The sequence below is a fragment of the Chamaea fasciata genome, unplaced genomic scaffold, assembly GCF_029207755.1.
Source record: "Chamaea fasciata isolate MVZ Bird 193981 ecotype frontalis unplaced genomic scaffold, bChaFas1.0.hap1 SCAF_6, whole genome shotgun sequence".
Classification (NCBI taxonomy): Eukaryota; Metazoa; Chordata; class Aves; order Passeriformes; family Sylviidae; genus Chamaea; species Chamaea fasciata.
In genome coordinates this window covers 67636859-67925216 of record NW_027094091.1, presented here as the reverse complement: position 1 = coordinate 67925216, position 288358 = coordinate 67636859, and the positions used below count along the sequence as shown (strand labels likewise).

The following is a 288358-nucleotide window of genomic DNA, read 5'->3' as shown; positions in this document are numbered from 1 at the left end:
TCTTTTCCACTGGCTAGGTGCATGTACGCGAGCTTGTGCGTGGGGGGGCAGGGATTGATGGAGTGAAAGAAAATGTGCCCCATCTGCACATTGGGCAGGAAAAAAAGAGAAAAGGGTGAATTCCCATTTTCACTTTGAGTCAAGAAATGAACGTACTAAAAAGTTGGTACTTGGAAACCACGGGCCTAGGTAAACAAAGATTCTGCATTTCTTTTCTGTGTCATACAGCAGTGAATCTCTTCAGTCCATCTGCAGCTCTTGTATTGTTCTGGAGAAATATGACAGGACTTCTTTCAAAATTTAAATGTATTTATCTTACTTTATGGCACCAAGGAGTGTTTGTTAGCTGTTTCCTCCTGACATCTATGAACTGTGGCTTTTTCATTCTCAGCTTGGATTCAGTTAGAGCTGTGAGTAAAAGCTCATCTTAAGCATTTAAACCAGCTGAGGTTTGCTTTATATTTGCTTGGAACCAGTAGCAGATACATTGACAACATTGTGAAGGACATGTCCACTGGGAGTGAAGGTTGCAGGGACATTCCGTGTCCTGGGAGAGATGAATCCCTGGAGCATGCCCATTACCAAGAGGGGAGCAGTACTGGAAGAGCAGGGACTAAATCTTATTGAGTCAGGCCCAAGGGACACTCTTGCCTGTGGCACCGATCCAATGCTTGTGGCACCTAAACACGTTCAGTTGCATGCTTCAGCAGCTGAGAATTTCCTTGGGTATATAGAAGAATGTATGAAGTCCAAACAAAAGTCTGTGCAGACACTAGGGACTTACTGGACTTCCAGCTCTAGGAATCAGTTGATTTTAAAATCACTGATCTTGATATTTCATCACAAAGAGGGGGAAAACAGCTTTAAATTACTTTTTTATATTATCATTATTTAATTACTGTCAATACCATTGAAGGTTTCCTACATGTGGAATTAGTAGAGGGCAGTTAAGGTCACTTGGGCACCTACACTTGTGATAAATAAAAAGATGGTCATGTGTCTGTCAAATCTTTTTCTCTGAAAATCTGAAGATTCCAGATGGCTTTGGAATGCTTTGCAAAATCTACACAGAGTCTGGACTGCAGTTGGATGTCTGGTAACCTGTGTAATATGCTGGCATTGTATAAAATGCACCTGTATAAATCTGCCTGGTGGGTGAATCTGGGCTGTCAGGCTGGGTCACTTGGTCACTGTTCATTTAAAAATGAGTGTTTAAGCTGGTGGGAGCTCTATCTGACGTACTCGAGCATGTTTCTTTTCTGTGTACAAATGATTATTTACTCTATGCTGTTTATGTGCTTAAGTAATTTTTTCCCCATTCAGCAAATGAATAGCCTAAAGGAATAACTTTTATAGGTGTAGTGTTAAATACACATAACTGCACTCAGTCTCATGCATGCACACACAGAATCTCTCCTGGTGAAAGGGGTAGCTACTAACACCCAGTAGAACAGAAATTCTGAAAAATGAGAACTGAAACAAGTAAGAGAAAAAAAACAAACTTTCTTCTACCACATAATCTGAAAATTGATTTCTTGAAGAAAAGGCAGTGTGATGACTTTTTTTCCTCCCCTGCGGACACATCTTAAAGTAAGTGTGGAGGATCTCAGTAGGTTTTATTTGAAATGTCTGTTAACGTATGGCTAGGGTTCATTAAAGGAAATCAGCAGCATCTTTGGTTTGAGAAACCACATGGTGACCAATACTACTTTTTATGCTCTCTCCCTCCATCCCATTCCTGTGAAGCATTGCGGATTTTTTTTTTTTTTGTCTGTTGTCCAACACCTCCCTGAGGCTGTGAGAGCATGGAGAGATTATTTCCAATAGTGATATTCTTTACACAAAGAGGGGACTTGCTCCTTTTTGCCATAACTTTTCTGTAGGTTGTTGACTGGTAACGTGGATGAACGTTCATTTATCCTCAATCCACTTTTTGATTTACTATTGGAAGTGTTCATAGTAAAGAAACAGGCTAGTGATAATGTTTGCTTTTACTTCTTATTGTCAGTATTTCAATTGTGGATTCTTTTGGAAAGTTTCTCTGAGCCCAGCTACAGTAGGTGGTCGTGGTAGCACTGTTAGCCATTTATACATCTTTATTTGGTTAATAGGTTGGGAACTTTCCACTTGGATGTGTAACAGGACTCTATTAGCTGTGACATCATGTGATAGTTGGCAGCATTTCATGCAAAGAAATCACTGAAGGCTTTTGCTGGTCCAGACAACTTCAGAACTACTTAAAAACTTCAGTTAATGCACAGGGTAACTCTCCATGTGTTTTCAGAAGCACCAGGCTTGAAGGGGCAGAGACAGATCTCCACCAAAATCATGGGAGATGAGATGGCTCTGTCTGAGCAGCTCCAAATGAAACCAGTTACATCTGAGATCAGTTTTAGAGCTGGTGGAGTAAATGGGAAGTTAAACAATGGGCATCTGACAGTGTGATGACTTGTGTTTGCATACCAGGTCTCTAAAGCTGCTGTGTAGTCTTCTGTTTTGTGTTAGAGGCTGTAAGGCCACAAGAATTGCATCAAGGAAGCCATGCTGACAGAGAAAGTGAAATGCAAGGACAAAGGAGGACTTCCTCTATTGTCTAGGCAGTGGAGAAAACTCCTTGATATCCCTCTTATCTGATAAGAGCGAGCAGCAAGTTTTTTATATGCGTCACTGTTCTCTTGTGGCTTAGGAACATGCTGAGTCAAACAATGACAACCTCTCTCACACTGTCGCCGGCCTGGCCCCACAGGGATGGCTGGAAAGTGGAAATGTGTGAAACCTCCCGGCCCTACCCCGCCGGGCCGGGTCCTCTTTCCTCTTTGCCACGGGCGCCACCCAAGAGCTGACTTCGACCCCGAAAGCCTGGTTTCCCCACCCACATTTTCCTTTACAGGAGAGCTGAATGGAGGCTTTTCCCATGGCTTAGTCATTGCTATGGTTCAGCCAAAAAAGTCTGCAATGTACAGGGCTGCTTTCAAAGAATTTTTATAACAGGTTTGTGACATTTCACATATGTACTATATGTGACTTGGGGGGATTGTAGGAGACAAGGGGAGAGAGTTATGCTGGAAAATGGGAGACTAGGAAGAAGATTCCTGTAAAACAGAAAAACTAGTCTTCAAAACAGTTTTGACAGCTTTGCAAGTCAGTTCTACCCCCTTGCAATCTTATTTTCCTGTTAGAAGCTTTGGTCTAATTCTTTGGTCTTTTAACTTTGCTTTGTAAAGAGGAAACCTAACCTAGGAAAAAATCTATTCTTGTATTTGACATAAGAATCGGAGTAAATATAACTCTGAATGTGGATACACAGACACTAAAATATTAACAGGCAACAATGTAAAGCCATTTACATTCTCCATAATGTTCCTCCAGGTCTACCTTGTAGCCAATTTTTTTCCCATCCTGCTCCTAGGTCAAGCCAGTAATGCTTTTTAGGCACACAGTTTGGTGTGTTTGTGTCCTTACTAACTACTAATGACAAACTGTACTGAGGAAACATCCTGTCAACACTAGAGCCTGAGACAAGCTTAGACCCACCCTGCACAGAGCCAGATATTCAGAACTGTCCTCTTGTGACCACATCCTTTTAAGTCTCCTTTAGTGCTGGGAGCAGCCTCCCACCCCCTGGGTCACACCTTTCGCTGCATGTAGGATGGAAGAAGCTTCACAGGGTGACTGAGTGGCATCTTCTGCCACTGCAGTTAGCCATATCATGCAGTTCCTTTCACAACTCAGCTAAAACTTCTGCCTAAGGCCTGAACAGTTTGATCTCTGTAAGAGCTTAGAGCTGTGCCTGAGCTGTGTTCCAGCTTTCATAGAGAGCTTCATTCTTCTTTACAGTAGTGCTCATAATCTTTCCCCACTGTCAGAGGACAGCCACGTTCAGAAGACGAGGCAGCAGCTGACAGGATGTTTGGCTACCACAGTTCTCTTAAAAATTTGTGGGCAGAAAGGAGTTATTCAGCTGAAAGCCACCAAAATGGGGAGAGGTTGGGCCAAGTCATTGCTCCTGCTCTGCATGGCAGCCAGGACTTCTGCTGCTCAGGGATCTGATGCATGGCAGGCCTGCAGGTCTCCTTGAGAAGGATGGCCCACAGAGCACAACCTTTCTACCACAGAAGTGTTGTCTGTTTCCCAACATTCCCAACACATTTCCCAGTGATTCCACTAAGAGGCCTACAGTGTGAAAAGCAGGGATGTGGTAGTGCTGAAACGCAACAGTATGTGTCGTGTTCATCCCAAACATTGTGGAAGAAAAATCAGAAGAGATACTCAAAGATGTTGGACAGTGAATGGAGAATGCAAAACGGCAGAATGCCAAATGCTTCCTTTGTTCATTTACTATTGTTAATGAACCGAAGCTGGAATAGAGTCACTTCTGTATTGCAATATTAGTAGCATAAAACAAATAACCTCCAAACCATTACAGGCTCAAGATAGATGTGTCTGGGGCACAGGTGCCATTCCACTGGCAGCTGGAACTCCTGTATCCTGACATGCCTTGCATGGTGATCAGCATGACACTACTGTTTGAGTTTTGATAACAGAACTAAAGGTATGATGTTACAGATTCTTTTGGAAGTCACTCCCCAGGTTTAGTGAGGCTGCTGAGCTGCTGTGGGATCTCCACAGCAGTGCGGTTGTTCCTCTCTTACACAGTCTAAAGCTAAACACAGGGCACAGCCACTGAGGGGCTGTGGCCCCTTTTCCCTCCTCCAGCAGATCTGCTCTGATTTGGCCTTATTAATAGTTTCTACATAAAGTTACCTTCAACATAAAATGCATTTTTCTCCTTTTTATTATGGGTATTATTGGTAGAAGCAGATGACTGAATACCACTTATTTCTGACTAGTTCTGCTTTCTGGTTTTCAGGTACTACCAAAATACTTCGTGTTCTGTACAAACAGGTTGTAGCCTCCTTCATCTACGTATATGTGTTTACTGTTTATACTTCAGTTTCTAATAGAATTATTTTTAATGATAGTGTTGATTCCAAATCCTATGAATTCAGTCACATTGTTCTGCCCTTTCTTTTGTGTCTTCTCAGGGACAGTGTCACATCTCACGGTGCTGGGGCACCTCTGGCACAGCAAGAAGTAGTGGTGACGGAGGAGCAGTGTGACAGTGCACTGGAGAATGCAGTCTACCTCCCGTTGGAGTGACTCCAAGTCCTTGCTTGCACACCAAGTCCTCAGCTTGCCCTGAGCACCACCGCTTTGTGTGCTGCAGACCACTGGATCGGCCACCAGATGTGCTGTACTTCAGCTCCTGCAGCAGAGGAGAGGCTTTGGTGTTACACTGCGTAGCTGAAGGGAAGCTGAGGCAGAAGCCACCTCTGCAGTTCTCGGGGTGTAGGAATGTAGGCGCTTTCTTCAGCAGCAAAGCCATTTAAAGAAATTTCTGCTTCAGGTCACTGCTACTCTGTGTCACAGTTTGTCGCAATCTAAGGAGCCTCTGTTAAAGGGCCTTGGGTCATCGCAGTGAAATCCCTCTTGCAAAGGCGTTGAGAGTTTGTTTGTTTAGCTTTGTTTTGATTGCAATCATTTCACTGTCAACCCCATTTTCTCCTTAGCACACCTGACAAATTTGCAAATAGAAATGGGTTGCCAGAAGTCCAAAACTCCCCTTCTGCTGGCTTTACTATTGAACACAGCTGTGATCTTCTGTGCAGCAAGTGCCTTCTTAGCATGTGAGGCTGAGGGGGCCAGTGGCTCCCACTCAGCAGCATCGTTCCAGGAACAGCAATTTGGTGCCAGTGCAGACAGCATTTCATGATTCTGGCAGAATCATTTTATGGAAGGGTGTTTAGGAGAATCTTAACTCTGCACCCCTGTCTACACTTAAGACTCTTGAAGGTATGATGGTATTGTTCAGACAGGATTTGTTGTTAACTTTTCAGGCAGTTTTATCAGTAAAACCCCTGATGCAGAAGTAGCTACACTAGTCTAGAATTCTCTTAAATGGAAATACTATTTTGTTTTTCATACACTTAATTGCTCTGGTAATGAAATGCACTTACTTATGACTTTTAACTTCATAAATAGATCTGCTGCTTAATTGTTTACAGGAGGTTGAAGAATGCTGAGGTGACTAGTTTGTGCTATCCTAAAGAGATAAGCTAGTAACTTCGTAAAAACAATTTTTCTTTATGACCTTTTTTCCCAGATGTCTCTGTCTTCATCTGTAAGTAGATGTATCTTTAGCAGGGATGTGTGTGCCCTGTGCCTGCACATTCATCTGTTATGTGCACACACATACAGATTTGAGAAGCTATATAGCACAGTTGTTTGCATAATGAGTTTCATTTCTCTTCACAGGTCAGCACCTTAAGCGAACCTTGGAAAAACTATTGTATGAGCAGTCAGCACACCAAGGCAGCAGCACCTCTTGGGTAGAGCTTGTCTTGGATAAAAAGCTGAATGCTATGGTTTCACTGACTTGTCGTTGAAACCTTGTGGTTTCTGTGTAGGAGGCTGTATAGGCTGGACACATTCGACATCCTTGTTTCTGAGCTGTGAAATCTGTACATCTAATTTATGAAAATTATCTCTGGTTCAATTGTATTCTTTTTTTTTTTAATGAAGTCAACATATTTTCCTTGCATTCAGTGGAAACGGTAATGGAAATGTTTTAAGATGCACTGTGAGCATGTTTTGACCTCAAAAAGCGAGACAAATCAAGATATTCTTCATTATGATTAAGGTCTAGGAAGGAAATTTTAAATTAAATACAGAGAGCCAGATGTGAGAGGAAAGCATTTTCTCAAGTGTGGAGACAAATAAAGGAAGTAACTGTGGGAAGTGACAGAGGCATTATAAAATAAAAATCTTCCACCTGTAAATTTGATTTTAAAAACCCCAAACAGCTAAGTAAGATAATTTAGAATATATTATTTATATACTATGAATGGTACCAGTACCATTTAAGGTAACCAACAGTATTTGTAGTCTGAAAAGGTGGTCTAAATAAACAAATTTATAAAATCCAAGATGAAAGAATCTAAAAGCAGGACAGAGAGGGAGCTGCAGCAGAAACAGTAGCAGTCACAGCAAAATGTGATTGAATAGTTGATCAGTTGTGTGTTTTTCCTTCTGCAGTTGAGTTCCATCCTGCATTCAGTGACTTGATTCTCAGGATCACAGAAATATCACTTAACTGGAGCCAGGAGAGCCATGGACCCACCTCTATGAGCCTTCATTCCTCCCCTCACTCTCCTCCCTTATGCCCTGATGAGTGTCTCCCATACTGTAACTCCCCAGAAAGCTGAGCTGTAGCAATACAGGACACTTGAGCCTCTAATATGGGCAAATCCTATTCCCTTCGCTGTGGGCAGCAGTGGCTGTAGTGACTGCCCAAACCTTGAGTTTTCACCAACAACAGTTATGCCTCTGCCAGGCAAATTCCCAGAAGCATGTACACCATGCCCTCTAAGTGAACCCATGGAAATGAATGAAAAACGAGCAAAGACCTCTGGATAGAAAACAAAGGAGAAGAAAAATAACATTCAAGTTAATAAAACAAAGTTTCTTGCTGAAATGTAAATGAAATTACTATTTGTGTGAAAAGAACTACTCAGTGTGTTTGTGGGAGTACCACACTCTGTCTGAAGACATTAGTCAAAGACTTCTGTGTGAATAAAGATTTGAAAGTGTGATCACCCACTTAGCTATTTCAGAGGAATGACTGCAAGATTCATCTTTAAAAATTTCAGTAATTTCCAGATCAAACCATCAATAGAAGACCATAGATTTTAATTCCTCATTACTATCTCATTGGTACATTCAGGAGAGTTGCTCCTTTTCAAGGAAAAAAAAATAAATGAAAATTGTTACTTTGACATTGTACCTTTGACTGGAAAATTGAGGTGTCTTGTCCTGCTTGTGTTTTCTTTTCAGAAACCTGAGACAGTAAATATGATGACTGCATCTGTAGATGAATATACAAGAAAATAGTAAAACTGGTCTCCAAAAATACTCTTCTGGACAAGGACACTTTTCTTGCCTGTTATTTATGAGCTTCTTGCAGACTTCACAATTGATGCCCATTCCTTGAGCAGGACAGTGCTGTTTCTCTGAACTAACTCATGGGAAACCAAAAGGCATACAAGGAGACACGGAAGATCCTAGCCCAGAACAATGGTAGCTTTTGAAAATCACATTTTTCCCATTATCACTGCAAGAGATGCAGATAGGCAGACAACCAAGGGTTAGCTTTCTTTTGAAGCATCCAGATGTTACCCAGAAGCAATATCATAGGATTCATCATTCCTTCCCATATAGCTCACTTTCCATTTCTGGATCCTCCTCTTCTGATTTATCATAAGGATTACATAACTACTTTGTTATCCAACGCATGGAAATACCCTGTCAAGGCCTCTTCTGCTTGGTAGCTAAGCCTCCCAGGATAGCTGTGTCTCTTAAATCTCCCCTTCTGCAGACATGAGCCCCTATGTTGAGGGCACAGCTGGAAAGTCAGAAGAGATGCTGATGGCACTCCAAAGGTTGCAAAATACTTGCAACTTGATTCTGCTGCACAAAGGGCAAAAACGTGAAAGGAAGTGGAAACATTAAACCTGAGTACAGGAAAACTCACTAGAATCTCAGAAACGGCCTGAGGAAAGAAGGAGACAGAGATAATTTCCAAAACAATACGCGGACATCAAAGGGGGCCGATGCGCTTTCAAACACCGTTTGTGGCACATCTGCAGGGAAAGGTTTAAGAGCTCTGTTTTCAAAGGTGCTGTGAAAAAGGCAGAGTATGGCAGAGAAGCAACAGGCCCTGCAGATTTTTTCTTGTCTCCTTTCCTTGCCATTGCCCTCTCCACGACTGATTTGGCCACACTGAGAGAAATGTCACCATTCACTTTAAATTGCCTTTGAACTGAGCAGAGATGAAACACTCTACCCTCTGATATAATCATGTGCCATAGAAGCTCTCCTTACTCATTGTCTGAGCTGCATTGTTCTCTCCTTTATTGCTAGACCTAGTTCAGTGCACAGACTTTCCCACTTAGCTCTGTTCATCATATCCTGATTGATTTTATTAAGTTTGGCCAATTAATGTCAAAGCTCATAAATAACTAGAAATATTAAAATGTTCCGTGCTGGTACTTTCATATGATCATTTCAATTTTCCATTAATTATATTTAATTATGAAATTTTATTTGAAATAGTTTTAAAAGCTGGGAAAGAAACCTTTCTTCATTGTTTAAAGCAGAATATCTAACCTGCAGTGAGCTTTTTTTTCCTTGATCATCTCAATAGTTGCAGTGTATTTTATGCCACTTCATATGGTTTCTGTCAAATTAAAAAAATCAGATGCTCTCCCTTGTTAGGTGATCAGTCTAACATTTACAGTCATTCTCTGTGCTTTCTTAGATCTTTATGATTCAGTATAAATGCTCTGAAAAATTTTTGTTTTTTCACAGGTGACAAACAGTGCCAGGGTTATATGCAGTGAGTAACCACTATTCCAGAAAGTGGAGGACAATGAAAAAGGACACAAGTGAAACCAGACCTTTGGCATAAAAAACCTGAAGTTGGTTCTTGTCCTTCCTACTTGATGCAAGAGAGTGAAGTGGTCTGATATAAAGAAGGAAGGTCAGTAAGCCAGTGTGCCAAAGTAGAAATACCCAGGCACTTCAAGGCAGTCATAAGGGGCAGGGATAATGTAGATTGAAGGTAAAAGGACTTCTGCCTTAATAATTTTTGTCTGCTTCTAACAGGGCCAGGACAATTTAATTAACTTACCAGGCTAGGGAATGTGGATTTGCCAGCTGATGGACAGATAGTATAGTTTCTTTTATCTCTGACAAAAAGATAAGTAGTGAAACTTCTGGAATTCAAACTATCTTTATATTTATGCTGCTCCTTGATGTTTAAAGAAAGAAAACTTCAATGTTTTTATTAAGGCTGAGGGGATGGTCAGGAGAAGCCGGTATTTTGTACATTAAATTGTCTTCTCTGTATAAAACTGTATTTCATACAATACATTGTCTTCTCATTAGTGTAAATCATTCTTCAGTGTTACTTAAAATCTTCCATAAGTTAGTGGAAAGTGGCCTAATATGGCTTGCTGTGGACTGCTGTGTCTTCTTAGTCTTTAGACCTACACAGCACTTTATTGCACCTAGTGAAAATGGAGTAAAAGAGCCTTATTTAGCTATTTTTCTGTTCCTATTTTGTCCACTACCTGGAACGACAGTCCTTTTGGCTTCCTCTTGCCCTGGACTTCTTCCAAGAAATTTGTATGTTCCTTACTGAAGGGATTCAATGGAACTTGCACCTCCAGGGTGTTGCTTCACTTTTCTTCTCCTATGAGCTAAGATTTCTTCAAGAATGACACAGTGCACAAACGAGAGCAGCTCAGAGCAGGGGCTGAGCATTCACATACCCGTGTATGAATCAGAGCAGCTCAGTCCACACCTCTGTTGCCTCTCAGTCTAGTACTGAGAAAGCTTTCCAGGGCTGATTAGTCATTTGAGTGAAGTGCAATAAATGTCAGAGAAATGAATTAAAACAGAACCTCACTGTGTGTGAGGCATAGCTGCTCTCTAGTGGACTTGTGAATAGTGTCAGCTGCTCTAAGTATGCTTATCCCCAGCAAATAATAATACAGATATTCTGCTGAGAGACAGGAGGTGAAAATTCCCCAGACCTGTGAGTTCAGCTGCTTCACTTTCTTGCCACCTCTTTTCTCTATGTTCCCGAATTACATCAGAGCTATGGTGAAAAAACAATGCCGAAGCAGCTTTAAAAATTATCTCCTGTCCAGTGCTGTGGAGAGGCAATATTTCATTGTCTCTTTCTTGTGGGCTTGTTTGCAGAGCACAGTGTTTCCACCTAGCATCCTGAGCGACAAGTATCTTAGAGCTAAGGAAAACTGTTTTATCGGAAAAGGGGGAGGTGTTCAAAGTACCAGTGCTTATTTCCTGAAGGGGGCATGGAAAGCAGAGGAAAAAATATCTGCTGCACAGAGGACCTTCACTTTTGGGAACACGAGAGGAGAGAAGTTAATTATTTCTATGGGCTTGAGGTCAAATGAGTGCATGCACACAGAGGGCTTTGGAAAGGCAGGTCCTGCACAGCACGGTCTGGGGCTGGATGTGGTATGGAGCAGTGCTCAGCATACAAGCACCCCTAGGGACAGCACTTCTGTTCCTGACCTTCCCAGGAGCTGCACTGGCTCCCTGTTTAGCCTGCTGTCCACTACATTTCAAGGAATTCTCCTACATCCACCAAGATGCCCCAAACAATGATCTTCTGCTTGTATTGATTAATTGAAAGATAATCTTTAAAAGAACTTCAGAACAAACCTATCAGTTACAATATTTTGTTGCAATAATTTCAGTAAAAATCAGTGACACATTTCATAAGCAGCCCCTGAAATACCTTAGGAACCAAATAACATGATTCAAACCCACTAAAGGTTTATTGGAGAGACTGAAAAAGTAGTCTTTAATACACAAAATGAAGTGTGCAACAAATTGCTTTCTGGAGAGAGCCTTGGTGCTGTGCAAGAATTGTTCAGCCAGAGACAAAGCACTGGTGTGTTTGTGAGTGTATTTTAATCACAAATCCAAACAACAGCCCCAGTGGCACTGCTGTGAAGAAAGGGAACTCCATCCTTGCTCGAACTGGGACACCTACAGTGATAAAACTGGTTTGATTATGGATCCTCTGGTTGTACTCAATCACATTCACTCTTTTCTGGCAGGGACAAAGTCCACAATTTCTCATTGTTAATTTGTTGCTCATGAAGAATTGCTTGCATCTTCCATTGGGAAGGAGTTCACTGAGTCCTTCTCCCATCTGCGTACCTCGAAAGAGGGGGATATGTGGTTCTGTGCCTGAAGTGAGGAGCTATGCTAAGACTCTGGAAGGGCTTCCACCTCTGCAGAGCAGAGTATTAAACACTTTACTGAAATTAAGGGAAGACTTGCTTACCCTATTGAGTAAAAAAATCTGGATTTTTTAGTCTGTGTCCCCAAGTAAATGGGTATATTCTCCATTGCCCCTTTCATTGTGTACATGTTTGAACACATGAGGTGCTGATCTTTAGCATTACATGAGCGCCTAACCCTTAATATTGCAGTCTAGATGACAGCAGTGAATGGGAAATAAATCTGACTTTTGCTGCCCTTATGGACCATCACTTCCATCCTTTAGTGGGAGTGAGGTAATGATTGTTTAAATGAAAAAGGCTCAAACTTTTAAAACAGGAAATGCTTTTTTGTATCCATAGGGAACTTAGCAGGCACATCTGAAGGACCACCTTGATCTGTGAAAATATGTCAGTCTTATCTCTGCAGAGGTGAAAATATGTACATGAAAACTAATATTGTCTATTTCCTTTTTGTTCAGCTTCCTGTATGCAGAGCCCAGGTTGTTTATTCTTGTGAATGATGCAATGGGTTAACGGATAGTATGTGGGTTATCAGTAAGGAAATCTGAAGGTATAAGGACCATAACAGTACCTAATGTTTCACTTTGATTAAACTGGTGGAATTCTGTCTAAATGGAAAATTGTGAAGGCGTACAGCCCTCATTTCATCAAGAGGATACGGCAGGACGTAACTCAAAAGACAAATTGTCGTATTATTTCTAAATTATTGTCATATTATTTCTAAATTATTAAATGCCTTGAGGGCTTTCAATTCAAAACGCATGCTGTCTTTTTACAAAAGATTTTACAAAATACATGCATAGTCCTTCCTTGCCAAGGCTGAGATTTAGGGAGATGTGAGGCTCAGGGGAAGGGTTTGGTGGATTTACTTCAGAGCTAAGAGAAATCACCAGGAGGTTGCATTCTCTAACTTTGCTTGCACAAGAGAATGAATGTGCTTCCTTTTGGATAGTGCTTCCATGACAAACAGCCTTGTGTATATCAAAGCACTTTATTTGCTTTACAAATCTAAATTTAAAATATTTTACTTCTTTTTTTAAAAAAATATGTCTTCCTTTTTGTTTCTTTCCTGCTTTATAGAGCATACAGCAGTGCAGGATAAAGCTCAGTAGCCTCTTAGAAATGAAAAGAGATGACACACATGGAAGCTGGCCTTAATCCCTGACCCTTGAGAACTTCAAGGTGCATGGCAGAGCTTCCCTCACGGGGATCCATACCAGGCCAGGTGTCACCCAAACCCTTCTGCAGTCCAGTCTTCTCCCCTCCAGGTAAGCCAGGGGAGAGGCTTGAGTATCCAGGCACAGGAGAGGCAGCAGCAGGACTATTTCAGTAGCTGCATTCACCGTCGTGCATCTCACTGGTTCTGAAACGCCCTTTTTGTGTCTTACGCAAAAATATTTGATGCTTTATGTGGGCAGCAATCAAGATTTTCTTTGAGGTGGGTCTAGTAGATATTGTTTTTGTGCCCAACTGCTCTTGCCTGAATAAAGACCAAGAATAATATTTTGTTAAGAAAACAGTAGGGAGGGAATGCCCTTGGGTTACCCCACCTTAGCACTGCACATTGGTGTTTTGAAACTAGGGTGCGGTGGTTAATATTTTGATAGACCATTACCTAGGAGGGAAGTAAATAACCTGAAATCTTGGCCTGTTTAGTGCCTTGTTCCTCACTGATGTTGTTGTTGTTTATATGCTGCAGAACTGTCTGTGAGGGCAGCCAGGAGCTAAGGACAGTTCTTTTACGGTAAAGGCTGGCAAACAGTTTTCCTGGGATGACTTCACCAAATACATTAGTTTACCCAAGGCTCTGAGAACTAAATGTACAAGCAATATTTTCCTTCTAAATGTACAGGTAACAGGTACCTGAGTGAGTGCTTTCAGTGCCAACCACATACATCCTGCTGGAAGATGCAGGACCTGCATAGTCTTGGCATCGGTAAGAACCTCTGTGGAATTAGTCACAGCTAGTGGCTACCCACAGTCAATCAGGCTGTCTGAGCAAGAAAACTTGTGGGTTCGTTTTAGCTTCCTTGCTAGAAGTCTTAAAGGCAGACATCCTCATTTTGGGCAAGAGATGCACTCCCAAACCTGACTTACCCTGCTTATTTCTTGCAATGGCCTGTCCAAATCAGAAGCCCAGTGCTCCCCTAATGGTGAAGGAACAGCTCCCAGGGCCTCGCTGTTTGTAAAGCCCGTGTCTCCTAATTTCCTCTTTTTCACCTAATACTGACCATTTCTCTTTCTGCCTTCTGAAACCTTAGTTTTGTTTTAAACAGATTGTGTTTGCCTTGAGAGTGGCTTTTTAGTAAAACTCTGCCTCATTGCTGCTTCACTTCTTCCTAAATTTCAGATGGAAAATGCCTCCTTCTGTCCCCAGACTTGTTTTTCTCTACTGCTGGGATTGATTTGATTCTTATTCTGCTCTCCCAATATTGTTCAAAAGATGTTGCAGAAAACAAAGTTGTATTGTATTGAAACAGAAAACAATTTCAGAATGGGATGAATCACCCTATCTTCAAACTCCAGCTAAAATTAATTTTAAAAAAGGATGATTCACAGTAGAAAGTCTACAGGAGGTTTCTCAAATTCATTTCTGGTTTATCATCTGTGAGGCAATTCTGTGCTTGTCATTCTGGCAGTGTGGTATCATTTTACTTGAAAATGGCTTGGAGGTTTTACTGATTCATTTTGGGAGATGACTTTGTTGGTAAATTATTAGAAGGTTATTTTTGCTTCTTTCATGAAGTATTTGAAGCATATTTCAGACTACAGAAAATTTAAGTAAGTAAAAGTAAATCTATAATAAAACATAACAGTGAGTACAGTCAAAATGCAACACACTTAAAGCCAGTGTGAGGCAGTGCGTTTTTATGTGACACACAAGCTGTGGAACCTCAGTGTCATCAGGGCAAGACCTTTGTGAGGTTGAGTACAATTGGGCACACTGGTAATATCATCTCTAGTTAAATTACAGCAAAGGGGTGAAAAGAAAACATCAAACCTGGGGGACAGTGATGCCCATCATGCATTCCTTCAGTGCAGGAGTAGTGCCTGGTGCCACAGGCTGCCAGAGCTACCCCAGCTGGATGCTGGGGCTGGTTTTCAGTCCCCTCAAGCTGGATCTGACCTTGCAGTTCCATTCACCTGGGCAACGGCTGTGACTGTTTCTGCAGCCTCTTCAAGGCTTGTCAAGCAGGATTGTTGCCTGCATCTGGTGGTACATTGGCTTCCTCAGGGCTTTAAAGGACAGTGATTCCCCTACCTACACCAAAAGTCCTGTCCCTCTTGATCAAATCAGACCAAAAGTCTGGTTCAGTGTGAAGTCTCTTTCCAGTTCTATATGGTGAGCAGAATGAGTATTTTGTAATCTGGCTGAAAATATACCTTGTTCATATGCCTACTTTTCTATTATCAAATGATCCCCAAAAAGGGAGTCCACAGAACAGCTTTGGTGGAAGTTGAGCTGTGCATCAGCTGCAGGAGCACTCTGGAGACCCCAACAGTGTTTGGTGGACTGGCAGGACTGGGTGGATTTGGGGGATAGGTCCATGAGGGTAAGGGAAGTTCCTGAGCTCACAACAAATTGCACTGGATTTAAATTTTAAAAGGAAGTGCAGTAGTGAATAAAGGGTACTGAAGTACTCTTTAAAACTTTCCATTTCCCTAACAGGCTTTTTTCAAAGTTATTGCAAGGAAGACTGTGAAGTAACCAAGCTTTGCTACCCAGGTGAGAGCAATGGAGCAGGGAAGTGGCACAAGCCTCCTCCTGAGCCCCTCCTGCTTGGCTGCCAGCCTCGGCTCCTGCAGGTCAGTGCAGCGCCTGGTGTCTCCGGGAGGAAGGGTGACAAAAGTTAGTGGAGGCTGCCCTGAAGCCCTGTCACAGGAGGTGTGACATTTATGGCAGTGCTGACATACTTGCTGTGAATTGCAGGAAGGGCACACGAGGTCGGATGGCCAAGCTCCTTGGCTCTCTTGCTGAGGGCTGTCTGGACCAGAAATCAGCTGCTGCCTGGTGAAAGCTTTTTATGAATCACTTTGAATTAATACTCGTGAAGGTGGGGCGAGGGGGCAGTATGAAGAGGGATCTGTGCTGACAGTGGCCAGAAGTAGTGCTGCTGACAGGGCAGACTTGCCATGCTGGCACAGGGACAGCGGCAGCAGTGCTGTTCTGAGATCTGCAGCTGCCCATAAACTCCATGTGCTGACAGTTTCCCCAGGCTCTGCTAGCACTGCCAACCCAACAGCCTCTGGAACGAGTCCAGAGGAGAGCCACTGAGTTGATCACAGGGCTGGAACACCTCTCCTGTGAAGATAGGCAGAGAGACTTTGGTTGTTCAGCTTGGAGAAGGAAGGCTCCAGGGAAACCTTATAGCACCTTCTAGTATGTAAAGGTACAAGAGAACTGGAGAGGAACTTTTCACAAGTGCATAGGATGATGGAGAATGCCTTTAAGCTGTAGGAGAGTAGGTTTAGATTAGATTTAGGAAGAAATTCTTTACTGTAGAAGTGGTGAGGCATGAAACAGGTTGCGCAGAAAAGTTGTGCATTCCCCATCCTAGGAGGTGTTCCAAGACCAGGTTGGATGTGGCTCTGAGCAAGCTGGTCTAGTGGAAGGATTCCTGCCCATGGCAGAGGTGTTGGAACTAGATGAGTTTTAAGGTCCCTACTAAGCAAAACTGTTCTATTATTCTAGGATTAACCAAATTTTCACTATCTACACACTTTACTAGAGCTACATTTCATATACTTACCAACCACATCTACTGCAAAGGTGGTAGACATGATTTGTTTATGATTTATTTAAAAATCATTTTACATTATTAAACTAGTGTGCTTTCTTTGGAGGAATTTACTGTTCTTCTACTATATTACAGATATTCTTCCTGACATTCTAAGGATAGTCATATTCATGTGGGGAAAAATTAAATCCTCTGTCCATAACTGAATTTCAAGCTGAACATATCACAGAGAGAAAAAGATATATACGTATTTTTCATGACTTTGGTGTATTTTAGGTCTGTGAGCTGTCACGCTAGTAAGCCACCACCTCTTAGGGGCAGAAATGAGTGTCTCCCTTTACAAGCCTGGATTCACTCATACCCATAGGTCACAAAAACTTCGGCAACATGAGCACTGCAGTTTCTACCAGGGTGCTAACAGTTTATTTCATGTGCACATTGGTGCCCCCTTTCCTCGGAGACAGGAAACCTGAGACCAGCCAGGAACTCTCTGTCTACAAGTGTCAAAACCTCCAGAAATCCCTCTGGGCTCTGTGGTCACTGCTCTTGCACATGTGGATGTCAGTCTGTTCCCTGCCAGCACACGTCAGTGTGAAAACTTGTGCTGCTTTGTGGCTGAAGGGACCCTGAGGACATTCACTGATGCTTTCTATGGATGCCCAGGCCATGTCTAGCTTAGAAATGTACCCTGGTAATGTACATCACTACCCAGATGATGAGTAAGAGATGACCAAAGGTGTAACTACCCACAAGAACATTAAGCCTGTGAATGACAATAAGGCAGTGTTCTAAAAACAAGGCAGCATAACGAGGGATTTAAAGATACCATTGTTTTAATGAGGTGAAATATAAAATATAGGCTGATCTTTTGTCACTTCTGCTGTTTTGCCTTACATTTTGCAATCCCATACATGAATAGCAGTAAATTTTTATTCTAGCACCAGTTTGCTCACAGATTTGTATTTCTGAGGGTAATACAGACGGGTGTTCTGTAGATTGGTCTTAGTTACAGGCAAAGACAAACTCATCTGCCAAAGGACTGTTCAGCCACATGAGAGTTTTCCAGCAGCAGGTAATCCACAGGTACTGAAAAGATTATCAGATGTCAAAAGTTCTCATTCAAGGTTGCCTTTAAAGTGATATTGTCTGTTGCCTGGAAATGTTTTATTCCTGAAGACTTTGTCAGAGGGTGTTTCCTTGGGTATTATTTCTGCATCTGGCAATGGCATGAGAGGTTTTTACTGGGTTGCTGCTGTAGAAAGTCAAGTTTCTCTAAGCAGACTCGGACTCAGATATTCCATAAAGTTCTGAATTGAGTAAAATGTGACTTAACATCAGTGAATGTGAAGTTAATTTAAATTTACATTTATATGAATCAGAGGCCTAGGCAACCTAAAAAAAGAATTTTATGCTTATGAAATAAAAAAAAAAATAAAAAGAGCGGCACTCACTGTACGGTTTGGAAAGCTGTCCTGTAGTATAGCCAAATGAATTTCTTTCCTTTGCACCCATGCTCAGGGTTAGGGTAGAAACTTTGATTTCAGACTGATTATTTCAGAAACCATCTGCTCATGCACACAGTAATAAACATGAGAGGGATAGCAGAAGGTTGCTGCCAGAGCAATGCCACCTATGTTCTACCCTTTAAGACCCAAACAATGGACAGGTTCATGAATACAGCAAAAAGGTGTTGAAGAAAAATGTCTTTATCCACGTACTCATGGAGTACATTATAACATGGCCAATCTTACCAAGTTTCACAATGAATCGTAGGTGGGAACTGAAAAAAGCAAACTCTTGCCCAAACATCATTACGGTAAGTGTAAAGGAAAAGAAACATTGTAGGTGGGGATCGTAGTTCTGAGCCATTCCTTTTGGTGTCTTACATGTTAACTGTCCCAAAAAACCCCAATAGGACTTCACCGTCACAAATGTCCCGTTCTGCAGACAGCCTGCCTGTTCTTGCCTGGTTGGCCACAACCCCTGAGCAGTTCTGACAACAAGAAAAAAAAAGAATGCCACTTGACGTATTTCACATTTCCACTCCTGTTCAGTGATCTTTTTTCCTTCTGTCTGCGGTTGTTTAACCTTGATCCAGTCGTTCAGGTGAGAACAGAGAAAAGTGGAAACAAGGCTATGTATTTTTCCTCCCATGTGTTGAGACACAGCACAGTCAGAGATAGACTCAGTGGCTTTTGAGCTGAAGTGTTCTTTGAAAAGAAAACAATATTTTGATTATGGCTCAGTGACATTTAATTTCTGCAGCCAATAGTGATTATTTTACCATCTGGAATAGTGACCGTTGAATTTTCCCCTAGGGATGGCTGAACCACAGAGGAGATTGTGGGGAAGCACCATCCAGGTGCCAAGCTCCAGAATCCACAGTGCAGCCTAGGATCAATTCTACATTTTGCAAAATCATCCTTTGCCTGTCTGTGCCTAGACTTTGCAAATGCAAGCTGTTCAGCTGCAACAAAAATTTCCATGGAGTAGGGAGCAGGGAAGCGTGTTTTGGGATAAAATCCAGGCTGCTGTTTCCAGCCTGCGAGCTGCCTACATTGCACTGGCAGCTACAAATTAGGTGACTCAGTCCTGTGTGGTCACAGTCAGACAGAAAATAGCAACGTTTGTGGCACACAGGGTGCTGTGGCTGGTCGCAACCTATTGAGCAAATCAGTGTTTACAACGACCACTGCACTTTTCCTTTCCCTGGTGCAACACCCAGAGCAGCCTACTTGATTTTTCAAGAGCCAAGTATACCAGTGATAGCAGGGCCAGTGCTTTCAGAAGTGAGTCTTGGAAACAGTGGGTGAAAATTTCCTCCTCCATTTAGACACCTAAATAAAATGCCTGCCTTCAGAAACAGGTTCTGAAAGCCCTGGACCTTATCATTAGTGACATATTGTTGAGATCTGTTATCTGTGTGCTTCCACAAGTGACCTAGAATAAGAAGAGAAGAATTCTTGTTTTTAGAAATGGAAGAATTTGCCCTTTAGGGAGTCCTTCATGACGCAGAAATAATTAGGCAGTCTGCTGGGCTTTGCTTTGACTATCACTGCATAGGATGTCCTTTCATCAGTGTGGAATTACCCAGTGGCAATCAACGAGCAGAAGCAGCTGGAGATGATCCATGTTGGCCATGCTGCTTTCCCAGGGTGAGCAGGGTTGGGGCAGAAAATCCACCACAGTGCGACTGAGCAGCAGGAAAGCAGAGCAGGGGGAATTCATGGCACACCACAGCAACTGTAGTGACTGCTGCAGGCCACAGCCACAGTGTGGATTGAGGTTGCCCTCGGATTTTTCACCGATTTCTTTTCAGCATATCTGCAGCTAAAAAAAATCAGGTCTGGCTTTCTTTTAGCTTCACTTTAGCAGAGCCAAAGCAGATTTCCTGCTATTGGCTACAGCAGGGTGCAGAGGCTTGGGACAGAGTTTCTCCTGGATGTCAGGGAGTAGCATGCAGGTCCTGGGTGCTAAACACAGTAAGGGAACTTGTGTGGGCAGCTAAGGCCATCAGAGGGGTTTGAGCTGTGTATTTCTACTGTTTCATGTTGCACAGGGTCTGGCTGCAGACTTATATCAACTGGAAGTCAGGAAACATGAATGTACCATACCACATTTGACTTTGTCATTGTTACTATGAAGACAACAACCCAAAGACCCTAATTCTAGCGTATAGGAATAACTAAAGCCTGCCTAATCTCCACAAGGATTTCACTTCAAGTTAGCTCCAGTTAAGAATACTTATTTTTTCAGAGGTAAGCTCTTGTCAGAAAGAGTAGTTTCCTTTAAATCACTGGATTTAGATGGACATTATAGGACTCAATACATATGCTGAAGTGTTGGTCTGAGTGGACTAAGGAAGGGGTCTTTAATTTGGATTTCTATTTCTAGGTACAACTTTGCAGTTTCTCAACATCATCTTTTTCTGATTGAATAATGAAGGAGAAAATGTTTTCCTGAAAGGGCTTGTGAGAGGCAGAGCACTTTCTAATATTTAATCTAGACAAAGTTAAATTAGAGGGAAAAAAATACTTGCAGGAGACTATTAACCACTTTTTCTATCAGAAATGTGCAAAAAGAATTGCTATGCTAGGCAACGTCTGTCTACACATCCTAGAAATTCAATATTTAGTAGAAGTATTCACCAATGCAAGATCTTTTTCTCTCTTTAGGTAACCTCCACAAGAAAGAATAAAAATGGATAAACTATGTGGGCACCCATCCGTCTTAATCCAGAATATACCTGTCTTCACATGGAGTTACTCAGAAAGATCTGCTCTTCAGCAGATTCAGATTGCACCCTTAGAAATGCAGAGCAGGAACCTCCCCTTAGACAAGAAGCTAAAGTCTTCCCAAAACTAGAGACACTATTCCATAGTCTTACCTTTTTTAGGTGTGCATTCTCCTTCCAAATTACTGATCCATAAAACTGCAAATGCTGGTACTGACATTAGAGCTGGGCAAGGGGAAAAAAAGATGATTAAACAATTTGCCTCTGTCAATGGCTTCAAGATAAAAGCCTATATCTGCAGTTCTACATTTCTTTGGTATAACAAGAAATAGGTCTGCAAAGAGGCTTCTTAAAACAAAATTCATCCTAACTGCTGGTTCTGCCTGTGTATTAAATACGTCTGTTAGCTTGTGGGGGCTTCTCTTACTCAGAATTGAAGTGAGATTCACAGGAACATTTGTTTACTATGTATCTGATCAACCAGGTACAACCTTTACCATGGCAACTACATTAGACAGAAAAGAACGATGCATTAGGATAGTACTGGCATTTGCAATGTAGTTTTTAAGGTCTGTTCAAGATGAAAAACATACAGAGGTCATAAGCACATGTTACTGGAATGAAATTTTGCAGGAACCAGAAGACACCCACTTTTTCAGGGCAAAGATTGCTAAAAGGCATGATATGACACTGAAAAAGATTAGATACCTAAAATAGAGAATATCAGTGCAACAAGATATAAATCTGAAGTCTTCAGCTACAGGTCAGAGACTTTGCTGCTGAAACAGACTGTACTTGATTCCTCGGGATTCAAATTTGGAATGCTGGAATTCGAAATCTCCCAAGTTTGCGTGAAATGGAAGATGTGCAGCTGAGGGCATCTATCATGTCAAACGAAAAGGAGTTCATAGTCAAAGACCCTGCTGAGAAAACCTGGCATCATCCTCGGGGAATATTTCTTCCTAAAATCCTTAAGCCTGTTTTGGAGTGATGTATTTTAAACAAAAAATTAAAGGGGTTTGCTTTTGGTGGGTAGAAGAGGTTTTAGCAGGGTGTGGATTGCAGCCAGCACAAGTTGAGATGCAAGCGCTTTGTTTGCAGATCACACTGGCCAAAGCTTTTATGTCAGGCAGCAGAGTGATCATCACTACTGTTAATCTTCACTTACAATAATTTCCCTGTACTTTATGAATAAAATGGGGAAACAGCACAATATTGCCTAGCAGCTGTCTGAAAGTAAATGTGTTTGTGTTTGTAAGGAATGAGGACCTTTGGATGAGTACAGCACGTAAAGGACTGTGGATTTTTTTTACAACACCTCATGCTGGATTTATCTGGTGTGTTAAACGCGTTACTATCTTGCGTGCGTTATTTATCAAAATAACGCAAACAATGAGAAAGATGAATAAATTGAGTGCTTTTTCTGTCAATAGGAAGAATCCAATGGGAAAGTCTGCAAGGTCATGCAGTTAAAGGCTAATAATGGAATTCAGCAACAGGGTGATGAAGGTTTAACAAGTGAGTATAGCTGCTGCTCCTTTAATTATGAGAGCTGGGCTTTGCAAGAGTACTGCCTTTCCCTAGCAATTTTCTGTGCCTCCAGAGACCTATGAACACTGTTTGAGGACAGGAGATGAATTAATCATGTCTCTCCTGGATTCACAGAGAGATTTGTTTGAGATTCCAGTTTTACTTCCAAAAGTAAAATGATGTTCTTTTACATAAAACTTATGCTATTAAATTGTGGCGTAATGAGATCTAACAAAGTGGCAAGTATAATTCTGAAATACTGTGGGTTTTCACTCTTGCTCTTCTCAAGGTCAGTTCCAAAATCTCAAAAACTTCTCCCAGCACTCCCTCATTTTCAGTTATATTGTTCAAATTTTGCCATTCCTGTCAGAACCTTCATTTTGGGGTCCTTTGAACTGCCCAAAATAAAACTTGAGATGTTGTGCTGATATCAGAGTCCTCTGAGGTCTGTGACCTCTGAAATGAGATTTGTCCTCTTTGAAGGTAGAAAAAAAACTTGTGTTCACAACTTCCATCCATTGCAAAAACAGAACTTCCAGAACCTCCAGATACATCACCCAGCATTGCTGTAGAAATGCCTCTGTAATGAACCAGATTCTGCTGATGTTGAAGCAGTTCTGTCTTTGGCTTTTCTTTCCAAGCTGTCTAACCTCATTCACAGCAGAGCCACAGGCAGAGGCGTGGTATGTGCCTGCATAGTCTGCCCTTATAAATGTATTTTCTGCATTATTCTCTCACTATTGACTTGTGTTTTCCTTCACCTGCCCATGCCTTTTGTACCAGAGCAAATCTTGGTGTTGAGAGATAGGGACTAAGAGGTGGTGCTTGGGACTGTTTCACGGGGTTTCTATGTACAAAAGCATTTCTGAACCACGTAAAATCCTTTGGTTAAAGTAGATCAGTATCTGCCAAAAATAAGCCCTAAGGTGCATTTCCACAGCCACATGAAACAAGCAGCCACCTGTGACTGAGTTGTGCAAGTTGCATAGTACCAACCGGATCCTTGTTTTCCTCATCTTTTGCATCCTCAGTTAAGGCATGGAAGTTGTATTTGATAGCAAGTGCTATGATGTGATGTAAATAAATCAAATCTTGTCTGGTTTGCTGAAGAAGAAATTATTAAGGGTTTCTATCTTTTGATCAAAAATGGTGAGAGACTGACTTAAATTAGAAGGAAAAGAAAGAGCATTGATGGAAAATTACCACTGAAAGCCATATTGTCCTGTGTGCCTGAAGACTTCATTGGGTATCCAGTGAGCTTCTGAGTTATTAACATCAGACTCTGGGCTGCTAAAGTCTCTGCACAGACTCTAGACCAAGGCTGTGTGCTGGTGTTTAAAAAGTCAAACGGAAAGCTTGACAACTGATAAACTTATCACACAAGTGTGCATTTTTGTGCTTAGTCTTTAACACTGCTCTTTTTAACACCCTCTCCTTTAATAACTGAAGGTAAACCCTTTACTGCACATGGAAGAAGCTGTAAGCTTGTTATAAATGAATAAAGAAGGAAGGGTAGGTGTCACTGGAGATGTTCAAGGGGTGAGCTGAACTGTACCATCCCTCTGCTTGATGCCAGATCAAAAGCCAGTCCCTAAAGTCATATGGCTGCTGTTAGTTTCAGAACAGCACCATGTTTCCCTGGGCTCTGGATTGTGCATACCTGAATGAATCACAGCTCCCTGGGTACAGGTGGGCAGGGAATGTATTGGCAGTTACATTGGAGAGTCCCTGCTGGAGGAGGTCATCTTTACACAAAGCAGGGAGGAGGAAAGATGATACTCACCTGGTTACAGTACATTGTATCTGCCAAAAATCTCTCACAAAGCTATTCCCATAGTCACATAGAACAAGCAGCCACCTGTGATCACGTGGTGCAACACATCCTGTGTTTAAAGATATTCATACTTTTGTGCCAGTCTGCCCATTGGGAGGGATTGGGATACAGAATTTGCATTTTCATTCTAAGCCTTGGAGAACTTCCTCCATTGCTCTCTGGTGTGTGCCTCTCGTTTGTGTCTTGAAATGGTCCCCTGTTGTGTTAATTCTTCAGTAAAAGGTGAGAATGCATCCAAATCTCCTTCAGAATTCAGTTTTTCATATTTAAAAGGAAGTCTGTAAAATTGGCACTGATGTTTACTATTAGGAGGTAGACTGAGGAAAAAAGATCGTCTTTGGCTAGGACATTTCTGTATCCAGGTGATGCTTAAATCTGGATGTGTGTACTCAGTGACGTGAAGATTTTATTCACAAGGTTAAACATTCCTCTTGTATCTCTGTTACTGCAGGATTCTCCTTGGCTTTCATGTAATCCTTGCCTGCTACTGCAAAGCTAATTTTCCAAGCCTACGTCTCTGCTTAAATAATTTCTGTGATGTCTCTGCCAGATTAGGTGCAAGTGAAATGCTTGTTCCTCCAAGGCCAGCTGTGATGTACTCTCAGTCTCATGATCATCTCTCACTTGCTCTTGGTACATTCCCTTCCACCTCCCACTGATCTGTGCTCCAAGGCTCTGCCGCCCTCCTGTTGCATATTTAAGAGTGCACATTCTTTGGCGTTTCCAAAGCATCCCAATTTCAGTCATCTTCAGACATCTTTTCTAAGAAATTAATATTGGAAAGATGTTAACATTCCCTGGATCTCTGGCCAATACTCTCTTAGGTGTTGTCTGTTTTCTGCCGAGACTGAAAGCTTTCTAGGGCTATCACAGTTCTGCCTGGATAGTCCCTAAAACAACTCATATGCAAATAAAAAAGAGTGGTAACTGCTAGGAACTCAGTGAGTGTTATCAAGTAACATCTACTGAAGTTGATGTAATGTTTTTAAAGATATGGGGCCTTGAACAAGCCAGTCTCTCAATGGAAACTGCTGAAATAAGTGTGAAATGATTTCTTTTTGTCTAAGGCTTATGCCACCTTTTGAACTGCAAAAGTTTCAGGATAGCAACAATGCCACCAAAAATTACTGTTCTAGACTCCATTTTCCATTAAATACCTAGATTCAGTTTGAATTGGTGCTTCACTCTTAAAAACAAATCATTTTGTATCTTAAAAGAAATTAATCTGCCACCTTGACATTTGCAGGTGCTATTCAAAAACCACCCTAAACTTTTGAACTCCAGTACAATGAGCCAGCAGCTCACATACAATTTGTTGATGTAAATTCATTCTGGCTCCAACATGTAGAAGGAAATTCAGTCCAAGAATGCAGCTGTAGATATTTAGAAGTGTCCCAGATGACCATGGCAGATCTGTAAACTATCACTACAAAGTAGTTTGGGTGAAAAGGGAAATGCTGAACCCAGTAAATGGGTACACCACCCAGCTGTGGTGTAACCAGGCCTATGGCAGAGCCAACCTGTGACACCTATCAGAAGAAAATGTTGGTGTTGAACACCAGTGTTAAAACATCCAAGTGGTGACCCAGTCATGGTAAAGGAATTGTGGGGCCCTGTTCCTTCCTTGTTAGCATAGATTAGAGAGGCAGGCTCTGGTGTGCCCAGCAGGCTGGGCCAAAAGCACTTGATCTGGTAAATGGATGCATGCCTAGACAGAGCTAGGAAGGGCTGGTTTGTTTTTCCCTTGACACATAGCTATTTTCTCCTGTCTGTCCTTTCCTGTGTTTTGGTCAATATGGGCATGGAACAGATGTAACAGGGAATGGATGTCAGAGGAAGTTTCCTCTTCGTTATTTTCTGCATGGTCTTGCTGCTTAACCTTCCCAGGAGAAGTTTCGGGTGGCTAAACAGAAGGCACAGGGGCAGCAGCGTTGCTAAGGAGGCACAAGGAGGAGGACGAGAAGCCTCCAAGGAAGCATGGCACTGGTGAAGAAGGATTGTTAGGGTTGTGGGATTGGCTGGGCCGCCATCAGTTCTGATCCAAGTGGCCCATGAGCCATTGGAGACTTGGGGTGGGAGGGTTTGTACTGCCCAGGGCTGACTGTGGCTGTTTGATTGCTTTCCTAAGGCAACTTTTCCCAGTGCCAGCAGAGTTCTCTGGTTGCCACCTCAGCACAGAAGCACATATTTAGGGATGTCAGGTCTCTTCTTGTCCCCTTTACAGGAGCAGCTTCTCAAAAGAGCTTTTGTCTGGAGCAGCTGCCCAGACAGCTGGGCAGACCCATGCCAGTCTGTTTCTGTGTTTCCTTTCCCAAGAGCAATACCCAAACCTAGGTTGGAGAGCCAGGCATTGGCTGCCTGACCCAGGATGCTTGCGGTCTCCTCAGAATAACACCACCCTCAACATGAGCTTGGCAAGTGCCACAGGGAACACATGGAAAGAAACAGGATGGATCTGTGAGCAATGTCTTGGGTTGCTCTCCCAGCAGGATGCTAGCAGAGCCATCATCTGAAGCAGCATTGGCAATATTCAACCAGTACTGGAAAATTCAGGGTTTGAAGTCGCCGTGGCTGATTGCACCCTGTCCTGCAATCATGGAATAAGGCTGGGACTGAGATGGGTGGGAGGTGAGAGCAGCACCTCTGGTGACCCTCACTGGAGCCACGAGGGCTGTGCTGGCCACAACAGCACGGCAAGAGCCAAGACCTCCGTAAGCCCCTGTGCTTGAAGGCAAACAGCCTGGGCTGGGGAAGGCCAGGAAGGGCAAGGTGTGACGTGCTCCTTGCCAAAAAGCAGGGAGACAGGATGAGGTGGGACAGCAGAGGCCATTTGCTGGTGGCCCTGGCATGTCCCCATGCGGGGAGGTAGAGTTGGTCACACACCTTGCAGTGTTGGGCTTGGCAAACCAGCGGGGCTGTAGGCAGGCAGAACTGGCCCGGGCTCCGCTCGCAGCTCCCCGGGATACTGTCGGCGAGGTCCTGGCACACTGGCCCTGAGCCCGCAGCCACCACCCACACCACAATCTCTCCTTTGTTTTTGATGCCGACGCATCCAGAGGCTGTAGCTGCGTTTCCTACACCCACTGGGAGGATGTGGGATTTTCCTGGCTGTGAAATGCAGCAGCAAGAAGTTCTGGCTGGGCCAGTGACTCAGCTGCCAGTGATGGGCAGGGGACAGTTTAGATGGGCTCTCCCCTCTCCGTGTGTGCAGCAGCCCAAGCCACGGTGCCCTTGCAAACCCTAATCCTTTTGTTTTCCACCCCACTCCTAATTTTGCCACACAAGAGAAGAACTTGATTTTGACAGCAGGAGATGCCCCAACTGGTTTGGGGAAACAAACAGATGAATTTTATTTTCAAAATACTTAATTCCTTTCATCATAGTCATTTCTGCAGAAACACAGTCAGAAGTTGCTGTGTAGGAGTATGGATTTCTGGTAACAAGGCCACCTACACAGATCCACCGCAGGAAATAGGAAGCCCATACCCAAAGCCTCCATTGTCTAAGGCCCAGTTTTGCAGAAGTGCTAAAACACAGTTTAGTCCCGCTGCAGGCAATGGGAATAGATGATGCTGAGCCCTTGGCAGGAGGGGGTCAGGATTGCCCTATCCTGGACCTTGACTCCGTGAGTCACGGCACTGCAGGCATTTGAGAGTTGGGAGAATTCTGAATCTCGGCGCAAAAATCCCCGTGCAATAAATAATATGCTGTTAATTCATCTATTGCATCTTGGGTTGATAGTAGGGAGAATAAAAGTACCTGTTTCTTTCCTCCCGCCTTCTAAAAGCTATTTCATTTCCTGGAAAAAGTCCTTTAATTGTGATGCATAAGCATTTTCAACTCACATTTTCTCTTGGATTTGTAATATTGCTATTTTTAATGCCATCAGCAATAATAAAGTTGTTTTCTGCAGAATGAGCCTAAGCATTTAGGCCACCCAGACAGTGACCCAGTTTATCACGATTCGACAAAAAGTATTTATATATTTCACAGCACAAGAAGAAATGATATTCGAACCTCTCAGCCATTTTGATGAGTACTTTCTTGGTTCCTAATGTTAAGGAGGAGGATGAAAAAGAGCCATGTAAAGGGATATGTTTACCAAACATATGTACATTATGTACTAGTCTCCAACAATGGTCATTTTCTACTTAGAGAAAATAATTGTAGTTTTAGCACCTGTTTAGCCTGATGCCCGCTCTAGATGGACTGTACCTTCACTGACATGGATTTTTTTTTTCATCTAGACAAAATCTCCTTTTATTTCTGCAAAAGGTACCTCTCTTTCCACAACTAACATCAATAACTTCATCAATAATTTAGTTAACCCAATAGGAAAAAAAACAAACAAACCCTAAAAACTTTGTTAAAATTATGTCCTTTCCAAAAGGAGCTATTCTGCAGCAATTCTGTTCAACCTCACGAGTGTATTATGGACTGATTTAAACAATACATTCAAAAGAATTGTGCTTCTGTGGATTTCTTGGCCAATCAGGTCCTCAGCTCTCTAAAGAGGAAACATGGGGGACACAAAACTTACGCTGACATGACCATATTTTTAGAAGTTGCTTAAATGTTGCTTTTTTAAAGTGAAATACCTACTAGTGTTTCTAACTCAATCTACAATGTTTGTGGTCACTTTTCCCTTGATGTTTAGAGCTTTCATAGTACTTCTCATTTGGATGTCTGAAAAAATTTAGAGGAAAGTATGTATCTGTTTTCTCTATATCGAGGTGGAGAAGGAATCAGACTAGGAAGCAATTTCGGACAATAGCATGGATATGTGTATTATGTTGGCTTTGTTTCATTTCACTAAGCTATGTTTTTGGGTAGAGTGTGATCCAAAATAATGTTGGAAATGTACTGGGTTAGCTGTTCCATTTGCTTCCTATAGAAAGCTGTTTTTATGGATTTATTTAATGTGGGGGGATTCATTTCATAGTGAAACTTATGTCACTGCTAGAACCAGTTAGAAGCTTTCAGAGGACATAAAGTGGCCTTGAGAGCAAGGGAGTTTTACACCTTTGCAGCTCAGTCTTGGCAGTTTTGCTTTGTTAATATTCTCTGCGTTGAATCTAATTCAGACAAAAAAACCCACAAAAACAACAACAAAAAAACACCAAACAAACAAACAAAACAACCAAAAAAGCCTTGAGCAATTTCAGGTTCAGTAATTAGTGGCAGCCAGGACTGCAAAGAGTTCAAGAGCTATAGGTTTAGGTCCCCATGAGGCCATTGGAGTTATGCCACATCCCTAAAGGTCAACACACACTCACCTTGGGGACAAGAGTCTAATTCTCAAATCCTTGTTCCTCTTGACTCGAAGCAAGGCCACGATTCCTGCTTTCCCACACCCCAAGAGAGGGCCACTAGCATCCTGCAACGAGCCTGGCTCTGTCTCTCTGCTGGAAGTGGTTCCATCTGATAGCAGTTTTCCCAAAGGGAGAAAATAACTCTACAGAGTGGTCAGAGCACTCGGGGGGGACTGTGTAAAAGGCGAGTTGAGTTCTCTGCTCTCCCGAGAGAGTGCCTGCAATTATTGATAGAGAGTGGGAGTTTCAGAAAGTGTGGTTTGGGGGTTTAGCTTTGAACAACTGACTAATAATTACAGCATTTTGCACATGGGTAGTGAGAGAAGCCTTGAGTTCTTCCTTTCAGAGAAAATAATTGTGTCCAACCACGTATTTCAAGCCCAAGTCTGGATGATGTTTGTGTGCCTACTTTCCCTCGTCACTGAAAGCCACAGCGGAGGCAAAGAAGCATCAAAGCCTCACTCACCTCACACGTCAGTAACTGGATGCCCTCTAGCGAGGCTGTCACGCTCTAAGATCTGTCGGCCCTTATTGTACTGAGAGGTGACACAAAGGAAGCCGGCTTTGCAGCGTTATCCCCTGAGGCTGCCTTTCCTCAAGCGGCCAAGGCTCATCTCAGCCTCTAGACGGAGCAGTTTGCTGCCCTGTGCCCTGCTCAAAATCCGCTTTGCTATCCAGGGGCATTTAAAGGAGCTGTAGTGTGGCAACATTTGATTTAACTCGGCGAGGAGGTTTCCAAGGAATTAATATTTAACATTTCAAATACTTGGTGTGAATTCACCAGGCAGTTTGCAGGATGTGAGAGTTAGTCTTCAAAACTGTAAATGACCAATTTAAATGTTTTAATATTAAATGCCTCATCAGTTTATAGAACTATTTGGGCTCTGTTAGTAAGACTCCTGGCATGTGAATGTACACAAATGTTTCCTGTGTTGCTTCCCCCATCCTCTTTTAAATGCCAAGATTAGGTGTACCTGAAAAGAAGCCTTTTTTCTTCTGCAGTGTTAGAAGCCGATCCTGTGCTCATTGCTCTGAAAACAAACTCACACCTAATGAAGTGAGAGCACAGCACTCCTTGGGTCTTTTTTCCCTAAAGCCAGCTAAAGATTTGCCTTAGTGTGGGACTGGCACGATTGTGAGACTGTACTGTGGGCCTGAAAGATGCAGAACTTAGAAGCTGCATGTGGGAGATTAAAATTGCCATGCAATTGTTATATTTTGGAACATAACTTGTAAGCAATTTTTTTTTTCTCTTGAATTATTTTGTATTTTATTAAAAGCTTGGTACTTTTTCATTTCAAAAAATATCTCGTTAGAAGGCATTTGCAATATTCTCTCCCAATTTATTGCCCTTACCAATGCTTTGATATGTAGGTGTTTGCCAGACACAAACTGCAGTTCCACTTTCCTTTCTGTACAGGATCTGCCTAGAACGAACATTCAGAGTGAAAACCAGGCTTTGAGGATGGTGCAGAAGAAGGATGTCAGCTGGGTGCATACAATGAATGTCTGAATTGCAGCCACCTGAGGGGAATCTGCAGATGCCAGGTAAGGATAAGGAGAAGGGGGATGCAAAGGATGGGGTTCATAGCCAGCTGCCGGGCTGAAGAGGGGGTGATTGCCCTCACTACACAGCAAAATAAAGCACCACCAGACACTTGTTAACACTTGCAAGTTTTGTACTCATTCAGACATTGCTTGACATTCCAGACTTCAGAGATTAATGGGCAAGCCAGAAATAACATCTCACCATTGTAGTACACATGGCAGAGATGATTGTGTGGCTTTTTCCTACCTTAAGGGCAGGTAATGGCATTAGAACAGGAAGAGAGAAGTGACACGCATCATAGGTAAACCAGAGTCATCAATCTCTTCCTGTGGCAGCATAAAAAAAGTACAGTCACTCTAATAGGCTCTGGGATTCCCCATAATCAACTAGAACTTCAAATTTCCCTTTCTGAATGTATGTGGTTAGTACTAGAAACTTTTAACCAGCAGAGTGGAAGAGGAATTACGTGACAGACTACTGTACCTAAGAATTCCTCTCTTAGAAGAGATAAATGAAAGTGAAAATGTGCCTGGTGAACCACTGAAGACTTTAAAATAATTAAGAAAAATTGAGAATAAGCACAAAAAGCTTCTTGACTTGCAAACCAGTTTTATTTCACACTTATACAAAGTTAAGACACTTTAAAGCACTTACAGTACTATAGATTACATCTACAGCCATCACGTTAACAGGGGACTTCTCAGGCCTCGGGAGCTTTACAGTTTGAGGCTGATTGTCTACAAAGGATAAACCCTCCTGCAGAGCCACATAATCAGATAGCAGGCTGTGTGTCACTGCTCTATGATTCAGAAGAAAATGTGGCTCTCCAGTAAGTCCTGGATTGACAGTAGATGCAAGAAATACTAAAGAAAATGAAGGTACTCCTGAATAAAAACCCCAAAACCTGTCATGTGCGAAATGGATTTGGACTGCATGGATCTAAATATATGCAGTTTTCCACAGATGTCCATGGTGAGTTACTTTTTCAGTTCAGATGCAAATTCTCTCAGCAAGGTAACTATCAACAAGACAAAATTTACTCTAGTGCACCATGCAACTGAACTTTTTAGGTACCTGAAATCCTGGAGTAACAGCGGCTCTGTAATGTCTGGGGAGTAAGAACAATGGCACAAGGTGTTCCCTGGTTATAAACAATAAACTTTGGTCACCCAAGCAGGTTACATTCAAGTTTCATTCTGGTTTCAGGCGACCAGATAAACACAAGAACATCTATGGATGGCACACAACTCCAAAGGAAGAACCAAAGCTACATTTACTTTCCATTAAATCAAAAAACAACTTGCCATAGGAAAACAGCGTTTCATACAGAAATACAGACAAATATGCAATTCATTTCAGAGTCTTTCATGGAAATAAACAACAGGAGACAAATACCAAAAGATAACCTAAAAAAACCTTCAAAGGAGTAAAAAATACTGTGCTTGTCCCTTCATTCAGTAGCTTTAGGAAAGGCAAAGTAGCCTTTCCCAGCAGCAGTGGGAATCTCCACATCTCGAGTGACGTATTTTTTAGTTAAACAATAAAACACAGTGGTTTTTATCCAAAATGGCAATCAGGAAAGTTGTTATGGTGGAGGAGAAGGGACCCTGCTTTGCAGGCTCAAATCATCCTTCCTTTTGACTTCAGCATTACCTCATTTTGGCAGTTTTGGGTACTGCAGCTCTCTTTCCCCAATTATCTTTCTTGAAAAAGAGAAATAAACCAAAAAATCTGTCCTTTCAGACTTTGTTCACATGGCAGAAAATATGCAGGAGACACAAGCCCAGTTTTTAAGCCTTTTCCAGGTTATCTTTTGGACCAGCTGTATAGCAAGGCAACAAATATTAGTATAAGCTAGTTTTCTTCATGATCCTCAAAAATTCTTGCTCACTTACTTCCCCATCTCCATCTCGATCAGCTTCATCAATCATTTCCTACAAAACACAGTGTACATTTGATCAGGCACTGGACTCTAAACAGTAGATAGTGCACTCATTGAAACAACAATAAATCAGAGGGACTTCATGTGAAAACAACTATGTATTTGACTGCTTTTCAGATTCCTGACCTCTCAGCCCTTTTGGTATAGGACTAAATTCCCACCCAATCCCTAGGAGCTACAGGAATGGTCTGGGCCTGTTAGAAAAGCTCTGGCAAATCAGAATTTACCTGAAGTTCTTCATCTGTTAAATTTTCTCCCAGCTCCTTGGCAACCCTTTTCAAGTTTTTGAATGAAATTTTTCCTGTGCCATCATCATCAAATAATCTGAAAGCTTTCAGGATTTCTTCTTTTGAATCCTTCTCGCTCTAAACCGAGAGTAAAAAGCACATGTTAATCAGAAAACCCCTGACACTGAGATGTTCATTTTTCTTATGCTGCCACAAGAATTTCTGCTGAAAACTCCTACCATTTTTTGTGTCATCATAGCCAAAAAGTCTTCGAAGTTGATGGTGCCACTTCCTTCCTTGTCAATGTCTGCTATCATCTTCTTAATCTCTTCCTTCTTTGGCTCAAAGCCCAAGGCGCGCATCGCAACCTGTGCCAAAATAGCAAAACCAATTCTGTTAGGAGGCCACCAGAATTGTGGTGTAAGAGCTGAGCTAAAGCCTGTTTCATCTCCTTGTCCAGAACTGCAGTCACAACTCACTGCCATGAAAACACCTTGGTGTCCTCTACCATCTTCTGTCATCTGGCTGAACAATAATAGTGTAGGTTTGATGCTCTTAAGATATTGGTTTTCCTATATGGTAGTGAATATCCACAGTTTATATCAGGCAGAGGTAACTCATGTTTCCAGGTTACAGATGCAGAAATTGAGCAGAGTGTATGTGAGAAACCAAGGTAAAGGAGATAATTAAATTTAAAGTGTTCGTACTTACAAAAAAATCAAACACATAAAATCACAGGGAGACAACTAAGAATCATCTTCCCCCTTGTCTGTATGCAAGTGCACACACCCTGCCTGAATAGTTACTGAAACACAGCTCAGATCTCTGTTTTGTTCTTTTTTAAATTAAAATCCAGGTAATTTTCGCATTACATATATGCAAATATGGTTGTAACTTTCCTGAATGCATGCAAAATCTGTGTTTACTTCTCAGGAGAAGAAAATATTTGGTATTTGGATACTCATCCCAGAACAACAAAAATCCACTTCCCAGAAACAAGCACCTTAGTCATGAAACCTGAAGCTGTTTAGTTTCTCTAATGCTCAGCTATTCAAAGCTGTCAGATTTAAGTAGCCACATAGTAGAGAAGCCTGTCTATTGGGAAGCATTACATGCAGAGTGCACCCTCTGTCACGATTCAAATTCAGTCACAACAGCAAGCCATTACTCTTCTTTGTATTCCAAAACTGTTTTAAAATAGGGTAGGACAAACAGAAAAAGCAGCTACAATTTTGAGATCAAAGATATTTTCATCTCAGAGGAAAAAGAAAGAAAAAGTTTGAAAACCTTCAGTTCTTTTATGTCGATGCTTCCAGATCCATCAGTGTCAAACAAATCAAAAGCTTCTCTGATCTCCTGCTTTTGCTCTTCTGTAAGTTCAGGTTTCAAGCCACTTTTCTTCCGCTGGGCTGTACCTAAGCCAGGTTTTCTATAGTTGGATGCCTTTAGAAAGTGAAGGGAGAGAACAGATAAGAAACAGTGCATACCAGGGCGAGTACACTAAATTATAAATGACAGCATTAACGCTGTAGCAGAGGTGAGAGACAGTCCTTGCTGCAAGTGGTAGACATTGAGTCTCTATGTCAATTTCCTTAGGTTATTGTAGAAAGAAATAAAAGAGATTTTGTTCCTGGGGAATGCAGATTTGGGCTTCCTGTTTTCAACTGAAAGATTATCAATTAAAGGAATAATGGCAGAAAAACAGGTGGGCAGCCTAAAAATGAACACTCCATTGAGACGACCACGACCCTCTCCACCTCCTGCCAGTTGCCTTTCCTGGAGGTTTACCTGAAAAATATGAATACAACATCCTCACAGCTAAAGAGGGTAGTTGCTTAGGGTCTTGACTGTAAATGAGACTCAAAATCAGCTACTCCTGTGGGGGAAAAGTTTCAAGGGAGCTGTGTGGCTCCAGGCTGCCTGTCCATCGAGCAGACACGGAGCCAGGCAGCAACATCCTGTGGGAGCAGTGAGATCAACACACGACCTGTCCCATAAGGAGAACTAATCTGCTTGTGCTGAGCTGGTGCATCATTATCCAGGCCATTTCCAAGACCTTTCCTGCCTTTGGTGTAAGCCAGTGCAGTATAGAGTGTTTTCCCACCCCCTTCCCCGACCTATGAAGCAGGAAAAACGCCTTCCTCAAGTATAGATTTGTTTTTAAATCAGCAGCAGACAGATTTTCGTCCTGCAGTCTTGAATCTGCACAGAACCGTAGAAGCAAAGGCAGTCCCTGCCACCCCCAGCTTCATCTGCTTAGGCTTTATAAAAGTAAATAAACACAAAGCAGGGAATTTGTTACCTAGCTACTGCTGACCAGTCTCTTGCCTCTGCTGAATTGTTAGCATTTTTTTAGTGCTGGGATCTCTCTTTTAACTTAGGAGATTGCATTTTCTTGTATTTGTCAATGAAATTTCGTTTTTCAGCGTGATTTGTCCCTCCTAGGTTGGATTGCAAAGCCATTTGTCTGGCTCACTCCTGACTTCCTTCTGCTATTAACACACGTATCAGACTTTTCCTCTTTATATGTTGCTCAGGGAAGAAGACACGCGAGACCTTTTCCTGGCTACGGAGACTTACTGTTCCATTTATTTCACATCTGAGTTGTGCAAATCCCTTTCAGGTTCCACCTCCGGGCCTGGCCGGTGCCATTCCAGCAACACCGCGGGGGCCCGAACGATGCGGCGGTCTGTGAGCTGTGCCAAGAAGAACCAGGCATGCCTGGAGCAGGTGATGCATTTTGCGAATCCCGGTGTTTTTCCGGGCGTGTTTTTCCCGTTGGAGTGGGGGGGGGCCTCTCCGGGGGGCGCCGTGCGAGGTACCCGGGCAGCAGCGAGGGCCTGGGCAGGGGTGGAACCTGAAGGGGGTTTGCACAACTCACGGTGCCGGCGGGAGGGGCTCGGGGGAGGCGGCGGTGGGAAGGGAGCCCGCGGCGGGGAGGGCGCGCTCACCATCCGGCCGGGAATGCCGCTCCGGGATGGGACGGGACGGGACGGGAGCTCCGCACCGCCGCGCGCGACCGACACGCGCCGCCCAGCCGGCCAATGAGCGAGCGGAACCACCGCGGGAACCCGCCCCCCTCACGGCTCCGGCCAATGGCGGCGCGGCGTGCCCGTGAGGGACGGCTGAGGGAGCGCGGGGGTGGGCGGGCCCGCCCGCGGGCCGGCGGAGGGAGCGGCGGCCGCGTCCGGGCAACTCCGTGTCCAGGGAAGCGGCGGGAGCGCGGCCCCTCCGGTGAGACACCCGCACCGGCCCGCCGGGCACCCTCCGGCCCGCAGGAAGCGGCCAGGCCGCCGCCAGTGTAGTTCCGGTGTGTCCGCTCCGGGCGGCTTCCCCCCCCCGGCCGTGTGGGGCAGGCGGGCCGGGACACGCTTCCTCTCCCTAGCAATACTGCAATATTGTATTCAAATGGACTTCGGCTGTGTGAGATAGGGGGAAAAAGTCTTTTTGGATTTGGAACAGCTACGCAAAGGGGCATTTAGGGAACTGGAACAAATGATATGAATAAATTCCAGTACCTGAAGGACACTTACAGGAATGATGGGGCAGGAGTATTTACGAGGGCATATAGTGACGGGACAAGGGAGGATGGGTTCAAAATGACAGAGAGTTGATTTAGATTGGGTATTAGGAAGAAAGTCTGTATTGGGAGGGCAGTGACGGACTGAAACAGGTGGCCCAGAAAAGTTGTGGATGCGCCATCCGTGGAAGTGGCCAAGGGCAGGTTGGATGTGGCTCTGAGCAGCCTGGTCTGGTGGAAGGTGGCCCTGCCCTTGGCAGTGGGGGTTGGAACTGGATGAGCTTTAAGGTCCCTCCCCACCCAGACCATTCTGTGATTTGAATCTGAGCATAAGAGGTACAGGCCTCAGGGTTCTCAATTTTTGGTGTGCATAATTATTCAAAAGGGGAGCTTTGTCTTAATGCATGTGGTCTGCTACAGGACCATGGTGTGGAAGACATTTTAACGGAAAGGAGATTTCTTTTTGGTGTGTTAAGAATGAATAGTTGGTCAAGACTTTAAAGTCTTGGCAGTTTGTAAGTTATGAAGAAGTGGCATTGCTTTTGTTTTGCTTAATGAAGTATTCGTGCATGCTAATTGGACTAAACAATTTGGAATAAAATGTTTTTCCAGACTTGAAGGTTAAAGTCAGTGGCATGACTGTTGTTACCAAGAAGGATCTGCACAGAGCTCTTGAGTTTTGCAAGTAATTTGTCCATTCTGCTCTAATTTGCCCTAAGTAAGACAAATAACTGAAATTCCAGACATCAGGGCAAGAGGGAGGTAGTAGTTCCACACAGCCTGTATTGCTGGGAGTGTAAGAAACCATGGGAATTAACAGTTTTTTACAATCAGCCAGCCAAAAATGATTCCATGGTATTTTAACAGTGCCCCATTTCAGCAACTCTGCCCATTGATTTCTTATTATAAGTGCACAGGAAGTGGACCTGCTTTATATGGAGGAAAGCTGTGTTCAGGGCTAGACTATGAAATTAATTTTCTGGTGATTTGTGCTCTGGTGTGCTGTGAGGATGGGGCAGTAATTTGTGATCTGTTCACAGATGCCGCCCACTGCCCATGGCTTTCAGGGATGTGAATGCCAGGAGACACATTGGACTCCAGCAACTCTCATCCTTAGCATCCACTGGGAGAACATTCCTAGGGCCAATGAAATCACATAAATTCATTGTGGATGAAATCACTGACCAGAGCTCATTGATTTGTTCTGCTGTTAGACTGATTGAAAGTTTGGATTTGACAAGTGCTGCTGGACAGCTTCTTAATGAAACCATTCAGGCTCAGAACAAGGAGTTTAAGACTGGGGTGAGTACCCTGTTGTTCCTGGTTGGAGCGTGGAGCAGTGCTGTGGTGGAGTGCCTCCAGCAGAACATTCCTGTTCCAGCAATAGTGTCCGTGATGTCTGAGGGGTTGAACTCTTGCTGTGAGAGAATCCAGTGTCTTCAAATACCAATACCTGATGTAAAGAGAGAGCTGTGTTCTAGCAGAGTTAGGCCAAAGGCTTTTGAAAGCAAAACTGGCCAAGTTGGACATGATGGTCTTACAAATCCTTGGAATTTGCTGTGTTTTCAGAGGGATATTTCTGCAACAGAAGAAGCAATTCCAATAAATGCTTGTTCTCATCAAGGAGATAATTGTAATTTTAACCAGGACCTAGTTTCACCCTTGGCTGGCTTTGGTTCAGTGGCTTCTGCTATCAAAGCAGTGGGTGACAAAAGTTCATCTGTGCTGTCTGGAAGTGGCATTACTGCTCCCAGCTGTATCACATGGAAGTTAACCCACAGCAGGCACTTCAGCACTCCAGGGAAAAGCCTTTCTTCAAGTCAGCAAGGTAATTTTCAGGGATACCCTTCAGGACCTCCAGCAGATCTGTGTGGATGTTGTGGTTTAGGACACCTGGCAGTGGCTCTGAGCCATGGAAACCAGACCAGCCTGAAACTGCTGCAAAGCATTGCTGCTTATCAGCAAGAGAGAGCGGAGTGCCGTGGCTCTTCCTCAATTAATATCACAGAGATTGTGACGTGCCGTGTGCTGGGCCTGCCTGAGAGCTATTCCTGTGTTTCCCCAGGCTTTGTCACACTGGTGTCACCGGAGCAAGCCACAATCATCAAACACTTTGCAGACAAAACCCTCCGGGTTCTGCTGATGGATGGTGACCTCACGGAGCAGTATCGACACTTGGGGTTTAACAGACCATGTAATGTAAGGACCATATTGGAGCATGCCAATCCACAGGGAGGCAGGGCAGGAGGTACGTGGCTAAGCAGAATGTCGGATATTCTGATGAGCTTTGAAGTAAATCTGGTTTTGGTCAAAGGAAACGTGTGCAAAAACTTCATGGAAAGGTGCCTCACCAGCAGGATATTGGTAATTGGCTGCGTGGCTCGGGATGTGCTGCGTGCCTTTGGGGCAGCCACTGGTGCCCAGGCAGTGACGTACCTGACTCAGCTGAACGCTTCCTGTATCGGGAATGGGGCCTGGACGGAGCTGTGGAAGGCCAGCGATGGGCGCGCCGTGGATCTGGGCGAGCTGGTGCCGGTGCGGATCAGCGCGGGAGGCATCCCCCTGCTCACGGCCGTGCTCACCACTGCCCTGCCTTCCAAGGCGCAGCTCCTCGAAGACCAGTTCTGGACTTTGCTCTATCGACTCCATCACGCTCTAAAGGACGGGAAGGTTTTCCCTGGGGGCGGTGCAGTGGAGCTCTTGTGCCTCAGTCATGTCCAGGCACTGGCAGAGCAGCCCGGGCGACCGGGAAACGACAAAGCTGTGAGAGAGCTTCCCAGCCCTTGGCTGGCGGAGTGTAAATCCATTGTGCTGCAGGCACTGGCAAGCGGCTGGAAGCGGTACCTCTCTGTGGTCCTGTGTAACACTGGCAAGGCCAGCTCGGAGCTGGAAGCAGGCGCCGCGGTGGATCACTACCTCCAGAAAGCAGCGGCCTGTGGCTCTCCCTCAGCTTATATTTTGGAAGAGTTTAGGAGAGGTGGAGTGCTCAGGAGTAGCTCTGATCCCTTCCCTGACCAGGTCACAGATTTAAAGGTGTGTGATAATGTTGCAGCCAAGACAGAGGCATGGAGGAGAGCTCTAGACCTGGTACTGCTGGTGCTTCAAACTGATGCTGAAATTATCACAGGCCCCAGAAGGAGTCAGATCCTGAACTCACCTGTGTCAAGCGAATTTATGTTTTTATAGGATTTTCAGGATTTGTAAGTCCATGAGTCAGTGGGAGAAGCCTGGGTGCAACCTGCATGTCTTTATAAAACAAACGCTGAGAATGAACAGTTTAGAATGTAATAGCAGAAGTCAGAATGAGAGACAGTCACCAGGTAATATCTTACTTCTAGAAATAGGAACTAAATAACAAACAAAAACCATTTGTGGGCTTATCTCCAACCCAGGCCATGCATTTCTAGCTAATGGTATTGCCTGTGTGGATGTCCACTAAAGGCTTCTGAAGAAAGGTAGAGATGTCTTACATAACATTGCTGTACTTGTGTTAAATGAAAGAATATGCTGTAATTATTTCTTAATACCTTGTTCTTGATTTTTGTACATTGCAAACATAAGAGTTAAACTTGAAATAATGTGTTACATTTTATACTGAGAGATTGTATGAATAGATTCAATTTTTGCATATTTATGTGGTCCATGAATCTCTGGTTTGCCAGTGTATACCCTCTGGAATTTCTCTGGTTTTGACCAATTCAGGCTGAATCTTTCCTTTTGGTATTACAGACTGGATGCATCTCTACACAAAACTTCCTTTTACATTGCCAACTGGATTTTTAGATCATTTCCATGGGGTCTTTCAGCTATCCTTGCAGAGAGGAAAATGTTGCTGTAAGTTTTAGGTGTTGGCTAACAACTGGGAACGAATCTATCTTGGTGATTGAAGCACGGCATTTTTGCTGTGTTACAGCACTGACAGTTTGAAAGCTGGGCACTGGAGAGCTGGCACTTCATTGCAAGAGAGAGGGGTGTAACTATGGAGATATTTTTTCTGAACTTGGCATTCTGAGTCACACTGAAAGTGAAATGCCTCACCAGTCTGGTGAAAACAGAATGGAAAACGAATGGAAATGGTGAGGCTGAAGAGGATCCTTGCATTCAAGAACTTTCTCATTAAAATGCTCGTGGCTGGCAGCACAGATAATGAAATTCATCCACAAATAAAGTTTAGATACTTATTGGGGGTATCTGTGTATTAGAGTCATGTTACATCTCTGACCTGAAACTAAATATTCTGGTTTTCTGTCAGATCCCAGAATTTGGTGGATTTTGGCCAAATACTATAGGGGTTTATAATTTTAATTGAGAACAGTAGTTCCTAGCAGCATAAGGATCTCATTAGATTACAATTTTCATCATCCTGCAATTATATTTTTATTATTAATCAGTTGGCAAATTGACGTGTAGCTGCTTGGCCACACTCTTGATGGACCAAGGCGTGAGAGAGAAAGAGTCTGGTAGATAAAAAGAGGCAAAAGGAGCTGGGGGCTGTTAAGTGACGATTGAATGGAAACACAACAGATAAATAAATATAAACACACTCTGCTGCTCTGCAAGTATTTGCAGCTCATGTTTGGCTTTACACTGTTTTTCTCGAGCCTCCTGTGCTGAGCATTGCATAACCCCTGTTCACAGGAAAAGATCCACTTGGACTTTATTTGAATAATAGAGTGAAGTGTGTTATGGAAAATCTGCAGACAGGAATTGTATTGAGGTGGTCCAACATCTATTTATGGGACTCTTAGACACTGGGAGCTGACGCACCAAATGTTGAGAAAGTCCAAAATGATGTAATTTTTCCAATCAGGCTTTTAAAAAGCACATAATGATATATTTAAATGTTGTGATGCTGAAACCAGGACAAGAGGTTGTCAAAAAAGCTGTCAGATGTTACATTTTGATTAATTAACGCCTGCTTTCTACAGGCCAACAAAATGGAACAATTTATAAACTAGGTAGATCCTGTATCCTCAGTTACTTATAATTCTCTCTTTGTTATGCACAGAAGATTATCATGCAAGCTCTCCTCCAGGCATCCTCACCTGCAATTTGGAACACAACAGACTGGTGGGGCTCCCTCAGCCTCAGATCTCCTAAAGCTCTCTGCAATGGAATGGAGATCCTGCCCACCCCTGTCTGCCACGATGCTCAGCACAGAAACAATTTCAACATCTGCCATGGGCCATTTCAGCTCCTGCCAGGCAGAGGCTCCTCCTCTGGACACAAAGGCCGTTTGTCTAGAGCATGGTGTGATGGCAGAGCTAAACTTTTACATGTGATGTGCTTGGGAAATTGGGAAATGGCTGAGATTTCAGGGAGTTGGCACATCTTGCTCCCCGCTGGAATCAAGTCCCAGTCAGGTCCCTTTCTCCCTTGCACCCCAGTATCATCATTCCCAGTTCACACCACCTTCTGTTTAGGGCTGATGGCATTGTATTTCATATTTCTCTTTACAAAACAAAATTTTAGGCCTCTGCTCCTTGGGGATTTCCTGAAACATCATAGAGGTCTTCTTAATCTTAGCAATCAGACCCTTGTGCCTAGCTGAGCCAGCCTGGAGGGCACAGCCACCTGCAAAATCTGTCCCTGTAAGGGACATGGACTAGTGATCAGTGGCTGTCAGGAGGCACCTGAGAGTTTGCCTGATACCAGGTGTGCTGAAAATATGAGCTGGGGAATGTAGGAGACTGTGTGTGTCTACAGCAGTCCCCAGGTAGGCAAAGGGCTCTGGGAGGGTGAGGACAAAACTGTTAAGACTGTTCGTTTGCCCTGAACTCCTTTAGATATCCCAGACCAGGGCTGATGGAGAGGCTGGGAGAACATTTTCCTCTTTTTTTGAGAGGAGAGAGTTGGAGAGAATCGAATCCAGGAGAAAAGTTATGGAGTGACATGAGATTTTCAGCTCTGCTCACAAGGATGAGGCGACTGGCAGGCCTGAGTCATCCCATTGGTCACACTGCCAGCAAAAAACCATTCTGAAGAATGGAAGAGCTGACCTTCTTCCATGCAAAGCAGGTTGGCTTCCCATAACCAACTCAGGCAGGACATCTACAGGAGCTGAACCAACATCACCAGGTATCAATGAATTAAATGTCTTGTAACTATTTTTTTTTAAAATTTTAATCTTTTTGTGTGTAAACTCTATAAAACTCCTGTGTAAACTCCCTGTTACATGAAAGTGCCAAACTCAAATGGGGCTGAGCTGCTGCTTCAAGGAAGGACTTTCTGTTCTGGAACCAGCTGAGATGCCAGGATTGCTGTGAACAACAGGCACTTCTGGGACTAACAGAGACCTATTCCAAGCCTGACAATTCCTTTTACCCTGTTCTATCCCTCTCTCTCTGTAGATCAGGAATCCTTTCGAGATAATTCCACACCAGCACAGTCAGAGCATAGTTTGTATGACATAACTTGGAAAAATCTAAACATTACAAACTTAATTCTGCCACTTGCCACCAGCATCGTTGCATTAATTAACCATTTATTGCAAAGCTGCAGGACCAAGACCTTTCTTTTCTAACCAAGCATGAATTGACCTGCTGCCTTAAAGGGCTTTTTCTTTACAGATAACGTTGCTTCAAGAACTGATGTCCACAGGGATGGTTTCAGCCCAGGTGACAGAAGAGGAGAACAGCTCAGGTGCATGCATAAACCAGAGACTGGGTTTGATACTAAGTAGCTGAAGGAAGAAAAGAACACACCCCTCTGTCTGTTTTGGCTTCCTACCTGTTTATTCTGCTCATAATACCTATTTCTGTAGATTTTCAAAAAGCACCCACAGTGGTGCTTCTGCTGATTTCAGTGCTGGTTTGCTGTGAGGATTAGGATTCAGCTTGTTGCATTGTGTCCCCGAAAGCTCAGCAGGGACAAGGGCAATTTGGGGCAGAGATGCAGAATGGAAGGACAGAGTAGTTCCCCAATTCCTCCTTCCACATCAGGCCCTGGATGACCCCTGGGGAGTGGCTTCATGTAACATTTAATCCAAGCCCGAGTTCCCCAGCACCATCCCCAGCACCATCCCCAGCAGCCATGTGTTCCCATGGTGAGATGTGTTTGGGAGGAGTCTTTCTCAGAGGGTGGAAAGAAAGCCTGGGCCATGATCATGCACAGATGGTGAAAGAGCTCAAGAGAAGGGGGAGAAACCAAGGGCTGTATTTGGTTTCCCTGCCTAGCAGAGATTCAAAACAAATAACTGTTTAGTTCAAAAGGAATTCTTTCCTTGGGGACCAAGTGCTACTCCAAACAATAGGATTCTTTTTTCATTATTGCAGGAGTAGTAAAGATAGCATGCAGTTTTTATTTAGAAGTAATGGGAAGATTTGCCCTGACTGTTTTATTCCAGCTGAAATCGGTAGACTGGGGTTTAGTGCTATTCACAACTTTTGTCCACTGTGTTGTGAGACCAAATATTTAACCAGCATTGCAGATTTGGAGAGATGACTGAAGAAACCACAGTTGGTGAATTTATTTCCAAGGTGTAATGTGGATCACTGCTTTCACTGACTACACTTCCAAACAAAACCAAACAACAAGAACTTCCTATTTGTTAGGACTGGAGTGCCAGGAAAACCCCAGAGGAGTTGTATAAAATAAAATTTATTTATATATGTACATATATTCACACATTCTGGAGCAGAACAGTTTCTCAATCAGCAGCATTAATCTACAGTGTAGTCATACAACTCTGAACTGATTCATGTCCTGATGATGTCAAAGAAAACCATCAAAATACCTCCTTTTTTAGAATAGTTATCTATTATCAGTATTTTTTTTTTTTTCAAAAGAGCCTGGTAGAAAAAGGATCCCTCCAGTAAACTGAAAGGAATTGTGTCTTGTTTAGGGTATTAATTCCTGAATTCCATCTGCTGCTCCCTGCTTTTCTGGTTCTGCCTGTGAGTCACAGCTCCAGGATAAGCCTGTACCAGTTTTAAAGAAAGTGAGCACAATTCCACATGTGTAATTCCATATTGGTATAATGTCTTTGATTCCCTACGGTGATGAAAATCAACTGGTACACCTGCAGCAGTAAAGATATGTTAATTAGATCAGGTTAATTAACTGGCAAAGCCCTGCAAATATAACATTATTGGCAGCTCCCTGAGTATTCCTTGCTCAAGGTAAGAGGCTCAGTCCCTCTCACTGGTTTATGTGAGCACTGTTTAAATAACCTCCCCAACCATCCCACCCAAATTCTGGTGCAAGGGTGCTTGCTTTCTGGAGCTGTTCAGCTGGGACAGTGTTGCCGATGGCTGCCAGAAGCCAGGAATCTTGGATGTCATTGGCACTAAGAGAGCTTTATTGGAAGCGAAGCCCAAATCTCTCTTTGTTTATCTGAAGTACCAGGCAGTTAACTTGAAAAATGGTCATTTATGGCGACCCTGGCTGTGCAATTATTTAGGCTCATATTTGACATCTCAAACACAAGGGCAGTGCTGTAAAAAGGGGAATTGCCAAATGTCAGAGCAATAGTTGCTATACACGTTGTTACTGTGGCTAATTTGGGAACTGCTCTCACAGCTCAGCTCCAGTGCTGGATACTCAGGAGTGTTTCCCAGCAGAGCTTGAGGAGGACCTCTAGCCTCCCACATTCCTCTCACAGCCATTCATAAGGCCAGTGAAACTGGGGGAGATCATTATTAAACAGACTTCTTACTATTAAAGTGCTGAAGAAAGGCCTTCCGAAAATACAGGAGCTAACTTAAAAGACTTTTGTCTGTGCCAAGAGGTCCTGCTTGAATTTACTGTGTTTGAATTAACTGTGTTTGCTCACCTTGAATGGGAATTCCCATATGGTTTTGCTGATGTGTGTGTGTGAGACAAGGTATAATTTCCCCGATACATTATTCTTGGGAGACTGGAGGGGAAGGGGAAATCGCACTTTGGTCCTGAATTAATACAGGGACCAATCCCTTTCTCATTAAAAACATCAGTGAAGTTTCCATGGCTTTGGGGAGTCGGTCCCTGAGAAACTGAATTTTGTAAAACCATGATTGTCCTTCTTCCCTCTTCTAAATACTGGCAAAGGTGACTTTTAGATATTTCTTAATGGCAAGAAATGTAAAATTGAAGACTGCAAATGATGAGGAGTGCAACCTTCATTAAAAGCCACTCTCTTTCAGATGAACCTCTGATAAGCTCTGGTAGCAATAACCATTAATTAAGGATGACATGGAAAGCATTTCCTTCAGAGATGTAATAGGTTGGGCCATGCTACCCACAAAAGAATTTGATGAGGTTTAGAAGCCCAGCATCCCTGGGTTAAGGGATGCCTCCTGCAGGGAATGTCACTTAGGAAGAGCAGTCAGCTTTGGAAACAGGCATATCCAGGTCTGTGGGTCTGTTTCTTATCTTAAAACTGCAAACTCTGTAGAGAAGAAACTCTTTACTTTGTTCATATGGTATGTAACAAAACGAGGCCTTGGATAATGATCAGGAGTCAGAATTGTTGTAGGAATGAGTGTTTGATGTCATCAAAGATATGGTTTCTTCACCTTGAAAGAAATTTCCTCGATTTGCAAAGCTGATGAAGCTGACGGAATTTCTCTAAAAGCCTTCTCACTTGGCCATACACAATTCCCACAAGTCTGAACTCCCTAAGGATAATATCAGAGTAGCTCTTGAGAGAGAAATAGTAAACTTTGACAGTGAGCACAGTAGCTCTCTTTTGGAATGTGGGGTGAAGATTAAACCACAGCAGTTACGTTGTGCCAAGCAGAGTTCTGAGTTGTCCTACAAAACAGTGCAAACTCAGTGGAGCAGAACCATTCCTCTACATCCGAGCTGGCATGCTGGCAGGATGGAAGGAGTGTTGTCTTCTCAAATGCCTGGGCAATGAAGTGAGACCACAGTGGATGTGTGAGAGGTTGGAGTTTCACTAATTCTTTTTAACATCTCTTTGAAAGAATTCCCCATAATCTGCAGTCATTTCCTTTGCATGCCATCTCTTTATTTCTGGTTTTAAGTCTCCAGGGTTGAGTCTCTGTCTTGGTCTGACAAAAGTGTTGGAAGTCGCCCCTTGTCGCGTTTCCTGTATTGCTGATGCAGTGCTGTGTCAGGCAGATTTGTAGCAATGGTTTTAATATTGCAAGCAAAAAATGAACAGACTTTATTGCTGCAGGTTTGAGGAAAATCCTTCCTTCTCCTCTTTGGTTTAGTTGGGGTTGTTTTGGTTGTGGTTTATTTTTTTAAGTGGAAACTTAAAATGCTTTTTTAGAATTGTGCTTTCATCTGTGTCTGCCTCTTCCCCTGCTGTGTTTGCTCTTGAGTCCCCAAAATTAGCAAGAGTAATGTTCTAGTTTGCAGTGCAGTAGGAAAGAATAACTTGACTTTCTAAAATGTAATAAACAGTGCAAGACCTGGAACAAGTACAAAACCTTCAGACAAGGTGAAAGCCCCCAGAAGAATACCTCTATTCAAAATGTCTGGGGATGTCTGCAAATACTGCCAGCCGCTTAAGTCTTGTCCTTTTCCTTTCCAAACATGTGTATTAGGTTTTCCTTTAAAAATACCTACTGTATCCCTGAACTCTTCCACGCTCTCAGTCAAAGGAGGTAGTATTTCCTTTAGACCAGTTGATTCATACATAAAATAGAAGCTGCGAGACATTATTTTGGTCTTGGTTGTTTCCCTCTTGTGATATTGATGGAAAACAGTCTCTTTGAAATACTCAAGCTTTAAAACCACCAATCATCTCTAGCTATTGAGGGTTATCTGGCGTGACATCTCAGGAATTCCATGGGGCTCAAATCCAGTTCTACCTGACCTGATCCAGCTCTGTTTAAAATGTCCCTTTTCCTCTGGGGCCTGTCTGTGCTATACAGCACATCACTTTATTTCTTCATTGTGTTTTAGTTTTGAATGGAACTATGATATTCCCTCCTCTTGGTTTTTTCCCAACAAAATTCTTGCTTTGCAGACAGGGCAAAAAGGTTTTATTTTGTGTAGGAAGGTCAGTTACCTACTTACCTTTCCTTAATGCCTGTAGGTTAAATCAGTGATGATAAAGCCCTTACATCACACAATCTGTTCTGTACCTGTGTCTAAATGCACATGGGATCACTTAGGATAATATGCCTAGCAGATCAGGATAATTTGTTCCTTAAATATGAGCTTTGTCATTATTTTGGGGTCAAATATGATAGAGTGAGAGACTGTCTGTTGTTTAATGTGTCATCTGTTCCACCTGGGTGACACCCATCTGTTTGAGTGTCCCAAGCAGAGGCTAATTTTGTAGCTGTGCTGTTGCCAGCCGCCTGAGAAGGATTCTTTGTGGCATTTATTTACTTCTTTTTATTTGCCTTAAAATCGCTGCTGATTAGGGCCTCTTTGTGGTCAGATGAGAACAACCGTGAAAATTCCACTGAAATTTAACTTACTGGGAAGGAGCCGTAAGTGGTCTAGGATTTATTCTTGGATTGTTTTACTGTGTCACCATCGTTTATTACCTGGTAATTTCCTGTTCATCAATGACAAAGCAGTCAAACAACATATCCTCTGCAGTGGAGGTTGTCCCTACATGAGTAGCTTTTTGTATTTAAAGTCTAGGCAAGAGAGAATTCTTCTTAGACGTAAAAAATGTGCTTGGAAGGAAGGGATTAATATTAAGATGATGGCCTCATCATCTGATTTGGCCTCTTAAATCCTTCTGGGAAGTGCCACGTCCAGAAATTCCCCCAATTAATTTTCTTACAATCCCCTCTGTATTCTGCTTCTAACAAAGTCCTGTGAGAATGACTGCAACAGATGAGAAAATTAACTGAGATTTGAATCAGATTTGAAATTGGCAGGAAAGTGAGGGGCTTAAAGCCAAGCTCCACAACATCCTCAAATATGAAATATTTGGGATCAAGAGCCCAGTGTTTGCTTCTGAGGAGAACTAGGGCTGCTTGTGATTTGCTGCAATCAATCAGGACTTTGCAGTCCCATCAGAAAAATGTCACTGGGAATGAAGTGCATGGAAGGGAGAGTCACCCTGGAGGCTTGTCTGGGGGACAGCACCAACTGTGCCTGGGACCCCCTTCCTGCGGTTATCTGAGTTATCTGGAAAAGCCAGGCTGGAGAATATCATTAATCCATTTTTTGCTGCTGTTGTTTTGTTTGGGTTTTTTAGTGAGTTGATTAGCAGAGGCTGGCCACAGTTAATGTAAGGATGCCTGTGAGAACCGTGTGACCAGCTCAGACATAATTCTGAAGACATTAATTACATATTGCTGAAATTTCAAACCGTAATTGGAGATCAGTGCTATGTTGCAGCCTTTGCAGTAATCTGAAGCAGCTCAGTTCCACAAGAAGATCTGGAGACAAGTAACCACTTGAAGCCTATAACTGTTCCATTGTCATTATTGCTCTTTGTTTTCATTTTTAAATATTGCAATTAGTGTTCTTAAAAAAAGAATAAATAAAGCAAAAGGCAAATACAGACCATCTGTGAAACAGAAAGAAATTGTTAAAAGCTGCATCCACGAGGACCTCTGGGAAGAGTGCCACAACACAACTAAGCCTTCAGCCAACCTGATATAATTACAAATTAAACATCTCTAAAACGAATTCCAAATTGAAAATAAAACTCCATTCTGCTTCTTTCTTTGTGGTAGAGGATCATATTAATCTCAGTTCTAGAAATTACCACCTATTCTCCTGCAACCTGCAAGGTCTGTGAGGTCTGCATGCCCTCCACAGGTGAGGATTTTGGAGGGGGCACCTCATGGGGCATTGCTCAAATCCATGTTTCAATCAAGAGACTGAATTCAGGAGGATTTAGAGCAAGTGTGAAGCTTCCTGAGTTTTTTAGAGCTCTGCCATAAGGGCAGGTAATGACATTCTGTATTCATGGCATATAGAAATGTGCCTCTTGTTCCAGGAGGTGGCTTATTCAGCTTATATCAACTGGATTCTTTTAAGTAAAGGGCCATTGACAATGATATGTTGAGACATAATCGTTTTACACTTAACTAAAACACAGTCGCCAATATGTTCTCATTTCTTGTTTTTATCTAAAGGAACATTTTGCTGGCTTAAGTCAGACTGGATCTGATGGCTCTTGGGCCATGCTTGAGGTAAAAGTGCTTTCAGCAAAGTCGTCTAAGGATTTGTAATGCCAACTTATGTTATCGTTTACTGCTGTATTTACAAGAGGAACAAATGGAAACTTTAGTCCTTAAAAAAGAAAAAGTAGAAGAATTCTGTAAATAAATGAAATGGATGATGACACAATATTTAAAATTATTGCTGAACAATTCTGTCATTTAAACCAGACTTATTTTCTAGGCATGCCCTGCCTTTCACAGGGAAGTCTTAATCCTCAGAGAGATTAGATCTGTATGTTAAATAGGTCTGTCCTCTCCATCAAAAACAGAAGTATTCCTAAGAACTGAAGATGACTGTAATGAAACAAAAATCTCCAGAATCAAATTTCTTCATGAAGATCAGATTAGTCCTGAGACTAAATAAACAGATTAGTTTCTCAGGGAAGTTCAAAGTAGCCGCAAGAAAATGGTTTGACCTGTCAGGCGCAAAATAGTACACCAAACACAGCACAGTTTTTGGAACCTTCCTAATTTACACCAAAAGAAAAATCCTCTACCTCATATATATAATTCTAAAGAAATAATCAGTTATTAAGATGTTTGGAATAGGAAAAACTGAATTTTCTGCTTTGAAGAGGAGCACGAACCAATGGCTTTTAAGGGAAGGCTCATCAGAGTTTCCTTTAGACATTTGAACCAATGAAGATGTCCTTGGTAAAAACAAGTACTGCAATAAATGTAAAAATTCAAGATTTTTGCTTGCTGATCCAGTGTTTTGTTTTTCCCTTATGACACTGTTGTAGAAATAGAAACCGTGTATTTCATTGTGAATTTCTTTACTTGGTTTTGGAACTTCAACCTTATACTTTTCTTAGATTTTTTCAATGCCTCTGAAGGGAGATGATTTAGTTTGAGAATTTTGTTTGATGTGCACCGTAAGCTTTACTCTGGTCACAAAAGCTCCTGTTCCTGATTGCAATTACCGCCAGTGTATTTCTTTAACAGAGGGTTTGTCTGGGAAAATAATTGCCATTATTTATATCCAGTCTGTTCATCTCCATACTTCTCAGCTTGTCCCATGTCCTAGGTATGTTAAATTAGGAAGTCTCAGCACTGCTGTCAGCTGATCTGTGCTTCCTGGCTTTCTACCATCTGAGAAACCATTCCTTGGACAAAATGCTTTCTGGAATAAACCTTCTGTGCCTCGTGGGATAAAGATGAGCAGCAGCATCCCAGAGCCCTTGCGCTTAGTCAACTTAAAATAAACAGCTGTTGTTAATAACAATTAGAACTCATTAAAACCAAGTCCATTGGTGGTCCTTATGAAGTGAATACCTGCTTGCACGTCACTATTTAACTGATGTACAGACTGTCAAGTAGACAACAACAGCACTGACTGGAGAGACACTATAAATCCAACTGACTTCCCTCATTTTCAGTCCTCCAGAGACTGCTGACAAAATTACTGAGATTCTTCCCCCTCCAGTGAATAAGAAATGCTGAGTAAAAGGCTACTACATAAATTGGCTGACATTTGGAGTGGACTAGCTAATTCTCATTGCCTCGTGTGTGGTGGCTGTGTGTGTGTGCACATGTGCCTGGTATTGTCAATGAGCTCCCTGCCCACTCCTCTCTGCTCCAAGCAGGCTGTGCTAGGAGGCTGGATTTTGGGGGTTACATAAGACACAGTCTAGGAAAACATCCCAACCATTTGGAATTTACTCTCGACACTAACCTCTTTCCTCCATTGTGTCATGCACTTAAAAAAAAAAAAAAGTGTTTTTGTTTAGTGGCGTGACGGGGATGTGTCTCATCTGAAAAAATGAGGTCTGTCTTTCATGGGGAGGGAGTTGGGTGTACCAAAACTGACTTTTGCTAGCTTCTGCTTTCCATGGGCTGTGGCTGCAGTCCCTGGAGTCAAAAATCTCTCTCTAACAGGTGGGAGTTGAAGATCAATGGGGCAATCGTGCAGCAAAGGGAGATAAAAAAGAGCTATTAGGGCTGTATCTTTACCCTTCTGGCAGGTGCTTCCTGGAGAAGGGCTAGCAGCAGGTGGTGTGTCTGCAAACATTTCTGACCAATTATTTCCCTTGAAAAGTAACAAAAAGTAATGTTGTGAGATTATACTTTGTGGCCTGTGAAGATGGGGTCATTCCTAGTTTGAATACATTGATGTGAAAATCGTAAAACACATTCCAGTGAAAGTGCATTTCATCAGGAATATCACTTGTTTGTTATGCTTAACCCTCCTCTGAGCTGTGCTCACTCTGAAGGCAGCTTCATATTCCTTCGAATTTGTAAAGAGTTTTATCTAACAAATTTTGGTTGGCCTGTCTTAAAACACCAGAAGCACATGCCAGTATATTTTTCTTATACTACTTTGGAACAGTGCAGTGTTACTTTATTATATGTGATTTCTCTCTCGTGGCTTAGACCCATAATCCTGATTCCATTCAAGTTTCATAGCAAAGATCTTAGTAATATTTGTGTTTTCTTTAAAAAGTGGTTGGGGGTCAGACCTCTAGGCCCTGCCTCTGCTTTGTAATGTTCTGCTTTGAATTTCTTCTTAAATATTCTGCCCTTGATTTTTCGCAGGTTGAAATGGATGAGAGTTCAGATCCATACAACAGAGCAGGAATTACAGCTAAATCCCTCCCAGTACCACTGCTTTTCATATGCTAAAATCAATAGATGAGATTCAGACAGGAGGTAAGCAAATGCAACTGCTTTGTTTACACTCGTTTGTACCACATCTGGATTCTGGCCAGTTCCATCCAGTCTCCTGTGATAATTACATACAGTTTGTTCCAGTCTTTTCATCCCATTGCTTACAATGTTTATGATTTGCCTTTCTTGCATGCAACCATCCTGGAAAAAAGACTTGTGTCTGAGAGGTAATGTAATTGTGTTTTCAATTATCCCCTGTGGGATAATCCAAATATCATAATATAAGCTAAGCTCTTTTTTTGAAGATGATACACAAAGCTCATGTAAAGAAACTGAAATAAGAATGAAGACTATTCGGTGCTGATGTATTTTGTGTGTGAGTGGAAGAACAAAGGTACCCTGCTTCACTCCTCCTAACAACCAAACCTATTCACCTCTGTTGTCTCCTAACACAGGATATAGCAACACACAAGCTGCAGCTTTTTTTCTTGGACCGCTAGGAATTTGGTGTTGTGTCTTGGGCATGTGGCAGCCAAAAAACATTTGTTTATCCCTTCATAATTTTCAGGGGCCTCTTTTCCTTCCTCTTTTCAGAAAAATTACTTCCATCTGCTAAGTACAGTTGCGTTAAAAAAAAAAAAAAAGTTGGATAAAGTTACAAATGATGCTTTTTACTTTTTGTTTTTACACAAATCACTTCATCATTATTTCTGTCACATTTTCACTCTGTTGTCTTTACTGCACGTCCTAGACCCAGGCAGTCTCACACATGTGATGCATGGAGCCAGGACTTCTAATGAGAGCTGGCTGGGAACTCAGATGTCTTAAAAACAATGGCTGCCATCATCACTTCAAAGAGTCCAATAGATTTTTAAGGGACTTGGATTGAGGCCTGGACTTCAGAGTGCTGAGATGCTTTATTGGTGCTTCATTTGGAGAGCATGGGAGATGTCCGGGAATCAGCTGTTGAAAATGGCAGGCAACATGGGGATAGCCTAAAACATTCATTTCTCTAGAAGCTTATGCTCAGGGTATTGCAGGTGAGAGTGTAATGAAGAATGACAGGAAAGGTCTGTCATCAAGCCAACAACTCCAGTGACAGGAATTTAATTGTAGTCATCCCCTAAGCTTGAAAAGGTTTGAAACAGAGCTGCCAATAGGTCCAGTTGGCTCCTGAAACACTAACTGTGTGTGTCTGGCAGGTGAGGGACGCTGGCCAGGCTGCACTAAACGAGGAATCAGGTTGGTTCAGAATAATAGCTGAACTAATTGTTTAATAAAATCACAGCTTTATTCGATGATTAACCTAACTTTTTATTTGCTATAGGCTCTGGAGAAAACATGCATTAGCAGTAATTCATTCCTTATATTGCACTTGCCACTTCTTCCTGCTCTCCTGCGCTGAGCTCTTGAGTTTTTCTGCTGTGATATTTCTAACCGTCTCATCTATTCACCTTTATGGAGCATGGAGTCATGTAGGAACCAGAGAAGAACACACAATACAGATGGAGAAAAGCAGGAAAGAGATTGTCTCTAGTGCTTACAGAAAAAAAAATACATAAGGAAAGGAATTTTTTTTACTTCCCTAAGTAAATTCTTCAGGCTGTACTCAGGTTGTACTTGCTTTCTTCCCCTTCAGAATTTCTGAAACGTTGGTTTGCTAAAGATGACCATTCTCTGCTGCTCCATTCTGTTCTCCATTCCTCAGCCACAGCTGGGAAAGGTATTTATTCTCATCCATGTCTCTGCGGTGAAACTGGTCACTAGGAAAAACCCCAGTGTTCCATAAAAATAACTCTGCTCAATAATAAATTTGTGCATGAGGTCATATTCTTAACCTGAAAATAAATAGCTAAATAGTTAAAAAAGGTCCAAAAAAGAAGCAAGCAATTTATAAGGAAGAAAGGAGAACCATACTTCAGCAACTAATGAACTTATGATGCCTTACGGGCTACTTGGTACCACTGTAAGAAGAAGGTTAGAACATATAATTGTCCTTGAAAGTCACCTCTACAAATATCCTTAATAAAAATGAAGTAGTTGGCGTGGCACTAGTGTCACAGTGTCTGGTGGTGGGGCTGTGGCAAGAGACCTGTTCTGAACAGGAATTGTTCAGCATGAGGTGAAGTCATTTGATGCAGGGCCATTAAGGCTCTTGTACACTTTTCTTGGGAACGCACAAGTACTGTAGGTGAGAGTATTTCAATACCTTCATATGGTATCCGTGTGCACTAAAAATACCATCTGGAGATGGCTGCCAAAGTGGTCAGTGAGAGGTGCAATTTGAAGGGTGTGAGTAAAAATGATGTTACCATAAATTCTGACCAGGTAGGTGAGGTAGCCTGGGGGTATATCCTGTGCACATCCTGTTATTCCTTTCATACTCTGCATGGGGATTGATATCCCTGCTAACTGTGCATCCAGCCTTTCCCTTGCCTGGTGTCCCCACCTTCCCTGCTTCGAGGGACAGCACCATGGTAGATTTAGGGAAGCCAGGGAAGACAGTGGGAAGTAAAAACCTTAAAGGAATGCTTCATCACTCTCTTCTTGCCTGTCTTCAAATCATCCTACAGCATTTTTTTTTCCATCAGTAAAAACAAGGAAGGATGTTGGCTCTGAACTGTTCAAGCGCTACTTAATTCAAGCACAGCTTGGCCAGCAGCATCTGCTCCATGGCCTGCCTTGGCAGCACCCTCGCGGCCGTGTATGGACACCCAGGGAGCTGCTGCAGGAGCTGAGCCCCGGGAGCCAGGCTCTGGCAAGGCTGCAGCTGCCCCCGGATCCCAGATGTGACAGATGACACGGTGCTCCCTGCAGGCGCACACAGCTGGGCTGAGTGACTAACCCTGGCTGTGCACCCACACACTGATGTCAGGAGAGCAGCCAATAGCTCAGAGTGACTCTCCTTGTCTCTGCATGCACGTCAGCCACAACAGTGGCAAAACCAACAATGGGCAAGGAAGCAATCAAAGGAAAACCCAACTTCAGACTAGGAGCAACTGATGTAAAATGGGATGTGTAACTCCCATTTCCAGTGACAGGAATCATCGATATTAGCTCGGTCATTTTAAAACACATGAATCATTAGATGACAAAGCCCATAAATTGATTCATAAACAGCTGTCATCTTAATATGAAAACTCGGAGATTAATCTGTCTGAAAAATTGCAATTCAATTGTGAATGGAAATAACAGCTAAAGTCCAGCATTTATCTTGGCCAGGGTGAATTTTACAAAATAAACTTCAGAGCACACTTCTGAGTTCTGTCCATCCTTGCACGTATAATGTGTGTATGTAAACATATGCACTAAAAATGCTGTCTGGCCATCTAGGTTTCAGTTAATTCATAAATATCATTATTTGCAATGACTTTGACTTGCTGGTCTTTGAGGGGAAGGCTTCTATCATTGTTTGCTTGCTGAGTTTTTTCGTTGTTCTTCCAAGGTACTTGTTGGCTGTGTTGCAATGACTCAAGGCGTGCGATTAGTCAGAATGAGAGCCCTCAATACTTATGGCGATGAAGTTTGGCACATACATTTTTGTTATTTTTGCCTGCAGTGCAGCACTACTAGACGATGTATGGGTTTGGGATTGCACTTGCTGAGGTGATCGATGCCATGGTATCTTCTTTGAAGAAGACTGAAGAGTTTTGTAACTTGAGTTTTCTGGTAGGCAGGTGATGGGCAGTCTGATGGGAGACTGCCCATCAGACTCTCTCAGGGAGATTGCCACCCTGCCAAGGGAGTGAAATGGGGAGCTGGGAGCTACCATGAGATGGGGAAGTCCTAGGGGAAAGGAAAATGAAGGAGCCTATGGAAAAAATAAACTGTAGGGTCATGAGGATTGGCTGATGAAGGAGGACATGGGCTTTGAACTTTAAGAAAGGAGGTAGGGACTAAGAAGCATTGGGGAAAGGAAACACAGCTTTGGAGCACATGGCTAGGAGCCATAGTGAGATACAAAGGAAAAGTAGTCCACAGGACAGAGCTTGGCATGAGGAGCTGGGGAAAGATTTAGAAACAGGCCAGGAACCTGTGCCTGACAGCAGAGGAAAGGAAGGGAAAAGAACAGGGTGGGGACAAAGGATGAGGAGACGAGACAGGCTGGGGGTGGAGGGTGTGGCAGCCAAGAGAAAGGAAGATGAGTCTGTGCCTATTTCAGTGTCCTCCTGGTTTTCACTCCTGGGTCTAGCATTACACAGCCTTTCCCTTCATCTGTTGTCAGAAGACACTGTCATCCCCTGATAATGTGCACACATGGACTCCTACACAGGAGACAACCTGCCACAGGGGACAGCCTTTCACTGTTTGGGACACAGAGCCACTGTGGCCTGTGGCAAAGCCAGTGGGCCCACCTTTATCTCCAGTGTCAGCTGACAGCCCCACAGGGGATGGGTAGGGAATTTGTGAGTTTTAGATCAACAACATGAGCAGCCCACAAAGGTTTCGGAGCCAACAGTCAGACTTGTAACGACACCCATAACTCTTGCTTTTCACTCTTAAGTCCCCATTGCTTGGGGTTTGTGCCTTCAGCATTCTTTTTAAGGTACAGCCAGTTTTCCCCTAGAAAAGTCTTCCCAAATGCATGTGAAGTATGCCATGGCTGGAATTTGTGGCAGTATGAGTTCAGCAGTTGATCAAGGCAGACGTCAGTAGCTGGCCACATTAATGTCAGAGTGAGCTTCCTCTTTAGCATCTGCTGGGGGCTCTTGGAGCAGGTAACACAGCTTTTACAGAGAAAATCGATCAAGACTGCACTTGATAAAAGTAATGAGGGTGTAACAATGTGGCTTACGCAGGCATTCATTCTCTATGTTTTTCCTGAGGAGGAAAAGGGTATAAATTAAATAGTGATTCTTATATAATGAGTATTGCTTTTGCATAAAAGGAGACAAAACACTGAGCAATTTAACCTCCCAGATGCTTGGAAGTTAATGATTGCAGGTCAGCTTTGAGATAATAGCCTGGGCAGTGTTGGGAAAGTTGTTTTCTGGCAGATAACAGATTCCATTTTGGCATGTGGACAGTGGATTACAGTTCTTTAACCACCACGAAGAGCTGCGCTAAGCTCTGGTCTCTCCAAGAAACAAAGAAGATTTCACAAGAGCCAGCTGGCTTCAGTTGCACTTACAGTACTTGTAACTTCAGATATCGTGGGAGATGCAGTCATGGTGAACTTAAAGACATATAGGGATGGTTTCCCAGCTGAGAAAGGGGGGCATTGCAGAATGTGTTTGTCCCTAGCTGGTCACTGCATGGATGGATGCATTGGGGTGTGGTGGAGCAATAACTTCATCCACCCCAGCACTGAACACTGCCTCAGGCTCATTTGGGAGAGTTCTCCCTCCCTAGAACTAAAAGCTAACACAGCACAAGGGACCACATCATTTCTTTGCACTTCCAAAGGCATTCCAGGGCTTGTCTCTCCTTTCTCAAACGCTTCTGTGCCGATATCCCAAACAGGGAACTGTCTTTGCAAGGGCTTAATGTGTTCACTGTGCCACTGGAGCTCTATTTGTGTTCTGCATGTGATGCTTGGTCTGTGACCTGTTGCAGCAGGGTGTTTTGCGCTGGGGAACCCTTCAGTGGGGCCTAGGTTTGGGGATCCATGGAAACTGTCCTGAAACAAAGAGAAAACAAATGGGAGAGTTGTGACATTCCTTCTGGAATACTATCAGCACAGATTGTTGCCAGGAGAGAGGGGCTTGAGGTTGTTTCTTTATACTTGCTGTTTTCTACCTGCCAGCTAATACATCCTACAGAAATGACGCAGAGCAAGATTTTGATTGTGCAGGTGGTAGAAATTAAATTCATGATGTAGTAAAATAATTTTTTTTTCTTTGTAATGTCCCGCTGATCTCATCTCCCCTTGCCCTTCAGTGTGACATGATGAAAGCTGCATGATGTGGTAACTGCTGTTCCTTGGGAATTGTCTGTCTTTTCTGTATTCCTCCATGAGGTTACTTTGGCCTTATTCTATAACATACCAGTGAATGGAAAGAGTATTTTCCTCACTTCCACCTATATTTATATTTCCAGCTGCAGTCCTGTGAATAATGTAACATTCTCCAGAATTAGCCCATGTGGAAGTTATGAATTCTATGACCTGTGTAAGAATCCTGTAAAAGAGGATAAATATATATAACAAAACTTTCACTATTTCATGATCACTTGCTAGGAGAGAGACAGGGAAAGAGAGATTTTTGACTTGCGAGGGGTTTGTAGTTGATGTGGAAACATTTAGAGTAATTATTGCAGGCAGACTTGTTGTAAGGAGCCGTGCTTGAGCAGGGGTTGGACGAGATGCGCAGAGGTGCTTTCCGACCTTAACTATTCTGTGTTTATGTGAAGATCTGCTCCGTAACAGTTTGTGTGTGCTCTGATCAAATGGGATAATGGGTTTCTGAAATGACAACAACCACACAGGCAGGCACTGGCTGTATCTGCCCCACAAGCACTGATTTTCCCCCCAAACACAGAGAAAAAGATCTCACTCTAATCTCTGAACATGTGTCCAAGCACTTCCAGTGCAAAAGCAGTTGCTTTACCCCGTAGCAATACAACAAAATGTGTCTTGAGTCCTGAGCAGGGGCCAAGTTACTTTAGGACACTTTTTGCCACCCTTCCAGTGACATGAGATCAGGAGAGATAAATACCTAAATCATGGTCTTATGGTTATAATGAAATGCTGTGAGAAAGAGATGTGATTTTATGATTGTTCCCATTAAGGAATCTCTCAATGAGTCTGGATTTCTTTGAAATCCAGTATTTACTGAAATTGTTTGAGTTCATGATGTTTGATTGCAGAGTATTTTTTAAATTTATTTTTAATAATGTATATAATCAATCTTTATACTGGCATTGTTTCTTTTCTTAGCCTGGAGTAATTTTGGTAATTTAGATGTGTTACTCTATGTGATGTGGATGCAGAGAGAAAGAGGGTGTGTATATGTTTGTATGTACATTAGAGAGAAGGAGATGGGTGATTTTGCTAATTCTGAACTCTAACCCCCATGAATATTTGTACTTAGGACATTATTTCTCATTTCTCATAAGCTGAGGTCACTACTCCATCTCTTAGACCTGCAACAGCTGCCAGTGCTTCTAGACAGTTCAGATCTTTTTCCAAGTGCAATCATTCTGGACCACAGAAAATTTTATTTACTTCCAATTTAGGCCTCCCTGGATTGTTCATTCTCTTATCTTCAGCCGTGCTGGGCTGTTGTGTTTCCAACATTTGTAAAGACAACCCAAAACAAAGTTTTGGCCATCTGTGGCATTCTCAGATTAAGCATGTATTGAGAAAATTTTATTTAGAAACACATAAGCAAGTGTCCACTGGTGCTTTAGAGAAATAAAGTACTCCTTTGAACTGGAATGGAGATTGTAAGAGGTTTGTAATAGGGAGGAGATTTTTTTTTTTCTATTGTTGATGTAATGTCTTTCTCCTATTTGCACCAGAAAAAGAATGAGGAGGGAAGAAATAAGCTTTTGTTTAAAAGAAATATTGATGAAGGGTCTTAAAGCTTTCAGAAAGGTAAATGAACAGCTGAAATTCAGGAGTTACAGGTGTTTTCTTAAAGAATGACCATGCAAGTAGACTTTCCGAGGCACTTAATATCCATATATACTTCAAGCAGAGAAACATTGCCTCATAAATTGCACCTACAAAAGTAGGTGGGCAAAAACTGAAGCTACTTTTTATAGTCTCTAATATTTAGAAGGAAAATTCAGTTACAGCCAGATGTGTTGCTGTTTGCTTCCATCACACAAGGCAAGTGCAGCATGTGCTTAAGCTCCTGCGCAAACATATAAATATTGATCCGGAATATAAATATCAGGTCTTGATGGTGAAAGACCTAAAGACTCTGAGGAAAAAATCGCTACTAAATTGTAAAACTCATGCTCAGGATTTGAAGGAAGGAAATCCTCATCCCAAATTTAAGCTCAAGCAGTTAGTGTACTTCAAGTTTTTGACATTTCCTGACACGCTGACGAGTGTGTGAGAATTTGTGGGAGACCTTTGGTGTCAATATGTGCTGGAGAAAGGAGATGGATGATTTTTTCCACTGTGAGCACTAGACAACACAGGAACAGCTTCGGAAGGGACACAGCTTATCCATCTCTTTATGGCTAATTGCTTCTTGGATGTACACCAAAGAGAGGGATTGGGAAGCCAAGAGCCCCAGGGAGGGGAGAAGCTCTTTGGTGGAGTGGAGGCCTGAGCTGATGTTCCATTTCCAGCCGCTGGAAGCGTTCCCTGCCGCCACAGTGACACAAACCACCTGCTGAAGTGTCCTCATGGTGGGAAGATGGATGAGCCTGAGTGTTTCTGGGCATCTTTTTTCTTTCCTGTAGTTCTAAGTGCTTTTCAAAAGCGAGGAGCTTTTTGTTTGTTTGATTGATTTTAATTCTATAGTAAATCAGGTCTTCTGCAGATTAACTTAGGATGCTTTTCAAGCACTATTTTCCTTATTCCTGTGTGAGCAATCTGGAGATGTCATCCTGGTAATCTGTCAAGGACATATGGCTGAAAGCCCTTTAAAGAAACTTCTGTGAAAGGGGATTGACATTTCCTGGGCTCATCAAATGGCAGGATTTGTAGTAGTAACTGCTGGAAAGCCGGGAGAGTTGTTGTCCCTTGGATTAAAAACCAAAAACTGATGGATGGACCTGATGGAGTTTTTTATTCTTAATTTAAAATATCTCAAAAATTACTTTTGGATTTTTCAGGGTTTTCCTGTAATCACACTAACAATAAAATTTAGGTTTGAATTGTGCTTACTTTGGAGTTTTTTCCCAGGTTTTCTTACTGAGAGTCTCTAGAAGTTTAAGAATTATGTATTCAATAAATGAGATGATTGAATGTGCAGATGGGTGCCTTGTGTTTAGTATGACCTCTGTGTGTGAGAGCAGCAGTGAATAAAACAGCTCTTTCTCTATAAGAGGTAAGGCATTCCTGTGAGGAGCAGGGAACTGGACTCAGATGATCCTTATGGGTCCCTTCCAGCTTGAGATGTTCTCTGATTCTATTAAAAATTGTAGCTGGTTACAAAACAGTGCAGGACAAACAGAAAATGGCAGCAGTTCTGATAAATGGAACAGGTTAGAGAAAAGGTCTCTAAGAGGTACTTTTGAAGTAGCAAGAAGGTAGGGTTTAAGGCACTGAGTGTCTTACACAGGCCAAGAAAAGGCTTGTGGAGGGGTTGGATAATTGATGGTCTGGGTGGAGGGGCAGCTGTATGGGTGTAATTGTGTGGAAGGTCTGAGTTGAGGAAGGGTGGTAGAAGAGGCCACAAGAAAGGAAAATGCTACTGCCAGAATCGCCTTAGTCAATGTTTAAGAGCAGTATTAATGACCATATTAAGAGGCTGGACTGCAGAAGAAAGTAGAGTGGAGAAAATAAAACCAGGCGTGTTTTCCATTTGAAGAAGAGAAAGGAAAATACATTAAAAAACAGAGCAAGTTGGCAGATCTTGAGGTGAGTGTAGATTGCTTAGGGAATAGGACTTTCATTTTAGCTCTGTTATCTTTTAGTTGTAGGCCCCAAGCGCACAATTCCCAGTGACAAGTTTCGAAAGACTTCTCAAGCCTCACAATTTTATTGGTGAACTGGATTTTACTGGTTTTCAAAAGGATCATTTGATAAGGAATTCAAGCTGGTTGCCATCCCTGCCCTGCCACCACTGGGCTCAGCCCCCTCATGCAGATCGGGGCTGCAAAGACTGAGAAATCCCAAGCCCCTGTCCTGTAACGGGGGTGTCTGCTCTGTGGCTCTGTGTCAGGGCATCCAGCTGAGAGCTGTGAGGGCTGCTGTGTGTGCAGGGAACGTAAAGTTCCGGGAATAGCTGAGTGGAGCCATGGGTGTTCAGTCCTTTGAAAAGGTTTTGGGGTTTTTTTTAAGCATTTTGAGATTGCTTTTTTGTTTCTAAAGAATAATTAGAGTTTTAAACATGACATTTTCAGCCCTTCCCTTCATCTACTTGAATTCAGCTTCATCTTCCCTTCATGTACATTCCAAGAGAGACACAAGGACTTTGGAAGCCTCCGTAGTGCAAGGACACAAAATGCCCTGAATGGAGCTTCTGTTGCAGAGGAGGAGCAAGAGGAAACATGGAGAGTCTTCACTTCTTCTGGCTGTGACTGTCCAGAACCCTCAGGTACAGTGATAATATGGGATTTCCACGAGAAATAGCAGAGTGTTTGAAGTGGATGGGTGGCTGGGGAACCTAGGGAAGGGGGGGATGCTCGGTGAGCAAGAGGGCTGCAGTTCCCATTTGGGAGCAGATGCCTGCCCTTAGGCTGTGCCTGTGGCACTGGGGGGGAGCCGCTGACACGGGGTGAACCTGTGCCTGGGTTGGGCTGTGCTCTGCCTGCTCCCTTCATCATGAGGGTGTGGGAAGCAGCATAATTGTCTCCGATTCTGGTAAAGAACTAAAATTTATGGCTTGCCAGAGGTCAGAGCTGGGAAGGGAAGTTAAGCGGCAACAAAATATCCTTGACGTACTTGCTAACAAAGTGAATATTGCAAACTGCGTGAGCTGGACGCTGTGTCTGCCTTGGCGTTGGTTTGCTCCTGTGGGCTGCTGCATATTGGCTCTGTGAAAAGCCCAATGTTTGCAGTCCCACTCGGGACTGTCCAGGGCTGCTTGTGCTGCCTTTGAAGCCGGAGAGCCTCCAGGCATGAGCAGCCAGCCCGCTGCTAAGCAGGAGATCGGGGGTGCAAAGCATGTCTTGGGAAACAAATATTTTCCTCCTGTTTTGTTGTCAGCCTCAGGCACAAAGTGCATTTGATGGGTCACTACACTTTATAAACTCTGTGTACATTTCTTTTATTAGAGGGGGAAGGCTTGTGCCAGAATTTTCACCTGTTGCCTTTTGCCATTAATTTGCTCCCGTTGGATGGGACGAGAACTGGTTTCTGGTGAACGCAATAGAACAAAACGGTTGCCACGGATTTATTTTAAACACGTGTTTCATCACATTGTGATTTAAACAATTTAGTGTGGTGCAGAGGCCACACAACCTCTTCTGGTCTAAAATAACTCTCCAGTTACTTTTTTTATAAGGCATGGGGAAAAGATGTCCGATCCACGTTCGCTGCATCCCGGTTCGAGCGCTGTCGGCAGCGATGCTCAGCCGGACAGAGCCCCGCGCTCCATGCCGGGGTTCCTGGGCGCGGGGACCCGCCGCCGCCCCTGCCCGGTCCCCCGAGATGGCCGGCCCGGCGGTGCCGGCGCAGGGAGCGGCCCCCGGCGCGGCGCGGGGGCGGTCGGGGGCGGGGCGCGGCGGGGGCAGCCCGGTGCCGGCGGGGAGCCCGTCCCCGGCGTGCTGGGCTCTGCCGCCTGTCGCGCTCCCCGCTCGCCCGATCAGGCAGCGCCGTTGCGCAGCTCCCGCGGACCGGCCGGGACGGGACGCGTCGGGAGCTCGGTGGGGCTCGGGGCTTGCGAGGCGAGGCGAGGCTGGACGGCCGGGGCAGGGGCCGAGGCCGCCCGGCGCTGGCGGCGGGGGGCGGCGGGGGCTCGGCGCGGCGCGGTGCCGCCGGGGCCCGGCGCATGGCGGCGGCGGCGGCGGCCGGGGGCATCGCCACGCTGCCCGACGACGGCGGCAGCGGCGCCTTTCCCCCGGGGCACTTCAAGGACCCCAAGCGCCTGTACTGCAAGAACGGCGGCTTTTTCCTGCGCATCAACCCCGACGGGAAGGTGGACGGCGTCCGCGAGAAGAGCGACCCGCACAGTGAGTGTGTCCCGGGACCACCGCGGGCGGCACCGGGGTGGGCGGGCGGCTCCTCGCCCGGGCAGAGGGGCTGCGAGAGGAGCCGCGCCTCGGCCGTCCCGCCCTGCCGAAGCTCCGGCAGCCAGCCGTGCTCGGGAAGCTCCCGTCAATGTGCCGAATGTTCCTATATGCGAATAACCGCGAGTAAGCACGCGGAGTTAATTCATACCGAGTGAATTCATACCCACGTCCCGTAGCTGGTGGTCCCGCACCGGCGCCCGCCGCATGTCCCGGGGCAAAGCGTCGCTGGCGTTTCCGCGCTCAACCTGCTCGGAACAGAGCTCGTCAGGTGCACAGAGGTTTGGTTAGGGCTTGAAAGGGTCTCGAGTTTGTTTGCGTGGCCCTTACAGGGCTCTAATGGCACTTTTCTGCTCTACACGGCGGTGGTGAATGTGTTGGATGCACAAGGTAGAGAGGAGGTTGTTCTTTTTCCCCGTGCGGGGAGGTGCTCATGAGTAGGAGCCCTTCTTGGCACACAGGTGCTCTTGGGAACAGAGGGCTAAATCTGGCCAAGGAAGCGGGTTTTGTAACAAACGGCTGTCAGAACACCTTCTTGGCTTAAAATGTTACATGTTAAATTTTTAAAAAAAACTAAATTAATGATGGTTTAGATACATATAAAATCTATGGATTCCAGCAGCAGCAGGAGGTTGTTCCTCCAATACCCAATCTTTTGAAGGGAGAGAAAGGCTCCTGGGCTGGGAACATAGCCTATGGATCACAGGCTTGCAGGGAGCATGTGGCAGGTAGCTGTTACCAACACAGGCTGCTTTTTGTCCCACAAACAAAATGCCTTTTGCAGAGCTCAGGGTATTTTGGAAGCATTCAACATGGAGGTTTTGTGGATGTAGTGGTGAGTTCTTAATACGCCTGTGAGGTGCTTCCTTCAGCGCAGGTACAGGGAATTGCTGCATAGCTGTCAGATCGTCCCAGTGCCATTCCTGGTTGGAAGGAATTTGTTACTGTGCAGTGTGTGCAGGGCCTGCAGGCACTTGGCATGAGGAGCAGGTGAAATGCCTTACTGGGATTCTTCACCTGCTTTGCACCTGTGCTGAGTGATGGATGCAGGGACCGGGCTAAACTCAGGGACTAGGAGGAAAAGGGAGTGAGGAGACAGACCGAAGATTCTTAATATTAATTTCCACTTTGGACATTCGCCTTTTGCAAAACGATCAGTTTTACCCAACAATTCCAAAGAAATCTTGTAACAGTTCATCATGTCTGATGAACTAATGAGATTTATTATCTCATTAATAAATCTCACTAGTTCATCAGACATGTCACTTCGTCCTAGAAGTAGCTGTGGAAATGTGCTGGAAATCTGCAAAGGGAGGTGATGTTGAGTGGAGGATGTACAAGGCTGAAGCTGAGTCCAAGACATTGCCATGGCTGTTGGGTTCTTGCCTTATTCCCCATCTTTGCTTTTGAAAAGAGCAGGTAGTGGTGTTCGTTGTGTGCTCACTTGGCTGGGCCAGGCTGCCCTGAGGGGAGGTGGTATTTATTACTGCTGCCTTTTTCATCATAGAGTTCCCCCATAATAATTTCTTGCCCGCTGCCTTTTTTATTATTCTGTCAGGAAAACTAATACTAGTTTTTCATTCTTGAGTCCGTCAAATGTGTGTTTTCTCTTCCTGTTGAGCCTTATCAATAGTAAAATTCTCAGCTGACATCTTGTGCTTTCCTAGTAGTGAATTCTCTCCTTTTCTCATTATCAGACAGCTCTTGGCTTGTTGCTTTTTCTTCCTTTCTTTTTTTTTTTTTTTTTTTTTTTTTTTTCCCTGGAAGACCATAGTTCTGGGAAGCAGAGAGTAATCAGTGCTTGAAGCATCAGCGAGGCTCATTGCTGGGGCATTGCGTGGTTCACATCCTTAGCATCCTTGCTGTAAATACGTCATTCCACACGAGTCTGCTCAACTCTGACCTGGTGAGTGCTGCTCTGTGCAAGTCCCTGTGAAATCTCGTGGTATTCCTGGCATGGCAGAGGGCAATAAATCTTGAACAACGTGAGAGGACTTTAAAAAAGAAATTAGCAATGAAAATACACACCTCGAGTAATTCAGGGTGATTTTCTTAGTTTAGCAAAAGGTTTTGTAAGGTGGTTTTGAGAAAAGAAATACGGTGTCTACACAATTTGGTTTAGAAATAATTAAAGGCCAGTTAGTAGAGATGCTTGTGGTTGCTGCTATTCTTAGGAATTAATTATACAAAATAACATTTCAGTAGCACATCATCCTTCTTACTTTTAAAGGAAGTTCTTATTTTAGAAGGCAAGTTACTGTCTCCTTATGTTTCAGACGAAGGTTTTAATAGTATAAACCAATTTCCGTGATCCATGTTCTTTTTAGCCCCCCCCCCTCCTGCCTCTATTCGGAATACACATCTGCTTTATGTCATGGCCTGGTTTTACACTCACCCCACTCACCTTCATTTATTCATGATTGTGTCATTAATAAAATTAAGAATGGAAGTTGGTGTCCCACGTGCTGGAGGATTGGGATCATATGATCCACAGAGCTGAAACCCAGGACAGGGCGTCTTCCATGGCCGTTATTGCCACATCTGACGCGTGTGCTGCCGCGACTCCAGTGAAGTGCCCCTTTGGACACACTCTGGGGACTCTGTCCAGAGGGTTTTCCCTTGAAGAGGTACTTCCAGACAAACAAGAAACAGAAGGCGCTTTCTGAGAGTTCTGTTGTCTAAACTAAAACAAAAAGCATGACTGGTTTGTTGTTGTTGTTGATCAACAACTGTTTATTATGCCCTGGAAAATGTACAAAGGACACAGTGTTTTTGGAAAGGCTTTTAGAAACTTTCCAGAGGTGTTTCCCTCAAAGAGGCTACAGTGCCGGTGAGGGGGAAAAGCCTGGAGAATGGAAAGGGAACACTTATCCATACATTTAGAACATGTCTAGTAGCACAGCTGGTTCCTTTCAGAGTTTCCTTAAATGAGGAATGGTTGGCATTTATGTATTTCCATAATTTCTTAAGCAGCTTTGTTTCATGATGAGCATAACCCAAGACAGTATCCAAGTCATCCCGAGCCATTCTTGTCCACTCCTTAATGGGGTGACAAGGCTCCAGCCTCTCACTTGGAAAGGATTCAGCTGTGTGAGCTCAGTCAACCCTGCAGATGGATGAAATACCTTTTTTCCTCCTCAGTACCTCTCTCCTCTTCCATAAATATCTGAAGAAAATGTAAAATAGGGTAATACTGGTCCAGGAAAATTTCTTAAGAAGTTCCTTTCATAAATAGTTGTTAATATTAGGATTTTGACTTGTGTCTCTCACAGCATTTAAATGGTTATGCTCTAAATGTTTTGGAAAGACTCTGCTGAAGTATAAACTGACTTTTAGAGCAGCTTAGTGAAGGTGATGGAAATCTGATCGCTGATCATGCAACGGGAGATAACTCATGGCAATCCTCAAGTTGAGCAAATGTCAGGAAGTGTTTTCCTATGAAGGTTCAGGACCTGGTGTTACGCTTTTTTAGGTGCATAAGTTGTTTGGGAGTTGGAATATCTCCCTTCCCATTTTGGTGTCCCACAGACGTAGCTGGAGCTGTTGACAGGGCAAGATCTGTTCCAAATCTTAGCACTAAGTGAGAGATGACTAGTTTAAAACAACCCTGTCCCTAAATGTTCAAATACATTGCTTCTACCCAAGTCCTTCTGGAAACAGACTCTTTTTGCATTTCTTTTGATTTGTTGCACAGACCTTGACTGCTTTGCCAAGTACTTTGTGGCATAGCACAGAAATTCCTCCTGGTTCCTGGATGTAGCTGGCTTTAGGGGATGAGGTAGCAGAGATCCCCTGTGTGAAAAAGTTGGGAATATGCTTCCTTTGCTTCTTTTGTCATAGAAATACCATCATGTTCCTGCTCAGGGGAGCATACCTTCTCATCTCTCACGTGTCTGCTACTCCTCCATCCCAGTTCCTAGTGAGTCTTGCCCACCCTGGAGCTGTGTGATCCAGTAGCAGGTACACTCCAAAGGTGGACCAAGGCAACACAAGATGTCTCCAGTGGTCACTGAACTGTCCTGTCCCTCCCAGCTGTTTTTTGCCCAGTTTGAACAGAAACACCCACAGGTACACTAGAGGGCAGGATTTAGCCCTTAAATTGTCTCTCTCAGGAAATCAGGAGCACTTTTAGGTACTTACATAGTCTGGTTTGGGAAAATGATAATCCAACTCCTGTTAGCCACTGTACTCCCAGAGCTGGAAAAGACAAAATACAGATAACATTTTGCTTGAAATTTGTGCAGCTGATTCTAAGGAGAAGTCTATCTGTTGTGGGGTCATATTTAAAGGCATTTTACAGAGAGTAAATTATGCTAGTAACTCAACCTGAATTTTAAATCATAGTCTTTTCAGTGACACTTTGTTTCTGTAAGCTTTCCCCAGCTCCCCTGGCTTACAGATAAGGCAGGCAGTTCTAATATACAAATTATGGTTTTTAGCACTCTTAGGACCGTTGCCCTGGGATCACTGGCCATCTGTTCCAGGATATTTGAGAGGTGATGGATTGTGCTGAACTGGTTCACAGCCCTGGAATTAATGGTGCTTTTGACTGTTGGTGACAGCGTGTTTAGTGTGATTATCTAATAAAACGAAACCAGACCCAATGCAGCCTAGGGAATGCTCAAGTTGCTGTTGTTGAAGAGCATGCATAAGTGTATGACATCTATATATGACTATCTATACCAGGTGATATCTGAAATGTTTATGGCATGATTTTTGAAGCCTTAAAGTTGGTAATGGGACACTGTTTCAATCCTGATGGAGAATTAATAGCCTTTGCTTTTGTTAGCACCTGTTTAAGACTATGCATTTCGAAATACAGCAGCTCTCTCACCCTTCATCGTTTTCAGTAGTGTTTGGTGACAATATGCAGGTCAACTGTTTTGCCTGTCTGCCTCTTCTGCTGCCTCCAGACTTGTCAATAAAAATATTAAAAGGGCAACTCTCTGGAGTGCTGATGGCATTTTAGGGTTATTATCTTACGTAGTTTTTTGTTTGTTCAGGGTAGGGCCAGATTTTGATTGGAGCTCGATAGGATCGGCCGAGAATACAAATGAGATGATGTCTGCACAGTTGGGTGGAGGTCGTCCTGCAGGAGCTGTCATGGTGCAGTGCTGCTGGAGTGACCCTGGCTGAGCCTGTCCCTCATCTTTGACTTTCAGAGCTTGAACCACATTGACCGAGTGATTCAAAGGAGAAGGAGACTGAGGGCACTGGGAAAGGGCAGAGTAGGGCCCAGACTCCATGGCCATGTGCAGTGCCAGTGTGGTGAAATTCCACTCTTGTGCTGCAGAGCTCAGTGGTTTGTTACCTTCTGACAGGATTTCAGCAGATCTCATAAAACCACAATCATTAGGATTCCTGCAACATGCAAGCCACAAAATCTTGGTAGCTGTGGCTGTGGAATCCTGCATGGTGGTGTTTTGTAAGAGCAAGGAGAGATGTCAGCTGTGATATAGCTTGAAAATATTTGTAGTCTGTTTCCTGGTTGTTTCCTTTCAGTGCTCAGGCTGGCCCACAATGCCTGATGCAAACCTACCCCATATCCCCAGACACTGTGCCATTCTGTGGGGGTGTAGCTTTGGGGTTATTTTTGGTGTTAAAGGACGTCCTTAACATACTCAAGTGTGCAGTTACCCCACAGCATCTTGATCTGCACTTGGGGGAAGGTCTATAGCACCTCTGTGGACTGGCATCAATTTTTTGGTATCTTTTCTTGGCACTTCTGGGTAGTACTGGGGTAAAAATCTTGAAGTCTTTATTTTTGACCACATACCCATCACTGAGATGCCAAGAAAAGTGCCAGAACTGGTGCAAGGGTGGTGGTAGGAGAGAGAGGCTGGAAGTGTGGAATGGAGGAACACAGAGTACCCCTCTCTGGTGGCAGCTGATTGTCACTGCCTGTCCTCTGATGCCATGTCCTGAACCATCTCAGCTGTTAAAATGCAGGATAGGATACAGTGTCTTCCCAGATGGATGTCTTAAAGACCATGAACAGAGTCTAGGCAGTTGTCACCTATGTTACATTTCAGGTTAGAATAGGAATTTTGGGACTGTATTACAAAGAGTGTTCAGACAGTCCCACAACTCTAGGAAGACCAATGGAGAGATCGACATTCCTGGGTGTGGGGAACCACACCTGTGGAGAGGTTGTGTGCAGCTACTTTGTGGGACCTGCTGGTATCTGCGGGAACAGAGGTGGATACAAAACCAGGAGCAGGTGTTAGTGTGGAGAGGCAGCCACCATGTAGGCCACGTAGGGGCTGTTGCCTCTGTGTCGAAGTCACTTAGGGAATCCTGCTGCACAGACTTGTTGGGCTGAGAAATACTATGTGGATTCAGTTCCTTGGGTTTCTCCACCTGTAAAGGAGCAGTTGGGAGGAACAGCTGAATGTGCTCCTGGCCATTTGTCAGTGTATGTAAATAGGAAGGATTAATTTTGTGGTTTTGGAGATGTTTACAGACTCACTATGGATGTTTGGCTGACAGCAATGTTGTTCATTCAGGAAAACAGAGGAAGAAAAATGTACAATGCTTATGTCCTTAGAAATGAAAGAATTCCTCAAAGCTGAAGAGGTGCACAGAACTGCCTCACGTTGCCTGGTGTTATTTATTTCAGTCCCAACCTTCTGCTTGCTTTACAGCTTCCAGCAGTAGCTTCTTCCAGAGCATCTACTTGTGCTAGAGCAAGTACGAGTAGTAGTAAGGTGTTTTCCAGTGATCAGGCTCTAGTCCCATGGATCAGTATTGTCAGTGTGATATTTTATTCGGAGTAAACGCTGTTAGGAGTGGGGTGTTTGGCTGCTTCTTTGCTGTGATGTGAGGTGAGGCAGTGTGATGGCCAGTGCTTGTAGCTGGTGTACTGCAGGAGCACCCTTTTGGCAGGAGATGTCAGGAGCAGTGTGGACATTAAAACCACCACATACATCTAAACCAGGATATGGGCACTCGCAATGGTCAGGCTGAAGCAGCAGGGAGTTCTTCCAAGTGTGTTCTTCCAGGCTGCAGATTCCAAGGTCCCTCTTTTGTTGTCAGAAAAGTGCTCCCATCCCTTCTTAGTACGGTTCAAATGTACTCAGAATAAAAGTGAGGAGTGTTACCCAACTATGCACTGTGTGTTTTATTTTCAGTTAAGGAATTTGGTTTCTTGCAAAGAAAACTCTTTACTCAAGCAGAGCTGCATTCAGAAGCAAATTAGAGCCTTTTTGTGAAGACTGGGATTCATTCCTGTGCTGGGTCAGCAGTGATCGACAGCTCTTGTCCTTCACTGCAGCTCGTGCTGTTCCCCTGTGGATGCTTTATTTAAAGGCCAGCACAGGGTGGTTACACAGCTTGATGGAAGGGGATGAAATAGGAGGATGAAGTAAGACTCGGAGCTTATTGTGGCATTTGCACTGTCCTTGCAATAAAGGACAAAGGCACCAGTGCTATAATATGTGTGCATGTGTATGGCTTTTAATTTTTTTTTTTTTTTTACCTTTTACAAAAATATTTACTAAAGTCTCAATGATCAGTTCAGTTTCAATGGTACTGGAGATGGGGGAAGGACAAACCCAGCATCGTCGCTGTCTCAACCTTTTGGGCAGGTTAAGAGCAATCGGCTCTAAAAGGCAGCTCAGTTCACAGGAACTCCTCTGTATGGGATTGTTCCTTTTTCCTCCCCCGTCTGCTGTGCCATCTCTCTGGACCCTGGGTGCCTGACAGAGTTCCTCTTTCACCACTGTGCTCCAGACTCTCTGAAATCAAACTTACTGATTCTTCTTGGCATTCCTAAAATCCAGCTTATCCTTTTCAACTGTGACACTGAGGCTTATTGAGCCTGTCGGTCGGCAGTGTCTCACCACTGCTCCGGCAGCCTTTGCCTTTCATCCCACGTGTTACTGCTCCGATATCAGTCACAACCCTGAAAGACCGTGTACTACTGAGGAGTTGTGTGAGCTGTACCTGGAGGAGGAACACAACAAAATACCTTCTAAAAATTACACATTTTACCTTTTCTGTTTTCTGAAGTGCTGTTCTTGAGTTTGCCTTGGGTTGTCCCTGGTTTTATGTGTTTGTTTTGCTGCAAGTGAAAAACAGGTCATAGTTACAAGGAGACGAGTGAATGCACAGTAAACATAAAGCTGAATTTCTGCAAGTTCTGTACGTGTTTTCTGACATGGCTGTGTTGGCTGAACAGTTGAACCAGCTTTGTTCTGAAGTTGAACACCCAAAAGTGGTTATTCTGTAATTCACTTCAGTCAATACTAAACAAAGCGAAAGCAGATGAAAGCTTTTCTTACCCTTGCTAAGAAAAGCTCTTTGGGAACAGTTCTAAAAGAACTACATGTGAACAGGCATGCATTATTCTTTTGATAAGGAAACCCTGAATCAAGAATATGGGGTGAAAATAATGGTGATTTGGAGACTAAGCTTTGTTACCTGTACCTAGTAACGAATGAAGTTCTTCTCTGGTGAAGTTAGGATTTTTTTCCATTTGTTTATGCCCTCTTGACTTCCAGAGATGGATCAGTTCATCTGCAATGCCAAGGAGTCAGCAAACAGTGTGGCAGAAGGTATTTAGAAGGGTTTTACCTGATGGTGACTTGGAGTTTCTGGCGTACGATAGATACCCTTTCGTAATGCAAAGCAATTGTTATTTACTTTACTCGGCAGCACAAAATGCCCAAGTCGTGTTTCGTAAGCAGAATCCAAACTTTGGATTTGCTTTTGCATGACATTTTTACTTTTAAAGGGCTTGATTAGGTTTGATCAACCAGATTATGCAAGCTGTGAGAAGTGGAGGTGTGTGGCCGTGTGTGTTTTACACGTGGGCACACAGGCACGGAGCACGGTGTTACACTGGTGCCAGAAGTGCTGGATGTCACACGATTCTGAAATTATTGTTCTGCAGGATGACTTTACTGCCTTTTATATAAAATTTATACGGAGCACCAGAGAATGCTGTGTATTTGGTAATCAGTGTTTCATCGGGAGGATTCCCAGTGCCACAGGTGCATGTTAAGTACAGCTGGGTATTTGTAGGAATTGAGTTCAAAATGTAAATCAGAATAGGTAGAGAACCTGCATAGGGAAATAATTTCCATTGTATTCAGTATCTGTACTATCTAAAAAGGTGAAAACTTTTTAAAAATCTGGGCATGTCCATGTTAATGTGGTTGATTAGGATAGTGGGTGGATGCTTAAACAGTTACACAAGTTACTGTTCTGCTTTAAGCCTCAGTTTACTCTTAAGTGTAACCGGAACTTCCTGAAGTGTTTGTGTTTCAGGAGTGTATATTTTTGTTGTAGATGTTTACATTTTGGAGACCTTGGGTCTGTCTGTGAGTGGTTTTATGCCTCTGGCTGGCAAAAAGGAAAAAGATACACTTAGAATGTTGTCATGCAAAAGCAAAGAAATGTGCCTTTGTATGGGAGCTTGACTCACTGTTTCTCGCTGTGACACTCCATTGGCTTGATTGTTTTTGTTGCGGTTCTGATGGTTTGGTTTATTAGCAGCCCACCTCTCCTGCTAAGGTTTGCTAGTTGTTTCTCCTCTCCCCGCCTCAGATGTATTCAGGTCTTAGGCAGTGTGAGCCGTGGCTCAGTTTCACCATGACCATATGAAAGTGAGCAAGTTGTTGTTCTCTTCTTCACGGCCTGAAGACTTGGGGATGCATCATATGTCAGCGCGTATCAAATAGCAGAGTTAAATTGCTAATTGTGCCTTTAAGAAAGAGATATCAGAAACTGTCAGAAACTGATGCAGGACAGAGGGACACAAAGATATTTGTAATTCCTAGAGAAAGTTACAGTAGGCATCACCAGGCTGGGGTTTGGATCTGATCCAGCAGGCAGGAAATGCCAGAAGGGGGTTGTTAATATATGTGTGTTTGTAAATGCACGTGTAGCTTTGAACCAGCCCTGCTGCTTTGGGAGGGTTTGTCGTGTTAGGTGTGGAGCAAGCACGTCCAACTCCTTGTGTTTTGCTTGGACACCTGGCTGGGAATAGATGTTGCCCCTGAGCATGAAGGAATGGCCAATTTCATCCACAGAGGATGGCGAAGTGCGAATTTGCCTGTAGGGTGTTGCATTTAGCGAAATGTTGTTGAGTCTTACTTTTCCCCTCTTTTTTTTGTGAACTTCCTTGCATTTCTGATGCTTATTCCCTTTGGAGCTCTGGCCCACCTCTGCAGTGAGACTGCAAAATAGCTGCTTTGTGTGTTCCTGTGGGCACGGGGGTGCGGGAGGATGGGCAATGGGAGCTGGCGCAGCAGCTTCACCACGCTGTCACTCGGGGGCCTCGTGGAAGGATTTTCCTTACAGGGCCTCTGCAAATATGTTGGAGATGGGCCCTGAGCCTTTGGCTGGGGCTGAGCTTTTCCACAGCAGACTGTAGTAACACTAGTCATTGATCCAGAGACGTGCAGCCTGGGAGTTTTGGGGGGTACAGAAACTCTCCCTTCTCATAAACTGAGTGAGAGATGTTTTGCTTTTTGTTCCAATAAAGCAGCTGTATGTTAGTGAAAACAGGAGTTGAAATGGTATCCAATTTGTCCTCTCTTCCTGGGCAGTGAGCTGCTCCCTTAGCTGCAGTGTGGCAGGCAGGGTTCTCACTGTGAAGTGACGGAGGCTCTTGAGCAGGAGGCTGGACTAGAGACAGTCCTTCCGACCTGGGTTTTTTGTGATCCTGACACTGGGGCTGGTAGCTTTAGTCTGCACTGGTCTGTGTGTAGGGTGTTTGCTGGAAGGGTTACAGTGAAAATACAGCTGAGGCTGTAATCAAACCTTTATTTGCAGTGTGAATGCATCCAAAGCCAGAAGTTCATAGTTAGTTTTTACTTCAGGGGTTCTCTGATATAGTGGCTAGAGTTCCCACTTCCTTGTGGAAGAGTAGGAAAATGGGGGTTTTATTAATCCATTTGGCTAATGCATCCTCAAATTCCACCTTCTTAGGATGTGTGAGTTTGCCTCATGCTCTGGAACAGCACCCCCCTGTACTGCCCTTACCCTGCCCTGTCTTCACTGCTCTTTGCTCTTTTTGTTTGCCTTTTATTTTATCCTTAATGTGCTTCTGTCCCTTTTTCTCCTCCTTATGACCTTTATGTTCCCTTTTCCTTACTGATCCTGTGGCATTCTCCTGCCCCAGAATATCTTAGCCAGTGCAGCTGCTATGAGTGAAATACCAGCATGTGGCTTTGCTCACAGGGATTGCCCTGGGCGAAGGGACAGATTCCCACTGGGAGTCAAAAGGTAGTACCAGCTCAGCAGTGAGCATCTTCCAGAATGTGCAGCTCTGTTTTTCTGAAGTATTAAGTTGGTAGATTTTGCCCAGGTCTTTGAAATGAACTGATTTTGAAGGAGATTTTTGGCTGAACCCTTTATTTTGCGGAGCAGTGAAACCATTTGGGACCGTTTGAGTTGTGCAGTTCCTGGGTCTGGGCCACTCTAAAGCTTTGGTTTATTAGAACTGTAAAAGGACCTGAGAGTTTACATTGTCCGTGTGATTTTCCAGTTCTAGTGCTCAGGACAATAAAAGTACTCCTGGAAAATGTTCATGTTTTCTCTGTTCTCTGCATTTGCTGACAGCTTTCCTGTCTAGATACTTGTCCTTAAAATTATTTTCTCCTCTGCACTGTGCAAAACTGCCTTGGAAATAATTTTTTTTTTTGAGGTAATTTTTAAGAAAATGAGGAAGATCCATTTCTAAACAGAAATCTGAAACTGCCAACCACAATGCGATGAAATACCACTTTTCAACTTCCATATTCTTAGAAAAGTCTCTCCAAGTTCTGAAATAAATGCCCATTTGTAACTGCCTTAAATGCACTGTTTAGTTTAACCTGCAGCTTGTACATCTGTCACGGCCACAAACTCTGTGAAAGAACATTGCAGTGCCTGTTGCAGTGTGGCCCAGCTTCCTTTAGTGCCACAGATTGTACTGGTTTCAGTGGAAATTCGGGTTGGACTGTATAGCTTGTGGTGTTTCTCAGCCAGAACATCAGTGAATATGAATCTCTAACAGAACCACTGTGTATTGTTGGGAAAAACCATTCCCTCTCTATCCGTTTTTATACGACTGGAAGGCACTGTAGGTTCACTCGAGCTACGTCACTCCGTTTCTCCACTGATGTGAAAGTGCATATGTACATCCTGCAATTCATCCCTTCTTCCTCAGCAGAATGACTCTATTAAGCTTATTGTGATAGAAAAGAAAGTCTTTAATAGGAGCTGTAAATTTCCTGGGTGCTTTGAGTTGATTGCATTGTTTTATTTAATGACTTGGTGATGACTTAGCTCCAGTCCTAGAGATGTTTGCTCAGCAGGCGAGCTCTGTTCTCACAACACCAGCAGGCATCGAGCAGAGCCTCGTGCTTGGCGTTCCTCATAGATTGCAGGGCATGAATGGGACCAGGGAAATAACTCACTGCCGTGCTAGAGGGGCCCTCAAAGGAGTGCCAGAATATCTGGGAAAATGGGCCTTTTTACCCTTGGTTAATGAGCTCTTTTACAACAATCTGCTGCTTTTTGGGGGCTACAAATGTCTCAATTATTTGACTTTGATGGATGGGGTTTTGAGGTTCAGTTATGCTGAAAACAAGTATTGGGAGTAGATGTGAAATGATGAACAGATTCTGCACTGTTGCTGTTGGTGACCAAAGGCTGCAAAAGATGTAGATCACTGGTGTCAAGTGATTCATCTCTCTTACAACCAATTTAGTTGCCGTGCACTAAATCTAAAATTATTGCTTCCGGTGATGATTATGTGGTCAAAATGCGTTTGATCAGTAAGGCTGTGTTGTATATTGGCATCTCCAGTTCAGTGTGACCCTGTGGCAAATACTCACTTCAATAATAGAGCTGTAAAATAACACTGAAACCTGAAAAACTCACTGTACTGTTCTGGCTCTGTTTGTTCACGTGTTTTTGGAGTTGGAGAGGAAAATCCAGTGAAGCTGATTTTCCTTTTGGGGCTTTCAGTATTGCAGCTCTTTTCAAACTCTGCAGAAATATCTTGGGGCTTTTTTTTTTCTCTTTTCACAAGCTTCTCCAAACTGTACAAATTTTTACAGGACTTACAAGCCTTTACCAGAAGTTTATTTTTACAGAATTTGAACTTCTGGCCTGGTGTGGTGCTGTAGGATATTGTGTGCGTTTTTGTCCAGAGAAAGTCACGAAACTTAATAAGTCAATACTGCAGTAATGAATATTAATTTTTAGCTGTTCCACAGCTGTTTCTTGTTAAGTGTGTGGTGAAAGCTGTGTGCTTGGGCACATCTCAAAAGTGCCTTTCCCACAGTCCCTGCCCAGAGCACTTTTCCATGTTTTTGCTTCTCCAGAGAGTAAGGAGTTACACCAAAGTGTTTGGAGCTGTTCACAAGTCTGATTTTGGCCTCATAACTTGGGAGTGTTGTATTTTGGATACTTGATTCTGAGATTAAATTGGGCCTGACTTTTTACTTTTACCCTGAAAAAGGGTTTGAAGCAACTATCCCAACAGTTTCATGTTCCCTGTATTCCTGGTGCTGGAGCTTTGGTTGGTTTCCTCAGGGCTGTTGTCTTTTCCCTTCAACAAAAAGCCAAATAAGCAATAACCTCTCTCTGAATCGCAAGAGATGCTCCTTCTCCAAAATCTACAGTAACTTCAGGCGTTTATTCTGATGGCTGAAAAGCTCAAGCTATTTAAAACTGCATCTCCAAACAGAGGAAACTATCTGCTGAATCAAAGCACGTGGGTGAAGGAAGCTCTTGTCTGAGATGATGTGTGCAACAGGCAAAGGCAGACAAAAGGGGAAGCTTTCATGTGTTTGTCCAGACTACTGGGTTTGATTTATGGCTACAGTTAAGGCTTTGTGTTAATAACTCACAGGCAGTAGCTAAAAGCTGTGTGATAGGACCTTACAGGTTTTCATTTCTATGAAATCTTTACTTTCTTTTAATTGATTCAAAACATGTTCCTGCTTTGTATAGCACTATTTCTTGTGCCTTTGCTGCCTTCACCTACTGCCGCAGTTCTGTTTGTTTGTTCCACCCACTTGTTGGATGGATGAGGTAAACTAACGGATATTTTTCTGCTGGGAACTGCCAGAACCCTTAGGGAGTGATATGGACCTGAATAGTCTCAGTTAGACTCACTGACAGTCTGTCTGTACAGAGCTGTGTGCGTTCAGTGTCTGATGCTGTTCTGCAAACGTTGAGAGATACCTCTGGAAAAACTGCCATGGAAACTTTCCATTTTCTGGGAGCAGTCGACCATGCCCTAAGTGGTCTTTCAAGGAGTTTCATGGGTTTCAAGCTGCCTTTATGCAAAATGAAGATGGAATAACTCAGTCTCGCCGTTGCCAATTTGAAAGTAGCTACTTTCTTTGTGAAAATTGGATCAGAAAGCCAAAGGTTGAAAATTTACTATTTTCATTACAAGCTGTAGCTTTCTGTGGTGAAGGGTTTGAAGCAGTGACTGTCAAATCCTGCAGTCTCATGATGGCCGTGAAAGCTTTTGTCTTTTTTTTTTTTTTTTTTTGTTTGTTTGCAGTCAAGCTGCAGCTTCAGGCGGAGGAACGAGGAGTGGTGTCCATCAAAGGTGTCAGTGCCAATCGCTTCCTGGCCATGAAGGAGGATGGCAGATTGCTGGCCTTGGTAAGCAGCACTTTCCTGATGTCTCTGTGTTGCTGTGTCTGCCCTTGCTCTGTGTGGAGCAGCCTTTCTTCCTCCAGGACTCACTCAGCTGCTCGGTGTGGGATTTCTCAGGAGAAATGAGCTCTGCACAGCTTCTGTCAATTACCTGAAATAGGAATTAGGAGGAGTTGGGTATATATAGCCCTATATAGGAGCTGCAGAATTTAACAGGAATGGCTCGTCTGAGAGAGAAAAAATAACAGTGATCAGGAAATTATAAAAACAAACAAAGAATAAAGTGTCTCCCTTTTTACCCTCAGGAGTAATTTTTTTCCTCTTTCACTTACTTTCACATAAAGCAATTTTAAAAGACGTCTTTCAAGTGGAAAGTGAAGCCAATGTCTTTAAAAAAATTACTTTCATGGTACTAATCTGTATAAATTATTTTCTCATTTTCCTCTTTGTAGAGAATCAAGGTTTTTCTGGGGCACTTCTACTTCCTAACTAGAAAACTGGCAAGAAAAATATTTTTGCAAATGTGATGATAAAATTTTAAAAGTTATATAAATGTGGGTAAATTAAGCTGTTCTCTAGTGAGACTAGTTTAAACTCTTGTGTGTTTTATTGGTATCAGCTGAATTTTTAACTGTGTTTTAAAGCAGCAGACTCTGAGAGTTAATGCCTCTCAGAGCCAGATGACAAATTTTGCCTTAAGAGTTGCAGTTATATTCATTTTGCTTATGAGACCTAGACACTGTAAATCCCTCATCCACATTTATACCCTTCAGTGCCTGGTGAAGCACCACTGCAGGGCATCCACCCTGCCAGAATTTTGGTTTGCAGTAAATACTCCCCGGTGCTTTGTGTATTCACACAGCCCCATTCCGCGTCTCTGCAGGTCCCCTCCGTGGCTGGGGCTAACAATGTGCATTCCTAACCCTGGCTGAACTGCAGCTAATGAAAGACCCATGCTAGGGCCTGCAGAAATTATTTCTGATTCCCCTCCTCTGCCTCCGTGAAATGAGACTGAAAGGAGTTTTACAGGAGCAGGGCTCTCCAGGGCGCTCCTCAGTTCTTGCTCCAGGGAGTTTTGTGTGAGTTTGGGAATGCACTTAAAGAATCTGCTTCAAGTTACTTGGATATTGTGTGACAGCTCAGTTGAAGAAAATGTGAGGAGTTGCCCACTGTGCTATTCCTGAGTTCAGGATAATTGGGAATTTCCTGTGGTGCTGGTGCGGTGGCATTCGGCTTCCCATTCTAATTGCACTCCGCACTCTGAGTGACGGGGAATGGTCAGAATAGGGTATTTAGCACCATTTGTAAAATGATAAACACAAACACAGGGGTGTGTTTCTATTCAGGATTTCTGACCTGCTGCTGCATGGCTGGTTTGGTTGTAGAATGTGCTTCCCTTGTGGCAGTTTTAGTTCCTTAGTTCCTGTAAGGTGAAGTGCTCAGGAAGTATCGTCCACTCGCTCAGGATTAGTCTGTCAGAATATGTAAAGTTGGTCACTTTGTGCTTCTCACTTGAGCTTGTAAAACTCTTTTTTTCTTTGGTGTCATTTCTGGAAATGGGTGTTACTTGAATTGTGTTTTCTGCACACAACCTTGTTGTTATTCATAGGCGGAAACTCTCTACTCTTTTAAGACTTTTTTTCTCCAACCAGCCTAACAAATGCTGCTGCAATTTCATGGCTGTTTTCTGTAGCACTGGCAATGTTTTTCCATGAGGATTTCTGCGCTGTGACTTCCAACAATATGTGGCTGGCTGTGCCTTTACCATTTTCTGCCTCTAAACACATTCAAGAAACTGTTTCTAACTGCCAGCGTCTCTTGTTCAGTTAAAGCAGGGCCGTGTTTCACGAGAGCTCCCAAAGGGTGTGCAGTGGAAATGTCTGTGGTGAATTGCACACGGTTAAACACTGCTGAAAGTTCTTTTAAAACATTAATTTCCAAACACATAATTAAGCCCTCTAATCCATCAGTCACTCAAGTTCTACTCTGTCCTTTTTAATGTCTGGGGTTTTTAAATTACTTTTCAGTGTCCAGGATCAATTTGCATAGTGTCCTTGTTTCACAAATAAATTAACATTTTGGGCAATGTATTTGCAAATTCTTATTCAGGCCTGTTTTTCATCTGGTTGAATGTTTATGTAATTACTTGTTGAGACATGATGCAGGGTTTGTTGTGAGCTGGGCTTTGCAGCATGATTTATTGCACAGCCCGTGGACCACTGCTCACCCTGGTGATCTGCGTGGGAGGGCAGTGGGTCGCATTCTTGTCTGGAAATCCGGATGATGCAGCTTTTAATTGAGCATTTTCATGCTCTTTACTAACAGAGGAGTCGTGGGGGAGAGGTGATCTGTACCACTGGAGAAATGGCTGGTGGTGAATGCAGATAGATAGGTCAAAACCTCCCCTAGGAAAACGCTCTTTTAACTGAAAATATTTGTGCAGAAATGCATCTGTTCCATCAGATCTTTGATGGAAAAACAGAAACGTTTCCCATCTGATATGGCTTATTTTGACTTTCCAGTTTAATTATAAGAATGAAATACTTTCACTTTATGGAATGAAATGTGATTATTTCATTTAATGAAGAAATTTCCCAAACTTCCCATGAAAGGAAGAATTTTGATGAACTTGTATTTTATGATAAATAATTTGTTATTTAAGGATACGACCTGTTCATTCTGTCATGCTTATGTGGTTTCGCTGTGATCAGCCAGGCTTTGCCAGACTTCAAGGACTTGACTTGAAGGGAAATTCTTGTCTTTTGACATTACAGATTCAAACTGTGCTCAAAGAAAGTTTGTGAGAATAACTTGCATTTATTTTGAGCAGAGTTCAGGTGTTTCATGAGGTGCTGTGAAAGCTTCTACTGCCAGATCCACACTCTGGATGCAGCCTAGACTGAAGTGTATTTGAAAGGAAAATCCACAGAAATCCAGGGTTTTTCCAGGTGCTGAGATTGACAGTGCAGGGGCTGGCATCGTGCTCTTGCTGGACAGCAATCCAGCTCCTGAAATGTCGCCTCTGGCAGATGTTAAGGAATACAGTTTGTGAAGCCTGAGCTGTCATTTGTCACCTAAATGATGAGGTTAATGTCAAAATGTTTACATTGATAATGTATTGTAGGAAAGCATTGGAGTCACGTATGCTTTGGGGAGAAATAAGGACTTTTCTTTTTTCACCCTTTTTTGATGTGCCTCTGCCTGAATTTCCAGCTTAGGCAATTATACTGAATTGTCTACACTCTGCCTAAAGTTTTTGTTCTTAAAGGCTTCTTTACACATTTCCTGATCAGAACAAAGAATTACACAGTAAAAGCAGATTAAAAGCTGCTTGATCTGTGTTAGAGACAATAAATGCATCATAGGCAAAAAAACCTCTTCTTGTAGGTGTTTCTAACAATATTTTCACAGTAAGTATCTTTCTTCAGTCATGAAACAGTTAATCTGTTTCTTAAAACCAAAGGTACTGCTCACATTCTTCCTAAGTTAGTCCCCTGAATGTGAAGGATTGATTTGTGGTGCTACACCAGTAATGCTTTCTCTTTTCCCTTTTAGAAATATGCAACAGAAGAATGTTTCTTTTTTGAGCGTTTGGAATCCAATAACTATAACACTTACCGGTCACGGAAATACTCGGATTGGTACGTGGCACTGAAAAGAACTGGACAGTACAAACCTGGACCAAAAACTGGACCTGGACAGAAAGCTATCCTTTTCCTTCCCATGTCTGCTAAAAGCTGACTTCCATGGCAGATTCTGAGCACCAATGCCACACAGCACTAAAGATGTCACCTTTCCTGCTCCTCTCCGAAGTAGCCAAATAGAAGCAATTATTTGCTGATATTATAACTACTTTTGCAGATACCAGATTAAACCATGAATTTTTCATACTGTCCTTATATTACTCTTTAAACCTATTGTGCCAGTGTGTGTGGAGGTAAAATGACTTGCGAAATATATTTTCAGGATCAGTAACACTTCTGTTTTCTTCTAGGTACCCATGTATTTTATTTACCTTATGCTTACTTTATGGAGTAGAGGAAAACAAACCTGATGCACACTCATAGCAATAATTACCTTTAAAAATAATTTATATCTTAGCTTGTTACAGAATAATTACATTCTAATAATTACTGAAAAAGAAGTCCATGGATAACTGTAATATGTAACGCTGCAATAATAACAATAATTCTAAATTATTACTGTAAGGAAATGTGAAGTGTAGTGCTGTCACGTCATGTTTCTGTAGGACTCGGGCAGCTCCCTGTGGTAGAGTTTGTAGAACAGGCCTGTGTAGACAGCTGGGAACTCCCTCATGGTTATGTCAATCCTATCGAACCCTTCCCGGTACCCGAACAGTAGGAGCTTGGCCACGTTGCTGGTGATGGGTGTGGTGTTCTCCGTCCTGGCCAGCTCCTCCAGGTCCATCCACTCGCACCGAAGGCACTCGTGCTGGCAGAAGCTGATGTGGAAGGAGGAGGGCTCCATGCGGCAGATGATGTACATGTCCGACTTCCCAAAGGCTCCGGGGTGTTTGTGTTGCTGCCTGATGCTTAGGATGGACTTGAACTCTGACTTGATGCCAGTCTCTTCAAAAACCTCTCGAACTGCTGTGTCTCCTGGGTGGAAAGAGCAATCCTTACAATAATACATCTGAGAGTAACTTAGCACTCCTTAAACCTTTCGGAAAGGTGGAAAGCCTCTTACTCAGCCTGTTTCCTGTTCTGCTTCATAACGTTTTCAGAACGTAAGTCTGTTTTTCCAACACAAGGATAAGCAAATTTTTTGGTCCCCAAACAGAAAGTAATTGCTGTGTGCCTTTCCTGTGTATATCCTACAGAATTACTTCGGTAATACTGTATAGGGTGTGGCTTGTAATGGACATTGATGGCTGCTGGCTCCACTGATCTGTTAATCCAAGACAGCACGGCACTCTTTGCAGTCCTTTGGATCCCCATCCCTCTCCTTGCCCCTGCCCAGTCTCAGGTTCAGACCCTGTGCAGCTGCACCTCTGTTGATGTCAAATCTCTTGATCAGTTTCACTGCACTTCACCCCAAGGCGTAACAAAATGGGTAAAACTCTTTTCAGAAAGTGAAAGTTGGTGCCAGGTCCTTTTCAAGATGTACCTTAAAAGAGTCTGGTGACATTTCAAATAAGCCACAGCACCAGTGCAGCACAGAGCCTGCTCTTGCAGGAAACATGCTGCAAATGTGCTGCATCTCTGCTGCACATGTGCATTCTGTGTGCCCCAGCCGGAGTGAGGTCAGTGCTAACATTCCTCACCACAAACGCAGCAGGAACTTTAAGGGTCTGCGGGATCTGCATGCTGCAAGTACAGCCAGAGAATCACCCAACCACCTATCCATCCAGAACTCCTCCAGAGAGAAGATTTTCCTCTTCAACAACAAATTGAAGGGTCCTAAAGATTTTTAATATTCCACTGATTTCCCCAAAGTCTGCAGTTTAATCGTAGTCAAGTCAAATCCTACTTGCCTGGGGTAACTACTGGTTTTTCCCAAATTAATGTCACCTCTTGGTCATGTCTGGTGTGAGTGGTCAGTGTACAGAACTGTTGTGCAACGTTCCCTGCTCCTGTTAGTTCATTTTCAGTATGGAATGTGTGCTGGCTTGCTTCCAAAAGCAAGTCCATTTTAGAAGACTTAGAGATTCACCATCCTGTGGAAGCTTGCATCTTGCCAAGTCAGAGACACCACAGGCATTTCAGGGGTAGTTTCAGATATTGGAAAAAGTAACTCCCTGTGGCAGGTGGTTTTGTTTTAAGAAAACTGCAGTAATGAGGGATTTCATTTAAGCCTTCAGCTTTGCTTTTAGGTGATGTGCCATTTTCTGTTTCCCTTTTATTTAAATGTGTGTGTTTGTATATATATATATATATATATATATATATATATATAAACATCTAATGACAGTTAACTAGAAAAAACAATACGGCTGGAGTTTCAGAAATACTCAGATACCAAAATCTGTGCACTTTGCTTAATCTGCATTATGAAACTATTGGTGTCACTTGCATGAGTCAGCTGGCACTCATTTAAGTAGGCAGCCATGCATGCTGTCACTTCATGTAACCGAAGGATTTTAAGCATTGTAATTGCAATTTTTAACTGTAATTTAAAATTTAGTCCCTTGAGTGAGTTGTGTTTTTAAAGTTTGATGTAAGAATGAAAAAGGAAAATTAAGCTCTATTATATTTTATGCTTCACTAATTTATATCTTCCTGTAATATAAGATGTTATGCAGAGAATCATAACTTTTATTAGTCTGTAGTTCAGAAGTGGCAGGATGGAAGCTATTAGAGACTTTTCTCCCAAGTGGTTTTCAGTCCAGGTTCCAGCCATAATCTCACCTGTTAAGTGAGGGATGGCTGCTGTCATACTCAGTAGCAGTATCACTCTGGGGAATCCCACTGGAATGCCAGTGCTGGTCATTTGTTGTTCCCTTGACTACAGAAATCCTGGCTGCTGCTGGCACTAGAAGCGAGAAGGAGTCTGGCTAGACAACAGCCACGGCATTTGGGATTCTTTTGAAAACATGGATCCATTTCACCATGTTACACTGCATTGTCCAGCAAATATTTTTGATTTCCATCAACAGGTTTGACAGAACGACTTAAAACATGAGTCATGAGTTACAAAAACTAAACTCAGCCATAATCTGACAACCAGCAACTTTCTCCACGTATTGAAATAATAACTGGAATACAACCCTACCACACATTGTTGTAGGGAGACTGCTGAAATAGTAGGTATTTCTAAGGTATGGAACAGTCATGAAACCTGAGCTCGACATCCAGCTTAGGAAGTAACCAGCCCCTGGATCATGATTTTAAGGGCTGAGATACAAGGAGACAAAAGCCAGATTCTCCCTCTCTCTTCATAAGCACCTGTGTTCATTCACCTATGAAGATAAACTGCAGCACTGTTCATCAGCTGTGCTGTGTTGGAGAGAAATAAGAAGTTTCCTCAAACCAGCCTTGTTTCCTACCACAGGAGTGCCTCATGTCTCTGTTGGGATTAGGTGCCCACAAGACTGAGGCCCTGCACTTCACCCTGGCCCTGTGCCGAGGAGCTCTTGGTCCAGAGTAATCAAGTGAAGGGGGTGGAAGGAAGCAAGTGCATTTGTTTTGTGCATAAAAAGGGAGAGATGGAAATTTTTGCTCAGTCCATCCCTGAGGTCACTGCCCTGGATTCCAGTGTGAGCCGAGAGCTCCCTGTTTCAGTTTTATTTGGGCTATATATGGATTACCTTAATCCTCCGCAGTTCTGGCTCACATTGCAGCATATCTGACCAGCCTACAAAAACTTGGCTGGCCTCAAACACTTTCTTAAAAGAAAGTGGAAAAGAGTAAACGTTACAAACACAAAACTTCTTTGTCCTGAACATGCTACCCTGTTACCATGAGGGTCCCAGGATTGTGTCACTCCATCTATTCAGCATTAATTCAAGGAAACAGTCCATCACAGGAGCGACGTGGGTCATGCTGTATTTCAGTGGTATTCATGTCTTTATAGTTCTGTTGATGGATGACCTGTTCTCATAGAACTTACCAATGTCTTCTCCTGGATTAGACAGACCTCCTGGAAATTTCCATGCATTTATAGTCTGTATTGGAGGAAAAAATCCATTAATGAAGTAGTCAGCCTGTGTTGCACTCTTTAATACGAAAGAGACAATACATAACTTTTTTTTTTTTTTAAGTTGCAGTATTGTTATTTTACAAATATCAGTAAGTAGGAACTTGTTTGTTCCTGCTGACTGGATGATCTGAGACAACTACAGTCTGTATGAACTATTGGAACAAAACACCTACTGACTGAAAAGACAAACTGTCTAACAGTCATAAGACAACGTTGCTGCTAGATAGAGTAGTTGATTATTAAAAAAAAAGCTGCTATAGACTATATAATCTTATATTTAATCACTAATGTATTCCACTTCCACTGTTTTGGCTTTTAAAAAATGTATATATATTTAATCTTACAAACAGGTATTATGATTGTACTGTTCTATACTGCACTGGCTTTAAGATGTCTCTGTGTGTCTGTAATGATCATTTAGTGAAACTTGTCATTTTCATGGAATACAAGAAATGAGGGCTTGTGTCTGATTTATGTACAAAAAACATTTATTGAATTGCAATAAAGTTCAGTACTAAAACGTGAAGTGCAGGCTTGGTGGTGTTGTTACTCACACTGCTGAAGGAGTCCCAGTCCCTGCACCTCTTGCAAGAGCACAAAGATCTGTAGGCTTTACCTTTACTTCTGTGTACTTTCTATTTCTTTCCCTGTTAAAAGTTTATGTAGGAAGAAGTTACCCTTCTACTAGAAATAAATGCAGTAACAAGGTACACTGGCCCCAAAAAAGCTTTTTTTCTCTATGCAGCGTAGCAGGGAAGCTGTGTGCTTTCCAGTGATTTGAAACCCTAATGACTACACTGGAAAATTATTTTTTTCCTGGGCATTCTTGAAGGGCTTGGATAGGAATTTAAAGTAATAGATTAAAAATAGTGCAGATGGAAAATACATATATTTTTCTATTGGCTTTCAGATTTACTTTTAGTTCCTGGAAATCTTTTGTGTGCTGTGGAATTGTCCTGTCACAATTAAACCCAAACAGCTCTTAAAATTCCAAGAGCTTTTTTTTTTTTTTTAAACTCTGATATTTGTTTAAGATATTTACTAAAAGGTAAGCATGCACATTTATGTTTTTGTGTATAGAAGGGTAAATAGATGTCGTGTTTCTAATGCTTACAACATGCTATTCTGTCCCTGGAGACTCTCTAGAGCTGCAACCACTTTTGGAGTCTATAGCATGAGAGGTAGGTTTATACTTTAACTGGTAATTGCTGAATGAAAGCCTGGAGGTCCTCCTAAAGCCAAGTCCTCATCATTTTACTTCATTGTAAGTAAAAATATAAAGTACAAAAATGAAAAATAAACATATTCAATTACAGGAAACAAGTTCAGAGGAAGAGAAACCTTCAAGAGACCCTTGTCTTTTGTGTTAGAAGCTCAACATGTGGTATGATTGAACCTGCCTATGAAAGCACACTTTCACTGCAGTTCATTAACTGTGTTGTAGGTCCTAATGAACTGATGTTTTGGGTCCTGAGGAGAAAAGTCTTAATGGCTATTTCAGGAAAGACAGGAGAATGCAGCCACTGAGATTCTGGCACAGCTTTAACTGTATAAATTGGAAATTATGCATCCAAGTGTATTTCGGTCTACTTAGCTTAGTTTTGATTATTTCATGTTAAAAGTGCGTTAATCTCACTTTCTTAGAGATTTAATTAATGCAGTTCTAACATGAAACACTTTAACTTGCAAATGAAAGCATACTGGAGGCTAAATGTTTCTTGAGGAGCACAGGCAGCTGCCAGTGAGCCTGAGAGCTCTCTGCAGCAGCTGAGTAAAAACCTGGGTTAGCCTGATAGGGGCTGGAAGACGTTTCAGTGATGGATCTCGGTGACCTCAAGCCACATCACAGAAGCCACCCTCACCACAGCACTGCTCTGGTCTGGCACCCGCTGCAGTGAGGGCGGCGCTTCCGTGTGTGAGGAATTAAAGATCTTTACACCTGCTGGACCAAGGTGGTCTCCAGGTCACAGCCAACCATGCTGCTGCTCCTTTAAAGCCACAGATATGCCTGGAATTTTGGAAACCAAATCAAATCAGAATCCTCTCAAAATCTGTTTTGAACCATGGGGATTTTCCAGACGTCTGCATAGATCCAAACACAAGATCAGGGACTCCTGGGTCAGTTACAGGAAAAAACAGAAAACTCAAAGCAGGAAGGATACTTAGTTCTGCTGAATCAATCTGCAGTTACAATTTATAACAAAGCTGTTGATTTTCAGAGTTGGTTTTTTCCCCCTTAATATGGAATTCAGCAATCTGTAGATGTATTTGTTTAAGACACTTGTAAAAGGAAGTAACTTTCAACTATCACAATCTTGGACTGCAATAAAAAAAATACATTTTTGTTTCATACCACAGATTAGGCTCATTTAAATGAATTTCTCTCTTTTATAATCCTGTAACAAACGTACCTTATTTCTGTCTTGTACAACCAACACTTTTCCAGTGCTTTCATCTAGAACAGCACCTGGTATAGAAAGAATATTGAAAAGAGGAAGTGTTGGACAATGTTGTTCAATCCTAACAACCAAAATTTAACATGTTTTGATAAAGCATAGCAGACCCCTAATGCACAGTTAGCAAGGTTTGTATGGATGAATCACAAAGTGGTTTGTCAGTGGAAAACAGATACACAATGAGATATCAGTAAAAGGTTAAGTATCCTGTATAAAAATTCAAAGTTGGCAATACCAAGATAAATAATTGCAACATTTAAGTTCCAGATTAGACAAGAAAAACTTTGTGTTAATATCAGAACTAAAGAATGCAAGATCAAGAGGTTACCCAAACAATCAGGCAAAGCTATTCCTTCAGCAGAGAATTTCATCAAATAACAGAGAATTTTCCAGTGACTCTGGCTGAGAAGTCCCCCCATTAAGGGGGCAAATTTTTCTCCAGTGAAACTCATGACAAAGCCCCCACCTGCTGTAGCGAAGCTTTGAGTGTTTTTGTGTTAACAGCGCACCAGGTTTAATACTCTGGGCTGACTGTACAGATAACGTTCAGCCGTGTGACTGTCTCTGAACTGGCACTAACCAGGTAACAACTCATGACAGCAACTGCACCATAATCTGAGTCAGCTTCTTAATCAAAAAGTGTTGCTTCCAAGTGGATAAGGGACACTTTCACTTGATGAAAAACCTGTCTGACTGAGAAGTGCAGCTTTTCCTTACGTCCTCATGCTCAGCCCATGACTTTCTCCCACAGATTACAAGTTTTCCTACTTTCTGGAACCCAAGTGCTTTTGTGTTTAATTATGTCATACTCACTGGTCATACTTTAAAAATGTCCTTCCCTTAAAACAGGTATTTTTCTCAGATTTTAAAGAGTGCTGTGGTGAGCAGGACGAGTGCTGTGGTGCAGCTTACCAGGATCTTTTCCACATCAGTCGTGCATGGCTTTCAAATTAGAGGTTAATGGTAACAAAATGCTTATGTCATTTTACAGCAGGAGGAAGAGGATACAGGCACATCTGTGATGACATGTGCATTTAAAATGCTATGGGGAAGTATACCCACAGAAGGGAATTATTAAGGAGTGAGTGTCCAGCTAAAAACATCCTGTTTTTTAATAATACATGGCAGAGTTACGTGTAGGAGGATATTTCAAGGATGAAGTACCAGTCTCCCTTCAAGATATGTCAAAGGACGTGCTTTCAGAGTGTAGTCACGTATCTGCCTCCCTGTGGCTTGTGACTTTATGATTTCATTCCTCCCGTAAATATTTAGCAGTGTCCAAGTTCAACTACTGTAATGATTAAAAGAGGCAACAAAAGGAAAGCAGGACGAACTTTGGCTGAGGAATGGCTTTTCTAGAAAACAAATCCTCTAACCACAAAGAGTTTGCTGAGACCAGGGAGGGCTGGTGAAGGCAGGAAACTGCAGTTTGAATCAAACAGAAAGGGTGTTCGCTCTCCTCTGTTGCCCTGAAATTGAAGCCTGTGAACATAACTTTTTGGCAGTGAAATTCCCAGTGAGGTGATCAGAATCTCTGCTGGGGGATACCTAAACCCAGAGCAAGAAAGAAAACACACCAACAGGATTTGCTGCCTGGTCTCATGTTCTCTCAGTGGGCCACACCTGGTTGGCATCAGTGAGATTAGAGTTTGACTGCCCTGAACTGTGGTTTTTAAAACTCTCCCTCCTGCTACAAATGTGGCACCTGGAGCCTTAAATCATCCAATGCCATGAGGACTTTCTGGAAAGGTTTGTACTTGAAACCGAACCAATCACTAGTACAATACCACTTGGTTTTGAATGTTCTCTTTTGGGGAATAAGGAAGAAAAGCTTGAAAAAATAAAAAAGAATCTCTTAGATAACTCCGGATAATGAGTAATGGAGGAGAAAAAAATTCCAGATCATGAGTAATGGAGGAGAAACATACCTTTATCCTACCTGTTTTATTTATGACTGATGTACAAATGCATGCAAAGATGTTCAGTGTTGAGAAGCACTTGTAAACCACAGAATGAATGCAGACACCACTGCCTGCACTGTAAGCATCAGCAGACAGGAGCAGGTATTTGTAAAACAACTCGGGAACTATTTTTAAGTCACTTTTCAAAAGTGGCTTATCAAACCTCTCCACCTCCATCTTCCTGTGCAGTTTCACAGTAACACAGCTCCTCATTTTAGATTTCCCTAAGCACCAGGACTCGCAAGACTGATGATCCTATGAGTGTGCAGGCTCTCCTTCCTGGAGTCCTTCAACTCCAATGAATTTGTTTCAACAAGTGAATTAAGGTGATAGCAATGCAAATAACATCTGTGTTGTAAGGCTTGTAGACCATGTGAGGGGGAAGAAAATGCCTTTCACTTTTCTTCCTCTCCTTTTCCTTTCCTTCCTCAGCTCGCCCTCTCATGCCATTGTTGCGTGGCATATTTACAAACACGTCACTTTCTGGATGGCAGGCCACATCCTCCTCGGAGGTGGAGAATTTTGGAAATGCTTTTTAAAAACACGTTAATCACTTCATACACCAGAGACTCCTCTGTATCTTTACACATGTGGAAAATCCTGCCGCCTACAAACGGATGTAGTAACTTAGCTGGAAGGCACATCACATATTCCACTATTTCTAAACAATACTGGCCAAGCCCAATGAGTAACATTTGCTACTCTCTGCTTGGCCACTCTCATCCAGCCTGGTAAAACATGACCTGACCCCGCTTATTCACACCTTTGTCACCACTTGGCTGTGTGGTTCTGAGGCACAAGCCCTGGCCTTGCTGCCTTTGCTGCGTGGGAAACTCCAGACAGGAGGAAAAGTGGCTGCTGGTCTACTTGGCAATGAGACCCACTACCTGTTCCCTGTCCCCGTGCTGGCTTCCTGCTGGCCAGCCAACCACTCTCCACACCTCTGCTTCCCACTTTCAGGATGCTCAGAGGACTGACTCCTGCATTTCACTGACTGGCCACGGCTTTTAGATAGAGACTCTCACCAGAAAGTTGATTTTATTTACTGCAGACATGTTCTGAACTACTTTTTGGTTAGGGAATAAAGAAAGCCCCTCCTCAAGAGTCATATTTAAATACTTTAATATTTCAATAAAATTAATCAAAAATAAAATGGAGCCTTTCCACTACTCAGGGTCTCCCTCCTAAAGTAGAAAGATAATGGAATAAACCTACCAGGTGGAATCCACACTGCTTAGTGTATTTTTGGGATGTGTTCCAGATCCACTGAGAGTGAGCAGAACAAAGGACAAAAAAACTCCACACAGCAGTCATTATTTCACACTTGTTTACCTGCCTAGAATGCTTTCCTGAAGTATTTACATCCTTCAAAGAAAACCCCAATAACGACTAAAAGCATACAGGTTTGAAAAATGGTAGCAAAGAACACTTACATTATGTTGCGCAATTTTAAAATCCATGCAATGAATTATGAAATCCATATACCTGCACTTACCAAAGTTTTCTTTAAAGTTTTTTTCCCTGCTTGCAGAGTGCAAAGTGTTTTGAAGCACAGCTGCAAATTACGCTTTGAAAATACATTTTTAAATATTTGCAAGTCTTTTAGAGTTAGGACTTTCCTTATAGTTCTTTCTGATGAAGCCCACCAGGGTCACAACCCATCTCTTATGTGATTTCCTTTAAAGCAGCAACTTTCAGCTGTGCAAGTTCTACTTCAGAAAACCTCTCTTTCACTTAGGTTTCCTCACAAGGAGTAACCCGGTGCTTTTGCGAGGAGAATGCACTGTCCTGCTCCAGTTTAATGCCACATATTTTAACGGTGAGGTTTCCATACCTCAGGAAAACATGCTCCAACATGTCCATAGGCAAACTCCAAGGCCGCCTTCAGCATCCACCCTGCCCTCTGCTGGCCTGGGATCCGAAGACTCCCACTACCAATGGCAGTGGCACTGTTTCATAATTCAAGGGGGTTTTTTCCCCCCAAACTTCCTTCCACCTCACCTGCTGCTGCACAGAACAAACCGTCTTTTATGAGTTCTTCCTAACTACATTTTTCAAATTGCTGTTTATGGGGCTTAACAGCACTTGGTGGAGAAATAACACCCTAGAGAGTCCCTGCAAGCCAAGGACAAGTAAGTCAGGGTTGCAAGTGGAGACATTTGCTCTTCCCAGTCTCGTAATTTCAGTGTGTTAACGTAACCCTTAACCAGTACAGGAGGGGACCAAGACAATTTCCAGTTTCAGGTAACTGAGTGATGGGCTAGGTAATGGCTTATCTGTGGAACTCAGCTGAGTGAGTGAACAAAACCACTGGAATTTGGTGAAGCTAACTTCAAGCTGACAGCATTTTTGGCTCATCATCGGTCCCTTGTGTTGTGCTATATGAAAAAATAAAAAAGAAAAAAGGGGAAACCATCTTGTCTAGTTCTTTGGAAATTTTCTCAGTTATGGAACAACTTTCTATCTGTGTTTGTGGGAGGTCTAGATGGATAAGAGTATGGCGTTTGTTTGGGGGTTTTTGTAAAATATGTTTGGATTTAAGACTTCTAGGCACAGCTTAGATCAGCCTTCAGACCATTGCAATTTAGGCTTATAGTGGCTTTAGCTTCTGAACAATTCCTGTTGAGTCAAGTTTTCCCCATTTACAGACATTAACTTGAACATAGTTTAGACAGATATACATACTAAGCACACAGACTAGAGAAGCGCTTTTTTCGCTACATTGGTGGTTACTTGTTCATTCCAAAGCAGCTGGGTTTCACATGCTGGTTGTACAGAGGAACAATTCCTACTGACTGGGGCTCCTCCACACTTTCTGTGGCTGCAACTCACCTGCAACCCCCAGCTGGTGCGTGGCAAACCCTGGCAGCCTGCTGGGCCCCTCTCCCAGCCACAGCGTCAGGGTGGACGAGCCCTGCTCAGCGTGGTGGAAAGCGAAGCCTTGGGAAGCAGCCACTGCCACAAGGCAGCTCTGGAGGATGGGGACACGGAGCCAGACAGCAACACGGCCTTCATCCCGCCACTGAGACACGGACTCTGCAAGAGAGGGAAGTGAGGAGGGTCAGGGACCCCTTTGCCCTTGATCGGTGTTGATTTGAACTTTACCACGCACCATAGCCATCGGTAATGTGCAAAAATCTCTATTTTCCTGTTGTTTACCACAGGGTAAAACTATGGTTGGTGTGAGAAACTCACCAGCAGTCTCAGAGGCTGCCAGCTCGACACTTTATGTGGTACAACTTAGTGTTCACATGCAAAATTACAGCTTTCACATCTAGGGTCTGCCATGAGAAACAGAGGAAACTATTCTTCCGGAGTGCTGTGCCCAGTTCTGGGCTCCTCACTACAAGAAAGATAAGGCACTACTGGAGTGGGTCCAGCAGAGGCCACAAAAAGGATGAGGGGTCTGGACTGCCTCTCTGTGAGGAGAGACTGCAGGAGCTGGGCTTGTTCAGTCTGAAGATGAGACCGCATCAATCCATCCAAGTATCTCAAAGGTGGGTGCCGAGAGAATGATGCCAGACTCTTTTCAGTGGTGCCCGGCGATAGGACAAGGCGCAATGGCCATAAACTGAAACACCTGAAGTTTCACCTCAACACGAGGAACAACCTCACGCTTAGAGTGGCAGAGCACGGGAACGGGCTGCCCAGTGGGGGCGCGGAGTCTCCCTCTCTGGAGACATGCCAAGCCCACCTGCCGTGGTTTGTCACTCCCGTGTCACCTGCTCCGGGCGATCGGACTGGGTGATCTCCAGAGGTCCCTTCCAACCCCAATTATTCTACGGTTCTGTAGAATTATTTTCCCGGCCGCGGCTCAGGCTCCGTGAGGGGAAGCCGGCAGCTGAGAGCGCCCCCTGGCGGGCCCCCGCCGCCCCTCACCGCCCCCCGCCCGCCCCAGGACTGGGGGCCCCCGCCCGGCACTTGCCCCGCAGCCACCGCCCGAAGGCGGCCCGCTCCAGCCGCGGGGAGCCGCGCAGCTCGCCCAGGTCCACGCTCACCCCCCCGAACTTGTCCGGCCTCGCACGCAGCCCCGCCAGGGCCGCCCAGCCCCGCGCCCTCCTCAGCGCCCGCCACGGGCCCGCCATGGCGCCGAGCGAGGCGGGGAGCGGCCGCCCCCGGGGCGGCGCCGGCCTCTGCTCCGGAACCGCTCTGCGCCGGCCGCGGGCAGCATGTCCGCGTCCTCTTCCAGAAGGAAGAGCAAAGGGCGCCCGGCCGCGGGCGGCGGCTCCCCGCGGGATGCTTCCCTCGGAGCTGCCGCGGGCGGGCCGCTGGCGCTGCGTGTCGCCGACGCCGTGGAGGCAGGTACGGGGTGTGCGAGGCGGGGACGGGCAGCCCCAGCCCCGCTGCCTCAGCCCGGCGCGCTGAGGGCGCCTCGTTTGAATCTGAGTCCCTGCCCAGCCACGCTCCCGGCGCCTCGGGAAGGCGGGACCGCAGGGCTCTGTCAGTCCAGGCCCCCATGGAACCTGCTCTTGTCCCCGTGGAAGGGTGCCGGCGGCGGTGGGGAAATCGCGGTGGAAGCGGCAGTACCGAGCGGCGGCGGGGGGCCGCCCGTGTTCTCAGCCCCGCCGGCGGCACCGCACAATCCCCTCGGGGCGGGCGCCGTCAGGGCTGGCGAGGCTGTGCTTCCCGGGGAGCGCGGGCAACGCCGGCTTTACTGAGGGGAAGGGGAGGAAAAAATTTTTTTTTTTTTTTTTCTCCCGAAAACGTTAGGGGATGACAAAGTCCCGAAGATGCTGCGGAGAGCGCTGGCGCAGCTGTCGCTGAGCAGCATGAAATCTGCGGATCTCTGCATAGGGAGGCCGGCACTGCTCACCTCCGCTGATGGGCGGCAGGAGGTGAGACCCTTTCTTGACCCTTTAAATGCTTTTGTCGTGGTGTTAGCGTGTTCCTGTTGTACTCAATGGAACCAGCACGGATCGTGCATCGAGAAAGATGGTGAATGTGCTCTTCCATGTTTTCTACACTATAGTTTCATCGGTATTTTCCGTGGGGGAAAAAAAAAAACCCCGCGCAGCTGGTTTTATTTCTATAAATTTGTAAGGTGTGACTAAACAGATTATATATTATATCTTGCATAAGCACACACATCTGTTTTACTTGCAAATACAGCGTATAGTTATTTGCTCATCTTTTTTTCACTGATGCGTTTTGTTTTCTGATCAGCACAGCATATGCTTTTGAGTCATCTGCAGAATGTGTGGAGTCATGGTGGAATTTTTTATCACATTTGTAGGCAAAATACAACCCCTTCAATTTTGAAAGTGTCTAAGATCAAATCATAAGAGCTCAGTGCCCCCCTTGTGTCTTGCTCAGTGGAACCAGGTTTTAACCTAATCCTTCATGTTAAAGCATTGCTTACCTTGACTGGAAATGAGAGGTGCAAGACCTCGACTCACAGGTGTGTGCTTTGAAAACTTGTCCTAGGTCTGTACTGCTTGGCCCACCACAGGCTTCCCAGGGGGGAAAATTGGGCTGGGTGAAACCACACAGAAGAACCTGAAAGTAAATCCAGGTGATGCCATCACTGTGCAGCCTGTGACCGGTGCAGTCATCCAGGCAGAGGAAGTCGATGTAAAGTTGAGGTATGGAACTTGTTCTAACCTGCTTGAGGTTTTTATTCAACCACTTCCCTTCAAAGTTTGTCATTCTCTTATCATTTCACTGAGCTGGCATTTGGATTGTTGCAGAGTCTGATTGTAGTTATTTCCTAAATAAACCTACTTTACAGTTACTTTTGAAAGTGTCCTGGCACTTAAATTAACATCACAGTTCGCAGGCAGAATTTTTTTTTCCATGAAGGAAGGCCTCCTGATGTCCAGAGAACCATAGTTTCATGTAAGAAGCAAGAGCAAAAATTACTAAAAGAGTACATTGAAGTCCCATTGTTCACGTGCTTCCTAGGTTTCTAGATACTTTACAGGTGCAGTTCATTCTCTGCAAGTTAAACACCTCTGAGCAGTGCTTGTATGCATAATATAGCTTTTTGCTTCATTTAGAAGAATCAATGTTCAACTCCAGACCCCAACAACATAACTATGTGTTTACTCATCGGGAAGGGCTATTCTATATTAAGAGGTGTCCTCTAAATTAGCTAAATACACTTCTTTTCCATCAAGTTGCTTTCTTGAGCCTTAAAATCAGGGAATGGCTTTCATTTGCAGGCTTAGGGCTCCCCCCTTTGTTCACATTTGCAGTAGCTGCATCTGCTTTAAATGCCTTTGGTCCATCTGCTTTTCAGCATACAGGTGTGAGTGCTTATGGGAGTTGTGAGCTTCCATCTGCAGAATGGATGCAGTGAGTTTTAGCTCTGAGTCAGTAAACTAAATGACTAGAAAATGCTTTGTGGGAAAACTTGGTGTGTTTTGATAGTGGATGTCCAAGTGCTCGAGGCAGTGTTTCAGTCAATAAAAGTTGTGTATGTGTGTTCACAAGCCTGAGAGAGACCTGCCTGATCTAAATTCCTCAAAATCCAGTACCTGTAGCAATGATTATCGTGCCTGGACAGGTGACATACCTGCATTGCCTCTATGTGATCCTAAGAAATGATAAATACAATTTAGGATTTTGTTTAGCACACCTAGCCCCAGATTAAATAGGTACACTTCTTTTGTTACGGTGTCTAATATCTTCAGGATAAAGTCCATATGATATGAGGACTGTGAAGTGCTGTGGACTGTGGCTTTGTTTTTAAGTGCTTGGAAAACCACTTTTTTCCCTTCCTACCACAGGGACAAAGATGCCATCGTTAATGCTGAGGAAATGTCTGTCTGTCTGCTGAGAAACCTTGGTATGAGTTTTGCTGCTTCTCCTTTGACTATTCAATTTTTATACTTCTGGATACAAGAGCGAACAGTTCCTAACCAAGGGCTTATGGCAAAATGGGGGCTTGTTCCTTTATTCAGACTTTGTTCAGGGATCTGTCTTGGGCTAACTAACTATGTCATGCTGCAAATACCTAATTTGCTTTAGTTTTGGTTCCATTTCTCCCGTCCATTACTTGTATTGCTGGCTCAAGTTGGGAGTGTTCGTCACCCATTGACAGCTGATACTGTGGTGCACTTCAGAGTTTGAGGAAAACAGTGCACTGCTGGACATTGATAACAAGTTAAAGCATCAACATTACCTTGAAATCCCAGTCTCTAAATCCCTTTTTATATGTTGGTGGTAAATCAGTAAAGTTGCTCTTCATTGAGTGGTGGGTGTACTTAAGTAAGGCAAAAAAGCAAGGTAAGTTATTCAAGGTAGTGAATACAAAATTTTTACTTCTCACCATACTAATTCCAAACTCCTCCCTTTGTATGAAGTTTAAAAAGCTGAAATTAATGATAAGTTTATGTATGGAAGACTACATATGATACTGACAAATGTTTATCCGGTAGAGTCTACCTGTGCACAAAAGGATCATCCAAAGAACCTGAAATTACCTCATAATTATAGCACTTTGTAAGCTTCCTGATAAAGAATTTTTCTGATGCAAGAATGTCTGAGTGTTAATTGCTGCCAAAGTAGATAGAAATAGCATCATCTTTGTCTTTCTTTTTTTCTTTAATCTTCTCATAGATGGGAAAATAGTCCTGCCAGGAAACCTCTTGGCTTTCACTTACTATGGCAAACTTTGCAACATCGTGGTGATGAAAGTGAAGGGGACTGATGGTGCAGAGCTGATTGCCCAGGGCAGCGCCATTCCTGGCGATTCCAATGAGCCAGACCTTGAGAGATCTGATTTGGAGAGCAGTGCCTTAGACCTGTCCTTACAGCTGGGCAGGATGGACATTGGTGACAGTCCAGAGGTTGCCTCCATGAGCACCCCGGGCAAAGCCGTGGATCCAGGCATGCCAGTCACACCCAGCGCTCCAGACTGCGGGCACGAAGACAAAACCTTCAGCAGGGGGGATGGTGCACACCTCACCCAAGACCTTGAGCTGACTGGGGAAGGCAGCACTGAGGGACTCTCACTAACTGGCAAAATCGGAGCAATGAGCAATACAGATTGTTTTTACTTCATTTCTTCGAGAACTAAAATCAATTTTATTGAAGCAAGGGCCAGTGTAGCAGAGGATGGCGAGTGTGAGTCCCGGGTCACCTATGACATGATAGGAGGCTTAAGCAGCCAGCTCAGAACTATTAGAGAAACTGTTGAATTGCCCTTGAAGCAGCCTGAACTGTTCAAGAGTTACGGTATGATGCCTGAGAGTTGGCTTTCTTCATTAACTTTCTTCTTTAACGTGGGGGGTTTTTTTGTTGTTTTTAAACACTTAACTACTCCAGGATTATGCACTGAATTTGATGTAACTGGTAAACTTATGTGTCCAAACAATGTCAAACCGCTTTATAATTGCACTATATGGATACTGTGAAGATGTTCTGGTTAGCCTGTGTGAAAAACAGTTGAGCAGGGAAGAAATGTGTGTCTGTACCAAAATTCAGGCATGCATGAGCAGACTTTATAGCAAATAGGAAAGACTTCTGTACTTGGACACTTGAAAGGTGCAGTTGTTTGTGCTGTCGTAAGATTCTGTATTGGTAGACTCAGTTAATCATATCTTTTAAATACAGAAAAACTCAGATTAATTCTTCTGCTGTTTTTATCCCTGTGTATTCCTGCAAAATTTTAAGGAGGTCTTTTGAGGCTGTTTACTTCGAACTGCTCTGTGTTCAGTGTGGAATTACAGGGTGGAAACCCAAATACAATTACTGTTGCCATATTAGTTTTAGCTAATATATATAAAAAGTTGGAGGATTTTTGTGACTCTGTGCTGTGTATTTATCACAAATGGCTATGTACCTTGTTGAAGTGTGCATCACTGTGAGACAGGGCTCTTTTACCTATAAATATTTCTTTAATATCTTGTCTTGGAGGCCCATTATTTCTCAGTCTGACCTCTTCCTGCACACATGCTTCAGAGAGGAGGTGATTTCAGTGGGGACAGTTTCCACAGCACACAGCTGGCTGTTTCCTGGCCATGATCCACAGGTGTCAGTGAGGCATCTCCATTCCTGAGTGCTCCAGCTCCATTTGGTCCTACCCCAGCATCACCACGTGGTTTTGTGGCAGCAGAGTTTGCTTCAGCATTAGTGTTCTTCATACCTAATCCCTAAAGCTTGAGCAGATTCACTACTAATCACATGGATGGATGATGATGTTTTCTCAGCGGTCACAAACCTTTAGCCCCCATCCAAACGTTGGGAGTCCTTGTCTGCTCCTGGGCAGCGAGGCTGGAGCTGAGGTGAGCCTGTGCTTCCACAGCCCCGTGTGTTGCCACTGCCAGGCACGCCACAGGAGGGAGCAGCATATGCTTTAATGGGCTGGTACGAAGGAACCTGCCTGTAGAGATGCTTTTAGTTTTATCCTTTGTCAGAGGGCAGATATTTTTTTTCTTTTCCAGTGTATTAATTTCTAAGATTTGGGCTTGTGGCCTGCCCTTGAGGCATCATTCCCTGTCAGATTCCCAGTCCCACCAGATGTTTCTTTGGTTGTGTTTCAGCAGTGTCTTTTGTGCTGGGGTCAGGCCTTTGTCAAACATTTGTCTCTGCTTTTTGCTTTCTAGTTTTTCAACTTCTGGTTTTGGCTTTTATGCCCATTTAATTTGGCTTTGCTGGTCTGAAACTTTCTTTGGTGGACTCTTTACCTGGGATCACAGTAGTGTTTCTTGCAATTCAGCTGTATTTTCTGTCCAGCTTCAACTGTTCACAGCAGTACCTTGTGCCTGAATGCTTCTGTCTCTTTGGCTCCTAACATGTGCCATTAAATAGGCAGATACATCCTTTTAATGTGTGTTTTTCATCATCTGAGCATACTTTCTTACCAAATTCTCACAGTATTTCTAGAACATTTTGGAGTGTTGAAGAGAAGTGGTTTTCTGATGTGGGAAATTTGTTATAATGCCACTGTAAGAATCATGAATAACTTAAAGTGTGTTCATGGATGTTAAGTCTTCAGTCTAGTAATTTTTTCTGAGAAAATGCAGTGAAGATTATAATGAACTACTGAAAAATAGAATGATTTAAATAGGTGATTTTTTTTAAAGAGAGTCTTTTGGACATTAAAAATAATAAATGTAGATGAATGTCCCATTTAAGAGTGATCTTTTTCCATGAAAGCCTAATCCATCACAATGACATGTCTGTTACAGGAATTACTGCTGAGGTCGAGTCAGTATTGGTAGTAACAGGGAGAGTGAAATGTGCAAGTGCAGGCTGGGCCTGGCATTTATCACCAGTAACTTCTTTTCTCTGTCTGCCTGCATGTGATTGTCCCAAGGGATCCCTCCTCCTCGAGGAGTGCTGCTCTATGGCCCACCAGGAACTGGGAAGACCATGATTGCCAAGGCCATCGCAAATGAGGTTGGCGCTCATGTTACTGTCATTAATGGCCCAGAAATCATAAGCAAGTAAGTCCACCTACTTCATTTTCATTAATTCTGTGAATATAGTGGCCCAAAATACACCCTGGCCTCTGTCCATTGTGGAGGGATGTAGCATTGGCTGTGGGTTACCTGCCCAAAACAGTCAAAAACAAATGGGCAAGGGATCTCTCAAGTTGGGCTTATGTTTCTTGTATTAAAAGAGGTTTATTGGACTTGGCCAGGAAATCTGTGTAAGGCATGGACTGAATTACAGAGGGGATTAAAACTGCACCTGCAATTGTCTGTAGGTTAGTTCTGCAACAAGAAGAGGAACTTGTTAAAGGGTATTTGCGGTTAAGGTGATGCTGCACACACTGATATCTCCAGAGAAGTAATTTTTTTGTTGTTCTTCAACAGTGTAGATAAAATTTTTCTAACACAGAAGTGGTTTCCTTTATCTCTCATGATTCTAGCTTTGACTGTGCCCCATTTCACCTTAATTTCTGGTCCTTGTGGAAATAAAGATTATTGTAGATAACTGCTTAGACTTCAGGACTTTGAAAGTGTGCGCTATGGCTTTTTGTAACTTACAAGCAGTGATTTTCCAAGTTGCCTGGAAAAGACAAAAACCCCAAGTTTTTTGTTAAAATATTTTTTATTCTCACAGGTTTTATGGGGAGTCTGAGTCGAGGTTACGTCAGATATTCGCCGAGGCTTCTCTCTGGTATGTTCCTTTGGAGAATTTTGTTTGCAGTATCAGTTCCAGCCTTAGTGTTCTTATAAGAAAAATACTTGCAAGAAGCTTTGAATTGTGACTTTTTTTTTGTCTAGTGCTTTTTAAAAGGAAATAAATTTGTTTATGTAGGGCTTAGCTAGGAGGAAAGCAGTGAAATTTTAGGGTGCCTCTTAAATCCTTTTGGACACTGCCCTTTTTAAGGGGCTGTTAGGGATGGTGCTAAATCCCTCGACCTGTGTTCGTTAGTGCATTGTGTGCTTGTTTCAACAGATGGAAGGATGAGCCAGAGTTTCACCAGGATCCATATTTTTGTCTAGTTTGTCTTTGGAGGCCAGCTCTAAATGACTTGCTGTTGGATATAGCATTCCCCTGGAGCAGGGTGGCATCCTGTCCAGATTTGTTAGACCTGGCCAAGGCGTGCTTTAGACTTCCATGTGACTAGTGCTCATAGTACATTAGCAAAAGACTATTGCATACTGAAGGTATTAGTTGTCTAATATGTTATCATTTTAGTTTTCTCTCTGAGTAACACTGTATACAAGATTGAAACTTCCAGTTACCTAAAGGAGTGGGATGCCTGTTAGTTTTTGTAGGAACTGGACGTTTTCCATGAACAGCTTTCCTCTGCCTTAGTGTTTTAAATCTTCCCGAGCACCTTAACTTTTTTTTTCCCTTTTTCCCCCCCCCCTCAGTCGCCCCTCAATTATATTTATAGATGAGTTGGATGCACTCTGTCCAAAGAGAGAAGGGGCTCAGAATGAAGTGGAAAAGAGAGTTGTTGCTTCACTGCTGACATTAATGGATGGCATTGGCTCAGTAAGTTGAATCTAATGGGACAATTAATGTACATGAGGACTCGCTGGACAAAATAATATTGCTTCTACAGTGGAGCTACTTTGAGATGTATCACTTGTGGGGAAAGAAAGCAGACTTAGGTGAGACTTCATAGAACAATCTAATGCTTTTTTGGATGCTAAGCAGAGGACGTAGGAGAGGAATGTATCCTGAAAACAGTTTAAAAGAAGGTAGGTTTATTCTGTTCACTGCCTTTCCTTTGCCTTCTCCCCCTCTTGTAGTTTTGGCGATCTAACTGAAATTTCAGTGATAGCCCATCATTGAGTGAAACCAGGTATTTTTAATTGCTCTGAAATCAAAGTCATCTGAATACTTCTGGTGATATGTAGGCTGCATGATTAAAGGCAACAATAGCTATTTCCGGGTTGCCAGAGCAGTATGTAGGGCATAAACAAATGCCTAATAAAGAAACAGTAAAATTAATTGACTTGAGTGCATTATGGATTAAGCCCATAAAGTTTGGCAGTCTCTCATCTATTATTTTATGATTGTTTGTGGGAAAGATGAAAGAAGTCTGTCCAGACTATGAAAATAAATTTCTTCTGTCTATGTAATCTGCAAGTTTCTCATTATTTTCCTGCATGGTAGTTTGAGTTACCCAGTCTGGAATTGTTCACAGGCAGAACATATTTTCTGGTGGCAAAGGCTGATGGATATTCTTCCTGGAAAGAGTGCTTCATTCACAAAAAGAGAATGACATTACAAGAGACCTCCTAACTGATCTCGCCTCACTGTAAAAGTGAAGAAGCAGAGCTTGACGAAATTGGTTAACATTTTTGACCTTGCTTTTCCTGCTGGACCTACAGGAAGCTTTATAACCTCCTGTCTCTTCTGGGTTTGATACCTGAACTGATTTGTTTCCCAACCTTGTTTATTCAAGGTCTGCTGATACCATTTTGTTCTTGTGCCAATGCTGCATTTTACCCTAATCCCTTCTTTTTCTCTCCTTGGGTCTTACTTTCCTGATTTAGGAAAGCAGATTTGTGGGAATTGAAGTGGGAGTGCCTCTTGTATTATCTGTTTGACGTTTAATTGTACTTTTAAAATAATATTTTGTGTTGTTTGGTGCCTTCAGGAAGGCAGTGAAGGGCAGCTGTTGGTCCTTGGGGCCACCAATCGCCCTCATGCCCTGGATGCAGCACTACGCAGGCCAGGGCGCTTCGATAAGGAGATAGAAATTGGAATTCCCAATGCCCAGGACCGTCTGGACATTCTCCAGAAGCTTCTCAAGAAGGTACCCCATTTGCTCACAGCAGAGCAGTTGGCACATCTGGCTGATAGTGCACATGGTTACGTGGGTGCAGACTTGGCAGCCTTGTGCAAGGAAGCAGGTAAGGCTTTTTTTATCTTGTTTAGGGTATTACTTTACTGTGAGTCTCTTTATTAAAGAAAAAAAAAATCTGCAGTCTGTACTAACAGCTTTTGAAGCACTGAGGTTTTATTAATTTTTGTGTCAAAGAAAACACAGCCAAGTGTGTCTCTTCCCAGGCAGGTGGGAAAAATTCTTTGAATATTAATGACTTTTAAAAATGCAGTGTTAAGATCAATAACCCTGGGGAATCCCCCGTGCCATTTCTAGGATCTTAGCTTGCTCTCTCTTAGTAAACCAATGGGTCTGGGAGTTAACTAACATCCCTAAGAGTTCTTCTACCCTCTAGACAACCCCTTCCACGCGAAAATCCTAAGTCGCTCTGGCTGCACAGCTTGTCCTGCAGGTCCTTGTTCCCAGGCTGTGGAGGCTGTGGGCCTCAGTGGTGTTTCCTGTGTCTCCCTTCCATATTTTGTGCCTGTATTTCATTTTCCTGCAGGTGAGGAGCTCCTGGCAGGGGCAAGGGCGCTGTGTGCACCTGGCTCAGGTTGTGCAGCGGAGCTGAGTGAGCTCCAGAGCACGCCCCGAGCCGCGGGCTGGAACGTGGCCCTTGGCCTTGGGAACAGGCATAACCCTGGATAATTATCCATGCATCATGCAGCCAGGGTTCAGTATGTTCCAGGGAATGCTTCAGCATGAGTTCACTTCTGTTTTCATTGGATGAAATATTGCAAGTATGCTCTATCAGTTCCTAGGTTTTGCTAGAGTGCGTCTGCACAGTTTGAGTGTTGGAGCTTAAATCTGCCCCTGAGCAGCCCTTTAAAACAGCTGAGTCAAAATACAATTGTCCAGCTCTGCTTACATGTATTTGTTCCCTTGTAGTTCACAAACAAGTTTGCTGCATGTGCTGGTTACTTTTATTTCCTTTGGCACCGGGACAGCTTCCTCTGGCAGTGGCACAGAGCACAGATAATTCTTGCATCGGAACTGACTGCGAAGATGACAGATGTTTTATTAGGGGTGCTGGCACCTGGAACAGCAAGGTCTTTGCTTGCCAGCTTCCAGAATTTTTAAGGGATAGTTCTCAAATAAGAATTTGTTGAGTTTTTATGGCTCAAGAAGAAAAAAATGTATGCGATTATTTGTTCTCTAGCACTTTCCTCTTGGCTTCAGTTGGTTTTTAAGCTCTGTTTTAAGTTAGAAAACATCATTATTTTTCCTGCTTGTATATATTTTATTAAAATATAAAAAATGTATATATACTCCCTTTTTATTTTTCATCCCCTGTGTTTTTGAAAGACTGTCAGTCTGCCTGTGTCTCAGTACTCAAATAGTAAACACTTAACTAATGTAGTCTCAAGTTCTCAGTAAGAAGTGGTGTGGTTTCAATTCCAAACATGACCCAGATGAGGCTTTCACTTATGCACGTGATGATATTGTAGATGATATTTACCCACTTCATGAGGACCTCCTAGAAAATAAATCTGGAATGTTGTGCAGGTTGAACACTACACAGATAAAAAACTTCAGGCATCTACCTGTGACTGATTGCAGGACATGGTGTTATCCAGGAACTTTGCATCCAAAGCCAGTGGTGCGAATGAGGGGAGGAGGATATCTCCTTCCTACTGCTCTTCTTTCTTCAAGTCTGAATCCGTGCTGTCAGATTTCCCTGTCATTTGTTACTGTGGGGTGACCTCTGCTGGGGAAAGTACAGTCCAGCGCTGTTAACTCCTTGCAGCTCATGTGAAGTTTTCCTCTTCAAGAAGTTGCAGAAGCATGAGTCAGTCGAGCTGTTGCATAAACTGAACTTAAGTTGCTCATCATTAAGGAACGTTCTTAGCTGGACTCTCCTTTTTTTTTTTTTTTCTTTCCAATTAAGCTCTTTAGCTGTTTTTTATATTACATTTTCAACACCTTGTAAAAGATTAACGCTTGCTCTGGAGTTAAACTTAGCAAAGACTTTTATAATCTACTGTTTCTCCTTGGCAGGGCAAGATTCCTTCATATGGCAAATTTTCCACTGTTTTGTCTAGCTTTTTGTGTTGTTCCAAGATGTATGGGGTCCTATTGCTTCACTTCAGAAACTCTCCTGTGGGCCAAGCAAGCTTGCTGTCCAGGAATGCTCTCTGATACTCAGTCTAAGCTTTCCTTGTTTAGTTTTATCCCCTTATTTCTATTTACATCCTTGTATAACACGTTTGCTCTCCCTCCTTAGTGTTCAGACCTTTCAGATATCTCGAGGCTGTTCTCATGTCCTCTACCTCCTCATTCATTACTGAGCCAAACTATAAATATTTAGCTCTTTTAATCTTTCCTCATAAATAAGTTCTTCCTGCCTTCCGAGAAATTGCGTTGATTTTCTCTGAACTGCCTCCAGTTTGTCAATAACCTTTTTGGTGATGTAGGCCTTAGAACTGAACATAACATTTCATATGTATATTACACCATAAAACATGGTATAAACTTAGAGTAAAGGCGACTAATGCACATTTCTGAATGTCCAAAATACTTGGTATGGCAACAACGTCTGAGTTAAGAATTCTTTCACAAATGTTAAGCTTATTAGTGTCACATTCAGATTTGTTGTGTAAGTACAGGTGAAATGTGGAAACTAGCTTAGGAAAAGGATTTCACAACTCAGGAATACATGTTCAGTTTTTGGCACAGGATTACAGTTGCTTGCTGATTGTATTTCTGTTGTGGTCTGTGGGAGACTCTCGAGTCCTGCATACCCCATTTATATCCTGGGGTTTGTGGCTGGAAAGACTGCAAGTTTGCCAGCTAAATACGTTTATATTCTTAATACAAAGTTTAGATTGTTTTCCAGAGGACTCATCTTTCCTTATCTTTCTACTTCAACTCTGTTTTTTTAACACATGTATTGTGTATATACTGCTTATATAAACCAAGGGTTAGTAATTAGTAACGTAAATGTAGTATGTGTAGGACTTTTGCATCTCTAGTCAGGTTTCCTAAGATACCTCATTATAAAAGCTTTGATGTTTGCCTTCTCTATAATTCTGAAGGCCATTTGTTAATGGAAAGTAAATAACCATTGTAGAATTAAACATATTCCAACTGTTTTTTTGGCAGAAGCTGTTTGTTCTCCAGTCCATGATTTGCTTAGTGGTACTGCTGGGGTCAGACAGGCAAGTTTCATATTCTGTTCAGCAACTCTGCATTTTCATGGGAATTTTGAAGAAGTTTTGGGGGCCTGTAATGCCCTTTTTGTGTTGAATATTTTTAGGCCCCCGTGACTATGGTGTGTACAGAATTGTGTGGTATATGTTGGGGTGGGCAGGGAGAGGAAAAGAGGACAAGAAACTTGGAGAATCTGTGCAGTGTGATCTGGACTTTCCCAAACAGGGTATTGTGACTAAAACTCATGAAACCTTTATATGGAGATGCTTGTAATAATCAGCTAAGAGGGCTCTTATTTTATCTGCTGAATTTTTAAAACGTTAGTGGATTTTTCTCCTTTTCCTCCACTGAAGATACAGCTCTAGTCTCTCGCAAAAATGAAACCACAAAACTGATTTTTCATAGGCTATCTACATGTCCAAGGTTAAAATATCTGTAGTGGCTGCACTGGAAAAATCACGATTTGCTGTGGTCCTCTACTGCCTAGCAAGATACTTGTGATTTCCACAGAAGTTACCAGCCACATGTGATAAACCTGCAGATTCCATGCTGAGCACTGGGCCACATCCCATGGACATCAGCTTGCAGTGAGCTCTTCTCATTAGACTCCTGAGGACTTGAGTACCATCCAAGGGATTTACACACAGAGAATTCTTGACAAGAAAAGGGCCTATTTATGTGTAGCTGAGAAAGTCATATTCTTCAGATTGGGAGAGGTCTACTGTATCCTAAATTATTTAGTAGACTGGTTTTTAGTGTGAACAGCTGCCTTCTGAGTTGTTTTATCTCAAGCAGAGGAGTGTATAGAAGATAGACTGCCATATCCTTGCATATAATGTCAGTGTTTGTATGCCCTTGAGATCTTGTTGCTTCTCCTTTATTTAATTTGCCAGGTGGTCTTTTATTAATTCCCAAAAAAATTGTAATGGTTTTAATTTATTGGCAAAGACAAGCACTGTACTTCTTTTTTTTAAAAAAAAACCCAAAACATATGAAATGTTAATTATGTAGCAGGGACATGAATGGTATAAACCGTACTGAATGTTAGAAGATGCTTAGCAACAAAGGTTTCCAAATATAGCAATTTATTATAAACTTATCCTTCTATGGCTGCCTGTAGCATTTCAAGAGGGTGAATATAAATATAGCTTGATTTCTTCAAGGAGTGGATTCAGTCATATTGTTTACAGAGAGAGGAAGTATTTGCTTTGTGACTCTCAGAATTTATCTTGAACATCCTTGTTCATTGCACATCATTTCAGTGTGCTGTTATAAAACACTTGGGCTGTGATAAGATAGCATCATGAGGAGAGGAAGAACAAATGGCTTTGTTTTAATAGTGGTCACTCTGGCAAGAACATTGATTTGCTTCCAGTAAGGATGCTGTAACCACTGAGACTTTGAGACTTCTGTGAAAGAGGCACTGGTGGCTTCGTTTTGCATCAGAAGTTTCTTAATTGCCTGAAAAAGGTATCACCCTGCTTAGCCTTTAGGATTAGAATGGTTTACTGGCTTGAGCTGTCTGCTACAAAAAAGTCTTAGAGAAATAAGAGGTTGAGATGCATCTTTGAGCAGTATGAATCAGCATTACCCTGCTGAATCTGTGAAGCCACTTTCATAGGCATGTGATAATGGTCTGTTGTCTTGTGCTCATAATTTTGAGTCCTGTTGTTTGGAGATCTTGTCTGTGCTGTTTATTTGCCTCTTTAATTATCCCTGCATTCTGATGAATAATACAGGATGGAGAGGCTTTATGCTGTTTAATCCATAGCTCTATATATTGATTTTATGGGGATATTAGGCCTGTAAAGGTGTGATTTATTTAGGAACGTAGTTTACTTGGCTTTTTGTTGGAGCTGAGAATCTCCCTGCTCTCTTCTGCACCCCAAAAAAGAGTTTCTGCAATCCACTTGCTTTAAAAGTAAGAATTAAAAAACAATAATCAGCTGAAGGACTGTCTCTTAGGATTTTTCTGGTTTTCCCTGTAATTGGTGGGGAAGTGAATTCCCCTGAAGCCCAGGACTGTCTCTTTGTTAGACCTGTGTGGTTTCCCCCCCCCCAGCTCCTGCAGTGGTGGTAGGCTGGCCACCTGCAGGAAACATGAACCGTGTGGGCTAATGTGATTAACAGTGAGGCTCTGTGCACCCCGAGGAGCAGCCCCTGACTGCTCTTTCAGCCAGACAAACGCTGCCTTCAACCCGTGCCTTCCCAGCCTCCTATCTCCAATCGAGCTCTTCCTTTCAGCTCAGGCACAGCCCTGATCAAACAGCCCAGTGTTAGGGCATCAAGAGTATCCTTCCTTTCTCTTAAGCCATTAAGATTCTGAACCTTTCCCAGCACTGTCTGGACCTGGGTTCTGCTGGGGGTGTGCAACAAGTGTAGATATTTTTCTTGGATTATATTGCTAAATGTAGGAATGTGGGCTTGAGACGCTGTTGAAAATGCAGATTTTGACAGAGGCAGTTGATGACCAAGGCAATGGGATTGTTTGTTTTGAAGGATGGTTTTTGGTTTGCTTTCAAATGAACTGACTGCAGTTACAGATTTGAAAGGGGAAGCACTGCTTGACATGCTATAATTATTTTATTCCCTTATGGAAAGTGACTGAAAATACCATGTTTGTGTGGTTATTTATTTATTAGTAGCAGGGACAAATATTGAAGCTATGCTGTTGCAAACAATCTGTTCTTGCACTGTCTGAGTACTGGTTCCCATGTGACACTCAAAATGAGGTGGGAAATGCAGCTTGCCTTTTTGTGAAAAGGTCATGTAGAAAATGTGGGAGTTTTGGGAATATTAATAACATATCTAGTCAGATGGTCAATACAAAAAAAAGTGTTATGAAATTTTTGCAAAAAGGGCAGAATATTGGATTCTGAAATGCACTGAAAAGCACAGACGTGATACAAAAGTAAAGCTACAAATGAATTTTTGGACCGGGACAACTGAATTTTCTGGCACTGTGTTCCATCACTCGAATTTATGGTGTAAGGAGAGCAAGAAAATCCAATGCCCATCTTCAGTGTTCATGAGTGTTAAGTTGATACTGTGTTCTGTGCTGTTTAAGTTAGGTCCCTGAAGCAGACGGTGTATCTAAACCTAAGCAATTGGCTGAGCAGGTTAGGAGCAAAGGGGCCCTGGCTTGCACACACACGTGGCAAAGCAATATGGCTTTTTTGGCCTCTGTAACATGTGTTTGGGGATTGTTTCTTCGAGCAGCAACTCAGAATGATGGCTTTTCTGCAGATGTGGCTACATGTGGCTGCTGCCTCTCTGAAGCAATGCCGGTGCGTGCTTGTGTTGGTTTTTGGAGTTACTTTCTTCTTAAAGAAAAATCTTTGCCCATTTCTTTAGTTTATTTTGTAATGATACTTGATTTTTGTTTTTGCAGGAGGAACGTTGCACTCACTGCAGTTAGGGCATGTGAACTCTCGGTTTTCATCATAACTAATTTTAAGTGTGTGTTTATCCAAAGCTTGCAGCTAATTGGACAATAGGATTGCTGACTTCATGCACACAGTTATGGGTTGAATATTTAATAATCTGCTTAAAGCACATCCCAGTCTGCCTGCTGATATTTATATAAGCAGGAAACAGGGGTTATTTTTTCAGAAGAGTTGGTCAATAATTGTAACTAATGTTTTAAATGAACTGCCTTGGCAGATAAGTTGCCATGTTCTTGCTTCTGCAGCTTAAGTGGTATGGAAGAAATTGTATTATTCATGTGTGGCAATGCAGTCAGCAGTAGGCATCTGTATGTAGAATCATTAGCTACTATTGGGGAACAGAGCTTAAACATTTTCAGGTGAAGTTTTCATAAGTCTCCTGACTTTAATTTTTAGCTGTATCCCTTGCCAACATTTGTAATTACAATTAGACTGGGCAGTTAGCCATTAGCTGTTGCTTCTTTATCTTTCTGCCCTTACTGTTTTGGTAGCCTGGCAGGTCCTTATTTTTCTCCTCACACGTGTGCATCCCCCTTAGGTACGTTTATGTCTGTGAGCAGGCTAGGAACAGGCAGTCTGGTATTCCTTATTTCCCCCTGTTGTCACAGTGTCGGGATAAATGACGTGTGTGTGTGTGTACCTGATCTCTGAATAAACCATTTCCTCTACGAAAGAAGTTCTGAAAATGCAGTTCCTCCTTCCTTCCTTCCTTCCTTGCCCCTCCCCTGTCACACCTCTCAGCAGCTTTCAGGCAGCTCCTCAGACATGTTCCAGCAAATGCCAGGGCTCCTCAGGAAGGACTATAAATTGTGGATATAATCCCTGCAGTAGGTTAGAGCTCAGGTTGGCCCAGTGAATTTGCAATGTTATGGTTACAAGGGATTTAAGGGCATTATCTTTCCTGTGCAAACAGTGCATGAAAATTCTTCAGGAATTTTTCCCATATAGCTCTGGCAGCTAAAGACAGATTGCAGAATATGGTTTTGAGAACAAAAAGTCAAGGTTTCTGCTTCCTTATTTTTTTTTTCCTAAATACAGTTTTACATACAGGTTAAATTAAAAAAAAAAAAAAAGTTTAAAATAGGTTTATAAACTGATTTTTAAGTTATATGAAATACTTTTTCTATGCATAAACCTGTTCGATTTTGAAGTGTAAAGATCTGGAAGCAGAGGAAGATGCCCCCTCCAGTGCCTTAAGAAAGCTGGGATCTTACCCATCCATGCCCTTCTGTTGAGCATTCCACTGCCAGCCAGGTAGAGGATCACGTTGGATCTGACAGCTGTCAAAGGGAGAAATAGTGTGTGTCTCCTGGGTTTGGCCAGAAGAATTTGGGAGGGAAATGCCAGATTAGCAGAGAAAGAAAAACCATTTACTTTGTAAACAATCTTACAAGAAGATGACAATTTCTTTGAAGCTACATACAAATTCTGGTACTGGAATTCTGGTAGAGTAGGTCCAGACAGGGTGGGTTTGCAAAAGGAATAGCTGATGGGCAGTAAAAGATGCATGATTAACCATTTTGTTGGGCTCAGTTTATTTCCTCAAGTGTTGTGTATATATTCTGTTTTGGAAACCTAAAGTGTATATGTTGGTCATTCTGAGTGGCTGCTTCCCATTATTTACAGTGATGTGTAATTATACACAGACTCTGACAAATATAGCAGTGCTGTAGGGTCTATTTTTAGGCTGGGATATTTGTTATTATGACCTAATGTGCCAAAACCTAGCCAAGCTAGGCTAAAATCTTACAGGCAAACAATGCTATCGGCCTTGTGCGTAGCCTGGTACCAAAGAAGGATCATCTGTACCAGGACAGGGCGTTCTGCTGGGTTTTTCCCCTCTGTCCACTTGGTTTCCTCTGTTCTAGACAGACAGGATGAGTCGGTGAGGTAGAGCACACAGTTGCTGGGCTGGAACAAACTGTTTATTTTCCATTGTTTGTAATCATGCATGCCTTATTATGCTTTTTTTTTTTGCCTTTTTTTTTTTTTCCAAACCAGGATTTTCCATTGCTACTTCACTGAGGATCAGTCTTGTTCACTATCTCTTTGCTCAAAATAGGTATCCTGTGCGTCTGTGAAGTCCTACTGACCCTTCAGCAGGAAAACTGCACTTCAGTCCTTCCTCCCCTCATGCAGGACTGGAATAAAACAGGGAAAACCCACTGGCCCGCTTCTGAGCCCCACCCAGGCACTGCCAAAAGGGCTATTGATAGTCATTAACCCTGACGTAACATCTGAAAACCAGCAAGCAGACCTGAAACAAACGCTGTGCTCAGAGTCAGTTCACAGCAATGATATTATGCTCAACCCAAAGCGTTGCCGTGTGGAAGACACCCAGGAGGTGCCTGATGTTTTCTGAGGTGTTACTGTTTGTATGTCTGCATTATTACTTGTGTAGTGGTGAACATGGCTTTGCTGTAGGGTTCCACCTCCTTTGCCTCTGCACTGCTTCTGGCAGCAGGGTTTGCATCCTACCCTGCATTTCCTTACATTAAATCCATCTTTCAGCGTCTCGAGACAAGGATGTGTTTTCCCGCCTCTGGCAAGCCACTGGCTGTATCCTTCTCCTCTTACTGAGGGTTCCCCCCGCCCCTCTTGTTAGAGGTCAATCTGAAGTGCAGGAAAGAATGATTATGATAACAGGAGGAAACAGGAAGAATCATGCTTTCTTTTTCAATCTGTTTTTTATTATTGTTTTAATGTAAAACATTGTTTCAATTAAATGCTGACCTGTGCAGTGGCGTGTGCGTGCACATGCTGAAATGAATTCCGGCTTTGTTTGGAAAGCTGTGACCTCTTTATTCCTGTTCTGGATCAAGGCTGTTGCCTTTCAAACCCACTGCTGAGGACTGAAATTTCACTCGTACTCCTCCTAGCACTGGCAGTAACAAACCTTAAGAGCAGTGGTCTCCTTGGGCATTTTTATTTGCTATTCTTTCTCAGTTTTTAAAATAAGTGTGCTTGGTTTTAAGACTTGCTCGTGTTGTGGAAAAAAAAAATAACCGTGACGTTTAAAATGCATCAAATGAATGCTGGGCTACATTGGCACTTGGTGGAGTAGACTGGTATAGAAATAAGCAGATATCTTTATCAGTTACTTGTTTTCTCTCTACCTTAATTTCACGTGATGTTATTTACTTGCATTTTTTTAAACTGAGATTCCTGTGAATTGACTTCCCTGAAAGAAAATACGAGACTGGACCCCAATGCCCACTGTCACCCCACAAAGTCCCAGCTGAATTGATATTGGAATAATATGTGGAGTTTGTTATTTGTTTGGATAAATTTTAAATCTGGGGGGGGGGGGGGGGGGGGGTGAATCTATGTTGTCTCATTTAAGTTGTTTCGGATTTTTTTCTTAAAATGAACTTCTTCAGGGGAAGAAGTGGGCAAGGAATAGCACAAAATTTGCCTGAGTTGTTAAAATGAATCAGTTACATTTTATACTTGTCCTCTGGTGACCAGATTTTCATTTTTCTCCTTGGCCTCATGGAATGTTTTTATTTATGTATCTTATTAGTTTTGGATGTTCTGTGCAAGGGGAAATCTGGATTACAAACTTTTTTCTTTCTGTTATTGTATTAAGAGCCTGGGTATTGGATGCAGGTGCTCTGACTCTGCCGTAATTGGCACTTTATGGGGAGACACCAGCTGTACTGCTTCACAGGGGACATATTATGTCTCTTCACACGTTGTATATATTGTAGGAAATGCAGAATTCCTGTCATTGTCAGAAACTTTGCATGTCTGTGGCTACCAGTGCCTCTGCAGAAAAAAAAAGACAACAAGCTGCTGAAAGTTAAAACCATATCTATTTTCAGAAACGGCTTATCCCTTTTATTGTCCTTTCATGTGGCGCTAATTGATGTTTTGTTTGGGTAAATATAGAAGAGACTTAACAAATGTTTGTCTTTTTATGGTCATGCAAGGTGAGCTGGTGTGGTATGAAGTGCCTCATTTGTTTTGAAACACATGGCAACAGATACGGCATTATCTAGTTGTGCGAACACCTGTATATAAGATTATACTCATCATGTAATAATATACCAAAAAGCCAAACAAGTTTAACATTTTCAGTCACGGGACAGGGTTGGAAGCAGAAACAATAAAACTCTAAATTATATTAGGCCTTAAAAGGGATAATTATACTGGGGAAACCATCCTGCTTTTGGGCAACCTACACAACAGGGGCTGCAGTTGCTCTCTTGGCAATGCCTGGGAGCAGCCAATGGTACTGCTCAGTCCTGCCCAAGGAGTATTGATGGACTGATGTGTGAGTAGGTGGGAATTGTGTGGCTTTTGAGGGATTGATTTATTGGAGAAAATTAAAAATTAGTGTCAAGATTTATAGATACTGTATGTGAGTGATTTGCCCAAACAAAAAGAGTGGGTAGAAGCTCTGCCTGTGTTTGAAAAATGTAATTGCTTAAGGGAACAAAGAGCTGTTGAGTGTCACAGGGAATGTTTGTTCCATATCAAGAAAAATGCAGGTGTCTGGCATCTTACTACATGGAAAAATAGGGTTCCAATGGAAGTTAAAGCAATCTCATCAGGTTTTTAAAAAAAGTTTTAAAGATACTGTCCTGATAATAGAGAAGTGGGCAGGGTTGCGGATTTCTTGTGAGTTGATTTAACATGTCCTTGAATGCTCATTGTCCCTCTTCCTCTGTGATTTACAAATGTGTTCAGATCAATGTATGGACATTTGGAGGGTTTGCCCTGTGAGCTTCATCTCTGGGAAAACTGCAATGAGGCTGTTTCGTTCTGTCTTTTGGAACAGATGCAGCTTATATTCTGTCTGTGGTTGTTAAATCCCCTTTCTTGTGCTCTCTCATCTGAAGTGTCTTGCATGCTCTTTGACATAGTTCAGGCCCAGCACTGAGACCCTCTTTTGAACATCATTTCCTTTCCAGTGCTGCATTATGTTTGTGTGTGGTGCGCTCTGCTTGGGAGAACCAGGAGGAAGCCTACCTAATTCCATGTTCTTTTGTTCCGCTAGGATTGTACGCGCTGCGGAGAGTGCTGGGGAAGAGGCCCGGCCTGCGGGACACGGCGGTGGCTGGGTCAGTGATGATTGCTTTCAATGACTTCCTGCAGGGGATGAACGATGTCAGGCCCAGCGCCATGAGGGAGGTGGCGATTGATGTGCCAAAAGTGAGTTGTTCCGTGCAATGCTGTGGCGACATTGTCAGGGCCATGTAAAGAGAGGAATTTTATGGAGTGAAAGCCTTAATTTACTGGTTCGTGTTGTGCATCATCTTCCTGTTTGAGTGTTTATTTATTTATAATTTTGAAGAACCATTTGCAGAATGGTTCCTAATGCTTCAGGATGAGTTGGGAGTGCAGGATCCTATATCCTGATCTGTGGTTTTTTATGCTGAACGGGTTAATGGGGTAAAAGTCTTCAGATGCATGTTCAAAGAAGGTCTGGAACAGCCGTGAAAATTGGAGCCTTTTGGGCAGCAGACACAAATCAAAGCAGAAACCAACTGTTAGCATTTGTAACCAGTGTGTTGAAGCAAAGCTGTGAAGAGTTTGTTTGCTCTGATTTTAATGTAGATGTGGCCTGAATGTCTTCAGTGGCATTATATGGTTTTAAGTGAAGGCAGAATTCGATGCTGTAGGCTGATTATCACTGCCAAACAGTCACCTGTGACTGTCCTTATAGGAACAGTTCATTTGGCAGTGCCAGGTTCATCTTTACCCTGCTCACTGCCCTCTTAATTACATACAGTAGTAGTTCAGTAGCAGACCCAACATAGATTGGGCTGGGAACTGATCTGGTTTAAGGCAGCTCTGATCTGTGTTAAGAAGATTGAGCAAAAGAATTTTGTATTTAATCTGACTAAATCCTGATTCTGTGAGCAGTTGTGCTGGTGTTTCTCAGCAGCTCCCCAAGCCCTAGAAGAAAACATTTATGTTTCATTGCATGAAAATGAGTCATTTGGGAGTTAGATTGCACAACTGTAGACCCTTATGCCCAAACTTATAGGAATGGGAAATAAAATCTGTGAACCGGATGCTGCACACAGCCAGCTCGGATGTCACACTTGGCTTGCTAAGAGGCTGTGCTGTGCAGGGTGGAATTGCCTGGGGTGGCCCCAAACAGCTTTTCCTGGAAATGGTGTCATGGCACCAATATCCTCAAGGCTAAGTGGTTCTGCTGAGAGCCAGAGTGACTGATTCTTGCCTTGCTCGTTGTGCTACTGGCTTGTGGGCTCATGTTGTTATCCCTGTGCTGTGCCTCTCGGGCACTCCAGCCCCTTTGGAACCAGGTGGAATGTTGCCCAGCAGCACAACACAGGCAGGTTAGGAGCAAAGTCTTGAGGTACTGCAGGAAATCTCTTCTCAGTCCTGGTCACCCTACTCCTCTTGTCCACTAAACCATCCTGCTAGTGGTTTCCTTGATTGTCGCTTGATTTTATTTGTTAAATACCCACTGAGTTATTGGGGTCCTGCTGGAATTCATTCCTTTATTAATAATGTAGTGGAGATTGTTTTTGTGCTGGCAGGACCTGCATTTCCACAAAGTAATGCATATTCTCTGAAGATTTAGGGTAAATTTCAAGCCATGTGCCTACTGCCTGGGGTGAGTTTCAAGTAGAATCCAAAGTACTGGGTGCAGCAAATTGTGTGTCCTTCCATATCACCTACCGAAGGAAAGAAGTTTAGAAGCAGATGATCTTTAGTGTCCGTTCCATCTCAAGATATTCTGCGAATGCTGTAATCTAAAAAATCCTTGCTAAAAATAACTTCTAAATAAATTATAAGCTGTGAGTTTGTTGTTTTTTTTTTTTTCCCAAAGAGAAGACAGGAATTTTAGGTGCATTAATAATATCAGCTTTTTAGGTATTTATTGCAGATACAGTACTCACTTGGCATCCCTCTCAGTGTAGATGGGACTTTTGGCCTATGTAGTTACTTACAAGTGAAACCATTGACATACATGAGAGTTTTTTTGATTTTTAACTCCATTTTTCAGGTGGTGGGGCTCTTTCATATTTCATTGCTTTGCGATAGCCACGTGCCAATCAAATGACAAGAGTTCGAAGTAACTTCTGAATAAAGCCATGATTCCTTCTTCTTGTGTCTGAATTTTGTTGGCTGTGATTAAGGCAGAAGCAAAATCCTTGCTGCCTGGTTCTGTGTGGCATCTTTCCTTCCATTTTTACAGAGCCTTTCTTGAACTTTGCTGCGTGTTACAACCTTTTTAGAAGGCTGCTTTTTCTGTAGCAGGGATTTTGGAGTGAGAGGATGCACATTATAAATCAGGAAGTTAATACTGCAGCTCTTTGGAGAGTTGCACTGCAGTTGCTGTTCCTCCCTCTCCTATGGGTCTTTCTGAAGTTTTTTTCAGGGAGTGCTGCAAGTTTTGCTTGCCTCTTTCACTCCCTTTACTGTAATTCAACACTCAGATTTGTGTCTTTGCAGCCAAAAGGTTCTGGATAAGACATCCTTTGCCTGTCTGCTTTATTTCTTTATTACTGGTGCTTAATAACCTCTGGGGTGCTGCTGCTCTGCATCACACTCTGAGCTCTGTTGACCTGGGGAGAGCTAAAGATTGCAGCAGTAATGAAATGTTGGTGTCCTACACACTGCAGCAGAGAGCTGGTTTTGTATGTGTGAGCTCAGCCCCAAGGCTAATCTTTAAAGCCATTTCCACAGTGACGGAGCATCACACCTCGTTGCTGGTATTGCGAGACCTCTCCTTTGAGTTCCTGTGCAGGTGAGAGGAGTGTAAGTATTGCTGGTGGACTGTTCCCCAACCTCTCTCCCTCCACACACACACTTACTTCTCTCCTTTGGAAATGAGGACAAATTTGTTCTGTTTAGAATTCACCAGAATGTGAAGGTAATGGTTTATTAGCTATTTTTGCTTCTAATACTATTGCCCCACCGATTCCATGCCTTGTACTGTTGGAATTTAAAATGCAGGCGAAGTCAGAAGAAGTCTCCAGATTGCTGAAACAACCTTCATGTAAGGTGGCCATTCTTCACCTTTTCTGTACAATTCTGTCATTTGTGCTGGTGTTAAATGCCATGTACGAGATCTGAAAAATTACTTGAATGATGCCTGAATGATATTCAGTACACTGAATATTTGGAAAGGGTAGATGACTGAATATTTAAGAGGGTAAAAATAACATGTAAGTGTTTTCTCCCTGGCTTTTTACGTGCATGTAGAGTACTGCTAATAAATCTTGCCTTCTGTTGCTGGAACTTATAGGGAATTCATGATGGCCTTTTTAATTTCAAGAGGGTCCTGTTCATGTTTGTCGAAGTCTTTGTCTAGATAGAAAGACGTGATGATAGGAATGACTAGTCCATGCTTTGCCAGGTATGAGTAAGGATTGACACTGAAGAAAGGAGAACAAGCTTATGTTGTCTCCTTCCCTCAGAAAAAGTTGTCAAAGAGTATCAAGGTTTAGTTCTGTGCGGTTTACAAAGCTCCTGCATAGAATCAAGAGTTAAAGGGATAGGCAATACATCTTTTTAAATGAAATTTAAACCAGACTCTGATATCTGACTCAGAAACACAAACTTTTGTTGTGTTTGCTGTTTACTCTCTGCTCTCTTTGTAATTTTCTTCTACATCGAAGTCTGATAATCTGAGAGAAATTTTATTTGAAGTTTACTTGTCTTTAACAAAAGTGCTTGCACCACATCCAAATGCTCTTTTTCATCCACTTCAGTAGCAGGCTGAATTGCCTTTTTCAGGGACTGTCTGCTTCTAGTTTCCACTCCTTGTCCTGGCATCAGGAGAAAATAAGGACAAACCAAGGGTGACACCAGATTTCAGGGGAAAGGCAATACCTTACCTCTCAGCAACACTCTGCTTGCTTTTCACATGGAACTCACTTTCCAGAGCTGAAGGATGATTTATGTTGAGCAAACCTCTGGAAGAATGTTTTAAGGCAGAAAATTATTTGATTCAGGTGTGCCTTGACATGTTTATTACTTGAAGTGAATGGGAGTGGATGGTGACCAGAGGAAGAGCAGGCTAGGAGGATGTGGAGAAAAGTCTCAGGCTAGTTGATAGCCGTGTAGGAAGAGGTGTGGCAGGTTTTAGATCTGCCTGCTTTTTTGGGTAGAACATACACATGCTTTAATGTATTCCTGACAAGCTTGTCTTGTGCTTCTTGCTTAATAATGACTTTTTGAAGAAATGACTCATTAAAAACAGCTTCATTAAAGAACCAGTACATGTTCTACAGAGCATTCTTGATTTGTTTACTTTTTTAATAGTTCTGCTCTGTTCCTCAGGTATCTTGGTCAGACATAGGAGGGCTGGAAGATGTCAAGCTGAAGTTGAAGCAGGCAGTTGAATGGCCTCTCAAACATCCAGAGTCCTTCATCCGAATGGGGATCCAGCCTCCCAAAGGTGTCCTGCTTTATGGACCTCCTGGGTGCTCAAAGACCATGATAGCAAAAGCTTTGGCTCATGAAAGTGGCCTCAACTTCTTGGCAGTGAAGGTAGGCCATTCAGACTCGCATTTTCTTAACTCCTGCATAACAACTGATGGTTTACCAATTTCCAGTGTTAAAATCCAGTGGCTCTTAGTGTTTTGGATCCCTGTATATGCTCCAGTGAACACCCTGTACATATAATGTAAATTTGTGTTTTCTTGTATGCTGTTAAAAGATTTGTTATTTATTTTATCACAGCACGTGTTGGATGGATGGTTAAGCTGCAGAGCGACATCCTAAATATTGGCATTGTTTAAAATCTTTCTAAAAGTAGCAACAATATTAATACTGCAGTTAAAGCAATGTAAATGAAAAGTGACTCTGGATAGTGGATAGCTGCTCTTACTGTAATAATTACTTGCATGCATGGAAATATTATCATCTAATCTCTTACATTCCTTTTCATTCCTCAGGAAGGTCATTTTCTTTATCTCACTGTTCGTGTTTCATTACAGATTTTTCTTGTCCTATTTGCCCTTTTTTTCTGGGGAAATAGTTCTACTTCATCAGTTTTCAGAAAGCTTGCAAAATCAGTTATATCTTGAATACTCTTGGATAAATGGGATATTCTCTCAGCGTTAAGAAACACTTAGCATAGAAAAATTTTGGATTTCGTTGCCTATGAATCAGTGTAATTGATCACTGTGGGTTGTATGGAAAACACATGAATGGAAGTTATTAAATAATAATGCTGAGCTTCACTGCATAGGAAAGAAAAAAAAAGGATAGCAGAGTGATTCCACATGGGATAGTCTTGCAGCTGTGTCAGAATGTTAATGAAGTGCAAGAAAAAACATTTGTTTAAGTATTTTGAAAGTATCTCCTCCTCAGCAGTAAGATCACGTCCCCTTCTCTGTTGACCATCTCTTTAGTCACAAAGCCTCCTGTGTTAGTTTCTGCACAGCTTCCTCCTCTCGCATCCTTTCAGGCACACTGTAGCTGTGGATCCTCTCTGGGAGCAGAGGCAGTTGTGTTGACCCTGAAGCCAGCAGCCCTTCGCTGCCTGGGCTCCCTGGGATTGCAGGCAGCCCTCTGGGTCACAGTCACAGCAACAAGGGCAGCCTTGGAAACCTCATCCCTTAAGAAACACTACCTTTACTGCCTCTTCCATAAAGACAAAGTAGTTCTTTGTGCTCCTGAGTTACTGGTAAACAAGGTAACCTTTTCCTCTGCTACTGCTTAAAAGAGAACATTCCTCTTTGTCTTGCCTTAAGCACTGGTGCCCGAGAGGGTGGGGAAAAAAGGTAGCAGTCTGGAAAAAAAAACCAGTTAAAATGGATGTTGTTGGTATCTTGTATCCCTCAGTCATAACACTGATGCAGTTAATGGTCTGAAAGTGAAGGGTGGCTCATGCTGACCACGAGGTAACTGATTGGAAATGCTGGTGTACAGTAATGCAGCATTTTTTCATGGTGGAGTTCTGCACATGCAACATCCCCCATCACTGACAAGCTGCAGAAGTGTCTGGCTCTAGGAAACTGCCCGTGATTCCCTGTTGGTTTAAATCCCCTGGCCTGGGACGGGTCAAATATTCAACATACAGATGTTTCAAAAAGCACATCTCTGGAGCATATCCAACCTTGGACATGTTGACTCCAGGAAGGGAACATAGCCTACTTTCTCTAACTTCACATTTGTTTCCTGGACAGAAAAAGACAACATCCATCATGTACTAAATGTGTTAAACATCGTCTGTAGCACTTTTTCAAGCACAACAGGCATGAATTAATTTCCACTGCAAGTGTTCCTGCAATAAATCCAAAGTAGATGAATATGTGGGGTTTTGGTTTGCTTTGTTGGAGTTTTTTTGAGAGGGGATTTTTCTTTTCTTGCTCATAGCCCTGTTAATTTTCCCATTCTCTACCTTATGTCTTGAATATCCATCTCTGGAACTGACATCAGGCATTTTGAAATTAAAGTGCGATTCTTACGATTTACTTTTCAGACTTGCATTTTCCTTCCAGTCTCTCTGGAGTAAGTAATTCTGATGAAAAGTGTCTGCTGTACAGCTTGTGGGATACTCTTGTGGGATAGTGCAGAGGGCAGAGGTTCTTGGGCCTTTCTGGAGCCAGGGCTGCAGGCAGGAGGCACAGCTCTAGCTGTGGGAGCCTGCTGCTCCATGCTGCCGCTCCCTTTGTCTGTGAAGCCTGAGAGGAGATCGATTCTGTTACGTGCAGTGCTTGCTCGGTCCAGTGATTTTTGAAAGAGTGGACCTATTGTGTCTGCACACTGCATTTAAGAGCCACAGGCACAGAAAGTCCCAGCTCCCAGCAGTGCTGGATGTGCTGTCCTTGTCTGAGCTCGCTGTCCAGCTTCAGTGCAGCAGGTATTGCCCCTGCCCCGGCCTGCCTCCGGGAAGGCTTTGTTTGCCAGATGTGTCTGTGTGGTTTGGACAGCTGGCTCTGTTCAGTGAGATGTTTCACCTGGTTTATGAGCAAACTGTTCAAATGTGACCTTTCCAGCCGTCTTGGGCATGGGGAGCTGTCACAAGGCAGCCTCTGGCCCATGTCTGACTGGCCTCTCGTGAGGTTTGGGAGATGGGCTGAGTCTCCATGTCATTTCTGGGCAGAGGAGCTGAAGAAAATAACGTGATAACAGATGTTTGACGTTGCATCCTGTTCTCTCCTGAAATCTATTGTGAGGTTTGAATGGTTAGTGTTACAATGAATGTGGCCCTTTTGTAAACATGCTCTTTGATACTTGGCCAAAAACTTTTTATAGCTGTATTTTCACCAAGATTGGTGACCTTTTGCTTTTCCAGAGCAAAGCAGCTTGTTGGTTGGTTTGTTTTACAAAGCAATCTTGCATATAATTCCTAGGGGGAATAGTTTATTTTTGTTCCTTCTTTTGACTTTCTTTGTCTCTAGTACAATGTATCTGCTAAATTTACTGGGGAGGAGGTTGTCAACTGCTTTCCAGGGGATGGCTCTTCCTGCTCCTTCCCGCCAACCCCTTTCTCTAAATCTCTTGTAGCATTGAGGCTTTTCAGGGTTTTAGTGGTCATCTGGATTTTTCCCCCCCCTCCAAATCTCTGTTACAGTGAAAGCAACTGAATTGTTCTCAACTGCTTGGAGACTTTTCAATGTTTTGCAGTTATGGATACAAGCGAGTGTAAGACTGCGTGAAGGAGTGGATTAGGATAATTTTTTCTTTCTGCAGGGTTAAACATCAGTCTCGACTTATCAATAGCTTTTGATCTGACTGCTTATTTCAGTCAGCCTTCTCTGCGCTTTTTGTCCTTCACAATCCTCCTGTGCTTGTCCCAAAGTTTGTAATTTTCTTCTGAAATGTGTTTTATGCATTTTTTGTGCTAGTAAAAAAAACCCCTTATATGCAAGTATTGGACATATCCATATGGATTTGATGGGGATAAAATTTTCAGCTTCTGCCAGGCTGATGACACCTTGCTGTTATATACAACCTGTCTCTCTGACGTTTTTGCTTTACATGTCATCTAGCTTTCTGAAACTGAACATGAAGGAAATGAAACCCTTTGTCACTGTATTCCCTCTTTTGACTATTTATGTGGTAGGTGTTTCTGTGCACTGTTTTGACAGTTCCTGCACTTCGGGTCAGCTTTGACTAGCTGTTTTTTTGCACTATATTTTTGTGAGACTGCTAGGATTTTTGTGGTGATATTATATTTTTGGAAGAAACTCACCTATTTTGCTGTATGGCATAGATAATTATCTCTGCATTTGTCTTGCGTCTCAGTTTATTTAGACTTATTACAGCTGCCCTCTTGGATTTTAAATTTCTTAGTTTATTTTATTTTTAGGAAATCCTGTGTCATTGTGTTGTCCTAAGAATCAAATTAGTATTGCTTTTCCTTACAGATTTTCTGTTGCTTTTCTGGGAAGTAATTTGCAGAGACTCTGTGTGGAATTCCCCCCCCCCCCCCCCCCCCCCCCCCAACTATTATTGTGCTATTTAGGTCATTAACTTTATTACCAAATAATAAAACCATTGAGCTTTTTTTGCTTTTAACCTATTTCAGAATGAACACTGGAGTCTGCTCTTAAGATGTCAGGCTGGGAGGCACAATCAGGGTACCCATCCAGATAAACTCCATCACCCAGCTGTGATGGTCTGATCCATGGGGACTTGGAGTTCTGTTTTCTGTCCAACAAGCAGATTACCTGAGTTTATAAGATATATAGCAAGAACAATTATGGAACTTCTATATGCTTGTGAAGGTTTCAGAAATATCATTTTTCCTCTTGCTGCTTAGTGCTTTTTAACATTTGTCTGTTTAAAATCAAAAGTAAGGCAAAACCTCACTTAGGGGTAGTGACAAAAACCAGCTTAAATTTAAAAAAAGTTAAATGCCTTGCAGTTCAGCTAAGTGAGACAGTAATTGTTGTAAACAGGATGAAGCAATACTTGAAAAAAAACCCCACCACACAAAACAAAGAAAACCAAACACACCTGTGACAGTAAGGAGTGTTTAAGGATGACAGCACTGAGCAAACCACTAGTACAGATGATGTGAACTATACTGTTCTTAAACTTTAATTTGAAACAATGGTTAGGAGATCCAACTACAGTGTGATTTAAAAAAAAAAATTAAAAAAGAGAGAAAATATTCTTGACCTTTTATATGCTGTTACTTAAGAGCTTGGGCTGAGGAAATCTTTTCTTTTTCAATTAGCAGTAATTACAAAAATATACACTGTTCCCAGGGCTCTGACTTCACCTTGGCTTGGTTTAGCTTCCTGTATCACCCAGCCGATGCTTTTGTACCACTCCCCGTGCTTGACATGTGCTTAAGCTTAGTTTGTCATCTGGGTCAATTATGTCAAAATATTTTCCAGTTCAAGTTTCCTCTGCTTTTCCCTTCAGCTCTTGGCTGTGGCAGCTCCAGCAGATTAATGAGGCTTGGAAAGGTCGACTGCTTTGCTTTGTGAAGAGCTGTCACTGAGTTTTGGGGAGATAGCTTAGCCTTTTGATGGGGATTTCAGTGAGCAGAAGCCCAAGATAAGAAAGCTTGGTGACTCTAAGTAGTTATAAGCAAGGCATATAAGACCACAAATGCAGAAGCGTTGTGTTTTTATGAGAAATTTTGGCAGACATTTGAGGAAATTTCTAAAAGGATCCACAGTAGCACATTTACAGTAATATGTTAGTTAATTTGCAGATAGTAAAAATAACTATTTGAAAAATTTGACATTTTTACAAGGGATAACAAGTTGAGATACTTTGATGAGCTCGTTTATTCCTGAAGCTCTCTGCATATTTTACTCAACTAAAAACAAATCATTCATCCATTCTTACAATATGCTTACCGAAAGTGAATATACAGGCAGAAAAATGGTTAAATATAATCCCCATCTCTATTTCTTTGTCCCTTCTCAATTACCTTGCAAATTTAGTTTTTTATTAGCACTTAGTTTCTTTCTCTCTCTTCAAGTTGCTAGTGGAGGAATGGAGTGTTGCTGGAGGTGTGAGGTCTCAGCAAATAGGTTTTGCAGCAGGGGTGGCTCATTTTGTGTGCTTTTGCTGTGTGATTTTTGATCCTGGCCTGATGATGCCAAAGGCACTCTTGAAGGCACTGGTGCATGCAGTGAGTGTAATTCAATGTTTCCAGTCAGTTCATTCTGCAGTGCAAATCCTGGCTTCTGCCTTGTGTAAAGAAGCCTCAAAAGATTATTGGAAAAGTCATTGGAATTTGCTGGTCAAGGCAAATGGCAAACAAGTGGACTCTGAGGCATGGCTATAAAGAGCATTGGATATTAAGAGTTGCATTTGCAGTCTGACCCTACTGCTTGTAGCAACTTCACTGCAGGGATTGGGAATGAGACAGGGTTCTGCCAGTTTGCTCCCTTAAATACTTTGTAGCCCACAATCACCTGCTGAAATTGAAGTTTTTCAAACCCCAGGCAGGTGTCAACAAGTTTTTAAGGTCCTCTGGAATGCCGGGCAGAGGGAGAGGAAGTGATTAAAATGGTGCATGGTGCTCAGCCTGGGGTTTCCTTGTGCTGAGAAGCTGGAAGTGATGCAGATTAAATCTTTTAGCAGCCCTGAAAGAGAAGAGGCAGGTTTTATTCTTAAAAAGCAAATAGAATGCGTTTTCTCAGCAAATATTTTTCTATGCGGTGTAGCCGATTACCAAATCACACATGTACAGCCTTTGCCTTAGAAAGAGCCTTACTGTTGAAATAAAGGAAGTCTCAGTGTTTATCTTGTTAACTCGCTTCCCTGCAGCCTCCCTGAGTCATATGCTGCTTTGGTTGGACTGTGGGAGGGATGGAATAGCATTTTGCCATGGAGAATATGGTGCCAAAAGACTCAGTAAGTAATTTGTGAGCCTCTTCAGTGTTGTTGGAGTAGAGCGTAAGGCTGAGAGAATTGGGATTGTTCAGTCTGGAGAAGGGAAGTTTTAGGACTGACCTAATTGTGGCCTTCCAGAACCTAAACGGAGCCTACAAGAAGGATGAAGAGAGGCTTTTTCCAAGAGCATGTAATGACAGGATACTGGGCGGGATGGTGGGATTTAAAATGGAACAGAGTAGATTTAGATTAGATCGATTAGGAACAATTCTTCACTGTGAGGGTGGTGAGGAAGTGGCACAGGTTGCCCAGAGAAGTTGTGGATTACTCATCCCTGAAGTTCTTCAAGGTTATGTCGGATGAGGCTCTGAGCAGGCTGGCCTGGTGGAAGGTGTCCCTGCCTATGGCATGGAGGTTGGAATTAATGATCTTTAAGGACTTTTCCAACCCAGGCTATTCTGTGATTCCATGACTCTATCTCACCGTCAGTGTCGAAACTGGAAAGAATTAAAAAAAGATGCTGGTTTTAACTCTGTGAAGGGTGTATTGGTGGGGTGGGATCAAACTTTGCTCCTCTGAGCTGGATGTATAAGCTTCCCCTGCAGTCTTTAAGAGAAATTGGCACATGGCACCTGAGAGGTGTATGTCTGTCTGCCCAAATCAGTTAAGGTGAATGTCTAACTCAGATATCCACATGTGAGTGTGGGCACTGAACATTGCCCTAGGAACAACACATTGTGAACGGTTGAAAAATAATTTTGGCACCTCTGTCTTTTGTTATTGTTCTTCTTGAGATTCACAATACAGAGCTCAGTTTCTAGAAACATGATTTGAAATTAAATATTAATTATGACTGCTACGTTAATGTCTGTTTGATCGTTTCTGCTTTAAGTATGGCAAGGAAGGAATTGCGCATAATCTTGTAGTAATAATCTATTGGATGTGATATAAACTGTCTAGCTGGATTTTTAGAACCTAGGAATTGTACTCTGTGGCTAACACAGTTTAATGTGTCTGTGTTAGAGCCCAGAACCTGTATGTGAGCTTATCACGGTATTTCTGAAGAGTCTAGACTGAGCTGTGTGCTGGAGACATCTGGAGCTGTGCCCATGTGACTCAGAAAGCCTAAGTGCGTAACTTGCCTGATTGTCAAAAGAGTGAAAAAAAAAATAAATTACGGGAGAGAAGTCACTGACTAAATTTTCTACCCGAGTGGTGGAAAAAATCTGCAAGTGGTCTTAAGCCCTGCTAAGAAAAATGACTGATACTCTTTAACTTCAGGGATAGCAGATGTCCCTCTTGCAGTTTAAAAATGCTTTGAGAACTTCTGTCAAAATCATGTGTGCACAAGCTTTTCTTGTGTTGCTGCCTGTATACAAGGCTTTTATCTTCTGTGCAGTTAATCTTTCAAGAGTTGATTCTGATAATATTTTAAATGTCAGGAATTTTTGTCTTTTATTAAAATAAAAAAGAAATTGAAATTCATCCAATCCAGACCATAAACAAATAGAGGGTTTCATGATACACAGTGATGTGTCTTGTGAATGGGGATGGAATAGTCTTTAAGCAGAGTACGCCTGGCAACTCTCTCTACTTGGAGGCTGAATAAAGAAACCTCAGCAGTATCCAGTGAGCCTGAATTGCTGATTTTTACTGTTGGTGAGGACTCTAGCTCACAAACGCTTAAATGCATGGCTAAGCTACAGCTACTTCTGCCAATTTTCTCCTCCAAATCTTTTGCTGGTTTTGGAGTCCCCGTGCAAATGACCACAAGAAACAGATTTTATTTCTTCATTTCTGTTTGTATCGAAGATGACTTGTTGCACATGAGAACAGAGCTGTGCAGCGTTAAACTGGCCTATTTTTAACTAGCACCTCTTGGTCAGTCTATCAACAGCCGTAAACAGCTTTTAAAAGGATCCTTAATGCTCACCCCTTGGCCAGAAATGATCTTTCAACAAATGTCAGCTTGATAAGTCAAGCTCATGTCATTTGATTTTTAAAGCCTTTAGAAAAGCACTGAAAAGTAAAATAAAAAAACTCTCCTGGTATTTCTTCAGCGGCCTCCAAAGAAAGTCTGCTAAAAGTGAACTTTGTGAAAATGAGAAGCTATATCTGCTGCCAGCAGGTGACTTTGTGGTGGCCTGCAGACTGCCTGGCCTGCAGATTTATTTTTCAAATAAGAGCTGACATCAATCTGAGCTAAAGGGCAGCACAGGTGCAGACAGGGTAAGGCAGAGGCTCAGCTCAGGTGGGACCAGAGCTCACCCAGTTCATTTGCTGCCTCTGCTTTGAACATTTCTAGTTTTTGTGTTGTGGTTTTCAGTGTTTGCATGATTGAATTGTACAGCAATTCCTCCTCTTCTGTGTGTCCTTTGTCTTTGGAGCCTTTTCTTTTCTTGCCATGGACAATAAGGATTCTGAGCTGCTTGCAATAAAAACTATGACACTCAAATGCAGTTTTGGTATCCCTCATGAGGGGTGAACTAGGAGACTTTTCAAACAAATTTTCATGAAAATTCTCCCCAGAGAGGCACAGATCATTAACATATAGTGGTCTTTCACCTGGAGTTGCTGCTTGATGAAGAGAAAAATGGAGAAAAGCTTCATGTTGAAGCTTACAGCAAAAAAAAAGTTGCATTCAAAATAATTCTCTTTGAAACATTTTAAATGGTATTTATTGCTTTGATGTTGCCTTCATCATATTTTAATGCTTAATTAAAAATAAAATTACAAGCATCTGAAATTACATTGTACCTTAAAGCTCAAAAAGAGTAGTTTTGGGTTTAAGTTGTTGGTTTTTTTTCTTGCTGAGACAAAAGAAAATGACAGGCTGTTTGATGTTGGGTCATAGGAGAGGAGCACACCGTTGGCACTGATGTGTGTGATGTTAGCTTCTTTGGGAATACTGATGTGAATGAAGATTACTTATGGGAATAAGGGCATGAAAGAGGAGGTCCACAAGCTCCAAGGAAAAGTTAGTGAGAGAAATCTATAATTGTGGGTAGAGTCTGCAGTGATTTCTCATTGCAACAGAGAGCTGGATGGAAAGAGAGGACTCTGCTCTCGTTCCGTAAGGATTTGTCAGGGCCGTGCTGTTGGATTCCTCATCTGCCCTGAACGTGATGAACGACGAGGGCCTGGAGCAGCTGGGCTGTCTCTGAGCTGCAGCCTCCTCACTAACTGCTCCACGCTCCTCATGGGTAGTGTCAATGGCAGCAAAAGGCTTTGTGCTTCTCTCTCACTCTGCTTTTTGTGTTTCTCTCTCTCACCTTGCTTTTCCCTTTTCTTTCCTGTGTTCCTCGGTTTTGTGTCTCAGTAATTCTGTTTCCACGCACGTACCCATCAGACTCCAGTCCTGCAGCCCTTGGAGGCCTCCAGGTGACACTTCAGCTACCACAGCAGTTACTTTAAGGGTGGATGTTGCTGAAAGAAAACAACGCTAATTGTATAATTTACCTTTCCTCCAGGCAAGGCACACAGTGCTGGCCCTATCAACCCCTTTTTGTGTGGCTTTGGTCTTTGTAGTGCTCTAGGTCTGGCTGCTGCACTGTCTCACCTGGTCCTTTGGATGAAGGATAACTCTTTGAAAGGAAAAAAAAAAAAAGGTGTCTATGCCTGGATGCTTTGCTGATATCAGATAACTTGTGCTTTGCTTTTCAGAGGATATATTTCTTTACCCCTACATAAGCACAGGTGTTTTCCAGTGTCAAGGGAAAAGTCAGTGCATTAACTGTTACTGCAGGAATGAAAATGAGCATGGAGAGGGGAGGCTGCAAAAGCCAGTGTGCTGCATTTTTAGAGCGATGAATCTGTGTTCCACTGACCTGGGAACAAAGTCCAGAGGGTCCCATTCAAAGAGGGCTTGTAACAGAGGCTCTGTCACTGCCAGTGCATAAATGTGTGTCTGCCACACATTCTTAATTGTGATGTACCTGCTGTTAAAGCTGCACTGCACTCTGGGCTGAGTGTTACCTGAAGGCACCCACAGCTGGGAGGAGGTGGTTCAGCTTTCTGACTATGAAGGATGTTGTTTCTTCTGGGGAAATTACAAGGACACCTGTTGTTGCCTGGAAAATAGATAGGAGCCACTGGCTCTTTTCATTCAGGGCAGCAGATCGTGATCCTTGTTTGTGGCTGCAGGTCAATGTTGATGCAAACCAGTCTGAAGTCAATGAGTCATTACCAATCCCAGGAGAAGCTGAGGCCCATTAGGAAGCATTATTTAAGCAGCCTATCCTACAGGATACAGCAGAGCAGAAAATACTCTGAGAATTTGTCATTGTTTTACTTTTTATAATTGTAAGTATTTGTTCAAGACTGGAATGCTGACTTTGTGGTCTCCAGACTGTTCCTGGTGGACAGGGCTGTGAGGATAAACAGGCACCGCAGCAGCTGGCACTTGTAATCCTGCTTGGCAGCCTCAGCAGAAGAGCAGGAATGTGCGTGAGCTCAGACACTGAACAGCTTCCTCACTCGGGATGGGTGTCAGGTGTGCTGCTGTGGAGCTTCTTGCTTCACCTGCAGAGTGTCAGATTCAAAGAAGTGCTGTTAAACATTGGTTTAAGTCACTGTTGTGGTGCTTGGTTGGACAGGATGCAGGTTGAGAGTGCAAGTAAATGCTTTACTGTGATTTGTCCTTCTGGCTGATTTGCAGCCCCTTGGTGCTGTTATTGAGCGCTTTTAAGATGCACTCACAGCATTTGTTTTTTTGGTTAATTCCATTTCTCATGAAGGTACTGGCAAAGTGTTAGGATGAGAGGACAAACCAACGTGCATAGGTACTAAAATAAATGGAGAAACCTTGGTACAGGTAGAGGGTAAGTAAAAGTGCACCCACAAGAGTTACAAATGATAAAATATTAGAGTTTTTTGTAACAGCATGACCAGTTTAGCACTGGCAGATTGTCTCAGTCATTATGTATACAAATGTATCATGCTTTTTAATTTTCTATTTTGCAGGGGCCAGAGTTGATGAATAAGTATGTTGGTGAGTCTGAACGAGCAGTGAGAGAGGTGAGAAAGGGCAAGCTGTGGCTTCCTTGGCTTTCAAATTCTTCTCTGCTTATGAGGTTACCATTGAACTTTCTGAAAAACTCCTTCTGGTGTAAGCTTAAAGAAGAAAATGGAACAGCAGGGATATTTAGCTTTCTCCTGCATTAGCCTAGTGATACATGTTGAATTTGGGATCCTGTGGCAGCTTTTACTACAAGCCTGTATTGTTAAAAAAATCAGTTTTAAAATAAAAACAAGACAAGACAGGCTGATGTCTGTTGTGTGAAGCTCTGTAGCTCTTGAGGTGTGCAGGGGGTGATGGTGTACTGTAAACAGCTTCCATCCCTTAAAACTGGTTATTTCATTGTTTTTTGTAGATCTTCAGGAAAGCCAGAGCAGTGTCTCCTTCAATTCTTTTCTTTGATGAAATAGATGCCTTGGCAGTTGAAAGAGGAAAGTAAGTAATCCCGTTACAAAAATAACAGGCATTATTTCCTGATAAATTATTCTTACACTGTACAATCACAAATTTATTTATCTTTCTAGAAATATTTTATTAAATATCTTCATTGTTTATTCAGAAGGGTAATGTGTGACTTTTACTCAAGCCTATTTAACTTGGCATAAACAGGTAAGCTGATGGAATATTGCTCCTTTCTCATCTCATTTGCAGGAATGAATCTACCAGTTCTCATGCTCTTTGGCTCTTTGGTCTGTGGTTTTACCTTTTATTTCCAGTAACTTAACGCCTTTCTTTTCCCAGGGTTGTTGCCCTGGCCTAATTTGGTGTCTCCATCAAGCAAACAATATGATCATAAATTACATAACACAAATTTTCAAGGAGAATACTCATATACCTAAATTTACATCTATGTTTAAACATTTTGCCAGACTGGGAAAAACTTCATAAAAAGATTTGGGAACACTTGTGTCCTTTCATGTGTGACGTTAAGAAGGGATTATTGTGCAAACAGCTAATAGTATTTTTTTTTATATCCTGCTTTGTGATGATTCCAAGAGGTGTTTAGCTCATGTCTGAAGTAGGATTATTGCAGGCTTAAGTTGCTGCTACAGCATTTAAGATTTGACAGGCTCTGTAAGTGGACTTTCTTAGGGGATACCTCCTTATAAATGTAACTGCTACTTGCTGTTGGCAGTAAATACTTCTATCCCGTTTTATTTTGCATGAAAAGCTACTAAATTGGTGCATTAGAAAGTATTTGTAATGTTTAAAGACACATCAAAACTTCAACATTTTCCTGGGAAAAAAGCTCCCTCAGCATCCCTACAGATCCTTTTGTACTGCAAGAAGGGCATTTGTATCTTCAGGAAAGGATAACAGGTGTAATTTTGATGTTTCAGTGACACAAATAAATTATTTGTGTCACAGGAGGTGGCATCACATGTAGCATAGAGCTGCCCTGTGAAGCTGCTAAGAAAAGAACATTCTTGTTGAAAATGCTAAATCTGATTGAGGATGTTTTCCTCAGAATCCTTCTTGTGTGCAATGTATGCAGCTGTGAAATTTGTGAGCTTCCCAGAAGTGCTATGCACTGAAGCAACAGAGAAATTGCAAAATTGTTTCCTTGAATCAAGCCAGTGAAGAGGGGAAAAAAATACCATCCTCTGCTGCAATTGTTAATGTGTTTAGCTTTCAGAACCAGCACTTCATCATGATCAAACCTCTTGGAATGTTAAGCCATAAGACCTTTTAAACAATCTTTTCACACAGTGCTGTGGAGGTGTTGAGTTTGTTTGTTTGTTTGTTTGCTTTTTAAGGGAGTAAGCGACCTGATTTTACCTTACCTGGGACTGTCTGTGAGGGGTGGTAGGCCTGGCACAGCTCGCTGAAGAATGTGGTGTGACCTGCTGCAGTCGTGTTGTGCTGGAGACATCTGGTTTTGGAGCTTTAAAAAGAACAGGGTGGGACACACAAATATTTCATTGTCAAATCTGAACCAGATGGGAGGTAAAATATGTAGCAGAGTTCTCATAAAATTAATCTGAAATTAAATGGTGTAGGAAACCAGACAAGGCACTTATTAGGAATGGCCCTTTTTTACAGGCTGACTTTGCACAGTAGGAATTTGCAAATGCACTAGAGATGCTAACGATTTGTGGCCTCTGGAGATCCATTTCCTGTGCTATTACTGACCCTGCTGAAGTTTTCAAGGAAACACCTGTTTATATTGTCTCCCCATTCCCTCTGTTGGCTGAATTAGTTTTCTTTGCCTTGGCAGTGAAAACACTCTGTGATACAGCTTTGTGAGAGTTTAAATCCTCTTGGTTTAAATCCTTGATAGGATACTGTGGGCTTTGTGCAGACTGTGCCACATTCCATGTCTCCTGGGTAGGCAGCCTCTCCTGATCCTACCAGGGCATGTCCAGAAATCCAGAGAAGCTGGAACTGTTAAGCTGTGGGAGTAATTTTACGTGTAATTCTGATCAGAAATGCAGACGTGAAATAACCTTGAGTAAATCACTTAATGCTCTTGTTCTTCAAAGCACCCTGCCAAGTATTCATTAACCTATTATTTAGATTTGACTAAAGCTTGTGGGTTTAAAACACAAATGTTTTGCTCCCAACCTTCTGCAGAGATCACTAAACAATCCCTTCTCAGCAGCAGGCGCGTATGAACTAATAGACTTTGTAATTAAATGAGTGTAGAGGTAGACAAAGCTAAGGAATTTTCTTGTTTGGACCATTCATAATAATGTCTCCTTCACATCAGGTAGTGGATTCTGTCACTGCATAAGCCATTACTCCGTGGCAAACACTGTGGTTGCACTCAGTTATGCCACAGTGTTTTATTCATTACACATTCCCAAGCCATAATTCATTCCATAATTGTAATACATCTAACTCACTATCTAATGTAACTACCTTGTGTAGCAGTTTTATTTTATAAAATCTATTCGTGTTTGTTAATTAGAACTAATAATACAAGTCAGCAAAAATTATAGTAATTGACATTGATCATTGTCAAAATGTTTTATTCGGAAAAGATTATTTCTTACCCAGCCTCCTTAGAAGTTCCATATGTTTTATGGATATGAACTAAACTCCTTGATTTTTTTCTTGTCTGTCCACACTCTCCCTTATTTTGCATGTAGGCAACACACTTACACATATTAATCAAGGAATTAAGAATGTGGGCTGGATACATACCAGTGTTAAAGACAATTTATGAAAATATAATCCTGCACCTCTGAAGAAAAATAGTTCAGTGTAAGGAGAAATTGCTTGAGGAAAAAATATGATTATCCTTGATGCAAGAAGTCGAGAGGGTGATTCTGAATGGACTTGAGTTTCCATTGTGGTAGTGAAGATGTAAAGATACTTTGAGCTGTGTTCACTTCTGCATTTTGTTCTGTTACTCTGAACTTCTAATGCTCATGGAGGATTTTTCCATCTCTTTCTGATTTATGTTGAAATGTTAGGGTAAGTTTAGAGAGAACTGAAAAGAAAAAATTAGTGGCTCAGTGGCCTGACTGTAGAGAAAAAGGGAGGCATTCACCATGACTGTTTCTAAAGAACAAATGATTAACCTGCAGCTGAAGAGATGGTAGAAAGTTAAAGGTGTCACAGTGAGGTTTGGAGAGGAGAAATGGTTGAGAAAGGGAAAACTTCTGCAGTCATGCACCAGAGAGGTGAACCATGAGATGCACGGAGCCTTTTCCTCGCTTTCATGGTTCTAATTAGCAATTGCGTGCACAAGCAGATAATGACTTTTTCTTTTCTTTCCCCACACTTTTGAAAGATGCTGTTAGACTTTTGTAGGACAGATTGCACTGAAGCAGGACTGGTCCAAATACAGCAGTGTGAGCAGGAAGGATTGCCTTAAAGTAATCCTGTGCCTGCACAAAGCTTGGAAGGCTTTACAAATTGCACAGCTGCTGAGAGTTATGGGTATTTGTTACCCTCAGTATCCTGGCCATGTAAAACCTAATTCTTCTGGCCATTAGGGGTTGCCAAGAGGGAAATGGCTTGGTAATTAGACTTGAAAGTGATGAATGAACGTGGGTCTGTGTAAATGCAGCACAGACAGTCTGTTTGCTGAACTTCAGAAATCTCTGTGCTTTGGAAATGGGACATTGTTTATATAAGTAGGATTTTTAGGATTTTTCAGCAAGAGACATCCTTTTCTTGTTTTTCAGAAGCAAACCATTTCCCCTTTAACTGCAAGTCTCTATAAAGTAGGATGGGAAATTCTGTAGACTGCTGTAAAAAACACTCATAAATTCTATTTTCCAGGAGAAAGAAAAAAAGAAAGACAGACAAAGGACAAAATCAGTACCTTGCATTTGACTTGTGGAGGCCAAAAGTTGGTAGATGAACATTGCTAACCTTTTTAGAGTGAGAGTAGAAGTGACAAAGTGAAGGGACTTTGGTGCCAATCCCTCGAAATCACAGCATGGTAATGCTTTTTTGGGGGAAAATATGTTACCCTGTATGTTGGAGGGAGGATAGGTAGATTCCTAAGCCACAATTTAAAATACTCAGAACCACTGAAAGGCACACTGTTTTCACTTTAGGTATTAAAATCCTTGCAGTCTCAAGTTTTGAGGCTCTCAGGCTTTTAGAAGAACCTGTGAGGAACAGCAGCTTCTCTTCTGTAATGTGCCACCTCTGCCTTGAAGAGAAAATCATCTCTTTTTAAACCAAGATATCTTTCTGGGATATTTTAGCTCATATTTATTTATTTTCTACACTTAAACTTATCATTGTATTTTAGTGCCTGTGCAAATTCCCTGGTGCAATGGGCAGTGTCTCCTTGAAGGAGGTCAGTTGTGTTGCATCCAGTAATGAAACCCATGGACTGGATTCTGTGGGGATACAGCACAAGAGAGAGGTTTTTTGGCAGAAATCCACCTTGCACAGGGTAAATTAGCAGTACTGAAGCTGGAGGAAGTATTTCCTCATGCAAAGACGGAAAAACGTGAACAAAGTATACCTGGAAGAAATGGAGTTTCTCCCTACCATGATTGTTGTGAGGGGGCCCAGTTCTTGTTCAGCTCAGACAAAGAACTTTTTGTTTCTGGCTTCTGTTGGCACTGGTGTCCCTGAATTGGGGGACATCAGGTGATTCCATGCAATATCTGAGATGTGTTTGCACATGGTGGAGAATTGAGGCATTCAAAACTTTTGTGACTGCTGTATGAGTTCTTTAAAGTTTTGGAATTTGGTATCCAAGCAAATATTGTCTGGGGAAAAAAGCTGCGTGCCTAGTGCCAGCTTTTTATTTTAGGCCTAGCAAGGAGTGGTGAAAGAGGAAAGTTTTGAAACAATTTTATTGTACTTGTAATTGGTTTTGGAAGAGCAGTTTTAACAAATAGCATTATCCATAATTCATATGTGTATACAGTAAATGCCTGCAGTCCCTTTAATTTTAAAGTAAACTTGTTAGTGCTTTTGGCTATAAAGAATCCTTTATCACAATGTGGTTTTGAATCTGTGTTTCTTCTTTTTGTTTACAAACCCCAATAATTTGTAACTTCCCAGCCTGCATTAAAATTTGGATATTTGAAGTCAATAGGGACTTTCAATGAAAACCGGACTGGATCCATAAACCCTTTTCTTGAAGTCATCATTTTAATGATATGCAGGAGGAACATAATTGTAACTAAAATTTATAAACAGTGAAACTATTATGCATCAATATTGTTTAATGAAATGAAATCTGGTCCAGTTAGTTACTTCTAGATCTAAAATACTTACAACTTAAACTGTGCTTGCTTTCCTAGTATACGTGATTGATGATAGGTTTAAACTTGATTAATTTCCAGGAATGCACAGAGGAGAAATGCTGAGGAAAACAAAATGAAAGGAAGTGGGAAATTTACTGTGCATCAGGTGTGTGCTTGGTTTGGGGTTGCTTTTTTTTTTTTGTTTCATTGCTATTTTTTAAGGCAGCATCAGTGTTAGCAGAATCAGAGGATTCATGATTTAACATCCTTCCTGTGTCAGCCTGACAGTGCCAGGGCCCGCTGAAAGTGTGGGCTAGTGCCAGTCTTTGATGGATGTGCGTCTGGATTTAGCTATAAGCAGATGGAAATGGCTGGTGGATCACCACCTAGGCACTCAAGCATTTGGAGTTGTGCTTGGGGAAAGCCCTCTGGAAGAAAGCCCATTGATTCAAACCTGTCTCAAACTGGCTCCTTTCCTCCTCTTCTTTCCTTCCACTGTGTTTCATTTCTCTGGGCCTACTTCATTAACTTTTGGAAGCTGCAATAATGAGAAATTTAGGCCAGTGGAAGAGGCTGGTTACACAACCGTGAAGGATAACTGGGATGTGTCTGCAGGCCATTTGTTTCAAAGTCACCTGCTGACAGCTGAGCACTGTTTTCTGTTTTCACAAAGCTCATCATCTTTTTAGGAAAGCTTGCTTGCAAGCTGGAGACCACTCAAGGAGTACTTGGAGTTCTTTTATTTTTCTGTGCTCTTCTAATGCCTTGAAAACCAAATTACATGAACGGCATTTAATCAGCGAATCGACAGTTGGCCAAACATCATTTTGGCGTGGAGGTGACCATGAAGATAAAAATTCTACCCAGACTGAATTTCCCAGACTTTGCCTAGGTTTCCTCTGGATATTTTTCTTCTATGGTACTTGGATTTTGTGCTTGAGAAAACAGGGAAGATATGAAGCAATGTAGTGGGTGATAGTTGATACAGGTGCGTAGAGAATGCAACAGCATCTAGTTGTAGGGTGCAGGTAGAGAGAAGGGTTTAGGATCATCTTCTTGCAGGGTTTTCATGATCACACAGGCAGGAAAATTCCCTGCCATGGGGAATGTTTCTTGTCTGGGCACTGAAGGGGCTTATGTGCTAGTGTGTTTTGGGCTATGGTTTTTTTTCAATGAATAGTGAAGCTTTAGGTGATAATAGTAAAGATTTGCATGCTGTATGTTGTTCTTAGGCTTTTTAACAATATCCAAGCCTGTAGTATCTGTTGTGGTCTGAATAATGGTCATGGAAGTTGTACCATCCACATGATGTAACATTCACAGAAGTAAATTTGGCCCGGTGTTTTAATATTGGACAAGGCTGCTTTTCCTGATGGCATGGCAGTGTCCATTCTGCTGGACAAAATGCCCCAGTGATGGAATTTTTGCACAGAATTTGGTACCTGGGACCTTTCTGGTAATGCTGTTGGAATAGATAATCTTTTATTTTTCAAATGCTGTGGAAAACCTTGACCTGCCAGAGCCATATTTCACCCGATTTTGTGAGGGAGAGCAATAAAAGAGTGTGACAGTTAATTAGGATTGCAGCAGCCGGATGGAAAAGCGGGGCTTGGCAGGTGCTCCTTGCTGACAGGTTCCCCCTGCAAAGCCCCGGCACAAATGTCAGACTCAATAAAAATCCTCTGGGCTCTCGCGTGGGAGTCTGCTGGCAGGGTGCTCTGTATTTCAGGAACCTTTCACCTCTGTAGTTCACAGAGAGGTGGAGAGTCCTGCCAGGAGGGTCTATTTCAACCTGTTCAAATCTTTTTGATACTGAGCATTTTGTCATGTTGATGAGTTTTACATTTGTTTTGATAGGAAATTATTTCCAGAGGTTGCAGTGAAAGGGTTATTTGAGATGATACCGCGTCCGCAAGAATTTTTAAAAACGTATAAATTTTGATTGTGATTGCGATTCTTTTGTTTGAGGCGGAAAAGATGATCAAGCCAGTTTTTATCCATATGTAAATCTTGCCTGATGCGATGTTTCAGAAGAGAAGATGGGCTGGACTCCCTTGTCAAAAATCTGCATTATAGATTTCAGCTATGTGGGGATTAATCAGTGTGCAGTAATTCATCCTGGACACTTCTCCTGAGGTCTGCCTCTGACCTCACAGCTCTGCCTGAGGTAGGGTCAGCTGTGCAGGAGAGGGGTCCTCCCAGACTTCCTCCTGCTTTTGCAGCCTCACAGTTGCTGTGATGTTAACAGCTCTCAAAATGTTATTATGTGAAGATTTCCTGCATCTCCACATCTACAGTTTAGTAATCTAATTAAATTAAGGTCCTGATTCTGAAGCCAAGGTGTTCTGACAGGCTTCAGTGTCATTGAAGTCAGTGGTGGAATGGAGAGTCACTTGTTCTCTTTTATGAGATTTAAGTGGTGGTGGAGACTTAAATACGTTTTTCAGTGACAATGACATCTGGTGTTGGAAAGCCAGTGAAATGAGTATTTTTTCAGAAGTGCTCTAGATGGTCAGATGATGCAAATGTGTGTTTGCTTTAGCTCGCAGTGGTGATGCTTACCAAATTTCATCGTGGGGTGAAACCACAGTGACTGAATTCTCAGACTGTTCTTAGTTTTCAAAAATGAAAAATTCTGTTAGAAAAAGGGTGGGGGGGAAGGAAAGGAAATTAAATAAGTAAAAATGTACCAAACAAGAAGTTGCTGTCAGAAAAAAGCCTATAGCAGGAAGGGTAACAGATTTAAATGTGATTTCATGCATCTGGTTATGTCTGGAAACAAAATCTTCTTGGCTTGAAGATCTGTATAAGCTAGTGAACTGTATGTACTCCTTGGTGCAGTGATAGGATCAGGCTGTGGTTGCTTTTATATCCCTTGAAAGAAGCATGAGAGTGGTTTAAGGTGTCCAGAGGGAAATTTCAGTGCCCACTGATACATGAATCCAGCTGGCTTGAACAGTCATTGGATAAGGCTAAAGAAGATAGAAATAAAAGGTGTGGAGAGCTGTATTGATTTTGGAGCCGGTGCTCCTGATCTCAGACAAAAGCAGAATTAATTCAGATAAACTGTGAATCTTTGGTAAACTGTAGAATGCATGGTTTATTCTGCCAAAATGTGTTTTGGGAATGCCTTTAGCCAAAGTAAAATACCAAGAACAAGTTTGTCTTTCGTATTCACTGTGGATAGTCTTACCTGACAGGCTTCAGGAATCTTCTCTGGTGGTCAAGCTGAGTTCCTGTGCAGGAGTGCACATGTGCTTTGTCTGAGACTAGTGGGACACTTATGGGATTAGCTGGAATATCATATAGAGGAGGATTTTTTGTCTCTACCTGCTGTAATGACCTTCTCTACCTTTTAAAACTTCCTTGAGGATTGTAAATAAAGTGGGGTTGGCGAAAAATTAAAACAAGACATAGCCTAATGTATTTCATTAGGGCAGCACCAGCAGTTGCCTGAAATTCTCAGGCAGGCTCCTCTTTGCTCACACATTTTTTATTTGTAAGGTATTTCTGGTTGGGGCACGGCTCCTGCGTGCACACAGCCCTGCACACACATGGCCCTGTGTGGATTATGTGAGGGGCTTAGCTCTGGCTGCCTGGATTTGCAGGCAGTGTGTTGACAGGAAATGAGTTTGTACCAGGACGTGCCTTTGGAGGACCATTTCCAGGCAGTTGTGAGGATGACATCAACGTGTGGAGGTCAGGTGGAGGTGGGGGGCGGGGGGGGCCAAGGCAGCCCCTTGGCTCAAAGTTGGTTTTGGCAGTGCCTCTGTGGGACTGGAGGGTTCATCACGATTTGTTTCTCTGGCTGCTGTTTGCGTCAAAACTCTGGGCAGCCTTAATGAACGTTGCCTGTGTTAATTTGGAAGCCTTGCTGGGAAGCCATGGGAAAATGGAAAATCGCATCCTTGCGTGTCACCCCTGGAATTAACGGCTTGGGCAGCACCGGAGCTCTCAGAGCACACCGTGGCTCTGAGGCCGCTCCCAGCAGCTGAGGAAGAGATGTCTCCCTGTGCCTGCCTGGGATTTTTATAGGCTGTCCTGTTCAGCCGAAAGCTGATTTTTTAGCTGTACTAAAATGGTGCAGCGTGTGATAGGTTAGTAAACTATGTAAATAAGAGCACTGACATTTGAAATCTATGGTGTCATAGGACCCAGGCACTTCTTCACTTGATACTGGTTTTGTTATTGATATTTTTTGCATGCATGGACTTAAAATTGTTTACTTCACTTTTAAGAGATAATAATAAAGCCCCTAATAATGTCCTAGAAGCCCTGCTATTGTTTGAACTGTATTATACCATCAGTGATTGCCCAACTGCAGTTTTCTGATGATGCCCTAATTGCATGGAAGTCTTTGCAATGAGCATTCCCCTGTGGGGATTTTCCTTTGAATTAACACTTCTTTAATGTGTTGAGGGGTTGTTTTTTGGGGTTTTTTTTTTTTTTTTCAGTCTGAAACTTGTAAGACAAGTGTTTATATTGGGGAAAGATGTAATATCCGTTCTCGCCACCTCTCTCTAAAACTAAATATTTCTTGTTTTGTTTTTTTTTTTAAGGAAACAAAAGTTTAACATCTGCCCCAGTCTTCTAGCTTGAGATCATGTCATATAATGTTAACATTTTTGTCCCAGTTAGACAATTTTTTTTCCTTTGCTTGGCGTTTTCTTTTGCTCAGTCTATTGGATATAAAGTGGAGTAAAATTGAAACCCATGCAAGATGGGAGGCCTGGATCCCTACAGAGACTAGCTAATGTTACAAAGTTGATTTTAATTTCCTTTAAGCTGTGTGTCTTTCCAAAAGCATTTGCTATCCATGTCCAACACCTGAAGTGTTTTATCACACTCAGCTCTCTATAAGTCAGTAGGACTCTGACCCAGGAGTATGTTAGAAATGCTCAAATATGGCTTGGGAATTTCCAGTGTGGCTGCAGAAACCCCAAAAGCTGACAACCAGGTAACCCGAGTCCCTTCTCTAATATTTCTTAGCAACCTAAATATTTTACTCTCTTAGCCAACATTTATTATAGCTCCTTGAAGATGTTTTCCAGACTGGGTGTGATAAGTTCATTGTTTTGCTCTGGAAAATTGCAGAACCAGTTGTAGAATAGGAAAGTTAGGGGATTTATTTGGAGCTGTACAACGGTGATGGAGCCATGACTGTTGCTTTGGCTCAGGGACATCACTGTGGTGGCAGGCAGGCTGGTGGTGGGTGGCAGTGCTGCAGCAATATGTGTATAATAACTGTACAACTATTTGTTGTATTTTGTGCACTCTCTGAAACGCTTACATTTCAGTATAAGTAGTATTTTTATTTTTGGAAAATGAAAACATCAGGATGATCATACTGCACTTCTGCGTATCTTGGTGGCTGTTTATCTGTATAAACATTAAAGAGAACTTTTGGAAAAGGACTTTCAAAAAATCTGGGATTAAAACATTATCTTAATCATCTAGAGATTTTATCTTGTTTAAAGTATCAGACTTCTTTTTACTACTTAGTTTATAGGGATCCAGAGGAACTGGAGAGTTTAATTTTTTCAAATTGTATTGAAAAGAGCCTATTTAAGGGTAGAGAAGTGAAATAGGAGAGAATAACCCTGGAAGGGCAGTCCCACTGGTGAAAGATGATGGAGATGTGTGCCTGCCATCCACAGGGGAAGGCTGTGTGGAAAACAGTGAGGTTTTGGTCTGTGCCAAGAGTAGGATTCCCAGTTTCTGGCAAAGGAGGATAAAACTCACATTTTGGTACAATTTCCAGCTGCTGTCCCTAGACTGCTTCAGTTTCCCTGCCCCTTCTTGGCAGAGGGAATACTTTATCCTTGTCTGCTTATGTTTTTCACATATTGGTGATTTCAAAACTGGAGTTTTCAGTTTTTCAAGTGTTGGTTTTTTTCCCAACACTTGAAAAAACTTAGGTATCTGGAAAACTAACTGAGTTGAAGGACTGACAATGCAATTATGAGGCAGTTGGTCAACACTCAATTTTTTCTCGTGTGATGGAGAGAATATAGAAATGTAGAGGAACTCTGCAAAACACATAACTGCCTAATATTTTGCAATGCATAGGGTTGTGTAAGCTCTCACTTGGATGGTGCTAAAAATGAAAGTTCATCTGACTAGTAGAAGAAGCTGCATGAATTCAGTTTTCTTAAAAATGTTTATTCCAGATACCCACATTCTGCTAAGTTCTTTACAACCTCCATAGCAGGGCAATGAGTAAAAAAACCTCAAATCTCAGTTGCCTTGCTGAATACCAAGAAAAACCTATGGAACTCAAATTCTCTGATTTAGTTTTACTCAGTTCATATCACTGATGCTCTTTCAGAGGTTGAAGGCAAAACCAAATATTACGAAGAATTAAGGCAAAAAGGTGCATCCCCGTAAATTGGAAAGAATAGTGCATCTTTTCCTTTCTCCTGTTTCTAGGAAGGGAGAGATAATGCTGTGCCTTTTTTTTTTTTTTTTTCCCTGTAAATCAGCTCTTCAGGTGCTGGGAATGTAGCAGACCGTGTCTTGGCTCAGTTGCTGACGGAAATGGATGGGATAGAGCAGCTGAAGGACGTGACAATTTTGGCAGCTACAAATAGACCGGACATGATAGACAAGGTACAAATAGATGCACTGTCTATATCCTGTTCCTCTTGAAAAGACCAGATTTTGGTATAATTCCATCCTCTTTTACTCTCCAAACTATTGTCTGATCAATTTAATGATGAAGAGTGGAAGTTTGGAAATGAAGACAAGGCAGAGGAATGGTTCATGTCCCTCACTTTTTTTTCCCCCCTCTACAGAATTTTTAACAGAAAAAAACCCGTTTTATGGTAGCCTTAAATATCTGTTTCCTGGAAGAAGTTTTCCTTAAGTCAAGCTCATTGGACTTGTGAAGCAACATCTCTGTCACACTGCTGCTGTGGTTTTTGCTTCTGTTCTGTTTACTTATGCAGGTTTGCTGGAGTTTGTTGGTTTCATTAGTTACTTCCTTTCAAGGATTAAGTGTCTCAGCAATTCAGTTTCCAGCTGTAAACAGGGAAATTTCTCCTCAAATCCCACGGCAGCTCTGCTGGTGTGACAGGAACATTTCAAGTTTTTAAAATCTGGAGGGTTATAACACTTACTGCAGAAAACCTCCAAGCACAAACTCAGCCCAGCAGCCCTCTAGAAAATCCACTTTAAAACTGTTTACCACTGCCGTGTCTACTCACAGCTAAGTGCAGTAGATGGATCAGTCTGAAGTGACTTCCTTTAAGATATGATTTGTAGTGTTGGAAAGGTTCTTTATTCCACAGCCTTTTGCCTTCACAACATTAAGGAATTTGATGACACGTTAATGAATTAAGTTTTCATGTTTTTTTAGAGTTTCTTATAAGTTTCTTAAATAATTCTCACAATCTCAGCTGGTTTTAGAATAGTCTTTTCTGTTTGTCTTGGAGCATTCAGGCATAAAATACATGTGAAATGTGTATGTTTAAGGTATGGTTTGTATGCACATGGAGTCTTGAGAAAAAAAACTTGCATTTTGGCTCCAGAACACAGCCTCTTCACTTTTGAACTGAAGGAAGCCACATGGCTGATGGAGACCTGACAAAGGCTTCCTCAGAGCTTACTTGTACATTTATCTGTGAGCCAACCACAGCAAAGCAGAGCTAGAAAAGAGTTTTCAGTAAAAGATAATAAAACTCATCAGTGAAAAGTGTGCTTGTGCAAGATTGAGACTTTTCAAGATTTCACTTTTGTCAAATTAATTTTGGGTTATTTTGGTGACGGTTCTTTGGGGTAAGACTAAGCTGAATTTGAAAACATTCTGATAGTTGAACAGCAGGGAAATTTCCTTTGGAGTCAGTTCAACATTCTTCTGTGTTGTCTCCATCACCACCTGGGAACTGAGTTCTCTGCCAGTCTCCCTTTTGCTGGATTTCTCCTTGGCACACAGTGAGTGCTGCTTTCTCATATTTTAGGTTTTATTTGAAATACTGGCAATATTGGAACAGAACTACCGTGAGTCAAGGGTGCCACCCTGCAATACAGAGGGCTTTAGGATAGAACCTAATTTACTATGTACTGTGCCTACATCACTCCAGGTGCAAATCCAGACCTCTTAGCCTGGGAATGAAAGTTTTCATTTTGATGTGATGCATAGAAATGTAATGTCTTTTGTACATATGAATTTTAAGGGAGTGGTGAACTTTTAAGAATGAACAACACAGTGTTGTTATCCAGACCAGACAGGCTGTACCAGGCCATGGTCTTCTGGGTCCCTGCAATATTTGCAGTGCATGAGTTGTACTTTTTCCCTTCCCTGGAAGAAAGAAGATGACACCAGAAAGCATTCTGCTTCACTAATGGGAAATCTTTCAGTTGGGGCTTTTAATTTACTCTCTAATTGGTGATCCCTTTGAGATGTAAGAATTTGTTAAATTAATATTTTATGTGGAAATAGTTACACATGACAAAAAGTGAGTGTCCTGTTTTCATAGGTAAGTATGGTGACTATACAGTAATTTTTTAAGGTATAACTTTTACATATGGTATAAAAGTGCAATGCAGTTTCTCTACTTCCAAGGACTGGGAAAACTTTTTGAATACTTTTTTGTGGCTATTCTTCAGTTTTCAAAGCAAAAAATGCTTGAGGAATGTGTGTTTTCTAAAGGTTTCTATGCCTGCAAAATTGGTAACAATCCATCCAGCATTTTAATTTACGTGGCTCCTTCTTAACTGACAATGATGTGATGATTAATCTCTTGTAATTTGCAAACAGCACGTGGGATTATCAAATGTAAGGGTATTCCCCAAGGCCTAGTGCAGACTTCATTATCCCTGCAAACATTAGAGAACGTTGCTTTCAGAGAATGAATAGATTTGAGTCAGACTTTGTAAAGTTATATATAATGGGAAACTTGTTTGGACTTGTCACAGATGCCTATTAATAACATATTTCTCTAAGATGTCATGATTGTTTTGAAGTATTATTGTATCTTAAAGTTGTGTCTCATGTTTGTGTCTCAGCTACTTTGCGTCTCATTCATTTGATGTTGGAGAGACTTTGGAATAGTTTCTGTTTTCTGTTGGAATATAAACCCAGCACGTACTGTTTTCAGCCATGTATGGTACAGAAAGTGATTTCTCTTGGAAGGGAAATATTCTGGAACAAGATGTTCTGAACATTCTTTGAAAGTGATACAGAAACAAAACACTCTGAGTCAGTAATAATAGTAAAATCTTTCCTTTTCTTCTTCATTCTATAAGCAGAATTGATGAGCAATAACTGGAAAAACTGCCTTTTGGTTTTGGTGACTTACCCACTCAGGAGTGGTTTTTCATGCCTAAAATATGTAGCAGTAACTTTATGGAGCCGCTTATGATTCAAAGCCTTGTTTTTATTTTTCCAATGCATCAGTTGTCCTAATGAGAGATCACTCATCCCCACATAAAATTTTTTGAACCCTGTGTATAAATTTCTCAGTTTGAAATGAAACGTTCTGTTCAGACAAACATGTGAATAAGTTTTCAGGTGTGGTGTGACAGATTTCCCTGGAAGAAAACCTACACCAACTCAGGAGGATTTGTGTGCCCCGTTTTTCCTTTTCTCAGTGGAACCTGTTTTCCTGGTCTTTTAGTGCTGGGCTAATTCTAGTGTGAGAAGGGTGAGCTGGTATCATTACCTACCCATACAGATATCTTTTTTCCCCTCCTATGCAGCGTTTCAAACTCCATTAACAAGGAGTAGGGAGAAAAAGGGATCCCGTCAGATCCCCAGGGACCTCGGTGAATGTTTTAGCACAGGAAGCAATACCCACGGTTGCTTCATCGGATGATTTTCCCTCCTGCTGGGTCAAATTTGAATGTCAAACACTTTAGCTGTGATGTAAAACACGAGGCGCTGAGTGAAGGGATGGCCCTTGGTACAGGATGACATCCTGGTGCTCCTGACAGCTTCACTTCTCCTTATCTTGGGGTATGCTATTTGCATAAGAATGACAGGATGCGATAGGACAAATGAAGATTAATGGGAAGCTGTGCTGTCGGCATTGCCCATTGTCTCCAGATTGATGATGGTCTGGATTTTGTCTGCATTCATGGGCTTCAGTGTAGTTTAAACTGGAAGCTGTCCTGGTACCAGAATACTGAAGAGCTGAACCTTTACAAATGCTTTGTTAGCACGGGAGGGTGGTGCTCAGCTCCCCATTTCCCACCATCCTGCTCGTTGCTATAAAAACATGTATTTTGCATATTGTGCTGGTGCAGGGGATTTTTCCTGCTTCCTTTTGCATGTTTATTTTGCTTTTAAAAAACTTCCTGCTCCCTAGTCTTCCTCCTTACTTTTTCCTCTTCCATCACCTGCAAGTTTTGCTGCTCCCTTCTGTAGGCTTTGACTTGTTCTATTAACCACTGGCTTTGAATTCAGCTTATTTAGTTTAAGAGTCACGTGGATAACACTGAGTTTTCTGTTCTGGTTGCATGAACAAAATAAAACAGAACTGCAGCTGATATTCTTCCTAGCAACTGCCAAGCATGGGGAAAGGGAACAAAACTCCCTTCCCCCATGCTTCAGTTGGATTTGAAGGAGTCTTCTGGGCAGAGAAATCAAGTAGAGGTTTATCAAATTGATCTGCCCCTCAAAATGTTGATTACTATGTAGTTATGGGACAATCTTAATTTAAAGTGGCTAGTTTTGATGAAAATAAAAAAAAATGTGCGATAGAACCATTTGGCAGAATCAGTAAAGAAATTATAATTTCTTGCCTGCAGCAAAAGTGAATAATCTTTCCTCTTTAAAAACATCAAAGTCCAGTCTTTCTGAGGGCTCACGGAAGAAATTCAAATATTTAAGTTTGCAGTTTTACAAGTTGAAAGGAATAGGGAAGAATCTTGCACGTTTATTTGTTGTTGTCTGGAAATGTGTATGTGTTGTTACAAAGCAGGTGATGCAGTCAGATGCAGTGGCGCAATCTGACCTCAGTACCGTGTCATATATTGGCCTATTTACATATTTGCCTATTTGTGTTTTCTGTTTTGGCCAGCTACATCTTGCTAAAGGTTGTTCCTGTGTTACAACTCTGACTTAGTAGGATTTCAGTTTTCCCTAATGTCGTATAGGACTGTGGAGTTAGAAACCACAGGATCCATCATGTGTCTTGCAGTGGTAAGGAATGAGCAGAGTAAGGAAAGTCTTGCTGCCATTTCTCAGCAGTGCAGACTCCATTCAGATTTGGAGGACAGGGGACCCAAGACTGGGTGCTTTTTAGAAGGAAATGGTGCAGGAACATTTAACTTTCCCAGCTGTTGTATTCTTGTGATGCAGTATTTCAGAGTAGGAATCGAAGTATGGGAATGCAATCACCACATCTCTCCACGCTGCTGAGCCATTAATTATTTCTTTTTTACTTCAAATGCTGAAATGCTTCTCTGCTTGTCAAAGGACACTCCTCATATGCTTGTAAAGCCCTGGGATTAAAAACAGAGGGCGAGATTTTGTGGGTCTCCTTTTCAGTCGGCCAGCACCTAGAGCACTTATATCATCTTGCCCAGGTGCAAGTAGGGCTCTTTGAAATACAGAAGATGTGGGATTTCTTTTGAAGACAGGATTGTTCTGGAGCATATAATAAATTTTCAGAAAATGAAGCTTTAGGGAAAAATGATATCAAACTACATGACATTGAAAAGAGGATCTGATATTCTAAAATACTTTCACAATTTTGGCACCATCACATTTTCCATCAATTGGTTTTCTCTGGTATGTGTTTGAGTTTTTCCTCTTAATTTTTTTAAACCTGTGAATCTGACAGGGGCAAAGAGGTGCTCTGGAAAGATTTTCGGAGGTTCAGCTTTACCTTCATTAATATCAGAACTTTACACTTTAGGGTAATTAGAAACTTATTACCTTTATTAAAAAAAAAAAAAGAGCAAAAAAGTAAAATGAAATTATTTAAAAGTTTTCACATGTTCTTTTCACCTGCCAAACTGAAATGGCTGAATTGCCAGAGTTGATGAGCAGTGCTGTTTACTGGCTGAGACTTTCAAGGGGCTGAGACCTGCAGATTTTGAGGCTGGATTACATAGTGAATCTATGGTTTCTAAAGATCCTGACCACTCTTACTATGCTGAGGTAGTTTGGAGGTTCATATATGTATTTGTATCTCTTAAGTCAAGAACTAGGTTTTAAGATTCACCTGAATCTCCCTGTCTCCTTCTCCCCCCCCCCCCCCCACCTCCTTCCTCACAGAGGAAAACTTTGTTTTCTCATGAGCACAGCAAATAAAATATTTCCAGGTGTGCAAAAGTGATTTTTGTTTCCAACTATTCGATTGTCAGAGTGTGGAGGGCTGAGTAGTAAATCAGCCTTAAGGCTGCTATGGTTTTAAAAAACAAAATCTTAGTGGTGACAGCTGAAGAGCACAGTGACTTTTTCACTTAAGATTTATTACTTGCCTGAAAAGAAAGGTTGGAGGGAAAACTTGCTGGGCTGCATATTTTCTCCCTTAGCAGATCTACTATAGGGCCAGGACAAATTGGCTTTATTTTGTCTGTGAAAACATACATTTAAACAACGTATGTAAAAAATATAATAGTTTTACTTCAAATAGAATAGAAAAGTCAATACACCCTTCTCTTGTTTATAGTGGAAAGCATTGCTTGCATCTGCTCAGTCATGTGTTTTAGCATCACTTATACTTTTATAAACTTCCCTGCAGCACATGCCAGAAAATTTACTTCGAGGTATCAATGTGTATTTATTTTGTCCCAGAGATGGAAAGGTAAAGGCCACGGGCCTTTTGTTTGTTCTTATTCAGACCTCCTGCCTGGAGGTTACAGAGTCCATCTAAGGTACACAGGGTGCTAGCAAGCCTCCGGACACAGTGGGATCTTGGAAAGGCTCGGATTTGTGTCTGTTGTGTCAATGCCATCCTGGTTCGATGAGTCTGTAACTGTGATACCAGGTGTGGTTTTGGAGGTTTGTGGTTTTTTGTTTTGTTACTTTTGTGTGTGGTTTTTTTGTTGGTTTTTTTTTAACAGTGACATGGAAATTGTGCTGTATTTCTAAGATAACATGGGAATATCTGGGGTTAAAATGAATAATGCCTCTAAAAATGAGGGACATGTAAGCAGTACACGTAGCCTGGGTGGAAATTCCTCAGTGTAGGTTTACTGACAAAGCAAAAAACTTCATCTAGAGAAGTAACACTAATTTTATGACTAATTGTAATGTACCTACACAGCAAAGTACAGAGAAGGCAGAGAAGCGAAGTGCAGCAAGGCAAATGCCATTGTTGGTGTGCTGGATGGCATGAGTCTTGGTTATATTTAATTAGCTTCATTAGGGTGGTGATAACAGTTAAAGGAGAGGATTACAAACAGCCTTGGGTTTTAAATATTTACGGGATTGACGCTGGAAGGGATGTAAGTGTAATACTGAGCGCTGCAGAAGCTTGAGGAAGGGCTGCAGTTGTGGTACTTGGGCTGTAGCCACGGACACATTTAGAGCTTGCTTTGCACTTGGTCTTCTGCCCAGCTCTCCTCTTTGTGGATGCAAAATGCACAGTGTTTGTCCAGTTTTTGTGTACGCTATATTAAAATAGCATTATAGAGGATGTTGTGTTTGTCGAGCACTCGTGAGTTAAGAACTGGCTACAATCTTCATTCATTCATCATATGTGCATCATAATGCAGTCTTTATTTACCTTAATTAGAGATATGTGCGTTGTGCACAATTAATTATATTGCATTCATTTAGAAAATTATTTCTGCAAGTCATTATGATTGCCTGTACTTTAATTACCTCAATACTCCTATTTCCTTGCTTTTGAGGTCTCTGATTAACGCTGTTTAAAATCAGATGAACCATCACTGGTTTCTGGGGGGGGGGATTATCAGGTTACATCGTGTTGTGTCGTACTGAGATCGTCGTTGTTCTCAGCAGTACGGGACCCTCTGGGTCTGCCACAAAAAACTTGTTTAGTTGAAATAGGCGATAAATTGACAACATTAAGCTTTGCTGGTTTTTTGTGGGGTCTGCTGTGCAAGAATGGGACTTTTGCCTGTTACCCAGGATACTTTCTGACAACAAAAGAGTGCTTTTGCCCCAGTGTCCAGACTCTTGCTTTTCATTGTGTTCTCTCTTCATATCAGGCTTTTCCTTCTGCTGTCTTCTTTCTCCTGCTTGACTGTATTCAAAGAACTCCAGTAAGGGGAGAGGTTGCTTCCCTGCTGTCATTTTGGGAGCCTAAATCCAGCATGGGCTGCAAACTCCTTGGGCCTTCATCAGTCTTTGAGTCGGCAAAATTTGGAAAATGCATCTACAAAATGTCAAGAAGCCTCACAAAGCCTTTTCAAATTGAGATGTTTCAAGTCCTCTGTAATGTGGTCAGGTCTCAAGACCTCTTTTCAAAGGTTAGGGTGAAAGAGTTTTATTTTTATTAATTTGTAAGAACTGTAAATAAAGCGACATTTTTCCTAGTCTCCTTCTCATGCAACAGCTGAAATGTTTTGACTGGAGCATTACAAAACAAATCAGTCTAAGGCATCCAGCCAGCTTGGAAAGGACAAGAAGGTCAAAGCTCGGAATAGCATAAGCTACTAAATGGATTATTTTATAATATAAAATGTTGAGTGACTTCTATATTAACTGTTGATAGTTATCTCTCCCCTAACAGGGTAGGGAGCTGTTCCAGTAAAAAGGCCAGTCGTGGTGAAATGGAAGGCCTGGCTTTGTACAGGTCACTGGTTTGGTGTCTGTCAGAACCAACGGCAGGATGAGGTGGCCAGTGCACAGTGCCACTAGTTGCTTGCACACTTAAAGATTGTGACCTTTTCACTTCTTATTTTAGCTTTGGGAAACCTTTGACCCTCAGGGCTTTGTAATGAGCAAACTGAAATACAGTCAAGCTCTTTACATCAGTAAAGGACTCTAAAAGAGCAGCTGAATTTCAGGATTAGGTGCTATGCACTTGTTTCTCAGTAAGGATTTTATCTTTTATTTAATGGTCTTTATGGATATTAGATGCCATCATTAGTCCTTTCAGTTGGTTAGAACCATTTCTTTGTGAAATTTTTGTGGGGAGAAGGAAAAATGGGCGATCACAGGCAGAATTTCCAATAGCTGACTTTCAGAAAAATTTTACTGTGTTAAAGGAGATCCGGCTTTAGCTGCCATCTGCTCCATCAGTGATGAAAGCTGGATGTCTTGCACATGTGATGCACATACCTTCAGGGATAAATGGAAATACTATTCCTGTGCAGTATATATAACACAGAAAGACAGTATGTTTGTTCACAAAGACAGGTTCTTTCTATAAGATCTTGGTTAAATTCTTAAAATAAAGCTGAATGTGGTACTGTAATAATGTAGCACAGGAGGAAAGGAAGCAATCTGGAGGGGACTGATTAATAATGTATCATTTCATAAGGTGTGTGGAAGGATTGATGTGCACTGGAGTGCAAAACTAGGGCTCTCCATGTCCATGTGAAATGTTTACATCTCCTGTGAACAGTGCAAACTTGGTGGGTGACTGATCACTGGATACCCCAGGGTTGAATTGGATATGCATAGTAACAAAATTTCGGGTGTGTTTTAGGCTGTATATGATTCCATGTATAGGCAACTCTAAGAGTTGGCTCACGCTCAGGAAAGTTCGTGATATTTTTTGGGAAAACCTAGAAAAACATGTAAATGACAAGGTAATTGAGAGCAAAGGGTCTGAAAGTTAAATGGGTATTTTGATTGAGTGGTGCCAGGCAGGACTCAGCAGTTCTGGAAATCTGAAGCGACGGCTTCTTTTGGGGGGTTATATATTACATATTCTTACCTAGTTGAGGAATTCAGTTAAAGAGGGTGTAGTCACTTCTTCCTTTGTTTTAAATACAAGTATATTCCCTCCATGGCAAATAAAGTTTTGTGCTATGAGAAGCACAAACCAGGTATATGTGCTTTGAACACACTTCGCAACAGTACTTTGCTGCCTACAGCATCTTCTTGAAGTACTGTTCCCAGTCAGGTGCTGGAAAAAGATAATTCTGGGAATTGCCCCTTTTTTTAGGGGGTGTTGATGGTGTGATATTCTGTGCAGAATGAAAGGAGAGTCAGCTATTCCTAAACAGAATCTGGTTTATGCCTTTGATCATCCTTGCTGCCCTCCTCTGAACCTCTTCCAGATCTATTACATCCTTTTGGAGAGGAAGGGACCAAGCTGCACCATGGGTTTGTGTGGGTGCACAATGATGTTTTCTGGTTTGATCTTTACCCTTTTATTAGCAGTTCTCAGTTTTTAATACAGAATTGGTTTTTTGACTGCTGCCAAGAGGCAAACTAGAGTTTTCATCACTGTCTGTTAAGACGAGAAATGGTAATGATTCATCTCATGGCACATCCATTTATTTATGAAGAGAATATTGAATTTCCTGTGTTCGGTGCTTTGCCTTTACTTACATTGAATGTTATCCAATTGCTGTCTCCTGAGAGTCTTGGACAGTTCTTTACCATCCCTGTTGCTTTGAATAACTCTGTCATTAGAAATTATGGCTCCTATATGAAATGATTTCTCTGGTATTAAACCTCATAAAGGAGATGTAAATTTTATACAGGAAAAATAGATGGAGATGAAGGGGTCTGTATTGTGTCGCAATAGAGAGGTAACAGGAAAGGCCTCTCCCCTGCCAGTGCATGCTGTTATCTACAGACAGATCCTGACAAGCACAGTTGGACTCTTACTGAAAACAGAGAAACAGAAGAATGAGAGATAAAGCATCACATAATATAATGAGCTTGAGGGAATTTGTATTCCTTTGGGCTGTTGTTTACTGGTTCTGAAAAGGAAAGGGAAAAGAATGAGAAGCCTGGCCCTGTTTTTTGGTGCAAGTTTGAGTGCAAAATAAGCAAGTAGAAGCAAAGCAAAAATTCAAAAAATCTTAAAGAGAATGATCATTCTAAAAGAAGTTTGTCTCTGTATAACTCTGTGCCTTGTTCTGTGGAGAGCCTAAGCCTGCCTATCTGTTTATAAAGAGGAAAACAATGAAACTGGCAGATATTGAGATTTAGATGGTGGCAGGATAAAAAGCAATCTGTAAGGAGTGCTGTGTCTTTACAGTAGGCAGCAATGCACAGGAAAAGTGCTGAGTGCCAGCCCAGTCTGGGGGAAAACACTCCTGAGAGTGGCACAGAAAATGGAGGGATCACAGCTTTGGTTCTTGCAGACAAGAGTGAGTCTTCTTCAGACTGCAAAGAGCTTAGCTGTGCTTCCCAAGTTGTTTTTCTTAGCATTGAATGCTTTCTGCAGAAGTCACTGAGCGAGGAGGGGCAGTGTTAGCCAGTTTGCAAGGCAAGTCTTATTCCATTACTTAACAGGGAGGCACGTGAGCTATGTAAGCAAGAACACACGCCAGGGTGTGTGTGTTCATCAGTCAGCATGTGGGGTGTGTGTAATTGGCAAACACACACCTTGGAACATGTTCCTGCACCTATAAAATGGCCATTTATTTTAGTTTTATTGAGAAATGTAAATACCCTCTGCTAGCTTACAAAATTCTCTTTTTTATACATATAAAATTGAAACACTGTTCTTTCATGCATTTAATGCTGAAGTGTGTTAAAGTCTTTAAATACCTGGTTTAGTGCTTAAGTACTACTTTGATCCGATATCTGAGCTTCTCTGCTGTCTTCGTGCACTAATAATTCCATTTGAGTGGGTGTGAGGAAATGTAACTTGACTTCATCCTAGATTTCCCCATTGATTCCTATACCTTGTGCTCCTCTGAGCTTTCCCACCTGTACTCAGAAAAAATACATTTCCCAGGGGAGCTGCAGTGCAAACCTTATTCTTCACCCAGAAGGACTGAATTCAGAGGCTGTCACTCTTAAATGATGGTTTGATTCTGTGTACCAGCAGGGAGGGGTTTTATAATGTTGCTTCAACCATCTGCCTGCTCTCCAGAAAAAGTGTTGTCAAGGGATGGAAGAGGGCAAAGAATCAGTGACTTGGAAATGGATTGTGCTCCTTGCTGCAGTTACAGCAGTGTACTGCCTATGGAAGACTGACGCCTTCTTATTGAAGGCCTCTGTCTCCTCTGTGCATGGTGAGCAAGAGTGATGGAAACAAAGTGAAAGAGCTGTAATTGCTGTAGGCACTGTAATTGAGGCATTAGGTGGAGTTCTGTCACTGTTTCTCCAGCAGTTGCTGATTAACATTCACGGAGCTCAAAATTCATCCCTCTGTGCAACCTCACTGCTATGAAGGGGTTTCAGAATTATGGCTGAAGGGGAAGTCTTGTGTTTCCTCTTTTTTGGGTTACTTTGAGCTACTTCCCAGTGAACAGAGCAGGGAAAAGAAAGAAGCCACCACTGAAGGCTCTAGATCATGTGCAAGACTTGTACAAGGCCATTTACCGCCTTTGTTTTTCATGTGAAAACAGACTGTGTTTTACAGGAGATGCCACATCACAAATAAAGAAACTGTTTAAGCAGACACATTTCCACAACAAAGGCATATTTTGACGTCATCTGCCAGCAATGCTGTGACAGAACATAAATAATGTAGGCTCTTGGAAAAGGAAAAATATTAATTGGAACCATTAACCTTCTGAGACAGTGAAGACATTTAGAAAGAAATGATTTTAATTAGTACTGTTCTCAGAGAAGAGAAGCTGTGGTTCGATTCAAAATCGCCAGAATTTGTGTACCTGGCATGCCACCTGAAATTTTGGGCTCACAGAGAAATGCAAACTCATTATTCAAATGGCAGCCTGGTTTGTTTTGGTTTTTTGTTTTTCTTCTATGGTAGGATTTCCATGGGTTTACATTTTATTCATGTGGATCTTATTCTCATAAAAATACTGATACAAAAGCTCTTAACCTGGAACTCCTTCAGTCCATGCTCAAACCATTTTCTTTTCCCATAAGCTGAGGATTGCATTTCTTTCCGACACTAGAATCATTTATGTATATGCTTCACTGTAAAGCTCAATGTGGATTTGAATGTTTGCAGAACTGGAATTTTAGGAACTAGAAAAAGGTGACAAATCAGTATCTGATTAGGCAGAATTACACCATGCATACAAATGGGGCTTATTTTGGCATTTCTGAACCCTTTGTCTTTTAACATTGTCTGCTTATATAAACACAACATAATATAATATACCTAAGTAATTATTAATATAATCACTGTTGTTCTACTTTTCTCATATAATAATGGAGTGAAAGGACTAAGCTTTGCTGAATGAAAAAATTGAGAAAAGTCTTGTGTGATAAAAGAGTTCTCCCACCTCACCAGAGATGAGAGAGTAAGTGAAAATGAACCCGGTGCTTTCTCAGCCAGATGGTCCTGATGCTCTGGGTTGATAACATGTTTTGTAGGTGCACCAGATAAAGCTGGTTTTGCCAGAAGAAATGTTCTTGTATGGAACTGCTTCAATTTCATCTTTGAGCAGTAGCGATGTGTCTAAATGTTGGCTTGTACTGATAAAAAACATTCTGGGTTAGAAAAAGAAAACCCATTTCAAGTCCTGTCCTCACCCACACTGTGTTCTCTTCTAAGGGGGTTGTTGGTGTAGTTGTATTCACATCATTGAGCTCTTCACCAAGTATATGCTATCTTGAAGAAAATAACTAATGTCAGGGTCGTGAAGGTGAATTTGCATTCCTCCCTGTATGTGTGTGTGTTTCATTGGGGTACGATGAAACAAAGACTTCTTATAGCATCACATATTTTTGTGGTAAAATGGATTGTTGTGATGTTCTCCCTTGAGGAAGAATATAATGATAGTCTATTATTACTCTGTATTTTCCTTGATTTTTTAATAGTTGCTTCAACTGTGGTTCCCTTTTCTCCAAGGAGCAGCTGTTGCACCTGATTCTCTGTTTTTTACTATCACAATGGTCTTGGGCATTTACATGATTTTGTTTCAACGTCATCTTATTCATGCACAGGAAATTATTAAATTTTCTGTGTCTGCTTATCTGAAAATTAGCTAAAAGATGCTGAACATCCAGACACTTAGTCTAATTTTTTTCTTTAAACAAAGACACCTACTATCTCTAATTATCTAATTTCTTTGCTACCAAGAACTGGAAGAAGAAACACTGAGCATTTTGAAAGTTTTGTGCACACGTTTTTAAATTACTCTTCAGGTTCCCAAAACTTGGGATCAGCAGATGGCAGTCAAACCAAAGTTCCATCTCTTAGCTTGCACGGAGATCTCCAAACCTGTAGGAGAAAGTGGGAAGAGAGATTCTGTGGTAGAGTTGTGTCAGAAGAGATGTTCTTACACATGTGTAAGTAGATACAGGTTTGTCAGACCTTAAAAAAGAGGAGCTTTGATTTCTGTCTGTCCGGGATTTGCAGAGGGTGTTTGTTTCAGGTCTTTGGACTTTGAAAGCTCTTGATTTTTTTTTTTTTTAAGCATCTGTGGCTGTTTTGAAAAGAGCAAACTCCTGATTAGGTTGTCTCACTAGTGTTCTAGAGGTCTGTCTATTTTAAAATATTTTCTTATTCAACATGTGTAAGGAAAGAGCTTTGATTTTATACCTGTAGTGTCTATCTCACTACAGAGTATGTTTTTTTTTACTAATCAGTTTGGGGTTTTTTTGATAAAAACCATACGTTTCTTTAATTTGTGGTGGTTAATGCTTAAAAAAATTTTTTTTACACTTGTAGTTTAATTATTTTTTGGTGGGATATCAGCTAAGTGGCTGAAGATTGTTGAGTATTATATGATCTTTTTATTTACATCGTGTTCTAAATAGTTGTGACACTTGCAAACCAGTACAGCTCTATTTAAGTTGTTGATGGAGTAGTTTCCTAGAGCTGCACCTTCCATTTAACACAGTTATTCCAAAGCTTAGTTACTGAAAGCATGAGGACTGAAAGGAGTTGTAGGGTTTGAAGTATCATTATGTATCTATTGTACTATTATTTTATTCTATTTTCATGTTTTTCGCTTTACAACGGCATTGAACTTCAACCTTTGCTTTTTTTAATTTTCATTTATATTGAAAATTCTATCTTCTGTTTTCTCCTGTGTGCTATTAGGATGGGAGCAGGAGAAAATCCTCCTGATGGAAAACAAGCCGCCAAAACAAAAGACTATGGGAAAAATACTCACAGGTTTTATCATGAGTCAATATTTTCAGTTCACACTTCACATCTCCCTTTTCCCTGGAGGGATTAACACTGCCTATTAATTGAAGAGCACAGTTTATACTGAGCATTATTTAACATATACTGGTGGAATTACTGTACTTCCTGTTTTGTATTCACAATAATAGGTTTCTGAAGAGTTGCCTTTGTATAAATACCTCACTGACATTTTAGGCAAGTGTATTCATGTCCTGGAGTAAGCACGAAAGAGTAATGTGTTGGAACACTGCTAAAGAAGGAAATCTCTTTGTGTTTCATAAATGATACCCCTAAAGCCTTTTAAAAATCTGTGTTTTTAAATGACAGCTCTGCAATGGTTTTGTTTCTTTGCTTTATGTTATTCTGGCTTGAATTGGCTCTAGTAAAGCATAAAGGGAAAATTGTGGCTTCGGCAAGGAATCTTCTCTGCACCTGGAGTGCTCTGCCAGGAAGCCTGAAATACTGTCACATGGGATAGCAAATCTGCAGAATGTGTTAATGTTAAAAGGAAGTGAAAACTTAATAACAAACGAGCTATTAATGCAAGTACTAATTTCCTTATATGTCTCTTAGTCCCATTTAAAGTCACTTGCAAAAAATCAGGGGGCCGTGGGGAGCCCAGGGAGTGAAGGTTTCCACCAGACTTTGTGTCAAGTTTTGTCTGTAGTGGTTGTGGGACTGCAAAGTTCTTACGATAGCCAAAGCTGATAATGCATGATGGAGATCAGGTCTGAACTAATTAGGTTTTATTATCAAAAGTCATTTGCTAATGCTTGCTGACCATCTGGTTAGTTCTGAAATTTATTTTGAGTCTCTAGAGAAGGAGAAAAAGAGTAAAGATAACAGAAATAATGACTTTTTAAAATGTTTTGAAATTAATAGAAGATATTTAGCCTCTGTTAAGGGGTTGTGAGCCCTCTGATAATGTTTAGATTTATTATTTATTTGTATAAGGTGCACAAAATTGACACTGGGCTGAATCACTGGTTCTGTTTTCTTTATCTCCTAATTAGTTTTTACCATGTTATATAGGCACACCACTGCTCTCCAGGATGTGTGAAGTGGTTTCTTCCATTCCAAAATGTGTAGAAAAAGTAAGAAACGGCAGATAATTTTTTTCTCCTTCAAGTTTTTCTCCTTCAAGCTGCTAGGTGCAGCTTTACATATTTGCCAGTTAAAATCTCTGATGAAAATACTGCAGGAAAAAAACCCCGTCTTGTGTTTTTGTGGTCTCAGTTTCACTTCAGTTTTCACCTGGTCTGTAAATGACACTGCAAAGATATCATGTGTTTAATCCTGAAATCATCTTCGTCCTGTTTTATAGTCTGAGAGGGGAAAAAAATGTGGGGAATTTCCTTTTAAGATACCCTTGTTTCCTGCCTTCTCTTTAATCTCCACACAAGATATGTTCCCCAGAGGAGTGTCAGCTGGCAATTGCTAGCAGTAGCAATGCTGCATGTGCAGGCTCTCAACTGAAAAGCAATTCAATCAAATGGCACCTAAACCTGAATTCACAGAAATTTAAGTAACTTGGCAATACATCTCCCCTGTGCATGAATTTTGATTTGCCTGCCTGAAGCTCTGTTTGTGTCTGGTCTGCTGACAAGGTTTGCACAATTGTGACACTGCTGGTATGGCTGAATGTCCAAGAGCTGCATTTCTCTGGCTAAGTTGGCAGAAGGCTCTGGTAGAGACCTTCTGCTGATATAGCTGTAGCTTTTCGCTGAATGATGTGAGCCAAGCAAGGCCAAAAAAAAAAGAAGGGCTCATTTCTTTTTCAAAGAATTCTTTCCAATTCTTTGACTGCTGTGGTACCAAAGCTATATACCCCTAAAGTGATGTCCAACATTAACCACTCTGACTGAAACATTCTGGGCTTGCTCTTACTTCTGGGCTGACTTGTCTCTTTGATAAAGTTTTCACAACAATGTGGCAGATGATTCTGAGAATTAGAAAAAAGAAAAATAAGGGCATAATTTGTCTAGATTTAATCAAGTCTCTGAAAAACTCCAGGCTCTTTATCTTTGGAGCATTGGTGATGATCCAAACAGGAGGATTGCTTTCCCTGGAAGGATTCACCCAGATTTGGCCATGGAAGATGCGTTTGCTCAGCAAATTTAATCAGCTTATCACAAAGTTCTGCAAGCATCTTCTCTGTGTTTTGGGTAGTCTGGACAACATACTGCTTTCTGAGTAACTGCAGCCCCATGCTCCATGATGTCTCGTCTGCAAAGCACGAAGCTGGACTTTGGGCTCGGGGAAAGAAAAGAGCTGGGAATTCTGAGGTCCCCCTACTGTCCTCTGTGGCAAAGAAAAGGGCAAAGGGATCCAGAAAAATCTTAGTTTCTTGACTGAGCGTTAGTTCAGTGGATTTTATGGTCGTCATGGCACAGTACTGCGGACAGAAGGCAAGCAGGGAGTGCTCAAATGACATGATTGAGATGTTGCTTGTGGCCATATTAGATGCTTGTGGAGAAGCAGAGGTCTAATTGTAGCTGCACCAGAGCCCTTAAATAGCATCCATTTAGTCACCCGGACTTTGAGAGAAGTCTGTGTTTGGTTGTGATGCTGGTAACCACTGCACCACATTCCTCCTTAGGGGCAGAAAAAGAAGCCAAGTCTTGAAAGAAATAATTTCTCTGCTGCCTTGCAAATAGTAGTGCAATCCACAGGCTACGTGTCTGTGGTGGGGTTTTTGGGTGGCTGGTCCGTGCACAGAATAACATCCTCCTGCTACCACAAATTGTTCTCATCATCCAGATGGAAAGTATCTGAGCTTGGTCTTGGTATTTATGTTAGTAAGTTCAGGAAGGCTAATGAGAGCTGTGATGGACCAACACCATGTTGGGCACTGTACAGGAAAAAACCTGTCTCTGCCAGCCCTAAGTTGTGAGGACCCCAAGCTGGCCTGCTGTCAGCAGTGTGCCGTGGGCTAGACTCTCTAGTTTTCCTTGCAGGTAGCTCTTCTTTTAAGCTTCAGAAATAAAACCTACACAGAATCTGATAAAAAAAGACACTTTAACGTTGTAAAGGCAGATGCTGGGAGTTACCCAGACCTGCATGGGCAGCTGCAGCTTGATTTTGTTCTCCTTTGTGTGTGTGTTACAGGGTCCTGCCGGAGATTTCCCAAGCGAAAAGTATTTGTTTGAGGGATTTACTTATCGATGGCCCAGTGCCAGTGAAAATATCTGCTCTGAGTACAGCAACAATCAAAACCCAAACAAAGCATTTTCAGATATATGCTGAGCAGTATGGGGATGATATAAAAATAGTTCGGTGTTTTGCTCTGGGATGGAACAATGGCCAATGCCCACACGGTGCTGTGGAGGAGGCTCAGAGATCAGCATCAGTTCTTCAGGGAGTTCAGCCACTCTCAGATAAGGGAACATGGCTTTTATTGTTACAATTTTGAACTTGGCTAATTAGAAAGAAGGCAAAAGTGAATGGGGAGCAGAGATGGAATAAAAATATCTATTTGCATTCCTTGTAAGTTGAAGGAGATAATTACGTTGAGTGGATAAGCGGCTACCTGGTGTCTAGTGGGGATAAGTGGCTAATGAAAGAACCAACTTCAAAAAGCTATCAAAGAGAAAAATAGCTCATAACAATCACTGCCATGCAGTGTCACTGAGGTAAGCATCTTAGCCACATTACACAAGGGATTTTCTGTTTGTTCAGGTAATAAAATTATCCAGATTTTTAGAAGAAATATTATATAAATGTGTTTTGTCATGTCTGTGTTTTAAAATTAATCTAAGTCCTTAAAGTTGATTATACTACTCGCACTCTGCTTCCTGGAGTTTGGAGGGTCCTCACCAAGGAGGCTGAAGGTTTTGACACAAACAGCAGCAAAGTTGTGGTAACTCTTCCTTTGCACAGCACACTCTTTATTTGCTGCAACAAATGTGTGGTAATTTGCCCGTCTGGATTTGAGTCATACGCTGCTTCTCAAGAAAAATGTGTGTTCCAGCCACCACGGCAGGGAACCTGAAAGATAAAATGTGGTTGCCATATATGAAAGTGTCAATACTGCAACTTCTTGTCATCAGATGAGTCATGGTGGTTCCAAGTCTGTAAGTACATGCTCAGCTTGAAAGATGGAGAGTACACAAGTAGTATTTCCTCTCTTACAAAGGTGTGTGTGAAACGACATGTTAAAATAGGTGATTTTTGTATAATAATGGTTGCTCATTTTCTGGTTTGGCGCAGTTTTCTGCTTCATACAGTTCTTTATGAGGGAATACGTTGTTGCAAGCTTTTTTATTATTATTTTATTTTTCTTATTGGTTTTATCGTGTTGGCTGTGGAAATATTGCCAAATCCTTCATGGTGAGCTGTAGCAAAAACACACGGGATTAATCAAAATGCAAAATAATATATATTATTTCACTTTTATAGGGTCGGAATCCCATGTGTGCATGCCAGTTAATTTTGTTCAAGGAAACCTTTCTCTTGCACTGCTACTTGTCACAGAAGTAGAAATAATACTATAGTTGCATTTTTAAAAATCCAACACTTTGAAGGTAAAATGGAAATTTTTTTTGTTGATTTGTCACCATGCTGTCAATTAACTGGAATGAAAATAAGAACTCTTTCTGTACCGTGTGAATAGGCAAGCAGAAAAGCAATGCAGAACTGTTGCCCTCTTTGCCCTGTATGCAGCAGGTGAATATTAACATGTACTTGTAGGTGCAAATACCTCTACAGAGTGTAGGCATGTACAAGTTACATTTTTACATGCCCAGATCTTTGACAGCTTTTGAAGATGCAAAAATGGTGCAATAAGGAACAGTACTACAGACAGGTAAGATCCCAGCTGTGATTGCAAACATCCCTGTGTGACTCGGATAGTTTCACACACAGTAGCAGACCAGTACCTTTTGTAAATAAACAAATGTCATAGACGATGAACAGTTAACTAATTGAAACTGTCCACCCCCAGCCTGCTTTATAAATGGACTGCCATTTAGCAAGTCAGGGAGGGCTGCACATTTTTTTTCTGATGATTAGATGAAAACTATTTTCTTCTAAGCAACATTTTCAAAAAGTGGATTGATGTAAGGTTCAGTAATGCATGTAGAAGAATGTGGTAATTTACTGAGGTATGTGATGGTTTTGCTGGCTTAAGTTTGATGCAGTTCATTACTTGAACTGTGGCTGTAAGGAGCTTTCTTTAAATCTGTGTCAATACAGTATTTAAACCACACCACACAAAAATACCCCATGGAGTGCCCTTTTTATATTTCTGTGCTGTATATTTTTTTTGAAAAAGCTTTATTGAATGAAAATGTGTTGACTGTCCTTATGACACTTTTTAGTTAATCATGAGATTGACTCTTCCTTGTGCTTGTAAGAAATGACAATATTTAATTAAGATATGGTAAGAAGTCAATCTAAAATACATAATTAATAATATCTAAAATAATTGTAGAATTGTGGCCTGGTTTGGGTTGGAAGGAATCTCAAAGATTATCTAGTTCCAAGGCAGGGACACCGTCCACTGGACCAGGTTGCTCAGAGTCCCATCCAGCCTGTTCTCGAAGAAGAAGGTCTGATGCATTGCAGCCTTACCAGTCTATGGAAAAAAAACCCCAAAAATCGAGGTTTCATGGTGAATTTCTTCTTTTTTGGCTTAGTGGTAGCTGTCTGGACTGGCAGATTCTTGAAGAGTGTAACTATCAGATGGTGTGCAGGGCAGGCAGATGATGGTGCCAGGGGTGACCCATCCGCTTACGTGCTTCTGGAATTCTAGCTTGCAAGTGTCAGTAGCCAAATGTAGACAGTGATTGTGTTCTAGTTACTCAGACTTGAATAATGTAATTCTTCATATTTTAGTAGCTATCTGTTAATTCGTACTTTAGCTCTATCTTCTGCCCCCCCTTATCTCAGCTGTTTCATTTTAGCATGTCAAGGGAGAAGAAGAAAAGAGGCTGCAAATGTGTGGGGACAGCCTTGTGCCTGTGGAGCAGATTACCTCCGGGACATGCAGCTGAAGTGTTTGAAACTCCCTGGAGTTTGGCAGCTTTCCGTTTGCTTTCCCTTTTCCTTCCTTTTTTTAGTCCTCCAGTAATAGCTGCCTTGTTCCAAAGAACAAAACCAGCACTTAGTGGTCATTCAGAAAGATTCATTAAAAACAGGAATGGAGTAATTGTAAACAGGCACCCCCCTCCTATCATTCCTCCCCCTTCTATTCTAGCCCAGGGCACAGCAGCCTTGTGTTGTCTGGCTCCAGACAATTTTTGGGAGAAAAAAGGGAACAATAGCCTTTGGAGGTTAAAATAACCTTTCCTTATTCAGCTGTTACAGTACTTTCTTAGAAAACTGAGAAAATAACTACAATTTTAAATTTTTTAAGCCACACACATTAACTGATAAATGTTCTCTTGTTGTAAACTCATAGTATGACTTTTATAATAAAATAGAGGTAGTGATTGTACTGATTTCATTACAGAAGGTAAGAAAGTGCAAAACAGCAATGAGAATGTTAATTAATGCAGTTTTCTTATAGACTGGGGTAATCAGTGGCTGATAAAGCTGTGATTCACTCCTGGTCTGTCTTTTTTACAAGATCTATCCAATAATATTGCAGATTTGTTAACCTTTGTGCTTACCAGGAATTATTGGCAGTGATATAGGCTGCAAGGAACAGTGATGATTTGCTGGATAGGTGATGTTTGTGGCAGTTGTTTCATCACTAAGAGACTTTTTAAATTATGCAGTTATGGAAGGCAGATGAAGATGTGCTCTGGGTACCTCTTTTACCTCCCCTTTGCCTCTGCAGCTGTAGAACCCTTGCGAAGTGTCTGCTGACTTCCCACCCTGTCAGCTCTGCCCAAGACTGACCTGAAGCTGAAACTGCTAAAATACTATGAATTTAGATGCGAAAACAGATACAGAGTTACTTTAACACTTGCAACTGCTCCAAAATTGAGCTAATTATTGATTGCAACCAGTGCACTGGACAAGGGGTGTGTACTTAGTAAGAATTGTGGCATTTTTGATTGACAGATGGGTTGACAGTGCTTCTCGTATAAACTATTTTATCTGCAGTAGTGTGAGAAGGTAGAGTTCAACCCGAGAGCCAGCTGACTTCAAAGCAGGACAATCCATGTGTTTGTCTGACCTAGCATGGGGTTGCCAAGAGATAAACTGGTTCTGAGTGAGGCACACCAGGCAGTGACACTGTATGGCAGTGATTGCTATGTGCAGTTTTTATTTTTCTCTTTGATAAACAGTACAGTGACAAAAACAGCAGAGCTGCTCCCCATGGGGTGTGGAGAAATGTATTTAGTCCGAGGGCTGCATTAATCAAACTGATACAGGAATTAATTGGGTTTGAATCATCCTGGGTTCCATGCCAGGGGAGATCTATGTGGAATTGCTATGAGAAGATGGTACTGCAGGGTTCAGGTGCAAGGATGTTAAGGCCAAATTTCAGCCTTGTTGCCATCCTGACTGGGTGGTGTAGCTGCTTAAAAAGAAATACCTCTAGGAACAGCCTAATCCATCTAATTATTCACTGCTGTTCTGCAAGTGATTGGGAAGAAATTAAATGCTTAGCATACTTGGGTTTGGATCTATCCTGGGTATTTAGAAGCTTCTCAGAGTGACCCATTTTATCTCTGTTTTCCTCCCTGCCTTAAGCCAAAGAGGCCAGAGCAGGAAAGCATGGGAAGGGCAGCACATGTAGGATCTCTTCCTGTAGCAAATGCAAAGAGACAGGTTTTGTGTGCTGGATTGATGGGATGTGGCACAGCTCCCCTCACCTCCAGCCTGACCCTGGTGGCAGAAGACAGTGTAAGTGGTCCCAGAAGTGACAGGTCTGGGATGGGAAGTCGTGCATGGCTGTTGAGCTGAAGCTTCACACCTGTTCTGTGTCACAGCAACTTCCCCTGCACACAGGGAGAGTTCTGTGAGTTATTTATTTAGGTATTAATTTCTGTTCTATTAGCAAAGCTTTCACCTAAATCTTTCTGGCCTGTCCTCCTAAACTTCCATGTAACCCTGTGCATGTTTGCAAAGACCGTTATTGCAAAGGCCTCTGACATTGTACTTTAATGAAGGATAATAATTACCTTTTTCACAACTTTTTTATTTATATTGTCACTTCACAAAGTAAGCATGAAAAAAAATTGTGGGAATTTCCTAATGTATTATGGAAGAATATACCAACCCCACGCTTGACTTGCCATGCTGTTACCCCAGTGCTGGTACCCTTCCTTTAGCTCTGGCCTTGACTAATCTGTTACAGCTTAGTGCTTTCAGTCAGAGACTGTAACAGCATCACAGCTTGGCAGCGTCCTCCCACCCACATAACCACATTCTTCTGTGGTTTTTGACTTGCTAACCTCAGTCCTTCATTGGTTCATACCTATTTAAATAGGTGGTTGTGCTGTGTCTTCAGGAAGCATCACCAGAGCTGTGTGCTTCAAATTATGCTTGGGGGGGAAGATGGAGTTTCTCCCTGAGCCTGTTCAAATTGCAGGGGAAGTGCATTATCATTATCTTAGTATTAGTTTGGGTCAGTGTCACACACCATAAAGCTATTATGCTTTGCTAATGATTTATAAATACAAGGGTGTGACTCTTGAGAGTGGTACTTGAGGGCTTTCCTTTATAATAATGCATGTAGTCAGTTTCTTATGGTATAAAAATCTTAATTTAATGTTGAACTAAATATCTGCATACCTTATTGTCATCTACCTCTTCCTTTATTGGATCTATTTTATAATTGTTTTACATTTTTCTGTGGTAAAAAACACCTGATGAGAGTTATCAGGCTTGGGATTCAGTGATTAGTGCTATTTTAGATCTGCAGATACCGTGTATACTGATGGACTCTGCTGTTTCTGCCTCATTTTGAGTCTAAGCTGCTAATTGCTGTTGGCAGGTTTTTTTACTACTGTGCTGCTCTTGGTTGTCATTATAGTTGTGAACTGTCAAAACATTGGGGTTTTGGGACCCTCATTCTTCACTACATCACAGTTGTTGTCTTGAACCTTGCACAGGTGGCATGTTGCAGGGACCATCCTGTCTGGATTTGTGGATGTGAGGAATTACTGAAGTTATGGCACACAGGGAATATGAAGTACAGGCGTCTTTAGAGAACAGGATAATTGGCCCCAGAAAATCCAAAGCAAAAGCTTCTGCAGCCTGACCTCTCATCAATGTTGAGGTATAAAAGAAATTTGAGAAATTTGAGAATTTTGAGAAGTCAGGATTTCTGAATGTGCTATTGAGAGACTAAAATCTGTGTTTAAATAGTCATTGCATGTTGCTGCTAAGACTTAGCCATAGGAAAGGAACTTGAGGCACATGATTTTCTTGTCATAGAAAATGTCTGTGCTTTTGAGTATGAAGACATATGTAATCTCTCAGCTTACTGTGTGTGCTTTTAGTTTTGACTTCCACTGTTGGCATTTTGCACAATAGCTTTTGTAAGGTGTAAATATAGAGAGTGTCCAGCAAAGGGTGAAAGCAGGTCATGGTGTTGCACAGAGGAAATAATTCTGGATGGAAAAGAGGAGAAAAAGCACGGAGGCAGTGTAGATTATACTGATTCAGTTACTTTTGAAGTGGTAAGTGCTGTAGTATTACCATAGTTGCTCTTCCTTGCCTTTGTTCTATCATTACCTAAGAAGAGATTGTTGTTTGATAAACAATGTGCAGCATTGGATGCCAGATGAAAGCATAGCCAAGAGATTAGATTACATTATCAAGGGAGAGAGGAAGGAAGATGCATTGAGAACGGGTCTGTTACAAGTCACCAGGTAATTATCAAGCTCCGTAATTATAAAGGGGCAGCCTCTCCCTTCTAACGTCTGTTTTAAATGTTACTTGTGATTAAAAGCAGATCATTTTGGGAGGGAGGAGTGAGCTTTGTTATTCTCCATCCAGATTGTTGTTGAAACAAAGAAAAGCTGCAAAAGTGGAAAAAGTCCTCTGGTGGTGTGTATACATGTGGACGTTTGGAGGGCAAAGATGGGATTTTGAGAGCTCTGAACTTCGGAATTCCCAGCCAAGTGGATGTAAAAATCAATCTGAAAATAGTGTGGCATGGTGTAAATTAGTTTTTCTTTCGGTAGTGAAGTCACAGGTCTGGTTTAGCTAATGTGAAGAGTTGGTGGTGGGTGCAGTATGTTGGGGTGTCCCCACAGGTTTGAAAACTGGGGGAAAGATAAAGTTCAAAATGGCAGGTAGCTTATTCTGTATCACACCTAATGCTGATATCTCCACTGACAGATAATATAATTTTGCCACGGGACATATTTTTCCTTCTGTGTCACAGGTCATTAGAAGTATAAATTTTCCAGCTCCAAATACTATAATCTTAAATAGAAAGACAGGCTTTTCCTTCCTTAGAATCACTACGTATGTGGTTGAGTAAGGGCATTTTTTCAGACCTATTTCCTGAAATGGTCAACCAGCCAAAACAGGTTTCCACACACCTAAAATTGTCTACAATTGCACAAGTAATGCCATGGAAATAATTGCATGACCACCACTCCACTGTGTTAGATTCTCACTGGTGATCTGTGAGTATAATGGGAAAGAAGACAATCTCAAAATTATGCACAATAGTTTAGAAAATGCCTTTTTATATCTTCAGTGTTTCTAACTCTGACATGCTAGGAAGATTGCCTGGATGATGGGACTGTAATGGCCTTTGTACTGGTAGAATTCTTTCTTTTCTGTTGTTGCTACATTCACCTTTCCAGACTTTTCTGCCTGCTCATCCCCATGGTTGAGTGTGTAGATGCTGTGGTTGCAAACATTTCTCCAGAGAGGTGAGGCTCACCAGGTGCAGAACACCTGTCACTGCAAAGGGGCTCGGGAACACCTTTCGGGGAATGTGTCCTGGAGAGCCAAGGAAAGGACAGACTATGGCTAGAAATGTAGTTTAATTGGAAGAGCATTGAAGTGCCATAGAAGAGGAAGAAGAGACAAAAAAACCCCAAAAAAACAAACAACAAAAAACCCCCAAACCAAACAAATTAACTAAACTGCTTTTGGAAATATGAGAGAGGTCTCCTAATTCGGGCTCAGACCTGGAATTTGTCTTAAATCTCAGACTACTTCATCAATTAAGTTCAGTTGCAAATGGAGAGCAGGCACATGCCTTTGGGAGCCAAAGAGAAATACTGATAAATAAACTGCTGTGGATAGTTCTTCCATTCCTTACGAACAATGCTGTTGAAGAGGACAATGAGGGTGTTGTTTTAATGAGATTCTAATCCGTGACTGGAATAGCTTTGCGTAAAACATGGAAATTTTGCTTTGTCAGAGGCCTGTGAATAGTACTGAAACTGTAATTGTGGTCAGTGCTATTGTGCGGTGCAAACACTGGAAGATGTGATCTCTGCTGTGAGTTTTCACATGTTCATTTTATGTGCCTGGTGGCTCATGTATAAAAGCCCTGTCATAGCCAGTAGAGCAGGGAGCAAATGGACTTGCTAATGCCAGAGTCAGCCCTCAGTCGGCATGTGAATGGCTGTGGACTCAGCAGCACTTACTGCTCAGTCTGCTGTGTTCAGCCTGTTACTCCAGAATGAAATTTGAAATTCTTAGAGTCCCTTGTTAGACCTGATTCTCTTTGAACTAATTAACATGATTCTTTCTGACATTCACTACCGTGTATAGTCCATGACTAAATAATAAGGTCCGAGCCTTCCTGAAAAGCTTCTCCTCTTCCCACACCTTTTTTCTTTTCTTTTTTTTTTTTTTTAAGTAAGTTCTGTGAAGTGAAGTATTACTATGGTGTTTCAGGACAGAATCCTCAGATCTTTTAAAAAAAAAAAAAAAGAAAACTAAAGGCAGGGGACTAGAGGGATGGAGGAAGAGAAAAGCTCTGCATGGCAAACCATTGTCTCTGGAAATGAAACACGCCCAGTAGGTATTTTTTCCATCAGGAACCATTGAATTAGTCCTCTGCATCCTGATCAGATTGTAAAAGTAGGATGCTCGCAGTGAATAAACTGGTTTTTGTCAATAGCTTTGAAACTGCCTGCCAGGGTTTGCATGCTTTTGTGCAGTAATTTCTTTATTATTATTTCCTTCCTATGAAAACAGAATAAAAGGAGTGACAAGCAAAATACCCATTTGGGTGAAATTTTGCAGTTTGAAGACTGAAGTGTTTTGTAAGAGTAATTCGATGGTGTGCATTTGTTCCCTTGTGCAGTGGGAACCTAGAGGGGAATGTCTGCTGGGGTGTGCTCTTCAGGAAATGGGAAAGCAGCAGGATGCTCCGTCTCTGCAGGGGACACAGTCCCTACCAAGATGTGAGAGATTGCATTGAACTCAGTTTCTTGAAATACTTCATGATACCATGAAAAAAACGGTGCTTGGCAGCACAAATTAGCTGCATCTCCTGGCTACAGCAGTGTGGTGAACGTGTGGGTCAGCAGTCACAAGCTGCAGACTTCCCAGGTTGTGTGACTTTCCTACCCCTGAGACAGGAGCTGCTGCTGAGAAGGAGTAACTGAATTATGAGTGGGTGGTTCTCCTGTGCTAAACAACATAACTTGAGCCATGAAGGTGATTTACCTGGACTCATTTTACTCATTGTTTCAATGTGCAGACTTTAACTGGGGTCAGAACTAAGGCCTGAAATGTGAATTTAGGTGTAGGATTTTAACCTTCACGTAGACAGTGCTTTGGTTGGATCTTCTTTGACTGTTGTGTCTCAGTGAGGAATCTGGCAGTGGGTTGATGGCAGGGGTCACGTCAATGAACTCATGGTAGCTCACCACCATCATGTTTAACCAAACAGCTGTGAGGGAAGGTTGCAACTTTACATTTCTCTTAACCTCAGGTAAGAATAAGTTGCTGACCCTCAACATTAGGCACTCCTTACCCCACCTCTTGAGTTGCCTGGTTCCTGGAGGGATAGGTATGAAAATGTATTTTTTTTTTTCTAATTCCGAAGAGAAGACATATTTTCACGTCACCTCTTCTTTAACAAAATAAGTTACAAGTGCAGCGCAGACTTGGTTTAAAAAGTTGAAAGTCCCTATTGTTTTTTGTAAGTATTTGTAAGCTATTAATTTTTATTCAGATAGCATGCAATGCCTGGGGTTCTTTTTTCATGGAGGCTTGGCATAGTCAACGATGAGACCATCTTAACCTTGCAGCTCTCAGCACCAGTGAGATGAAGGGAGCCTGGAAAGTGCGACGTGTTTTCCACAGCCCGAGTTGTGGATGATTAGCAATTGGCAATGAGCTGATATGAAATGATAATGCAAGAGTGGCTGTGGTAATTGTTGTGTTGTCTGTGTCTCAGGAAGAGGTGTGTCTGCCTCTTGCCTGCAGTAAAATTGATGACATGGTCTGATAGACAAGTGCTACATAAAGACTGAGAGGAATTTATAGGCACCTGAAGGCAGTACAAGCTGATGATGAAAGGTGTTCTCGGTGTTAGACACTAATTCATAATGAAGTGAAATCCTCACAAGGGCTTTGTGTCTGCTGTGCAGCTCACCAGGATGAAAGCCCACCTAAATGGCAGCAGGTTGTAATTCAAACACACTTTGGTGCCATGTTGAATTCATAAGCAAAAAACAAAAGCAACAACAACAAAAACCAAACAAAAAAACCCCACCCCCCCCAAAAAAGGTAGAAATATTAATTAGATATTAATTAGATCTTCGCTGCAGACTTCTCGCTGCAGCTCTTTCTTAAGAATCTCTTCAACTACTCCACCTTTTACTCATCTGTTATTTTGCTATCTGCGTTTTTTCCTTTTGGTTATCTTAAATATGTGTATTCAATGCACATCAATAAATGCTTCTGAAGTAGAGTAAAAGATACATTTGAAGCAGTTGGGTTAGAATTTTACAATTGCCTCTTTTACAGCTATCTAAGCATTTTGTTCTAGGGAATAACACATTTTCTTGGTCTTGTCTGTCTCCAGAGCCTGTTTATGTAGTTCATCAGGTTTCTGTGAAACAGGGGTAAGATGACACACTCAAAAGACTCAGTAGTGCTTATCAGCAGTTTCACATCCTAAAATATTGCTCATGGTTTAAGGACTGCTGTGAACAAGTCTTATTACTTTGTTCTCTTCCAGAAGATACCAGTTTCCAGTGATAAGCCAAAGAATTGTTATCATATCAAATGCAGAATAGAAGACCGGGGCAATTTATGGGAGCAGATTAATTTCTATTATGTCCTGTGCTGTAATCATGTTGTTATGGTCATCATGGTCTGAGTCTGTAAGAGAGGCCAGGCTTGTGAAGAAATATATGAAGAAATGAAAGGAGTTTCAGGCATGGGTTATCATGATCTGGAGAGTGGTGTGTTTGTTTTTTCCCCCCTTTGTCAGCTGATTCATAAAAGATTGTGCGTGTCCTGTATCTTCTTGGTGAGAGAGTTATAAACTGCATTGGATGACTGAAGAATTGGTGTTGGTATTGCGTTGTCCTTTCAGAACCATCCTATCAGATGCACAGTGCACTGGTGGAAAGACATGTTCTTTCATTTCTCAGAATGCTGAAATTCAGAGACTACATTTTTATGTATGTATGAATGTAATTACATTGTATAATTGTCATTGTGCTCTCACCTTTTCCCCACATACTCAAAATCTGTTTTTCTGTTTATGGTATGTATCATTACGTTTGCTTGCAAAGCTAAAAGCAGTGAAGTTGCAGAATTCTTTTAGAAACGTTAGAGGTGCCAACAATAACGGTGATGATACAAAGTTCATAAATGTTTTTATTTATTTCAAAACTAATTTCTTTCACAGTCTATCTTCACACTTTGTCTTCTTGTAAGTTTGAAAAAGAAAAATTTGACTATATAATTACGTCCTGTTAAAGGAGGTCAAGTTGTACTCTAACACCGAAAGCTTTCTGAGACTCTTCTCAAATATGCCAAACAAATTCTCCATTTCCAAGGTCAAAACCAGCTAGATTCCAGTGACTCTACAAGCTGTCTTTTTTTCCTTTTGGAGCCATCTTGCTGTTCCCTGGATGGCGTCTCCTGTTCACTCGTTCAGTTCATTCACTTGAGTTAGTCTTTACCAAACTCTGTGTGGGTTTCCCCCCCTCTGCCTCCAAATCTTTCTCAATTGTTTTTCTCTGAACCACAACTTGCCCTTTTCCACCACTAATGATGCTTTTTTTTTTCTGACTTGCTCCTTTTGTGAACACTGGCCTATTCAAGGCTGAATTTCTCATTGCTCCCAGCTTGACCTTTCTTCATTTTGTTGACTTCATGCTTTCACATTTTGCCTGCTTTTCCTCCCTCTCTTTTTGTTCTTCTTTTGTCTTTTCCCTGGCACTGTATTTCTCCATCTTAGTGTGTCCCACCCTTCCTGTTCATGTCAGCTACCTCTCATTTTGTCACTTCTGGCGATATCAATCACCTTGGTAAGGAAGTTCCCAATTACATTGTATTTTCCTTTTCAATTACTTGCTTTGTAAATTGTTTCTCTGATTCTGTCCCTTTTCCAGTAGTCATTTACTATCTCAAGTTTTATAAATTGATTAGTGAGAAGAAATGTACTGAGTCAAAAGAGTTTTTATTCTCAAAATGTGAAAGTGTATCATAAACTGAAAAATTATGTCTTGAAAATTATCCATGGCAAAAGAATCAGCTTTTTCACATCAACATCCTTTCCTCCCAGAGGTAAAACAGAATCTTCCACAAAGCTGCAAAACTAAGGAAACTTCTGATAAATTTGTATGTCTGCTTGTTGACTGACTTCTGCTGAATTTTAGGAGGGCTGTAGCTGAACTTCTGGTGTATTAAACAACATAGAACCTACTGCAGAAAAGAAATATACCCAGTGAGTAAGGGCTAAAACCTTAACTGGAGTTATTGCCAGTGCTGGATAATTCACATGGGGATGGTATTGACTCTATTAAACTAGGACGCGGTGTGCTGGCACAGACCTGATTTCCTGCTGAAAACAGACCAAAATGTGTCAGTGGTCTCAGATCTAGGAAAAAAAAAAAAAAAAATAAAGAAAAAAAATCAGAAAGTTGAATATATGTTGGGTGTGTATTTGTTTGTTGTTGTAGTTGTTTGGTTTTGTTTTTTAGTATCTTGTTCCAAGTGTAAAAGCTTTCAGGTGTTTTTCTAAGCTTTATTTTCCTGATTCCTTTTACCCGCTTGCAACATTTTCTTCAGTTGCGTTTCTTTCTTTACTGACTCTTGTCCATTCCTCACCTCTGCACTTCTTTCCTAGATTTCCCTTTCCTGGTATTTCTTGCTTTGAACTGATGGTTGCTGTGTTATATATAACAAGCCTTTCTGTTTCTTTCTAAAACTCTTCTGGTGAGGGTTTTTTTGGTTTTTTGGGTTTGCTTTTTTTTTTTTTTTCTTATATTACAATTTCTACTTTCTTATTTCTCCCTAGTGCTAACTAAAACAAAGTCATCGTTGTTCGAATTCACATTATCACTGTCTTTTGGCTGTTCAGATCCTTTTCTGAAATGGACAAGTAGTTTCTTCAGTAACAAAAGCAGTGATGCCACCCCAAGTCTCCTTCCCTCTTCTTGCAATACCCAGTGTATTAAAGTTACAACAAAGGGAGACAAGGAAGAGGACTTGTGATGGCACAAGTGGGCAGCAGCATTTCTTTGGTTGCCGTAGCAATGAAGTTGCCCATTTTGGCATGTAAGCATCAAGAGATTTAAGTAATGACATCCATTAAAATATAGTGTGGGTTTCCTGCAAGTTGGCAACAGGGCTGCAGGTTTGTTCTCAGCTATCTGGGCTTTTTTTATCTGCTCTCTTAACCTTCCTGATTGACCTGTTTGCAAAAATATGCTGTATCCAGTGGCTGCCTTCCAGTCAGAGACAGCCCCAAGGGTAAAGTTCACTGTTTAATTCCGCAAGTGCTTATGGACAATGCATATTATAAAGGTACACGGAAGACTGTTGTGCTTGCTCTGCGAGTGTTAATGGAACTAATGTTTTGGTCAGGAGAGGAAAATACGGCTACCCCTGTGTAGAGAGTAAGCACAGATTCCCACTGAAAGGAGAAAAAAGATACTAGAAAAAGTAAATATCAGGAAAACAATATTATTAGTTACATTGATTCCCTCCTGGTCTGTATGATACATAGACTTGGAGAAGAATAAAATACCAGTTTTAATTTTATTACTTTTAAATGACAGCTAAATCTTTGCTTCAAAAATAAACCACAGAATGAAAATCACTTTGTAAAGCAACTCATTTCTTACTTCCTGCATTACTTCTTATTTCCTGCTTCTGTTGCTATTGCAGAATTTCTCATACTTGAGATATTCAGCTGTTTAAAAACCTGATAGGAATATTATGGATGTATTCCATGGCAGAGATAGTAGCTATTAATTTATTAGGGTGACTTCTGAAATACGCTTTTTTGTTGATGGCGACTTTTGGTGCTGTTTGCAGATGTACCTGAGGGCACATCCTCTCAAAATGTGATTTTTCTTTGCTTTGTGGCAATATTCATTCTATAGATATAGAGCTGTATTGCTTTTATTTACACTTATTATTTTTGCTGGCAGAGGAAGCATTTTTGGATATTGTCATGACATAATAATATTAAAGTAAGCATTGATTTTTCTAATCCAGTCTACTCAGAAACTAATGTGAATGGATGGAGCATTTTCAGTTTGTGAATACATTTTTGTTTTTACTTCTGTGCTTACATGTCAGAGCATTAAATATTTGTTTAAGTATTAAATATTTAAATATTTTTTATTTAAAGCCCTGTTATTTTTCTGCTTGATTGTGCAGCATTTGCCATACTTAATTAAAAAAAAAAAGGAAAGAAAATTGGATTCCAGCTGACTGCTACTGTTGCTTGTAGAAATAAAAAAGATAAAACTTGAGCTAAATGGTTGAAGAAAGTGCAAGTTTAGACAAAGCTAATTAATTGTCTTTTAGCCTGCACCAGTATCAGGGATGACCAATGTGAGAGTTTTCGTGTAAACCTGCAACCACAGCTACATAAAGAAGTCTCTCAGCTCCTTTGAAATGAAAGGCAGCTTGAAACCATGAACAAGTTTCCTATGGAAATAACTAATGTTTAAACCCTTTTAAATTCCATTGGCAGTTGAGAAAATAACTTGCTATTTAGGTCATGGAACATTTTTGTTCCTTACTTTGCTTGTACCGATTGCATCAAATGAGGCTTCCCCTTCTCTTAAATATGACTCTTTACAATTGGTTTTATGCCTCATGTTTATTGTAGCTGATGGTGGGGGGCAGTGGGGACTAAACACGGTTTGAGTCTAATTGCAAGTGATTGGTTTTTCATTTTTCCTTGCATGTCATTGTTTAAATTCTGCTCTTTTGACATGTTTTGTCCTAAAGCTCTATCTGTTTACAATTCAGTACTTCTATTAGCTTAAGGCCCAGCTAAGCAAATCCTGTTCTGTGTTAGTAAATGTCTTTGTTCCTGACAGATGCTGCAGCAGGAATCTGATGGATTTGACATTTATGACATTAGAGTAGCAATGGTGAGAAATAATCTATATCTTGTCAGTTTATGGTAGAATCAAACCTCTCTTTTAGTGCAATGAAACAGTGGCTGTTTCCCACTGCAAGTAAGAGATACATTTTTGCTTGGTTTTACTGGGTGGGTTTTTTTGTGATTTTTAAAAAAAAATTAATAGGAAAAAAACCAACTCTTTCCCACAGTCTGAATTTGTAGAATAAGCTGTGGTTGTTACAAAATTTTATATAAAGTGTTTGGATCCATAAGCATGAGGAGATAAACATCGTATTTCTCAGACACAGAAGGCTAATTCCAAGTCTTTGCACCCAGATGGTTTGGATTTACTGGGTCTACACTGAAAACTGTGGGTGAATTTGGCCCAGAAACTGCATGACTTGTTCATAAAAATTTGTGTTATCTAATGAGAAAGAAAATTTTCATGATAGATGGAATAGTCCCTGAGCTGTCCAGCAGCTCCCAAAGTAGCAGACAGGGGAGCTGCTGGTCTTGGCTTTCCTTTTCATTTCAAATTAACAGGAAAAGAACAAATGTGTGGAGATAAAGGCTTTATCCTCCAAGGAAGTTCTTTGATCCTGTGGTGGCTATCCCAGTGTAACTCCTTATGAGGACATTTGTATTCCAGGGTGAAAATTCCCCTTTCTTCTGTGTACAAAATACAAGCAGAAGAGGGTAGGGAGCGTTAATCCTGGAATACACGTGTCCCAACAGGGTTAGTGTAGCCATTAATGTCTCTGTAGACAAGCCTGAGAGGAGAGAGAGAGTTAAAGCAGCCTATATTCTCTTAATTTTCTTTTTAAAGCTCAAAAGACTCCCTGCCATGCCCAAGGCTAAGTTCAGTGTTGAGGGATGCTTCATTGTCAGTGTTTTTCCTTACCTGCTGTTGTCCCTTTGGTATCACAAAGAGGTGTCACACCCAAAACCTGCAGCAGGCTGTTCATCTGTCCCAGTCACAGACCCTGCTAGAAGGGAGTGTTTGCTCTCAGGTGGGGAAGATGAGATCTGTGCTGCCTCACTTCCAGAGCTCGGGGTTATTCATTCCCAACTTGCTTTTTTTCTTTTGCTCATCAGTGCAGATGTGTTCTTAAGGACAAAAATCTCAGTGGCCTGAAAAAGAAGGAAGCTGCTGACAGCTTTACTGCTCGTTTTTAATTGCCGTTATTCTCTGCAAGCAGCGTGGCTTTTCCAGAAGTAGCTCTGTGGAATTCTGAAAATCATACCCTGAGTGTTAAGAAGGTGCTGTATTTTGTTGGCAGCTCTTTCTTACTTATTTTTGTCCCTCCCAAAATTATGCTAATGGAGAAGTTACTGTTCACTTTTTGAGCATTTATTATTCTGAAATAGTCCTCACTCTGCTTCATAGTTGACATTCTAATCCGTGCACAAGTACTAGTTTTTTAGGAATACTGGGGTTTTAACAGTGACAGCTTGAATTCAAATTATTTTTCCAAACTCCCATACAGGCAAAACAATGTCCCTTCTTTATAAAGAATTGACAGAATAGACCTCAATTGTCAATCATGGAGCATTCTGAAAAACTGTGACAAATTCAGGGTGTGAATTTTTTTCTAAGTTTTTATGTTTTAAGAAGTCTTCTGAAGCTGATTCCATTTGTAATCCATATGCCATGTGCAGAGCACTGTCCTTTATTCTTTATTACACTCTGCAGGTTGTTGATTGCATGCACCTTTTGAGTCTATCCTCTGGCATCCAGGAGCATAAACAAAGCTGCAGACACTGTGTTTTCTTCTCCCAACAGCATGATGTATTTGTGAATTAACCAAGTAGCCTTGGGTTCTACTTGGGTTTCCCCACTGTTGGAAAGGCAGTTTATGCCTTTAATGAGACCGGAGATTAAGGATTGAATTAAAGGGAGAGTGTGGGTTGATACAAAAACCAGTTAATGAATAAGTTAAATTACTGGTCTTTTCAGTTTTAATAGCTGATGAGGTGTTGGCTTTCTTTTGACAGTGCTGAGTTGTTGGGAGTGATTTTTTTTTTACGGTTATAACCTCTAAAGAATACTGTGCCCTTAGTTTTCCATAACTGAGAAACCACTGAACTAAATAAGTAGGCAACTCCAGAAGTGGGAGTGTGTGATTTAGGAAAGATCATGTGAAGATCCTGTGGTTTAGAAGAGATCAAGCTGTGAGGAGGAGAAAGCACCCATTTTTCTAGAGTGGCATAAAAAGATTCACCACAGGAGGGATGTTTTGCAGCCACGTCTGTGAGCCTCCTTAGTCACATGAAAATTTAAATAGGGAAACCAAGCACAGCTCCCAGATGCATCCTAGAAACAATCAGGTGTTGGCTAATGGACGTTATGTCTGTCTCACTCCTGTGTACTGTGCTTATCCTTTGCCACCCTGCACTTTGTCATATCCTGAAGGAAGTTTTATCTCACTGCATGGTGCTTTATCTCCTGTTACATTGGTGCTTCTCCCTCATGGCTCCTCAGGGGACATGTGCATTTTCCCTTTCCTCTTCTCTTCACCTCCCTCTTTAGGAGAGGGACAGTTCAGAGCCAGCTGCTCTTACCAGAAATTCACACAGTACCTGGCAGTAGAAGAGGAAAGCCTTTGAAGTTGTGAGGAGGAAGGAGAAAGGACCCTCTTGGGGCTCTGGTGTGTGTATCCTAAGCATGGCCACAGGCTCTGAGGTCACAGGTGAAAGGAGGGAGCCCCTTTTAGCCCCAGGTGTGTGGGCAGGAGGCCACCCCACAGGTGGAGGAATCTGTGGCACTCCTGAGCCATCTGGCACAGGTTAGGCATGCTCATGGGTTTTGATCCTTGTAGTCCCCTGTGGAGGTACAGCAGGGAGTCAGCTATGGCCCAGGTCTCCTTTGTAGTTGCAGAGGAAGTTGCTGGCTGGAGATAAGGCTTCCAAAGATCCGGCCCAAATCAGACTGGATGTCTGGCACTGGGCTGCAGCCGTGTGAGGAAGTCCTTCGGCATCAGAGTGAAATGAAACGTGGGTCAGAGACTATGGGGTCAGAAGACAAAAATTGCTAAGTTAGCTTGAAATTCCAGGTCAAAAGTTTTTCCTCCTTTCATTAAACACAGCAAAAGGCATTTCTGATTACCAGGGATACTGATAATGCAGTATTCTAGAGATCCAGATCCTTTTGTACTCCAGCCTTGCACTGCTGCGTGTGCTCTGAAGAACTTTCTTGAGATTGAGACTGGTGCATGAAAACAATATTCCCTGGGGTTTTGTGCAAGAAAACTGGCATATTTTAAAGCAAAAAAAGTACTGAAAACCATGATATCACCATGTTTTTTACTCTCTTTTAAAATGACTATATTATACCTAATAAAAATTCCTTGATCATGTGCAGGGTGAAAAAAACCCTGTATGTTCCAGGCCCCCCTGTCTCATAACCAAAGTCATCCTGGAAAGGAAAGGGGGATGTTCCCCTTGAGACCATTCTCCCTCTTTACTGTGCACTTCCAGACTTGTCTCCCTCTCAGTGCTTCTCTTCTTCACCTCCTGTCCTGTCCTTGCCCAGGAACTACCTCAGGGACATTAGCATTTGTCCTTATTGGAGTTTCAATCCTTTTTTTAGGCTCTTTTCCCCACTCCCCTGCAAAATGGACTTGCTGTTGGTGTGTAAAACCTCACCAGATTTTGGTTGTCTCTTGAATGGTTTGGTTTACTGGCTTCAAAGGTCTGAATGACACGGCTTTCTGAATCGTGTGGCTGACAATATCCTCTTCAGATTTTTGCTAGCAGTCCAGATTATAAATAATAATTGTAAGATGCGTTTGCAATCAAAGTACAGCATGTTATTTTCTTGGAGCCACTCTCGCTGCTGCCGTTCTGTCTCGTTGTGTACAATACTGTATTTTTCTCCACATTTGAATGTTTTGGTTCCATCTGAATTAAAAAGCCATAGAACAGCTTTCCCTCTCAGACAGTGGAGTCGCTTTTTATGATGTTTAGCCACTTCTGTTGGTTCATCCTTTTGAATGTACCTTTCCAATTTACAATTTACCAAGGACGTTTACCTGTCCTTGTTTGTCTGTGAAGTAACTTCTTGATGAGACTGCAACCCAATGGCAGCTTGCCAATATTTTCTTAGTTTTTCTTGGAACATTCAGTTTAGGAAGTGGACTAATTAGCGTGCAAACATTGTTTAGCAGAAGAACTCCAATTAGTGCTGTTTGGCCTGGCGTCAGGGATAAACAAAGTTTAGATGCGCGTCAGTGTTTGTCCTAACAGTTTATAAAGTCCATTTTGTGGTCCTAGGGGACAGCACACAGCAGATACATTAAATAGTCACTGCAGTTGAGGCCATGAGAAAAAGCTTGCTGTGTCAAGCTTAATAGGCTGTGCATGATACATTAGTGAGCTACTTTGGAAGTTTTCCATTAATCTTAATTATTCTGAAATACTAACTAAATCTTTACAAATACATCTTTTTCATGTTATTTTCTGTCTGGTACCGAAGGAAAAAAAATTATGACACACACTTCACTCCTTGTAAACTAATGGAATTTAGGTTTTCAATGTGTATTTTTGTGTTGCTTTATTTTTTCCCTGTTTTGTTAAAGCCTAAAACTAAGCTAGATTCTTATCAGTACAAGCATAGGCAAGCTTCTTGCCCCAAGAAAACAGCTATCCTCGTTTTGGCACGACAGAATTTATACTGATAAATGGGTGGGATAAGCTTGGACTACCCTTATGGTAATATTGCAGGTAGCCAAGTGTAGAGGCACACACTTGGTGGTTCTGTGGAAGAGATGCTTGTCCAGCCACAATGGGCGTATCTGTAAGAAACTGAGGACTAGAAGGTTGTTGAAGTATAAAATAAGCATTCCTCCTTCCCTGCCACGCATGTCTTAGTTGCAGTTTTGTTGACTTTTTTTCTGGTTGTCTTGTGAATTCCTTGAGCCTGTGTATGAGCAGGGGATTTGGACAGAGTGGATAACTTCATGTGCCCATCCCTTGTGTTGGGCTTCTAATTTGTTATGTAGGCAAACTGGCTCAGGGGTTGATACTGGTAGTGGTATCTTTAGATCGTAGTCAGTATTAGATGACTAAAGTAAATATGAAATATTCCATGAGTACTAAAAATATTTGAAGTAATTGACATAATCCTAATTCTGTGTGAGAGAGGGATGCATGGAAGCAGCTGGTAAAGTTTTGCTGGATTAGCTCTATTTGTATTACAGAAATTACTATTAACTAGAGGATCACACAGGACAGGTCTGTTCTCATCTGTGTAGTGGCTTGAAAGTCTTTTTTTTTGCTCCTGACAGCAGTACACAGACCACAGAGGCAGCCCAAGAGAAATCAGAGTTTTCTGCTGGAAATCTTTCCAACCAATTGAAAGGCATTGTTAAAATGTCTTAATTCTTTTTCATCAATCAGTTAACTGAAAGATAACCGATGCACATAAAAGAAAACTATTTCATTTCTCCTTTAGACAATGAGACAGATCCAGAACTTCTAGACAGCCGTACAAGGGTACGTGTTCTTCACTGCAGGATCCGGGGTTGCATGTATATTACTTGTCATTAAACAGTGCAGGATGTGAAGCTGCCCTTTTCCTCAGCCCGCGGTGGTTAACTGAGAGTGTGAAGTAGTCCACTCACCAGGGGAGGGAGGAATCCAACCTTAATATTTATTGCGCTTCTGCGTCACCCATGCTCTGCCGTGGCAGCATCCTTGTGTATGGAGTCAGTGGATGGCATTCTTGATACTCCAGCTGCAAAAGGATCATGTGTTCCTCAAATTAAATTTGTTGCAGGTTTTTAATAGCAGTTTGAGAAAACTTTTCCTTCAAAAATAAATAACAGAATCTACTGTTGTTCCTGAAAAGGATGGGAAGTGACTGGGGACATGTTTTAAGCTACTTGTTAGCTTTAACTAAACACATTCACCTTTTCTAATTTTGTTTCCTTTTATGAATATTTTCATGCTTTATATAATATACTTTCTAAATTACCGCTATGTCTCCTCATTCCCTAATGTTCTTCCGTTGTCTCCCTCTTTCTCTTCCTCTCATGACTCCCCTCACCAGCAGCCCAGATTTTGATTTAACAGTTTTTTGGTTGATACTTTACTCAAACACTTGAGGTGTGAATGGTGCCAAGGGCCTATTGAAAGATTTACTCTTTGTAAGTTTTTTTTGTCTTTTACAGACAGATTCAGTAAATTAACTTATAATTACATTAATTAGAAAATAATAGACCCTTACCTGCCATCACGTGAAGATACTTCAGAGGAGTAGACATGTACCACTTAAAATTCTTTATTTGATTTGTAGTAATGGAGTTCTCTATGAGTTTAGCACATCTAAAAAGAAGTCTTTCAATATATGCCATGTGAAAAGGTGCACAGAAATGAATTTCATTTTGGATGTACAAATTTCCTAATTCACGTTTGCAAATGTAGTTCTCACTTGCAGTGAACTGATAAAATGGTGTCTCATTAATTTCCAATTTCACCAAAGTTTGTTTGTGGTGGGTTTTTATTTATTTATTTGTTTGTTTGTTTGTTTGTTTATTTATTTATTTATTTTAATTACAAGGGACCGCTCTTGGGAAATATTCCAAAGACCAGGTTATAAATGAGCTGTGATTAAAAACGGTCCCATAAAAGATGGGAATTGACTGATGGCAAGGTAAGTTGATAAAAATTGGTCTCACATCAGAAAGTAAGTTATTAACTGCTTGATTTTTCTTGAGGTCTACTGTTCCCTTGGGCCTTGGAAACTTTATTGGGGTTCTAAAACAAAATACACCCCAATTTAATTCCACCACATGCCAGGTTAGTGTTGTGCACTTCTCCTGCAGGTTTTAAAGAGACTGCAGGTGGTTTTTGTTATACTTGCAGTCTTAACTGTGGGGCTGTATTCTGGAATACACCTTTGTGAAAAAAAAATTGAGAAGATACAAACCATTAGTGGAAAAATACAGAACATTATTGGAAAAGGCTGTGAGTGATACCTAAAAGTATAGATGGTTCTCTTCAATAAAATATCTCAGGAGCTCACATTCATACTGTCATGGATGGTGATTAAACATCCAAGAAACAGGTGAAGCAGTGAGCAGCTGTGGCAGCACAGGTTAAACTGTACAGGAAACTCAGAGTGAGCTAAGAATTACATCCAAGTTTCTTCAAGTCCAGTAACCAATTTTACTTAACTACTCTTTTATGGTTTTTTCCCCTCCCTGTTGATTTTTTTTTTTAAAGTCAGCTATAGAACAGGGCTCTAGTGAATTGAGCAACAACTCATTTCCTTTGCGATCACCAGGAAATACACTGAGCAATTAAGGGTGGCTGGATGGGAAAAAGGCTTTCATTTCACTGAGATACAAAAGTTCCCAGACTTTCCTGGCTTTTCAGCAGCCTTCCAGGTGGTCTGACTTGGAGCTAAGTCCCCCATGTTCCAATGTCCATAGTAGCAGCAAATTTGAGGAAACAGGACTGACGGGCTGAAGGGTTTAAATTTTTTTCTCTCTGTTTCATCATTTACCAGCTCTTCTACAAATCTCAGCTTCTGTTTCTTACCTGTTTCTTTATTATCTAGATAAAGAGCAAAGAACTTCCACCAACAGCCTATAGATTCACAGAGAGTAGTTCTTTATTAAGAAGGAATATCTCCCAGTAATCCTTGAATTCTCAATCTGTGTAAAGATTAACAAGTATGGGGCTGTTTTAAGGGAAGGTGACCATGCGCTGATCCTGTTTTGCACAGAGATGCTCAGTGGCTGTTTTTAATTCAAATGTTGACCTAAAAATGTAACGTTTCCACACAATCTGAGCTGTATGTGACAGCAAGTTGTAGCTTGTTGAAATGCACTATGCCCACTAGTGTAAAATGAGAGTATCAGAATTTCATGTGGAAACATGACTTTGGCTTGAAACTGATACCAGAGATTTACAAGATAAAAAACCTGAAAACTCCAGCAAGTCCTAACAAAATACTCTCTTTAAGTAATGCACACTAAGTAAATACTATTGTTTATTGGAAACCCTTTCCCTATTAGAGTCTATTTTGCTGTTTACTTCTCTAAAATCTGAGTAATAGTGCCAGTACTATTTTCTAGGAGACAAAAAAAAAAAGAAAAGAAAAAAAAAAAAAAAAATCTGAGTTCTATATCTCTTTTAAAAATTCAGAGGTTTTTTTGGTTTTATTTTTTTTTTCTTTGCTGATTTATCCAAGCTGAAAGAAACTGAATTACAGACATATTCATATCTGATAATTTGGGATGAACTTCTGGTCCCTTGCCTCCATGGTTGAGAACTCACTCTCTGCTTTTAAAAGAGATCTCGCAGTCCTAACAGATGCCAAATTTACTGAACTTTTTTGTTCACTTGCTGATAATACTCTGGATTTATTTATTGTAGAGGGGTTTGTGTGTGTGGTTGTGTGCACGTGTGGATTATCTCAATTTTGTGTTGTTTCTCTCCCTTATATCAATGTTCATGCCATGGCAGTGTTTTCACTGCCTTTTGGAATTCTGTTTAGAGTTCCTAGCCAAAGAACACTGTTCCGAATGTTAATACTCTTGTGAACAGTGGTAGAGTTCCTGTGTCCTTCCTCTCTCAGGCTCTTAAGTGCACTGAGATCTGTAAGACCCATCACAGGATTAAGGAACAAGGAGTGCTAATCTGGGTTTTACCTCTTCCTGCCTCTGTAGTTGAGGCTGCCTGTGAAAGGAGAGAGCTGACCTGAGTTTCTCACAGGGGTGGGGTGAGGATTAATTAACTGCAGACACGAAGTGTTGCATGGGTGCTGGAGAATGTTTCACCAAGATTTTCAGCGGGTGCAGTTCAGCTGAACTAAACAGAAACTTGCATTTTGTTACAAGAAGTATGTAATTGTCTGATGGAAATAGATCTGAAATGTTTTTAGCCCTGTAAAATGCAGAGGAACAATTTCACTTGTACCTCACTGTTCAAAATACACATCAGATTTTAAAGTTTGCCTGCACCTGTTTTGGCATCCAATCCAACTAGGATTTTCTTTCTAAAAGGTAGGAGTGCACTTTGTTACCTGGAATTGTAAAAATAGAGCTTGGTGCCTTTTTCTGCATCAGCAAAATGTGTCATCAGCCTTCAGCAGGGAGTTTTGAATGCAGTTCCCGGCAGGCCTCCACTGCCTGAGACATCCAAAGGTTCTGATGCCATCAGCTGGAAATCCTAGCCTAGAAAAATGTTTGTATATTTTAATTTTCCACCTCAATTTTCAGTAGGTGCTCCAGTTTACAATAATATTATTTGTTAGCTGGAGCCAAGACTAGGAAAATATGACTGTTGTGTAAAACCTCTGTAGCTTTTGTGGAGGTTTGATGCACTGGACATCGAGAAAACTGTACTCCCAAAGTAGTGTTAATATCATTGAAACACCTGATTTTTGTATAATCTCCTAGTTTGGAGAGCAGAAGGGAGAGAGGGTGCTCTATACATGTGCACATAATAAATGTCAGTCTGGTTTATTCCTTCAGAATTAATGTATGTGGGAGTGGAACTTCTGTGAAAGGCATTACCTTGGTGAATATTCTTGCCAGTGCCACATTTGTGTGATTGATGAATGATGCCTTGGTCATGAAGCCCTTGAGGAACAAGAGTGCAAATAGCAGATTTTTTTTTAATACTTACTCTTTCAGAGATTTAACAGGTAAATCTTTAAATAGAGTAGAATTTTTAAAATGTTGTCTTTTGGCCACAGTGTGCAGGGTGCTACATTTCCTTCTCATGAGTTCCTGTTTGGGACAGACAAAGCAGATGTTTGGCTTGGAAGCAGGCTTTATTTGGCGTGGTGGCAGGAAGTACTGAGAGATTTGCTATTGACATTTAATCCCTGATGTTTCTGTAGACTGAAAGAACATTTTTTTTCTTTATTTCTCTCTTTTTTTCCTTTTTTGTTGCTTGCTTGAATCTATGTAAAATGAACTGAACTCATAATACATATTTGGCAAGGGAGCTGGAAACACAGTATTCTGTTTCTTGCAATCCTGACAGTCTTACTCATAAATCCCAGTCCCCTGATTCCTCTGATCACTGTGAGATTTTTTTTTTTTTGCAGGTGTTTAAAACGTGAAATTAGATGTTTCCCCCAAAGCTGTATGTCTGATCTCCATCACTGCAGCAATCTGACTCAAGGGCCTGTCCTCCGAATCATTCTAGTTTAGGGAAGTTTCTTCCTGCATCTGGCCCATGCTTTGTGTTACTCTGTATGAATATTAATTCATATGTATTAATATTAATCTGTTTTTAATTAGGGGTAAAAAAGAAGGGGAGGAAAAAACAGCTGAGAAGATAACTGGGCTGTGAAAGCAACCAAGCTGATTTGCATGAAAATGCTGGAAAGAATTACTGTTTTAATAAATTCTGGTGGTTTTTCTGTAAAACCTCTGGGATGGGAGTTTTCATGCATGAAGTTATTCAACAGTGATTTTTGCTGCAAAAATCTAAAGTGTTAGGAAAAGAACTTCACCTGTTTTTCAACATTTGCATTTTCACACAACAGACTTCTTTTTTGGGTGATAATCTTGGTTTGTGGAGGTCATGAAACTATCCCTCTGTTTTCCTGCACCTGTGGTTCAGGCTGTGATGATCTGAGTATTCCTGTGCTGTGCCAGAAGCAATGAAGTGATGCTCTGTGCATTTTTTATGCAGCAGATTTGAATTCTGCAAAAGAAAAGTTACTGGGCGAAAAGCAAACCCATGGAAGGATTCAGCTAGTGAACTTCATTTTGGGTCCATACCTGGAATACTTCATTTTTAGTGGATTGGATTTAGGTGGTTTGGGCTTTAGAGCTGCTCCAGCTCGAACTGCATCTCAGATGGGGAATATGTGAGGGCTGCTTCTATTGTAATAGGAATGCTTTGGAACCAGAATATAACTCCTTCTATTAGGCAGTCAACAAAAGTTTAAATGCCTTTTGTTCTTAGGGGTATTTTTGTAAAATCTTAACAACGCGCGGTTTCCCATTTAATTTGAATATAGTTTAATTCATCAGCTTGCCTTTCAAGATGGTCCTGTATTTACCACCTGAGCCACAACTTCCTTAATGTGATGCCAAAGTAGTTTTAAGGGAAGGATATATTCAAATAATGTGGAAAATGTGTCCAAGAGAATGAGTGTGTGATAGCTCTCGGGTAACAGAATGCGCCGGAGTCTGCAGGAGAAGAACATTTATCACCCATTAACACTTTGTAGAAATGAGTCCTGCAAAAATAGTTACTGACTGGAAAGAGTAAAATAAGAAGGCAAATTATTTTTCTTCACCAGTTCTATTTTTCACCCCTTCCTGCTGACTCTTAGAATACGGGTACTCTGTTTTAAAGAAAAGCTGATCTGTATAATGATGCAATTCTAGTTCTTCCACACCAGGTGTAGCTGTCCTTGGGTGGCACTGAAAAACAGAGTGGTCTTTAAAAGCTGTTTCAAGAAATAAAAGAAATGGTGAAGCCACCAAGCATGCAGGGAAGAAGCACTGGGAGTGTGAAAAGCTCTTCTTTAGAGCAGGAGACTTCATGCAGTAAGAAATGTAAGCAATTGAAGCATTATAAAGGCCTGAAACAAGCTGCTCCTCCTGCCCTCCCACAGCTGGAATATTTTTTGTTTTGTGCTTTAGTCCCAGGTCTTGTTTTTGTTTAGGTAATCTTTGGATCAGGTTGCAGGGTATGTTCCTTTCACATAGTTTTTCCTAGTACTTACAGCCAGAAATGGTTTCCAATCCACGGTTTTTAGAAGTTTTCTAGGCTGTCTATGGATTAAATGAAACTGCCTCAGGTCCAGTAAATTTAGTCATTAATTGTATCAGCATTAGGTTTTGGAGCTTTCTGGGTTTCAATTATTCCCACTGCAGTCTCCAGACTGTGGTCTCTCACCAGGCTGTTCTGTGCACACGGAGCTGCCAAAAAATCAGAATAGGAAAGAATTACATGACTCAGGTTGTCATCGCATTGTTCACGGGAGCCTGCCCGTGGGAGAAAAGAAATAAATATTGAAGGCAGAATACTCTTCTCCATTCCTCCACCTAAACATGGCTGTGGCAGCACAGAGATCTTCCCTGTTCTTAAGGAATGAGGTTTTCCATTTTTTTCCCCCTCCTGATCAGCTGTGCTAGAACTCCCCACCCATCCTGGGTACTTGCCTGTGGCTGGTTTAATGGGAAGAGATCTCAGCAGCTCCAGCAACCCAATTCCTTCTGCAGAGAGTGCATATATCCCTTGGCACAGGCATGGCTGTTGATCCCCAGAGCAATTGGGATTGGCCTGGGAGTCTTTGGGAGTGGGGAACATGTGCAGGAGGTGGTGATGTCTAATGGGTGAGGCCTGGTGAGAAATGGTGGAAATGTGTGGGTTTTTTCTGCTGCTCCAGTTGTTTCTGGTAGGAAAATTTTGTGACAGAATAAGTCCAGGCTTTGTGTCTGGCAGCTAAAGGATGGCAAGGATAAATTCAATGTAAATTCAAATGATTTTAATCTGATTTTTATTTTATTTTCCTTTTTTCCCGTGAATTAATAAGTTAGCACGCTCTGGTATTTTTACCTAGAGCTTTAGCACAAACAGTAATCATTGCCAATCCCTGTAATTATTATTTTGTGATCCTTTGGGAGCCTGCTGTACCAAGGCATTCTCTTCCCGTTGCTTCGGCACCTGGGAATTCAGGCTCCAATGATATTTTCCAGCAGATGTGACTCTCGGGGCTTGTTTATTTTTAGCTGGGGATTGTGCACCTTGATCTCAGTGGGAAGCTTCCTGTCCTCATTGTCTTTTACAGCCGGTTGTAAAGGCAAGTGGCTTATAATGACCTACCCTTACTTCCCCTTGCTGCTTCCAAAAGACACAGGAATGTCATCATCACATGTTATAATTTACTCAGGGACTTTCCGATGAGGACCTCACAGGTTTAACCTTTCCAAAAGCTGTGTTTGTTCAAGGGGGTAATAGTGTTGGTAGCTTAAATATTGAGGCTAAGAAGTTACCAGATTGTATTTGATAGGTTCGTTGCTCTTTGTCTGCTGCACAGTTTTTATTTTGGGGCAAGTGGATCTGTGTTTTTCTGTGGTAGGGTATTTTGATCACCTGATTCCATTATAATAAAATTTCTGAGAAAACAATTTTTATTTTTAATGTTACATATCAATAATCTAACTTAAATTAGTTTTAAATCATGGAGAAAACGGGGGAACATACAGAAATGATTTACATTTCTCCATCATAAATGGCAGCCACTACTTTTCTTAAAAACATATTTTAGAACATCCTAAAACTTTAAGCCTTGTGTGTGTGTGTCTGTGCTCCTGCACATAGGTTCCTGTGCATACATTGTCTGTGTGTGCTCAGACCAGTTTAAAAGCCTTGTGTAGCAGGTTGTGACGAAAATTTTCTCTCTTTAATTTATGGATACTCCCAATATTTGTTAAAGGGAAAAAGATTCAGCAAGAAAGGGCTCAGATTCTGGGATCAGAACTTGCTGTAGCCCCTGTGAGCGCTGCTGTTGCGATGCTGTTCTGTCGGTTTCCTGTTGTATGAAAACAGTTAAGGAGCAGATTTCCATCTATTATATTCTTCAGAAAACAGGCGGGATGATCCAGCTGATGGTTGGGCGTCATGTATGGGGGTTTGGAATAAAGCCCGAGCTTGCGGATCATTTCATCTTTTGCTCACCTAACTTGTTTTGCCATTACAGGGAAAAAAGAACGTTTGTTTCCTAAATATTCCATGTGGTAGACAGCGGAAACTCCATGCCCACTACCTTTCTCCCCCAGGAAGTTTTTTACCCATTAATGATATGCAGATTTTATTTTTGGCAGTTGTTTTGGATTTTGGAAGAGGGATGTGATACAAGGATCCTCTTTTAGTATTCTTTTGTTAAAGTTGGAAAAGAAAACAGACCCATCTTTTTCTTTGCAAGGTGAGCAATTAACAGGAGAGCGCTGCTGCTGTTGGTGCTTGCCATGTGATATTTATTATTGGGTAACATGGCATGCTGATAATCCTATGAGTTGTGTTTTTGGGAAAAGACTCAGAGGCCTTCAGTTCTCCTTGGAATTCTTAAAAAAAGCCAGAATTGTTTCTAATGGTTTGTTTCAAACACCTGTCCCAGGAACGTCTTTAGTGAGCCGTTACGATTTCCAGTGTACTCTTGAGAATATCCTGCGAAGTTTTGATGCTTTCCTAATTGCTGCTTCACAATCATCACCAAATCAGACTTCCCCAAAACATCTATAATTTTTTTTTGTTAGAGCAGAAGGTTGTACAGGAGCTTCTCTTGTCCCAGAATAATTCTCAATCAGGCCACTGTTTTCATCCCTAATAGGAAAAGTCACTCCTAAAATGCATTCTGTTGTCAGTGAGGATGCTGCAGAATTTTGGCATATGTAAAAAACAGTCAGTCTTGCAAAAAAATTGGTAAAAGGACAGGTAGAAGGGACAAACTGGATGTGTCATGCCTTTTTTCCACCTACTTTTTACAGTATTAAGATTGGTCAACACTTGTAGAAGTGATGAGAGGACCTCATAAACTGGTACAGAGATCTCCCTGTTTTGTTCTTAAAGCATTTGTGTGCACTCCTGCTACTGATCCTGAAAAAAAACCCCTCCCAACATGTACCTACAAAGCTCTGTTGAATGGCACATCCTGACATGTGAAAGGAGAGGTAGTGGGGCTGAGCTACCTGAAAGAATGGCTTGGCATTCCTGCAGCTGAGGGGAACTGCTTTTGAGGAAAGAAAGGAGGTGGGGAGGAGCCTGGCCAGTGGTGAGTGTGCCTGGGGAGGTCAGGAAGGTAGGCTGGAGCTAAAGTGACCACATCCATGTTTTTCCAGGTGTCTCTTTTCTAATAGTTCACTATTTTTTTTAGAAGAGGCAGCACATCCAGTCATTCAGAGAACTAAATGACAAGAAGAGAGAGAAGCCAGGCTTGTGCTGTTGCTTTCATTAAGTGTTTTACTGCAAGTGGTACCTCATTTTATAATGCTTTCTCAATTACAGGGTCTCCCACATGCTCATTGCCCCTCATTTTCTTCCTCATTACTTTATTGCTTTGTTTAATCCTTTATAATGTGTCTAACCCACTCTTAGGGTTGCTTGCAAAGGTCAGGCTGCTCTTGAGATGTTTTTGCTCGAAACAAATGAAATGGTTCCAAATTGTCTGTGTTTAGTGTGACAAAAAAAACCCCCAAACCAACCCAATCTTTTAAAGCTTCAGAAATGAGTGACTTCTTCCCTAATCAAACAGGACTTCCAGAATTGGTGCTTGCCTTCTACTTAAAAGATTCAGGAGGCCCCTTCCATGCTTGAAACATACATAAATGATGAAAACAATTAAATGTGTACATATTTTACAAGATTTAACTTGACAGGCCTGAATAAACTAGCTTCTGCCCTGCACCTTTGTTCTTGCCCTAGGACTTTCTGTGTACTTGCGATAGACTTTCAACTCAGTCAGAAAAAATTCTTCACAACCAAAAGACTTGGCATCAAAATTAAAACACAACTGTTTCAGGAATTGCTCATACTGTTCCCATTGCTTTGGCAGTATGACAGTTGCAGGTAGAAAAATTAAGCCACCAAATTCTCCTGAGCCCCCTTTGGCTGGAATTGTTTGGTGTGGTTTTTACAGAAGGACGTCTTGCAAAAGCAGCTTGCTAAGAGAAGAGGAGGATTGTGTGCTTCAGTAAAAATCTGTTTTTCAGGTTAGGTTTGCATCTTTCCCTTGCATTTTTTCAAGGTGAGTTTCAGTTATAAATAATAGATCTCACTGGAATTCTGCACTGGTGTATCTTGCGGGCTGGGTGTAGTTGTTGGCGAGAGCTCCCATCTTATTATCTTGCCAAATTTATTTTCATTTTGATTTTATATGATTCCTGATTAACCGAAGTATGCTTGTATATTTGGATGCTTAAGTTCAAAATCTTACAGTCAGTGATGTCAGAAAGGCAAACACTGTGCTGAGAATGTTGATTCAAGCTTTCTCAGTGAAAGCAAATGAGAAATTTTTTTTTACGGCAAGTGGACTTGTAAAAGTGTCTTCTTTTCCTGTTTTTCTTGAGAGGTGAGATTTAGTTCCATGGTGCTGGCTTTTTGACTTTGGGTTTTCCAGCATGTAGTTCCAATAGCTTGTTTCATTATATAGCTCATGAACCTGTTCAGGGTTCTCTGATCATTAATGTAAATGAATACATTGATGCAATGTCCTGGTGTAAAAGTAAAGCCTTGTGATTCTCAGTGATATGAAGCTGTTTACATTTGAGTTTACAGATATTTCAGCTTCCTTCCTTACCCTCCCTGCCAATTTTTCCTGTTAAGCAGACTGATCTTGGTGGCCATAAAGCCTGATTTCCATCTATGTACAACTCTCCAGGTAGCAGAACTATGTGTCATACACACACACACACACAAAAATCAAGTAATATAATGGTGTAAGGAAGAACCTGATTGTGTCTGTATTTGTAAGTGAAACTGTGACCTTCCCAGAAGTTATGGCTGCCTTTCTGGTTGGAATCATTTAACAGCTTATTGAAGGATAATGGAGCTCCACTACCAGAAAAAAAGGTACATCTAATATGATAGGCATTATCTTTGAGTATAAAATGATAAATAGCAGTACCTCCTTTGTAATTTGGTAGTGCATACCGAAAGTTCGGAATGGTAGTTGGAGGTGTGCAGTATAGCCAAGAAATAGGTGAGACTTTGCAATCAGCTGATGCATTATTTTGTTTGTTTTCATGGAATATTGAGTGGCGCGGGAATTAACAGGCTTGGAGAAGTGTTGAAAGAAAAACCTTCACTAGAATTACTGGTAGGGCAAGAATTGTTCCCTGTTCCCCAACCTCCATGTTTTCTAAACTCAGGTGGCTTTGTAGCGAGAAAGTTCTTCAAACAGTTTTTTAAAAGATACTGTAATTCAAAAACTGTCACGTGCCTCATAATTTTCAGTGCGCCATCTGAGCTGCGAAACTGACAGAAGCATCTTGGTAAAAGCCCGTTAAAGGATTCATTTCTGGCTTTTTATACATCTGTTGTGGTTTTTATTATTTGATGACAGGCTAGGAGATACCCAATGATGTAAAAAAATATCAATTTGGAGGAATACTTGGCCTTTAAAGAAAGAAGTTGTTGTTATGATTGTGGAGAAACCTGAGCCATGAAGTTATATAAGTTGCAAACAGCCCTGAGCTCAGTTTACAGCAGAGCTGTGTGTGATGCTTCTGCCTCTCACATGACTGTAAATTAGTGTTACCTGTCAACAGGTTGTTATTCTGTCTGTTTGGCCTGTAACTGTTACGGAAGGAGCAGGGAAAGGGAGGAAGTCAGCTTTGGTCATGACCCAGCATCTGATGAAGATATTGGAAAGATTTTTGTTGACTTTATTATGCTTGAGGTCAGATCCTTGGAGTTTGAAATAAAAATCCAGGAAAGAAGAAAAAAAACAGAGACTTGAAAAAGGATTTCTGTCATTTGATTGCTGGTGAAACTATAGGTTAGTTCAGAGCAAGCATTTTAGCCCTGAGTAAAGAGATTTCTCTTTAAAATTTTTGTAAAATTTTGACATTTTTCATTTTGCTGGATTACCGTGATGTGAAAACCTTTGTGTCATGCACAGATGCTCTACCAGTTTATTAGATTGTTCTAAAATAATCTCAGGAGAAGCAGAGTAGCCAGACTAAGGATTCATCTAGCCCAATTTCCAGTCTCTAGTAGTTGCCAAAAAGTAGATGCCTAAGAAAGAACAGAGAATGACTTAAATTCCCAGTTTGCTCCTCCTTGAAGGTACAGAGCACCAGAACATTTATCAGGAATATCACTGCTTTTTCTCTACTGTGTATTTGAGTAATTGACAAAATACACGCAACAATTGGCTTCTCCATGAGAGAACTGCAAAACAAACAAAAAAGAGACCCAAAGGAAGCTTTTCACTGAGACTTAAAAATATCATTGGACAGCAGTGATACAGTTTTAGCAGTTGCCCATAAAAATGCTAAGTCACAACCCTAAGTTATTGTTTTACAACTCTGCCTGTTTTTTCATTATGAGCGTTGTCTTTGGCTATTTTGTTTTCAAATATTGTTGGATCAGCTCTATTAATAAAGGTGTCCTCAGGGTATTTGCAGCTAGTGAGGTGGTGTTCTGGGTACTGATTCAGCACTGAATAAGAAACTATTTGTTTCCTTTTTGTTTGCAGCAGCAACAAGTTTTAACATTAAAGCATTATGGCATCTGATTGCCTACAGGAAAGGGACATAATATTCACTTAGCAGCCAATGAATGAATGATTAAAATCTTAAAAGCATTTAATAAGATTGAAACACAGAGCAGGGCTGTTCTCTGGTGTAAAGTTACAGAAGAGGTTCACTGGGTCAGAGAAAGAGTATGGGAGATTGGATTTTTTTGTTGAAAAAAATTGCAGTGTTACTTTTGCTGTCAAGTCAAGACAGCTCTGAGGGGAAAACCAAAGATGAGTGATGGTATGTTAAAAACAGCACAAAACCAAACAAAAGAATTGGTTCCATGCCTGTAATATGACCAAAAAAAAAAAAAAAAAGTCATTATTATACAAAGATGTGCACACAGTTTCTATCCTGACCATTAGTTAAAGCTGTAAAAACCAGGGTGATGTAAACAGAATCTGATTCTAAGGGAAGTACCCAGCTGCAACTGCAATTCAAGGAGTTAATTAAGCACAGGGACAGCCTTGTTGCCTGTGACAAGCTCTGCAGAGTCTGACAGCTGCCTCTTGCTTACTTGTTTATTATTAAATAGGCTGTTTTTAATGACATCCGAACACTTCAGTAGTTCAATACATTGGAAGTGTTTTTTGATGCTTTGTGCATTTTGAGTTCAGCAACCTCCCTCTGGAAAATGAGAGGTTATGATTGTTCTTTAAGGCCTTAAGTTGGCCAAAGATTCCCGCTAAACAATTTTTATGAGCAGGGAGAGAGCCCAGGGCATGATGTGCCCAGCATCCCAAGCACAGTTTGTGCTCAGGTCCCCAGGGTAAGGAGCAGTCTGAGAGACATCATAGATAGAACAGGGAGAAAAGGGCGCTTTGGAAAGGTGAAATTATCTGCATTTAATCCCCTACAGCTTGATGAAATTTTGCATCTCCTGAGTAAGTTGTGCTGGGAGTCTATGACTCCAGGACTAGGGGGATGTAACTGTGCATATGAGAACTGCTAATATTTTCCTGGGATTATTCTTCTCCAACTTCGTGCTAAGGCTTAGAGGCAGAGAAATGGGGGCAGGACAGTTTGAAGGTTCCCAGGGACACTGAAAAGCCTTTGGATACCATGTTCTTCATCTGAAAGTGCTATTAAAATAAATTGTGTTATAGATTGGAGGGGGTTTTCTGACAACACTGAACTGTTTCATTTTCCTTCATTTCAGTCTGTCTGCCCTTTTTCTTTAAAGTAAAATCCTAATTTTTTGGGTACAGAAATTTGATTTGGGTAGAATAGGATCTTCTGTTCATTCATTAGTTTTTCTGAATGACTTGATCCAAACTGATAAATGCCTGCAGAAGAGATTCCTCCACCTCACCAGAGCATCCCTGTGCTGGTGTCCTGGGCGTGCAAACAACTGTGAGCTTTGCCATCCATTTCTTGATTTTTCTGCTTTAAAAAAATCGCTTACTGAGATAAGAATCTGAACCCTGTCAATAAAATAACAACAACAAAAAAGGAGAAAAGGAAAGGGAAGGCTGGGCTGACAGATTTCTCTAACCCAGAAATCTGTGAGGTGTTGGAAAGGTTTTTCCCTTGTTCCTGTCTGTCTCTCCAGCCTTCACTCACCCTAAGGACAGCAGCACTGCTCTCCCTCTCGCCATCAGCGTTGGTGGCGGCAGCCAGTCTGACCTGGAAAGGAGCCGAGGCTCCGGAGATCTTCCCTCAGACCCGGAAATGTCAGGAATTCCCTCCCTCATCCCGCTGTGTTTATTCAGGGCGCTGAGAGCCGGCTTCACCTGATGGCCCTGTCAGGAGGCAGCCGGAGGCTTTTCCACAGTGGTGCCTGTGGCTGGCTCTGGCTCAGCTTAGTGCAGCGATGCTCCCTGTGCCTCAGGAAGGGAGGGACTTCAAGGCTTTTCTTTAAAGCACAGTGCAGATCAGGGCAGGGCATTGGAAGGTGCCCACTGGGTCCCTGGCAGAAGCTGAGCTCCTCTCCTGAGCTGATTTGAGAGACATGTCTGTGCCTAAAGGTGTGTGAAGTCCAGCGATGTGGACCCCAGACAGTCTCACCTGGACTGGTCTTGGAAGGTGACTCCTTTCACTGGAAAGCATTAATTTATATTATCTGTGCAAAAGATTGTGATGACATAGGTTCCCCCCTAGAGGTGACTGGAATTTAGTACTTTAGATGCAGTGATGGAGTCTGTCATGTTTTAGGAGTCCTTGGTATGAAATGAGGCCTCATTGTACTTTTCTTGGGTCCTGTGCAGTTATTTCCACAAGGTTCATTCTTTTCCTGGTAGATGGAAAAGCACAAGCACGACTTGTAATGTTGAATTCTTAGTGATAAGCTTGCCCTTAAAACCCCAAGTTTTTAATTTCCCTCTAACTTCATTGAGAATATTCTCAGTACTATGGACTTTATTCTCAGTAACTCAGTTTTAGAATAAAATTTGTTTTACCAGTATTAGTTGGTAAAGAATCTCCATCTGCGTTTTGGGGAGACAAACATGCATACCTATATATATGTCCAATAACATCATTGGAAAATGGGGAAAAACAGTTTGAATTTTGGTGAGGAACATAATTTCTGATAATTAATGTGAAAGAGACTGTGATGAAAAATGTCAGTGAAGATCAGGATGTCACGCAGATATGGGAAGCGGGTTAGGATTGGGCTGGAGGGAGTGAAGAGTGAGATTTTTAGGACAGTAGAAACCAGGGGTGTGTTTCATGGAGTACGAGGTCAAAGAATAGAAGGAAACATGGATGTAGATTTGAAGGACATGAGCAGATGAGTTGGATGAGTTCAGAAGGACAAGAAGAAAACTGAAAGGAAAAGAGGCTGGATGAGCAAAGGGAAAAATTGCAGCTGGGACAGAAATACAAGAGGAAAGACTTGGAGATATAAATGTTGATGGAAAATGGAAAGCTGAGAGTATTATATATTTATCTTTTCTATGGGAAGAAAATTTCCAGGTTGCAGGTGGGAAGGAAGAAGAGTCAAGGAGGAGCAGTGAATGAAAAGTTGGTAAAACAGACTTAGGATTTTGGAAGTTCTTTTTACTTAAATGGGAGAAAGAGAGCTGGCTTAGCTAGGATTGTGGCGACACTCACAGGGAAGATGAACTTGCAGTGGAGGACATCAGCCAGATCTTGAGACTTCCCGCCCAGATGATCCACAGGACAAGGACAGGAGCAGAGGAAATGAGTGTTGGTTTATTGGGAACATGCCAGGTGTTTGGTTATCGGTGTGTCAGTGAATATAGATAGTGTTTTTTAAGTCACTGTTCAGAAAATTGTTGCTCTGAAAAAGCTTCTACCATGTTGTCCTCTTACAAAAGTTATTCCTGTCCAAACATGCTGTAAGTTGGCAGGAGAAGGTGTGACTGTTCCTGCACTGTCTGGAATTTGGACAGTTTTTGGCTGTAACCTCTCAAGTAAAGGTAACAATAACAAGAAGTCATTGCCTTATTGTTTCTTTTTTCAACTATAAATTACAGACTTTGGGTTGTACTGTCAGGAATTTAGAGCTGGAAGCAAGTTTCTGCCACCTTGTTCCATTTGTGTTTTAAATCTTACTTGATGAGTAATAGAAAGAACAGGCATTTGAAGTGAAGCGGGATTGAGGAAGAGAGATTTTTAGAATTTTCAGCAGGACTGTACTGGGGCAAGAAGAAATGCAGGTTAATAAAGTTCAAGGAGTTGTGCTCAGAACCTTGCCATTGCATAAATCAACAAAATCAGGAAAGTTATTGTTGGGATTTCTCTGGTCTAGTCTACTGCTGAAGTCCAAACTACCTGCCTTTATCATAGAGCTGGAGTTGCTTATGATTGCTCTGTGGCAGTAACATACAAGTTTGTGAGAACTCAGGAATTGCTTGAGACCTGTAAGGGTTAAAAAGCTGCACAAGTGTAAGACTAGATGTGCAAGACTGTATACTAATTCTAATTTGAACACAGAATTGCTGTGGTGCTTCTGACAAACCACTCCAAGTCTGTTCTCCCCAATTTCCACACCTGTAAAACTCTGATGTTCCTTGTTTCACAGAAATGTAACAAATATAAGCTGTTGCTGTTATTATTTCAGTATTTTGAGGATGTAGAGTGATAAATTTTTAGTCTTAACATCTGATACTGCTTGCCTGACAAAATCAGAGAAGCTGTAGATGTCCCATCCCTGGAAGTGTCCAAGGCCAGGCTGCATGGAGCTCTGAGCAATCTGGTCTAATGAATGTCATCCCATGGCAGAGGTTGGAACTAGGTGATCTTTAACTCGAGGCTTTCTCTGATTCTGTGAATATCAGCTGCATATCAGCAGGCTGAGAAAGGCTGTAGTTTTGAGTCCTTGTCAGTGCTCAGTTGAGGGCAAGGATCTGTGTGAGTGCTGAGTTTGGGGGCAGTGTGAGAAAGCAGAGCACCCAGAGCTCCTCAGATGGTTTCTAGAAGTGCAAATGTTGGGGGTTTTACCTTTTTGCCTTCCTGTTCCTCCCCCAGAGGACGCACATTCTGCTGATTTTCCTTCCCAGTAATGATGCATTTCTGTGTGTTTTGTGTGAAGTTGCAGATGAAGTGAAGTTTGTTGGTTTTAGGTTTTTTTTTTTTTTTGTCAGAGGTCTGGCTTTCACACTCCCTCCCTCTCCAAGTCCAGGCCTGCAGTCTGTCCGCTGCGTATCTGATTCATTTTAGTTCCTCCAGGGATGTGTTTGTATAACCTCTTAATACCAGGGACCTGGGTGACCTTGGCATAACACCATGAATCATATATGGGAAATGTAAAGTTAGCAAAAAGAAATGAAGTAAGCGTAGTTATGGTCAGAAAAGCAATTGTACAAATCTCATCTTAGGCTGCAGATAGACTTCCTGTGTATGTTTTGAGTTGTCTCTGCTGACTTTCCTGACAAAAAATGAGCCCACAGGGATCTTAATTGGCTCTCAAAACCCAAGCTGATTTTGCAGGCTGATAATTAGTGTGTTTCTGTGAGCATATTTATATACATGTTGAAAACAGACTGTATCTAATTTAGATCCTATTGAGAGACACAAGACAGGGACATCCACGGTGTGATTTCCATTATATTTATTTATACAGATTTCTAAAACTCATTAAGAGTGCATTTTGCACTCTGGACTTGTGACACATAAATCTATATCTGTATCACTAATTTATTATTATTATTATTATTTTATATAAAGACCTGCTCAGCACATCTTAAATCAGAGCTGCACACCACTCAACAGTAAAATCAACAAGTCTGTAGCCATATAAATCTCTCCAGCCTGTGTGCATCTCCTCTTTGGAGTTCAATTGCGCTTTAAAGACACGATCATGTGTGATGCATCCTGGAGTGCAGGCACTCAAGAGTGAGTTATTCCCGAAACAATTTTTTGAAAATTGCTTTTCCTGAAAGGACTCTTCTTTTTCTTTCTTCCCCCTTGCTCTCCAGCTGATCAAACTTTATTAGCAACTGTGCTAGAGGTGTCTCAGAAAATTGCCTGAGCTGTACTTATTTCTCTAGGTAATAAAGATATTTTATATAATATTATATCATTAATTCAGTATGATGTGACCTCACTGTAGGTGAAACTCTCAAAAGTACTTGGCTCAGTCTTTTTCAGAGTGGAGGGCCTGGCTTGTTCCTGGAAATATGAAAGAATCACGTATTTGGGACTCACACTTCTAAAGCACCTTGAAAAATCTTGCAATGCAATATGAAATTCAAATACACCTTCCCTAACTGACTTAACTATTTGTGATTTATGATTTATTCTAGTTAAGCAAACTGTGGTCATGATTCCAAAGATCCTTGTTGGCTTTTTGGTGGAATGCTTTAGAGAAAACAGATACAAAATAGCAGAAAATACTATTAGTTGTCATATTTTTTTCCCCCTGCCTTTGCCCCCTTCCAGGTAAGAAGTTCATTTTCTTTGACAAGGCTATGTAGAACATTTCCTGTATGTCACATCCTATAGTCACTTGAATTTAAATGATTAACAAGTTGTTATTTTAATATGTCAACAGATTTTTTTTTTTTTTAATTAGAAAGCAAATAAAGGCACCAACATCCACAGGGTCCTTAAAAAGCTGCTTATACTTCTCCTTCTTTCTCCAAAAAGACATGCAAGGGCATGGAAAGATCTAGAAGCAATTGTACTTGATTTTGATTAGAGAACATTTTTTTCAAGCAACTGATTAATGCTCTGAAGTTATCAATTATTAATTGTTGCTTTGATTGCTGGCAAAACAAGCCCATTCCTTAATGTAAAAGAAATGGTTCCACCTCTGGTTCAGGTGCATTTGAGAGCCTTTTTCTTCTGGCACTGCGTGTTGCATTCTCCCCCTTCTCTGAAATGTCTTTTTTTCATGTTTTGTTTTGTGAGGAGGTGCAGTTCTGGTGCAGTTCCGGTCACAGCCAGCAGGGGCGCCGGTGGCTTCTGGCCAGGCAGGGCAGGTGTAATGATTCCCCCATGCCTGCAGGGGGCGCTGTGGATCAGGCACGTCTCCCTCACGCCGCAATGGCGGGCGGGCTGGGTGGTGGCGTGGGCTGCAGCCCGAACCCCAGCGCGGCGGCTGGAGTGGCACAGAGAGGCGCCTCCCCACGGTGACAAACAAAATGGAGCAGAAAAGTCCACAGCCCTAGCAGGAGCCATGGGGGTTGGGTGGACACACAGCCCAAGGCAGTGGCAGCCGGCTCCTCCGTCGCAGTTGCCGCACGCAGCCGGGAGACGTGCCCCCCGGGAAAGGGGAAGGGGTCGGCATCCCAGGTTTTCCGCTGAGGCGCTCCAGTAGATGGTGAGGGACCTTTCCAGTCAGACTGGGTGTTAAAAATAAGGTCCAGTTCTGCAGCTGCTCTAACAAGCAAAGCTCCACTCACGGTAGGAGAGGACAGCAGGAGACAGAATCCCACTGTGGTGGCGGATTCTCCCCACAGCAATTGCAGCCTGTCTCCTGTCCGATGCCGGCAGCGAGAGGGGGAGAGGAGCTGAGCCCTCACCACCTGGCCAAAATCTCGTGGTGTCTTTGCCCTTCTGTCCTGTAAGGCAAATCTGGGAGGAGACTGCAGAATGGAGTCCCTCTAGAAAAGCAAACACAAACAGCTCCTCCCTCAGCTGGTCCAGGAAAAAATCTCCTTAGAGAAAAGTGGAAAAATCTATTTATTTAACAAACAAAGTGCCCACAAGCATAAAAAATGAATAATATGAAACAATAAAACCTCTCGCTGCTCTGAAGAGAGATGGCAAATTGAGAAAGTCCCTGCCGTGGGTGTAGCTCGGCTCGCTCAGTCTCTTATCAGTTCCTCCAGCAGTGGAAAATGCTGTCCTGGGTCCCGGTGGGCCGCAGGTGTGCGCCCCCGGTGTTCCCCTGGGTTTTCAAAAAACCAGTCCAGGGAACTTCTCTGCCTCAGCTAGCTAAAAGTTGCTACAAGCAAAGGAGATCTCTGTCCTGCTATCTGTCCATGCTGAAGACGACATGGTCCAGGAGCAGGAATGTGGAGGAGTGAGTGCAGTTTCTGCAAACAAACTGGGTGCTGCTTCTTTCCCCTCTTCTCTCCCAGAACCAGTCTTAAAGGTATAGGACATAATATCCAACATAAACAGAACAGATGATTGGGGATACAAACATCATAAAGTAACCCTAGGACACCTTCCTAAGAGAAAACCCCCCAGGTAAGAGAGTAGCCAGCTGCACCCTTCCCCACCTTGGCCATTTCTTTTCTCTCTTAATGACCAGTCGTTATTGCCTCACCAACAGATGGGACAAGATTCTGTGACAGAAAGAAACAGAAGGAAAAAACCTAACCCCCACCAAAAGGTTTTCAAAGTTTCAGTCAAAAGTCTTAGGCCTTGGTTATCCAAAGTGCTTAAGTAAAGTGTTTTAAGGCGTGTATTTTAAAGGTGGTTATTCACTGGCTTTTAAACATGGACTGAACAGAATAACAGTTCGGTTTCCTTAGTAAAGAGCAGGCAGTAGCTTCCCTGAGCTCTGTCCGCTGATTTATTTTGGAAAGCAGAATGGCAAATGAGTGTCTTGCCCAGTGCTGGGAATCCAGACATTTTGGGGAACAGAGTGCACGATTTTGTGTCTGCCGAATAAAATGAGGGCACACTTTTATGGCTCAGAGAGGAAACTGTTAAAATGAAAAATCTGAGTGCCAAGGTAAAGATGTAACAGTTGTTAATTTTATTTAAAAAGTAGAACTTGTTCTGTCCTCTATAATCTACATAGTATTTAAAACAGAGCCAACTCTTTTTTGCCAAACTTTTGTGGCTTCCAGGCACCTTAAGATGTTCCCTTGAGATGTACACAGAGACAGGTGATTACTGAAGTTCATAGGTACAAAACCAGGAGAAGGAACTGCTGTGCTGTGTCAGGTGATGTGAGGGGACATCACTGGTAATTAGCCAAAAGTACTTTATTTCTCTCTCTCTTTTTTTTTTTTTTTTTTTCCCCTTTCAGAGAAGAAAGTGTTGCAGAATTTTTTTCTGCATGCATTTCTTTTGCCATGGAGATGTATTTACATCTGGTTTCTTTGCAAATATCTATATTGCCTTATTTGTTTTTTTCACTTCATTTGTGCATACTTCTATAGCCAGAAATCATTTTAAAAGATGACTCTTTAAGAAACAGTTTCAAAACATTTGATGTGTGAGACTTTGATTTGATGCAGTGAAGCATAAAATGTTGAGATCTCCACCTGTTTGTTGGAACAATTTTGTCAGCACAGTCCTGCTGCTTCTCCTTCACGTGATATCAAATCTTCCTCATTATCTCAGAGGCAACAGCACAAAAAAGGCCCTGCTCCTGCCTTCCCGCAGCTCCTTGCCTTCCTTCTGGAAGTGACTCTGCTGGGAGTGGGCGGTGGGAGGGATGGGATGCTCTACAGAGCTGGCTTTCATTTCATTGATAGTTTTCTCTTATATGAATGATGGGAGGAGGCAAGCCTTCCTCTGAATGAATGATTTTCAACTATCTCTTAATTTTATGTAATACCTTAATTTTATCCTCTGTGATTGCCTCCACGGCAATAAAATTGTTTCATGCTCAGTTGCGCTGTGTTCACATCCGTTTATTCTCCTTTGGAAGTCAGCGTTCATCTCATAATTGTCCCTCATTATCCAGGCCCTGCTCCAGGAGGAACCTCGTATTTCTGAGAAATATTTGGAGCCAGTTGGCGACTAAGGCACCCCAACACAGTTAGCACAGAGAGCTGTGGCCTCATTTAGGCATGAGTGTGAGAGCCTATGTGTAACTGGAAACATTTGTTTTCCTGCTGCTTGTGAAATTATTGCCAAGAGAGGAGCATCATACAATGCTATAATGTCTTTTGATGTTTCTCCCTTGGTGTTAAATCAGGCTCTGATGTTAATTAGTTTGGTGGGGTGGGTTTGGGTTTTTTTAAATCATTTAATGATTCAAGTATATATAAAATAATTTTCTTTGCCCACACCAAAATATTGCAGACTAGTGAGATGCTACTTGGGGTTTCGAGAGGCTGTGTGAAAGCCAGGGTTTTACACAGAAACTCAGTCAGTCACAGACAGAACAGTAATCAGTACAATTTTTCAGCACCTTTTTAGGGTCTGCAGTTGCAACCAAATGTTGGTAGGAGCTGAAAAGTTCTTTCAGTAGCACCTAGAGGGCCAGGAGCCACCCAAGGCAAAAGGTTAAGAGGTGGCACAGGGTTTTTAAAGCCCTACCTGCACATATCTGTGTTCAGTGGTTTATTCTGAATCTTTCTGTGTTTCTTTCTTGACGCAAATTTTCCCCATCCTCGGAGCACTCTTTGTTTTCCCGGAGTTTTAGACTTTCTGAAGCCTTATGAGGAGTATTCGTGTTCAGTAGCATTTCTCTAAATAAGCCACTATAGAGAATGACCTTTAAGCAAAGAAGAATGGTCATTCCAGAGGGTTGGACAGTAATAACTTGAATAAAATAAGAAAAAGCCTCTTATGATGGCTTAATTATATACATTTATTTTATGACTACACAAAATAAAATTGTATTCATTGTACTTCTGGACTTTCACCATCTGTATTTTCATATAGAACATAACCAAATAATTTTAAATGTTGCACCTATTTAATATCTGTTGTTATATTAGCATTTTGCAGCTAGTCCTATCTTTTAAAGAGTGTTTGTTCTTAGTTGTGCTGTTGATTATGTATTATAATTCAATATCCAGAGGCCACAGTAATTTTGTAGGGTAAGTGTTAAGGGGCACACAAATAAGATAATTTTATTGGTGTAAAAGCATATCATGCTAAATGGTTCTGGCTTTTCTTACATCTTTACCTTGGGTTTGTGATGGTGTTGATGAAATTAATGTTCCAACAGTGAAGAGCAATAAAAGATTCATCTAAGCTAACCAAACTGGGGTTTTTTTTTGCTGTAAGGTTGGAACAGGTTGGCCAGGGAACTGCTGGATGCCCCATCCCTGGAAGTGCTCAGGGGCAGGTTGGATGGGCCTTGGAGCAACCTGGTCTGAGGAAGGTGCCCCTGGCCATGGCAGGGGGGCTGGAACTAAATGGTTTTTAGGTCCCTTCCAACTCAGACTGTAATTCTGTTATTTCCTTTATAGTCTTTTGCACTTTTATAGTCAATTGGAAGTTTAAGGGCAAAAATAATTTTATTTAGGTATCTCTTTTAATGAAAAAAAGAATTGGAGCTTGAACTTCCCTGACTATAAGTGATGTGTGCAGTGATTAACTTCAAGACAAGTATCTGTGTGGAACTCCAATTCACTGAGGTTCATTGTCAGACACTTAAAATATTTATGGTCATGACACAAGTCTGATTTCCCCTCCTTTTAAACAAGAAAGAAGGAAAGAACACACTGGAATATGTTCTGAGACTGGAAGAGAAGTGCCCTAAGTATAGCTAATTATTTACTTGCCTCATCAAAGGTAAGCAATACTTCTCCTTGGGGTGAGTATGTGACTCACCACACTTATCTGTATCTGCTACCTTTCCCCTCTTAAATATTTTAAGTAGACATAGTGGAATGTGAACATGCTTCTGGAGCTATCAGCCGGAATGTCAATTTGCTGGGAAAAGAAATAAAATATACCTTAAAAGAAACCACAGCTGATTCTGAAATTATTGTCTTTGCTGACAAGATAGAGTGGCACGCGCATGCAGCCTGCCTTAGTGAAGCTGAAGTCCTATATGTTTTTAGAATTGTTATAGGTGATCTAGATAGTGCTGTCTGTACTTAAAGTTGTCCAACTCTTTGTCAAATGGATCAGTTATAGGAATCTTTATAATGATGATTCTTTGACCATTGGGACCATTGTCTGCTTCAACCTTTCTTCATGTCAACAAAAACCACTTTTGTTTTTCTCAAGAAAAACTAACAGGAGATTCGCTCTTACCACAGTTGTTGGTTTTGCCCATACCAATATTCTTGAGGTTTTTTACTGTGGTTTGGTTTAGAAACTCTCTCACCCCTTGCACAGTAGAAGAGAGACTTCAAACTTTTGTTATGTGTGTACCTTTTCTTACCTTTTCAAAAGTTCTGTCCAGATTTGGGCAGACTTTACTTCTAATAAACTTTCTTTACTCTGCATGACAGAGTCTGGCAGCTAAATTAAACAGTTGTCATTGGGTGTGATGCATTTTGGTGTGGCTGACTTTCTCACCCCTTTCATTCAGAGGGCTGAGAGTTGAGAGTGGGGGCACCTAGAGATGTAGGGGAAGCTTGGAGAGTGACAGCATCCCTGTAGCTGGGTGTCAGGTGGCTGAACAAATTGGAGACAACTGATGTAGAAGTCAAAACTGGGAAAATCAAGCAGATGGATCTTGTAAAGGGCACTTTAAATGTCACAGAGAATCTAGATTACTCTGCACACTTATGAAATCAAAACAGAGCTGTGAAACCCAAAGGCATGGTATAATCTTCATTTTCCTCTGCTGAGTGGCCCACCTAACAGACTGCTAGTGCTTTATTAGTTCCAGTGGTAGATGTCTGTACTGATATTTCACATAAAAACCTGTATTATTCCATATGGTGAAAGGAGTTTTCTACTATGCTTCCTTTTCTAAAATGTCACATGGGAAAAATTCCCATAAATAATGTTGTTTTCACCCAAACAATGTTCATAGTAGGAATGGTTTTCCTTCCTCATCATGTAAAACAAGTTGGGTAATTCTGGAAAATATTGACCTAGTTCTTTCATGTTAAAAAAAAAAAAAAAAAAAGGCAAAGGGAAAACCACAGAAATGAACAATACAGTTAATTCCACATGGATCTCCTTTTGTATTTTTATATATGAAATAGCATTATGGGCAATAGTAAATAGGCTTTTAATGTGCCAAGAATTTAGCCTCAGGTATTTGGCTGCCCTCCCACAGTCCTGCTTCCACTGCTCTGTCAAACCATACAAGGATAACCTGTCCCTGTATGCTGTTTGTGGACGATAGCAGAGACTTCAGGGTGACATGTTCAGGCAGTAGGGAAGGTTGGGCATATTCCCTGGAGGAGCTCTAGGATGTGCTTATCAGTGGAATTTGAAGAATAGGCACCATTACTGTGTTCAGTCTTTCAGAGTAATTTTCAGTAAAATATGAACAAAAAGTTTTCATGCTCAAAAAATTAATCAGGAATAATTTCTAAAATTGCTTGACCTTGGCTAGCCTGGATAGAAAAAGGTAGCTTTTTGAAGATGCTGTTGTAGTTTGAAAAAAAAAAAAAAATCAGCTTTTTCCATCAGTGTTTCCGACTGATTTCTTTTAAAAGAAATTAGTGTTTTCTTTGGTAACCAGTTGGGGTTTTTACAAGAGACACCTGGTCATGGGAGGAGGTACTTTGGTTTGGAAATGCTCTTGTACTTGTAGAAGATGTTTCCACCTAAGTTTATGGCATCCAGGCAGAGCCCCTGGGAGACACTGTATGACCATTTCTGAGTCTTTACCTTGCTTTTGTGACCCAAAAGTTTTCAGCCTAAAGTTTTCCCAGAAAATGGAGGGTTATGAAACCTGTGTGGCTCTAGCTGCTGGTATTCATTTCAATTCACCATCAAGCTGCAGGGCTAATTGGGGCAGATCTTTCCTAGAATCTCTTTTGTGTGTGACTCTCTTGACTTATCTTAATGGAAAATACTCTCTCTTTCTTCTTTCTGACTTTTTCTAATATCTTCTTCCTCCTCTGTTTCTCCCACTTTCCTCATTCCTTCCTCTGTGGTCTGGCTCCAGCCCCAGTTGCTTTTCCTCTGTGCTAGAAACAATTAGTGCTGGTTTAGTTTTTAGCTGCAGTTCCTTGGTAAGGAAGCTCTTTAATTTAATTAATTAAGTTAATTCCCTAGAGCAGGGTGGAGCCATCTGTAATCCTTGAGTGTTGATCACCGAGAGTTAGAGACAATTTCCAGTGTCTGGGATTCCCTGTTGGCCGGGAGGACTCAGTGATGGGATAATGAGTAAGATTTGATCACCCAAGTTTTAGGATTTTGAGGTTATCTAAACTTGCTGATTCATATGATGAGAAAGCCACTGGACACTGTTTAATTTCTGGGATCAGCCTCTGCTGCTGTAAATATTAACAGAGTGCCAGGAGAGAGGAGCTGTAGTGGTTTGCAGCAGCAGGCTGGGGCTCTAATGTCTTCATAAATGTAAGTGTGCATTGTTACAGTAATTCTCCCTTTGCTGGACTCATCAGTGAAGAATTTTGAAAGGTAATGGAAGCGTACTATGAATAATTATCCAAGCTCTCAAAAAAGGTATTTCTAGTCTATTTCACAGAACTGACTGTGAGCACTCCAGCTGAGCTTGATGCATAAAAACACAGTATGTGTGATATGTAAATAATACTAAATAATAATACTATGTGTATTATTAAATCTCATTAAAATGGGTGCTGCTTTAGAAGAGATTTTGTATTCCAAAAGAAAAACCCCATGCATGATGCGGTTTCCTAGTAGAAGAATAAAAATTGTAGATATTAACAGCTGCTTTTCTACTTTATACATTTATAGATGCCACCTGAATTACATTCTCTCATCAGTTAGAAATGGTTTTTGAATAGCTTATTTCTGAATTAATTGTCAGACTTAATTTAGAGTCATTTGGAGAGATTTTTCAAAAGCAGAGTGGGTATTTTAAGAGTGTTAGAAAACAGGGTTTGGAAATCTGATCAGGTCTTCAATTCTATGGTTCTCTCTAAATATTTTACAGCTGTTTGTAGCCTCTTCTAACTGATTTTCATTAGTTTTATTGCTCCAGTCTATTCCTGCCAAGTTTGCTGCAGACTCTGGTGTTGGTGGGGTGATTTGCAGGCAGAGATACTGTGTGAGGGCCTTGTCAGTCCAGTTCCTGCCTCTGGTTCCTGGTGGGACCAACTCCTCATTAAACTCCCCTAGGAACACTGCAGAATGAACTGCACGTACATTGCCCTGCAAATATTACATTGTAATTAATGTAAAATGACTCACAGAGAATAATTTTCTTTGATAATAATACCATTATTTAACAATAATTCCTGTGGGTTTACTTTTAAGTAACTTCTCGTGAGGAGTGTACGTGCCCACAGGTACTGTTTAAAAGCTAGTTGGGTAATTAAATGTTTTTGCTGTAATTGTTACCTCTTACAGCTGCTTCACTGAAATTAATAAGAAAGAAAACCTGGAGAAAAGAACAGCAGGAAGTACGTAATTGAAAAAAAGTCTGACTTAATTTAAAAGAAAGTACATATAGGAAGTTAAAGAAACTATCTCTGATACAACTTGGATTTGTCAAGTTTCATTTCAGCAATATGAGTAGTAACATCAGCTGCATTATGATAATTTAGCATCCATTAGTATACAGTAATGAACTGAAATTTAGAAGGCATTTTTGTTTTATTCCAGGCTTGCCAACTTGTAATTAAAAAAATGAGTGAGAAATCATCCTTCATTTTGATAAATTCAGTACAGTTCTGCAGTGATTATTGTAAAAGTGATGGGATTTTTTTTCTTTTATCTTTGCCCTCCTCCAGTGACTTTTCTGTCTTGTTGGCGCAGTCAGGGAATGCAGGGATGTGGCTTGTTTCTGTCAGCCTGGCTGAGCTGGTTTGTGGATACAGAACTGAGAGGAGGGAAACGGACACTTCATTATGGAATCCCAGCAATTTATGGACAAATGTAGCCTGGTGCTTGAGAGAACTCTTGGAGCTCCCTGAATTTCTGCAGATAGAGTGTTTCCTTGTCAATGGTTTGCATTTTTGGCAGGCAGAGGACCAAGGATGCTTGGCCAGCAGAGCCCTGCAGTTATGCACAGCTGTGGCCAAACAGGCTTTTATCCATCCTAGGACTGCACTGATGTAAGGAAATAAAATATCAAGGACTGTGTAACTCTGCATTATGTGCAAGGATTGGGAGTATTTTTCGTATGAACAGAGTGGGATGAAAAAGCAATGTTAACTGAGAGATTCATTTCCACCCTCTGAGCCCCCCTGGAGTTTTTGTCTGTGGATGTTTGAGCTCTCAGAGGGGCAAAAGTGGTCACATTGGCTAATAAATCTTCCAGGAAATTGGAAGCCCTGTGAGTTATGGAGAACTCATGTTGGGCTGTATGCAGGTATACCAGAAGTGAGTGTAAAACCTGCAGAGATTCTGAGTGCTGCTGTTGGAGACTCTGTGCTGCTGAGGGAGTCTCCAGCACAGACCCCATCACCCATCTGTGTAGATTGTTGTGGTCTGGCATTTTTTGGATCCACTTACCTTTGCATGCTGGCAGTTCAGAAGTTACAGTTTAAGAATGGAAGGTTTCTGAGCTTTTGAACTGTGTTCTCTGTTTTACAAGTGTTGGTTTTGAAATATCAGCCTGTGAAAAAGAGATGTTAAGTGTGTTTGCAAAGAGGGGATTTGAATTGTGCATTAACTGAATTTTAACTTGCCTTAAGAAGATGAAAAGTCGTAGTTTAGTCAAAATCTGACAGTCCAGGGAGCAAGTTATTTCCACTTACATTTTAACTGTCTTCCTTTTTGTGTTTAAGATAGGGTTTGATTCATTGGGAGTACCATTTGTGACCATTTTGATGGTGCTCATCATGAGAGGAGCTGAATTTCCTGGCACAGGTTTCCCATAGAATAATTTTTGCACGTATGTGCTATTGGTACAAAAAGATTATATCTTTGCATCCCCAGGAAGAATCTAAACCTGATTTTTCCATCAGAGCATCTTGAGTAAAATGAGATTCTCTGTTTCCTCCTGCATATTCTGGCCTTCAGCCAAAGCATGGCTTTATGAATTCAGAAACTTGAAGAATGAATATAATTTTGAAGGCTAAATAATATGTGGGAGGAAATGTCAGTAGTTGTGAAGCTCTTGTCTCAGAAATGTAGCTACGTGAAGTAGGATTTTTTTTTCCTTAAATTCCTTTGATAAATCCTAACCCGAGAGCCCAAGAGTTGTCTCCATTCAAAGGGCAATTCGTATTTCCTCTTGGTTAGAGGGCAGCTTTGAGTACTGATGGCCCTGTAAGTAAGTTAGAGTAATTTAAATTTTAAATGTCTCAGTGCGGTTCCTGCAATTTGCAAATGCTTCGGGAAGTTCCAAATCAATAGAAAACCGAGGTGAGTGTCTCCTTACAGGCCACATCGCCCGTGGGCAACATCAGGCTCTGGGCACACCATTCCTGAGGTGCATCCTGAACTGGGCTATTGTCTGTCTTAAATGGTACGTCAGGAGGAGTAATCAGATAGTTATGTTAAATTGACTACGGTTTGAATCTTCCTCGGAACAGTGATTAGAGCCCGAGATAACGCTGGTGGTTCAAAGTGACTCCCTAGCAAGTCGCTTAAGCTTTCAGGATCAAACGCTTCTAAATTCCGGGAAGACCTTAGCATGACCACTGAAGCTATTTCCTGTTTCCACCTTGCAAGTGAGCAATAAGTCACCACTGGAGTTTGGTAGGAAAAGCACAAAGTTTCTTTTAAATAATGGGGCAATCGAGTATTTTATCTAAACACATTGCAGTTCCCAGGTGCTGAAGAGCGGGATTCTGTGACATTGGCAACAGCGTGGGAATGTAACAAGCTGTTTACTCCGTTAGCTGACAAAATGTACAGCTCAGGTTATGGCAAGACCTTCTTTTTGCTTTGAAATTGCTTACGGTTTCCAAACTCTTCATGCTGTAGGGAGAAGAGACTTGTTCACTTAGGAAGCTCACAGCTATTTGGACCACCTGTAAACTGAAGGGGAGAAAACCTCCCTCAACACTTCACAAGAAAGCTGAAAGAAAAAATTCACCTCAGGAGTTCCACATGGCTTCTTTTGGACCTTTCTGCCCGACAGCTTCATAGCTGGCACATGAATGCAGCTTTCCAGACAGCCAAGTATTAATAAGTCATAGTCAGTTTGTATATGTAAAAGTTGTTGAAATTATGCAAATTCACTGTTCAAACAGACCCTTTCAGGGGGAAAACCGAATTTCTGTGAACTATACCACGAGTAAATGCAGTCTGAAATGAGAAACGTTGCTTACTGTATCAAAGGTACATGAACAAGTGTTAAAAAGGTGATAGGTAAACATTTTACCAGCATAGCTTACACCTCAAGAGGCTTCCTAAGAAAATGAACTAAATATTTTAAACGAGAAGGAATTAAGCAATGATAATATTAAATATCTTAGTAGAGCAATGATCTCTAAATCTTGGCAGATAAATAATCTGTAAGTAGATCATCATAAAGCTTACAGCAGAGAGGGAAAAGCAACACAGAGGGAGAGCTGTAAATGCATATGTATCCAGAAAATGACAAAACAAAAAGAAAAATTGGTAATGGTAACTGAATTTTTAGTATGGAGTTGTTAGAAAAACATAATTAAGGAGAAAAAAAATAAGAGCAGAAATTAAAGATGGCCTAAACTACTGTAGTAGTTAATATCATTCTGTGCCTTTTTTTGTTGCTGGAAAAGTCTTCTCCTGTGGTGTTTCAGGCAGGATAAAGGAATGAGTTAAAGTTCAGTAGAAGAGAAGGTCCTATCTTGACCAAATTTAATCCTGACCATAACTCAACTGAACCCTTATTTGCAACACCTCCCCCAGTGTTTTATAGTTGTACTTACAGATTTAGAGATATTTGAATCTGTCCTTCAGAACTGGTACTGTAGCATCTTGAAATGACAGGGTATGTTAAGAGAAGTTCATTGAGGCTTTAGGTCAAGGTGCAGCTTTGTTGATTGAAGCACAGCTTGACTGGATGTATACTCATTCATGCAGACAAGCAGAGGTGCAATCTTTCACCCCTGCTGTTTGGAGCCACTGTTCATTTAAGTGGGAAAAAGTGGCAGATAAAAAAGGTAACTCAGGTAGAACATACATTATGTTACTTTGCAAAAACCACAGCTAGGTTGTTTTCCAGCAGACAATCACGGGCAAAAGAAAGGGGGGGGAAAGAAAAGAAAAAAGAGAAGGTGAGTTAAAAATCTAATAGACTTAATGAGAACCACAGTAATTTTCAGCCCTGATAATGTGATGCAAAAACAAGCAAGATGCAAACCAGGCATCTTCACTTTGCATGGCGGTAAGATGGGGATGAACAGGATGTCCAGAATGAGGTAGTGCAATGCATCAGTGAAGCAGCAGCTGCATTTGGCCAGCATGAAGAAGATGTAAGTGTTGATAATCCACAATTCAAAACTCCAAAATAGGAGTCTTCCATTGAAATTCTGTTTCCACCTTAACAGTTGGATGTGAAAGCTGGAAATCCACCAAAGGTACAGACAGACGTCTGAAAGCTTTTGAAATTAAATGCCTTGGGGAAATAGTAGGTATTAAATGGAATGAATTTATAACAAATACTGAGATTCGTCGGGGAGTTGAACAAGACTTAATCTCCTAAATTATCCAGAAATGAAGATGGAAATATCTAGGATATGTGGTAAGAATGAAGCCAGATCTGATGCCAGACTGTCTGCCATGGCAGGAATGCCTTCAGGCTGACTGTAGAACATGAAACGGGCTGACCAAAATAATTCCTCCATTGGAAATACTTCGAGCCAGAAACATCACAGGTGGCTTCACAATGTGGGGGGCAGTCAAGGAGAAAGCCAGATGGACAACAATCAGCAGGGTCCCACATTTGTTTGAGGGAACTCTTGTCAGCGTAGGGAAAAAAAATGTGAGTTCAGTGGCACCAACTGTTTTCCTCTGATATTTCACATCTCTTAGGGGCTATAAACACTTGTCAGACCTGCAGAATGATTTCAGGACTTTTATCAGCACCACTGCAGTCCTGATGAGCAGAAAGGACGGACGTATTTTTACCCCAGAGTTCCAGCTCTCTCTGTCGCTTGCAACTGGCAGCTGCAGTGAGCTCTGTAATTTATGTAAACTCTGCACCACCCACAAGACTCTAAGATCAACACACAAAGTGGTTTCTGCCGGTATGAGGGAGAAAACCACCAGGTTGTCTTCCTGCATCCGGGTGGAGGAAGTCAGTGATTGTCTGCTTGCACTAATAAGAGGAGGCATGTCTGTGGGGCCTTTTCTCCAGGCAGAGTGTCTTGGCTTCTGACCCAGCCAGTGCACCGCTGTTCTTAATTAGCCGTGTCTTGACTGCATTAATATCCTGGCATGCAGCTATCTGCGATTCTGGAGTCAGGCGTGCAGTTCTTCAGTGTTAGCCACTCTTTCGTGGTCACTGGAATCATGTCACCTGCTCTGTGGCACCAGCAGCAGCCTCAGTGACCACTTATCTGGCTGTTCCCAAAGTCTTTTTGCTCATTTGGACCCAAGGAAGTTCTTTAACTGCTTAAAGACTCATGCTGCATGTTTGCTGCTAGATGTTCTGTGTCAAATAGTGCTTTGCTGTGTGAGCATCACTTTGCAGGTGCTGGTTAGAGGCTTCTGACCCACCTGTTTCTCTTTTCCTCCTCAGTTTGTAACTTGAAAGTGGGTTAAGAGTGCACCTTTTGAAAGGACAAAAGAGCTTCATTGGTGTTCAGGCATGTACCCATGGCAAAGGAGTTGGAATGAGATGATCTTTAAGGTCCTTTCTGACTCAATCATTCTGCTATTCTTCCCATTACCAGGTAGTGAGTTAAAGCCCATAGTGTGTCTTCTGGTTGTTCCTTTATCAAAAGCATGGTTGGCATCCTGTGAACAGAGGCATCCTGTGCTGTTTGTTCTGCTCAGCAGGCTCCTGCCTGGCCACCAGCTATGCCCTTGGCAGGGAGAAAGACCCCTTGGATCTCTCCCCAAGGCTGCAGGTGTTCCCAAGTTTGCCTTAGTCGTCTCAGGTGGGCTTGGCACCCTGCGTTGTGCCCAGTATGTGTTTGCTGTGAAAGGGCAGGAGGGCTGTGTCTTCCAAAGAGAGGGGTTTAAACCAGGATTTGGTTTTTTCACTCCCTGTTTGTTTGGAATATAAGCCTCAAGATGGATCTGTAAAAGGCAAAATCACCTTGGTTTCCAATTTCAAGTACAAATGGGTGATATTTATTGTATCGTGGCTTTATTCTCTCTCTGAGTTGAATGACTTTTCCTTTAGCTTACAGTTATTGTGACCAATATCTACTTTATTGCTTAAAATGGTCTTCCAGAACCACAGTAGTAAAATAAGATCTTTCAAATAATGAAAACCAGAAATTTATTTTTTTTCAGTCGCAGTGCTGGCAGTAATGTCGGAAAGTCATTGATTTCCTTTTGAAACTTTCTGAATTGTTTCCTTGATGTTGCCTACCTCTCTGCTGATTTCTTTCTTTAGAAGCAGCTGCTTTCATGTATCTGGTTTGTTCCAGGAATATTTCTTTTGCACTTTGTTTATCTGTAATTTGTCAGACAGGTCTGTAAAGTTTGGTAACAAGCCAGGAAAAGTCGTGAAGAATTTTGTGGTAGGGTAGTCGCTGAAGTAACCAGGTGTAAGGAGCACAGAAACTGGTATGACAGAAGGTTATATAAAATAGATCATGCAGCTTTAGAAATACATCTTCTTGTCTGCAGCGCAGTTTAACTTCTCCTAGTCACACACTGAAGTATGCAGCCTCGAGAAGTGTTCAGAGCATGTCCTGTGGATGAATCCTAGGAAAACGGAAAGTAGGACATGAAAAGCTGTTACAAGGCAGGTCCTGATGGAGCTGACCTGCTGTCAGTTTTTGTCATTTGAGGCTAAGGTGACTCTCAAAAAAAAAATCTCATCCTATTCTGGTAATTTAATCAGTCAGAGCACTGGTAATATAAAGGTAAAGCTTATGTATAGAAAATAGTGTATTATGTGGTAGATCATTGTTGCAGTGTTCAAAAGCTTCTGAGGAGAATTGTGCTATTTTGGCAGGAGTTCAAAATTCTCTTTCCTACAAGGAACAGGTTCGGTGGTTTGTTTTTTCTCTAACATGTCATTTTGAGGTTACATGGTAACATCTGTCAGAGCTATGCTAACCTCTGTCATCCAGCTGTTATAATTGTGGTATTTTCCTTCCTTTTCCTTCTCTTTCCTCTCCTTTCTGCTTTCCCTTTCTCCCCCCTCAGAAAACAAAACAAAACAAACAAAAAAAAAGGTAAAAAAACCCAACAATGAAAACCACCTCCTTTTATACTGAAACTTCAGGTGGAATGAAGTGGTTATAAAAGCATCTGTCAACACAAGAATGGTTTGCCAAGCCAAGTATTTGGGTTGGAAGTCATGCCTTCCCAACTGCTTGAAAACAGGAAGTATCTCTGTTAAGTGATGGATAGCTCTACTTTGCTGAGAGGAAGAAAAGGCTTTTTTTCTTTCTTTTTTTTTTTTTTCTTTCTTTTTTTGCCTCTGGGCCAACAAATGAGTTCTGCAGTTGTTCCCTGTATGTAAAGAAAGACTCCTGTGGAAATGTATATATGGGTGCACACATCTGTGTGGATGTGTGTGTGTATATTTGTGTGTGTATATGAATATACCAATGAAAAAAAAAGTTCAAAACTCAAAACCAGCAATACACTTTGTACATGATTGGTCCCTGTCAGAAGCCAGCCCAGGCACATCTTATCCTAGTGATTCCTGTAAAGCTCTCAAAATCTGTCAGAAACAGCCTGCAGGATTGCAACGGCTCCTGGGTGATTAATTGCCAAAAGAGTCTGGTTCCAGGTTCCATTACATGTAATTGTTATCTTTTTCTAAAGGGGTTCTTTCATTAAACCCCCACCACCCCCCCCCACCAAAAAAAAAAAATCAAAAAAATCAAAAAGGAAAGGAAAAAAAGAGCTGACATTCCTGAGGTTTTGCACCTCTTAGACAGGAGCATGGAGGACTCACTTATGTAAACATACACTGAAGAGGGTGTGTTACGTTGTTTATTAGCTGATGATAGATTTTTTTTTCCCCTTCGGTTAATTTTAACTTTACTAAAAATGATTTTGTTAGAAATGGAGGAGAAAAAGCTGCATGGAGTGGGCATCTTCCAGTGTCTTCTCCACATTAAAACCTCACTGTGAGACCCAGCAAGTGGCAAAGGACTAGATTGCTCCTGCTCCTTGCTGAAATTGCAGGAAAACAGCTGAAACTTGGGACATCCTCTGTGCCATTGTGATGAGATTGCTCAGACTGGACATGGGAAGAAGATAAAACCTTATGTCTAACACCCCCTTTGCAAAAGAGGTTTGTGGCTTTAAAACGTGTGGTTGGGTGTCCTGAAGGTACGGGCAGATTGTGAAGAATAAATTGCTTTTCTGAGGCCATATTGACAAAGCAGGAGGGATTGAGAGCCTGATTCTCTGGCAGTGCCTCAGTGTGTTTGAGCACATGTAATTTGGAGCTGAATTTCTGTGGTGCCAAACTGGATTTGTATCAGCATGGTTGCCTGGGTTTGGACTGGTTTTACTGCATTGAAAACGGGCCGTGTTTCTGACAGGTTTAAACTTTTATAGATGGGGGCCCGGGCAAAGCTTGGCTCCCAGTGAGCACTGCAGTGATTTGTGCCAGGCAGCCAATTTAACTGTTTGAAATATCAGATGGGGGAAAAAAGCGTGGAGATACTGGTTCTGCAGCTGTGGAGTATCTGCCTGCAGATGTTTCTGCCAACAGAAGTGGTTCAAACTTTGTTTCTTGAGATATTTTAATCCTATCTGAACAAAACTACACAAAAACGTGCCCTGGTATTGTCTGCATGGGCCAAGGAGCACATTGTTCCTCACAGTTGTGTTTGCACGGTCTCATTGCAACGGAACAAGTCTCCTCAAGTCTCCTTTCTCCATGTTTCCCCATGAATTGGCTCTGTCAATCACATTCTGCCAGTGGCAGGATGGTGATGTGCAGTGGTCAGGGCACTGCTCTTAGTCTAATTTAAAAAATGAGAATATTTTGTGGCATCCACCTTCGTGCAGGTTTGAAAAGCCAAGCTTGGCCTTCCTCAGAGGCTTTAGAGCCTCAATACTCTTTCACATCAACTCTGGAAATTTTTGTTTTCTTGAAGCACTTCAAGCATTGCCTATTTGTAGTTATTGAAGTTATGCTCGTATCTGTTTTGAATCACCACCCTTAGTGGAAATGAGTGGTTTGCTGTGAAACATGCAGAAGCAGGGCATGTCGTTCCAGCAGGCGATGACAGTGGTTTCGGTTGATTCAAGGCAGTTCTTTCCCCAGGTTTCATTTTGTAAGGAAAGATGAATTCACTATTTTCCTGCACACTTGCACACTGTAAGGTAAACTGTTCTGCTATAATTGCTGAGAGACTGATCTGTAGTGCTGGGTGAAGGTGTTAGTTCCTGGGGGTAGCCAGCAAAGACAGCAGTTCCAGAGGGCACATAGAATTACATGGAGGAATTTCCCGCTGTTGATGTGACAAACTGGAAACAGGTATGAATTAGTGGTTGAAGGAAAAAGATTAACTGAAGATGTATACCTGGAGGATAAGCAGAGGGAGTAGCTGCTACACAGGCAGGGGCATCTGAGGGACAGATCATATTCTTATTGTGGAGATGGTTCACTCTCCGTATCGCTTCATCTTGCTTTGGACTGGGATCATCTCAGCTGTCTCCCAGTTGGAGTTGGTTTGCTGTTTGCCAGTGTATCAGAGCACATGTTTGCTCCCTGCCTTTAATTCGTGCTTCTGTTGAATGCCTGAGCAGAGGGTTCCTGCCGCGCTGCTGCCACTCAGTAGCGCGTTCCTGCTGAACACCTGCTGTCAAACTATCATGTCCTTTCTTGTCAACTTGCACAACGCTCCAGGTCTTGAGCAAGACTGACACCACGGAAGGGCTGTGCAGCCTGGCTTTTATAAATCTGTGTGGAAAGCGAAGCCTTCGCACAGGAGACGGCAGCATTTTCTAGGTGCTGGTTGCTAATAATATTTGATAAAATTCTGTTAGCAGATGCACTTTATGAAGTAGTGGATACACCATAGGTTATGGAACCAAAGTGCTCCACCCTGAGAGGAATTGTAGATGTTGTGTAATGACAGCAGAGGGTAATCTGCACAGATCTTGGGAGACATACAAGGGTGGTGACCAGCAAAAAAAGTCATCAAAGAGGGGAACTGGTTAGAGATGTTGGCATGTGCTGACGGTGGTGACAGACATTGGCACAGAAGGAAGAAGGTGGGGAGGTGGAAGAGTGTGAGGAAAGGGGCTCTTGGCAGCAACAAAGCAGTATCGCTTGACTCGGGAGCCTGTAATTACAAGACTCCAGCCTTGTGACACAGTGAATAAGCGTGTCACCTGGAACAGAGGAATTCGGGGTTGCCTCCCGAAGCAGCTCGTGCCAGATGGAGTGCGAGTAAAAACCTTGTGGGAGAATAAAATTTAGCCCTCCACTGGACTGTGGTTTTTAAGTCCTTAATAGTAATGTGTCTTATCCCTTCAGCACCTTCAGTTAATTCTGGTAATTTACATATGGTTGCAAAAAAGCCTCCACTAATCTCTCTAGCAAACAGGATGGATGAGCTTCCTGTACTTGAAACTTTCAAAGATCCTAAAATGCCAGGTGCTTCCTGATCTGTTGGGCTGGGAGCATGACCTGCTCTGGCACAGAGCAAGAATGAAAACATCAGGCACCGAGGTAAGCCTCAAAAGCGTAGGAGAAGCACCTTGACTGGAGCTGCCTTCACTCCTGCCAGAGATAAATGATGGCACAAGAAGGCCTTAGCACTTCCCACACTTGCAACGCATCTGTCCTGACATGTGGGCAAAACCATGGAAAGCATCTCACAAGCAGCTACTGCTTGCACAGGCTGCAGGAAGGCTGTGACAGGGTGTTGAGGCCCTGGGACAGGCTTCCCAGAGAAAGCTGTGGATTCCCCATCGCTGGAAGTGGTCCAAGCCAGGCAGGATGGGGCTTAGGGCAACCTGGTCTCGTGGAAGTTGTCCTCACCTATGGCAAGGGGGTTAATACTGGATGATCTTTAAGGTCCCTTCCAACCCAGGCTATTCTCTGATTCTGTTTCTTTAAAATGACTTAGAAATGTTCAAGTACTGTGATGGTGAAAGTAAAAAAAAAAAAACAAAAAACCTGCATTACCCAATGAGGTTACAAGATATAGAGCATTTCTTGTATTGAGGAGTCCATGTAAGCAGGAGTCATGACCACAGTTCATAAATAGCAATTGTTAATCTAAATTGGAAGGATTTAGTTACAAAGGAACTATTCCCAGTCCTGTCATTTTCATCAGTGGTCTAATCCCAAGGCACTCCAAAGGCAAAATTAAACTTTTAGTTGCATTTTTTAGGTTTTGCATTAAAGCAATGTATTTGCTTGAAAGGAAACAAATTCACTCTAAAAATCTGTTCCTACTTGTGGAGGTTGATTGCAGCAGAGAACATGCAGTAACATTAGTTCTCCAGATGAGTTTCTCTACCTCCTGAACTGATTTTCTTTCTCTTACTCACCTCAATATGCCATTTATTGCTTGGGAGTTTATAAGTTGTATTTCTTTTTTGCTGAAGTTAGGTTACCCTCTTGCACAGTTAATGTGTTTTTGTTATAAGATGTGATTAAGAATGCTTGTGATGAATTAAACCTGGCTGCGGAGATAAAACAGGAGGAAAATATTTTTTTTTTCCTGTCCCATAGAGAGCTCATCAGCTGGTTATGCTTCTGCCACTGTTGTAGTTCTGCATTCTTTGATAGTGTGATTTTTGAAATGGCCTAGTATCCTTTGACAAAGCTAACTAAAGGTAGATGCTTAAGAAAAAAAAGGGAAACAGGAGGAGGAAAATTAGCAAAGCCCTAAGCTTAAATCTGGTCCATTCTTAACAGGAACCACAAATACTTTCCAGGCTTTACCTGTTAATATTTTCTTTCCTGAAATAATTGTAATCATAATTGCACACAAAATACACATTTTTGACCTAGCTGTCTTTTCCAATTATATATTTTAAAGAAATACTCTATTTTAATCGCAAAAAGAGACTTTTCTTTTTGAAAGGACAGCAGTTTCTCCTTAAAAAACTCTGGTTTTGCTGTTGATGATACTCTGTATTACATGACAATTATCCCACTTGCCTAGTGTTCCCCAGAGAAGCACTGGTGTACCACTCGTAACCTGTCAATGCACGAGCACTTAGACTCCTTTCATAACTGTTGTGATAACAGCAAAAGAAATCACATAAACCTGCAGAAGAATTGCTCGGCGGTACAAAGTATTCTGGGTTCTCCCAAAACCCCAGTTACTTAATTTTGTGCCCTTCCTGGCCGACGTAAATTATGCAGCCCTCGCATCTTGACATCAGTGAGTTATGTAGCTCTGCATGCACATCAATTAATTTTGGCCCCATCAACTTCCCACCTCCTGTGTGCTCCTCGCCCCAAATCGGGTTTGCATCTCCCAGCCGCGAGCGGTTCATCTCGCGCTCCCGGCAGCCGCATCTGCCCGGGCCTGCAGCCCCGCTTCAACTCTTCACCCTCCCCCTCCTGCCTCTGCTCCTGCTGAATCCCTCCTCCCGCTCCACAGCGTGGATCCGTCCTCATTCCTTGCCCATGGGTCACCACCTAATTGCAGTGCACCCAGCCCAGAGCAGTGGTGCTGGCCCAGAGGTGGCCTAGTTGTCCTTGTTGCTCTCCTCCCCATTTTCAAAGTGCACGTTGCAAGATTGAAGCTCCATCTTCTGGAATGGCCTGTGAAAGTCATGGTGTGCTTGGAGCAGCCCTCTCCAAAGCCCTGCCTGTGGTGAAGGCTGGATCACACAACATTCCACTGAGAAAAGCAGTAGCTTCTAGGTCTGTACGAAAAAATGGTGTTGAGGAGAAAGGTCGTGCCAGCACCCATCCAACTCAGCCCTGCTGGTTAGCATGACCTGAGCCTTGGGCTTGAAGTGCTGCAGGCGCCCACATCATGTGCCTCAGCGGGCTTCTCTAAGCAACCCAGAAGAGTTCATTTCTCTCCAGTGAGCAAAAACATCATGAGGGATGTCTCGTTCCTTTACTGCCACTCTCTGAATGCAGATTGCTTCTGAATTCTAAATTATTTTGGCCAGAAAGGAAAAGCACCTCTGTGAGAAGTGTGCAGAGATCAAAAGCCTGGGAGGGCAGTGTGATGTCCTGCGAACAAGAAAGGCCTCGACTTGCTGTTGCATTCCGAGCAGCCAGCAGCAGAGCAGCTCTGCAGCCCACCCACGGCCTCTCACCAGGCCTTTCTCCTCTAGGAGCACCAGGTGGGTCAAGGCAGGCCCCTTCCTCACCCTCGCCTCCTGATTTTAGCTCTTCAGGAGCATGGAGAGGGAGAGATTGGTGGCTTACCAAGGGGCGAATGTGACGGCAGCAGAGCCAGGAGCAGTCAAGTTGTGCCCAGGGTCTTCCAAGGTCACCATGGTGGAGACCAGCTCTCAGTTCAATCTACTTTTGTTTCCAGGGGCTGGAGGGAGACTGACTTTTATCTCAAGCTGAGGTTATAGAATATTTTTCTCTCCTTTTTGTCTGTGTTGATATAGCTAGTGTGCACTCATGCAACTGACTTGTGCTTTTTTTGTACAGTTCCCAGCACATCTGGTCACCTTGGATAAGGTCCTTGGGCCTGATTGTAGCAAAAAAGTAATGATAGCATGCTTAAAACTTGGGCCTTCAACTACCACCATCTGTAAAACACAAAACACTGGAGACAAACTGGAGGAAACACAGATTTTAGTTACTGGCTAGAAAAAAGATGTTCACTTTGTTATATCTACAGTTGTGCTTTATGTGTCTTGGAACTGAGAGCCAGGCAATGGGGTGCTTGCTCCCAGCTGATTGGTACTGAGTGTTTTCCCTGTCCCACCTGCACCACAGCCATGGTCATTCATCAGTAGGAAGCTAAGCTGGCTCTAGAAAATGTTCTAATTATCTGGGTGTCCTGATAAAACCTGCCTTGGTTTGAAAGAGGCACCACCATACTCACGTGAACACTTCTTGTTTCTCCTAAATAACAGAATTAGCTATGGGCATTTCCTTAAGAGCACGCAGAACACAATTGCAGTCTAATTCCTCTCCCTCCAAGCCCAGTCTTGAAACATGCAAATTTCTCTTTCAAGTATGTTGGCAAAAAATGGCAACATCCTGACACACACACACATGATTTAGACACTGAATTATACGCTGGTCGAGATCTCGTCAGTGAGCTGAGTTCTTGGGTGGGTTACTCAGGAGTGCTGTGGAAAACAGCACAGTCTGCTGAGCAGATATCAGTGGACAGCTTGGATCTTTGCTCTCTTTTGTAAAGATCCAGCACTGGCTGCTGCAGGGACAGGGTGCTGGGCTGGGTATGGACCTGTGGTCTTCCCAGCCTTGCACTATCCTTGCACAGCTCCATGCAGCACCACAGGGCCTTTCACCTCAGTGCGCTTTCTGCTGAGCATTTTCATGTTCTGTTTTAAAAATAACAAGACAGCTTTTAATATTCAGGATACATTTTTCCACTTTGAAGCACCACAACAGTCTTTTTAAAGAAACTCTAGGAAGGGTGTTAACTTGATCAATGCTGTGCAGGAAGGAAAGCTCTTTCCTACTATTTTTTCAGCATGACTTTCACTGACATGATCAGGCTGGGAAAAGTCTTACTGGCTGACAGCCCAGGACAGCCATGCAATATCTCTAGTCATCTGGAACTCAAACTAGTCTACCCAAGGGAGAACCATAACATAAAAACAATTTAGGTTACATGGTGAATCTTATAAACATTGTTCAATTTTTTAAAAAAGTAGCTTAAATACTATTTATGTGCATTCGCTGTGCATGGGTTTATTATATTTTGCTTTTCTGTTTTTTTTTCCATATGTCAAGTAAGAAAGGCTGGGAGGGTTTTTACTTTTTTTTTTTTTACTGTAGATGGTTTTCAGAAATCTTGGAGATTTTTTATAAACACAGGGAAATGAGCTTCCTCCCTTCTCATAAATTTAAGAGCTTGGCTTCTCCTCTATATCGGATATAATTGTTTTATATATAGATAAAGTTTACTTTTTGACCCTGTCCAGAAAGCTGTTTGAAGAGAGCTTCCAGAGGCCCAGTGGTCCCCCTCCTGCACACACAGGGCTTTCACCAGACCAGATCAGGGGGAGCTTGGCTTCCTCTGCTGAGCCATAAAACCCCCAAGGGCGGAATTTTCGCAGCCTCTCCAATAACCTGCCCCGAGGCTGTGCTTCTCTTCTAGAATTTTTTTCCTCCCATCCAGTCTGAACCCTCCATGCTGCCCTTTGTGGGCACTGTCCCATCTTACACTGTCTGTTTGTTCTGCCACCCTCCCACGTCCAGTATAATCTGAGTAACCCAGAACACACAAAGTGCAAAGCCAAACACGTGTACGAAGCTGACCATCACTGGCCTCTCTCTGTTGTTACCTTATTTTACATTAAAAACTCTGTGAGAGTAACCTGCTCATCTGTAAGCATATGCAGCTCTAATACTGTGGGATAAAGCAACGTGGATCCACAGTGTAAGATTCACTTCAACAAAACCCTTCTTTTCTCTGCTCATTGTCTTGGTGGAAGATCTGAATTTGGGATGTGTCTATTGCCACCTGTCCTTCTGCCAAGTCCTAACATTCCAGCACACCTTGCAACAAGACTAGAAGTATTATTTTAGGGAAATGACTATGGTTCCTTTATGATTCCTTTTTTCCATAAACTGCTGTTTCAGAAGCTGAGTAGCTTTTCTGTCTTTTCTTGTGCAGGTTCTTGCTTTTGCTGAAGTTGTTGGCTATTTGGCGGTGGTGTTGTTTGTGAGTTGTGTTTTTTTTTACTTCCCTGATGTGCTGTAACTTTTGCTATGGTGCTTTCATTGCAGGCCTTGCTGAGGCCGGGGCGAATAGACAGAATTATCTACGTGCCACTGCCAGATGCAGCCACTCGCAAGGAAATCTTCAAGCTTCATTTCCAGTCCATGCCAGTCAGTGATGAAGTCTGCTTGGCCGAGCTCGTGGAGCGCACACAGAAGTACTCAGGAGCAGAGGTAAAACTTCCCGGAGTCGGTGCACAAATGGTGTTTAAAGTCGAACTCAAATACCCCTTGAGCTTTCTCAGGGTGCTGGTGGGAATTACGAAAGGGAATATTTCAGATATTCCTGTGGTTTTGCAGTCTGGGGCTTTTTTACTTCAAGGTCCCCATCAGAGGAGTGGTGCCAGGGGAAGGGTCTCTTTCAGAGTGAGCCTTCATACAGTTGCAGGCAGCCTCATTAAGGATGTGCTGCCAGGAGTGGAGGGTGTTGGAGGCAAGTTCTCCCAGACTTCCCAGACAGTTCCCCCACATCTCCGGGAATCTTCTTAATGTAGGATTGTGACTGAGAGCCTCAGGAGGAGAGAGGAGAGACAGAATTAGGAAACACTGCAGGGGAATTGCAAAGGAGTCACTTTGAAGCTTGTATTTTCCTATTCCATGTAATCAAGACCTCACAGCAGCACTTATTGTTATAGCTCATTGCTATTACTAAGCTTCTGATAGTGGATGTCAGACAATTATTTCCTGTCCTGGGTAGAAGGAGAAACTTTCTCAGATGCTGCTGCCTGGCAGTTATAATAGGTATCAGTACATTAGTGGTCACCATTCTGCTCCCTGAATATTATTCATGTCAGTGTCTCGTGAAAGGATATTTCATTCTCTCCTCATTTTAATTAATTGAGAGTAATTATATTAATTCAAAAATTCAAAGAATGTTAATAAGGTTGCCAAGTTGAGCTCTTGAAAGGTATGAAATACCAGACTTTCCACCTTGCTCTAGCCAGCCCTAGTGTCTGCATTATCACACCATCTAATTACATAGTCACCTTCTGTTTTTTCCATAGTAGAGTGGAAAATGTGATGTGCTTGCCTCGGCTCCCCATCTCTCTGTGTGCTGTTTACAAGGGCAGGCAAATAAGCTAAATTTTTGTCTTGGGTGATTGTGGAAGATTTGTGTGATTACTGAAGGCCTTTCTCAGAGGACTGGTGGTGCTCCCAGGCAAAGTTTCTCCTCATTTAGCTGTCACTTAGATGCTGGTAGGCTGTAAAATGCTGTGCTGCCTACTAATAATCTCTGACTGGTGAGGGCACTGCTATATGTGCTGTGGAGTCATTTTGGGAAGCTGTGTGACAGCAGACACCAAAGCCAAACCCACAAGAGCTTTCCTCCTGCACAGCACAAGGGCAGACTGCACTCTGGGAATAAATGAATGACTGAATGGAAGCCGTGTAGTGAGCAGAGCTGGTTTGTGTAGCACATCTTTCTGCCCAGAATGTGGGCTCTCACAATGAAAAAAAAAACGTCAACAATAAAGAGGATTTCAGGCTTACGTGTTGGTCTGGAAGACTGTCACAGCTCTATTGCCTCCGTGTTTTGGAGCAGTGACCTGGAGCAGTGTTATGTTTATATTTGGGGGGACAGTGACACAACTTGGGAAAATTTATCTGCCTCTGGCTGAGTTACAAGCCTCCAAAAACATAAACATAAACATATCCTCTGTTGCATATGGCAACTGTCGCCTTACCAGGCAACAAATGCACTGCTTGTATTTTAGAAATTCCAAGCATATGGGGATTTCCTTTGGATCTGGATCAGCTGAAAAGCTAGTGGTGAATTCCAGTGCCTGGTTGATAATGAGTCACAAATGTCTTGGTGCTGGCTTTGTACAGAACCAAAAATAAGTTAATGGGTCATTGAGTGTAGCTACAGACTGGTTGCAGGGAAGGAAAAAAAAAAAAAAAGCTGCCTGTTTCTAATATGGCATTTCTCACGAATTCTGTTCTTTTACATCATGCAAAGTATTATAATAACTGGGATGTAAAGAGCAAATACAGAAAAAGCCTCAGTCAGGGTTCCTTGGAAGAATATATAAAGTCTTGACAGTTGGCACACACAGTGGCCAGTTTCATTAAAGCCTTTTCTTCCCAGTGTCTCCAGCTTCCCAGCTTTACAAATAGTTTCCGCTGCTGAATGGCAAGTTCCCATTCCACTGTTCTAGCCTTTGTTCAGAGAAAGAAATGGAAAATGCCTGGTTTTGTGACTAGAAGATGGTGTATGAATAGTGAGCTGCTTGTAAAGATGCGTTGAATCATCCTGACATGAGCTGAATAAACAGCCAGGAAAGTGGATAGTTCAGTGTGCATCTGGCTTCCAACTTGGCCCCTTTTCAGATCAGATACTTGTGTATTTTTGCCTGTCATTGCTTATGACCAGTTATCTCTGTTCACCTGCTGGATGTACGTTTCTTTTAATGACTACCTTTAAAGATACATCAAGATAGCAAAATAGGGCGATTACTTCCCACTGTTTCATGTGAGGGAAGGTGGAAGATAATTTATGAGGGTAAATTACAGTTTCCTTCTCTCATGTGTCAGTGAAGTTTAATAAGAAAAGGGCATTTGATGAGCAATGTCTGTACAGTTAACTTTTAGGTCAAAAAAATCTTTAGCTCTCTGGAAATGCTTGGATTTGAGTGCAGTTTTCATTTCCAGACCCTTCTGAAGTAGTGCTCTGCAGCAGTGCTTCGGCTCTTCTTCAGGGATACTGCATTTTATTTTGGGCAAAATTGCAGGAGGTCTAACTTTTACAAAACTGATAATTTTTTAATGGTTTTATATCATTAGAATGGCTGCACTCTGAGGTTGTTCACAGTTTGATCACAGCTTTTCTTAGAGCATTTTCACTGTTGTACTTCATGCTGAGAAGTTTTATCTGTTTCATTTCCCACTGAAGTAGGAATAATTAGGGATCTGACCACAGAAGTACTTAAAAGCAATGTTTTAAAGTACAAGCACTGTGAGTTCTTCAGGTCTCATTTGCTTGTTTTTGTGGTGCTGCCACAGCCAGCTCACCTTAGGAAAGATGGGCTTTCCACAAACTCAGGTGCTCCATTTTTCAGTTGGGGGTTAGACAAGCAAGGGATGAAGAGAGTGTTTCTCCACTGGAGAAATATTTTGTTCCAGAAAGTATGTGATAAAAAGTAAAATAAACCCAGCAGAGTGAGAGATGTTCTTTCACTGTCTGAGCTGCAGTCGGATGATGCTTTTGTTACAATTTAAAAAGCAGAGAGCGAGGTTTTAGGCAGAAACTGAAATCAAGTGTTGAGTTGTTTTGAGTTTAAAGTTGGTTGGAAGTAATAAAAAATTAAATAATCTGGGTATGATGACAATATTCCTCAGACAAGTGTGCTTATAAAAGTAAGATAATGGGACTGGCTGCTTTTAAATTGGTGGAAAGCAGGTCATGGTGGAAGCCAAAGCTGGCATGGTTTCTGTAGTATTATCAGTTTCCATGCTTACAGGACACAATAGTAGAGCGGGAATCTTGGAACCTGTAAATCTTTCACTGGTTCTGAATCGAAGTGGAACAGTTAATGTAAAAAATATCTTTCTCACTTTGCAATAACTCTCAATGGGAGCACAGAAAATGAAAGGGAAGAAAAGCAAGCTGATGAAGGTTTGCTCTGGCTCAAATAAGAGCAGATGTGCTGCCAAAAGGATCTGTGCAGCAGCAAACTAGCTCAAATCAACTCAAGTCTTTGACTCTTAAAATATGTATTCCACAACATGTGTGTTCTTGTTTACCAGATATTGATATATTTAAGCGAGTAACTTTAATTAAAAACACCCCCAAACAACCAGTTCTCTCCAAAATCCTCTGTTTCATGCAGAGGAAGATACTAAGTACCAAATGAATGAGGATGTGTTCCTCCATACGTGCACAGGAGGGTAAAGACCCTTTTAAAAGCTTGGAGAAAAAATTGTCTGTTTACTAAAGAACACCTACAGTAAAGGAGAGAGAGGGTTTAGATATAGGGGGGAAAAATGACATTCAGAAGATAAGGATGTGTTGTCTTCTTTGCATCTAGCTCTCCATGAAGGAAAAGATCTTCCAGACTTAAGGAAAAGGCTTGCTGCTTAACATTATAAAGGGCAGTGGATTCCATCCTGTATTCGTAGTCTGAAGTATAAACAGTGAAATGTGATTTTCAAGGTGAGAAACGCCATCAAACTGAAATGTAGCAAGATTGGAGCCTTAGATGAACCTCTAATGTTTCTCTTGGAATGGTGCAGAGGATCTGTTAATTTATATCATTCATTGAAAAGTGAACATTTTTGTGTGGGTGGGTGAGGAAAAGCCTCAGCCTTCATTCAGTATGGGTAGCATGGGATCACCTCCTTCCTACACGCATTTATCAGTGTGCTAAGGATGTGTTTGGCACAGGTGTCTGGAAGGTGAGGAAATACCTGGCATTGGGAATGTTTTCCAAATGTAAGTGTTTGGGATAAACGAGATGAATCACCGGAAAGGAAATAACTACACAGGACTTCCCATGGGATTTTGCCTGCTGCTGGTCGCGCAGGAGGCTCCTACGTGCGGGATGTGCTTGGGCAGACTGGGAATGAGGGCAGTGTGAGCACCTGGGGATATCTGAGAATGGCACTGGCGTGGCAATGCTGAAAGCAGGACTTTGGGGCATTCCTCTGCCTCTCCCTGCTCATTTCAACCGCTTTAGAAAGATCTGGTTCCTGTTGCCCATTTTTCAGAGATGCTGCCCAGAGTGGGTGCATTTTCATCATGTTGTGTCTCAGCTGAGGCCTGATAAAGTGCTGTGTGCTCTGACCTAGTGAGGGTGTAGAGCATGGCTGGCAGTCAGCACATTTATGCCAAACATAAGGTTTGGTGTAGAGGGGAGTATTGGCACCGAAATTTATGCATGGCAAGCTCATCTGGGAAAGAACATTTTCTCCTTCGGTGAGATAATGATTTGCTAATAGTTTAATCAAGCAGGGGAGATTTAATGCATCTGGTTGAAGGGACATTAGTGTTTCTGAAAAGGTCAGACCCATTAACAGCTCAGGAGGACACAGTCGGAGCTGCTTCCTAAGTAACTCAAAGAACAGTGATCCTCAGAGGAACTTGGGGAAAAAAGCCAGAGGGAATTTGAACGAGCACCAACCAGTGCTGAGGTATGAAATTTTGCTTGCTTCTCAAACCTGACTTTTTTTTTTCCCCCATAAAGCCTAAAGAGCTGATATTTTGATTCTTTAAATGCCGAAACAGTTCAGATGCAGGAACTTTACAGGTGATTTCAACGTGTGTTTCTTCATTAACTACTTGAAAGGTATTGTCCATCCAGGTTCTGTAAGGGAGCACTCTCGTGTTTGCTTTTGCAGGGTTATTTTGTGTTGTGTCCAGTGTTTGGAGAAAGGACATCAGTATGAGCATCACCTGTGTCAGGAGCAAGCTTCCCTTCCCTTGAGCTTGCAGAAACCAGCTGTAGTTTCACCAAACCAGCTGAGGCCAGGGGAGATGCCTGGCTTTGCCAGCTGTACCCACTGTGCTGTTTGCCTCCTTTCCCTGTCTTTTCCTTCCCATTTTCCCACAACCTCACCCATGACAGAGTAACCAGTAGTTCCTGGTTGCTGAGGGTGGCAGAGGGGTGCATGCTGCCAGCACAGCAGGGCACTGCTGAACTGCCACTGTCACACAGTTATAAAAGAGGGACCTTAGGCCCAGCCTCTGTCAGCCAGCTTCACTTGCCCTCTGCTCTTGCCTCTGGCTTTGCTGCTTTATTGTCCTGGGCTTGGCTGTAATTCCCAGCAATGGAAAAACATGTTGCTCTTTAAAAGCAGATGGGAATTCATTCCTGAAGGAAAAAAATATGTCTCTTTAGGCTACTGCTATTGTTTTCTTTGAGTTTTATTTTTTGCTTGTGAGTTATTTCTAGCAACTTTTAATTATTTTTTTTTAAATCAGACAGTGGGGATTATTCTTCAATGTCTTAAAGCACACACTCTTAGTATAGCAATGATCACAAGTGGGGGTATGTAAAGTTTAGAGTGAAAATTGCATTTGCAGTGATCTGGAAGGAATTGGAAGTGTTGGCTTTTATTTCTGCCTTTTGAAGTACTTTCATTGGTGCAATACAAATGCTTATATCAGTTCAGAGTTGAAGAATTGGCTTTTATGTTAAAAAAAAGAAAAAAAATAAAGAGTGCTTCTTTCCTCACACCGACCTGTTTTTCTGATTTAAACCTGTAGTGCTGGCACTTGATCTCGTAAGTTACGATGTGTCACGAGGTAAGTGGTTAGGAGTGAACTTACTGCTTGGGGTTTGTCTCAGCTGTAGTCCTAACATACAAGACATGCTGTACAAATTGGAGAAAGTCACCAAAAAGTTATTGCACCTCAGAGAAAACTGATTCCAGGTCCTCCATTCTTACATGACAACTTCAGGGCCAGATCCTCTCAACATACACAAGCTGCTGTAAATACTGAGTATGTCTTAGTACATTAGTAAAAGGTATGTCTGGAGTTTTCTTGTTTCATTGATTTGTATCCACTTTTGTCATAAACTGGGGTGGGGAAAGTAAATACTCTTACATATTCATTGCTATTTCTCATGCCCTTAAAATTAACAAGTGTCTGACTTGCTTAAGTGCCTGTTATGATTAATTTTAATAGTATACAATGTCTGACTGTCCATCCTCAGTGTTCAATTTCTTTTTCTTTACGTGCATATTCATTTTTCCCGTGGATGTGCTGTGTTAAGAGAAGGGCCACCAAGTTGATTAGGGTGGTGGAGCATCTTTCCTATGAAGAAAAGCGGAGGGAATTGGGATTGTTCAGCCTGGAGAAGAGAAGGCTTTGGGGTTACCTAATTGTGGCCTTGCAGTACTTGAAGGGGCCATGCAAGAAGGAAGGACTGTTTGCAAGGGCATGTAGTGACAGGACAAGGGGGAAGGCTTCCAGCTGAAAGAAACTAAGTTTAGATCAGATTATTGTGAAGAAGTTCCCTCTGAGGGTGGTGAGGTCCTGGCACAGCTTGCCCAGGGAAGTTGTGGCTGCCCCATCCCTGGAAGTGTCCAAGGCCAGGCTGGTGGAGCTCTGAGCAACCTGTTCTAGGGGAAGGTGTCCCTGCCCATGGCAGAGGGGTTCTTTAGGATCTCTTCCAACCCAGGCCATTTCATGGTTCTGTGATTTCAAGGAGGTAGCACCAAGACATAATGTCCTGCATCAGCTTGGCCAGGAGAGCTGCAGAAGGTCCCCCACTTCTGCAGTGAAATGACCTTACATCCTTAGTAGAATCAGCCCTCCAAAGCCATGGGCTGTACTTGATCAATGAGATCTGAAATAGTTCTGATTGTGATCTTAATTGGCACTAGGAATATTCAGATGTAGTACCTGAAGGCTAATTCAGGATGTTTATACCAGATGAAAGCATCCAGAGGAACACCTTGTGCTGACCTACTTGTGTTTCTGGGACTGTGCCAGTTCAATTGCTGTCATGGTAGAAGAAATGTTAATGAATGGCAGAGGAATAATAGGGCCCAGGTGTAAAAGCCTGTTAATCTACCTGGTTATTGTTGCTGTGAATGAAGAACATGTTATTTTAATGGCAACACTGACTGTTTACACTTCACTGAACTGCAAAGATTGGAGAGCTGGGGTTGTGTGTGTGAATTAAAATGTTTGAACATATATTGGTATCTTTGTGTGCAGGGAAAATAGGATGTTTGCTTTTGGCAGTCATCTGCAAAAAGTCATTGTTTCTGTTGCAAAAATTTGGAACCTAATAATGAATAATAATATCTAATAAAATCAAATCACAATAGGCTGTGGATTTCTTGAACAACAAACGTACCTAATTTCAAGCTTAAATGCTCTTGCTTGTAAAACTACCATTGTGTAGTACACGCACCAACTATTCAGCTTCCATTGCTTTCTCCCATGATAGAAATGATACTTCACTTGCGTAAAGTGAATTTGGAGTTTATTTTCGGAGGGGTGATTATTATCGATAAAATTTTTAGAGTGGGGGAGTTAATTAGTTTCTTCCTTAACAGTGTGATTGTGATTTGCTTTGACACTTCCTGTCCCTAAAAATGTGTCTAAGGCACGGGCTTACGCACTTGTCATCCCATAAAGTTATTTGAGTTCGAAAATGCACTCTGCTATATTCCTTTCAAAGAGGTTTTGATTATGTGTATTTTTTTTTCTAAGTGAGTTTTTTGGGGGGGATAGAATAGTTGAAATGTCTGCTTTTGTTCCACTTTCTTTTTTTATCCACAAACTTTAGCAATGACATTGTTGGAGCTGGTGGCTTTTTGGTGAGGTAAGGCTTCTCAGTGTTAATTCTGAAACCATTTGAGAAGTTGGTGGCAATTAAGATAGTCACTGCTGCTGAATGTGGGAACGGGGAATCTTTTCAACAATTGCAGCCAAACCTACATTGTCAAACAGGGCAGTTTTCATTCTTCCCATGTAACTTCTGTTTTCCAGAGCCCTGCTGGAAGGCTGATGCGCACAAGCACTGCTTTAGCTCAGATTTTTGCGTAGCAGAAGCTGGAAATTGTTATTTCTAAGTTATCTTTTACAGTTACCCTTATATGCATATGGAGAAGCTTTGGATTGCCTTTGGCAAAGGGATTAAAAGGTTATTGGCAGATGGAAGCAGCACGATAATAACAACTCTGCAGCAAATTATTAGCTATGTTAGAAACAATTCCATGGTCTGTTTTACTTTTTAATTAAACTTTTTTCGAACTATCACCTAGTTCTCAGCTTAGGCTTTTTGTTTCCTGTCTTTGAGTAATGAAAATGTCAAGGATAGCTGGGTAGGGAAAAAGCCTTTCGGGTCTTAGTCTTCTGTAATTTGTCCATGGCATTGCATGTATAGAAGGGAGCCATCGGATCTGGCCTGACCACTTGCAGTGGGAGAAAACAGAGCAAGCCCCAAGATGACTGCAAGTGCTAATTGGTCTTGACATCCCCATTGTCAGGGGAGGAGAACCAAGAGCGTTTTGTCCAGTTTAAAAGAGCTGCTTTGGGTTTTGTTTGATGGTTTATTTTCTTATTTAGGGAAGTTGGGGGTGGGAGTTACTTTCTCAAAGTAATTGGTGTCTTACAGACGTGGTTACTTCATTTCCTAGCAAACAAAGTGAATTTGTGATAAAACTAGAAAATCACTGTTATATTAATATTGCACAGTGAAACACACCATTGGAGGGAAACAAGGGGGAGAGCAGCAGTTTGTCCTGTTTTGTCCTCTTGTCCGCTTTTTACTGGGATAAACCAACGTTGTCTTTTTCCAGAACTGTCCCAGTGAACTCTCCTTTGATGATATACCAATGATGAGGGGCTAAAAAAAGAATTGCACCCAGCTCATAGCTCAGACTCTGTGGGTTTGTCAGTATTTGTGAGTCTGTATAAGGAGAACTTTTTCTGCTCGGTCTCTTCAGGCGCTGAATTCCCTTGCACGGCGTGGGTTTTGTTGTTGAGCTGGGGATGAGGAACCAAAGAGCAGGAGCCAGCAGGGTGGGTTGTTGGGGGTTTTTCCCATGACAGACAACGACAGGGGCTTGAGTGTTCAGCACTGCCACAGGCAAGCAGAAAACACCGACCCCAAACCCAAAAGCCGTGTGCCACTTGTATTTCTGGTTACCTGTGCAAGAGGTGGTCGTGGCTGTGTACCTGGAGAGAGGGATTTTGGGGAGTCCCCTTGCCAGGGAGAGCATAGTAAAGATGGAGGGCTCATCACAGGCTCCTCATTTCATGGAATCTTGCCATTTCTGTTTTCATTTCTGGGTATTTCTGTGTTATATAAATCAAGGGGCAGGGAACCAAGCCGCACTGCTTTGTTAACGAAACAGAATTTGCAGGGCAAGAAAATGAGTGCGGCAGTTTGGTGTTAACAAGAGAGAACAAAACGTTCCTTGATTTTGACTTCTCTAGTTTAAGGCCTGAGGAATTCCAAAGAAATGTTGTTGGCAGTCTTATTTTAATATTCAAATAGCAAGAGGTCATCATAATGAGATGTCAGCTCTCAGAAGTGGAATATGGAATATAGTCAAAATGTTAAAAGCTGAAAACTTGCTCTTTATTTCTAACATCTGTCGCTACTAAATTTGCAAAAGTATTTGTGAAGCAAGCTGACAAACTTGGGGTTTGGGGGAATTTTAGGAGATTTTTTTACTGATTTTTATACATATAACCATAAATACGGTTATATGTATAAAGACCTTTCTCTTCTTGTTCGTGATTTTCTTCACAAGAAAATAAGTTTCATGAACTTACCCATACAAAAAGGATTCTGTTCTTTCCTCTTCTTTGTTATATACTGTGTTTGCACCCATGAGGTAAAAAAAAAAAGAAAAAGACTGGTCTATTTATTAAAAAAAAAATCTCTAGTTTGTCTTCATTAAATCGTGTTTATTAGTAACAATATTTATAGAGGAGCAGGACAAAAAGGAAAAAAAAAAGAAGTTGGAAATTAATTTGTCTTCTGTCAGTGCTTGGAAATTGGAATCAGAAAGGGAACTGGAGCACTGAGACAGTATCTTACCCTAGGCTAGTTGTTTACCATTAAAGAGAGGGCTTGCATGCGGGAGGGAGTGTTATGTTTTGGACTTACTTCCTTGTAACTCATAAATCTTGGCTGTATAAACGTTCAGTCATTAATTAAGGCTTTCAAATTAATCTGTTTCCTGACTGGACTTGGCTGGTTTTGCATAGAGCAGTGCTGTTGCCCAATCTCCCAGTTTCGAAGTGCTCTCAAACGTGTGATATGGGAGGATGGTTATTGTGGAGAGTTAATGAACAGCACCAAAGGAGGGAGGGGGAGCCCCTGGGTTACCAACATGTGCAGGAAATAGGGTGCTAGTATCAAAATGGTTTTGTGCACTTTAATTGCTTCCCTTACTTCAAACAATGGCAAAAGTGGCTATTTTATATTGATAAATGTCAGGCCTGGGCAGAAGTATTTTTCATTCCTTTCATTATTCTCACATAGTGTTCTGGTTTTGCAGTTCAGCCAGTTTACTCAGGATGATGTATAAATACAGCCAAAACATCTCTTTCATGTGATGGAAAAAGATTTCAACTTTTGTTAGAGATTACATTGAAATTAATTGATAGTATTATCACTCAGGTGCTGCTCATCTGACATTTGTGTCCTACTTGTTTTACCCTTTACAAATACATATATCTGTGCCTCCTTTCTTACTTATGCAGCCATGGAGGAGCTTTTATCATATATTTAATTATTTCTCAAATGTTAAGTATTTTCAGAAATTCGTCCTGGAGGTGTACTACTTTTTGTAGGCATTTAAAGCCAAAAATATTTTCATTACCTGGGTACTAGATGTGAATTAAAGCAGTCAGCTTCCTTCAGTTCTGCATGTGCAAAGGACTTCATGAATAACTTCTGAGGTTTAGATCAGACATATGGAAGAAGAGAGTGGTGGGGCTCTGGCACAGGTTGCCCAGAGAAGTTGTGGGTGCCCCATCCCTGGAAGTGTTCAAGGCAAGATTGGACTGGACTCTGAGCAACCTGGTCTGGTAAAAAGTGTCCCTGCCCAGGACAGGGGCATTAGGACAAGGCAATCTTTAAGATCCCTTCCAACTCAAACCATTCCATTATTTCTTTTTTTTAGTAAAGTGATTTTTCCACATCCCAGAAAACCCCTTGCGTTTTAATGCTGTCAAAGTGAAGGTGTGTGTTCAGTGTCACTTAGACCCAAGCTAGGCCATTCTATACATTTTAGGTCCTTTCAGTATTGCTTTTACAGATTTCTGATGAAAGGCATGTGTTTGTGAGGAGCACTGGCCAGAAGAATCCCGCCCCTTTTAATCAGCACTTTGAAAAGCTCAGTGTGTCCTCAATGCTAATGTCGGCATGTGAAAGAACAGCCTCACCTTTAAGAACAACTTTGCCACTATTATGTGTTTTTGGAGCAGGAAAAGAGATCATTGTCAAAATTTTTTCAATAGCAACTTCATGTCTAGAAGTTTGTCACAGAGATGCAGCATCAAAGATGTGCAGGCAACGAGTAACCCACTGACCTAGGCAGATGGTGGAAATCCAGGAGGGCTTGTTGTGCTTGGTGAAAGTACCACGTGAAGCATGATAGGAATACTTGCTAAATACAAAACGTGGCATTAAGAAACTGTGGTAATAAATCTCTCTTCTGCCAGTATGCATCTGATTGGAGACAGTCCGGGACTTGCTGGGAGATAGGATGGATTGTTGGATTGTCTCATTGGTTTCTTCTTTCTTGTGGATTTGATAAATCACTTGACACATCGTATTTGGTAACAAGTAAACTGTATTTCAAAGCCTGAAATGATGCCTGGGTGACATTTGTAATTTGAAATCCGTTGTTACATAAGACTTGACATTCAGTGTTGTGTGCAGTGCTGTCTGTGTGCAACCTGAGGGGCAGAACAAATTACAATTCACCTTATTGCTTGCCATATACAAAGTAGGACTTGTTTCGCTGTGTGCAGATTCAAAATGAGGAGCTACACTCAAAATACCTGTAGGACTTTATTACAGATGGTGTGTTTTGTGGCTGCCCATTTGTTATGGGACCTGCTTCCTGAGGAGCGTTCTCAGGAGGTTGCATCAAGCCACTTTGGAATGGCTGGTGCTGGTTTGGGTGCCATTCCAAACCTGTACTGTAGAGGAGAAGTCATTCAACCTATTAAAAAGGGGCTTAAAGCTAAAGAAATAAAGTAAATAAAGGGGTCAGTTAACGTGGTGGTGGGAGCCATGACATGTGACGACTCCCTGGACCACAGGAGCTGCTCTGCTCATCTGACAGCCCTGGAGCTATCCAGGCCTTCCCAGTGGAGCCAGAGCAGAGAACTGTGCAGGATTCCCGTGTGATCATTTCTCCTGCTGTGGTTTCCCAAGGTGAACAAAACAATGATCCTGGTGTTAAAATGATAAACCAAGTCCAGTCCTAGCCCAGTCAGGATCCACACAGAACAGGTTGTTCCCTGCGAGTCGGAACAATGCTGATAACATTTAGCAGGAATAGCAAATACGCATTAAAGTTTGCATTATGATAACAAGCAGAGTCTGTTTTGAGGTTTATATTTTGAGGTTTATATTTGGTACTAATAATTCATCCTTGGGTCTGAGATGATTCCTGAAAGAAAGTGTCTGTTTCCTACAGGAACAGTCTTTCTTGAATGTCTCTCATTTTTCAAATAGAGAACTTTTAGTCACTTTATTTTTACCATTTGAAATCCAGCAGTTTTATTGTACTAGTATTTAGCCTGCCAGGACTTCTTAGCACCAGATTTTTTTCCTTTGAAAATTGTGAGGGGTTTTTTTTGCTGTTTGTTTCTTCTTTATTCATATGCAACATTTAAGGAAAGCTTAATTAATCCTAGCATACAAGGAGAGGGAAAAGAAACAGTGCTCAGCAATTGAGACTATGTTTAGCTACATTTATACAGAAGTGACTGTATCACCTAAATCCCTTTTTCTTTATTTTTGGATGAGTTTGGCGGGCAGGGAGGAAAGGCAGGCACAGGCTTGGTAAAAAGAAGTGGAGGGAGGAAAAGGGCTTCCATGGATCTGCAAAACAGAAATATAATGAGCTATCTCTGTTTCTGTACAGAGCTGGAGCAGGTCTTGCTCTTAAAAGTCCTTGAGTCAGAGTTTAGATTGCAATTCTAGGAGGTTTGCAAAGGTTGGAAAAGCCGTGGAAGTCGAATTCTATTCTCAAGGTGTGAACACAGGAACAGGCTGATCCTGGATAGGAAGGCCAGTTCTCGTTACTGTTTTTTATTAAAATATTTTGTTACTTCTGCTGCAAATTAACATTGGTTTGAACATTTTCTCTCTTAAGTATTGTTCAGTCTTCCTCATTAAAAAAACATTTCCTCAGTAATAATAGGTTCCATATGTAGATGTAGTATGTGTGTAAAGTGATACATATTAATATAGCAATTGCCCACGAAAATGTGGTTTTTTGCTTTTCCACCATGTAATGACCCTTCCTGCTCCTGCCCCCAAACAAGCAGAACAACAAGCAGGCCCATTGAACGGAAAGGTGCAGTTTTAAACCATTTCCCAGATCCAACGTTTTCCGTGCTGGAGTGGAGCTGGCAGAGGAGGCCGGCGGAGATGGATCGCCGGCTGTTCCCGGAACAGGCTGACTCTGCAGAGCAGGGTCAGTACCAGGGCTGGCGTGTGCCTGACAACGAGTGCTTGGCTTTCCCGGGAAAGCTGCTCCCCAGGTGCTTCACCAGAGCCCTCCTGCTGCGGGATCCTTCTCTGACAGCACGAGGTGTGCTTCCAGCTGAGTCCTTGCTCAGTGCTTTGCTGAACGCCAACGTTGCAGTGAGATGGAAACACTTCACGGTGCTCTGCACTTCATCTCAAAAAACCTGTGGGTAAAGCGTTCCTTAAAAAGAAGGAAAACAAACCCCCTTTTCATTTTTAGAGGGTTACAACAGTATCCCAACACATGCCTGTAGAAACAACATTCAACCCCCATTTCATAAAACCACAGAGCTCTAAAAAGCCAAGTTACCTTGTGAAATCTCTACTTTTTTAATCTTTATGCATTTAACAAAAGGAATATTTCCATGTGTCCTGGTTAAGTATTGGAACATGATGCAATCAGTCAGTTTGGCCGAGGAGATGTTCTTCAAGTATCCTGCAGCAGATGAGCTTGCCAGCTTCCGCAGGGAGAGGAGGTGGGGGAGAGCTACAAGCATTCTTCTCTCCTGCCAGTTGCAAGTTAAAAGACTATCAGAACCATTTCCCAAAGCAAATGGGACACAGCAAATTTTTCTTCAACCCACAGGTTGATGGGAAATGAAAAAAGAATTTTAAATCCTGAATAAGATGAAGTGGTACGAGACGTAGAAAAACATGATGGCTAACATAGATGGTTACTTACGTAAGAAAAAAAATGTAGATAGTAATTTTACTTTTATAAATTTTGCTTTGGATTTCCTTCTGATCAAAAATTTATTCAGAAACACTAAATTCAATAATTTCTTCAGTTCTGTATCATTGACTTAACTTTTTACATTAGAAACAGAATTCAGAATGTTCCACCTTGAAAAGATTTCAAGTATTTCAATTCAAAATGACTTTTTCAAGATTTCCTTTCAATTTTGTTGCTCAGTGGAATGGGTGAGGTTAAATTTGACCCTTTGTTGGCTTTGAATTAAATAATATATTCTGCTTAGTAAATTTTCTACACTCTATTCAGCAGAAGAGAATGCTTTTGCAGTTCTGCTTTTGGATGAACTTAAAATTAGAGGGAGTTTGGTTTTATGAAACAGAAAATAAAAGAGGGTTTTTTCACATTTTGATACATACACTTCAGCAAGAAATCTATTTTCAGCTCTTTTGCTGTTTCACTTTATAATTCATTTGCTAAGAGTAAAAAAAAAAAAAATTCTTTGAGCAGCCCCAGACTGATAATTTGCTGGCTGCACTTTTACATGGACCCAGGTGTTCATGTTCTTCCGTTTATATTGACTCCACAGTTGAAAGATAAGACTTTCTGTCTCAGGTGGAAATGGTAAAGTTGTAGGAAATAAGTTTTAGAAAGAGGAATATTTAGTTGATCTGTATCTCAGAACGTATTCTGTTTTGAAAATGTATTTAAATGATTGTGTGATTATACATAGTTGTGGGCGACTAATCTAGTCTGTTGCTGCAGGTCATGGGAATAGTCATAAAAAGTATTTATTGTGGATGTGAACCCGGATGCGTGCTTTCCCGACATGTTTCCCATATGGTCTGTAAGTAAACAGTAAATCAGATAGAGAAGAGCTGAGGAAAAAGAGGAAGTGGGTACGTGGGGATTCTGCAGCATTAAAACCCTGCATGGTTTGAAGCCCTGGCTTGTTTTGTCTCTGAACAACAACAACAACAAAAACAAAACAAAACAAACAAACAAAAAAAACAACAAAAAAAAACAACAACAACAAAAAAAGAGCAAGTCTAAGCAGAACAAAGATGCTCTGAAGACCTAGGAACCCATGGAGACTCAGACACTGACAAAAAAACATAATTTTTTTTATCAGAAAAGCCTTGGTGGAAGTGCAGGGTAGACTGGCCACCTCTAGAAATGACTTGCCATTTGCCTACCTACACTTACTGCTGTGGCAGAGCCCGGCAGACATCTGCAGACTGCAGCCTGCACATTCTTTTCCTGAAACCAAACTAGTTTTAGGGAATTGCTAATTGAAACCAAACTAATTTTATGGAAACTGGTTCCGTTTTGACAACTCACCATTCATGTCAGAATATCCCTGTCAGAAGTGTGGCTCCACCTTGGTCCTCTCTGCTTGCTTTGGGAAATCCAAACCGGGAGGCAGGGATGTGTCAGATGGTCTCAGTGGGTGTGGATGGGGGTCTGAGCTGTAAGCACTGCAAAAGTGCCTTTTTTTATTGCAGCTGAAGAGCACACAAGAAGTCCTGAGTTGCAAACTCTGCACGCTGCATGTGTGAGTGGGAGGGTAGGAGTTGTGCCTGGCAGGAGAAACAACTGTTTTCACACTACTACTTCAATATATATTAAAAGTTTCAATCTCTACTCATATATTTCCTCTGTGTTTATCTGTTTTACCTGATTTACTTTTAAAGCCATCCCAAGTCTCTGAAGTGTTATTCCTCCATCCTTGTAGCCTAAGCAGGTTTTCTTTTAACCACAACGGCAATTTCTCTGTCACTAAAAGGGGCCATTTCGTAGCTCTGGTATTTCAGGCTGGGACATTTGCTCTTGGTTACAGCTCACACAGGCTTTCCACGTCCTGCCATCCCTCTGATTTTCCTGATTTTTGTCTTCTTTCATGGGCTAAAGAAAGTACAAGTTTTCTGTGGGAAATGATTGGGAGATTCAAGGGAAGAAGTTGGCTCCAGTCCAAAGGGCGGTGAGCTATGTTAGCACAGTTTATAAGATAAAGCCAAATCTCTATTCTCTGTTACCTTGTGAGACTCCAGCCTAGGGCTAAATGCAGCCACAGACAAATGCTCGTGTACTTCTGAGGGCACGTCAATGTAAGGAAGTTATCCTGGAACAAGATAGGGTGTGAATGTAAATGCAGTAGCTGTTCCAGCATAACATCCTGTGGAGACAAGGCCTTGCTGAAGTGACTAAAAGCAGTGGAATGACTCCAGTGGAAGCTGGAGGATGGTGAGCCCCCACTGCATTCCCCCCTCACCAGCCAACCCTGCTGGCAGAGGACAGGCCGGACACTATCTCCCAGGCCTTTGTTTTCAGTTTGGATACAAGATCTAACCATCTTTGCACAGGCTGCTTTTCCTGCCATTGTGGAAATGATGATTTATTGCTCATGTTATCAATTGTCAGAATGAGGTGGATGAGGTGGTGGCCGACAGCGTTACCGTAGGTGTCTTGTGAACACAAAAGATAGTTTAACGCCCGGTGGCATGGGGAATATTTTAGCTCTGCCGTCTCTGACTGGTTTTTGTCATTCCTACAAATTATCACTCTGGCTTTGATTGTCTCTGTGGGTATCTAGGGTCTGTTAGTGTATGTTTGTAGTGCTGGAGAGATTTGTGTGCACACACCCTTCCTGTGGTACTCTGGGAGTTAAAACTCAACTTTTTTAATGCTTGAGACATTGCTACACACCAGTTTTTAAGCCTGTGTGGTGTGATTCAGTTGTTACCTATCCTTTATGGTCTTCTGGAAATGAGTGTTTATTTTTAAAGTGCCTTTTCCCAGATTAAATAGAGCATTAATTAGTGCGTGTGAGGAACAGGGTGCATTATTCCACCGCAGCTTTCCATCGCGTCGAGAGCTCATTACCAGATGTAGAGATCATAAACAAACACACATGGCTGCTGCATGTAAATCTTCTGCAGGAGAAATTACTGCTGATCCCTCCTGATTACATCACTTTGTCATCCAGCTCGTTAATACACTTTTGACCATGGAGACTATTTAGGTGCTAATAACTCACAAAGCAATATGCAGGAAAAGTATTCGCTTTCCATATTTGTTAAACATATTTCCATCTGGAATTCCTGTCCGTGGTCTAGACTACTCTTTTTTTTTAAATTATTTTTCATTTTGGAAGAGTGGTTGTGGAGTCAAATTTTTTCCTTCATAATTAGTGTTTGCTTCCACAAGGTCTGTAGAAGGATATACAAATAGTCTTCCCAAAGCCACAAAAAGATGATGATACAGAAATTAATCTGAAATTATTAGGCCAAAGTCTTTGCTGGCACAATCCCCAGGGGAGTTATGCCAGCAGGTTAATTGGCCTAAGGATGAATAAACCTAATGAAAGCCAGGAATGGCTAATTTAGGACTTGATCCTGCCTGTTACCGAGGAATTAGATCCCACTGCCGTAATTCCCATGGCAGTCCCTGGAACCATTCCCTGCCATGCCAGGCACCACGGTGGCTGCGGTAACCCCTCCAACTGCTGTTGGTCCATGAGGTTTGGGACATGAATGAGCACTGGCCTGAGGAAGGCAGCTCATCCCAGGTATCAGCAGAGCTTGCTGGGTGGTGACAAATGACATTCGTGACAGAGCCAAGACTGTAATCCTACATTCAGTCCCTCTCAGGGATTGTCAAATGGTTGACTCCTGTTAGGAGTGATTTTTGCCTAACTCTGCCGGGATCCTTGGCAGGTAATGTTTCACATAGTCTGGTGGAAGACCGCATTTCATACTCCTCTCCCACATTTCTTATCCCTCTCCCAAACTCTCCAAGAGCACCAGCCACACACTGCCTGAGCTGCTGACCACAGCAAAATGACCTGGAGAGCTGAGTAGCCTTGTACCAGAGTTTCTTCCTATTTTCCTTTTACTGGAGACATCAATATATAGAAAACAGGTAGAAATATAAAGCACCAAAGAAGTGTGACACACTGTCATAAATCACAACTTCTTTCTGTGACCAGAGTATGAATTTTAGCATTTGCAATTTGATTGAATCTTGCATTAAAATCCATCTCTGCTTCTGATAGTGGATATTACTGAGTCCAAAGTTTTGCAGAGCCACTAAGTACCATCACCTGAAAGGCAAAAAAGGTCTTGTTTGTCCATGGTACTTGTTCTGCTCAATGACTTAGCACTTCCATTTAGCTTCCAATTATTAAAAGCAGATAAGGGGTTTGGAACACACTTAAGCATGTGCTTTACTTCAATGGTGTTTGCTGACGTCAGAGGAACCCAAAACAGATGCCTGTGTGCCTTCAGGGACACTTTCTTGAAACAGGGGGAGAGGAAAAGAGAGAAGCCTCTCCTTCCCTTCTTGGCTCTTCTCTTTTCATGTGTGAGTAACACACTGAGCGCCTGGTTTTGTTTAAATACAAGGATGGCAACCAACCACACTCTGTGAAAACTTCCTACTTCTTCCCATCCTTCTTCATGGTTTATTTTTTTCTTCTTGCTATTGATATTTGGGAACCTGCAGAGACAAAGTGATGTGAAACTTGGAGGTCTGACAGAGGAGTTTATTCTGGCAGTGTTTGTGTGAAGCCCTGTGGTGCCATGAAATCCCCCTCAGTTCCACTGCTTGCTTTGCTTTTTCAAGCACAACCATAGCCTGAGCTGGTGCTTCGTTTGCAGGGGGTCTGTCAGAAGACAGGGAGATAGCTGGGAGAATATCCCAACTCACAGGTTGGTTGAACTGCCTCTTTTATGGCAATAACATTCCGGAAGCATGTTCTAATATTTTATAGCTTTTGTGAAAGGCATGGATACTTGTCGGTAAATTACAAGTCCGTGAACCCAGTAAACCTGTTGGTTCTTCTGAATCAAGGGTGCTTGATGTTCAGATGAATTTGTATCCCATTAAATGGCAGTTGCACTCATTGTGTACTTCAACTCTACAATAAAAAGAGTGTGTATACAGACTCTTCTTTTTAAAAGGGAAATAAATTGATAGGAATTTTGTTTGTGGTTTTATGTTTTGGATTTTTTTAAACAGTGAAGCATTCCCTGACAGGTTTGCAACAGCTAAGCAAGATGTGTGTTGAATTCACATTCACATGTAAGTGTTACGTGGCTGTCCCTGCTTTGCCAGCTACTCAGTTTGTGTGGTGACAGACCAAACAACTGCTAAGTGACAGTGCTGAAAACAATTTTGCAGGTTTCTCAAGAAAGTGTAAAGATGAGCTTAAAGGCCATTTGCACCGCATCTGAAATATTCTGTACTTTGTAAAGATGAGGGGAGGAATATTTTGGAAATACGAGTGTACGAGTGTACGTAGTTGGGGCACTGGCAGCTGCCTGTGTCACACCTTTTTCTCTCCACCAAAGTTTGGTTTATATGAGTAGGGTTAAGCTGACCCTAACCATGAAGTCTAGTGCTGATCAGAGATTTCAAACCCACCCTTCTGTGTGCAAAAATGTCCGTGTGAACTTGGGTTGAAGCAGTATAGACTTGATTAGGATCTTCTTTTAGTCGAGAAATCTTATTACAAAGTACATCTGCTCCCAATAGTTTTAGGAAATGCCTTGTGGCAATTAAAGCAAATCGCTTGCTCAAAAAATAATACCAGGAAGAAATCTAGCACATTTTACTGATTTTTTTTCCTCTTCTAGATACATATACTGTGTTAAAGAGAAGGATCAGCAGTCCATCAATAGTACATAAATTAGGAAGTCCCTTGGTGGTTGATTTAATAATCTAAGTAGTGTGTACTAGCTAAAGGAGAACTGGGAAGTAGCGTGCACACTTACTGCAAGGTTGTCAGGCAGTACTTAGTTATAAATCTTGTGAAACTGAAAAAAACTCACCCTGATAAGATTACCAAGACATGACAAATGGTAGCCCTAAATAGATTTTTGACTTCTTGCTCATCTCTTCTTTCTCCTGCCCTTCACACTCTGCTCCGGTGTAACAAAGCTGTCAGGGCTGTGCAGCTCCTCCAGGTGAAGGTCAGTTCTTGGTATATTTTTGATCGTTGTGTGAAGTTCCCCTGTCAGTATGTGGTCCCCGCTTTAACCTCTTTGCAGATTCCCCCCGATTATCCCAAATCACTTTCACATGGAGCTGAGGTTAAGCTTTATTTCTCTTGGCTTGTCCCTTCCGTAGCAGACACTTCGTCTTCACTTTGAAAGGACAAAGCGATGTTCAGCTGCCTGGGCCTGTGCCCAGCATTTGATTTATACATTATTTAATTTCCTTTAGAAAATTGGAAGCAGAACTTTAGGAGTGGAAGTCAGTCCTTTTCATTTGTTTAAGGATCTTTTAGGGCTAATATAATCATCGATAGTAGATGTCAGCATGATTAGGGTGACTTAAGGTAAAGCAAAGAAAATTGAATACCAGGAGAAACTTCTGCGCAGAGGAGAGGGTGCCAAGATTTATAGCTGTGCACAACATCTGTGGGTTATGAATTGTGGCATTAAAAAATGAAAATAGAAAATCACTGGGTGTTTGAGTGACACATTGAAAACACCTGCCTCCCCTGGCTGCAGGCTGGGGCAAGAAAGGCTCGCACCCTTTGCATTACATTTTCAGTCGACCCTTGGAGTGTGGGTCTCTCCGGAACTTAATTCCACCAAGGAACTAATTCTACAGAAATTCCTCACTTAGTCTGGAGGTTTGCATTTGGGCTGACACTGCATTCACTCCTGCAATTAGGTCTGCACATACCTTGAAGTGACCACCAAGACAATTTAAAAATTTCTCATGCAGTGGAATCAGGAAATTAAAAATTAACTCTGGAAAGGACATCATATAATATTTGGCAGTGTGGTTTGAGTGCTGTGTCCACTGAGGGGTAAAAAGTCCTGCTCTCACAAAAAAAAAAAAAAAACAACAAAACAACCAAAACAAAACAACACAACCCAACCCAGGAGTTGAAATATGTCTTCCATGGGATTTTGCATGATCCACAGATGAGGGAAATATGGGAAGGGGAAGGCCTGTGGCATGTGTGTGCTTATGGATACAATATGACTTACTTGTAGCCTTTAATTTAGCAAAATAGCATTTAATGATGCAGAGTGAGAGTCCCACATTGTTTTAGGCTCCCTGGTGCTAGGGCTGCTGTTGCCGACATGGTTATCTGAGGGGAAAAAGGGCTTCAGTGCTGGAGTGTCACTGTGGTGCTGTGCCCATCCCAAGTCTCAGACTTATCCACTTGATCTGGAAGTCACTTGATAAATAGGAGGTGCACATTGCAGAACCTGAGAGGCTTTCTCAGTCACAGCCCTTTGAGCTAAAACAAGCACCTTCATCTGGGCTGCTGGTTGATATAAAATAATCTTCCAGATAGCACGAAAAGTATTAAATATGATACTAAGTGTGAAATGTTAAGAGCATCTCCTCTTTGCAGTACTGAATAATTACAAAGCTGAGAGAAAATAGCATTTGGTTTTTGGTTCAGTATGGAAAACTCTGCTTCTGTGGCAGCATCCTGAATGTGGTGTCTTCATTCTTTTGGTCACCTTTTATTGTTTTTGCAGAGGAGGTAAGACTTTCTGTCTGAGTCCTACTATCTCTACATCTAACATGAAATGAGTAAATGCAATACACAGGGAAGTGGAAAGTTCACACTTGCTCATGCACACAGGCAGTTCCTGAGCAAATCTCCTGAACCCAGCTCCCTTGACGAGGGTCTGGAAACAACTCCAGTTGTAGATACCCATGCGAGACAGACAGAGCAGCAGCTGCTAAGGACAAAGTCAGTGTTACAGTTAAGATGTCCTTTTATTTCCACCTCATCGACTCATAGCCACTTGGCATGTTCTGTTGGATGCTGTCACCTTCAGAATCCTCCTCTGTGCAAAGTGGGCTGCTGGGTGATTCCTGAGCCTGTTAGATAGACTGGAATGGCTCCAGGGAGAGCAGTTGTGCTTTATTGTGTCATTATATAACTTGGCCACACAATTCAGCACAGTAAAATATTTATGAAAATTCAGGAGAAGGCATGTGTATGCTGCAGGCTCTAGCAAGAGTGCACCCACAGCACTGCAGGTAGTGGGAGCAGATGGTGAGCACAGGTCTTTTCCTGTGTATTCACTCACATTCTGGTACGCAAACCAGCCCTACAGCAGAAGGCAAAAAACCTGATGGTGACTTCAATTTGTAAGTGTCCCTCGGGATCACTTCAGGACTGTCCTGTCGCTGGTTGCATGTTTCTTAGGGGCTTTTTAGGGTCTTTGAGCTGTGGTCTTTAGTTCTGTTACAGTTTCTGAGCTCACTCTTGTGGCATCCTCCTTTGGGCATCATCAACTCCTCCCTTGAACACTATTAAGCATAAATTTTATACTTTTCTGGCCTTAAATTGTTTAAGTATCATGCTAGACTGCAACTTCTAAGAAGTTGAAATGCTATTAACATTAAAAAGCAAAGCTGCGTACAACATGGATGAAGGGGAAGGGAGACTCCTCTGCTTCCCCCTGTGCCTATTTGCAGAAATGTTGAGGGTAAATCTTGAACGTAAAGCATCTTTGTGAAGAGAAATTCAAGTGACCCATTTTCTAAGTCTTCAAAGTGTTGAAAATTTGCATTACGTTGTCTTGCCTAGACGAGGAAGGAGGGGGAGAAAACCCAAGAGACCAAGAAGGTTTTTGCAATAACATGGCACAAATGGATAAGGAGTTTACAAATGTGAAAGAGAGAAATTTGTTGAATTAGATCTGTTATCCATGGAGTAAGCAGATCTGGATGCCTTTCAGACATTATGTGGATTCAGTTTCCTCGCCTGGAAGAGAGCACCCACATTACAAGCTGTAATGTTAACAATGCAAAAGCAAACACCTTAATTGACTTTCCGTTCCGTTAAAATAAAACCCTTCCATCAATCCTTAACTCAAGGTAATTGTTGGTACCCCACTTTTCTTGTTCCATATATGTGCATCATTCATGGTTTCTTTTCTTGCTGTAATTACTTCATTTCTTTTCTTGCACAAGCAAAACCTGCATTAAAACTCGAATAAGTTCTTTTCCAGCATTTTTTGCTTCCTCCTTTAGGAGTAATAACCATACACAAAGGTATTTTTCTGGGGCTTAATGGCATTGCTTTCTAGGTCTGTCTGTCCTCCCAGCTACACTCTGCCTCCCTGGAATACAGGCATGCAATAGTCCTCCTCCCTGATTTTCCTGGGAAACATGAGCAGCTGGTGCCATGGGAAGCTCCAAGAGGTAAACTTAGAAACAGCCTGAAATTCCTCTAGCTTTCTGCTGAGAAAATAGATACTCCACAGGAGACACCTCGCACTTTCCAGGAACTGAGAACCCAATAAATAAAAACTAGAGAGCTTCCATTAAGGATATTATTCATTTTGCAATCCAAAGGCCTTATGTGTGTTCTCCCCAAATGTCTTTTCACACCTCCTGCCTCAACCCAGGATGTGTATGCACTTGTCACGCAGAAAGTATAACTCTTATTATGTAGGATTTGTGTGTTTTCTATCCAAATTGACAGAAAAACTTAAATTTCTAGAAGATTTGTCATTATTTTCAACTGAGTTTGGTTTTACTGTATTGTATTAGGAAAGCTCATATGAAGGTAACTACAGTTGCTATTTTTAACCTGCTGTGTAAGATTGAAATCAGGACAATATTTGCCATGGCTCCAAAGACAGGACAAAAGGCAGAGTTTAAATGAAGCCATGAAAAAAGAATTTTTTTTTGCTTTCCTTCCTTGTAGTTGGATTCAAAAGTTTAGGGTTGTAGCTACCTTTAAATGGTGATATAATGTAATAGAAATGCGGCAGGAGCTGAAAGGAGATGAAAGACAGTTCTAGACTGGCTGTGCTCTATTGACCAAAAAAAAATATTTTTAGGGAAGGGAGAGCACTTCTCCCAGTTCTTTTTGCAGAATCACTTTTATTTGCTTTGTTTTGATAGGAGTCTGAGGCCTCTGCTCAAGTTAAACTTGAGAAAGGCAAGAATTATCTTCCAGTGCAAGAAATAGGGAATATGCTGAGCATACCACCCAACCTCGTAAGTGCCTCGAAGTCTGAAAAGCAAGCAAGCAAAAGCAGCAACCACTTAACACCTCCACCCTGATAGGTTTCATAAGGTAGGAGCTGCCAAATCTGTTTTATACAGGTTTTTTCCTAGGGAGAAGCTCATGACAGCCACAGCTAATGATGAAGTCTTCTAGTTTTAAATTTTTAGTTGCATAATCCAATCTCTCTTGCCAGCGGCGTTCGGCAGAATACCCTTGGCTCTGTGTCCAGGCCCTCTGCAGTACCAGCAGACTGTGAGTGAGAACACAGGATTCTCTTAATTACTTTTAATTAAAATGAGTGCGTGCACACACACACACACACACAGACTCTGTTTTTCTAGCGGCTTGGCTTCCTTTTCCTCATTGAAGGGAAGAAGTTGAACTTTCCCATTAAATGTTTATATAAAAATGAAATAATTCTGAGGTTAACCAGAAATGCAGCTTAATCTTGTATAGAAACACACATGTGATTTGGGGGGGGGGGGGTTGGTTTTTTTGTTTTATTTTTTTTTAGTTGCACAAATATAGCTGAAACTTGAAGTTGGCAGAGAGTGCTGTTTAAAAATATTTAGTCCCAGCATGTAAAAACTCGTTTTGTTACGGAATTCCTTTGTGAGAGGTGTAGCTATGCCATGTCTCTGCCAAAGTGATGGAAGCCATATCGGCAGAGCACCTCTTGGAAAATAGCTGCACTTTGGGCTTGTAGTTACAAAATTGAAATCGGAATTTACATGTTTTATACATTGCTTGGAAGGATACCACATCTAGGAATATTTTTAAGAGAGTGGAAGGAAGAAAAAAAGAAAGCTTGCAGATGGAGCTGAGGCTTTGCTCTGTTAGAACATGTTGGGATGAGCAGAGGTATGTGTGATGACACTTAGCATGTACCACTGAGAGCTTTGCTTTATTCCCCTTAGCTGTCATCATGTGCTGGAGTTATGAGACATACACCTAATTTTGGCTACATACCTCATCTTTCCCTTCCCTGGGCGTGTGTGAGCTTTACAGAATAGCAGGAGTTACTGATACATGTGATGCTGTCTGCTGCCTGGGCACAGCCCCTGCTCAGTTTCTGGTACTGGAAGAGTGATTCAAGGCAGCATTTGGGGGTCACTCTGCCTCATTAATTGTCGCCGTGATTGTCCCACATGTGCAGCTGGCCAGTTGCCTGGCTCAGCTCTTGGCTCACCTTCAGCTGATTCTGAAGCCTGGCTGAGACCAGGAGGAGAGAGCAGAAGGGAGACTTGGTCTTTGCTGTGGCCACCATGGAAAGGGTGAGTGGGAACCCCCATCCTGGTCAAATGAGATGTATTCCAGCAGCAGGACAGCTTTGTGTCTCTGTGCAGCACCTCAGGTAAGCTGTGGACACCCACACCTGTACATCAAGCCACAAAATTACAAAAATAAGCTAATGGTACATTAAGTTGTGTAGATTTGGGGCAGACCGCTCTGAACTAAGGTCACTTACAGACATCATTAAAGGAGCTGGTTTTATTCAATTACATGTGCTTAACAATGTCTCATGAAAGGAGTAAAGAATAGCAGAGATCATTTGCTCTCAGAGAGACATAATCCTGGGTTTATGGTTTGGGATGGAAGGGACCTTAAAGATAATCTCATTCCACCCCCCTGCCATGGCCAGGGACGCCTTCCACTAGACTGGGTTGCTCAAAAAGTAATATCTGCCCTTTCCATTTAAGAATTGCAAAGATGCTGCCTCATCAGTACAGACCTGCTTTAAAGTAGGCAGTCCAATGTCTGCTCATGCTGATTGTCTCTTCAATAAAGAAGGGAGAAAGAAGTCTATATTTTGTATGAAAAATAATATCTAATTACAGATTATCATTGCTGAGGGTAGGAACTCATCTGCTCCAAGGCAGTGTTCCTAAATACAGAACTGTAGAGATGTAAGTGCTTTAACTTGAGGAAGGCTAATAACATTTAAGCAACATAGTTGCTTAAAGATGAAAGAAGCCTCTGTCTCACTGAGGCACTTGTGTGGCCTGTGAGGGCCTTGCACACTTCCTCTGGGAAAATTTTATGGAGCAATAATCATATCCTAAGCAAATCCACTCCATAGCTCCCATGGTTCAGTACATGAATCTGAGGAGTGAATGGATACTGTCTGAAAAGCATGATGCTAATGCACTTCATCATTTTCTGGTTAGAACAGATTATTCTCCCTTTGCAAAATATCCAAATGTGTAATTGTATCATTTTGAGTATGCCCTATTTGTTGAAGTGTTCAAAGCCAAGTTCTGAGCAACCTGGTTTAGTGGAAGATTCCCTGCCCCTGGCAGAGGGGTTAGAACTAGGTAATCTTTAAGGTCCTTTTCAACCGAAACCATTCTTTGATTCCATGATCCATCCCATTTCAATCTGCACAGATCATAGAACTGAGCAGAATGAAGAGATGCACGTCTAGGGTGATTCTTTGTCTTTCAAACATTGGTCAAAATTTATCACAAGGTGATCATAATTCCATAGTATTGGAAACTTTTTCCTCTCTACAGAACAATATTTATAGCAATCTGTAACAATTTCTCTGTGCAGAGCAGAGATAAAAGCTGTTTTCTTGCCTTTCCTTTGTTTATGCATGAAACAGGGAAGTTGAAACACATGAGAAGTACTACATTTGAGCCTTTTTGAAACACACCAAAACCTTCACTTCTCAGCAGCTAAGACCCTCTCAGTTTAGCCCATTTTAAAGATAAAATTTTATTTGTGACATCTGAAAGTAGCATTCTTATCAAAGATAGGTCTCCCCAGCAGCTCCTGGAGCATAACGCATCGCACTTGCTGTGCTCCCACTCCTCCCATGCCGACTTGTCGAATCCCTCCTGAGCCCATCTCAATACCCCAGCAGCAAGCTAAGGCTCTTTTTATTTTATTTCTGGATTAGTTTTCTGATGGTCTGGTGCATTGAATCGGTGAATGAAAGGGCCAGCTTAGCGCCGGAGCCAGCACAAGGGCGGGCGGGAGCCCGCAGCCGGCAGCGGGTGGTGCCTGCACAAAGGAGAAAGAGGGAAAGCGGGGCCGTGGCGTCCCACGCTGAGCCGGAGTGACCTGCTGGGGGTGGCACAAACCTCGAGGTATTTTTACATCTCTGCCCAGCGCTGCTTTGAGCCCCCTGCAAATCCCTTGTGGGAAGTTGTGCGCTGCTGGAGCTGCATTGAATTATTTCTGTGGATTTCAAGAGTACGGTCAGCAACCTCTCCCAGCTACTCTGCCTACGGAGCAGCTTCTCACTTTGGAAGGCCCTCCATGCCCCCTTTCCCCTTAGTCTCAGGTGAGTCCTGAGGGCTTTCCAGCTCTCCCTGTTTTGTGGGGATAAGTCTTTTGCACTCACAGAGCAGCTCCTGGCACAGGGGTAGGGCAGGAATTCGCCCGAGTGAGACACAGATGTCGAGACCCGGGGGTTATTCATGTCTTTCTCAAATGGCGTGTGTGAAGCTTTTATCCCTCCCTGGCTGAGGGGGAAAGGCGAGTCCCCAGACCTGGGCCCGGCTCCCTTTGAGGTGCCCGGCGGGCGCTCAGCCTCGCAGGTACTGCTCCGCCAGGAAGCGCCCCAATTTGCGCTATTCACAACCCGCAGGGCACTATTCTTGTTTCCAGGCTCCTAATCCCTCTCTCACACACAATCCCTTACAACTTTAACTGGCGGGGTGGAGGAGCGAGTTAAAAAGGAAGGAAAAAGGAAAATGAAACACAATGTAGGGCCAGGCAGTGGCTGCCAGTTACGGCGCACACAATCGACACCAGCTGCAGCCCAATTAAACCCGACATTCACAGGTGTTCCCAGCACACTCGGCCCTAACAAAACCACTTTCTTGAAAATACCTAAGGCTTTAACACAGAAGCTTTTTTTTTTTTTCTTCTTCTTCTTTTTTTTTTTAAGGTTCTTTAAGGCTATTTAGAGCACTTTAAATACAAAGGAGCTGAAAAGGACTTTGAGTCCGCTGGAAAGAGTTGGTGCATAATGCCGGAATGGGGGAGAATCGGCCCAGCTGCAGCAGCCAGTGTAGCCATTGGTTTCGGAGGAAAGATGGGTTGTGCTCCATGCTGTTTATTCAGGGAGCAGTAACTGGCATCAGGCATTTTATTGTTGCTGGGAGTGGAATGGGGCAAGAAGGAATGACTAGGTGTAAATCCTTTTCTGCAGGGGGGCTCATCGCTGTTTGCACCATAGCTCTGAGCTGGTGTGTGGCTTTGCTTCTTACTGACCTCTGTGTGTGTGGCTCAGACAGCAAATTTTAATTCTCCTTTCCTCCCAAGAAAGCTTGATTCTGGTGCCTTTTTGACTTTGAAGCAGAATTCTAAATTAATTGTTATTTTCTGGTCTTAAAGCACTTCCTGAGATGATAAAGCAGTCCTTAAGAAAGCAATGTACTGGTTTTTATACATGAATTCAAAACTATTCCCAATGCTACGAGATGACTGCAGAGAATAGATTAATACATTGGTGGGTAAATTGCTCTGACTCCATTGAAAATGAGAATTCTGTTTGGTAAACTGCCTTTTGTAATGATCTCAATAACAACCAAACTAGGGGATCTTCTGGTACTCTTAGATTCAGCAGCTTTTTGCCCCACCTGCCTGGCTCTTTATTGCTGCAGTAGCACCCATGTAGTTACAGTAGGTAGAGCTTAATTACCTGGTGCCTGGTGTGTTGCTGTTTAACACTGCTGTCTCTGACAATCACTTCATGTCTTCATTACTGTCTTAGAGTGGGTGCTGAAAGCCACTCTGGATTCAGATGCAGTCACAAAATATCTGTTTTGTTCCTCCATACAGTAAGATGTATTTTTGCCTTTGGAACACCACTAGGATATTATTCCTATTCCTCACAACACACAGAGATCCAAAAGGCTGCACTTTTGTTTGTCTTTCTTTTTTTTTTGTATACTGAAAAGGTAAAAATTATGATCCCTTGTATTTGTATTTGAAACTCATTAAGAATTGCCTTGCAGGTAATAGGTAATGTTGGTTCTTAGCAGTCATTTATAGAGGTACGCAGAGGCTGTTCATCCTACTAAATGCAATGGAGAAAAAAGAATATCGCCCAAGCTTCAAATTCACGAATAATTTGGCCTAAATTAGATAGTCACTTGGGAAGAGATGCTTGGGGCAGTGTGGATAATTTTTCTGAGAAAAATCCTCTCAGCACAAATACAATGATAACAAAGGAACTGCGAGCAACAACCCAGGGACAGAGCTGTGGCCTGGTACAGCCCCTTCTGTGCCCTGCACAGCTTCGGGCACTCAGCAGTGGGAGCTCAGGGCAGAACTGGCCAAGGCAGCGATGGCAGATGGGAGGAAGAATGGACAGGTTGGGCAGGAGCAAGGTCTGACTCACTGAGGACTCTTCAGCTTGCAAAGACTTGACTGAGAGGGGATGAGATAAAACTCTGTAAAATCATCGATGGTAGGTGAACAGGGAAGAGCAGATGAATCACTGTTCTCATAACACAGGGAATAGGAGGGAGGACTTGCTGAAATTGCCAGGTTTAATACAAACAAAAGTGCTTTTATTATGTAAGGCGTGATTGAAAACTGTGGCACTCGATACATGGTGATCTTGTAGAGGCTGAAAGAAGTGATTTTAGAAAGTCACAGGGGAAGTTAATTTGTGATAGACCTGTTGTAGGGTTTTGAAGCTGATGAGGTGGATGCAGCTTGTGGATTTGGAGTGCTGCTAACCCTGGGAAAGATCCATGTCTTGCTGCAAAGGGTCTCCTTCCTCTGCTGTCAGTTATAGCCTCTTTTGTGGCCTTCCCTTTTTTCCTCAATCCACAGAAATGACATTTAAAAGTCCTTCTGTTGCTCCATCTGGTAAGAAATGTCCTAAGGTGGCTGTGACAAGGAGTCTCCATGACAGACCAGTGACCTTAGGCCAATAAGGCCTAATTCACCTGATGAATTCACCCTTCTGTCACTGTGGCTACACCAACACTTGTGTTTGCTTTCCACGAGTGATTTAGCTTTACCAGCGAGTAAGAATGCTTGTGAGGACTTTGTTTTTTGAAGTTTGCATACTTGAACAAAGAAAAATAATCAAACTTGCCTTGTTTAATCTCTTACCTCAGAAACCTGATCCCCTGGGTTAGCCAAGGAATGGAAACAACTCCATGTGACTCTCTGACCGGACACAAGGGTCCAAATTTTCAACACGGTGCCGTAACGCCTGCTGTTCATTATTCAATAATAAAGAAAATATTTAGTCCACAAAAATTCTGAGTGCAGCCAGGAGAAGGGAGAATGATAATTTATGCCTTAAAAGTCTTTCCTTGTGCCTTAAAAGCAGCTGAAATGCTTTTAAGAAGCCAAAAATAATCAGTTTTCTGGTGCTTCCTCATGTCTAGTGATTTTCAGTTATCACAGAACTTATGGTTCACTGTTTAAGAATAAAATTAAAACAAACAAACAAAAAAATCCTTTGGAGGTTAGCTGTCACCACTGTTACTGATAGTGTTGACAGAGCATAGAGAACAGGTGAAAGCATCATCAGAACTATCAGCCTGATAGTGAATTCCTCCTGAGTGTATTGGTGTACAAATGAAATGGGAAGAAGTAGGATTGGCAGTGGTGTTCCTTCAGTTTTGGATGTGACAACTTGACAGTGTCTCTTTCAGCTTCTCCTTCACTAAAACAGCTGCTGACAAGTGAACACCTTGTCAGTGACACCCTGCTTCAACATTTCATGCTGTGGATAGGTGATGGTCTCCGTGAGAAGAATGGGGCAGTCAAAAAACCTGCTGGACTGCATTTGGGGATTTTTTAATAATGCCTGTGAAAACTTCCAGAGAATCTCTTCATTTTGTGGCCTTACTGCAGTATTTATCAAGTGGAAGTGAACCCCTCCTTCAACCGCCAGCATGGGTTCAGAGTCCAGAATGCTTGGGATCTGTTTTTACATCACCAGTCTTCTCCCTTGTGAAAGAATTCTGGGTTTAGTGGTAGGCAGGGAGTGCAAGGGGTGTTTGATCTGGTGCAAGTTTTTTTCTTTAAGTAGCTTAATATTCCTGTTCGAGATGGGGACACAGTCACAATGTCTGCTTAGAGAAGAACCTGCACAGAAAGAGCAAGGCCTCTCTGTTAACTTTCTGGGTGATGTATTACTGATCTCCACGAGAAGCTGGTGCACTAAATCTCAGCTGCGCTTCCACGTTCAGCTGTCTCTGAAGTCCTGAAAAGCATTAAAATGCGTAACAGCAGTGTTTAGCTTTGGTGCTCATTAGAGCAGCACAGAACTAATAGTAATATTGTTGTAACTTGACAAAGCCATCTAAATCCATGCATGTTTTCTTGTGAAAGCTTCCTAAACATGCTGCTAAATCCCCTAAAAAGCTACTAAACGGCTTTGGCAACCATTAGCAGAGCATAAGCGGGGAAACTCCTTTCAGTAAGTGAACAAACAGAGAAAATATGCTGAATAGCCGGACAAATGTGTTTCAGTTGGCTCTTTCATTTACAGATATAAGGGAGCAGTCAATATCAATCACTGTTTTCCCTGTTGCACTGGAAATCACAATATCTCTTTTCATTCCACAAGCTCCTTTCACCACAGTAATGTGTCTTTAGAGTGACACTGGCATCAGTCTGTTTCCGCTGTCTGAAGTCCAGAGAGCTTAAAAACACATTGCAGGGTATGAGACCTTAACCCTCCTCCCTTTCCACACACCCCTCTCCTCTGTACCTCCTTTCGGAATTAATTGTTTTTATTTCTTTCCCAGTGCAAGGCTGGGAAAGAAAAGTGCCCGCAGAGCCTGGGAATATCTGCTCTTGCACTTTGGGGATGGAAAAATGTATTGCCGGTGGTTGGGATTTGAATTTATCAGGTGTTGTGGGGAGTTTAACACAAGGTAATATGATTAGTGAGTTAATTTGCAGCATGCTGTAATGTGAAATGTAATGTAACTGTGGTTTGAATTTCGAGCTACATCCTGTTTTTTGGATATCCTAATCGCCCACAACTTCATTTATTTTAAAAAAAAAAAAAAGTTGAAAAAACTCTACTTGTGATTATTTGGCATTTGGAGTGATTTGATGTTCTTGTGTTCTCTTTCTTCAAGTAAGAATAATAATAATAATAATAATAATAATAATAATGATGATGATGATGATGATGATGATGATGATGATGATGATGATGATGCGTGGTTGGTTTTTTGGTGTTCCTTTGCAGATAACAGCAGTCTGCAGGGAAGCAGCCCTCCTAGCTCTTCAGGAAGACATCCATGCCAAATCCATCACAGGCCGGCACTTCCGGAGCGCACTGACGGTCGTGAGCCCGAGGATTCCCGACTCGTTAATCCAGTTTTATGCAGATTACCAGCAGCAAAGTGGACTGCACGCGCTCTGAAAAGCAAATTAATACATACCCCATTCACTGTGTGAATGGCAGATTTCCTTTGTGAAGCTGTCAGAAGCCAAAGAGTTTTGTACTGTGAGCGAGTAGAGTGTCTGGAGTTAACTGAATGCAGAATTGCCATAATAAAAGTCCCCGTGGAAGTTTTGAGTGTCACAGACATTGTCCTAAACTTTAGATTTTACCATTTTAGTGGTATAACCTGCCTTTTAGAGGTAGTCAGATTTCTGGTTTAAGTCAGTTTATCTCAATTGTATATCTATGTATCAAAAAAAAAATCAAATTCTTTATTTTGGTAGAAGCAACAAATGCTGTTATTGCCTTACTTTGTTCCTGCCTCAACCACAGTTTGATCCTAGGGACCATGCCTGTGAGTGGCCTCATTACAAAAAATGCATAAAATTACTGCGAATTTTTTGATTTATGATCTCCAGCAAAGCTGCCAAGGAGGCTTTCTGAGATAAAGCTGAGGCATCCTGACTGATTGCAACCAAACATTTACCTTTAGTCTTCACCAACTCCTTTTCAGATATGCTGGCAGGTAGGCACCTTCAAAAACTGTCCACCCCTTCACTAACCTGAACCCACTGCCAAGTGTCAGCAAAAGATTCTTGTTGGTGTTTGTTTACATCAAAATAAATAGGAATGTTGATAAAATAGGTAAGTTAAAGCTGGCCGCTTAAAATCCGTAATGAACCCTAATTAATGGATGAGAAAACCTCCTTGCAAAAACTGTTGTAAACGACCACGAAATACTTCAGGGACTGATAAAATCTCCTCAAGTTGTTTCTTTGTTATATCGTCTGTTGAAACCATGACAGGTCCTTGTGGGCTCTCTGCTCTTGCACTCAGGATGAAATGCAGTTAAGCAAACTAATATTCAGCTTTTTTCTCCACAACAGAAAGGCTGAGCTTTTCTAGTCCAGACATAAAAAACTGAGGGTAAACCAAAACCAACATAAACTTCAACAGAAAGGTAATTTCTTCACCTTGATTATGGTTTTTCTCTGTTTACTTAGTTCCACACTGTACACATTTCATAGCTTTTAAACAGAAATCTACTGTGTTTAAATGGCACCTTTTTTATTACTCTCATTCTAACCTATTGTTGCTGTAATTAGCATTTAATTTGATTATTGCTGTAAAGGATTAGAGGATGAGGAAAAGAGGGTCCTTAATAATTCAGCTGATGTGTATGAGGTTTTTTCTTTTTTTCATTGTTTGACTCTTTAATAGTCCAACAACAGACAGAGGGAATTAAGAAAATTATAAACTGGAAAAGTTGCCGTGGGGATTAAGACTGCATCTGAAACTACTTTGTCCTTCTTTTTTAAATTCTACATCCTTCAGCTTGAGCTCAGGATGTGAACCATTCGTCATAACCATTAAATTTTTGAGGTTTCCAGAAATTAAATGCCATACCTTTATCCCCTGGCACTTCACTCCAGTGTCTGCTCCTGAAGGGAGGAGAGACTGCAGTTTTCACTGCCAGCAATGAATTCTGTTTGTGATTTTGTAGCCTAAAAATAACACTACGTGGTGCTCCAGATGAGTGTTAAAACTAGATGGCCATTCCTTGGGAAGTGCTCAGGTTTATTGGGAACATGCACCAAGGAGTGAATGTGAACCGTGAAACTACAAGAGAGGCAGGTGGGAGCTGGCTCCTCCGTCCCTTTGTGGAATCCTGCTGCCATCAGAGGGAAATTTTGCACATCGAATTTTAGGACACTAGGAGAGAATTCTGGCCCATGTCTGCTGTTTGTGCCTTGGGGAAAATCCCATCCCTGCAAACATTTCTCCTTGTAGCTGTATGGTGCCACAGGGCACTAAATCTCTTGATACCCACCCATATGCCTGAAGTGATTTTAAATGTAGGAAGCTCCCCTTTTTATCCTTGAGTTTGGGAATTTGATTTTTTTTTTAAGTAAGATATTCTTTAAAAAATAAGCAGTGACAAATTTGTGAAGTGCCCAGGAGTTGCCTGTTGCTCCCAAAAAATTCTGTTTGGAAAACTTCGCCAGTCTGATGCCAGCCAGGATTTTACTCCATCACAAGCCACTCTTAAATTGAGATTTAAAGGAAAGTATGATGATTCTCTGTCTCTTTCCTAAAGACAGATCACTGCTACTGTGGATGAGCAAACTAAAACCTGCGTATCAGAATTCTGGGAAATGACCAAAAGTTTGGTTTTGATCAAAACACAGAGGCAGTGTAGCCCTTTCATAATCCAGCTTGGTGAGAGCTGTTGCACCCTGAGCCTCTCGTTGGAACTTACTGATGAGGGCACTGTAGGACAGAGCACTCCAGGAGCATCTCCTGTCATTCACAGGAGCAAGTTTTGATTCAGAGCTGACTCCTCACATGTTTTGCTGAACACCTCGTGCCTTGGCACCCACTCAGATCTCTTGCAGTGGGTGAGCCCATAAAAGCCTAAACACCTCTGTGTTGCAGAACAACTCAAAGATAGAGGCACTCACTCTTCTGCTGGGTTTTGTTGTTGTGCTTTCATAAGATTGAATTTTAATAAAAGGATTGAGGCTCAGTGAGTCTCAACAGAGAAGGCATCTGAGAACATCTCTGTCCCATCCTCTCTTTAACTGCTTAGACTTCCTAGGCTTCCTTCTTTAAGTTTTTTAGAAACACAGTCTTTTTTCTGCCTGCTGTTATCTTTTGGAGTTGGTTTTTGGCCCAAATACTGCTTGAGTTGCAGAATTGTTAACATTAAATCAACTTCTCAACGTTTCAGGCACTTTTTTTTAAAATACAAAATCTACCTTTTTCCTCCAATAACAGCCTCTTGCAAAATGATATAAAATGTCCTTTGACAGTTTGGCCAGAAATGACCAGGAAAATATTTATGATCAAAATGCAAAATTGTTTTCACTTAACTTGAAGAGAGTTCAGTCCTGTGTTCTACCTAATGCATAAAACAGATTTTCACTGCAAGTATGATATACAATTCTTAATCCTAGAAGAAAGAATGAGGTCTATTGTGGACAATTTTTCTGCAGCCTCTAAATGAGAGCAAAATGTAAGTTTTACCAAGCTAAGGTGTAAGAGCAGGCATCAGAGACAGAATAAAGATAATTTATTTCAGAGCTGGTTATTCAAAATCATTGAATTTAGACTTGTCAGCCCTTTTATATATTATGTCCTTAAAGCTGTTTTTTGTGGATTCTGTATCACGGCTCTTTCCTTTCAGCTTCTTTCCTCATTTTGCATGTCAAGGTGTGGTGATTCCCCTCTGGAAGTTGGACACATGCCAAACAATGCTCCAGGAACTGAGCATCCATGAAAGGCTGGGAGTGATGTTTCCTGGTGAAGCAGGAGTCGAATTCTGCTGATGGGGTGTGGAGAGGGGAAAGGTGGAAATCAAATCTGGTGTTTTGCCCTGTAGTGCCCAGGAAGGTGAAGTTCAGTGATGGACACAGATTGGTGGGCAGGAGAACTGTCTGCTTATTGCAGTCAGGGCTGTGAGGAGCCTGACCCTGAAGGGTTCTGGTTGTTTCTGGCTCTGCCAGAGAAAGGAGCTGATGTACGGGTGAAACAGAAATGCCAGCACAAGAAATGCTGGCGTCCAGGGGTTGTGGTGTCCTAGTACATAGTGCCAGAATCTGGGAGGAACTGGACCTCAAAGATGAAGAGTCACCTGCTGGAAGGTGTCATAACCTTGGCAAAAGGCCCTGAAACAATTAGTAAAAAGCAGGCACAAAGAACTTGCCTTGCTTCCTTTGATCCCAAAGTTGGGATAAAACCAACTGTGCTTCCATTCACACTCCTGAGCCTTGGGATTACTTCCGTGCTGATGCAGTCTGGGGCATAGGAAGTGGTTTGCAGTGGGAGCAGAGTTACATTTGGAAAATCAGTTTTACATTGGGACATTTGTATTTAATATTGTTGCTCTGCTTGTAGTGAGTTGCAGTAATTTTTATCTCCTAGGAACCCCAAAGCCTTTTGCTGATGGCTTTTTTTCCTTGGCATGGAAGACTACCACAGGTGATATTAATGTGTGCAGTTTGATAAGGAGCTTTTCCGAGGTACTCGGTGCAAGAGGTAGAATTGCTGTCGTGGCTGGGCATGTTTTGGCAGGTCATTTGGCAGGTCAACATCTGGAAGACAAATATTTCAGCTGAAATCTCCTCCTGATGTTGGGGTTTGTGTCTGCTCCTTCTGCAAGTGCTACCTGTTCATTTATTAACCTCCTCTGCTGGAAACTTGACTGCGCGTTTTCACCAGGGCTTTATGTGCTCTGGTGTCATTTAAATGGTGTCATTTTTCCATGCAGACTTAAATCCAACAGCTCCAGAGCCCTGACAGAGAAGGAGATGTGTGTTTTCTCTGTTAACTGGCCTGCCAAGGACAGGAGGGATGAGGGGGGAGAGAGCCCCTCTCTGTGTTTGTGGGCAGGACTCCAGCGAGAGCGCAGGTGTTGTGAGAGAAGGCAATGGCAACCAGATGACATTCCTTCCCCTTGGACTAGCGTGGAGCTCACACTGATTGTGGGTCCAGCAGTTGGACTGGATGATCTTAACGGTTCATTTCCAACCTAAATGGTTCTGTGATACCCTTCCAACAAAATTGGAGGTTAACGTGTTGTCTGCGTGTGCCTGTGTAAAATCCATGACATTAAAACTTGGGTTCCTCTAACCAGGGGGGTGGAATCACTCTTGGCAACCACTAGGAAGATACTAGAAGATAGTCCAGACAGTGATTTATCCCAGCTGAGAGGAGAACTACATTTCTGGAGGTGCTGATGGGGCAGCTGATGGGGCAAGAGAAGCCCTCAACACTTACCTAGAGAAAGTGCCTTCAGGTAGATGGAAAGAACTGTGAGCAGCAACCCTTGATATATTGAGAAAAATATTTTATCAACTTCTGCAAATGTATCCTGTTTGCCAGAATGGTTCTGGAAATGCTGCTGGTCTCTTCCCCTCATAGCTGTGTGTGTGTGGCCTTAACCACGCACCCCAGGGATTTTTTTATCTCTTTTGCTAACACTGAGGAGTTTTCACATCCCTGTTTGGTAAAATGGCTCTGCCATCAGCCAAGTGTGGAAAGGGCTTCGATAACGTTCAAGGTGAAACACTTGTCAGCTCTCACTTTATCCAGGAACGGATTATCTGGGCTGTGGAATAATGAGGTCATGTCTTTCCTCCACACCGCTGGCAAGAGCTTCGGATTTCACACAGGGGCAGCTGCTTACACCAAGCCCGCTCTGCTTAATGCCTTTAAAGCTACCCTGCTTCCCTGTCAGCGAGTTCTCCCCAAGCTGAAACGTGCTCACACAGCCTCCTTTGCGGTGCCTGTGAGGGGGTTCCTGGGGATTGCTCTCCTGTCCCAGAGTTGGGTGCGTGGAATGCGGGATCACCGGATGTGAGAAGCAGTGACCTGTGCGTTGCTACTGCCCCTAAAATACAGGAATGTGGAGCAGGATTTGTGGGTGGGTGGACCAAAGCCATGCAGCTCTTTCCAGGTGTCCCATCAGCAGCTTGAAGTCTGAATCTGCAGCTTTAATGCACAGCTGTGGCAGTGAGAGTGGCCATGGACATGAAAGATCCCTAAAGCACACAAGTTGTGGGTGTTAAAGCGTATGGGTGCTTAAGTAGATTAGCAAACAAACAAATCCTTTAGTATTCTGGAATGCTTCCTCACCACCTAAGTAGGGATTATTCCACCAAGCCAGCAAATTCTACCCTTCTGCCTGGTGAAAACTCTGCCTTTGAGATCGCTGTGTTCTTTAATGATTTGAACTCTTAGGTTGAAAAGGAAAATTTGAAAGCATATTGAAAGTGTCCGTGTGGATTTCAGGAAAAGCACAAAAGTGGTAAAAAGAACTGTTAAAAATATTCAAGACCTGTGAAAACTGAGGTTGCCGCAGTGCAGGCAGTAGCATATGTAGGATGCTACGCCACAAAGGCTGCTACAATTTTATTCTTAAAATTTGTTTTGCGGAACTCATCACGGCTTTATATACAAATACATGACACAACTCACCCACCACTTTCTTCTTAGCACCGTGAAAATCTCGGTTAAACTGTCAGCTTTCTATCTGAAACATGCAGAAACAACCAGTTACCTTGGTCTGATTCCACTTCCAGGCTTTCATCATCTGCGATTTTGGTAAAAAGCTGCTTTTGTTAATGTGTAATGCCTCATAGTAACCGGTTACACTTTTACTACAAAGGGGTGTTTTATTTTCCCGAGGGATGAATAGTAATCAAGGATCAGCTGGTAGTGCCAAGTGCCCTGATAACACAATTGGCTGCATACAGCTTTGTTAGGCCCCTTCCTGCACTGGCTGGCTGGGGAGACTTTAAGAGAAGATGTTGGGAGAGCTGTTCTTTACCTTCTTGGCTGTTGGGGAGCTGCATTTTGGGATCACTTTGTCTGCTGGGTGAGGAGGTAAGAGCTGGCTTTGGAGCACATGAAGCCCTTACTGATTTAGAACAGCCAGGGGAGGGTGGGAGAAGGGATAGATGGAGAAAATGCTTGAAAATAAGCATGTGAATTAGAAAAATTACCCTGGAATTCATCACTGACTGATTTTTGTGGAAAGGTGTGGGGGTTGTTGGAGTTGAAAGGAGACAGAAAGTGGGAATACTGATTCTAATCAGAGTAGGGGCTGATTTGTGTTATTTTGATGCTGATTTAGGTGAGCTGAATGAGGGCTGCAGTCACCCTGGCCCTGTGGTAGGAAGTGTCTCACTGCTAAGCACAAAGTGGAGTCTGGCTTTGATCTCATTAACCCCATCAGCATTGAATTAGCAGGTGTGTTTCTGGAGCTTGACTCTTTCAGACACTTGAGGTGCATAGAAAGTGGCAGAGATTACTTCAGAACCAGAAAAGGTAACACATAGATCTTCCTAGTCTGATTTTTTCAGAAATTTAGAGTTCAGTATTGGTATCAAGAGAGAGGAGGGGAATTCTGCCCCTTTTCTCAATGAGAAGAGGAAAAGTTGGGGGAATAAAAGTCTGAGAAGTGGGGAGGGAAAAAATTTAGTAGAAAGCATGTGTGAAAAATTTCCTCCTTTCCTCTGTCTGCTCATGGTTTATTTCTAAACTCCACAAGAAAAACAATGAGATGGAGAAGAAGGAAAACCCACAGCAACAGTAACAGGAAGAGCATCTTGGAGAAGGCTTTGCACAAAGGTGGGCTTTATATCTTGCAGTCGCTTCTATTAGGATGTGACTTAGCCCGATTTTCTGAGAATACTCAGTATCCTTAATAAGTGCCCTGTGATTTTAAGCTGGATTTATCGTGCTGGATTGTCTTGGCAGGAAGGGTCACAGCCACAGAAGTTGAGCCTAAGCTGTGCAGACTACTTTGAGACTTCTGATTTAAAAATAGGATATAGAAGTAAAGTTCTGTGTTAGCTCTAAAATTCCACTGTTCCATCAGTTAAGGACACACCCCCCCCCCCATGGCTTTGAGAGTAGAGTGTGCGTGGAAGGAAAATAATGGTGGTTGTGACTTACTGAGCCCTCCAGTTGTAACACACTTGTCCTGTCTTAAGTGAGGTCTGGAAACAAAACTCACATCATAACCGTAGGTTTTTAATCTCTGCAGAACGTAATGAACTGTTTTGAAAGGGTGGTTGGAGGGTTAAGCTAGGAAGGACAAACTGGTAGTGTAATAGCATCTATATTAAAAATAAAAAAACCCCAACCAACCAACGCAGATGTAACGTATTATATAATCTCTGTTAAACTTGCTCTGGGAAACCCTCCAAGAGCCAGTGTCAGTCTCCATTTTGTACAAGTCTGTACATAACCTTTGTAAGAATTTGTGTGAAGTTGGGTGGGGAAACAGAGAAGCACAAAGTTAGAACAGAATGTAGCCTGGCCAAAGCCTTTCTGCAACAGTGCATTTGGAGCAGGGACGGAGGGGGGTTTGCTCCTTCTTGGGCCTTCCCACCAAGCCATCCCCTCAGCACAGGTGCTATCAGCCTCTGTTAGTTGCTTACATATACAGCAATTAATGTAATGACTGCTAATAAGTAATGCATATGATAAGATATGGGCTATGCCACAGGGCTGCTTGTTTTCCAAGAGCTCAGTCACTGCCTGTCTCACCATAGATGGTGTTCACTTACCTCTCAGCAGAGAATAACTTGGAACAAAGTGCTTTCAAGCATAGTGTTTGGATACAGGGGGAAAGCTGCTGAAAACAGAGGAACTATAGTGATAAATCCTCTTGTGAAATGTGAAAGAAGCTTTTTACTCTTTTCTGACAAAACGTCAGTCTGTGTCGATCTACCCCTGCTGAGCTCGTCAACTTCTGTCCCTTCCACCTTCCTCCTTCCCTGGAGCTACTATCCTAGCCATCTCTTCTTGTGACACCTTTGGAAGTCATCTCTCCTAACAGAGGCCTTGTTGTGCTGCTTCCTTCCCATTCCCTGCCAGGAAGGATTGTTTTCCTCTGCACAATTCAGCAGAGCAGCCACTGGCGCTGAAAATATTGATGATGTGGAGGTGATTTGGAACATGGCAAGTTTCCTTAAACAAGTAATGCAGTTAGATTCATGAGCTTTGGCTGAGTTATCCTGTCATGAAATACACTGAGAAAATATTTTTTTCAGGCTTTTTTAATTTTAGTCTGAAACCTAAGTTTAAAACAGAGCTGATGGACCAACTCTCTCCTGTCTAAGCTACCTTTAACAGGAACAGTAGAGCTGGTTTAGCTGTTCCTCAAGGAGCAAACAGGGAGTAATTCCACATTTACTACACAATCTCTCACATTAACTTTGCATCTTTGTAAACACAAACTAGGGTACATATGGGTAGCCTAATACATAACAGCATGTGGAAAGAGGGATGTGATTTAGAAAATACATGCCTTGGGAGTTCTCAGCATCTCAACTTGGTTTTCCTGACGTGGTCCTTCCTTTCAACCTTTCTTTTCTTTGCCCAGGGAGGTCTGACGGTAGGAATTGTCCCTCCTGCCTTAGAAAGAAATCTGAGCAAATGATTCTTTCTGTGTCTTCCTAAGAAGTGCTGAGCACTTCTACTTTATAGCAATTGACACCCTGGCAAATTAAGTCTGTAGGAGCTAATGAGTCTACAGGAGTGTTTGTAATTTACTCAAAAGTTGTTGTTTTTTCATGTGGCAAGTTTTTAAAAAAACAGCAGATGGTTTTGAAAGGTAATTCTTGACATCAGTCCAGTTCCAAAAATGTTGTTTTCCATTTACTTCCCATGTTTCACACTGTTGATGTGTGATGAAACATGAGTAGTGCTACTGCTGAGCTGCTGTGCTCTTGTAGGCTTGTGGTGAGAGATCTTTTCCATGTCTTTTCATCCATAAAAGAGTAAAAGAAAGGTGTGGTGTTGGCTTGTTTGTTTTTCCCCTTGTACGATACCTGCAGCCAAGACTCAGAATATGGTAAAATATATTGAATACTGGATCTTAGGTGCATAAAGGTTTAAATTTTCTGGAAACGGGACATTTGGAGGCGAATTAGGAAAGTCACGTTGGTTTGCTGTGAGGACAGAGTGGTGTATGAGTTCTAACAGATGGATGTTTAGGTTTTGATGATTGCCCTGCGCAGAGCTGAAATCCAGCCAGGTGGTGACAGCAATGTCACTACTCTGAGAGGTATGGATGTAAATAATAGCTGAGCAGTTGACCTCAATATCTGCTGGAGCTGAAGATGACCTTTCTTGAATACTCTGAGGTCTCTGTCTGCCCTTCCATGTCGAAAAGACTAGAACCCACTAGGAAATTGTTGTCAGGGATTTTTTTTTTCTCTTATTTAACAAACAGGATGGGGAATTGCTGCAAACACTGAGTTCAGCCAGGCAATGATGCCTGCAGTTCTAAGCTAATATAAAATGTTTTCTGTTTTTCAACTGGGCACACTTGGCATTCTTATTTTTATTCAGATGCTTCTTTTAGGCAGGATTCTACTGCTGAAAATCTGTGGAAAGATTGCTGTAGACAACAGTGCAGTCCCTCCCTTGGGAATGCTTTGGTATTGCAGTGCTGCTCCAAGAAATGTCACCTTGCCAGCAGCGTCACTGCAGTGTTTTGGAAGGTTAGTGGGCAGGCTAATTTAGGAGGAAATTCCATTTTCTGCATAAATTTAAAAACTACTGAACTTGGGAGGCAGAAGGGATCCTGACTAGGCTTTGAGATACTTCAAACAGGGTATGTTTCAGTAATAGATGTGGTCTTTGTACATGGAAATTTTTTGGCTTCTCAAGGACAGCATGTTTAATTGATCAGGGAAAGAAACAAGAATAACGGGAGTGATTTCAAAACAGAGAGTCATGGAGGGAATCTAAAAGAGGTACCACCCCCCCAACACACACAAACACAGTTTCTGGTGTCACAACCTCCCTGTTGTGTTAAGTGTGTGTCTGTACATGTCCTCCTGTGTGGGAGCCAGCAGGAGAGGCAGCGCAAGCTTTCTCCATGGCTTTTGTGGAACTAGAGCAGCCTGTCTCCCACCCTGATGGAAATGAGGGGGGTTTTCATCAGCAATGTGACAGTATGTGCAGGGGCACGTGTGCTTTCTGTCCTTCGCTGTCAAGGGTTTTCCCAGTCCTTTTTGGTGGGAGAAATCTGACCTTTTCAACCCAAAAGTTCTTGAGGGATAACATTTTTTACACTGTCTCCAAAATACCAAAGTCTCCTGACTTCCTCAATCTCAAAGGGAACCAAGGTTAACTTTGATTGCCCCAGGAACAGAATCCGGCCCTTGACACTGAATATTCCTTGGCAGGTCATTGTTACTACAGAGCAAGATTCCAAGATGTGCCCGGCAAGCTCTTCTAGAGTACAACAAACCACACCAAACATGCAGGGGGTGACTTGGCACTTTATACTTGAATTGCCAACTGCAGAATCTGTCAGAGAAGTAAGTCCCAGAAAATGGGAAAAGGATGAAAAAATAGAGGTTAATAGCAAATAATATTTTATCATTCTCTCGTTGGGATGTGGCAAAGTGGCGTTACTGTAGTCTGGTACATTTGTGGTAAGACATTTATCTTTTCAGCCTTAAAAGAGTAAGAAAAAGGTGTGGGGGTTTTATTTGTTTTTTCCATTGAGAAGTTAAAATCTGTAAATATTGAAGTGGATGATGCTGCAGCCAGAAATCCATGTGGCTCCTGTGGCATGTTCATTTTCCTGTAACCAGTTTCTGGTGGGAAAGCAGTGACAACTTCTTAGCTGAGAACTGCCTCTCTAGATACACACTTTCTTAGCACCATTTGGTGCCACACTTCTGTATGAAGACTCAGAGGAAGAAGTGAAAAAAAAAATGCCTGTTGCAAACTTTTCTTCAAGAGATGCATGGGAAAAACTTCCTCCCTGTTTGCATTTGCCTGTTAAAATCTCACTGAAATGCCTTTTGATGGTAAAGTAGAACCAAGAATATGACACGGACGTGAAGCTACTGCTTCCCCACAGAAGCTGCTGCAGCCACGGAGGGAACCTAAACTTTGGTTGTTGACACACTGTTCTCGAGAGTGACAAGAGAGATTGTGTTCATTAGGCCAACCCCATCATTCTTGCTAAAAGCCGGCTCAGGTTTCCATGTATATTTTCAAATCAAATTAGAAACGCTGCTCCTGAGACCTCCTTCAGCTGACAGTGACGGATTGCACAACCTGATAAACAAGAGGCATTCCTGGAGCCCTGCTAACACCCAAGTCGCCACAAGTGCTTAGATAATAAAAACATGCACAGAGCCATGTATTGAAAATGGCAGAGAGCTTCTCCTCTTCCCCAAGTAAAGCAGCCCACTCCTGGGGAGTGGACACTTCTCCAGCAGAAATGGGAAAAGTTTGTGTCTGTGCCAGGAATTGTGTCTCAGTGGATTGGAAAAAGCAGTTTGCTCAGCGCTAGGACAGGAGAAAAGGACTTGCAGATAATTTATGGTAGATGGGAGTAAGTTATTGGTATTCAGCAATAATGACAATTTTCCTTTTTCACAGAGCTGTTTATACAGACAGATGGAGTAATATTAGCTAAAATAGTTAACAATTAATGCAAAGTAAGGAAGATATGGTCAGTAGCTTAGCACAGTATCTTGTGCACATGCAGGCAACCCGTGTAGCAGCTACACGTGAAGGCTACAGAGGCAGTTGTCTTAGGAAGATTAAACTTGATCAGAAAACAGTAACTATGGATACCTGAAGGAGAGGTGTAAAGGTACCAGTTGCCTGGATGCCAAAGGAGTGGTGGAAAATGAAGAGACTTGCTGTGGCCTACACCTAGGAGAGTGAAGTTTTGCCTGTGGTTACCCAAGGAAAATACTGGCTTCTTTGATCCAATGCAGGAGATGGGGAAGGGAAAGTGTGTTCTCAGACTCAGCCTATTTTACAGACTGTGGCATTTTCTTTCTGTTTAATTTGTGCTGAATTTGGGCACAGACCAAACCCCCCTCTCTGCAGCGTCTCCCCGGTGCTTTGATTCCACTTTCAAATGTTCATGAGGCAGGTTCATGTCGAGGTTCATCCCTTTGTTCTTGGAGGTTTGCCTGGCTGCTGCCTTTTACTGTCTCCTCTGCCACTAAGAAAAACTGATGTTATCTCTTGAGGTGAAAACTCCAGGTTCTATTTGTAACTGAGGATTTCCTGTGTGCCTTTCCCCAGCCCGTGCAGTGACGGCAAGAGGCAGCGGCACACAGGCTGCGTGTATTTCAGAGAGCTTTGAGAACAGCCCCTGCACAGGAGCTGGAGAAATCCCCAGCCACCCGTGCCTTTGATCTCAGATAAAGGTCAACCTGTCTGGTAGAAAGTGTGATGGGAAACGCTACCACATCAGCCTTCGCTTTCTTTTCCTTACCCTGAAGTGATTCACTGTATGTGTCAGGGTATGCCTTCGCCACGGCGCCCATGGTGTTTGGCTCTTGGGAGCAGCTTTATTCATCTCATGCACTGGCTTAAGCCGGGGCCGGCCAGATTTCATGAGAGCTGCTGAGAAACTGCCCACAGCACTTGTCATTATGGCAGCGTTCCATAGCTGTTGTTGGATTTTGTTGGAGAGTTTTTAAATCATAGAATCGTTTAGGTTGAAAAAAAACCTTGAAGGTCACTGAGTCCAGCCATCAACCCAGCACTGCCAAGTCACCACTAGACTAGTCCCTAAGTGCCACATCTAAATCCCTCCAGGGCTGCTGACTCAGCCAGCTCCCTGGGCAGCCTGTTCCAGTGCCTTCAGTGAAGAATTTTTTTCCTGAACCCAATCTAAATCTCCACTGGCACAACTTGAGGCCACTTCCTCTTGCCTTGTAATATATATAGGCCTAGCGGTGTGTTAAAAAATTCGTTATGCTTTTCTTGTCCCAACAAGCACTGAGAGTTTCTGAGACTGTTCAAGCACTGACGACTACAAAGTTCCACCTGACACAAACTCAAAGCTGCTGACACACAAAGTTTTGGGGAGCTGCAGGTTCCAGTCAGTTCTCCTGACAGCACCTCTGCAAGATCATCACTGGGGGGGGCGAAGTACCTGACTTACACATGCTACAGGTAAGACTGGCACAACAATTTGGTTCATAATTTTCTTATAAATAGTAATGGAGGGGGGTGTTTGGTTGCCTTTGAATTCCTCTGTAACCTTAGAAGTGTTGTTGCAGCTGTGAAGATTGGTTATGAAGTGACAAGTAACTTGCATAAAGGGAGACAATTTCTCTGCTGAGTCTCCTCAAAGGCCAGGTGGGCTTTGTGACTGGGGCTGAGTGTGTGTCTTCCTTCTGGACTGGGATCTGTGCCTTAGCAAGGGCTAAGAGGTGCTGCTTAGAGAGAAATAGAATAATATTCTCAGGTGGGAAGCACCATGGAAAGAGTTGTTACTCATAGTGGGAGGATCACTGTTTATCCGGTGCATGTTTACAAAGGTCACTTAAGTCACCTAGAGATAAAAGTTGCTTCTAGGTGTGGATTAGGAAGAAAACCAAACAAAAAGCTAAGGATGGATTGTGCTTTCCTTCTGTCCAGTGCACCTTTTGCCACTCAGGCTGCCACGAGGGAGCAGGAGGTGGGGACTATCTCCAGTACCTGATCCTCAAAGTGAAAGGAAACAGGGACAGGATCGTTGCTCTTGGCCATCATTCAGTCTCTTGAACCCCATTGTGGCGGGTTTTTCTGAAGGACTTACTTCAAGCATAGAGGGCTGGTTTCTGTTGACTTGGTGTCAGCTGGGCCACCTCTAGATGGTGGTTTGGAGATAGAAAATAACTTGGTTGCATCAGATTCCTGCCTGTGTGTCAATCCTCAAATTAAGGCTGTGCCAGGATGTAGCCAGAAGTGCTAGTTTGTTCTCCAGAATGTAGTTCTCCTTTTTCTAATTAGAACTTCTCACTGCTATAATTTCCAGGAATAATCTAGTGAGATGGATAATCTGTGAGGTGCAGGAATGTTTGCTTGAGCCTGTGGAGAGCCTTTGGATATCGCTGGAGGGTTTTCCCTTCTTTCAGTGAAGTATTAATTCAGGTGCCAGGTGATAGTGAACACCTGCCAGTACTCCTGGTTATTTGACTGACCCATTTAAGCCCAGTATTAAGTTTCTAAAATCAAGTTCTTACACTTGGTTTTTTAAGGTGGTACTGACTTTAGAGATGTGAAAGGAGAAGTCTAGAGGTGTTTTTATGGTAGTATCCTAGAAAAAATGCATATGGACTTCTGTGAGAAGAGAGCCCTGCTACCTCCAAAGGCTCCGAAATGAACTTGCACCACTAAGGCTACTCTGCAGGAGTTGGATTTTTTTAAAATTTTCTTAGTAATTTTGGTTTTTCAGTTGGATTTTTTGATCATTTAAACTCTTTATAGGTTCCAAAGTTTTCATATGGATTTCACTGAAAATGGTTTTGTACTCTGTGCTCCAGGTGTGCCTGAGAATGCTTTTGGTGAACAACCATGTTTTCTAAATCCCACAGCAACATTAATGCTGATTTGGAATACTTTTATTCCACGCCAAGGATTTTTGTGCCATTGTTTGTCCTTTGAGCCTCTGTCATTGAGGAATGGTATTTATGGGTTATTTGTATCAGCAATCTGTTAATTACAAACTCGTAAGTATTAGAAGTCATATTAGCACTGGTACCATATTCTAGGATTTTCTAGTATTCAGCATAGAACCTCTAATGCACGTAAAATTTATTTCATAGAGAAATAGGTGGTTCAGGTAAAGGTTGTGCATAATGATGAAAATTTCAAAAATGCAGTTTAGGTGATTTCTTTCCAAGCTTAGTGAAGTTTAATGAAAACCACCCACCAGTGTGAGCTGGGTGCACAGACTGTCACTGAGTACCACCTTTGTGGTACAATCTTGTTTGTAGGGATTGTTTGCCTGCGGATGAATGTTCCTGCTAAGCAGCTCCACATATGCTTAGCACATATTTATTTTCCTTGGGGCAAAAGGTGGGAGAATGTTCGGGTTGTGGGGCTTTTTTTGTTTGTTTTTTGGAGTTTTTTTTGTGAAAGAGATTGTTAGTATGTTTCAGATAAACTTAAGGCCTGAGTGCGTTTAGCCAAGTACTGGATGTCTCAACTATTCCAATACTCTACATGTTGTTATGAAATAATTCTCAGAATTTTGACGTGCTTTACATCACTTTCCCATGTTCTTTTAGTGGCCTGTTAAAATACTCCACTTACTGAGAAAAACCAACCCAACCCCCCCAAAATTTTACGTCAAAGATAATATCTGGCCATAAAACTACTGGCTTGGAAAGCATCCCTGTATCTCTCTGGCACCGTGGCAGAGATGCAGCGGTGTGCTTCGGATGGGATCTTGCCGAGGCAGGGCTGGAAAGGCGGGAGAGAGGCAGCCGGGTCAATAACCCGTATCATCTCGGGTGCTGCAGTGCCAGCCGTAAAACGGTGGGAAGAGCCGCTTCCTATCTCATGGCAAGATGACAAGAGGGAATGCTTCTCTCGGGTCCTCAGCTGCCTCTGCAATAGACTGAAAGAAGCAGAAAATCTCTTGTGAATATAAATGAAAGGGCTGTTCCACCTGGCTTGAAGGGCGCTGACGGTAAAACACAGACAAGAATCTCTCTGTGACGCTGTCAGAAGAGCGCGGCAGAACTGGAGCCCTTCAGCGGTGCCCGGCGGTGCCGCGGCAGCTCCGTGAGCTCTGCCCGATCGCAGGCGGGGCAGCGCGGACGGGCCGGGGACCGGGCCGAGCCCCCGGGGCGCTCCCTCTGCCGGCGGGGCCGCGGGCCCGGGAGGAGCCGCGGCTGCGGGACAGCGCAGGGCCGGGGCCGGAGAGGGGCAGGTCCTCGCTCCCTCCCTCCCTCCCTCCGTCCTTCCTTCCCTCCTTCCTTCCCTCCTTCTTTCCCTGGCGGCCCGCGGGAGCGGCGGTGCCCGCGCGGGAGCGGCTCCCGGCGGGAGGGCGGGGAATCCACGCCGGGATTTCGGAGGCACACTGACATCAGGGGGGCGCGGCCGGCGGCGGGCGGGGGCTGCGCGCTGAAAGGCGGCGAGGCGCGGCCCGAGTCACTCCGGAACGGCGGCGGGGCAGCGCGGAGCGGCTGCCGGCACTGCCCGGGCTGGATCCGCGCCGCCAATGTGCCGCGGGAGGCGGGCGCTCACCCCGGCCCTAGGTAAGCCCGGGCGGCGCTCGCCGCGCCGCACAGCCCCCTCCCGCCGGGTCAGGTGCGGGCGGGCGGCCGGGGCTCCGCTGGGGGCGGCCGCGCTGCGAGGCGTGCGGGAGGTGCGGGCGAGCCGCGCTCGCCGCTCCGCGGGGCAGCGGCCGGGAGAGCTGGGGTTCGGCTCCCCGGGCCGGCAGGGCTGAGCTGGGCGCGATTCGCTGCTCACAGAGAAGCTCAGGGTCGGTACTCGCCCGTCCCGCCCGACGCGGGGTCTCCGGCGCGTCGGAGCTTTACGCGACCCCCTCGAGCCTGCGGAGACCTCGGTGCCAGACTGCGGCGTGCGGGGCCGCCTCTCCCCGCCGCGTCCTGCCCCTGCCCCGAGCCTGTCACTCGGCCCCCGGCAGCGACAGCCAGCACATGGCTGTGTGCAGGGAGCTTGCAGGGCCATTGCATTGCGCTGCCTCTGGCTTCGTCCGCAGTTCGCTGAGCTCTGCCTGGAGAGCCAGAGCCGTTTCGTGATCGCTTTAAAAAGAAAATAAAAACGAAAAAAAAAAACAAACCCAAACCAAAAAACCAAACCAACCAAATCTTTCGCACCAGAGGTTGTGGTTTGCCCGACGGGACTTGCGGCAAGGAACATGCGGTGAAGCCGAGCGCCGGAGCGGCACCGCAGCCCTGCACTCTGCGATCGCAAAGGGAAATAAACAGCCGGAGCAGGAGCCGCGCACTCGCCGCCTCTTCCCGGAGACCTGCATCGCAACAGACCCGCAGCCTGCAGCCGCCTGAGGCTCGATCCAGACGCTCCGCTTTGCAGGAAGGGCTGGATTTGCTCCCTGTCGCCTCCGGACCGAGAGCGCTGCGGCCGAAGGAGTGCGCCGCTTCCCCGGGCGGCCCGGGCCGCTGCATGCTGTCCCCCGGGAGAGGGGAGCTGCGGTGGACAGCAGAGCGGGGCTTTTCTCCGCTGGCGCAGTAGGACGTGGAGATTGGCGAGCGAGGGCTGTGTGGGGACGAGGAGCCGGGGTCCCGCCGCCCCCCCGCCCGCTGGATTTGCCGTTCCCGGTGGCTCCCTGCACATCAGTAAGTTGGGACCCGCCGTGAGCTCACACCGGGGCCGGCGCTGCCGCAGCGAGCAGGTGCCGCGGGGCGCTGCGGCGCCCGCCCGGCGAGGGGCGGCCCCGACCACCCTCCCACCGTCCGCCTCCCGGAATGGAGGCGCCGGGCTGCTGCGGGAAGGCTCGCTGAGAACCGTGGCCGGCTGCGAACGAGCAGAACATCAAAAACACCCCCCAAGCGCTCCTGGCAGGTGGGGGCCGGAGGGGCTGAGGCGGGGGGTGCCGAGCCGCAGCGCGGGGAACCCGCGGGGCTCAGCGGCCGCTCTCGGCTGCCGCTTTAAGCGCCAGGTAATTCGCCCTCCCGAGGCAGCGCCGGGCTAAGATCTGCCTGCCCCTGTGGAAGAGAGAGAGAAGGAGGGGAGAAAAAAAAAAAAAGCCCATGTTTTCATTCATAACTTTTTTTTTTTCTTCCCCTTTTCCCCTCCTCTTCCTTCCTCTCCGTCAGCGCCGTGATCCGCTCCGCTCCGCTCGGGGCGCAGAGGGCGCCGCGCCGCCGCCGCTGCCGCCCGCCCGGGGCTGCGGGGAGCGGGGCGGAGCGGGGCGGGACGGGGGGGCTGGCGGCGTGTCCGAGCGGGTGTGGAGAAGGGGAGGGAAGCGGGATCCCACCCCCGAGTGCGGGGAGGGAGCGCAGCCCCGGGTGCAGAAGCGTGAGGGCTCTCGCCGCCTGCGCCGTACGTTATTTTATTATTTTGTTTTACTCGTTTTTATTTAATTGTCCGGGGGGAAAGCAATTTACGAGCGATCTGAGCGGGGGTGGAGGTGGCTGGTTCAACTCTCGCCGCGGTCTGCAGCTGGGCTTGTCAGTCTGCGCCGCGTTGATGTTGCGCTTTCCCCCCAAAGATGGCACTGGATGTCTTTCACATTTTCTTGGGATATTGTTTTCCATCCCCTAGGGAGCCCAGCTCCTGGCTGGTACAGCTGTAAATCTTTCTCTTTTCGCATTCATTCACCATTGGCCTGTGGTGGATTTGTATTCAGTGCTCGTGAAGAAGGCGGCATGTTGTGTGGGGTAGGAGGAAATTCTTTGCTGGAGGATGGTGAGGCACTGGCACAGGAAAAAACTGTGGCTGCCCTATCCCTGGAAGTGTCCAAGGCCAGGTCGGATGGAGCTCTGAGCCACCTGGTCTAGTGGAAGGTGTCCCTGCCCATGGCCAGGGGCTTTGGGACTGCACAGTCTTTTAGGTCCCTTCAACCAAGCCATTCTGTGATTCTATTCTGTGAATTAGAAGTGAGAGTGTTTGGTTTTCTGCTTAATCTGGTGACCACAAGCCTACACAGGTGATGCTAGATGTAAAATGAAATCTTTGGTTACTGGTTGAAGACAAAGACTTTGTGTCACGGCAGAAGCTGTCACTTTCTGCCCACGGGTAGAAGAAACCTTTCCTCTTTTCTTTCTGTGCTTCCCCACCACAATGCCTTTTTCTCTCTGGAGTGGGGAACAGCTCCATGCTGGCTGTGGTCTGGGTAGGCAAGACACTTTCTTAGGATTGTTGGATGACTTTTCTAAATGCTTGATCGCACTTACCTTTCTCTGCTTTCAGGTAAATGCTTATGGCATCTCGGGGGGGAGTGAAAAGGGACTTCTCCTTTGGCTGACACTAAAGAAAAGCAGTTTGTTGTCCTGGGTCCCTGCATAAATGTGGCACTAAGATACTCAGCTACATTTTTTGTGTCGGTGCAGAACTGTCACTGCAGTTTTCTCAGTCAGTGTTGCAATCTTCATGTCTCTAGCTAGGTGGGATGGAAAGGGAGGAAATGTGTAACATCTCTACTGTTCGCCTACTATTTAAAAGATGGACGAGCAGATGTTCTGTTTATTTGAGAAGCTTTTAATTTGCCTTGTGAAAATGGACTTGTTCTTTGTTTGTGTTTTGAGGTTGTTGTTGAGGGGTTTTTAATCTGCTCTTAACATTCTCGTGAATCCTCAGGTACTTTTTGTTTGACACCTAGTTCATCTAAGCCTTTTCTACCCCATTTTTCTTTCACGTTCCGGCCTGTGGTCAGGGAATATTTGGAAACAGGTTGTTTGCACCCTTGCTTTAATTTTATAAAAGGGCATATTAGATGTGTAGGCTGAGTTACTTTCTCACAGAAAATGTCTTGGCCACTTGACAGCACTTAGTTCAGGACTCTGTAATGCACATACGTCACTTTAAGAGGGAGACTTTCCAAATGCACTAGGAAGCAAATCTGTGGAGCTTTCTGATGCTGCAGATTCAGGCAGAAGAGTGAGAATTGGGCTCGTTCCTCCCTCTGCCATACGGAACATGAACGTAGTGGTGTTCTTGGCTGTTTCCAGCTCAGTGTCAGGGGCATTCGGAATTGCTCTTGATAGAGACAGATGTTGAGTTCGGTAGCATGGGAGAGGCACTTCTCATGGCTTGCCAAGTAAGCATACAAGTTAATACTGGATTCTTAGTTGTTTTTTTTTAATGGCATGGGGTCTCCTTTGCATTCCTCATCTATGATGCCATACCCAGACTCTCCCCATTACTGGACTTAGGCCAGATCCTCAGCACTGCTGTAATCCCCTGCTGAAAGTGATCAGTACCAGGTGGCTGGGGCAGTTTGGGCTTTGCCAGATCCTTTCTGTTTCCAGAAAGTATCCCATGCTTTATCCCTCCGCTGCCCTTGATCTCATGTGTGTATATGTACACACGCAGTGTTTATTTACACCTTCTGTCTCCTTCCTTATTCCAGGATTTCAGATGCATGCCAGGTTCCCGCTGAATGCCAGCAGCAGAGATCACTACAGATGGAGCCCCAAAGTCAGCATGGCAGCGGCGGCTCCCTGGTGGTGATTCAGCAGCCCGCCCTGGACAGCCGGCAGCGCTTGGACTATGACAGGGACAGCCAGCCCACGACCATCTTGTCACTGGACCAGATCAAGGCCATCAGGGGCAGCAACGAATACACCGAGGGGCCGTCGGTGGTGAAAAAGTCAGGTCCGCGGACGGCGCCGAGGCAGGAGAAGCATGAGAGGACTCACGAGATTATACCAATTAATGTGAATAACAACTACGAGCACAGGCCCGGCCACGCGGGGCACGTGGCACACCAGCAGAACGCCCGGGCTCCCGTCCTGAGCCGATCCACCAGCACGGGCAGCGCGGCCAGCTCCGGCAGCAACAGCAGCGCCTCCTCGGAGCAAGGGCTGCTGGGGCGCTCGCCGCCCTCCCGGCCGGGCTCCGGCCACAGATCCGACCGGACAATCCGGGCGCAGCCCAAGCAGTCGGCCCTGATCGTGGACGATCTGAAGGGGCCTTTGAAAGAGGACTTGACGCAGCACAAGTTCATCTGCGAACAGTGCGGGAAGTGCAAGTGCGGGGAGTGCACGGCGCCGCGGGCCCTGCCCTCCTGCCTGGCCTGCAACCGGCAGTGCCTATGCTCGGCCGAGAGCATGGTGGAGTACGGCACCTGCATGTGCCTGGTCAAAGGGATCTTCTACCACTGTTCCAACGACGATGAAGGGGACTCGTACGCGGATAATCCCTGCTCCTGCTCCCAGGCACACTGCTGTTCTAGGTACCTGTGCATGGGAGCCATGTCCTTGTTCCTGCCTTGCTTGCTCTGCTACCCTCCGGCCAAAGGATGCCTAAAAGTCTGCCGGGGGTGCTACGACCGCGTCAATCGTCCGGGGTGCCGGTGCAAGAACTCCAACACAGTCTATTGTAAACTGGAGAGCTGCCCCTCCCGGGGTCAGGGCAAGCCCTCATGATTTTGGGAGGGAGGTTTACTTCCTCCAACTTCAGTTTTTCAGGTTGTAGCTGATTTTTTTTCCCCATCCCCCATGTTTTCTTCTTCCCCCCCCTCCTCTCCCATTTTGGGAGGACTGTTCCTTTCCTTTCTGTCTGCCCAACTTCAGACACATGAGTTCTTCCCCTTGCATCTTTACTCTCCTCCTCCTACTGACTTGGCTGAGTGTGGAGCGTTTCACGCAGTCGCTGCTGCTCTTTGGTAAGTGCGGACCTGGGATCTGCACCTGCCGCTCGCTCGGGCAGGGTCTTTGAGTTTGTAACTGAACCACTCCTGAAAGAGACAGCGAGGGCTCACTGGGCTCTTGAAGCTTCTTGCTCTGTGAATATCTTCCCAAAGATGTTGGTGGTTTTTTTTTTTTTGTTCTCAGCAAGTTATGGGTTTTTTTCTCCTTAACCTCCTGGGGACCAAGGAAGAATAACTTTCCTGAGTGAGCTGGATTGTGAAATAACTTTTTGTGGGTGTTCTTTCTGGAGAGGGATGTAAAATAAAGGCTTCACCAAATGAAAGGCCTGACTCTTCTATAAGCAGCCTGCTTCTTTTTGCATCTTCCCCCCCCCCCCCCCCCCCTTTTTGTCTTAACTTTTGGAACATTCTCAGACCTGAGAATTTGAGAATTGCCCTGCCTTCTTTTTTTTTTTTTTTTTTTTCTTTTTCTATCTTTTTTTTCTTTTTTTTTCCCCTCTTTTTTTTTTTTTTTTTTTTTCTCTCCTCCTTTCCTTACATTTTCAGTGTAACTTCAGGGGTTTTTTTGCTACACTATGTAGATCTTCACATTGGAGACATTGTGGCTGCAACATACTCATTTGTTTCTTTTGCTGTCCAGTCTTTCAAGGATATTGCTCACTCCACCCTCCTAATCCCGTTTTTATAGTCAGTGGGTATCAGTTGATATTAAAGTTGGTGGTGTTCATATATCCAAACAGCCTTCAGGTGTCATTGAGTCACCTAAATGTCCTTGAACCCTTCAAGTCTCTTGTGATCCTTTGGCTTAGTGAGTTTAGCTCTGCTCTGTACTTTATAATTTTATCCTGTCCCTGTTTTATTGCCTTAGCCACAAATTGTGGTCCTTTTTTGTATATTTTATGTATAAAACACAAAGTTGAATCCCAACTATTTTTAAGACAAAAGTCTGTTAAAACTTTTTTTATTGTAAAGAATATTTATTATGTGAATCTCTATTATTTTATGATATTTATTGCAAAAGACTTCGAAAATGTACTCATGTCTGAATATAACAAAATATCAATACTTAACGAAATAAGGATGACACGAAGAAAGTCCGTATGTTAACTATAATGCAGAAAATATATTAATTAATGAAAACGCCTCTGGAGTTCTTTTGTTACAATGACAGGTTTTGAGCCACGTGTGTTGTATTGCTGGGCTGTTCCTCCTTCAGGTCCGTCAGGTGGCAAATAACCTCCTAGTGATACTTCAAAGCCACTAGTCTGTGCTCTAGTTTAGTTTACCTAATTTTAAGTTTAAGCCAACTATATATCAAATAAGGGATGTTTAATACAATTGAATCTGTGTTGTGCTTAACAGTGCCAAGAAATTGAGGCTCTATTTATTTACCAAAGCGTTTGGAAATACACTTGTGGAGGAGGAAACCACAACTTCCAAGTTGGTTTTTTGGTTTTCTTTTTCTTAAGGAATACCACATTAACATGCAAAGCCATTTAAAATTTTCCTATATAGAACTTCCTGGCTAGTTAAATTGCGCAGCAGCTGGAGAAATTAATCTCCCCAGCTTGATTCTAAATAAAAAGCTTGGAGGCAGGATGAAAAACAGTGATTGTGTTGCTGTAGTTTGGTAGCTTTGAAATCTGGGAATGTGTGTGTGTTTGGACCCATGTCTATGACTTATTTGGTTCTTTTCCCATACGTTTTCCAATGTCAACTGAATCTTCTGTCTTTAAATTAAAGGCTCTTAAGGGTGACCTAAGTGTCACAGCTACTTGTGGCCATTTAACACACATTCAACAGAAAAAGCTTTTCATTAAGAGTGAATGGGGAGGCCTCATTCTTATCCTCATGTGGGTCAAGGTTACATCACAATTCTCCTGAACTTTAAAAGTTTTAAATGGATGCAGTTTCACATGGTGTTCAGTGTAAGTGGTTCTAGAGAAACTCCACTTCAGAACGGAGCAATGACTTGACAAATGTGTCATATCTTGCTCTTTTTTTTTTTAAAGTCCTGCTGCTTTGAATTGCCATGTTCAAGCTGCTCTGACTCCCAGCACTGTGATGAGTTGAATAAGCTCGCCTTTCTGTAGTTAATTCCGTCCCAGCTGATGCAGTGTCATGGAACGGAGCTGACTGAAAAGCTGCTTTTTATTAAAGAGCACAGATGACCCCTGAGATGTACAAAGTGAAATCATCATCTGAGTACATCTGGGAATGCTTTGCAGGACGCGGGTGGTGCTGCTCCTCCGTGTGACAGAAGTGATGGGCTGGGGGTTTGTGGGGCAGCTGCGGATGCACACGGATTCTGCTTTCCAAGATTTCCCCAGGAGAGGAATGTTCCTGAGGGACTTGCGCTCCTTCGCTATCGCCGCGCGCCTCTAAGAGCGACAGCTGCAAATGGCCCCGCGGACACAATGGAGGCCTTGTCCGGCGCCGGCCGGAGATGTCCACCCGGGAACACGGAGCCAACTGCCTCCCCACTGCTGGAGCACAGCCAGCTCCTGCTCAGGGCCTTTGCTCCAAGGGTGCTGCTTCTGCCTCCTCAAGGAAAACGTTGCCCTCTGTACCTCTGTCTCTTTTTTTTTTTTTCAGCCAGGTGATTTATCTGGGGATTTGGGTTGGTTCCTGGCAGAAGAGAAAAAAATCCCAAAGGACCCATGTGTTCTCCATCCTATAATGATTGTCTTCAATCTGGAGCTATGTGGTGGCTCTGTTTCAGATCTCTTTTTTAAAACAAAAGCTATGGTCTAGTTAGTCATACTAATGCTCCCTTTACTAACCAGATTTTGGGAATAACTTGAGGTTGCAGCTCCTCTGGAGAAAAAAAAATTGACTTGGACCTACACAGCAATGAGAAGAAAACAGTTCCTTGCAAGTCTTATGTGATTTTCTAATTGCCAGGTAGAGCAGGCAGTGTTAGAAAAATAATGAGAATAATTTTTTTCTTTTGGGTTAGATACTATATGCTTTGTATTTAACATACAAATATATCTGAGCTCACTTCCAGGAGCTCTGGAACACAAGGTCATTGCCACTATGCCATGGAAAGGGCAGCTAGATTTTGTGGTGTCGAGCCACGCAGGGTTGCATGAGAGCACGTGAATGTCTTTCCAGATGAAAGAGAATGGAGCAAACTGACAGCTGGATGAAGTGAAGCTGTGAAGCCTCCACAGGTTACTTTAAATATGCCCCAAGTGGTTACTGTGTCTGCTCTACTTTCCACAGTGGAATGACCATCCAAGGATGCTGTTTGCTGGGATTTCCAGCAATTAGGGCACTGAAGTGCACATTTCAGTCCTTCAACCCCAAATTTATCAGGGGGCTGTTTGAGGTTATGTTTGCAGAGCGCCAGACTGTCAGAGCCTGTTGCAGCGTAGCTCATAAAAATTACTTCTTTCTCCTGGTGTTTCTGAGATCTTGTTTCAAGAAGCCAAGAGAACTCTGTGTAAAATGATGGTGTAATTAGGCAGTAAGTTCAGCTGACCTACTGCCCTAATTGCATGGGTGGGTGATAGATTTGGCCAAGGCTGCCATCTGGTTCCAACAGCGGAGGCCTTGGACGTGTAAGGTCTGGGTTGAAGGAAAAAGGGAAGTCCAACAAGCTAGAATTCTTGCTTTGCTTGGTGTCTCAAAGCTCGTGATAAGGAAACAGTATTTTAGCAATAAAAACAATGGGTAGGTAAACTTCCCATGTTCCATGCTGGAGGAACCCATGGGGTGAGAATTTGCCCGCAGAGTTGGGGTGTTTCTCCAAAGGCTCCTCCATTACACCAATGGTGGGGTGGGTGAGGGCGTTACCCGAGGGGGGATAGTGCTTAACAAATGAAAAGTACTTGCTTGTATTTATGGTTCCATATCATAAAGACAGGTGGGAGAGGATTAGCTCCTCTGTCTGTGATAAAGCAAATCTGTTAAGAGGGATTAAAGGGGCTAGATGAAGTGTTTTAATGGACTTATATGAAGTAATAGATTTTTGTCCTGGAGGAATGTTCAGGACTCACTGACACTTCTGCATTTCTTGTTCTGCTAAAATTACCTCCAAAATCTAAAGAATCCTGATTAATTGTTGGCTTTTTTCCAGCTGGAGCATTTGTGTCAGTCATGGTGGTGCTTCAAAAAACCTGGAATAAAATTCTGTTCTGCTTTCACACAGCTGGATTTACCAGCCTTCCACAGCACATGAGGCTGCACAGGCCTTGTTTTGATGACCCTTCATTTGGAGAGCAGTTTGCTCTTAGGGCAGCTCTTAATCATTTGTAGTTCTACCCTGCGGTTGTGTTTCACCTTCCTCTGGCTGCTGGGAGGAGCCAAGGCATGACTTCTCCCCTTGGCATCAGTAACCCAGCCATGTGGGGCCCGTGGTAAGGAGCTCTCTGCTCACTGGAAGGATCTGCTCAAAAACCTCCTGATATCCAGAGTGGTATTTACAGCTCGGTTTATATTTGTGACAAATGGATGCAGTGCAGTTGCTTTTCCCAGGGGCTGCCATTCCCACTCCTCCTGGTGAAGGTGTCTTGAGATACTGCCTCATTTACTTACCAATAAATACAAGTTTGGGAAAGTTTTCCTGCAAGCCACACAGGGCTTGGCTTTTTAGTCGAAGTAAGTACAGGTGAGACACTAGTCTTAATGAATAACTTTTGATTTTAGCATCCAAAAAGAGCCAGAAATTCACCTGGATTTTTCAATATTCCTGATACGAGCATGGGGCAGTATTGTAAGAGAAACAGTGTTCTTGCAGGAGAAGTACATATTCCAAAATTAGCTTGAAAGTGTGGTAGCTCATTATTTTGGAGCAGAGAAACATGCAATTGGTCAGTCCTTGGAGAAAGGTGTGCCTGATAGCCGTGGCTCTGGCCTTGTAAGCACACCCTGTTTTGTGAACCTTTGTCTACACGTTGGGTGCCCCGACCTGAAAACAAACATCCTGCAGAACACGATGTCAGGAGGCACAAACAGCCTGACAGAGGCTCTGCCCCCAGGGGCTGAACCCCATTGTGTTTGTGCAAGAAGGAGCACAATGGGACATCCTGCCTGACCCCGCAGGGTCGCTGCCAGAGTATGAGCGGGTTTATTCCATGGAATATTTCTTCTGAATGGAGCTGATGGATTTACACCAGTGAATGAGCTGGCCAGGCGACAGTGCTTGCACTGCCTTAGGAATGCCCAGTGCTCATAAATGTTAGGATGTTCTTAGTTTGTGGGATAAAGTGACTGTGAGGAGGAGCTGGAGCTCCCTAAATAAGCTGAAATTACATAACTGATTAACTACTTAATGGCTATTTTAAATGAAACCTCCTGTTTTCTGGCACATGCTTCAATTTCCAAACCACCTGAGAGTTCTTGCAGTGCTGCAAGAGGATTCCTCTTCCACACTCCAAGCACGAGGAAGAGATTAATTTACTTGAGCTGGTGAAGGTTCTCTCCAAAGCTTAGTTTCTTGTGTGATGTCTGATTTGTTGCTTTTGGATCTGTGCACTTTGAGTAGCACAATTCCAGATGAAAATGAATAAACTGAAAGGAAGGGGGAAGTGCTGGAGCTTTCCTCTAACCCGGATATTGGGAAATTGCACAGTACCTTCTTTTTATACCAAAGTCTTACCTAAATCCAGCCTCATTTACCTGACCCCTTCTTTTTACGGAATAATTTTCCACTTGTTCATTTTTCTACATGACATGCAAAAGTTCTTCTGGATGAAATGTGCTACGACTAGAGGAGCACCTGTGCTGTCTCTGAGGCACTTTTTGATTTCATACGTTTTTACATGCCCTGTATCTCATCCAATTCAAGATGAGGATAAACCTGGTTAGTCAAGGTGGGAAATACAGGATAGTTGGATGTCATGAATTTGTTTTGTTCCGAAATTCAACTCCAGGTATGAAATTTGCCAAACTTTGGCTGTACCTGGGCTTGAATTTACTGATCTGCCAAGAGTATGTGAGGAAATACTGTTAAGAGTTGAAAATGCACCAGTTCTGCTGTGTTAAATAGCCAAAGGGTCTCTCAGGAGCAAGTGGTAGAGATAGAAGTTGCCATTCTGGAGTCTCCACAGAGTTTTTTTGTATGGGCATTCAAACCTGGAGTTCTAGGGTCTGTATTCTTGTATCTCCACTTTCCATCCCTTGCCCTGTACTGGAGCAGGAGCACTTGCCGTGGTAGTTCCAGAGTCATCCATCACTACAGCCAGCTGCAGATAACATCCCCTGGAAAAGTTAACCTCATCTGCTCTCCCTCCTGACAGTTCTAACACAATGGGGTTGGGACAACTTTACCTGTTCAGGTGGCAAAAACTGCAAAGTATCTCAGAGCATTTTTCACTTAGACTTAAATTCCTCTAAACTAACGGAGCCTGATAAAGCAGCTCTGAAGGAAACGCTTCTCTTTGGCTGCTGGGAAAACTGTGGCTGGAGGGCTGTGTGGAGTCACACTGTGAGGCACTGGCACAACCAGGAGCCCTTGACCAGCAGTGTTTAATTATTGAGTCATTCTGTGCAGAGGGATGAGTGGATGGATGGATGGATGGATGGATGGATGGATGGATGGATAGGAGGGAGGGAGGGACAAAACCCATCCTGCTTGAAACTGACGCACTTTTCTGGAGAATATTTAAAACGTATCATAGATGGGAGGCTGTGGTGTGTTAGAAGGATTGTTAATACTCTAGGGGGAAAGTATATAATCCCAAGACATGGACCAATTTGAAATGTTCTTGGTACAGCACACACTGTACAGTATGATCCACCTGTAATGAACAGTTTCCACATTTATTAGTTTTTGGTTTGGTTTTTTTGTTGTTTTTTTTTTTTTTTTTCATGTCAACGGTGCTGATGTCTGGGTGTCAGCGTTTGGATATGTGGGAAACGAGGTTAGAACCTAAATAATACATGTTACTTGCGGGGCTGGAAACTAGAGCCATATCCTATGGCCTTCTAATTAAAACTCTTTATTTCCACAGATTTATTCTGTGGGCCTTACTAAATAGATCAGCCTTGGGTTTCTAATGGTGACTACTTGAGGAGGAATGTCGCCTTTGTTCCCCTGAATGGTGGGGAGCAGATTACCGGGCTGCCAATTTCCTGCTGCCTTTCAGAGCTGCAATTTGAGCCCTATTTGCTCCTGGCTCTTGCACAATTGGAAACAATGGGTGGCTTCTTTCAGGTTTCACTTCAGAGCTCTTAGAAACTGGGGAAGTGGCAAAAGCCCTACTTTACAGGTAATTAACAATAGATAATGTTTGCTCTGCGTTCCCCCCGCCCCCCCCCCCCCCTTTTTTTTCTTTTTTTTTTTTTTTTTCTTTATAAGAGCTGATAAAGGTAGAAGTACACACCGAGCTCCCAATACAGAACCCGCACGGGCAGCTTTGTGGATGCAGTCCCGGCCACAACCCCAGCAAGGTGATGGTGTGGGTCAAACCTCCAAGCAAAGGCAGGGAAAGCCACACCAAAAGAGCTGCTGGGCTGCCAGCAATGCTGAGGGCCCTGCTCCAATCAGCCCAGGGTGTGTGAGTGTTTGCTGGTATGAACCTGCTCTTTGATTTAGGGCCCCTTTTTATTGTAGCCTCTATCTCCTTTATTAGGTGCACTCTTCTCATACCTTGTTGACGTTTATGTAGGATAGTTAAACGTTTTCTTGGGGATATTCCATTCTAGGAAACCACCTGTCCTGTAAAGTTTATCTTAAATACAGAAGCTTGTTTTACCACATAAAGATAGAAGTGGCTGTTGTTTAATCTTATCTTGCTAATGAAGCGCTGTGGATGCCTACAAAGAAGATACACAGAGATGCCCTTGCAATGTTATTAAAATTTATCAAAAAAATGGTTTGGGGCAGATGGACAGTGTCTAAATCGGGAGGCTCATGCCTCTCTGTGTGAGAGCTGCTCTCCTTCCTTACCTCTGCCTGAAGACACATCACTGTAGGTGGCTACTGGAACTGCAGACGTGCATGCAGGGCTGTGAAGTAAAAATGGGATGTATCCAGCCGCACCTGAGGAAATTCAGTCCCTGCACTCCATCCATGTGTTGCATTTCAACATGTAACCAAAGTATTAAAAAATAAATGAAAACAAGATGCAGTTCTGCTTTTCATGCCAGTGTTTCTGAGTTTCCCATGGGGACTGCAGAATTTCATTAGGTTTAACTGTGAGCATGACTTTTGCTTCTTGTTCTCACCATCAACAAGGTTTGGACTCAGTAAAATATTTCTATTTCTCCTCCTTCCTGTCATAGCTGCCCCTCTTACTACTATGACTTCAGTGATATGTTTTAGGCTGTAAATCTTACCATAGAAACTATCCCAGAAGGAGAGGAGGATTGCAGAGTTGCAATATTTTGGATGTATCTCTGCTGGAAGGATGATGGATGGAAGGATGGAAGATGGAAGGATGCCCATGCCCTCTGTTGCTCATCTTCACTGAGCTCTGAAAAGAGGAGGAAGAGATTCCAAGCAGAGGCTTGGAGCCAAGCTGTAAAACTGCCTCTCTG

At 42.4% G+C, this 288358-nt stretch overlaps 6 protein-coding genes across 10 annotated transcripts; 4 read left to right on the top strand and 2 right to left on the bottom strand.

The window, feature by feature from the left end:
- Window positions 1-31690: 31690 nt before the first annotated feature.
- Window positions 31691-36301, bottom strand: LOC136291520 (uncharacterized). The gene is made up of 5 exons (XM_066186689.1): window positions 36222-36301; window positions 34558-34713; window positions 33510-33638; window positions 33271-33408; window positions 31691-33035 (listed from the first exon to the last, which is right to left on the bottom strand). The coding sequence occupies exons 1-5, from the start codon at window positions 36222-36224 to the stop codon at window positions 32946-32948; spliced, it is 516 nt and encodes a 171-aa protein (XP_066042786.1). The 5' UTR covers window positions 36225-36301; the 3' UTR covers window positions 31691-32945.
- Window positions 36302-36314: 13 nt separating this feature from the next.
- Window positions 36315-41411, top strand: BBS12 (Bardet-Biedl syndrome 12). The gene is given in 3 exon segments (XM_066186690.1): window positions 36315-36410; window positions 36412-36506; window positions 37840-41411. Coding segments are annotated over 3 exon segments (2328 nt in total). The 3' UTR covers window positions 39977-41411.
- Window positions 41412-64040: 22629 nt separating this feature from the next.
- Window positions 64041-82762, top strand: FGF2 (fibroblast growth factor 2). Its single transcript, XM_066186688.1, has 3 exons — window positions 64041-64221; window positions 78791-78894; window positions 82444-82762. The coding sequence occupies exons 1-3, from the start codon at window positions 64041-64043 to the stop codon at window positions 82627-82629; spliced, it is 471 nt and encodes a 156-aa protein (XP_066042785.1). The 3' UTR covers window positions 82630-82762.
- A 131-nt stretch (window positions 82763-82893) lies between these two features.
- Window positions 82894-95050, bottom strand: NUDT6 (nudix hydrolase 6). Its single transcript, XM_066186687.1, has 5 exons — window positions 94890-95050; window positions 93797-94000; window positions 88959-89014; window positions 86458-86512; window positions 82894-83507 (listed from the first exon to the last, which is right to left on the bottom strand). Exons 1-5 carry the CDS (start codon window positions 95047-95049, stop codon window positions 83119-83121), a joined length of 864 nt encoding a protein of 287 aa, XP_066042784.1. The 5' UTR covers window position 95050; the 3' UTR covers window positions 82894-83118.
- On the top strand, window positions 95048-259570 carry AFG2A (AFG2 AAA ATPase homolog A). The gene is given in 17 exon segments (XM_066186686.1): window positions 95048-95123; window positions 95126-95266; window positions 95675-95799; window positions 96389-96546; window positions 97693-97751; window positions 98525-99142; window positions 101226-101355; window positions 101978-102034; window positions 102739-102862; window positions 103977-104232; window positions 115803-115957; window positions 120068-120277; window positions 131504-131557; window positions 131914-131993; window positions 143707-143833; window positions 225041-225205; window positions 258094-259570. Coding segments are annotated over 17 exon segments (2712 nt in total). The 3' UTR covers window positions 258271-259570.
- A 5016-nt stretch (window positions 259571-264586) lies between these two features.
- Window positions 264587-281011, top strand: SPRY1 (sprouty RTK signaling antagonist 1). Of its 5 annotated transcripts, none has more exons than XM_066186685.1 (2): window positions 264587-264678; window positions 278630-281011. In XM_066186685.1, the coding sequence occupies exon 2, from the start codon at window positions 278685-278687 to the stop codon at window positions 279645-279647; it is 963 nt and encodes a 320-aa protein (XP_066042782.1). In that variant the 5' UTR covers window positions 264587-264678; window positions 278630-278684; the 3' UTR covers window positions 279648-281011. The 5 variants fall into 5 exon arrangements, with proteins under 5 accessions (XP_066042782.1, XP_066042780.1, XP_066042781.1 ...); XM_066186683.1 differs by lacking the exon at window positions 264587-264678 and adding an exon at window positions 274696-274829; XM_066186684.1 differs by lacking the exon at window positions 264587-264678 and adding an exon at window positions 275818-275894.
- The last annotated feature ends 7347 nt before the right edge of the window (window positions 281012-288358 follow it).

Excerpts from the sequence above, each read along its gene's own strand:
- LOC136291520 (XM_066186689.1), bottom strand. Across the intron at positions 33,409-33,509 it reads CTATGATGACACAAAAAATG|AGCGAGAAGGATTCAAAAGA; the intron begins GTAGGAGTTTTC and ends CTCTCGGTTTAG. Across the intron at positions 33,036-33,270 it reads TAACAGATGAAGAACTTCAG|GAAATGATTGATGAAGCTGA; the intron begins GTAAATTCTGAT and ends TGTGTTTTGTAG.
- FGF2 (XM_066186688.1), top strand. The coding sequence starts at position 64,041 with ATGGCGGCGGCGGCGGCGGCCGGGGGCATCGCCACGCTGCCCGACGAC. Across the intron at positions 64,222-78,790 it reads CGAGAAGAGCGACCCGCACA|TCAAGCTGCAGCTTCAGGCG; the intron begins GTGAGTGTGTCC and ends GTTTGTTTGCAG. Across the intron at positions 78,895-82,443 it reads ATGGCAGATTGCTGGCCTTG|AAATATGCAACAGAAGAATG; the intron begins GTAAGCAGCACT and ends TTTCCCTTTTAG.
- NUDT6 (XM_066186687.1), bottom strand. The coding sequence starts at position 95,049 with ATGGCGGGCCCGTGGCGGGCGCTGAGGAGGGCGCGGGGCTGGGCGGCC. Across the intron at positions 89,015-93,796 it reads GCACCAGCTGGGGGTTGCAG|GTGCTGTTCTAGATGAAAGC; the intron begins GTGAGTTGCAGC and ends TTTCTATACCAG. Across the intron at positions 86,513-88,958 it reads TTGTACAAGACAGAAATAAG|ACTATAAATGCATGGAAATT; the intron begins GTACGTTTGTTA and ends CCTCCAATACAG.
- SPRY1 (XM_066186685.1), top strand. The coding sequence starts at position 278,685 with ATGGAGCCCCAAAGTCAGCATGGCAGCGGCGGCTCCCTGGTGGTGATT.